The sequence below is a fragment of the Cyprinus carpio genome, chromosome B5 (genome assembly GCF_018340385.1).
Source record: "Cyprinus carpio isolate SPL01 chromosome B5, ASM1834038v1, whole genome shotgun sequence".
NCBI classification, from domain to species: Eukaryota; Metazoa; Chordata; class Actinopteri; order Cypriniformes; family Cyprinidae; genus Cyprinus; species Cyprinus carpio.
In genome coordinates this window covers 13,643,184-13,931,541 of record NC_056601.1, presented here as the reverse complement: position 1 = coordinate 13,931,541, position 288,358 = coordinate 13,643,184, and the positions used below count along the sequence as shown (strand labels likewise).

The following is a 288,358-nucleotide window of genomic DNA, read 5'->3' as shown; positions in this document are numbered from 1 at the left end:
ACAGTACATACACACACAAACACATGCACGCATATATACACATAGTTGTTTTAAATTGCAATAACATTTCATTTATGGTTTTTACTATATTTTTTGATATAATAAATGGAGCCTTACTTTAAAATTACACATATTAGGTCCTAAATGTTTTAACGGTATAGTGTATACATTTTAACTCATAGTGACAAATATTTGGAATATTCTTCAAATTAAGCCACCAAAATCAAAAAGTCTTTTTGTGATTTCAGAGTCTGTCTCATCTCATATGATGCCACGAGTGACAAAATGACTGTTACTCTTATGATGGAGGAAAAAAGTTAAATAATCCTATAAGAGTCAAAAGGCAAGGCAAGTTTATTTATACAGCACATTTCATACACAATTGTAATTCAAAGTGCTTTACATAAAATGAAGTAAAATAATCCTTAAAAATAATCACAACAATAAACAAGGAATTTAAAAACTTTTAAAATGATTTAAAAATAGATTTTTAAATAAGATTTCTCGATTCACCTGACATTGGCAGGATGTGCTTTCTTACATGCTGGTGTAGTGAAAAAAATGTCTCGCCCTTTGAAAGGTATGTATCATGATCTGCCCTCATGACAGAAAGATTCTGTTTCAACATGAATCTGTAACATCTGGTGGTACCCTGGAAAACTGATCCCTCTAATCCGGCTGCTACTTATTACTTCCCATTAAAACTTAGAGGACGCTCACATGCATAGATTCACAACTGCAAAAACATTGTCAGCAACATTATTGTAAAAATGTGGAATTTGTAAACCGCGTATGCACTGACTGTCCAAGTCTACCTGGAAGTGTAATTTTAAGAAAGACCGCATGCGGTGCATGTTGCTGGTGATCCCTGCTGAGTGTGAAATTCTGATTTCACGCCTCCCCCATAAACCCATCCTGTTCACTGGAAGCCCACATGAACAATGGCAGACAAAGCTCCCCTAATTAGCATGTCACATCCAGAGCACAAACCACCCCCCATCCCTAGTGCTATGGCACTGTGCCGCATAGAACGGGCTGACAGAATATCATATAATAACAGCATTCATTGGTATGACTGAAAACACAAAGCTGCCTTTTTACATACCGTATATGAATCACCGTACTGCTCTGCCACATTTAGTTTTGACAGGTTTTTTTTTTTTTAACTTGCTTGAGTGTCTTTAGATTTGAATGTGGAACTTTTTCTTGCCCATTCTGCCCTTTCTGTCTCACAGAGGGGACGGCAGGGTCAGACGAGACCTTCCTTCCCCACCAGCCTTTTCTCCTCGCTGCCATCTGCAATCAGATTGTTAGCATGTCAACTCAATCTGCCGGCCTCCCTTGAGTGCTGCTCTCTCAAGCGTGAGCAGCCTTCTCCACTAGCAGCGGATGTCCCTTAACAACACCTAGTCACTCAGCCGGGATCGCCTAAATAGGGGGTGGACGGCATCCTCACACCCCAGCATGTCAGCTGAACTCCTCGGTGACACGCACTGACCCGAGAACTGCCGCTATCAGAGGGACAGGTTGAAGGGCAAAAAGGGGATCTTGTTGTTGCTGACCTGACCCTCAAATCAGCTGAGAGGAAGGAAAAGGAAGGAAAGCAAATGGACTAAAAATAAACAAGTCCAAAAAGGGCAAAGGAGGGCCACCACGAAGAGCCTTGATCAATGCAGTTATAGATGCTCACCACTAGATGACACCATGATTGCATGGAATTTATTGATTTATTAAAGCAATCAACCATTAAACAGAAGTTGCTAATTATTACAATAAAAATACACAGGACTGCATTGAGATCAGCGTTATTTAGGGAAATTCTTTAGACTTTTATTAAGGGGAATGCATGCATATGAATCTGCGAGCTGGGCAAAAATCCTAAATGAACAATTTCGATCCATATGGCTGCTACAAATGATTTACACTATGCAAAGGCTTCCAAGTCAGATCTCTAAGAATAATGGTAGGATTTATTTAAAAAAAAAAAAAAAAAAAGAATTTTCAGTTCACATCTTCATTCACTCAGCAGGTAAGAGATTACAGAGAATATGCACTCACTTTATTGTTAGGTGCACTTAAGTGGAGTGTTCCAAAGCATATAATTACCTTGTAGGCTTCTGGCCCTGAAGTATATGTGGAGAGAGGGGCTGCGTATTCATGAGACACGGGGACCACTACGGCAACAGATTTAGTCAGCCCGCTCCTGCCATCTTTTCACCCTCTTTTGTGTTTTACCCCTGTTGCCATGGGAATTAATTGAATAGAATTTCAGACATCATTGTCTAGGTGGGAATTTCATAGCACTGGCCGACATTTTTCACCGCTTCAAATGAAAGCAAGACCTTTCCAAGCATGGTAGGACATACCACGCTGGGTGATTTCATGTCAAAAAATATCTTGATTGTTGTCATTCATGGGTAAAACTGCTGGTATGGGTAGGTTACTGAATTTTTGAAAATTTTAGAATGGTTTAATCTCATACACAAAACCAAATTAAATATTGAATCTTCAATAGAAAAACAGCTAAATGCTGCTCTGTATTTTAAAGCCAATGCATGTGATAACAGTTATTATGAAAGTTCCCAAATTAACGAATGAACAAACATTAGCAAAAAATAAATATATATAATTAGCATACCAGAATTAATAATGAATTTACACTTATACTACACCATTATAGACACTTATTGTTTTATAAAATGCAATGTGTAAAAAAATACAGTTCAGAGTTTTTATTCTTTTTAAAGTTTTGTGTTTGCAAAAAAAAAAAAAAAAAGAATACAAATTCTGAACTGTATTTTCACATATACATACATACACATATACATATAGAACAATTAAACAATAGAACAAACACCGCTGTTGTAGTGCAGTTCTGCTACACTGAACTCATCTAAGTGTCTTTAATATCTCAGGTAGGAAAGCACCATTTACATTTTGAGGCACACAGAACTATCACTGTTCTGACTGACATGAATAATAGATCTCCCCCAGCCCCCGCTGACAAAACTGAAAAAACGTCAGTTTGAATGAAAAGTAAGTTCTTCTCATGGAATTGCACAATAAACATTCACACGTTCACCTGCGGGGGTGAACTGTAGTTAAAAAGATAGATTTTAAAGAACAACACTGAGTGATCTTTAGTCATGTAATGTGTCTGGCTTCACCTATATGACAAGGGGGTTAATTTCCATCGCCCTGAGACAGAGAGTCAGTAAAAGGTTAAATCTGGCAAATCCACGAGTTGTAGAAATTAAACTCCTTTTATGCAGAAAGCCAGCACATGCAGGGTGCTTCAACACTTAAGCTCTTCCAATCCTGTTTCATTCTCTGGATGCTGCATACAAAGCAATCCATTAGTGTCAGCTTTGCCTGTGATTTTAAGTGGACACCTGTCCATTAAGATTGCCATTTTAGCACAGCTCATCCCTTGCGTTATTTGCTCACACTGAATTTCAAATATAACGGAATTTATGTATCTAGGTTTAAAGCAGAGTTTTTTTCCACTTTATATTAGGAGCCCTTAACTACTATGTACTTAAATTTAAATTAATCATTACAATGCACTTACAGTATATAATGTGTTACATGTTATATATATACATTTTTAAAAAAAAAAAACCTTCATGTAATTACATCTGTAATTAATTTCTGTAATTACACTTATAGTTACACTGTTGACACATCCCTTACACCTTAACCCACCTTATGGACCTACCCATACCACCATTTCTGTCCCTAACCTTACCTGTATCTCACTTAATAGCAGCAAAAGTGTTTTGCAACACAATATGAAATAAGTACATTTTACGTACATAGTAATTAAGGCCACCTAATATAAAGCGAGACCATATTTTCTTACAATGCATTAATAGACATACACAAACAACTCTTTTCTGTTTGTGAGCTTTTAGACACAGTCCTGTTCCGATTATTATTATAATATTGGGTAACGCTTTATTTTAAGGTGTCCTTGTTACACATGTTACATGTACTTACTATTATAATAACAATAAATAATGCCTAATTACATGCAAGTAACCCTAAGCCAAACCTAATCCTAACCCTAACCAAGTATATGTAGTTAATTAATATTCCTCAGTACTTAAATGAATAATTAGACTGTAACAAGGACACTATTGTGCTCTATTTTAGATGCATCCAGTGCTGTTTTAAATAGTTTGTTATAGACTTTTAAAAACATTTAGCACACTACTGGATAAACACTAGTTACATTTAACTGATATAAGTGTGACTAGACAAGGTTTGTGTTAAATCAACACAATTAAGATCAAGCTGATATTAGCTGGCAGACTGGGGTGTTCAGTTGACAATTCATTTGGTGAATGTTACCTGTGTTTAGACATATGCATGTAAAACAGGGTCCCTCCCTCTCTAAATACTAGGTAATGATACTGAATGGGATCCAGGGGTTCAGTAACTTCTCCATATTAATCAGAGGCAACAAATGAGGTTTTGTGAAGCACCTTGTATCCACCTCCTCATTTCCATGCCATAGGTTTTTGGTTACAAGGGTTAAAAAAGAAAGAAAAGGGAAAAAAGAGCCAAGACAGAAGTGTAAGCGATAAGATCAAACGAGGGGGAGTCTACTGATCCCTCATTACCAGGCTAGGCGCTGCTTTCTCTTCAGGCACATTATAGCAATGAGATTTAGGCCTGAGTGTCCTCCCTGACAAAAACCCACAAAGGGAATAAACCCCACAAGCAGACCCAGTCAGCTCATCTCCACTCAAATTAATTAGACCCTTCTGTAGTGAAGCCCTACATTCAGGAGAGCAGGAGCCTGATGTCGGTCTGATGGCTGTACCTGACACAAGCACTGGGATGGCTGCACAGAGCCTGTACACAGACACTGAGATTACATTAGGAATAGTGTGTGTGAAAACACTTGTGTGACATTGGATCGACCCTTTTTAATTCTCTTTTAGACAAATTTGGATATATAAATCCAGCTTCATCCGGACACATACATTATACTCACATTGGGTGATATATATCATCGCAAAATGTAAAAAAAAAAAAAAAAAAAAAAAAAAAAAAAAAAAAAAAACTGATATCACTGTATCATTGCAAAATGCTAATATTATCAGCCAGCTGTAATCTGTTAAATACAACTACAGTAGCCTGACTTCACTAACTAAACTAAAAACCAAGCTGCATCAGTTTTTCATTTTAGCAATATCATTTTTCATTTAATTTTAACTGATAGATTGATTGATTGAATGCTGTGATCTGAATGTGAGACCAACCTGAAGAAATTAGTTTTATCAGCTATATAAGCTAATTTGTTCAGGAAAACACACACAGCATGCACAACAATAAACAGCATTTCAGTTAGACTAATTATGGATTAATTCATTAGACTAATTAAGTCCTCTTCACTGGATCAGCTGATAGTGTTGGATTAGATGTAGCTCCTCAATGTGTATTCATAGATGAGGGTTAGAATTAGGAATTGGGTTAAGATAAGAATAGGAAGGCAGTGGTTCCAGATCTGCTGCCACATACTGTTGTGTCATGAGCTCTGAGACAGTGAGGACCACCAGTCTGCTTAAACCTGGACATGTAGGATTTAAGATCATGTATACCGATGGAATAACTTTATACCAGCAAATGATGTCTACTTTTAATCATAATTAGGCTTTGGTTCTTCAGTGACTAGAATTACCTTAAAGGCATGTTCAACCTTCCAAACCTTCTTCTGACAGAACTTTTGATCATTTCAAGGTAACCAATCAGCACAATGAAAAGAAATGTTTCAATATGGAAATATCTTTTATATATTCTTAATTTTACAGTTTTAAGGATTCAATTTAAAACGTGATTTATAAACAAAGATTACAAATGAATCCAGTTTTTTTATGTCTTATTCTCCCACATACAGTAGATGCATAATGGAGCAGGATTACTAAGCAAGTGGAATTTTCACTTGGGAATGGCCAATACAATCAGGTGCTGTGAAAACAAGAAAAGGAGAATTCAATCGAGTTTGTTGTCACAGCATTCCTCTTGAGTTCATTTCGATAAGTGAATGTTTTCGGAGCGGTGCCTCAACTTTCAATGCAAGGATTTTCAAGAAGAAAACACTGCCTCATTTGTTGAAGGGGGGCGAGGGGGCGCTGGCTTGAATTTCACGGTTAGAAAACAGTTACTCTCAGAGCTATTTAGATCTGCGATTACTGCCTACAAAGTAGTTGTAATGAAAATGCAACAAATCACCATGGACTATCCCCCTCCTTTTGTCTGCATTTTTATCGTGAAAGACCTCCTCTGACATTCACCATCCAAGCACAGAATAAAGGCAGTTTGTAATGTGTGCAGAATTGCCTTTTCTCTTTTCCTTGTAGTAGTACTTAAGTGTCTTGTTAAGCCCAAGGCGAGGGAGACTTTCAATGACCTGCGCTGGCTGGATTGTTGTGTTTACTGTATTCTCCTCAATAAGCATTGCCGAATCCCATCTCTTATCAGTGCATAAAGTCTAACAGATTGCTGACTCAAATTTCCCCTGCCAGCCATGCTGGTTTTTGTCTATTGTTTAGCCTGACAATAGATTCCACATACCCTACAGCTTGAGTTTCTGTCTTCTTTATTTGCGGGGTATCACCCTCTATGCAAGTAACAGCTATTTGCACAATGCAGGCTCAGCCCAGAAGAGGCTCTTTATAGGGGAGAGGGTGCAGAGATGCCAAATTTCACTGATGCTTTTAGCCGTTTGCCACGAGAGTTGCCATAATAGTGCTGTTCGGGGTAATCTTTTTGGGTTAAGAGATGGAGGAGACACAAGTAGATGTGTCTACAGGGAAGCACAGCCCCAGCCTTGACAAAAAAGGGAGGAAAATGTGTGCCCTGTCTTTTGTGCAAAGCAAAAGCGCTGACGGCTCATAAAAGCAGTAAGTATAATTTGGCACATAGTGTGTTTCTGTTTTGCACTTTAAAGGATACATGCATAACAAACCTTAAAATTATTTGAAATGACACAACAAACTATTCCAATGGCAGATATTTGTAATTTACTGTAGATAATGAATAACGTAATTGGCTTTTTATGAAGTCTTCCATTTTTAGCAAATAGTTTCTGCTACAGGATTCTATCAAACCGCTTTTTTGTTTGCCCATACTCAGTTTAAACATAAGCAAAGGCTTCTCAGTGGAAGCCAGACAAGTCATCAGAGTCATCCGTAATGCTGCCAGCGAGCAGTGTGAGGCGCTGCGATGTTGCAATGCTGTTAAAATGCACCCAAGTGATATTTGAGAGAGCACCCGAGACCTAAAGGACAGTCGTCACTCGTCAGATAGCCAAACTCTAAATGGATTTTACAGTCTGGATGAGCATACAAATGTGCTGACATCACAGAATGACAGGACACAGGTCTTTATTCGCCAAAATTAAATTAAATTATGTATCTTCCTGTTTTAAGGGAAGAAGCAAAAGAATTCCCATTTTAAAGCTGTCTTGAAATGATAGCAGTTTGTTTAGTATGTTAAGGTAATTCTGAGTCACTGAGGAACCAGAACCTGAGCTTCATTATTGTTAAGAGTAGACACAATTTGCTGGGTAAAGTTATTCCATTTTGTATTCATGAAGAGCAAAGCTTGAATCCTTAACCTAAACAAAAGCAGTTGTAAAATGTTGCAATTTTCACCTGAAAGCATCAGCATGTTCAGCCGGAGAACACATCACAAATCAGACTGGGGGGTTAAAGCTTTGTGTTAAATGAAGTGTAATGCATCCTTTTATTTGTATAGCTGAATATATTTCTAGTGCTGTATGAATAGTTTCTCTTAGAAGTTTTATTTTCTAGAGATTCTGACAAAATTATTAAATTTCATCTAACTCTCAGGGTGAGATACTCATCCGTACTATGATAAGGAAATGTGGTCTCGGGAAAAGAAGCATATCCTTTCTCAAAAGTGCCAAAAAGAAGTTCAAGATGACCTCTGGCTAGTTCTGATCTCTTATCTGAGGTCAAAGAGCCAAAGTGAGCTATTCTAAGAGTTAAAAGACCCCAGAAAAAGACACAGCTTTTGAGAGAGCAGAAGATGATGGCTGGCACATGTCTTTTACCACAACAAGACAGAAAAGAAAATGAACCACTACTCTATCTGAAAGATACAGTAGGAATGCACCAGTATTAATATTCTGTCCGATACAGTAAAGCAAATTATTATCAGGCCAATAAGTGATAAATGTCCAATATTAAAATGGCCAAATAAATTCAAAGTAAAACCATAAAAACTAAAATTGATTTAACCATCTCAGGATTATAATGTGCATTATGAAAAATGGATATTCATTCTGACATTTGCTATGGCATTAAATTAGTTTTTAAAGATCAATTTTAAGTGAGTGTTAGATGGCGATGGTCATCTATATGTAAAAACAGATGAAATGAGAATGCACTATTAAAAAAACTAAATCTAATAACCGATATGGTACTTATATATTGTGCATTCCAGGGCATCAAATCATGAAAGAACTGTAGTTATTGAACAGAGGTTAAAGGCCTACAGGGATAAAAAAGAAAAAAGAAAGACAAAACAAACTAAAATCAATAATGCACTCATATCTGTCAAGTTCAAAGTGCACACGCATTCTCACGCTTAAAGAAATAATCTTTTAAAAATTAAAAATAATATTTGTGCATAGCGGCATAGCGGCACAGCTTCATCTTCAATGAAACTGCTATTTTCTCCTGCACTGGTCAACTGTGGTTTAGATAATACAGAGCAAAACAGATGAATTCTCAGACTATGATGAATTCTTGAGTGTGGTATCAGGAAGGAACAAAGAAGTTGAGAATTGGCACCACAGGGGTGTTCGTCATATGTGAGCAGCTTGGCGTGGGAATTTTGAGATTTGCTTAGACAATATAGTACAGGTCTTATGACCATATTTAAGAAAAGCTGTTCTGCAACCTACAGTATGCAGAATTCAACATGTCAAATATTGGACACAATTTAAACAGCTACCTTCTTATCACAGTCAGAACATTACCTGATAAAGGTAATTACCTGGAAGTATCAGTCATCTAGATCATTACAAACTGAGGAAGTCAAGTCCCGCCATTGAAAATAGGGAGCCGAGTCTTTCCACGGTGGAAGGGGAAAACATGGTGGTCATGCATTCAAAGCAGTTCAAGCAATCCACATAAAAAGCTAAATATCTCTGTAAAATAACAGGCAATTCCACTTGATTAAATCAGTCAAGTTTGCTGATGGTAAACATAATGCATCATGTTTTTATTGGTTTAATTTACTATTTCCTGATTGAAAGGATGCACAGTTTAGGTGAATTTAACTCTGTACATGTCAAAGTTAGTGCAAGCTAATGTTTAACACAAAACAGATTGAGCTCCATGTGGATGAGCAAACTCCATCCCTAAAGTTAATTGTATTGGCCCAGGTAGCTCTTGTTCACAAGCCTTTAAGCTCAGCTGCACACTAACAATTGAGCATAGAGGAGCTGCAATCAAAACAAAGACATCCATCATGTTGTTCAAACCTTCTGTGCTATTCATCCCAACATCTCACTGAGATGATGAGGACCCTGTATCTTCCTTTTGAGCTTAATAAATCACACACTAGTTAATAATATGGTCCTTCTGAACACCTTAAGATACAAAGATATTCAACAAGTGTGTTTTTATTAATTAAGTAATAATATTATTACTATTGGATAATTAAGATAATATATAATCTTAATTATGATAATTACATTTATACATATTGCTATGATGGCCTGTGTTTTTGATCATTGTTCTTCATTTGTAATAAAATCGAATTTCTATCTGGGATATTTGGCTCTTCATTTCTGTCTCTGGGGCATTTTAAATGTCTGTTTGCATCCCTGGCCTCCAAACGTGAGATATTATTTGCTTGGAATGAGAGCAAATCAATGAAAAGTCAAATACAAAGAGGAAGGAAAAGGCTCTTTTGAGATTGAAGATGCTTGTCTAACTCCATGGGCACCAGTTTGAAAAAATGGTCAGGTGTCAAAAATCTTGAAGTTGTATTGAAAATTCAAGGCTAATAGTGGTTGCAATTCTACAGCATTTACAAGATTTGCACATTTCATTCAAAACATTCTTGGTTATAGATGCAATAAGAAAAAAAGAAAATGGTAGTGTAAACCGTTCCATTTCTTCCTTATTGTAATCATTCTACATACAACATATGAAACATATCATTTAAATTTTAGAAAACAAAATTCAGTAAGCAGCGATTCCTTTAAACAACAGCACAAAATCTGAAATCCATATTTTTTCTTTGTCCACATACATGCCACTAATGCACATTTTGTACAAATATTTTGATAAAACTCTTTTATACTATATTATCAACTTGTGCCAGACTTTGATACCTGTCAGTGAGCTTTCATTGGGTAATTTTTTTCCTGTGTTTTGTCTTAATCTGAAAAATAATAAAGAGGGAAATGAGCAGTGATGTTATGAGCTAAGGCTGGACGTCTATGCCTCTATGTCATTGTGAAAGACAATGTGAATTTTGCCTTTAATCACCTTAGTGTTAAAACAACTAATTAGCTTCTGTGGCTCACTAATGATGTGTTGACAAACACACAGGATAAGGCATTCGAGTAAATAGAAGGCGGGAGTTAACCGTTTCTCCTCCCTTATCTCGTATCAAAGGACAAAGGGTAATTAGAAACTGTTGTGTGGGTTAAACAATATCGTGTAGAAAGGAAAACATGCCTTGACAGAGGGATTTGTCTCAGCAAATATTCCTGTTCAACAGTGTGGGGTTCTTGACATTCTTCAGATAATTGATGAACCATGTTTTCATTAATGTATTCATTTCATTATTTCATTAAAGGGACGTAGCCATTATTATAATGGCAGTAAAATACAAATTAAAATTTAAAAGCAATGGATGCATATAATGGAATATTTGTTCATACTGTTCCTTAAATATGTCCTGCAAACAAATATTTGAAATCAATAGTTATGCAATACATTTCACTGGTTTACATCATTCCAAAAATATCAGATTCTTTTAAACAAATTGCAGCATTAGCTCTACATAAGTAATATGTATTATAAATGTGATAAAATTATTTTACTATTATTGTTACTATTTTATCTAATACTATTATTTTACTATTATTATTACTATTTTATCTATGTAGAATACACACCTGGAGTCAAATCATGCTATCAAGACAAGGTTATTCTTTAAGGAAACAGCTAATTTACATAGGAAGTTCTTAAAAATGAACAGTCATGTCACTGATATCCCCTTGATAAAACGGGAAGCTGAACCATTTTCAGGAAAATCAGCATGAAAATGCAGGCTTCCTGTAGCATCAATATAGGTCATAGGTCACCTTTGTGCATTGTCTGCATTATCTTCATCCACCAAGCTGCATTGCAAAAATGCCTTGTGGTGAATGGCAAAGATATGGCAAAATGGGAAATGAGTGTAATTTGCTCAGAAGCCCCACAAGCAGAGAAATGAAGTGAAAGAGGCATGGAAAACTGCTTGCACCAGAAGAATTATACGTCCTGGTGATTATAGTTCAATTATGATGATTTTTTTGAGAGTGTTTGCACAGTGGAGGGATCAGCAGAGAGAAATCCATAAGAACTCGAAGGTTGGCCTATATAGCTCGAGTCTACCTTAGACTCACTGTGACATGCACTAATTCTTGGTGCTTATCTATCAGGGGCTAAATAACTGTTTCCCTTCCCTGCCTTGGTCACACCAACCAGAACTCGCCCTCAAAGCTATGGGAAGTGCTTTATCCCACTGAAGGCACCATTAAGACTTAAGTGGAGCTCCCCACATTTTATTGGCTTTTTAGCCTTTTACACAGAAGCCTCCATTAACACTGATGGCACTCCAGAGTATGTCTCCAAACTCCCTGGTAAGAGTATGGCACAGCGTCATCAACCTATTGGGTCTAAAATGAGTACTGAGCAAAATTAAGCACAGTACACATGCTATAGGAAATGTGCAGAGAAAGGAAAGACATAGTCACACAAAGTGGAAGCTCTAGGTTGGAGTCTTCCATTGTACATTTGCCAATACATTGAAGTCAATGGGAAGCAAAACCTGTTTAGCTACCAACATTCTTGAGTAAATGGTGACAGAATTGAATTTTTCTTTCCCTTTAAGGTTACTGATATCCAACTAAACAAGGAAAGGGGATTCAGATATTTAAAATGTGTTTCCTGAATTAGACAGCAGTGCATAAAATGACAAACTGAAACACCTGGTTTGAGAAAGGCTCCCAAAATGAAACAGTACTGCAACTGGCAATGCCAGGCTATGACAGAAGGAAACAAGAAAACTCACTTCTGTCTTTCTAAATTGTCAGTTGGCTACTGGTGTTGATTTATACAATCAATAATTCAAAAAGTTGCTTATTCATTCTTGCATTGGCCAGCAGCCTCATCGGCTCCTGCCAGAGAATGTCAGCTGCAGACTGGGTCTGACATGTTGCACATGCAGAAATGTGACATAAATATTTCAGAAATATCTAGCACTAGCCAATGGCACCTTGGCAAAATGGGCCACTGCTGAACAAGCCGTGGCTTTTATTGGCCATCTTCTTGCCTACTATGGAGAGGAAGGCATATATCCCGAGCTCACTGATTGTTATCTGCTAATAAGCATGGCCGACTGAAATCTTTTCAGAGCAAATTGTTGAGGACATCTGGCAACGCTTTCTCTGTGATGCACAGACCGCTGAATGTCCCTCTCGAAAAGGTTGGCATGGCAACATCTGACTGCTATTCAACAGCAGTACAGTTTGAAAGGTTTAGGGCCTAGTTGAAAATCCATTTGGGCCACTACCTGAGTATTTTCCCCCAGCATTCTTATGTTGAAAGTGCAGTAAATTTTACCTTTCCAAAAACCCTTCATATGAATCAATGACAGCTTTGTTCATTCAAACTCAATAATTATTTTTTCCTCTGTTGATACTTGTTTGTGAACCTAAATTGAATGACCTTTTGGCTTTTCATGAACTATTTTAAGGCCCATTTTACTGACCCGTCTGTACAAAATGTTTTGAAACACGATTTCAAATCAGCACCATGAAAAGATGAGCAGTAAATCAATAAACGTCCAAAAATGTGGCAGCTGGTGGATAGACATGACACAATAGTGCCTAAAGCAAAGCCAAGGACAGAGCTGCTGTGTCTGAATCTACATAATAGGGTACAATAAAAAATAATAACACACATAAGAAAATAAAGGGAAAAGGGAAACATTTTTTATATAATATTTCGATTTCAAATCACCAGCTTGGGTCAATGAGTCAAAATCAATCATAAAGGTAGAAGCAGTATTAATGTAAATGTATCTGACATATATTTGCTAAATATACAGTATGGTTATTAAACAAAACATTTTATTTCAATACTTATATGAGCACACAGCCCATGAGTTGCAAAAATGTGTTTTTAACTTTAATGAGGCATTAATTGATACTACAGTGTTTCAATATTTAAACACTGAATTTGATTTTGTTAATCTGAGACCATTGCATCATTCCAATAAGGTGAAAAGGGTTGATTTTTTGAGAGACAGCACTACCTCAGTGCTCAGGTCAGCACTACACATGTAAATGACCCCTGACACTTCAAATGGGAAATGAGACACTCCACTTACAGAATTATCTGAAGTGCAATGCATTTCAAGATATCATCTCATCTACACTAGCCGGAAGGCACCTAGAGCTAACACCCTACACAAAGCTTTGATCACACATATCAAAGCTTCACATAAAAGATTATGATCACTGGCATGAAAAAAAAAGTTCAAAACCAAAACTCACATTTACAAATGCTTTTTGTTTGATTTTTACACCATGCATCTCATATAAATACATATGTCTAATATCCTCTTCTATAGATTTTAAAAGACTGTAATATATGACATACTTACTTTCAATGGATTTAACTGATCATGCACTTGAATCAGAACCAGAATGACTTTTCTTCACTTTCTTGTTCTTCCTTATTTTACTATGGAGAATCTGCTGTTAATTTATGTTAAATTAAATTACCTCTAATTCATTTATTTAAAAAATCAGAGGCAAATTACCATTAAAATCAGTTTCAAAATAAAAACTAAAACAAATATTGGTAACTTACTTCTCTGTGGTATCTCTTATAATGTTCTAAACTTTGTGTCTTCACGTATTCTTCAACTCTGAGTCCCATCAGGATCCATTAGTCCATTCAAAATTACCGCAATTAATACTTCTGCATTAAACCCTGACAGGAATTATTCTCCTCTAATGAGTTACCAATGTGCAAAAGTGTCTCACCATATTATGTGACTAGCAATTATATTTTCAAGACCCCAATTGCCTCCAATGAAAAGAAATTCTGACTTTTTCTGACAATTGATTTTCAGCCTAAAACATGCAACTTTGACTTGAAATGCCACAACATGAATCTTACTGCACATTTTAAAATATTAAAAACAAGGAGCAACATGCATGTACATGTACTATGAGATTTTAAACACTGATACATGCTAATGTCACATTTGGTCTGATTTATGTAAATAAATGTTACTATCAGTGTTACCAAAATGTGTTGCAATCCCCCAAGCTCTTTTTTTCCAGTCCAGTTGCCATGGTAACCTCCATTCAGCCTGTTTATTAAGGAGGAGTCATGTTTAATTGATCCACTAATGCACTGCCGTGCAGTCACTGGCTTGCAGTCTTTTGTTTCCAGGTCATATTCTAGGTCCAGACATTTACATAAAAGCATTACATTTGCTGAAACCAGTCATTATTAGTAATTTTCCTCCTTATCCGCTGGTGATGACTGCAGTATAAACACAGATTTATGAACGGTAAATATTACGTTGTTGAGGAACTATTATATTGTTTTGAGCTTTTTTTTTTTCTCAATATGTTTAGTCACAGTGGAAACTAAAAACACAACGCTGACTGGGAAGTTTGTATGACAGCCAGATCTCTGCTTGTCAGTTCTGTTGGAAGGTGCCTTTGTGTATCAAAAAAAAAAATTCTCACTATGTAGGATACAAATTACCAAATACATTTCAGTTTCACCAAATCCCCAGGCACGAGTCGACTAAATAATATAAGAGCATTATTATGCTAATTATGCAGTTCTCAACATGTGAAATGTTCTGTGTGGGTTGTTTGGACTATGAAATGCTGTTACACACAGCACTGAAATCCTTCTAAAAATAATACACCAATTATAATAGAGATTCTGAGAGATTATTGGCAACAAATTTCATTTCTACCTGATTCTGTTCTTGCAATGATAGTTCCGAGATTGTCATTAGGGACAAGTTCATTCTTTCATTCATTCTTTTTTAGCCTGATTTTAGTATTTTTTTACTTTAAACAGGAAAAAAATACTTGTTATAAACATATTATAAAAATCTTGATTTCAATAGTCTCATGCTCTGCCTTACCAAATACTGGAAGTGTTTGTAATATTAAAATTCTTGAAATTAATTCTTTTTCTAGCCAAAGAATCTGGCTTCATGAGATAAATACAGAAAAAGTTAAATAAGTAAAAATGCTTTTGGTAAATGTGAAGTAGTGTTCCAGGCAAAATCCATTCAGCAGAACTCATTTAGGTATCAAACTAAATCATCCTTGCTGCTGACAGGTGTTGGTGCATTTAATTCAAGAAGCACCAATCACTGAGTTTGAATGTGATTAGACAATGTGTATGAATTATACATCAAACTCAAGCTTCAAATATCTGATCTGCATAAATTTGGTAATGTCATTTCACATATCAGAGACTCAGAAATGATGGCAGGTGAAAAGTCAGTGTTTATCAATTTCACTTCAGCCCTCCAACGCAGCACAGTTGTTTATGGCCACGCTGGACCAAAGCAACAGATGTGCTTTACACACTGCCAGTCCACATAAGACTCCACTGCTTGAGCCCAGGTGTGCAAATAAACAGCAGCTGAGGACAAGACAATCTGTCTCCAAAGTTAGTGGGCACTGGTCTAATAAACTTGTTTCTTGATAAAGACTAATTTAAATTGCTTTCACTGCTATATCTTTTTTGCAAGTTTAATAGCACTTCCAAAGTCAGTTCTGACACATCTGGACATTTATTTTCCTCAAGAATATAATAGGAACTTTAAATAAGTTCAACCATATGCTTTAGTTTCAACACAATACAAAATGCAAACATGTCGACATCCTAAATTTCAAACTTTCTAACTGGTTTCCTCTCTGTAGACTGACATAATCAAGAGGTTTTGCAGCCTAATTCGCTTGAAAAGAAGTGAAACTGACATCAACTTTCATGCTTGCTTAAATCAGCCTATTTTCATGCAAAGCATTACAGACAATCATGAAATTGTGTCTTGAAGAGCATGATCCCAGGCTGAATTATTAATTACACAAGTCAGGGGTATGCGAGTGACTAATTATAGTTGACAGATTGCAATAAATGTCTTGTAAGTAAATGTTAGGTTTAATGTCGTCATTTCCAGAAACCACAATTACACATGGTTAATTTACATCTGCGCATAATAACCATGCAAAAGATGAAACAATATTAACATTATTAGTATTTCATTATATATTTATACAATGTAAAATCATGAATAATTCCCAGTATTAATGGAGGTAAAAGGTTTCCTCAATTTATCTACCAGGCGATATACATGCAGAATTATTTAAAATTAATTAATTTAGAGATTCATCAAAAAATGAAAACTGTGTCATTTATTATTGTGAAGACCCATTTTAATAGTTATAATATAATAAGTTATACAGGTGTAGAATTTATTTATTTTTTTTTTTTTTTTTTGGGTAGACTATGCCCCACAAAACTAAAAATCACAATGAAAATCTCATTGAAAAACGATAATGTTTACATATTTCAAAACATTTTGTACAATGAAGGAAACACTATGTTTGAAGTCTGAAATATGTTTTTCATTCATTATTATAACTAAATTGATAATATTTGTAACGACAAATATACTTTGTCTGTGACTAAAATAATCTGTACTTAAAGAACATCTGATCACAAAGTCTACACACACCTACATTTTTGGTGTTCTCTCTTTCCCAAATAATCAGTAAGTGTCTAGTGTCTCAATAGTTCTTTTTCTCTTTCTGTAAATTATGTTCTTGAGCACTTAAACAATAATTTTAATAATGGCCAAAAAAAAAAAAAAAACTCAATTTGGATTTTTGTAACTGTTTGTTGCTGTCAGATGGCGCTAGAGCTGAAGGCTTTTCTTTGTTGATTTTGTCTTCCTTACACCCCTTCTTTCAAGCCCAGCGCTGTTAGTGAAGCTCTAGATATACAGGTACATGATTAGTTTTTCTACTAAGGACTTATTAACAAAAAAAAAAAAAAAAAGCCATATAGATGTTGCTTTTGTAAATCTTTAAAAACAAACTATAGGACTCAGAGGCCGGACATCTCACAGCCCTTTAATAGGTGCAATTATTGCTTAACAGCCCATGGTTATACCCATCATGTTTCCTCCTATGTTGAAATGTCAGCACTTTATGACAATCTATTGCCAAGCTAAGCAATCAATAAAAAAAATGGTACATTTAGCGAACAGGGGTATCAGCTGTAAAATCGATACTTTTCAAAGTGTATAGATTGAATCTGAGTCATTTATATTCTAGAAGCTTAACTTTTAGCAAAGTCCCACAAGTATTTCAAAGACAACTGGCAGAACAAATTCTGATTAAAACGAAAAGATTGAAGCATTTAACGAGGTTCAAATGGACCATTGATTGTACATTGGTGAGAAAGTGATAGACAAGAGTGAAAGATGTGAACGACGCGTTTCTGATAACTGGACATGGCTGTTTCTTAAGGCCGTTTGAACAATAGGTTAGTCTCAGAGACGCTGATTTACAGAGGATGGTGAATTGAAGAGGGACCCATGGGGACACTGGATGTCCCAAAAAAGAATCTTGGGCTGATTGCAAGAATGACTGGCCTGATTGTGCGAGATTTTTGGGGCCTATGCAGCACTTGTCCATGATGCTTCTACAATAGGCAGTAAATACAAGGGGTAAGGTGGAGATCCTTGACCTAATGTGATGACATTTTCTGCACTGTCCTTCAGGACACTCGCTAAAAGCAACAAGGCATCTCTTCAAACTGAGGGGAATCATTTTGCTCCACTAAGTTCTTTGTAATCATATTTCCGTAAAACTTTACTGTATATCCTGCAAATTAATCTGAAAGTCAATTTCTCAATTTGCAATTCAGTATACGTACGGTATGTTATGCTCATGATGTATATCATGATGTACTAGATTATGATGTATGTAATCTATATACAGTAAAACACCTCCTTAAACCAAGGCGGAAGTAACTTATTAGACAAATGCTTCAGTCTTCTGAATTCACATCAAACTATTGAGAAAAAAGAGTGATTAACAAGAGATTTAGTTATAAAGAATATCTTAAAGGTAAATAAATAAATAAATTGTAGCAGGCCTTTTCACAGATGCCACAATGTTAAGATCAGCTGAATAACATTATTTAATCTCAGTGAACACAATTGGACACAACCTTAATGGAATAAATTAATCATGGCTGACAACAGCATTTCTTTTAAATTAATCATGGCTGACAACAGCATATATTTACAATAACATAAGTATCCGCCATTGCAACATAATGGGAAAACATTACTAAATGCACCTTTAAGGAGATCACCCCAAAATTCTCAAATTCTGACATATTTTTTCCCCCCATTTACACAACCTCATTTCAGTTCAAACCTGTATGGCCTTTTTTCTTTTTCTTTCTTTTTTGTGTCCATTCAAAGCTCTCTGGTTTCCAAAATTAGTCCAAATATTTTCTTTTTCCGCAGTAGAGGTAGTCATACAGGTTTGGAATGATCACACAAATTTCACGACAAACCTGAAACAAAGTAACCTAAACTAAATCTGAGACATGTTGCTACCTAAGTCAGTACGTAGGAGAACAACATAATTACATGATTCCTGTTACTTTTTTCAGCTCTGAAAGAAGCAGACTTTAAACAGTTGATTGCATATTTTACAACGACAGCTTGAACAGATTTTAGTTTGTGCACCAGTGTCCAGCAATTATACTTTAATAATTTAAACAATGATACCATTTAAAACACAAATATAAAAGGTGATACAAGTACATACAAGAAACAGTTACAAGCTAAATTAGCTTCTGTTTTCAGTTCACCGATTCCCTTCAAAACAAATGCAAGCTGCATGCGACGTTATTCTGAGCAAGCCACAATTTAGAGCGCTAGGCCAAATAACTGTTATTGAAATGACCCGAGATGAATGATACCTGCCTCCCCACTTTCCAAAACACAAGTTAATTAATTTGTCCAGAAGACTGTGTGGCATCTGTACAATTGCTCGTGCCTGATTTCATCTAGTGCAGCGTCCTGGCTTTGAGAGCACTATTAAATATTCTCATATGGAGAGAAGGGAGGAGAATATAATTACAACCAATGTGTTAGTATCAAGTGAGACCTGAGGAATGTCATTTAGGTCAGACAGCCATTCCTTAATCAGATTTGCTCTTTTCTTTTTTAATCAAGCCATACAATCATTGGCCAACGTGTCGGGTTATAATGCAGAACTGTGGCCTAATCTTTCACACTCACATTTTACTGCCTTTTGTGTGTTTAATCTTCAGTGCTGTCAATCACAGCCAGGGTTGATTACTGCAGTATTCGACAGTATGTTCCTGAGGAATTAAATAGGGACATGACGTGAGAGTGACATTGGAGGTCTGGCAACCGATATGCAGATTTGCGTTGATACAGTGTTTCCGGACCCACCCACAGGTTCAAATCATAATTTCGTGCTAAGCCTTGAACTTGTTACCGTGCAACCTACAAGCACCCTTGGTTATCTGACGACACTTGATGTAACTGTTAAGTGACACAGACAAGGGCATTGTAAGAACGCATCAAACATCACAATCAAAATCTTAGATTTCTTATATTTTTAAGTAGCACTTTTGAGTGTTTTGGAAAGTATATAGAGAATGTCAGTTATGCATTTTCATTAGTTTCTTCAAATGTATAATTTCCTAAAAAATAACTAAAATGGTAAAAAATGTGAAAAATAATACAAACATCTTAGTTTTTATCAATTAAATTGCCTTGGACTCTATATAAAAGCATCCCTTCATCACAGCAGTGACTGTTGTTAAAAGCCAAAGAAAGAAGCTAGCACTTCAGAACAACCATCTTTTCTAGCGATTCTGGAATTTATCAACTAATAAAAGTTAAATGGCTCCTAAAGGTTTCATTTTAGAATTACTGTAGTTATGTTTACCATTTTTAAGAAAACGTATGGTTTATTTCCATTTAATGAGCAGTAATCAGATAATATCGTGAATCTCTGCAACATGCTGATTATCATCTCTTTCTATGAGCAAACTGATTATCATTCCATGCTCCATTTGCTGTACAGTGATTGATTTACCATTCGCTATGATCTATATATACACTGTGTCATGAATCAATCGTGGAAAACATACGATCCAAGTGCAATTTATTTAATTACAAAAACAAAGATCAAAAACAAGGCAAACAGGCACAAAAACAAAGGCAAAAGTTAATCCACAGACACAGTGTAACGAAAAACAATACTGAAGCAAACAAGGGCTAACAGAACATGGTGTATATATAGGGGAACTAATAAGACTAAATGACACACAACTGGAAACAATGAGAACTAATAAGTGCAAGGGGTGATGAGAACTGAAGTCTGCAAGGGGTGATGGGAACTAAACAACACAAACAACAGTCCAGAAGAGTGCCCTCCAATGCCTGGCAAGGGCACTTCAGCAGATGGCTGTGACATGACCCCCACTTTAAGGAGCGGATTCCGGACATTCCAACCAAATTCAAAGAAATCCAGGTGGGAGAAATCCAGGAGGGAGGTGGAACGGAGATGGATCAGGGGGAGGGATTGCGGGCCAGGACTGTGTAGTGGAATAAGGCCTGGACACAGAGGTAGAACAAGAGGCCAGGGCGGGGCTGGCAGGGCAAACCAGTGAGGCTCCAGCCAAACAGGAAACCCGACTAACGGCCAGGTTGGTGCCGGAGGGAGAGACCACCGAGGTTCTGGCCGAACAGGAAACCCCACGGACGAACAGGGCGGAGTCGGGAACTTGCAAGGCAGCAAGGGTGGAGCTGAAGACCACCTCAGCGGAGCTGACAAAGCAGATAACCCCCTAAGTGGCTCAGGCAGGACTGCAGTTAAGAGCACAGAGAGGTTAGTAACAGCCTTGATGGCCGCAATAAGACAGGCAAACAGCTCAGCAACAGTCTCCTTGACCATAACAGGGCACTCAGAGAATTCATAAACAACCACACCGACCGATACAATCATGACAAAGAATTCACTAAAGGCCTCCATGACCAAGTCAGGAATGACAGGGGATTCACTGATGGTCTCCATGACCTCGTCAGAATAGATGAAGAGTTCATAAATGGACACCCCTGTCTTAAGGAGCTGAAGTGAACACCCCCACCACCTCTGAAGGTTCTGCAGAGTAGACTCTGAGTGCTCCCGGACTGGAGCAGGCTCTGGAGTGGACTATGAGTCCACCAGAGTCGGGTCCTCCAGGACCACTGGACTTGGGACCATCGGAGTCGGACCCTCCATAACTACCGGACTCGGGACCACCGTATTCGGGTCCTCTAGAACCACTGGATTTGGGACCATAGGAGTGGACTTAGCTGCTCTCTTTGTCAGAGATAGGGTCGCTTCACTGTTCTCTGGAGATGTTACAGCGGACTCTGGAATCTATGGGGGCACTCCAATGGGCTCAAAATGACCTGGTGATATCTCTAAACTGCGGTAACAGAGACAGTTAACAAAACCCCAATAATCCAGAATCTGAAGTGTTTCCATCTCACACTGAGGTTCATCCAGGCAACCATTAAAAAATATCCTTGAGCACCGCATAATTGTAATCCAGGCACACCGCTAAAGTCCATAAAAATTTGGCGAAACCTCCAACCTCTATCCCCTGCTGGCGCAGGGCCAACAAGGACCGAAATTATGCCATCCGCTCCTTGCTAGTATATGGAGGAAGAATATGAATGCCCATGGTCCAAAAGAAAAACAGAGAACACTGCCCAATTGCTGGCTTTGATGTTGCTTCAGTATTCTGTCACGAATCACTCATGGAAAACATATACTATCCAAGTGCAGTTTATTTAATTCCAAAAACAAAGATTAAAAACAGGGCAAACAGGCACAAAAACAAAGGTAAAAAAAAACAACAACAAAAGGTAATACACAGACACAGTGTAAAAGAAAGCAATACTGAAGTGAACAAGGGCTAACAGAACATGTTATATATAGGGAAACTCATAAGACTAAATTACACACAGCTGGAAACATTGAGAACTAATATTAAGTGCAAGGGGTGATGGGAACTTAAGTCCAGAACAAGACAAACAATAGTCTAGAAGAGTGCCCTCTGATGTCTGGCAAGGGCACACCAGCAGATGGCTGTGACACTTTGCAGCCCTGTGTATGCGTATTCAGGAAATATATATTGGACGAGAGAAACAGTGATACATTTATCTAATCGTCCTCAGAACACCCCATCATGCTGTGTAATCAATAAACTTGTTTTAGGCAAAGCACCTTTTCTAGTGACTCAGACATTAACCCTCCATTAACTATTTCAGAGGCTGTTAAATGCACCTCAGTCAATAATGCTAATTTGAAAAGCTATTGTATAAGCTGTTAAGAAATGTGTATTCATATTATGGTAAAGTGGCAATCTTTATTATAGGCTATTACAAATTGCAAAAAAAAGTCAATATGGTGAGGGTAGATATTTCACACCGGGGTGAATTATGGTGGCGGAGTGGAGTTCTAAGCGCTAATTTTAGTGGAAGGACAGCTTTTCTCCTCCTGGTCAATGCATTTTAGGACACTGATATTGAAGTGATGGGGAGACCCTCTGCCAGGCTTTAACCTCAGCCTGTAATTAAGCCAGATGGAAGATAATAAATGTTCTGCATAATTGAACATTACTTTACTGATGGTTTGAAGCACTCATAAGGGGAACCTGCTGGGGTCAACATTAATGTCCATCATGTACAAAGTGTAATGCGTTTTATACATTGACGTTCTATAAGGAAAAGGGGGAAAATTAAATAAAAATTTTTTTATAGTACACTGTATAACATACATGTTCCAATTAGAATTAAAATAATATTTTTACGCATATTTACAGTTCTGCTCATGGTCAGTAGTGTTTCAATAATGCTAAACAAAAAAACAAAACAAAAAAAAACAATATAACAGTGATGACGCAAAACACCAGTTAGAGGAACCTTTTTTTATTACCTTATTAATTAAATTATTTTTCAATTATTTTGTAGTAGTGCTTTCCCTGGTGAAAAATAAATATACTTAAATGTATTTGAAATACATTTATTTCATGCTAAGTCTACTACAAATACATTTTCATATTTATGTACTTTAAAAATGCCATGCAATTATACTTTTAGTATACTAAACTGTTATACTGAAAGTCTGCTAAACAAATTTTGTACCTAATGCACTTTAATTGTGTAGAACGGAAGTAGTGCTGAAGTCCAACTAAAGATATACTGAAGTATATTTGATTTGTGCTAAAGTGGAAATATTGCAAGTATACTTTAGGTACACTTTAAACATTTTGCCTTTGAAGACCAATATTAGTCAAAGATCATACAATCCTCATCAAAAGTGACATTAAAACACTTTTATGTTTTGACTTATGACTTAATATTAAGAAATATGCATTATGCACATTATATTATGCATAAGTAGTACGCCACGTAGTACGCCAAATAAAGTTTGATTATAATTTTTATATCAGTAAGTCTGTAGTTATCTGTCAGTAAATATGTTAATAGATTTTAACTGTACTTAGTATGAAATGAATGTATTTTAAATATATTACTTTTTACTAGGGTTATACAACCCAGAAATACACTAAAGGTTTGGGCTGGACCAGAATATTTGATTATTCAAATATTCGTTCGTTCGGTGGGTTGGCATTCGATTTTCAATTTTGAGATTCAAATATTCTTTGTTTTTCTGAACACCTGGCATCCCCCACAAAACGGTTTTCATTCGCGCTTGAATATGAATTGCCCATGAATGAACGTCATGAATGTCATGATTCAGTTCATCTGGAAGAAAAGACAAAAATGCTGAAGACCTCAGCTCTGTGGGAGCACTTTAAATTTAGTAAGGGACAAGACAAATACAGTGTGCTTAATATGCTATTTGAAACTGGCCTACCACAACAGAACATCAAGTTTGAAAAATCACCTGTGTTCTGTAAGTTTTATACCTATAGTACAGGTGCATCTCAATAAATTAGAATGTCGTGGAAAAGTTCATTTATTTCAGTAATTCAACTCAAATTGTGAAACTCATGTATTAAATAAATTCAATGCACACAGACTAAAGTAGTTTAAGTCTTTGGTTCTTTTAATTGTGATGATTTTTGCTCACATTTAACAAAAACCCACCAACCCACCATCCCAACAAATTAGAATATGGTGACATGCCAATCAGCTAATCAACTCAAAACACCTGCAAAGGTTTCCTGAGCCTTCAAAATGGTCTCTCAGTTTGGTTCACTAGGCTACACAATCATGGGGAAGACTGCTGATCTGACAGTTGTCCAGAAGACAATCATTGACACCCTTCACAAGAAGGGTGAGCCACAAACATTCATTGCCAAAGAAGCTGGCTGTTCACAGAGTGCTGTATCCAAGCATGTTAACAGAAGGTTGAGTGGAAGGAAAAAGTGTAGAAGAAAAAGATGCACAACCAACCGAGAGTACCGCAGCCTTATGAGGATTGTCAAGCAAAATCGATTCAAGAATTTGAGTGAACTTCACAAGGAATGGACTGAGGCTGGTGTCAAGGCATCAAAAGCCACCAGACACAGATGTGTCAAGGAATTTGGATACAGTTGTCGTATTCCTCTTGTTAAGCCACTCCTGAACCACAGACAACGTCAGAGGCATCTTACCTAGGCTAAGGAGAAGAAGAACTGGACTGTTGCCCAGTGCTCCAAAGTCCTCTTTTCAGATGAGAGAAAGTTTTGTATTTCATTTGGAAACCAAGGTCCTAGAGTCTGGAGGAAGGGTGGAGAAGCTCATAGCCCAAGCTGCTTGAAGTCCAGTGTTAAGTTTCCAAAGTCTGTGATGATTTGGGGTGCAATGTCATCTGCTGGTGTTGGTCCATTCTGTTTTTTTTGAAAACCAAAGTCACTGCACCCGTTTACCAAGACATTTTGCAGCACTTCATGCTTCCTTCTGCTGACCAGCTTTTTGAAGTTGCTGGTTTCATTTTCCAGCAGGATTTGGCACCTGCCCACACTGCCAAAAGCACCAAAAGTTGGTTAAATGACCATGGTGTTGGTGTGCTTGACTGGCCAGCAAACTCACCAGACCTGAACCCCATAGAGAATCAGAGACCAAAAAATGCAGATTAGCTGAAGATCACTGTCAAAGAAACCTGGGCTTCCATACCACCTCAGCATTGCCACAAACTGATCACCTAACACACAGTACAATCTATATATTCCATTCTATCTAAATATAAATGCATTTTAATCTATGTATTGTTGCGCATCCTCTAAAATCGCCGTTTTTTAAAGAGTGTGCATGTGCATAAATACCTAAAGGGAACCCCAGAATATGACGTAAGAGGTAACCCGCAATGAATTAAACATCAAATAAAGCAAAATGGTAAATAGTAAATTAGTCATCAGGTGCCATGTTCAATACAGCTGCATCTTAGAGATGTCTAATCAAGTTATTCCTTCACCACATGTGTGTGACGTCATTAACATTGACCTAACACACACAGTTTCACCCAATCTCATGTTAATCTTGAGTATCTATAAAGTAGTACTGCATCCTTCATATCTCCAAAAACTCTTTAGTTTTATCATATTTATAAAAGAAAGATACAGCTTTACGATTTTCTCCAAAAACAGCCAAGCTCCCAGAGGCACACCGTGGGAGGAGCTAAAGAGTGACGAGCACTTGCCTGTTTGCCAACAAAACACAGACATTTAATGCAGTTTCACTTACTGTCTGCAGTTCCGAATCATGACCGGGATCTTTTATAGCTGGGACCACTCAATCTTTCAGTATCAAACGATGTATCAAACAACGCTCTTGCTCTCGCTCTGGTCGATGCGTGCGCAGGGGCGCGCTCTTCTGGGAGAAGTGAATGCATGAAACAGCATTAGGCCTCCCCTTTAACAATGGCCCTATGTTGTTGAACTAATGTGGTTCAAACGACGGAGAAGCGATTGAGGTGTTCAATTTAATAATGAAAAAATCAACATACAATTACTCACTAAATCCCAACAACTGAACAAATTAAAACACAGCCTATTACATTTGTTTCTGAAGGGAATGCCCCCGTTCTACCCAAAATGTGTTTATCTTTGAACAAATCATTCGTGATCCAGCTTCACCTACAGAAAAAGTGAGTATAAGGTTTTTTAATGAATCTTTGCAAATTGCCTTTCCTAATATTGTGCTAATTGGCAAGTTTCACGATGAATGCAGCTAAAGTAAACAGTCTCTCAGAGAGCAGCTCGGAAGAGAGGGGTGGGGTCAGCAGAGCTCATTAACATTTAAAGGAAAATGCTACAAAATGGCTTGCACTGAAAAGAGTTTTTGACAGCAAGAGCTTTTGACAGGGTAAAAAAAGTGTTTTTTTACACTACCATTAAGAAATTTAAAGTCACATGTCCATATTACACCAAAATGCAGTTCTCAACATAATAAAAATGCAAACAGACAGACACACAGAGATTCCTGCCTTTATTAGAGAAAAGAATATGTTCAGCCCCCTCCCTCCAAAGCTTTGAAGCTCAAAAAATGGTATTCGGACCAGCCCTACTAAAGAGTCTTTAAGACCTTTTTCAGTCTCCTAAAACCATACAGAAAGCTCAAAAACCTTACTCAGGGAAAAATGATTCTGTGAAGGTGCTTTAAAGAAACATGAAAAAACTATTATTTTTTAAGATTACACTATAGGTCACCTAGTTTGGATGTTGTTGTAACAATTACACATGTCTGAGATTATCACAAATACAGAATATTTATATGGAGTATTCCATATTCAGAAATGATAAAGCAATATGCCCTGCATTGTTGTATTCATAATTTTGCAGGTTGAAGAATCTAGAACTTCTAGAACCACAAACATTATCCACAAAATAGCATTTTATAATGTGAGAATGACTTGAAGGAAGGGAAAGCCTTTCATGTGAACAGACATGACAACATTTTGAGGTAACAACAAGCCAATGTTACGATATTACAGAACAATTTTAAAGTGTGTTTTAGAAAAGCTATTTGAAAAGTCTAACAAATAAGTTTTTCAGTGGGCCATTTTGTGTCACAAAAACTGCTACATTCCCAAAATAAATGATAAGTTCATCAAATCTACTACTGACCGCTTCTCGGAGTACCAGAACAGCTCTAAAATGTTCTCAGTTTTACAAGCAGTGAAGTTTTAATTAAGACAAAATAGCTCATTTTAGCCTGTCTGCTGCTCATTGTGAGTCTGAGATTTTCATTACGGTTCAAAGAAGTGCTTGTAAAATGGTCACTGAAAAATTCAAGCCCAATTACAGTGTCAGTCTGTCGGACAAATTGCCCTCACTGAAGGCTCTGTGACAGGTGCATTGTGGAAGAATTGATTCTCACCGAGGGATAAGTGAATTGTCATTACGTGTCTGTTTCTTATGACATCTAGCTGGATGTCCTCTGATTTGTACCAGTAGATTTGAATCACTGAACTGTGCGAATGAAAACTTACGCTAGCGCCGGCATTACCGAAGGGAGAGATAAAGGCATCCACTTCACAGGTCAAGAGCTAAAGCCTTCGAAAATGTACAGATCAGAAGAGAGGGTTAACAGATTTGTAAAATAGACCACAAAGGAAAAAAACAGAAGAAGTAGAGGAAAGAAATAAACACACCGAAAAGACAAATCTAAGTGATCGCAGTAGTGGGGGGGCGACCCTAAACCCTGGCGCCTGACCCGTTCAAAATGTGGCCATCATTGCGGAAGCCACACATCGAGGGAGATCAATAGAATACCTGCAGGCTCCATTAGCTTGATTAGAGAGAGGGCTGAGCTCCAGCGCAGGCTCCTCTGAATACAGACAACTTTATTCTCTGGATTATAGGGGATAAAAGCTGCTTGGCTTTCTAGACAGAGGAGAGAAAAGGAGCAGGTGGCAGTAAAGAAAGACTTAGGCCACTGCTGCAGTGGAGACAGGTAATGCGGCAGACTCTTGGCCACCAACTCTTTCAGCATAAGGTGTCTCTAATTGAGGTATCAGCAACATGGGTCTTGGCAGAGACCACTAATCAAAGACCACAGATTGAAGCATTTGCTGGCAACTACAGAGGACAGGAGAGACAATGTGACAAATTAAAGATGGACAAAGAGAAATTAAAGCTCAAACTTTCTGTAAAGGCTTTAATAGTTAGTCTCTGAAAAAAAGGTTTGAAAATACTGTTGGATTACTGAGTCACTGAAATTTTCACCATAAGGATGAGTTATGGCAGTCTGATTAAAAATTAGATTAAAACAAAATGTAAAAAAGAAACAAATGCATGGATGAATTGTTCACAATAACACCGTGTCTACACCAGAAGCGACAGTTGTCGCGCCACGCTGCAACAGCTAAAGTCTGAAAAAACTTGAAACAACAAACAAAACATTAAAAATCAATCGAAACATCAGCAAGCGCGGCATAAATAGAACGCAGTTTTCTGTCGGGGATTTGTGCAGCATCCAGTGTAGACAGCATCACTGATTATAATGAGTTCTATAGTATTTTGTCACTCTGTGCCACTCTCGTCTAGTGTAGACATGGTGTTAGTCAAATAATATGCATTTAGAAAACAGACAGGATGACTTTTCATTTAATGCCAACTTTAACGCTTAGCTAGAAGACTACTGAGCTGTAAATGCTATGTGACTTGTCATTTAAACTAGGGGTGTCGAGATATACCGGTATTGAAGATAACCGTGATATTCAAAGCAACAATTAACGAGATCGTGTTAATTTAGTGTGTGACGGTAAATGATATAGAGATAACCGCGATATTTAAAATGAACAGTTCTCTTATGATAACTCCACATGTTAATACTCCAGTGCCAGTACCTGGTTGAGCTCCTGGTTAACGCTGACACCTGCCACACAAGAAGAAGACGCAGCACTCACAGCTACTCTGAGGAGAGCCATGTTCGTCAGAGTAAGTTGCCATTATTTTACTAGTCATAGAATGGGAAACGTTATATTAACCTGTTAACAGGGGTTTTCTGTATTCATATATTTAAGTAAAGGGTGATTATTTTAAAAAGTACCGCGTTTTCTTTATTCATCTAATTTTTGTATTTGCAATCATTACGGCCTGCGCATAGTAACACTTTATTTCTTTGTTCAAATCTATTAACAGTTACATGATTAAAACTGATCTTGAAAAACTGAGCGACCACATTGCTACATTAAACTCTGTAAAATGCTGAGTTGGTCGCAGTGCCATGCATTTAATGCCTCATCTGCGGCCATTAGTTAATATTAGTTTACATATATAAATAACATAAATAATAATAAACAATATTTCCACAGCATTTATTAATCTTAGTTCATGTTCATTTCAGCATTTACTAATGCATTATTAAAGTCACAAGTTGTGTTTGTAAACATGAATGCACTGTGAACTAACATGAACAATGAACGACTATTTTTATTAACATTAACAAAGATTAATAAATTGTGTAATAAATGTATTGTTCATTGTTCAATTATGTTCATTAATACATTAATGTTAACAAATGACATCTTATTGTAAAGTGTTACCGTTAATATTTATTCATCATACTGTTGAACTTGACAGTATTTTTTCTCTTGTTATTTCATAGGAGCTTCAAAGAAGATGGAGAAAGCCAGAGTCTTGTGCCCTGTGTTTATCAGTATCCTTATGTTCGTTGGGTGAAAAAGAAAAACTCAGTAAACAAAGTAAAAAATAATTTGACTGATATCTCCCCCCGTCCCCCCAAGGTTTCTATAGATATCACGATATATCGATATTGTGAATTCTTATGGCCACAATTCTTATGACAGCCCTAATTTAAACACAGGCAGAATCAAAGGAATCAAATTTCAAGGAATCAAAGATGTGAAAGATTACACTTATTGGTAATGGAAAAACATATACTTGTCTTCATCTTATAATGAAATTCTTTTCAATTACATGCTTGCAAGAAATTTTAACTGGCTGTTAATGGAGAATGATTCTTGTGTAGTTATGGCATCTATCAGCAGGACCTAATGGGGCCATGCTGGCAAGAGCTGGTCTACTGAGAAACAAAATTATGTTCAAGGCTGCTTCATTGATTGTATCTGAGTATGAGACAATCAATGAATTCACAGGTTTGTAACCCTGCAGGAGTTTATTTAAAAATAGTGAAAAAAGAAATGAAAAAAAAAAATACATGTACTTAGGATAATGATTCACAAATCATTTAATGTTTTAAGAGCAAATAAACCTAATTCATGGATTGATTTCAAACGTAAAAGAATCTTGTTCAGGTTATGATAACCTTCCTTCAAAAACACTGAGATGTTGTGAATTGCCTGCACACTGTTAGAACTTACATCAGGCAGAAGCTCAAGACATTCAAGTCAAATTACACATTATTTGTAGAAGGTTGAAGGACATTAAACCATTACCGAAGGGAATGAACAATCAAACAGCTACACTACGTCTCTGTCCAAACAGAAAGATAAAAAGATGTTACCTTTACCTAGCTTATCTCTTTTATGCATTTAACACCACAGTGGTTCTGATTTTGAATGGTGTTCTCAGAATTTCTACATTTATCTTTGAAGAAATGATCAGAAAACACTTTTTATCCAGGTTAATCATGTATACCTAACTTAAGTCTTTCGTAAAGAGACAGTTCACCTCAACATGTAAATTCTGTCATTTACTCACTCTCATTCCTAACCTGTATGACTTTCTTTAGTGAAACATAAAAAGATATTTTGAGAAGTGTTTTTGTTCATACAATGAATGTCAGTTTGGTTACCAACATTCTTCAAAAATAACTTATTTTGGGTTCCACAGAAAAGAGAGAATCATACAGGTTTGGAACAACCAAAGATTTTTATTTTTATTTTAGGTGAACTATCCAAATTGTCAGCATTTTCAAAGTTAAAGAAAAATACAGTCATGATTTATACTATTACTGTTCTTTCCACTGCACCAAGAATAATAATGTGTCACTGGAGCTGTTGAAAGATGTCATCAGTATACTTACCTTGTATTGAAAAATGGATTTTCAAAATTGTAATGAATATAAAAAGCCATAACTGAGCTGGTTTTCGAGTAGCCTTATTTAGCAACCTGTACCACCATAGTTGATTAAGCGAGCAAACCATTGATTTAGATTATGAGTACTATTTTTACTATAATGTTCCTGAAGAACACATGTCAGTTTAACTAAATTTATGTTTCCCAAAGTGGCATCGTATTTTATGTGTCAGAGTTACATGATGACATTATAGTTTTACCTCAGACAAACAATTACCAGCCTAAGTGAGTAATCTGAGGCTATGAAATCATAGCTTTTCTTCCTGGGGGGATATGGTAAGGGGAACCTTCAATGTTTTACATTGGCCCTCTGCCAAAACACTGCATCGGATCACTTTTCTGACGTAGCAGTAGGATAAGAACTGGTGTGCGCTATCACTCAGCAAATGTTACAATATTAAGAATCATCCAGCCTGCTATACTGTATACAGAAGATAAAGCTGATTTGATGTTATTTGTTTAAAGTTAGCAGAGTTAGCAGATTTAAAGTATAAGAAATAGAGTGCTACTGTATATTATAAGGGCAAACAACAAATATTTAAAAATATAAGTCCAAAAACATAAGTTCTAAACGTAAAGTGCACTTGAACTGTTTTAACGTAATTTGCATCACTGTGATAATTTAAAAAGCCTGTATCCCAACTGAGGGCCCTGACGCTCAGGAGCACTCAGGCTCTTTGCAGGCCAAACATTTAGACATCAATTGTTACATCATTTAAATAGGTCAGAAGTAGCACCGGCCTCTGCCACATAATAAGCCGAAGAGAGATGTGGTTCTTTCAGTCCCTCCACAAAAGTGTTCTGGCTCTTTATTCTGCCCTGAAACCCGATCGGACAGAGGACAGAAGACTCGTACAATCAAGGATGGTACTGAAGGAACTGCACCTCGGAAGACAGACAGTAACTCACAATTAATGAAGGCGAAAACAGCATGTGATAACTAGTAAGAACCACTATATTCATTAATCATATGCATAAGCTCGTCATAGAACATTTCACACCAATAATAGTATAAATCTACTGATATGTACTGAGATTTCATTTCAGCATCCCTTACAATATCTAATACGGTATATAATACTTAACAACTTTATATTTATCCCTCAAAATAAAAAACTAATAATTTGAGTAGAAAGATTATTCTGTCTGTGGAACAAAGGCCTCATTTTCATTATTTGCAGCATGTGTCCTCAATCATTTTAATTAAGCTGTGACAGATTTGTTATAGACTCCAGAGGAGATGAATAAATAAATTAATTAATAGATCAAATGTGAATGAATTCAAAAATGAAAGGCTAAGAGAATCACTTGAAATTAAAATAATCAATTGCTTTTGTTCCAGGTAATATGTGACAGCTAATAAAAGTTAGCTGTTACACCAAAGCCGCATGGCTACATGGCTAACCTAAGCAAAGGAAATAAGCTTCACTTCATTAGAAATACAATAACCCGACGGTGACAAAAGTCCAAGGTCTCCTGCCAAGGGGGTTTAGAGCAGGTGATGATGGGGAAAGAGTTGATCCACGTTGGTTGGAGACGCTAGTAGCGATGACCATGAGGCCAAGTCAATCTCATGGGTAATGCCAGTGCTCAAAGGAAGCCAACTGTTCAGTGAGCTTGAGAGCGTGTTACTTGTTTCTTAATTAACCTCCTGCCCCCATCTTGCGTCATGTATTGCCAAAGTCTTGTCAAGTGACAGACACAATGCAGCTCTTTTCAACCAAGCCCCAGGGATTCCCTCTCAGTGTTTGTTTATGAACCTCAGGCGTCAGGGTTATTTTATCCAAACGGCATGACAAATCCAAGCCGGGATGTCTTTCATGGTTGGGAACCGGCAGTGAGAGACTGCTTAACTTAAAAAAAATCTCCTCTGACAGGGAAGACAACAATGACAGCACACAGATCACTGCAAGACGTGTTTTTGTGACATTCTCCAATGCAGGACACTAGCCATCTTTCATATCTGAGATGAACGGGGTAAGTGGTCCCGTTCAGCTGCTGTGACGGAAACAAATAGATGAAAAAAATGAAAGCATAAATTCATCTAATTTTCAGTGTGATTCCAGGTGGTTAAAAAGACACAATGAGCTCCAGAGCCCTCACAGGAGACACCACTAAATAGTCTGCTGACACAAAAGACCAGCACTTCACGAATAAACCCACAAAAGCTGTTGCAAAGCAAAAACAGTCTACAAAGTGCTGATGAACAGGTGGAAATATACTTGGGGGTTAAATAAAACGTCTATGGAGCCCATTGTATAAAAGCAACAGAAAAGAAGGGGTACATTTGCAAACACATAATCGTAACGTGCTATCCTGACCTAATTTCACCTGGGACGAGACTGATGAAAAGTACTAATCAGTAAGCACAATGTGGCACCCTTTGACCGAATACATCTGCACTTTTGAAAAAGGCTCTAAACAGGAGCAGAAACAAAGAGCTATTGCTGACCTGTGCTTATAGTCCACTCTTTATGGTGTTCTTTGTCTATGTGTTCTGTTAAGATTTTAATAATAAGTATTGTGCTACTGTAGTTTAAACATGGTACTGGTAACACCACAGGTTTGATTTGCTGACCGAACGCTTGTTACTCAGGGTTGTATATGTTTAATTTTTAATATTTTGTGCATTTCTAAAATCTGCTTTTTATCTTCCCTCTAAAAATAGTGCAGCTGATATCCCCTGCATACCGACTTCCAGTCAAAACCATAATCACATGGCACATGGTTTTTAAAACTTTGTTCTCCATTCCTTGGGATAAAGCTCGAAAGACCCCCAAAACAAGATGGTTTCTTGTTTATTGACACTGAGGGTGGAGATTTGGTCAGAAAATATGCAAATGACTTTACCCCCTACTTTTAATCTGCTACTAATTTATGATCTACATATTGGTGGGGAGAACAGGGAAAGTTACTCATTTTCTTTAGGGCAGTATGTCTTAATCAGGGCCCCGGGCCCCACTAGGGGGTCTCAGCAAACTTCTAGGGCCTCAAGAAGAATTCAAATGATTTAAAGCAAAATATTACAAAAATCTAAACATTACTTATTTTAACCATCCCCTTAACAGCTTTTTTTTTCCATTTGAAAAACCAGCATTCCACAAGTCCTGGAAAACCTGGATATATGAGGAAATATATAAATACATATTTGTCTAGTCATGCCAAGGTAGTTGTGAGTGACAAATATTTTAAAAAATCCTTATCCTTAATTCTTTTTCATTAATTAATGAATGACTGGAAAAATCAAGGGGCCTTCAAATATTGTTGTGTACAATATTGGAGCCTTGGAGTCAAAAAAGTTGCGTTATGGGTGTATTACACGCAAAGGTGCACCCCTCAGTTACAAATTAGTGGTACAATTTTCTTTTTTTTCTTTTATAAACTGATAATATACTTTGGTATACTTTGAATACAACGTAAGTCGATCTGGATAAAAGTGTCTTAACAACAAACAGCAACGAAAGAGTGTGGCATTGATGTATTTAGAGGCCATGACACGTTATACCTTGTCAAAAATAAAAACTCCAGTAAGAAAGATGAGCTTCTATATCAGCGTGCTTAAAGACAGAACAAACAGAAATCATCACTCAATGCGAGGCATGACTCTGCGTTTGTCCTGCACAACAAAAGCCAATCTCCTCATGAGGACTGTCCATTGACGCTAAATAGCCAACCTACTTAATTCTCTCCTCTCCCAGCCGAACAGTGTGGCAACGGCAACAGACAGCGCTCATTTAAACAACAAAGCACATAGACTTCCATTCAGACTAAAGCTGTCCTCTTTCAAGCGTGTATTCTAAAGCCACTTTCTGTTGCCCCCATCTCAGTTACCCCCTCAGTGGACAGAAACCGAGTCCACACAAAGTTGAGCAGTTCGTGTGAGGGAGTGAATGGGGTGGCCTCTCTCCCAGTGAAAAAAAAGTAAGAAGCAATCATTGAGCCCAGCACACCTGAGGGGTGCACCTTTCGTATTGTCTATGGTGGGCTGGGTGGAAAAATAGTCAGGCGGAGGAGGAGAAACATCAAACAGGTGCGGAATGGGCATTGTGGTGTTTATGAAAGATTCTTTGATAAGGATGAAGGTGCCGCTTGAACTAAAGTGATTTCAGATGAGCTCATTGTTACAGCTCTTCTAAGGTTCACTTTTAGCACCTCGCGGGCAAAGACTTGTGTTTCTTGAGCTGCTCCATTGACAAAACCGTACATGTGTTTGTTGTTAAAGGTAAGCCAAGCTGATTTACTTCTCCGGCTCGAGTGGTGCGCTTGACTTTGCTGTAGGATGATGTGACAGGTGCGTTGGGCTAGTCGCAGAAGATATCGCATTAGGCAGAATTCTTGACGTGATTTCTACAGTAGAGGATGCCTGTTTGATTATGACCTCTTGGAAATTTGACAGAAAGATCAAAAATAAGCTAATTTTTCCATTAGAAAGTGTTATGTTCTAGATAGTGTCTAAATCTAAAATAGGGTTATAGCAAGTTGGGCTAGAAGTCACTTACCAGTGTCTCAGGGAATCATTACATGCTCCTTCCATAATCTTGCTAAAGATGCAGCATTTTTAATAAATAAATAAATATATATATCATATATATTACTAATTGAAAAGTAAATGTGGATTGTGCATGGTGGTTATAAAGGAACTATGTGCACAAAGCTTTGAGGTAAGACAGTGATTCTGTCAGGCACAGGTATTGATATCTGAAATCTAAAATTTGAAAATACAGATCACCTATGAATGTATTGTACATGCCTTCTGATGTTACTGGTTTTGGTGGAAGAGGGACTGGTTTTATAACACCAAATCAAAGCAATCTTCTGTTTTAAGCTTGTAAGGGACATATAAATAGGGGATATGTACATTTGCTATGTAAATCTTCTCCAAATTTTTAATAGATTCATGCTGAAACAGGCCTAATGAATGATTACAATACACAAACTAGCAGACAGAAACATTGATCATCACCTTCAGCCTGAAACATTTACACCCTTACAGAAAAAAACCTTCTTAAATGCTATCATACTTGTATGCCAATATACAAGGAGAAATGATATCTGTCTTCTTCCCACTTTCAAAACTTCCTTTTTCCAGCTGATGTTTACATTTGTATTTAATTAATTTGATACAGCAAATAGGTGGCAAGAAACTGATTCTGGAGTAAGGGTTGACCTGACTGAATAGGACTTGTACAAGCAAGTCAGTTCTGTTATGGAACGTTTAACAAATGAATATGCTGCTATTGTAATTTAAGGATGCCTTAATGGGTATATCACATTTAGGCACTTTACCTTAATTATACGTTGGAAAGAAAATTATCAATATAGAAATGAATAGCTAAATGTCCCATTGCTCATTGAAGGATTGGTAGTTAGCTTACAACATATGACAGTATTTTTTAGAAAATGTATCTAAAAGAATGGAACATTTTAGAGACAAGTCAAACAATATCACAAAACTTTACAGAATTCATAAAAGACCTTGCTCATGTTTATGCCATTGTTGTCCCGTCAAAAATGACCTCACTTCCTAGAGGATGCTGCCATTATTGAACCAGCTTTTATTTGTTAGATTAATAAACTGAAATTGAGGATACAATAAAATTCTTTAAACTCATTAATTAAAACAATATTCCACAGAAAGCATATTCAGCTTATATTGCAGTTATAGAAATAATAAAAAAAAAAAAAATTCATTTTGGCAATATCTGGTTAGGGTTATGGATAATTGTGATTGTGATAAAAGCAAATTTTGTTTTCAATAAAATATTAAGAAAACATAATAAAATGCATAACACGAATGACAAAATCAAGACTGTAAAAATGATTCAGATTTAAATTAAACACCTTAAATTATTTAGATGCAAACAACACTGTATATATTTGTATTTACACAATATTTGTATTCCATTTTACATATTCCAGCTTAGTAAAGACCAAGTCCTTGTTGTTATTCACGAGTAAATTATCTGTTACAATCCTAATGAGAAATTTACAGACATATAAATTGCTCGGCTGCTGGATGCCAACTGTAATATACTGTACATATTCAGTTTATGCAAACCTCCTTGAACTGTACTCTTTATTTAAGACCTCTCTGTTATATCATGGATAGCTATATCACTGTACTGGAATATTCTCTCTTGATTCTACCGTCTACAGTATCCAGCATCTACATGATGCTCTATTTTCTACTACTGTCCTTCATTCCCAGACTGGACAGTAGTCAGTTTTATCACCTGTTTGGAGATAGAGGTAGAGTGATAACCAGTGAGTGGCAGATGATCAGCAGAAGCAGACATTAACCAGATGGCCATAGGTCAACTGGCCACTATGGGAAAACAGCAAAGGTGATACCGCTCAGACAATACATGTGGGTCCCTGATTAAGAAAGGTGAAGGTCGCTGGAGGCAAAACATTTTTCATTCTCACATTGGGGCTATTCTCCTCCTTTCCGCAGTGTATCAGAATACAGGATGTTCCATGGATTGCGTTTTCTCACAACTGTCTCGTCCCCAATTCAAACCTCCTGTGGGTTATGAGGCCGATATACGGTTTCTCCCTCAGCCACCTGACCATGAAAAGAGTGTCTGACTATGGGGGAGGGGGGGTCACTGACACCAGCCAGGGGCACTAGCTGACAAACTACTGTTACCAATTGAACCAAAGGCAGGGGGGAGAAATTAGCAAAGAGTGGAAGACAAGAAAAATGACAGCAGGTGATAGATTTTAACCTGCTCTTCCTCATAAAATCTTCTCCTGTTGACTTTAGCAGATCACATCAGACCACATATCGTTTCTTGTAATGGCTTTTTGTGTGGTCTCTCTGTGCAAAAGTACTTGAATTGGTGTACAGTACAATGGAATGATGAATGGTAACTCGTAGTGTATTTCGCAACATTTATCAAGTATAGTCCATGTCAAGGCTGTATTATTGGTTCAGAGGAATTCTCTGTATCCAGTTACATTCACCATTGTTATGACTTCATGAGCCAGGTTTTACAGATGGGCACAAAGGGAAGCTCATTGGAAATTATTGCCTATTTACCACAAACAGTAATTTGCGCAACAATGTAATGCCATTCACTCTATGACTAGCCCAGTATTGTGTATCCATGCTCATAATTAGCACTACAATTGTCAAATTGTCGTAGTGGGAACCTTTTGAGCAGTTTTAAGTCATTCTATACCTCGATACATTCTATACCTTGATATTTCAATATTGCTAAATTAATTTAATTTAACTACCAAATGTCTTCCAAATAATAATTCTTTTTAAATTTTACTATTGTAAAATTGTCTTTAAAGGAACAAATTTTAGCCATTCTGAAGTATATTCCTTGAAATTTAATATAAAAAAATATAATTTTCACATTATATTTGATACATATTACCACAAGTCCAAAATTACCTACCTTGAATTAATGTGTACTCAAATTAATTTTATTGAAATTTATTTATTTCTGAAAAAAAACAAAAATAACAACCATTAAGAATAATACTTCATAATAAATAAAAAAAAAAAAAAATTCTTATTCATGTTATATTTTATACATATTACCACAAGTCCAAAATTACCTACCTTGAATTAATGTGTACTCAAATTTATTTTATTGAATGAATAAATGAAATAAATGAATAAATGAATAAATAAATAAATTTCAATAATATATATATATATATATATATATATATATATATATATATATATATATATATATATATATATATATATATATATACACACACACACACACACACACACATAGATACAGTATATATTTAGAAAATATTTACATCTATATATTTATATTCATATAATTTATATTACATATAAATATATTTAATATATAAACAGAACATATTTTTCTGAAATATATACATGCATGTGTGTCTATTTATATATACGAAATAAATATACACAGTACACACCCATATATAATGTAAACAAAAACTTTTTTTAATCGCGATTAATCTTTTGACACCACTAAAATATATGTATTTTAAATGATCAAAGCGCATTAAAGTCAAGAGAAATCAGTCTGTTCTTTTTCCCCACATCAAGGCTTTCCTGTGTTATTTAAGGGGTATCTAAAGATGCGCATCTGCCTGAACCATGAGATAAATGGAAATGTTTTAATACACTACAAGTCTAAGCCTTGTAAGCTAATATGGTTGTAGTATTAAAGCGCTATGATGATCATTACACTATGAATTCATCACTCAAGCTCTTCTTTCCCACAGAAGAAAAAAAACCTTTGTGCTCCACCCAACCCTATACTGTACATTGCTTTAAACTTGATATGTTGGAGTTGAACAGAGAGAAATGCGCTCATAAGAACAGATATCTAACAAAAGGCCAGCTCCTCTGAGGCTGATACTCCTATGCAAAACAAAGAGTCCTGCATCAAATACTTTTTTGAAAAAAGAGCATCTAAAAAAAATTGTACAGCTTGGCCCATATACAGTATACTGTAAAGTTGGCTTCTGAAGTACATCAGTATAGGTTTTGGGTTGCAGAGGAGACAGGTATTGAAATTTTATTTTACCTCTCTGTGCTGCCATTAATTGCGTGAGGAGACACACAGAGGTTTGCCTTACAAATTGGTTACAGATCTTATACCTCTATCCTCTCCATTTTTTATGATGAAGTTTAAGCGGGGTAAACTGCTGGACACTTCTCTTTTTTCCTATTGAATTATTTGCCCCATTCTGTGTACTCCATTATGTTGATTTACTGTATATGTCTAAAGGCACTTACGCACCTCTCTTGTACAGTTGCATTTAGATATCAGTATGAAGACAGTCTGTATTTCCTAAACCGAATAAACCACAGAATATACAGTGTTGAAATAATTAGTAATACTCAAGAATTATATTTATTGCGGTTAAGGTCATCATCATACATTTTAAATGACAAATTTTTATATACAAATAATACTATTTTGTTCTTTTGATGTTTGTGATAGAGATTAGAGAAATTACAATAAACCATCAGAAACTCAAACTGTGGCGCAAGCTAGTGATTAATCTAGATTTTGCCCTTTTTTAATTTCTGTAAGCGGTTTACGTGAACATTAATCATGTTTCACACATTCATCTGTTTGATCTGTTGGCTGCGGGTACTGTTCCTCACTGTGATTAACCGGAGAAAAAAAAAAAAAAAAACTGGCCTAGATTTCCTTATGACCTGAAATCTACTACTGGGTGACTCATAAATTAAGAGATATATTTCTGTAACTGATAAGGTCAGTCTACATTACATACAGCTGAGTACTCATTATTCTTTAAAATATCTTATTTTGTGTTATGCAGAAAAAATAATGTTAATTTGGATTTGAACTGCATACAGAAAGATTTCTTTTACAAGAAAAGGCAAAATCACAAAGTTAGCATAGCCTCCCCAAATTATAACTGTTATCAAATGTATAGTGAATATATAAGATCAGTGTAAATGTATTAAACGAGTTAAAATGAATTAAAAGATTTTGCATACTTTCCCCCCATATTTCTTTCCATTTTTATTGACTTTATCATCTAACATGGTGGTATAAAATAATCTCAATACATTTTAATCAACATCAACAACTGTAAAATAATGCAAAATGTTAATGTCATAATTGATGATATGTTTAACTATTTGACACATGCTAGTATCCTTTACTATCTTCATGTGTATGAAACGAAACAACATAAGCTTACCTTTACAAACACTGCACAAAATATAAAACTAAAAAGTTATAGTGTTTTACAGTATATACTTTTCACTACGATCAGGCAATAACAGATCAGAAAACTCAAAACTCTATGAAAATGCATACAGGAGAAAATCATCACCTTTTATAAAGGCTATTTTATATATTACTTCCATATCGTGTTACATCACTCAAATTAAAGAAGTAATATGCCAATGCTGTGCGTTTCCATAAGGTTTGACTAAAGGCAGATCACATCACACTGGATGTGGTTTAAAGTGCTCAGACTCTCTCCGGCCTCAGTGATGCCCAGACCCCATCTAATCGAAGGGCCGAATAACTGCTGTCATGCTGGGTCACTATAAACCTAAGAAAGATCACCTTTCTTCATATAGACTGATTACCTATGCACATCAAGAATATTGCAAGAAAACGTTCCTAATTAAATATACATATACAGTACACCTAACCCTGTCATAAAATAATTGACCTGCAACTTCTGCAAAGTACAGTACATGTGCTTTATGGTAGCGGCTACGCTTGGTGCCTGAGGGGTATAAATCCCATTCAATTTTAATTGTTTGTTGATTAAACACGATGCTGTCGATGAGATGAGATAGCATTCTCTCCCCTGCCATTGTATGCAGATGTGTGACAGGGTTTCATCTGCCTAGAAGTCGATCCCATGCCCCCGGCTTATGTGTCTCATCACGGCCGCGAGTATCTCTTTCTTTTATCTGTCACTTTGAGTTGAAGAACGACTGGATATCATTGTGCACTGTGGCTATACTTGCTTCCTTGTGGTCTTGACACACTTTCTCCGGCTTTACAGCATCAGTGAAATCAGTGTGTGGCATCTTCTGGAGGTATACTGCATAAAACACATTTAAAAGCCTTTTTTCACTTTGCCACAGGTAGAAAAATTATATAAAACTTAAGTAAAAGAACCAAACACAAAACTACTTCAAATTAAACTGACTGAAGTTTGCTGAAGATCCCAGTTCTCATTACATTTTTATTGTACATTTTATTGACATATACTGACTATCAGTAAATTTAGTCAAAAAGTCAACAAGACAGTTTCTTTGCTTTTAGCATTATGCTCTGTAAATAGAAATAAAAAAAATAAAAAAATAAAAAAGTCAGAGTGGTCTGTACTTTTTTTGTTTGTTTTCTTTCTTTCTTTTTTTTATGTTCGCCATTGCTGAGATCAAGTTTGCTGACATGTCTTAGGAGGATGAAGTTTGAAAAGAAATGTGTGGCTTGTGTGTATATAACGTCAGTCTAATTCAAGTGCAGTGTGTGTGGAAAAGTTTATCAAAATAGCTCAAGGGCATATTGCAATTTCTGTTTGAATCTGATTAAATGTGTCCTATATGTATTCACATATGAGACCCTGTCTGTGAAAACCCAGCTATAGTCTTTTTTTTTGTGTGTGATTTACTGTTTTCTACATAAAATCATCCTTCCTGTGAAAATAAAACCATTATATCTTTAATACTGACTGAGTAAAGCCATGTCAAAGATTAAAATCATAGTGAAATTAATGGTTGAAATCAAACTTTGATGCTTGTTATTTCATAATTAGGTTTTGAGACTTTAGCCTGGATTTCACAGACAGGGTCACATATGTGCAATGAAATATGGACATTAATCTGCAATAGTGTGATTTTTAAAGTTTCTAAAAAAAATAAAAAGCATAAAGGGATATGTAAACTTGTAAGATGTAAAAAAAAAAATTCATCCTACAAATTACAAACAAACAAATTAATAAACAAGCTTCTCGTGATCCACCCTTAATAAACAATCCAGCATGTCAACCCATTACTACGACTAAAAGTTCCTAATATTCCAAACCAATCTACAAGTTGCACAGAAAACTATTTGTAAACCAGTGCTTGAGTCTGGTAATATTTCATATACCATTTTCGACAGACATGTTTCAAGTATCGTCAGAATATATTAGATTAACGTTTTGTGCTTAGCTGAACTCACTCTCTATTCATACAATAAATTGTTGCTTCAATAAAAGCTCCTATCTATTTCCATTAAAAAGTAGGCAGTCAAATTTCAGGCAATACATAGTGTAATTGACAGCTATAATAACAAGAATTATTTCAGACCCAAGGGCACGGTGTTGAGGCTGCCTAAGTGAATGCCTACAGTATATGTTAAAAATACAAGTAGCTTAATTTTGTGGCGAGCAGAGGTAAGCAGAGTGGCCACCTGTAAATGCGCCTGGAACAAAGCATTTTGTTCAAGGAGAGATGCAATAAACATGGGGAACACATTGAGTATGTGCATGATTTTTATCACTGCAGGTGCACTTTATAAAAACGATGTCATAACAATTTTCTCTGGAAAACAGCTGGTACACCTACAGGATTTTTTAAATTCGCCTTCTAAACCCTATGTCGAGTTTTTACGAACTGTCATTTAGTGCAGTGCTTCACCCTTAAATAGTATGGAGCTATTTTCATTTTTTTCCACTTGTTAAATTAATAAAGTACAGTGTGTGCTTTATATATACATAATACATATATAAACTTTCAAGAAATGTTGCTTTGTACATACAAACAGACGTTTAGTTTGACACATAGTTTTTAGCATAATTATTTTACAAATTACATATTTACGCTATACATACATAAATGATGTTTTACACACATGTATATGCTACTCATCTGATTCAATGATAATGTCATTCACATTCAAAAGAGGGGTTTCATCTTATATGACCAGGGACAATGGGAATGGGAAAGTATCGTTCTTTCTTATAGACTTACAGGTCATGTGCACCCTTGGGTCCACACTTAGGCATCAAACCTAAAGACTCTTTTCTTCTGATTTTTATCAACACCCTGACAGCGCTGAAAGACATGTCTTTTGTGCTCTGTCGTCTATTCAAATGTTTCCCTCCCTTCCTGCATAAAACTGTTGAGAGTTTCATGAAAGCAAATGAAGAAAAAAGAAAGAAAGAAAGAAAGAAAGAAAGAAAGAAAGAAAGAAAGAAAGAAAGAAAGAAAGAAAAAGAAAATGCCGCTTGTATTAAAATCTGCGTTAAACTTAAACTGAGTCCTCAACCGGTCATATAGGCAGTCAAGATGCATTGGATTCAACAGAAAGGGCCTGTGTTGTTTTCCTGAAAGTTGAGCTCGCTGAATCAATACAGGAATACAGAAAGAAAGGGAAAGAAAGAGAAAGAAAAAATTACCTCAAGAAGAGACAGAAGAGAACAAACACAGGATTTTCTGTGGTCTTCTAACAAGAATGCAACAGTGAAATGGCAGAGGCTGAAAATAGCATGTTAACAGCTCATGTCAGTCAGTTGTTGACAAGAGGCCTGCAATCTCTCAGTGTAGTGCCTATCAATATTCTGAACACAGCTCCTTCAGTAGAGCAGCTCAAGACAAGACCCTAACATATGTACAAGAGTCCCCTCTCCACAGTAAGTAGACCACCGGCTGTCTACTTCTGAGTGCATGACCTTTAAAACTTTGACAAAGTTAAAGGGATAGTTCACCAAAAAATGAAAATTGCCCCATGATTTACTCGCCCACAAGCCATCATAAAAGTACTCTGCATGGCCCCCGGGGGTTAATAAAGCCCTGCTGAAGCAAAGCGATGTCTTTGTGTAAGAAAAACATCCATATTTAAAACTTCACAAACCATAATCTATAGCATCCACTAATTGTGTGGATGACGTAGGATAGGCGTAGCATAAACTCTGGTGAGAATATGCTAGTCTCGTGAGAACCAAGTTTTGTTTACAGCAAAGGAAAACAAATCTCCTCTTTGCTTATATCAAAATCCTTTTTCTTTACATATCCTCATTTTGGACTTCAAATTCATGACCGGAGTTTTGTTTTGCACTCTCTTCCATGCTCCACGTTTGTCCTTCTCATCAGAGAAGTGAAAGGCCTCTTCAGGAGCCCTTTATTAACCCCTGGGAGCCATGTGGAGTACCATGGATACACTTTTATGGGCATCTCAACTCCCATTCACTGCCATTATAAAACTTTGGAAGAGCCAGGACATTTAAAAATATAGCTATGATCGTATTCATCTGAAAGAAGAATCATTAAAAAAAAAAAAAAAAGTCATATACAACTAGGATGTCTGCTGGTGAGTAAATCATGGGGTAATTAAAATTTTTGGGTGAACTTTCCCTTTAAGGCACTTTTGGTCTACTAGTTTGAGATGCAAAAAGTCAATGCTCTTACAAAAATACAACAAAAATACAACGAAACTTACTCACAAAACCAATCCAAATAAAGTTTTTTTTTTAAGTTGCAATCATTATAATCATACAGTCTCTTAATCTTCTTATCCACAAGTATGCTGTCAAATCCATTGCTTTGTTTCTGTAGCTGTAGACATTTTTAATGAGAATGGTAGTTGTGTATTGGAAATTACTGATTGCATCTTTAAATACAATCTACACATTTTATGACCGGAGAGAGAGAGAGCCATGGTATCCAATTTTACCTCAATTTGAGTCACTGTGCTCCTTAATGTCAGACCAATGAAGGACGGCATTTATGTCTCAGCAGGCCAGTCTTTATCTCTATTAACACAGCTGCAATTTTTGTTCATTTTGACAGAGCGCTGAGAATGTCTGTTGTAGCCCTGTGTCTTGGTAGCCAGTTTACTTTTTGACATTTAGCCTAAATGAAAATCTGCCTCAAATGTTACAGCCGTTTCCCTGGTTACACATGAGGCATTGAGATGTTTTTGCTTCATGCCAAATAATAATGCTAAAATAAGATTTGTTGAATGTCATGTTGGCAGTGACTGATGTAAGCGCAAGGTGTAATTTAGATGTTGACATTTATGACATATAACATATGTAAATGAGGAGTCTGATCAGGATTTTACCAGTTGTCGTCAATCAGAATGGAGTATGTGTCTTTAAAATGACAGTGCTCATTACCTTGTTCAAACAAAACCTAAGTTGTTGGGTTTTCTATTACGAACTTGTTATTTAGTGCCGGTTCTCTGTATTTTTATCTTTGAGTGATGAGAAACTCTTCAACATTTCATTATCTCTGACAGGGTACATCCAATATCTACCTATTTAGGTGATATCATCTCTACTACTGTCTTCTGAACACCATAATTATCTAAAAGAAGGTGGAGGGCTGTCTTCAATAAAAACTGAGTCTAACTGTTAAGGCACATGTACTTTCATGTCAAAAACCTTGGCTTGTAAAGTTCCATTTCAAATAATTTCTACTAACAACGACAAGAGGCACACCATTTTATTGCCATCACTTCATATTTATCGCAAACAAAGTTCAGGAACAAGCTCATCTGAATTGATCTGACAATGGATGTGATACCCAGGAAAAAAAAACTGAACTCTTATCTGCTGAGTACAGTTTATACAGTTTAAGTAAACTACTTGAAAATGCAAATGAATAGGTCACAGAATATTTTAAGCTATTCACAAACAATAATGAGCAAAGGTGACTGGGTGAGTGACTGAATAACACTTAACTTACACTGCGTGACACTGAGCCTAATGCAAAAAGTGGGACACCATCAAATGTAGTACTGTCATGTCATATTTCATCTAAAATCTAATTGCTAATGTTATAAATGTTACTTGTAGACCATTATTTAAGCCAGTAAGATAACTGTAGACCATACTGTGACTTTTTATAGAAAGTGAGTCAAGCACAAATGTTTAAGTAAAACAGTGAATTTGTATCATTTCTATTCAAAATGTATATAACCATATGCCATCTTAGATTATGGCTGTGAATGACTGCAAATGATAAGTGTATCCTCACACATGTACTTTATAAAAACATTAGTAGGCTAAAAAAAAAAAAAAAACATTGGTCTGTTTGTTTAGCATCCTAACCTGCCCAAACACAGCAGCATTTGCTTCACCAAAATAAGTGAAACCAGTTTGAAAATGTCATTATACAGTACACTGATCAGACTGATCAGAATCTCACAACCTATAATAATATAACATAATAAAATGTAATATATAATATAATATAATTAGTGCTGTCAAGCGAAAGATTTTGTTTACATAATATATGTGCGTATACTGTGTATATTTATTATGTATATATAAATACAAATGCATGTATGTATTTAAGAAAAATGTTATGTTTATATATTAAATATATTTATATATAATATAAAATATAAGAATATAAATATAAAAATATATATACATGTAAATATTTTCAAAATATATACAGTATGTTTGTATATTTATATATACATAATACACAGTACACATATATTATTATTATATTATGTAAACAAAAACTTTTTTATTTTGGATGCGATTAATTGCAATTAATAGTTTGACAGCACTAAATATAATATAATATAATATAATATAATAATAATATAATATAATATAATATAATATAATATAATATAATATATGACTCATCCTGCACCACAAAGATTTGTATACAATCAAATGCTCCTCAGAGTAAGAATGCCCCGCCCCTAATGCAACTGACTAAAAATAAGTTCTGACTTTGCTGACTATAGCAAGTCATGGCTGATCAAGCAAAAAACTTTATATTATATCTAGGCTAATTATTTATATATTTAATGTCTTAATAAAATATATCATGAATAATTAATTCTAACGGAAACAAAACACGATACATCACAACTACTAAAACAAAACATATCCTAGCAAAGTTTCTATTTTGCTTAATGCATTAAGGCAGGTTATAAACGCATTGTTAAATACATTCATCATAGCTAACACTAAGGAAGAATCCAGTTCAGAAAGGTAGGCTTACAAAATCCAAAAAGATTCTATATGTAAATGTTATCGAATACATACAGGAAAGCTGGTGTTGTTTGTTGTTGTTTTTTTTTTTTTTTTTGTAGCAACTCGACTAGTAAAAACCAAAAGTAATTATAAAGTGTCACTTTTTCGTACTCACCTTTTTATCAACAGATATCACCTTGAAGCTCTTCACTCGACGCGGAAAAATTGGCGGCTGCGCGGTTACGTAGTGACGCTGCTTCTGCATAGTTTGGTGCGACTGTTGTTAAATTTCTGTATTAGGAAAATGTTCGTTGCTGTTGTGTTGCTCGTAGTGCGATATGTTTCTGCAGTTCCTGATACAAGTTTATTAAAATGATGAATCCTTAATGCAGCGCAAACAGAACATGTTTGCAGGCTCTTTTCCGTAACGGTAAACGTACAATTTACTAGTGAACATGCGTCATGACGCAAAGGCACCTGTTCCAGGAATACAAGGTATATTATAGGCCTATATTTATATTTTCATGTTTGCGCATTATTATGAATCTGTACTGTGTGGATAGTTAAAAATAAATAAATAAATAAATAAATAAAACAATAATGTAAAGAATATTAATATTGACTGGAATTTACTCAAGAATTTGGGGCATAGTGATTTTTTTTTTTTTTAATCACGAATTGCAGCTTATTCTGGTCAAGATCCACTAGAGTTCTGCTTGTGGATACCTTATTAATTAATGCCTCAAGCATTTGACCACTACTCTACAGTCTTTAATTTTTCCTCTAAAGCACTTGCTTTATCAGCACAGTTTCTTGTAAACACATCTTTGTTTCCAGGTGCACTGGAGAACACTGTCTGCCGGAAATTGCTTTATAGCCAGCCAATCAGAATGGGATGGCCAATTTTTGGATGCTGAGACTAGTTACAACATACTAAAGAGCTAAAGGTATGAAGAATATCCACCATCATACTGTTAATTTGTTAAGGAAAATTAGAAAATGTTTTGCTACTGTACGTTTTCGTAAGTAAATAATTATATGTAAGAGAGACTATTTGCGTTTATGTGGATAATATAAAAAAAAAGTGATACCACATAAACATATAGCTCTTTGTGCAAAACAAAACAAAACATGTTTGTTGTAGCACAGGAGCTTGGCTTGATTATATGCGTCATACTCTGATTAGTGCTCCAGTACTACGGCTCGGACCGACAGCTCTTCAGTATCCCAGGAGAGCCTCACCTAGTTAAGGAGGCTTATTAGATTTGTCCTATAAGAGGAACGGAGAGTAGCTGAAGAGAAACACGGCATATGGACATAGACTTGTGTCCCACCTAATTACAGGCATTATCTCATTTGCTATTGTAAGGTACTGTTGTGCCATCTTCCATTTATTTAATTATGCTTTTCACATATTGGCATAGGGGCCATTTGGACAAAATTTCCAAACAGAGGGGGTTTTACACAGTTTAAAAAAAAATCTGCCTTTTCAGGAGTGTGCTGCAATTTGTCAAGCAATTAGCCACACTAATTAAATTTCTGTACCTCTAATCAAACGAATATGCTAAAACATTCTTGCTGCTGCCAGTCTGATGTCTGTTCACATTTAACTTGATGGTTTAAAAGAGGCTCCTACTCTGCCTCCCCTCTCCACTTAATCACCTCATTTGCATTTTATATTGGTAAATCAAATTAAGCACCCGTAGCTTTTAACTTGATTGACTGTGGCCAGGTCCACTCAGATGGGACTTTTTGCAGAAAATTAGACCAATTTTAATGTGTGCAGAGCCTAGTTCCCCGCATTCAGCAAATCACATTCACTCAGCTAATTAAAATGATTTTGCCCCCTTTATGTGCGTACCCTCGCATGTGTGTTTGCCGGGGGTTTTGATAGATTTGCCCACCTGGTGTGGTCCATATCCTTTTCATGATTTTATAACAGAGAGTTTTCGTTTCATCTCCCAGAGGAGTGGGCCCAGGCATCAAACGCAAAAAGAGAAATAATAAGTCATGGCACTTCAGCTGCTTGCTTTGACTGCATTTCTGTTTTTACTCTTTTAGGAATCAACAGGGAACGATCTGATGACCGTTGGGAATTTTTTATTCAGATAGAACATGATGTTGCTTTAGAACATCAGTCTATTCAAAGGCACAAAACAGATGAAAATGTAGTCCATTTTACATTAAACTAATTCAAATTGAATTAAAAGCTTTTTTACGCATATAAATAATGCATATTGTTTCTTTAAAAAACATAACATTAAGTAGAAAAAAAACACCACATATATGTGCATGGCAACTACAAAAATCTAGATGAAAGCTGTAATAAAAGAACAAGGAAAACGAGGAGAAAAGGAGAGGGGGGTTGGAAAAATGATGTGTTGAGGGAATAATCCTGGGCAGGCGCAATGGATGCAGCGCTCGAGGACAAGGCCTTGTGCTGCTGCCCGCGTGCTCCCCGGGATGTGACAGTCAGCTTAATTGCAGCTTTTAGGATCATTACTGCTAGAATGTGAATGTCAAAATGGACAAGGCTCTCGGCCCCTTTGACAAACAAGTGCCTTCCATTTTGCAGCATGAGCAACCAAAGATATGGAATAAGAAAAAAAGAAAAAAAATTCAGAATTCAATAATATTTCTAGCCTGAGTAAGCTAAAAGTGAATATTTTGTTCAAGCACAAAAACACATTGACCAGACTGATGGAAGTAATGATTTTCATTGGATGGATGAAGACAAAAAATAGACTGGATGTTTAGGCTCATCCACAAGCCTTTTGTTTGTACATTTTTGTTTTATTTTGTTGATGAGATTTCGGATATTACTGACTTTAGATAATTTTTAGATTTTGTTCATATGGGTCAAATAGGAATATTTTACCCATAATGCAGTTGTCTACCAAAATCATCAATTTAGATTTAATTGTTTTTTTTATTGGCAGTATACTATTACAATAACAGAGGAAGCATTTGCTCTGATTATTATTGCTTTAGAAGAAGCACAAAAGTAGTCCTGTCAAACTAAAGCCTAACTAAAATAATTTATAGCCCATGTATGTGCAGTGTGTGTGTGTGTGTGTGTGTGTGTGTGTATATATATATATATATATATATATAGATATATAGATAAAGATATAATTTGTTATTTTTTTTGCTTGACTTATGTAAATTCAGATGTTGCAAACAAATACCTCTGAACAAATATGAGTGAGTGATTCTGTGTTTAGCCCATGCTTATCAGAGAACCCACTGCCCTCTACCCATCACATAAACTGAAGAGGACCGGAATCAGTGTCTCTGGGTAATATGCATAATCGCTGAGGTGCCTATTCAGTGGTTTTCAGTCAAGCTTGTTTTTGTTTTTTGCATGTTTGCAGAGTGTTTTGACAGCAACTCTGACCGAAAACTCACTGATCGCACATGACAAAGATCAATGTTCTCTAGATTTCTACAAGCAGGAGAGCATCGAGGCCAAGTGTGTTTTTGTATTGTTGTATGAGAGCAACCATGATAGTCATAAACAAATCAAAAACGAATGTGTGGCACATTGTTTTGTGTGTGCGTGTGTTTGTATGAAGTTAGACTATTCAAAAGTATATATTGCCCTCTAAACAGATACATTATCTCCAATAGGTTTTTTGTTTGTTTTTTTTTTTTTTTTTACTTAAGGCTAGAATAGACTATGTGACTTTTAAAAAAAGAAAAGATTTTAAAACACTTGGCATCATACATTTCCCAAAAGTTATTCCAAACACAACAATCTCACACAGAAATACATCTTATTGCTTGGAGACACATGACAGACAATATTTGTTATATAATATCAAGCTTATTACATATCCTCCAGCTTGATGGATTCATGGTCAGAAGCTAAAATATCAAAGTCTTTGCCCATCATACAGCATGCCATTTTCTGTGAAATCTGTCAACTCCACCTACCCAAATTCTGCAGACTGGCTCTGACTTTAAGCAAATAGCACTGACCCATCCAGATTGCAAATCGGGGCAAAAATCTGTACAAATCCATAGTAGTGTATTGCAGCCTTTAGAATTGTCAGACTATGTATTGCTATAGAGGCCCTTCAGCCCTTCATATCAAGAGCATTTTCCAAACCTTTCACAACACTTTCTTAGTCGGATCACGGAAATATACTACTCACCAGGAAGTAGCCTTATAAAATGTGGGCTTAATCTTTTTTAGTGCACTATCAAGGAACTGAACTGCTCAATTCCCCAAGCAGGGCTTCTGGAGTGCAACGGTGCAATGATTCAGAGGCAATGTGCAGCTGAAGGGGTGTAGGTTAAAAGGAGGTGCCTTACGGTTCGGTCTAAATGGTCCATATGTAAAGCTGTTTGCGATGTTAAGTTGCCCTTTGTGTGGGCGTCTGCAAAGCAAGTAAATAACGTCCCATAATTTGCAGCATGGCAACACGTCGCGCGGGGAATGCGCAGGTGAATCATTTGCATTCTAGATGCCTGTCCGACGTAGTCGTTAATCTCTTTCATGTGCACTCGTAAAAGTGCCAGTGTGATGGAGTCAAGGCAAAGCGGCTTATTGGTGGACCGGTTAAATACTAGGACACCCATGACATGCCTGCTTTCCCACACGGGACCTTGAACCAGGCCGTCTTGCAGATTCCCCACATCATTATTAGGTAGCACATAATCATGTCACAGGAAAAGCGGTTTGTCCCATTAGTGGCTTAATTAGTTGTGGCATCTCTGTTTAGATGTATGAAATGAGTAGCTCTAAATTAGTTAGTTTCACCCGCAATGGTTGGAGTTTACTGATTGAATTAACCCCACTGTGTTAAACAAGCAGGACTCCTATTTATTATGATGGTCATGTTATTGTTGATTATTGTTATTGGGAAACAATGATGTTTATTCAAATAATGCCTCTTTTGTGTCTTGACACAGCAACACTTTTTTGACACATCCTCTCGCATTGTTTAGCTCTAAATGCTTCTCTTGTAACATTGTCCTTGTTGTCTAACAGAAATATTGATGGGATGATTATTTGAGATAATTTATATGGATCCTCCAGGAAGATGATGGGTTGTATTTTGTTATCGAGTCTCATTTTCTGTATCATTGGACAATTATCCTTCATTGAAAAATCTGTATCTGCACTTTTGCCTTGTAGCCTAATATTTTTGGTCCTTTTCCTCCTGGGAGAATCAGTATTAGATTCAATATAAACACTCATAATGGGGGTAGTAGAGGATAGAGACAGCCATGCTAGGTGTGATTGTTCTGCCTGCAATCTCCAACATAATGCTGGTGTGCGAGACCCCTCACAATCTGACAGCCTGAGCAGCCTCATGGAAATATTTCTTTTAAAGATAAATTACGGCATAGGTCAAACGCCTCCAGAATATTTTGCATCTGAGCCACATGCTCTTCACAACCTCATACTTCTCTTATTCTCTTAAAGATATTGGAAAATGTGGTATATCAGGTCAATTTGCACACAAAAATTGATTTATAAAATGTTGCACTATTGTCTTAGGTTTCAATTTCAGTTTTATGGAATAGAGATGTGAAGCTCATGGGAATCAGATTAGAAGAAACATTCCATATTTAACACAGACACAGCAGGAACCAACTATTCATACCTGCGGGTTTGTGAGTTGATAAAGGCTAACAATTAAATGATCAAAATGTAAAAAAAAAAAAAAAAAATCTCAAGTAAATATTTTGACTGACAAAAAAAGTTTTGGTTATATCAAGTTCTATGAGGTGAGACAGAAATTCAGCCCATGCATCTCTAAAACAATGCTTAAAATGTTGATAGATATAGACAGGATGATTGATGGATTGAAGGATTTTCTCCCAAATGAGAAATTATGCATCAGTGCTTATGAAAGCAAAAGGCAGCAAATAATATATGCAGTATTTTAATTAGTTGTCTTAAAAGAAAGACAACAATGCTGCTTTTGTAAGGAAGTGAGTCATTAAATATACATTGCGCCTGTATATAAATTATGCTCTCGCTGGAAAGACTGTAAGGTTAGAAGACACGATTATTTCAGTTTTAAAACGGTACCCTCCAGGCGGCCGCATGGACTGCTCCTCCACGAGATACTGTCATCCTGAATCATATTCTGATTATTCTCAAGCGGGTGATACAGGATAGCAATTGACGGAACTGATAGTAAAAGAAGGCATCAGACAGCATGTGAAGAGATAAGACTGATTGTGTGTTCAGACATCCTCACCTGTGAGGCCCAGGGGCCCATCTCTTCTATTGAGGGTCACTCATAGACCTCTATCTTCTCTTGGGGCCTCCTGATCTGTATAAGGATAATAATCGGACTCAAATTGGCTGTGAGGGGAAAAAAGGTAGACTATTGAGTCACAAAGCATTAGTGCATGGCTGTCCCAGTCGACTGCTTCCATGAACAAATGATTAAGGTGTACTCTTTATACATTTTTTATAAGTGCTATCTCTGTTGGATATCAGCCAAGCAGGTCCAAGTAGAATTGGGTCTTTCCGCTGCTTTTAAAACAGACGTTATATAGTTGACTTATAGGCCTCCAATTATTCATGTGATTTTTTTTTCCCAAAAAGCCATCCCATTGGATTTCTAAGAAAACATAGTGTTTTGTCTCTTGTTAAAGAGACTGACACCGGAGCAACGTGACTCTTGTCATTGTGGGCTTTATCAGTGATCTTTCTCTGGATGTGAAGGGCTTTGCCCTGCCACCTGTTCAGGCCTTCGACTTCTACCGAGTTGCATATCATAATTTCTCATCAAAACTGCTTCCAAACGTGAGATTTATAATGACGTGGAATAATTTTACCTAATGATAAATATGACTTGTATGTAGAATTCAAGTAAAATATTAAGATTAAGTTCCTGTTCCTGTTGTTCTTCCTGTAAGTTCCTGTTGATTTTTTTGTGCATTTTATTGAAAGTTAATGTACTACTGTGTATTTTTTTTTTCTACAAATAACTCCTCTTCATTTCCTTAGCTTCAGATAAAGTATAAATATTATCTATAAATTCTGAAAACTACATAGAAACCCGTGTTTCTGTCATTCAAGAGTAGCGCCAGGATTGATTTAAAGAGATGGTTCACCCAGAAATAAAAATTGTCATCATTTACTCACCTCATGTTGTTCCAAACCCATATGATTTTTTTCTTCTGTGGAACACAAAAGAAGATATTTTGAATATTGTTTGTAACCACACAACATTGGAGACCGTTGATGTCTATATTGCACAGAATAAAAACATATTATGTTCTGTAGATAAAAGTCACTCACACAGTTTTGGAATGACATGAGAGTGTGTAAATGGTGACAATTTTCATTTCTGGGTGAACTATCCCTTTAATATTCCAGCACGTTAAATGAAATATTATTAATTACATTCCAAATGTAAACATACAATCAGTAATCATGGTAGTATTCATTGTCACGATTTTGCAAATCTGTGCTATTGATTGGTAGCACACAAAACATACACAGGTCATTTAGTCTGATAACTGATCTAAACAAGAGTCAGGTGTTTTTTACAGCTATTTGATGATTTAGTTGATGCCTAGAGAGGATTTGCGTTGCCTTGGTTTCCAAGATGGTATCAAAGGGTGGCTTGTGGGCTGTTTAATACATGTCGTAAGCTAACCAGTCACCCTCCTCAATCAGCATATGAGTTGCCATAACAAGAGTTACATCTATGTAAATTTATATAAGTTTATAAATCTGTGTAATCTCCTTTCTGATAAGAAGTGTATAATGGTTACTCTGCACTGCAGAAACTAACATGTGGTTTGAATAAAGTAAAATTATGTGTAAAATGATAACTATACACATAGATTCATATGAAATTGATTTTGTATATTAATGATTTGTCATTTGAGTATTTGACACTCGCTAGTTCATCACATACTAATGTATCCTACATTAATATATTAATGTAATATATAGACAGTAGTGCATTGCTTTTTAAATATTTATTCATTCTTTGACTATTCAATATATAATTAGTGATTAAAATATAGTCAACTAACATCAGAACAGCAATGATATATTGTTTTGTCTCTTAACCACTTGACATTTTAAGTTTTTGCTATGCATAAAAGATACCTTTCAATCACTGATATAAACGCACACATGCACAAAAGCAATATAGCCATGCTATGAAAATTTACAACAGTAGATTTATTTTATTTTATTTATTTTTTTTTTCAGTTTGTGATAACAGCAAAAATAAACACTGTGTTTTTATTATTATGTGACCTGGGAAGGTGTTTTTTTTTTTTTTTTTCATGAGTCACACTGTAAACCCAGCATCGTTGAATTCCCATCCAGGCAAGACAATTACAATGGTCCTGTAAAGTTGTTTAAGCAGGAACATATAAAAAGCTCAAGGTGTCCTTATAAACTGTAGCTGTGGGGCTTGTAGTTCTTTGTCTTTGTAGATTAATCATGTGCTCCTTGACCTATGATAGACAATTCTACTTCCTCTAAGTCTGTTATTATTTTAAATAGGTTTAGTAAAAATCAGGGAACCTGCATCGCTGATACATTTGCTACATTGTTTTCCTGTCATCACTCTTGCCTCTGCCTCCAGTACTACTGTAAAGCCTACTTTCTAGTGTGCCATATCCCTATATAAAGTTTGATATACCATGAGCAGGTGTAGAACTGAAAATAGGAGTGGGGGAATTGTAATTTATATTTGAGTACTAACTAAAATTTCAGACCTGAAATTAATGTTATCTGTTTACATTACAAACAAAAACCTGTGATGGTTACAAATTGATTGAGCTGGATTAATTGTGAAAGTCTTATACTGATGTGTCTTTGCTTTATTCACTATCAGAAGTCATTTTACCCTGAACACCCAGCATCAGGGGTTGTGGCTCATATATTATGTTACAGGGGAAAATGGAGAAGGAAAACCACACTGACAAATAGACAATTTAGATGCCTTAAAATTTCACTTATCAAATATGATACGGTTGACTTAGGGTTAAGGGTTGATAGGGTTAAGGTTTTCCTAAATTATTCATTTGTGAGGTTTAGTTTAGTTCATATTGCCAGCTGACTTGCTGTATGGAATGCTCTAAAATGTAAACTTTATTAATCAGAAGAATTTTGTTTTGGTTACCAAATACCCTGCATGAATGCTGCACCACACTTGGCCTGAAAGGTTTTGCTGTTCTCACAAAACGCAAACCAAGCTTGTCACCCACAAGTCCCCCTCTCTGTATGTGTGTGTCAGTTTTGCCATCATACTCCCAATGAGTCTGTTTTGACGGCATTGGCCCCTGGAAAAGAATGAAGAGTCGGCCCAGGGGGCTGTTGTGAAGAGACCCAGGCTTTTCTGGGGCTTAGAAGTTGGAGTGTGCTCTTTCCAGCCCCAAGCGTGATTCCCCCGTGGATCTGTAAGGCTAGACTCACAGGACACCATAGCTCTTAGCATTCTTTTTTCACACGTGTTGTGCTGACAACTAACACTTGGAGTGTCCTCTTCATCGACACATTCCAAAGAGGATCAGGCTTGACCAGCACCTCTCTCTCTCTAGATCTGCTGACAGACTCTGAAAGTCTCCAGAAGAGCCGATGTTGAAAATGCCAGCTTTCCTCAGACATTCTGTCCATCCAAACTCTTAAAGGGATAGTTCACCGGAAAATGCAAACTATTTCATTATTCATTCACCCTTATGTTATTCCAAAACTGTATTGACTGACTTTATTCTATGAAACATAAAGGTATTTTAAGTCTCATTGTTATTTGTCTTTGTTTTGTTTTTGTTTTTTTATGTTTTTTTCAATGTTTTCTTCAATGCAATGGAAGTCAATGGTAACCAAAACTGTTTGGTTATCAACATTCTTCTAAATATCTTCTTATGTGTTTGTACAGGTTGAGGGTGAGTAAACAATGGCATAATTTGCATTCTGGGGTAGACTATCAATTTAAACACAAACTCAAGTCGATGGTTGCAGCACTTCAAAAAACTGATCAATGGTTCATTCATAGATCATTTTCCAATCTGTTGTGTCAGTTTAGGAATTAATAAATGTTATTGTCTCTAAAACTATTCTGCTGTGGAATTATAAATGTTCACAGTACTGTTGGCAAGTATCACAGCCTACTTAATTAAGACTTGAGCAAGAGGTAAAAAAAAAAGACTAACCTCATGCAGGATTTGACACATGAAATTATTAAAGCAGTTAAAAGAATAGTTTACTCAAAAATGAAAATTCTGAATTCTGTCATAATTTACATGACTCTGTGAAAAACAAAAGAAGATTTTTTTTTTTTTTTAAAGGTCAAGTGTCGTTTGTACCTCAGTGTTCTTCAAAATATCTTCCTTTGTGTATCGGAAAAAAAAAAATCATATAGACTGGGAACAACATAAGGGTGAGTGAATGATTTTTAATTTTTGGTTCTCTTTAATGTTACATGTATCATTCTTCTAAATATACAGTGTTATTCTCACAAAATTGCAGATACACAGTAAAGTTCCGTCAACCATCTGCCATTGCTTGCCACCGCTGAACAATTGTGGGTTGAGCTCACCAGCCTCCCTGGTGTTGTGACTCTGTGGTCAGGCTTTGGACCTTTGGGAGGGATTGCTTGCCCGGTTCACAATGCAATCGGGTCTCATCCAGGAGACTGTGATTGTTCCATGGAGCCTCCTCCAGGTACAGTGCTGCTTTTGTTCCAGTAAGTCAGCAAAGCTGAATGCAGTCCGGGAGGCTCAACCAGCTTTGGGAACAATTCTATCAGTAGGCTTTGTGCTACCCAACGGCCTTCTTCTTGCTGCAGAGGACTAGAGAAAAGAGCTGGAATTTTAAACAGGGGATCCCTACTTCATAGAAGTTTGATGCCACTAAATGCATTGTTCAACAAATGACCTAACAGTGACACTTTACAAGTTTTGGTTCTTTTTTGTTTTGTCTTAATATTACTATTTCATATTTACTTGCAAGTGTTGTTCTTCAGTCATGGTCAAATTCACAGCACTTCTGACTCACCAACATGTGACTCAGTGATTCCAAATGTGCAGTGAGCCACAGTTCCAGTTGATAGACCTGGCTGTCAAATTATGGGTGTTGTGCTGTAAAAGAAAGACTACATTTATTCCCAACAACTAACATTAACATAAAATAATTTTGAGCACATTATCAAAATAATACATTTGAAATTTGCTTGAGGTGGGTAATAGAGAATGAATGGGGGAAAGTCTCGTGAGAGGAGGCAATGCCTCCATTGCGATATGATTGGATATCACTAGTTATGCTCGGCTGTGATTGGTTCATGCGATAAATCCCACCTCTTGTGTCCGTACGCGTTCTGCATTTGCGAATCAGTCTGAATGAACAATATAATGGTGTTAATGGGAAGACTAATTTAAAAAGTAAGTACAACTCACACACCTAGAAATAACCACATTGTTACCTGAAAATAAGTGGGAGTTTTTAGTGAGCAGCTAATCAGCTTGGTTAAATTTGAAGTAAATCTCTGTGTCTGTGACTAATATTTACCGAGCTTTAATGACTCATGATCCAAAAAATTTAAACATAGTTAAAAGTTAATTGTTAACAAGATTAGCTGAACATAAGTTAATATATTGTTTAAATTGTTACTGCCTTGAGTTATTATTTTGGAATAAATGTAAAATGTTTAAAAACACTAAATTGATGAGATTCATACATGGCTTTAATAAATAGAATATTCATTACATTGTTAATGTAAAAATATAAAATAGAATATATATTTTTTTTTTCTTTTTCTGATAGTGTAAGTAAAGTTTATTCAATTAAGAAAATGTGACAGGGACATGAATTTACATTTGATTTAAAAAAAACTGCCTCCTCATTTTAGAACACCACCGAACACCACTGATATATATGTGTGTGTGTGTGTGTGTGTGTGTGTGTGTGTGTGTGTGTGTGTGCATGTACATGTACATGTTTATATATCCTGGTGAGGACTAAAACCTGAATACACACAGACTCATGGGGACTCGTGGCATGGTGGGGACCTAAACTGAGGTCCCTATGGGTACAGAAGCTTATAAATTTTTATTTACAGAAGCTATTTTTATTTATTTATTTATTTTTTGTGAGAAAGTAAAAATGCACAAAGTTTTCTGTGAGGGGTAGATTTAGGTGTAGGTTTGGTGTAGGGCAATGGAAAATTCGGTTTGTACAGAATAAAAACCATTACGCCTATGGAGAGTCCCTACAAGGATAGCTACTCAGACTGTGTGTGTGTGTGTGTGTGTGTGTGTGTGTGTGTGTGTGTTGTGCGTGCGCGTGCGCGTGCGTGCGTGCGTGCCTGCTTGTGAAAGAGAAGTGTCAATTTTTTTTTTTTTTTACTTTTTTGAAAACCAGTTAAGAAGTCACCTTTTGTAAAGTTATGTAATATTAAGAGCTTTAGACATTTACAAAAGAGTAAAATTTTGCGGTTCATTTGTGTCTTATATGTACTACCATCTCGTGGCTAGTATATTGCTACGTCTTCAATTATTCCTAATGTAATGTTGACATGTTGTCTTAGTCTTATACGTTTTGTTCTTAATTCAGTTTGCCTTAATTTACTTTTAATTGGAATGCAAATAAAAAATGAAAATAGAAAAAGCAAAAATAGCTATACTTTACCTCCCCTCTTTACTGTGTTTTTATCTTTAAGCATTTTTTTTTTCCTGTGGTAGGTAGAGTATAAAAGAATCAAAGATTTCTAATTCTAAATAAGGTAATTTATAGTATTGAATAGGTCTACCATATTCATGATGAGTATCTAAATTAACTCAATTTGCAACAACTGTTTGCACAAAGGAAGCCTGAAAGCTGAGAAGAATAATGCCCATAGTGATCGGTCATGTAAAGAGGAATAGTCAAGGTCATTGTACCAGCACCTGACATGATTTCCTGAAAGTCTGGAGTGTTTGAGATTGAGGTTTAATTCTGTTTCTTAACTGCTTGTATTTTAACAAGTTCACTGCAGGTCAGTGTGGCAAATGAGTCACTGATGTCAGCAATTCTTGATTTTCTCTTTCTCAATCACACAGTGATTCAATGCATAGTATAAATACTTTCTTAGTATATAAAAAGTAAATATGTTAATGTTGTCATTTTTGGGTGAACTGTCCCTTTAAGAGTGCTTTGGCCTGCAGTGCCGTTAACCACATTATTTGATCAAACAACAACTGATTTGTTGTATCTTGCTTAATCTCCTTATTTACGCTGATATATTACAACGGCCAACCCTCAAATTGTCTTGCGAGAAACATAAAAGCTACAAAAATGGCAACATTAAAGAAAGCTCCGCGTGTCCGACCGTTTACTTACAGTACACGTCAAATTTTTATTGATCAAATATCCTGAAGATAAGTCTACATATGGCGTTGTTCTTACATCAGTCTTTGATCAAACGACAGGACACGTCAGTTATGATAGATCATTCGGAGTCGACAATATTCTTTTCCTCCTTTTTACTTCTTCAGCACGTAGCCTAAAAGTACACAAAAGTGGCATGTCTTTCGACAATAAATAATAAAATATTTTGTAATACATGAACAAAACGAAACCTCCAGAGCTAATCAGTCATATTTACTTAACTTAAACCTATACACATCTTTGGGAAAGAAAAAAGTTCTTGGACGGACACGAACACATGAAATTCCCACACAGCTTGTGGCAAAATAGAGGTAGCCTATACCTTGTTGCAATGCTTTAGTAGCCTACTTGGGCTTGATGTTTGAAAAGAGACCATATGATATAACAAAACTGTAATCGGCTGCCATACTCTTTCAGTTAATTGGTCCATTTCGATCTCTTATAGAAACAGAATAAACAGTCATGTTTTCATTAAAGGCTACTCACGTTGCGCACAAAAGTAGGCTATATGAATGTATATTAGATTTAGTTCTCTTGCGACTTATATCCGTAGAGGTCCAATGATTTGTCATAAAAGTTGAAAAAAAAAACGTGGAGGGGTATTTGGCAAAAGTGTCGCCGACCAGGTCCACTCGGCCGCGGAGCACTGCAATCATCATGTCAGGGTCGGTGTGTGAATATGTGCGCCGGATGGGTCCACTTTTGCAGGAGTTTGCAACTTTAAATGGTCTTTTCGCAACACTCGTTGGTCTTGCTCGGTTGGAGTGTGTTTAAATCCCATGATTGTCATCACAGTGTATAAATATACGACCAAGGGTTGTTTCGATATAGAGGCCTCGTGCAGTTGGTGGATGGGTTTTTATTCAGGAGCGGCCCTAAATGAAATAGGGATGGAAGAAACTTCACGAGCCTCTCTCTGAGATTGGTTCCCGGACACGTTCTTTGCCAAACTTCAGGTGCAGGAGATAATCCACTCGCCTAGGCCTCTATAGGACTCGCTACCATGCTGTTTGGTGTATCAGGCAGTTGCGAGGACATTGAGGCGACCTCGCTCCCCGTAGAGTTCGAGCCTGGTCCTCCTTCAGAAAAATTCACCTAAAACATGCAAATTGTAGGCTATTACTATTTATAATTGTTATTATTAATTATATAATGATTAATAATAGTATTAGCGGTGGTTTTAATGCGGCGGTTGCAGCTATCATGTCGTTTACGCACGGTTGTGCGCACTCACCAGTTGCTGGAAAGCAGGCTGGTCGATGTCACTCTGCAGTGCGAAGTCACTCAGGACCTTCCAAGGCGGTTGGTAACTCTGCACCTCCACTTGGTTTGCCTGCAAACCACCGTCGTGTCTCTCTGGACTGGTCGCCACCATTGGAGTCCCCGTCATCCCCTGGATGTTCTGCAGATGACCACAGCAATAATTTATTTGCAGTCAAAAATAGAGTTCAAAGGCCGCATTACAGAAACGTTCCATCTCAAGTCTTACGATCCAAGAAGTTGGATGTTCTAAATGAGACCATAACTTAAATAGCCATGGTTATTTTAAGATCAGATAATATCTGTAAGTTCTGAATATACATACAAACTTTATTTTTAGAAAGCCTACATGCTTTAAGATATTTACAGTAGCCCGTCAAACTGCAAACGCGTAAAACTTACGAGTGGCTCTTCTTTATAAATAAAATAACTATGGAGTTGAATGGGTTTTTTTGTTGTTGTTTATCGACTGAAGCGCCACTAGTCTTACCGTTTTGTCGTGGGGTTGCTGCTGCTGGAGTTGTTTCATCAGTATGCTCCTCTTTTTGTCCTTGCAGCGCTTGTTTTGAAACCAAACCCTGATGACTCTCGGGCTGAGACCCGTCATCTCAACGAGCTGCTCTTTCATGAGGGCGTCGGGTCGAGGGTTGGCATTGTAACAAGTCCTCAAGGTATGGAGCTGTTTTTCGTTGAGGACTGTCCGGACGCGGGTTGTTTTCTCAGGTTGCTTGTGCACATGAGGTCGAAGCGCAGGCTGACGTGCCGAAATGGGCTCTGCTGCAAGAAAAACGAAACAGAAAAAAATTATTGTTAAATGCAAAGAGATCTCATATAATGCTTGGGATGCGTGAAGACTACAAATATATCCTGTCACGTAATTTATTAGGATAAGTCTGAGGTCCCCGAGGCGAGGCCCGTCTAAGGTGGAGGTAACCTACTTATGGAAAATAATAATAGGCCTATTAAATAATAATAACAGCATTTTTTTTAATAATACATTAAAAATGATCACTTATGAGAACGGAGTGTTAGTTTTCCCATACTCTATGAATATATTTGATGGTCTACTTACGAAACCGGGGTCGTGACGAGAGGAAATCTCTCCATATGCGTAAAAATATTATCTTTAGATATTTCTTTCGAAATCTGCTGCGTCACATATGAAATTCTTAATTCTTTATTATGGCGAAGAGAGTACCCTATCCTTTTAACAAAATTGAAATGCAGCCATGGTTGCAATCCCTGTTCTGGCAATTATATGTTCCTGCTGGATGCAGTAAATTTGGAGGGCGAGTATGACCCAGATAGGTTTACGACACTTAATTAAAGCAATCTGTGCATACCTCTAAATTTTAAATAATAAGGTACGCGCGGTGTGCTGCCCATGACATTACTTAAAAGCAGCTGGTTTTTAATAAACCTGCATTAACAAATGATTTTGAAATGGTTTATATTATTGAATTTATTATTTTATGGGAAAATAAAATGCCTTAATTTAAATGCAGAATGATTGGGTGATTTCTAAGTTAAACACTCGAAGCCTATTTTACTTGAAGGGCCTTTAAATGTGGAGTATTAACACGTGCTTCAATATTACATTTTGATTTAATTAAAATACATTTAAAAAATAAATCTGTCAAATGATGGTATCGTAATCGCACACACACAGCTAATACATTATCGCGTATTTCGAATTCTATAATATATAAACATTCAAAATGACATTTTCTTTGTAGCTATTTATTTGTGAAAGGATCTCATTTCTTTCTTAAGTGCATGTACAAGCTGACATTGTCGCGTGGTTGGCCTCTAATCAGCAGAGAATATCTATTTCATGCATGAATAGCTGAATTCAATAACAGACAAATAGGGGAAAAAACGAGTTATGCTGTCAAAGCACCACAAACTGGTTAGCTTATTAATAACATAATTCACGCCTTGTTATCACACCACATTTATTCATCATAAGTCTCAATCTAGTAATGTATGATTTCATCATAGATCTCTTTTTTATATTGGAAAAAAAAAGAAGAAAACTAAATATTTAGAGGAGCTTTATGTCTATTGAAATCCCCCAAGACAAATAATCCCCGAGTTCTTGAGCAAACAGCGCTTTGTAAATTGTAGTAGAATGCTATGCCTACCTGCCATTTGTAAAGGTCTCGCCGGATGTAATGGGCTTAATGGGTCACCAGCACCCATTGTTGCCCGCTCCACCACGTCATGGTCAGCCCTGCAGAAGAGCCCGTCTTCCCGCAGAGCGAACTCATCTCCTGGGATGAGCTGCCGACTACACGCCACACATCTGAAGCACTCGATGTGATAAACCTTCGAGCGTGCTCTCATCACGAAGTCATTCTTGCTGAAACCGATGTTGCATTTAGCACATTTGATCCCGTATAACCTGAAACACCAAAAGTAGCCTACATTATAATGTGTAATGTTTGAGTAAAAAATAAATAGCGTAGCTAATAAGTTTTAACAGTTACTGGATATGACAGCAATATAATATATATATTATATATATATATATATAGCCTATAAAATATTGAATAATATATGGCGATATGAAATTCACATAATTAAATTAAAACAACAAATGCCATGTCAAAATAAATACAACCATAATATAATTTATTCAGTAAATAATTAACCGACTTTATAATTATAAAAATTCGTTTGCTTTATTATTATTATTATTATTATTATTATTATTGGGCTATTATTATATAACAAATATAATAATAATAATAACAACGACATTTTAACGTATTGTGGATATTATTTTTCCACAGTTGTGTTTGTCTTTCACAAAAACGTGTCCTATTAAAATAATGCTACATTACTGTCAATAAATAAATAAATATTGCGATAAAATTTCGTACAGCTACATGGGACATTGCAATAGGTTACATATGAACAAAGCTCCACAATAATTGTCGAGTAATTGCGCTGCAGACTCATTTAAGACAGGAGATTAGCATATAGGTGCTGTCCAAAAAAAAAAAAAAAAAAAAAAAAAAAAACATGAATGACAGCATGCTGCTATAATGCACCAGTGAATAATGAGAGGTTACTGTCATTCAGTCATCCACACTCGAAAAGTAAAACATGACCTAACTGATCTGCGTTACCTGATGTAGTCCCGTTTACAGTAAGTTTTTCCGTCTCGCACAAAACACGTACAGGACTCGTCCAGATACTGGTTACATTCTGCACATTTCAAACACGCCGCGTGCCACTCCAGGTCCGGGGACACGCGCAGAATATACTGGTCATGGATTTGATTCCCACAGCCGACACACAACGAGATTAGACGCTTTTCTGATTGAAAAGAAAACAGGATGTTTCAAATTATGTGAATATATATATATATATATATATATATATATATATATATATATATATATATATATATATATATATATATATATATATATATAATGTTTCTTTTAACTATAACACTATACAACCTAAACGTCTTGCAATGTCCTAATTTCCAAATTTTATAAAATTTTATAACTCGTGTGTAGGATTAAACATATATTTAAACACGTTTGGCATGTATAAAAACAATCCTGGATGCTGATAATAACGGTGTATAACCGAAAAATGGAATATAATTTGAATCGACATAGCCTAATTATTATTAGGCTTTTATTATAAATAGCATAGACTATAATAATAGCAATACCATAATAATAATAATTAATAATAAACTAACAAAAATGAAATGGTCAGGAATTTTGTAGTGATTTAAAGTGAGGAAGAGCGGTGTCAGCCCCTGTAACACCGGCTTGTCACGATCCCTCCGGTCTCTTCAGAACTTTTTAACTTTTGCACAACGCGAAACCATCTACTAAAGTCAAATGAAATGATCGGCATACAGGCACATGGTTGAAAATAAATCGCCAATATAAGTGTCATTAGACACACATATAGACATTAAAGCATAACTTACTTTTTGGCGGATCCCCCATGTCTCCCATGTCAATAAAGTAAGGCGGTGTTAGGTCCACTTTAAAACCGGACAGAAGGCCCTTAGTGCCCTTGTTTTGATCTGAGAAGGTGGGAAAGTGGCAGAGGGTTCGAGGTGTAGCAGGACTTCCCGGAATCGAGATGCTTGCGATTAGAGTTAGGGGTGTGTGTTGAGCTCCTGTGCTTGGTCACAGTATTGATGGCCCACTCTTGTCTCTATCTCTCTCTCTCTCTCCTTCTGTCAAACTCCGTCGGCTTCAGCTCTTCTCTCTCTCTTTTGGTCTGACGTAGGACACTCATACGTCACCTTTATGAGAAGCTGATTGGTTATGGAAAGAAGACCAGCTGTTCGGAGCCCAGTACGACGAGTTGTTGCATTTACTTTTCTTATTTCATTCATACATTTTTTTCCTCTAATTTCTGCAGCTTCGAATTAAATAGACTTGATCCAAAATATGTTAAAATTAAAAGTAATAATGATGATGATTAAACAGAAAAAAAAAACTATATCATTGCTTATTTAATATCTAGGCTTTAATGTTTATTTAAAAGGAATCGGTCTCAATTTTGATGCCCTTTTTAGTCAAGATATTCTAGCATGTTTGAAAAACCTGTTTTAAAATAATAGTTATAAGAGGCTACATATTATTTCAATAATAGACTATTTACGCAAATGAAATATTAGCTATAAACAATCTGAAAATTGTTGTAGAATATTTTATAGGCTACCAAGTCGTTATGATAAATCTTGCTTTAGGCTATGTGAAGTAAAAGTTGCAAAATAATCTCTGTTTGGACCGATGGGCATCTGAAGTGGATCTCCCTCGGCCAGTGTGCAGATTTTTACAGCGAAAGGCGCAAATCCCTATTTAGGCAGTTGCACACAGAGGTGCATAACACGATTGAAATCGATGGCACATTTCAGGGTTGTCGCTATTCAAACTAAAATGCAATTACAGCACATAATTGCAGATAATGGCCGTTTTAAACTGCGCAAGGCACGTGGTAATATAATCTCAATGTAAGGGATGGATTGGTTGAACAAACAGGCAGAACATAGCACAGAGTTACTGAATTTCCTGACCCTTTTACAAACTGTACTGATAATGTAACTGAAGTTAAACTCTGCGCCATTACTTCAGCCCAATTCATTGAGATTAGCACTGTATTCCAACACTCTCTGGTGATTTATTTTTTAAAATAAAAAAAGAATCTAAATAGATGCATTTTAAATTGGCGAAGAAATAAATGCAAAAATACAGTTGAACGAATTTGTAAGTCTCCTATTGACAGTAATGGACAGGACAAAACAAGTGGCCGGAATATGACAGCAGGTTTGCAGGCAGCAGAGCATCGCTATAACAGACACAAACACGCCCTCTTGTGTTAGCAGCACGACCCAAAGCACAACCACCAAACAAAGACATGGAAACATGGGCGAGAGCTGGCATTGTTAACTCTTCATTCTGCTCAAATTTTCAATTACACGTTAATGGCCGGTAACTATTAAGTATTTGAGAATTTAAAAGCCATCTGATAAATAATAAACATGTCAAATAAGGCGTTGTTTCTGCAACAAATGGTCCATCATGCTTCTGTCTGGTGTTTCTCAGATAGCCAAGATCACAGTTCAGATCAAGCACCTTATCGATAAATTGCAGTTATTTGAGGAACACCATTTGCACTATGGTCCTTGGTAATGACAACGCTGACATATTTTTAAAACCCAAACAGGTTGTACTCCACTTTTTGAGGCAAATTTCATGCAATACTGAATTCGCATTTGTAGTCTATGTCCAAGAACATAAATACATCATGAATATGTTACATAAAACATGGTGATACTGAAGAGTGTGTGTGTGTGTGTGTGTGTGTTTAATAGTGATAGATTGATAGCAGCTTTTGTAAGTGCATTTGTATGGGTGCACAATACAATGTGACCATAATTCATGAAATCCATAAAACATTGTTTTGAAATCCAGCAGAAAACTAAAGAGATATTTGGAGAGAATGATGCCTGATATGCAATGTGTATTCAGTGCAACACATGCATCAAAAGGAATTACATAACAAGAGAATACAATATATTGTGAAGGTATACTTCAACAACATTCATTCTTGATGTTGTCAATTAAACATTTTCTGTAAGCAAGAATTTTAGTATTTTGCTGCAAACTGTGTATAGATTTTTTTTAAGGCATATGCTTCATCAACAGTAATGACCACATTTTATAATGCCTTTTCATCCCTGCTTGTTTGACAGTAGAATTTATTCATTATTCATGGTAAGTTTATTCATAAGTAAGATTTCCAAAATGCTGGACATTTTACAAATGCTTGTATGTAGGCCTATGTGTGAATATAAGTATTGTTTTTTTCCCCCACCCTTATAATCAGTTATTATAAGAGAGGAACAATACATTCATTATGTCAGTAAAAACATGATAATAAATATATCCTCATAAGAGAGATTTAATGTTTCACTTTATTAATACAATTCGTTCAATTTTTACAATGCTGCTTCTCTGAAAGCGTGATTCTTGATTTGCTAACATTTGTGCAATTATATTATAATGTAAACTTTTTTGATGCGTTTTTTTCCTGAATGCAATGCTCCACCCAAATCATCATATTTCAAATGCATAAATACAAAAATAGTCTCATCCCAAACTAAACTAAACTTCTCAAAACAAATGCTCAGATGAAGTGCTTAGGTCTTAAAATCCAACAATGTAATGTCTCAGATCATAATATGACAACTTTACCCAAACATGTAAATCCTACAAAGATCCATCACTCATCTCAGAACAATGATTGTTTGCTTTTAGGCTTAAAGAAGTCATCTTAGTCTGTGTTATGCTCTTAACAAGAATACCTGCAATCCTTACTGTATGATAATCACTGGATAACAGCTCAGAGATGAGCCAAACAAGAAAACAAGACACACACGCACGCATTAACAGTACAGCCTTAATCCTTTATATAATTTCTCTTTACGTTTATAAGAATGCTAATAATATCAAGATAAGATAAATTATGATAATGTTAGAACTCACTTAAATATAATCATTCAGGATCTTAGTATCTTGTTGTTTGCTGCCTGAATATAAGTATGACCCTCATCCTGACCTCTCATTAACCTCTGGTTTCATTGATCACCTTCACCAGCCTGACTGAATTTGGAAATGCCTCTGAGAGGTAATGGAGGATAAAGCACAACCTGAAGGATGTGTGCTATTGACAAAGTACGGTTTATGTAATGTCATTCAGTTCAATAGCATGCATTAGTCCCCTTGGTAAGGAGAGAGAGCGAAAGAAAGAAAGAGAAGGAGCAAATCTATTTTGTGATATGCTGCTTTGAGCAACCTCTCAACCTCACAGACTGAAGACCTTGGATGCATGTTTACACTTGTGTCTGTATATGTCTATACATGTGGCGTGACTATAGGACACCGGTTATTCATTGATTTCTTTAATGAATTGTTTATATGGTTGCAGCATGTTTTTCTCAAAGACCACAGCAGCGTGTGCTCTTAGCCATTTTCAGGAGCAGAAGTCTCAATGGGCTTGTAAATTTAGGTTGTTCGATTCGATGCAAAAGTCTCCCTCAGCAACAGTAGCCGGTTCTTACAGCTCAGCAGGAGTCCTTCAAGATGAATGGCAGGAGCAGCGTTTTAGCTGCTTTGCATGCGTATGTGCAAGCGTGTGTGTGTATGTGCTTGTGTCATCATTTCTTTAGACCTAATGCTTTCTTTCCTAGCTAAGACCTCTTCACAGTAAGCAACTAATGTTTGTGTTTCGGCATGTGCATGTGTCCACGTTAGATTTTCTCCGCCTTTAAAAATGACTCGTTATGATTACAGTTTAGCATGTTCTGAGTTACAGTGCTAAAAACACACATTTCAGCTGGAAAATCAGAGCTTTAAAAAGAGCCTTCTAACAATGACAGAGAAATCAGTGATTTTTTTTCATTGTCAGGTGCCATATCCAGTGTCTTTCAGATCACATTTTCTTCCCATTTATGTAATTTTTCAGAGGACCACTGTGAAGTCAGCTGCTGGATTATACATAATTTCAAAAGCATGTTGAATCGGCTTGCAGTGGACCATTGTGTTTTGTATTTTGATTATTAAAATAATTATACTACTACATGTGGAGACAATAAGATCTAACAAGGAAAAATTGAAGGATCGAATAAGATTTACATCCTTTTCAGACCTATCTAGCCAATAAATATCACAAAAGTTTTGTCATTTTTAGGGTTCTATTTGTTTTTTTGTCGATCATGCGTCACTACAGAAAAAAAATATAGACTTTTGTTCTCTAATTAACCTCCTCAGCCAGATGAGGCATACGGGTATCAGATTGTTCAGGATCTTTGGCTGATACTAATCATTTTGCTTTAATTAACTCAAACAGCTACATGCTGGAGTCTGTTACTGGTTTGTTTATGGTCACACATATAAGGTGGCCTTTACCATGTACTTACATCAAATAAATAAATAAATAAGTACAGTGTACTTATTGTGTTCATATTGTGTTGCAAAACACTTTTGCTGCTATTAAGGTGCGGGTAAGTTTAAGGACAGGTTTGGTGGTATGTGTACGTTTAAGGGTGGGTTAAGGTGTAAGGGGTCAACAGTGTAATCATAAATGTAATTACAGAAATTAATTACAGATCTAATTACATATAGGTATTTTTTAAAAGTACAATGTAAAAACATGTATGTACACAAAAAGTGCATTGTACCAAATGCATAATTTAAATGTAGTATATATAGTAGTTAAGGCAACCTAATATAAAGTGTGACCTTGTTTATAATATTCAATCAAATGCATGAGACAGTATTTTTTTCCACAAAAATTAAAGTTTCTTTTGTTGCCTTGTATGGTATGAAGCACATTTAATATAATTTCCATGGTGCTTTATAGTGAAAAAAAAAGTTAATTAAAATGTTCTTTTAACTAAGAAAAAAATAACGTTTCAGTAAAAGGTTCTTTGGAAAACCCAAAATGATTCTTCTGTGGCGTCACTGCAAAAAACTAAATTTTGGAAATTTTATTTTTCCATCTGTTCCTGTTAAAGCAGCAGTTTTTATTTTACATATGCATCAGAAGCTTCTGCTCTTTGTGGATAGCACTTATTATCACACAATCTCAGGGTAGCTTATATTGTTGCTTTCAGCTGAAATGTACTGGCTGGCAGCCATATTTATGTCTGAGCCAGAATGAATCAAAAGCTGTATCACCCACTGCCCACCATGGAGACCTTGGCTTTAGGTCATTTTTATTTGTTACTTATTTGTTTATTTATTTGTCAAGGCAATAATATTTTCATGAATGTAATTAAGATCAGACAAACTCTTTAGGCAGAAATGTGTCTGTGTCCTGCGATTTGGCCATTTGACTGCAAATAACTAATTAGTATCATTAACAGAAGTGCTATTGATGCACTTTTTGTACCACTAAAAACCTCTCAGCTTTGAATACAGTGTCAGTGATACTTTTCTTGAAGTCAAGGACTCGATCGACTCTTCTTTTGCTAAAGATGTCTCCAGAAGGCCTTATCAAGGTCTTTTGTTTCCATTTAATCTTGCCTGGATTTTCATTAGCCGTCAGAATTAAAGTCTCACACACATGAGTCTGTCCACTCCGTGTCTTCACTGAGACGCCATAGGGGTGAAGATCTCATCTGGGTCACTGTGGTCACACAGAGCCACAGACCATATGGTTGCCTTAGTCATGGCCTACCTGAAGCAGCAATGCTAATCACTGAAGACAAGTGCCACTTGACACCAGAGTGACAGATGGTGTTCCTGGGTCTGTGTACAGGACTACTGCCTAAACTCGGCACCAGCACAGCAAACCTTTTCGCCCAGGCTTCGGTCGGACTGAGAGGCACAATGAAGGTGATGATGTGTCAGGGACCATTATATGAGATGCTTCCCACCTCCTCTTGTTTTGTCCCTTGGGTGGATCCTTGCCCACGGCTATGGCTGGCGGCAAATTTCATACACGACAGCATGGAAGAGCAAGATGCACCGACAACAGATAGGATGTTTGAATGGCTGTAATACGTTCATGGTAAAGAATAAGAATAAAGAATTTATTCACTAAGCCCTTAAATCTTACAGCACTGATGTTGTCACATCATGCATGCAGAAAAATAAAAAATGACTTGCATGCCATTAGTGAATACTCGCAAAATATTATCAATGCAAATTTCAGCTTTATTAATAAAACCATATGAAATTAAGTTCTTAATACATATTCATATCTCCATTTAATGATTTCTGAATATTCAGTTATCATCCAGACCACTGGTTTGTCTGTCACTTTCCTGTTTTTTCAGTGACATAAACATGACGCATTCATCCAACTTTCTCAGGGCTGTCTCTAATTGTGTACCGAATGCTGAATCAAACTGATATGTTACATCAAATGGAAAGCAAATCAGCTTTCTTCATCAGATTAGTGGGGATTTGTGGGTGTAGTAAATGGGGGTTTTGCTGTCCTCTGACAGACAGGGAGGAGCAGTAAGAGTGCAGCCGGCTGATGCATCAGGCTGAGGGAGTGGTTTGTTTGTCTTCTGGCGCCGAGAGCTTCTCAAAAGCTCTCTCAGTTTGAGTGGCTGTCTAGGCATTACAGGATGATCCCTCCAGCATCATGATCGTTCTCCTCTAAATGCTGAGGAAACCACCCCTAATTGTCCAGTGTGTACTGGACATATACAATTTAAATGTGAAAGTTATTTATTTGTTTAGTTTTACTTTGGGATGTACTGATGTTTTAAAATGTAAAGGTATCAGCCAATAATGGATATATATATTCTCCAGTATATACATACTGGAGAATATCGGCATTCAGTGTATCCCTCTTGTCAACCTTTGTCCACCATTGTCCACAACAATATTTGAAGGCTTTTACAGTTGTATGTGATTTACTGTATAATAATATATAAAACTGTATAAAATCCAGTTTCTATCTGACACAATATATATTTTAGAGCTTGGCAAATGTAGAAAAATGTATAGCATAAAATGTCAGAAAAATGCCCATGGATTGATAGGAGAGCAAATTATGACTTGTCCATGTCTAGAAATCACAATTTAAAATTAGAAATATATTGACTTAGTTGTTGTTTCAGCTTATATTAGTGCTTGTTTTGTCTTCATTTTAATAATTTTATGCCCCCTTGCTGAAGCCCCATAGTGGGCCCTGGCCCCTTGGTTGATAACCACTTACTAGAAAAACAAAGCTGAGGCATGATATTTATCAAATTAGCTGAAATTAGACTGAAATCATGAAAAAGAACTAAAAGATATCAGAATTAGATGAAATAGTAGTTTAACTTCTTATGTGGGGTTATTTCAAGTCTTATTTTTTGTTCAACTTTCATGTGACTTACTGCAGTCCCTGTTGTGCAAAAATAAAAGGTTTTTTTTTTTTTAAAAATGCCACCTCTAAGAGGCCCTTAAAGTGACAACAGTGCAAAAGATTTTTCCAGGGCATTTCCCCCCTCTCATTTCCTTGCCTACCACAGAGTGCATACCTGCAGGTGATCTGAAGGCCTGTGGAGTGGCGGGCATCGAGGAGGAAGTACAAGCTGAGAAATGGAAACGTTTAGCTACGTGACAGCCCAGAGCAGTACATTAACATGACAGGCCTTCTCTTGTCACGTGTCAGGAAAAGTCAGGCTGGCATCCCAGTCTCCTATGGAGGTGAGCAGGTGAGTGTATGAGGGAGCTGGAGAAGAATTAGTAAAAGCTAATCCCTCCCAGCGTTTCTCCCAGTCAACAACAAGCCTCTTTCATGCTTCATGTAACCTTGGTGAAACTGACACCTCTTTTCGTCCTGCCTGCCCCAGGCAGTGGCTATCTTGTCTTCTTTTCTTTTATGTAGCCAAAGCAAAAGATACTGGCAGAGGGTATGTGCTAAAGTGATAGTTCAACCAAAAATTACAATTTTCTCATGATTGGCTCACCCTCATGTCATTCAACACCTGTAGGACTGACATTCTTCTGATAAACTCAAAAGAAGATATTCTAAAGAATGTTGGTAGCCAAACTGTTGCTGGTAGCTATTGACTTTTATGGTGTTATTTATTTATTTATTTATTTATTTATTTTTTTTGCATTCTATAGAAGTCAATGGTTACCAGCAACTGTTTGGTTGCCAACAAAATATCTTCTTTTGTGTTCAACAGAAGAAAGAATCCCATGGAACAACATGAGGGAGAGTAAATTATGACAGAATTTTCAGTTTCGGGTGAACTATCACTTTAAATCCATACAGCTAAAGAAGTTCAATTTCACAGTGTGAATAAAACTAAAACCTCATTGACTGGTTTTCATAACACACACAGAGAACAATTCTGTAATGAGTGTCATGTTTCGTGCTAATACACATCAGACAAAACTGTAACTCAATAGTTAGATTTGGGCTTTCTCCTTGGCGACAGCAGGCCCATAGCAAACAACAAAAAAGACATACCTGGCATTCCAGCTTTGTTTCCACTCTTCCTAAGTGGATTGGAGTATATCCTATCCCAGCATTCTGCCATTGTAACCAGTAAGGGAAACCTCATCGACTAGCAATCCAAGTGTGAAGTTGAAACTGCAATGCCCAATTACATCCATGTGAGTCCTCCATGAAGTTTTGCCGTAACCTTCGTCATGGTACAGTGGTGGTGCAAAGGAAAGCTTAAAGAAGGATCTGACCATACTGGAGATGTCAGCAGCATGAGAGATGAGATCTATGAGAGTGGTTACCTACCCTTATTTGAACAACACAAGAGGCCAAAGATCAAGCAAAGGTATTGAAAAGCACAAAGTGATGCAAAACATCCATACCCTCTTAGAAGAGCTGTGAACCTTGAAAGTATGTTCTGTACTAGTACAACTACTGTTCAAAAGATTGGGGTTGGTACAATTTTGAACTATTTTGAAAGAAGTCTCTTATGCTCACCAAGGCTGCATTTATTTGATCAAAAATACGGTAAAAAAAAGTAGCATTGTGAAATATTAGTGCAATCTAAAATAGATGTTTTCTCCTTAAATACATTTTTGTATGTAATTCATTCATGTCAGAATCAGAAAGAGCTTTATTGCCAAGTATGCTTACGCATACAAGGAATTTGTTTTAGTGACATAAGCTTCCAGTACACAGAGACAACAACAACAAAAAACAAAAAAAACAAAAAACAAATTGCAAAAAAATAAATTGTATGAACAGTTGTGCTATAGATGACAATGGATTAGAATAGAGTAAGATGCAGAAATGTACTTGGATGGAGGGGTAACAAATAAATATAAGAATATTGCACATTTTTGCATAAGTGGGGAACATTAATGTAATGGCAAAGCTGAATTTTCAATATATATACTGTCACATTTGATCGGTGTTTTGTTGTTGTTGTTGTTGTTGTTGTTGTTTTAGTGCATCCTCGCCGAACAAAAGTGTTAATTTATTATTAAAAAAAAAAAAAAACTTGTTGAAACATTTTACTGACCCACAACTTTTACTCTAGAACTGTAGAAGATAAAGGAAAAGCTCACTCAAAAATAAATATTCTGTCATCATAACCTTTTTGTTCTTTCAAAATTCAAACATTTTTCTTCCATGGAAAACCCAAAAATATTTTTTTGAAGAATAGTATGGCAAGTGAATGAGGGCTAGCTGCCAAAAAAAGACTACATGTGACTCATGCAGTCTATTTCAAGTAGTCAGCAGTCTGTGGTGGCTTTTTATGAGAAGTGGACCATCATTTGTGCCATTATTCACTGATAATTGATGTGAGTAAACGGTAACAGAATTGGGGATGAACTATTTACTTTAATAAAATGTAGTAGTTTTGGTTATTCAAAAACATATTTTTTTTTATTCTTTCTGTGCCATAGCACATAAATTGCATAAAATTCTTTCCATGCCATGTTGTGTCATAAGTGTGCCATATACACATCAGACATATAGTTGTAAAACCACCGTAAATTGCCCTTTAAATAAAGTGTTCATGACAATTATGAAGAATCAAGCAGTGGAAATTACTCTTATGAGTGGAAAAGTAGATGTGAGCACTGCAGTACTCCATAGGGAGGCAGGGAGAATGATCCTGTTTTCATATGCAGGAGTCATTTCCCTGCAATTATCTTAGTGAATGGGGCCCACGGAAGGTAATTGCTTTGTTTTTCAATTATTTGCTGAGGCTCTGGTAATTTACTTCATTCTATGAAATATGCCAATTAGACATTTTAATTACAGTTTTCACTGTATCACTTCTCCCTGTCTCTGAAAGGATGTAATACTGCTATTAGCTAGACACAGAGGAGAAAAAATGACTCACATTTCTCAAGCAGATTCAAATTGGAGAGACTGGCTTTTTGCAGAGCTTTTTACCCACATCTTTCCAGCTCAGACAGACAACAGAATTCTAGACAAAAAAGTCTAATTGACCTTTATTTTTAGATCCCTTTATTTTTTTAGAACCCCGACAGTATTAATGGTTTAGTGCATCTGCAGAGCTGCAGACTATAATGATAACAAGCGAAATGAAGGTTTGTGTTTGATGTATGTGCATTTTATCGATGTATTTTATAAAACTTTGAAGTATGGATGCTCAAGATTGTTATATACAGGTTAGCTGCATATTTATTGATCTTTATTACAGATAATATTATATACAGAATATAGGAAGCATTTTCTCTTATTTTGCCTGACTAGCTTAAGATGTGTCCGTAAACCCTTCACATTTGTCCCTCTTCCTCCTTTGAGTACATGAAATCTTCCACTCATTACTGTGTCTTCATTTGTCCTTGGGACTGCAATTTGATTTAATTTCAAAGATAAGTCCACAATTCTGTTCCCCATCACCCCCTCCCACTTACTCTCCCACCAGTTGGATTGTGTGTGTATTTTTATTATTTTTTATTTTTTTTTTGTCGTCCTTAGGAGCACTTAGGCGTCTAAGAAACAGGCATCTGTCTTGAATATGGCCATCTCTGCCAACCCGCAAGGGCAGTAGAGAGCATCATATGTCTTATGGAAGGTCTACAGAACCCTTTGTCTATACCTTCGGTAACGCGGACTGATGAATGATTCTGATCGCTGGCTCTGAGTAATATATAAAGTCATCCTACAATGTACCTTTGCACTAAATTACGCTCACTCAATAAGGTTTGACAGGTGCGGGTACTTCACCAGGCTCTTTTATATCTCTCAAGCATCAGATGGCCTCCATTTATCAGTAGCCAACCAGCCGGAGATTTCTTTCTCTCTTGTTTCCTCCTTTTGTATATCCTTTGTCTACACAAAATGCTGGTGTCACAGAATTGTGAGTTCGTAGATGTCTTTGCCAATGTAAATATAAAGACTGTTCCAGCCTTGTAATAAAAAAAGGAAATTTGAATGAACACTGATTTTCTGCTAGCATGGCAAGCTAACTGGGAAGGATGTTATTGTGTGTCCATTTGTGGCTGTTTGGCACTAAGCTGAAGGGCTTTGCTGGTGGGGGTGTAGTGTTATTGTCAGTGATCCATTAGCGGAAATTCAGGATTAATGAACATGTAAACATTTTAGTAATCTTTGGACTGAGGTGATAGGCTGGATAAATGTAGACCTTGCAAGGAGCCTTTTAGAGCCCCACTTTCTGATAACATCTCCGAAAGGAGTATGAAAGCCAGTAGAGTTAAGACAATTTGACTTACTTACAGCTACAAGTGTTACAGTATGGAAACACTTCTAAGCATGCAATGCATTTTCTTTTGTTTGATAGATGTAGCTAATCTTCTAAAGAGACATTTTGGGGGAAGTAAATATAATTTGTCTTCCAGACAAATTCCAAACTTTTTTCCTGTTAAACTAAGGGATTTCATGTTGATGCAACTACATAAACAACAGGTTTCCATTTCAATTAGTCAAGATAAAAGCAAGGAACTGCTTTCTTTTCTTTTTTCTATATGTACTTGTATGTGATTGCATGCACACTTGTATGTGATTACTTCCACACCCTAACCCATATTAATTCTTTATTAATATTATTCCTCTCAACATCTGTAAGAGATGTAAAAAATGTCTGTAAGGTATTTTTTTATGTTTTTTTTTTTTTTTAAGAAGTCTCTTATGCTCTACAAGGCTGCATTTATTAGATCAAAAATACTGCAGCCATTACTCCAGTCTTCAGTAATATATATATATATAATATATATATATATATATATATATATTCAGTAATATCACATATAATGTGTTGATATTTTTGTGTTATATTTCTCAATTCTATAATTCTACAAAAGCTTTCTGCAGTGCCTCTGAGAGAAAAAAAAAAAATTACAGTTCATCAACTTGCTTCTGGTTGTGTGACGGGTGAGAATCTGCAGGTTAGACTCATGGGCCCCTTCTTGAAAAAACTGTCCTTAGGGCTTCAATTAATCATCACAGTCATTAGACTTGCCTGTCAAGCTGTGAGGCCCTGTGTGCTCAGTCAAAGGGATTTGCTTTTAAGCTAAACAAATGTTAGCAGTATGTATGTTGAGCTAACAACCTGTCTAAGAAAATAAATTTAGCTACAGCTTTTCAATTTTAGTACAGATATCACACTTACTTAAGGCGAAGGGACAAATTGTGTGAGCTATCTGTCAGTGCAGCTGTGAACAAAGCTAAATAGTTTTTCTGCTTTTAATTCTCTGCATTTTAGTTACAGAATGCCAAACCTACACCGCAAATACTATGATGTCATCTTAAAAAGATGACATAATTGCTTGTGTTTGTTTTTGAAAGATTTAAGAATACAGTACTTAATTTATAATAGTATCCATTCATTCATTTACTTATTCATCCATTCATTCAAATGTACATTCATGTGAAAGACAAACATCATATGTGTCCTGGGACAATGTTCCTGCTCTAGGTGAAGGTACAGTAGATGTTGTGTAAAAGCCACTCAAGGCCCTTTGGGGAGATTCACTACAGGAGGTTGTAAAGGTCTTAACACACATTCTGCCCTTTACTTTTCCCTTGGCCTTGCACTAATGTCTTGTAGTAACCAGGCCAAATGGCCAAGAAAGAACGTTTTTATTTTTTTTTACCTCTGCTGACACCTAAGCTTGTTGCTGTGATGAGAATTATTTATCTGATGAAGAGGTTTTGAGACAACACAACAGAGCTGTACTTGTGTTGCTGCATACTGTACCTCTCAGCCACTACAGGGTTAGTCTTAAAAGTCTTTATTTCTATTCCTAAATGTTATATAATTCATATATTATGTTTATTTCATTTCTAATATGTATTATTATTATATTTTCAAGTATCATATGATCTATTTCTTATTGATGTTGGTAAATTTTAAACTCATCAACCCATTACAGAAGTAAAAGTTATGTCTGCTTGATTTAGACATTTTTAATTTTATGATTAATTTGTTCAAATTCCTGGAATGTATCTTTGAATATGAAAATAAATACCTGTGAATGAGGGTAAATGGTTTTGCCTGGAGTTCAATTTTCATGTGGGTTTGGATATAAATAATTCAGCAGATGCCAATCAGCTTACATCACTTGGTATTAAAAATAATGAACTAAGAAAACATCCCTTAATGAATATCTACCTTCAACACGTCGTCTGGCCATCTCTTTTCTAGTAATGTACATGCAGGTAGCATAAACCTGTCTATAGTCTTATATTATTTTTTGTCTGTTTCTCATTTCCCCTCACTGCTGCTGTCTGCATTTGTTTATATTCCAAATCTGATACAGCAGGCAAAAGTCTGCATGGTTGTGGGTTCTTGCCCTTCTACAAATGTTTATTTACATACACACATATAACACCATTTAAATTTGGTGTCAGAAAGATTTTTTGTGTGTTTTTAAAAAATGTCTCTAATGCTTACAAAGGCTGCATTTATTTACATAGAATGTGTGGTGTAAACATTTTTCACAGCCTTTCAATAGCCTATATGATAGGGAGAGAAAAAAAGTTACAATAATATAAACAAACAGTTGTGATGTAGTTTTTTGGTGTTAGTATCAATATGTTAGTCTTAAGGTTATCTATAAGGCATTGTGCTCCAAAACAGAGAAAAAATTCACATTTAGAAGATATAAGCATTCAAAGCTTGCAGTTCATCACTTCCGCCAAAACGGCTCAACGATTTTGTTGACGCTACATCCATAGACTGTATAAAAACATGGACGTAGTGTCCATGATGTCACCCGTAGGCTTCCGAAGAGCGTTTTTGAAGCTCAAAGTGGACGGAGGTGGCCGTCGCCATCTTGGCAGCGCGTCACCGTGCGTCACTCCCAGATAATCAAAAATGGGCAAAAATGTGGCAGCTGGATGCTTAAGCCATGCCCACCTAGCTCGACAGTGGTGACAGCAGCGGCAATCCACCTGTCACTCAAGTGGCCACTCCCTTAATTATGCAGAACTTAGTTATAAAAAAAGTAGGCCAGTTGAAGAATTACAGTTTAATCACTTCCGTGTTGGCCTCACGAGAGAGAGCGGGAGGTTGCCGCTTGGTTACATTGTACTTCATCTTCTCATCAAATCTTCTGACCAATCAAATGCTCTCTAGAATCCAAAGTACTTTCAGTTGGTGCAAATGAGGTCTGGTTTCACGTTGTTTCACGCAAACCGCGGCAGCGCACACAGTCTGATCCGGACTTTAGCTCCGGTCCAGAGACGCAATCGCACGGAGAGGATCATATACGCGAGTCGGCATATATTAAAATGTTTTACAACTACACAGCCTTAGCATGATTATGACCACTATTTTGTTTTACTTAGAGTTTCATATTGAATCTAGGAGGTAATCTAAGATTGTGGCTGTCAAATGTGGCTTTACCAAGCTCAACGGCTCTTGCCCGAGCATATATAAACAAAACGCTATTGGTTATTTAAAAAAAAAAGGGGGGACGGACTGCTAAATATATCCCGCCCTCTCTACCTGTTTTAGTTGAAATTATGTCACCACATAGAATAATGCTGCATGTTTCAAGGCACTTTAGGCGACCTTTAAAAAATAGTTCTTATTTCACAATGTTAAAAACAGTTGTGCTGCTTAATAATCTTGTTGAAACACTTTTTCGTGATTATTTGATGAATAAAAGAACAGCATTTAAAAAAGAAACAACATTATGTTAGCAACTTGAAGTGTAGTTTTTAACAGTAGCTTTAAATGTAGTTGTAGTTAACAAAAATGCACATTTTTGTCTGCGTAAATTATGCCACTAAACACCTCATCCATTCCGCTATGTGTACAATATAATGTGTATGAGGATAAAACAGACAACAAGCCACTAAGTACCTTAAATTAAGTCAGGGGTTATGCCCCATATCTAATTGAGTGTTGTAAAACAAAGTCCAGGCTGGCAGAGTGGTAGAGTGCTGTAGGCGGACATTTGCAGCAGTGTATGTAGCCGAGGTGCAGCCCTATAACTTACTGACTGGGAGGTACTTACTATATAATGCAATATTCCTGCGCTGCAGTGTGCCATTTGTCATTTGAAGCGGGACACAGATTATGGCTTAGGGCAGTGCATCTGTCCTGCAAGTAGCTAAAAGCCTCCCCAGCTGAGCCTGCTGATTTAGCCGCTGGTGCAGAGGTCAACGCCCCCCCATTACTCCTCTCCACCTACTTACTCTCTCTCTCTTTATCTCCCACCTACTTCCACACCCTAACCCACTGCTAGTCTGTATCTACATTCAAAGCGCTGCTCTGTTTGCTAATGCACACTCCCTAGCTTAGCACCCACTTAGCAGTGTCCCCTGATTTCCTGTGACAGTCCCTGCTAGCTAAGCCCTGCGTCTTAGCAGGCGACTAAATGAAACATATTGACTTCCCACTGGGCCCAGCCCTTGTTGTTTTGACAAATCCTCCTTTGGTGCTGATCAATCAGGGCTTCTCAATGGGGAGTGGAACGCTCCCAATATTTCATTCCCTAGTGTGTTCGCACGCGGAGCTGTGGGGCAAGCGGGTGTATTTAATTTTGGGCTTGTAAGAGCTGCCCGTTCAGTCTGTCCCCGTAATTTACCCGCCGTGCACGCACAACTTTGATGAAAAGGAAAGGGAAGATCATCAGCCCCCCCTTCCACAATGCTGACATAAGTTACAAGCAAAAATTTTAATTAGTGGGGCGGCGCACTGCGATAATTCACTGCCTCTTCTGTCTGTTTGCTTGTTTGTCATTGTGAGCTTCTGTTCATTGCATCTGGCATCTGCATGCCCTGGGAGGAGAGAGAGATGGCAACAAAACCAGCATTTAAACTCTGGGGAAAAGAGGAACTTATCTTGACGTTGTTCAGTGATTCAGGATTACAGACCTGCAGCAATAAACAGCAGACTAATAATACAGACACTTCCTTTTGTAGTTAATAATTTACAGTGTTTTTGTGTTTCTGCTTTCAGACATTTTAGACTGGTTTAATTAAACCTATTTTTTTTTTAGTTTTTAAGAGTGTGTTAATTGTACAGACAAAAATAAACATTTACTGTAAGGTCAATGATAAAAAAAAAAAAAAAAAAGACTTGGTATGGTACTGTAAATATGGGAAACAATTTTTAAAAGTCGATGGCACACCCATTGTTGCAGCTTCAAAAACCATGCAATTTTAGAAAAGCATTTTAGAAGGATTTTGTTGTTTGTGTAACAAAAATATTAATATTTTAAACTTTTTTTAACTATAAATCATCTGTTCCCGGCTTGAAACTTGAAAGTCTATGCTTGAAACTCCACATTTCTTATCACACACGCTTCATAATGTACTTACATCACGCTTCACAACGTTCTCATTTTTACACCAGGCATGAACTCATGAACCCACTTATGACCATTGGCCCAAAGTGATGGTTTATAGTTAACATTTGTTTTAAAATATTAATATTTTGTAGCAATTTCAAAATGATTTTCTTTTTTTCAGTGAGGATTCTAGTCATTCAATTGAGAGTTTTTTGAAGCATCAAGTTTGGTGGTCCAGTACACTTGCATTATATGGATTTCTGAACATCTTTGTTTGTGTTCATCCAATGAAAGAAAGTAATAAACATCTGGGACAGCGTGAAGCATGAATTTTCATTTTTGAGTGAACTATCCCTTTAAGCCTTCGAGGTGCTTGCTTTCTATCCTAGCTAACCTGAATAAATTTGATGCCAACTCATAGTGGAATTGAATTAAGTATAATCAGACATACATCTGTCGGCGAACAGCAGCAAATAAACAGACGTGGTTCACATTTACAAGTCTTGAGTCAAATCCTTTGTTATGAAACATAAAGACTCTGTCTATTTCCAGAGAACTGTTTCTCACCGTTCAGCAAAATTTTGTGTCTTATATCTTATTACCAAGTTGGCCCTGAGACGATTGTGAATAATTTGCAGGAGCTGGTGTCACGTCAACAGGAAGTGGTCAAGAACATAAATATTTCACCTGGAAGAGTGTGTAATCACTGTGTTGCCTGAACTAGACTACTGTTCTGTGCATCCCCTGCTACTGTTCATCATTTATTTACCTCACAGTCTGTTTGCAAGAGCCTTGTAGTTCTGCAGCACTTGAAAGTATGGGACTAAGAAACAGTTGCAGGGGGCTGTAATCAAAGACATACATCCCCCCGTCACGACCACCCCTATCGTTCCCTCACAGAATGTTAATAATGTCAGTCTCCACCTCCCAATCTGGTCTATATACCACCAGAGTCGGAGCGATGGCTTGTGCCTTGTCCCAGACCACCTAAGGCCCCTTGCTGGCCTTTGCTCTCTCTCATTGTCCTCCGCCATGTCAGGCGGGTATGCAGTGACATGCCGTCTAGCTTGTTAGCGACCCATGAGTTCAAACTGTTGCCATCTGGCCTGCTGACTCTTACCCTGAGTGCTTTATCTTGTGTTAGTCTCTGCTGGATGTTCAGATTTTTCAAAAGACTGCGGGTGGAGCTCACACAGAGAGATGCTTGGAAAGGATTTGGTTTGGTGGGACTCTCAAAACTTTTTGATACTATTTTTATTTCCATAAAACCTTTTTACACAGTGTTCTGAATAGTCAGTGAATGACAACATTGTGTTTTTGCAGTTTTTAAATATGCATTAAGCATTGGGCAAGCAATTTTACCTGTTACCGTTGCTTTACTAAACTGTTTTCTCGGCAGTTTATCACATGTGCTCTGACACATTGATGTCACATGGGCGTCTTTCGTTGGTCGTAATTTTTGCAGCTAATATTTGCAGCATATGCAAGCTCAGTCCAAACCATTGCATCGACAGTATTTCCATAAATTTGCGTAATGCAACAATTTTCCGTTAACAAAAGATAATTTAGAAGTCATATTGTTGTGTTTCTAGCTTTCATCATGCTCTGCTGATTTTCATATAAATGTCTTTTCTAAGGCACTCAGGTTTGTGCCGAGCATTATGTTAGCACAGAGAGAGAGAGAGAGAGAGAGAGAGAGAGAGAGAGAGAGAGAGAGAGAGAGAGAGAGAAGAGCTTTAGTAGATATTCATTTATGGCTTGCATTTTAGGGGGAGCTTGGAAAACAATGAAATATTTATCATGGAAAGATGAATGGCACAGACAGGGAGAGGGCACTAAATTATAAAGGAAAGGTTAGGATCTAATTGAATTAGGATGTGTGGAGAGCACAAGCTAGCCAACTGCTGGGGTTCACAGTGGCTGCCACAGGTCTCCCCATCACTCTTGGTTTCACTCATCTGCCTCACTGTCTCTTCTCTCTAATAAGGGTTAATGCATAGTAATAAATCACATTTCAAATTATTAAACATTTATTTGTTATAAATGGAAAGATTTTTAGCAGGGATCATTTGTACAGCTCAATTAATTTAAAAGGTGCTGCAATTAAAAACTGATTTTATGCTGAGATTATGTATGTATATCTATATAGAGAAAGAGATTAAAAAATCTTAACAGTTAACATAAAAAAAGTACAAAAAATATCAACATTTTCTTGGGAATCTGTGGTGTAAGCCAAAGTCAATACGATTTAGTCAAATGCAATAACATTTGAGCATTTTCAGGAAAAACCTCTCTGGATCGAAATGACTGATACAACATGATGGTTAAGTAAAAAACAGTAGCTATCACTAGTTTTGTTTAATTGTCATATGAAGTGTATGAATGATGCAGAATAAAGGGAGAGCGAAAAACGAATAGAAATAAAATCTGTTGTAAGTTGTCTCTTTTTTTTTTAAATCAAGGCTGTGAGAGTAGTAATGAAAATAAGGCTCTGAGGAATAAACATATATTTCATATGCTTTATAAAGGTCCCAGATCACATGGAATTTAAATAAAACTAGATTTTTTTTGTCTAGTTAATGTTTTGTAGAAAGATGTTTCATCAGCTGAACAATTGGCAATCAGTTGAACACACTGTACTTCTATTCCTCACAGCCTTGTTTTCACTCCTGCCAAAAGTGAAATGTGTCTGCCCTGATTAAGGTCTGCTGGCATTAGTTTTGGCGGATAACTGATAAATTCAAAAAGCAACTATTAGAGCAAAAGTAAAACTCTCACATCAGCAAGTATCCAAGATTTTTTTTTTTTTTTTTTTTCAAATATTTTTCAAAAATAAACCACCAGAGGATAGTCTTCTTGAAAATTTGAATGCATTATGTTGTTTTCATTCAAAAAGGATTATAGAATTGGGGAAAAAGTGACATTATTCATAATTAGTTATTTTAATGCATCCACAAATTTTCATTTATAGATTTATCAGTACAAAGTACCTGCTTAGGGGCCCCCTGGGGTCCATGTTCCACTGATTGGGAATCAGTGATTTAGAATATTAAATTTTCCAATAGAATTTTCAGGCTCTGTAAACAGAGGCAGACGAAACAAGATGGCACCACTTTGTATTTTTTAAAAGAACATATTTTAATTTCTGTCCATCCCACCCTCCCTTCCTCAGGAATAACCTCATTAGAATTGAGGGAATCTGATTGTGTATTCCCGTGAGATTAACATTTTACTGCTTAATTTAATTTGAGGGGCTGGCAGAGCAGGGTAGCGTTCAGAGGGGAAAGAAAGAAAGAGAAGTGTGTATCCATCTAACAGGTGGCTGAATCGACCTCAGCTGGTGCCACCTCGGCCTCTGACACTGACCTTGCTCAGAACAAGCTTAGCTTAGTCTCTCTCTCTCTCTCTCTCCTCCTCCTCTCCTTTCCTGTCTTTCTCTCACTCCACTCGTCTCTCTCTAAACAAATAACACTTCTGCTTTCAAGGGGGAGAAGATAGAAAGACACTAAAGGGGAAATATGTTACAGTACTTGCGGTGGCGGAAAGCATTTGAGGATGAATAATTTCTCCCTGTCTCTGGAGAGACGTCGCTGTATTTCTTCCTCTTTTTTTCTTTTAAGGAGAGGGCGGATTTACATAAAAGGAGCAGCGACCACAGCGGTCTGAAAGAGCCTCTAACTGGTGGGAGGATTAAGTGTATCACTGAATGGAATTATGTTGTAAATGACAGGGAGGGGTAAGGACCCCCCTGGCCCCCTTGCTCCCCTCCTCAGTGTCGCGGTCCCATCTGGTCCTTTAAAGAATACCTAGCGGTAATTACCCCCAGATGGCTTAGGGGCTTTGCACAGGCCGCCCGACCAGGTGCCAGCAAGTCCTGCTGGGTCACTGTATTCGCTGCCAGCCCCCAGCAGCACCACAAAGTGGACCGAAGCTCACAGAGTTCATTTTTATATATATATATATAAAAAAAAAATTATTTATTTATTTTTTACATTATTTTTACAGGCATTTAAGTAAAAAGAAGACAAAAAAAAACAGATAGGACAGGACATCAGCGAGGGAAGGGAAAGTTGGTAGACTGGACAATGACGTTATTTTCATGTTTCTTTTTCCTTGGAACTGTTTCTTTCACAAGGGCAAAAGGCTACACAGTAGGGTTTTTTTTTTCTTTGAGCAGCAGACGTGTATGAATTTTATCAGTTTTCATCTACCATGCATTTTCACTGCAGATACAGTCATTTGTAAAGCAAAGTGGGTTTTAATACTGAAAAGCAGCCATATTGCATTGATCTGTTTTGACTGACCAAAAACTAAGATAAAGAGAGGCAAGCAAACTGAAACCTGTATTGATCACTCTGCTATTTTCTCTCAGGCCTCAATAATGTACCTGAAGGCATCTGTGTTTGGCAACAAGTCTGTTTGGATGGTCTCAAGTCACCATAACACAACAAAAAAGTACAACATACAGTAAGCAGGTATAATGCCTATGCTGAAACAGGAGCTTCACTTATTTTATTATTTTACACACTTTTGGTAAAGCAATAGGTCTCAAGACGCCTTGCGACATAGAGATTTTCCATAAATAATGAGTGCTATTAGGCTCTGCTTGCATTAAACCCTTTAAATCAGTGTAACGTGGACTCAGGTGGTGTATTGTTTTATTTATAAAATAAAGACACTATGATAATAAAAAAAACAAAAGCTATACAGGATTTTTTACAGTTGCCAGGCAACAAAGTAACTTGGTGCATTAGTATGGAATGTGCCATCACAGGTATGTGTTTATAATCAAAGACTTTAAATGCAGCTCATCCGATCAGAGTTTTCGAGGCAGAATCAGTGGCTCACTTATGTTCAGATGAGAGTAATAGTGACTCTGAGTAGAATTGATTTATTCTTTTTTTGCCATTACATTGACTCTGACCTTTAAGCCAATTTAGTCATCTATCCAAAGCAAAATGATTTTCCTCCTTTCTTGTCAACATTGAACCTTCAGAGGAAATCTAAGTCTGTAATCACTGTCTCGCAGTAAACACCCTACAAAAGACAAAACTGCACTGTTGTTAAAGACCTACCTGTAGAGAATGTTCCAACAATGCAAAAATCACAATAGTGATCACAACCAGCATCAAAAATTAAAATTAAAAGTGTGATATAGTGGTAAATTGTTTGTTATTTAGCTTTGGATTCAGTATCCAGTATTCAAGGTTATTTCACAATGTAATATTCCTCCTATTTATATTCCCATTAACAGTGGGAGTGTTTAGTGCAGATCACACTTATTGTGTTTAACATCACCGTCTCTCAATAGACATAACGAGCCTGTAAAATCATCATGATTCTTCATCTAAAAATGCACGCACAGACTTTATTAATATAATCTGACCTACTTTATTATCGGATCTCTCAATGACTCTAAATTGGCTGCTCTGCTTTTGTGTGCAGCCGTGTGTGCTGGAGTATATTTTATGCAGGGTCCCTCCTCTAACAGCAAATGCTATTCAGCCTGCTGGTCGCAAGTGAATGCTGCTCCTCTTTCTATAAACAATAGACGCTTGACCCCTGCCACAGGCTCACATAAAACTCCAGTGCCTCTCTTCAGCAGACTGCTGTCTTTAACGTTATTCATAGAGAGAGGGCTGTTACAAAGGTATGATTTGAAGGCCTTGTTCTGCATTAGATTTACTCTCGCAGGACAGTCATGTTGCTAACGGATACAATTTCACATCTGTTCCAGAGTAATTTTGTGGTTTAATTCATCAAATATGGCAACTACACTTTTTACAGGTTACACTTTGTTTCAAGGTGTCCTTGTTACAGTGTAATTATACATATAAGTACTAAGTAATATTAATTAACTACTTGTGCTTACTATAGGGTTAGGGATAGGATGAGGGTTTGATTTAGGGTTACTTGCATGTAATTATTCATAATTTATTGTTATTATAATAGTGAGTACATGTAATGTGTAACAAGGACACTTTCAAATAAAAGGGTTACCTTTTTACATAGCGGTAAACAAGCCAGAGGAAGTACCATTAACAGATCACAGTTTTTGACACTTTTTATGTCCCAGGGGTTATTATTATTATTATTGCAATAGTTACAGTATACTTCATATATATGGGGTGTATGAAGGTTACATTAAAAATGTATTGGTGTTATTATAGTATTATTGAGATACTATATTACTATTAGTTTTGATTAATATTTTGAATTTTTAAAGTTTTGATGATTTTTGTGTTTTTATCATTTATCTTTTTTATTTTTATTTTTAGTTATTTTAATACATCAGATTAAACTAAATTAAAATGATAAAAAGTTAGCTTATATTTTATGTTGTTTCAACAAATTACATTTTTAAATCCCTTGTTTATCCCTTGTTATAAACATATTAATTATTACATGCTTTCCATGTCACCTGTGATGCTTGTAGATCCTCTGATGGACATTGTTATTAGATAAATTAAATGAACTTTCAGTGTAAAAAAAATAAATAAAATTAAGGGGTGTAACAAGTCCACAAGTTCATAGGACCAAAAGTACCCAGAGTTGAATTCTAACAATTTACAATAAACAGAATGCTGTGTTTTAGTTCTGCTCTCTACAGATATTTCTCAAAAGGCATTTTGTCACTGTACCTTACATGGAGCAACTACCATGTGGAACATTCAGTCATTAAGCCATTTGCTCAAGATGCATGCAACACTTTTTTTTACTGCAGGTCAACAGAAATGATACCAAGGCACCTTTTATGCTAGCACTCTGCTGTATGGCTGCAGCAAGGCCGGAGGGGGATTTGAAGGAGGCAGACTCCATCATTGCTCTAGAGTGCTATTGATTCTTTATTAAGCCAGTGAGCAGTTCATAGGGGGATCTTTGGGTCCCCTTCACGCAGTCATCCTTGAGAGGAGAGTGCCGTTTATCTGTTGTGACAAAGTGCTGGTTGGACTAGGAGGATTTCTCTTCAAAAGTACCCCTTAGAAAACCTCAAGCACCATAGTAATTGCAGGGTATTCCAAAAATAATCAACTCTATATTTTTAAGATCATAATTGAAAACATGTTACTTTTAATATTATAATATGGAAATGCAAATGCATATTTTTATTTAAATGTCAGTGTATCTCAAAAATGTGAATATCTTGAAAAAATAATAATAAATTGTAATTTATTTTAAAAAGTGAAACTTTCATAAATTTTAGATTTGTTACATGTAAAGTAAAACATTTCAATAGTTTTTTTGTTTTAATTTTGATGATTAGATCTTACAGCTCAAGAAAGTCAAAAATCCAGTATCTCAAAATATTAGAATATTCCCTAAGATCAATCAAAAAAGGATTTGCAAAACAGAAAAGTTCAAGTTCTTTAAAGTATGTTCATTTATGAACTCAATACTTGGTCGGGGCTCCTTAAGCACAAAACTTCACACTGGACTTCAAGCAGCTTGGATTCTGTGCCTCTCCAGTCTTCCTCCAAACTCCAGACCTTGATTTCAAAGGAAACACAAAATTTACTTTTATCTGAAAAGAGGACTTTGGACCACTGAGCAGCATTCCAGTTCTTTTTCTCCTTACCCCAGGTAAGATGCTTCTGACGTTGTTTCTGTTTCAGAAGTAGCTTGGTAGCCCTTTTCATGAAGACGTCTGAGCGTGGGGACTCCTGATGCACTGATTCCAGCTTCAGTCCACTCTTTGTGAACCTCTCCCAAGTGTTTGAATCAGCTTTGACAGTATTCTCAAGCTTGCAGTCATCCCTGTTGTTTGTGCACCTTTTCCTACCCATTTTCTTTCTTCCAGTCAACTTTGCATTCAATATGCTTTGATACATAAATATATAAACATACAGCATAATCATAAAACACCTCAAACCAAGTAAGAAAACTATACCACATTTCAAATGATGTATTATATATATATATATATATATATATATATATATATATATATATATATATATATATATATATATATATATATATATATATATATATTTATATATATGTATGTATGTATGTATATATATATATATATATATATATATGTGTGTGTGTGTGTGTGTGTGTGTGTGTGTGTGTGTGTGTGTATGTATTTGAAATGTTTTACTTTACATTTAATGAATCTAACTTGAAATGTTACAAAACATAAACAAATCTTTCATTGGAAACTAAATATATAAAAAGCACCTGTATATATTTAAAGAGAAAAATTGCAAGAAAAATTGAAAATAGTACTGTCCCTTTAAAGGAAAAGAGTGCAATGTTTTTTCCCTCTCTAATCTATGATAGATGGCCTAATACCATAATACCTTGGCATGCTGTTGTTATTTTTCTAAATATTTTGCAGCACCAGAGGTAGATGGAGGTAATCTCATGTTAGGGACATGTTAGGGACAAACAAGGGATTGCAGGAATTAAAAGCCAATCAAAACAAAAAATAAACATGTATTTTTACTATTACTCTATCGCTCAAGCAAATACTCTTAAAAGTGTATGCCTAGTACTTTACATGGATTAAACTTATCGTATAATACATGAAGGAGCTAAGCAATTCATGGCCTTGCTGCTGTATTAGATATTCGAGAAAAGGTCAGCAGAAAACTCTTTTTGTTTTGTGCCTCATAGCTTCTGGAACTCTAAGGGTTTCTAAGTGTATTCAACCAGACTGATTAACTTAGATTGCAGAGTGTGGTGTCATCTGGAACAGCGCAGTCAAGACTCACCCACCCTCACACTCAGAGGCTGCTGAACCTCTGACTGGTGTCTGACATATGCTAGACCAGACACCAGCAGACGTCTCCAATGGCCTTGCCCTGATTATTGAATATTGGAGGATTTTTCTCCCTGCTTTGAAATAGTAGATGACAGTATGGGAGGAGCGACATGTCATAAAACATGTGTGTCCTCTGTGTACATGTTATTGTGCTTCTGAAACAAGCTCTCTGTGTTAATTTCTTGATTTTTGTTTTCTCTTTTTTTCCATATATACACAGGGAAAAAAATTGGTTTTGAAACATTCACTCAGAAATTGCTAGTAAATTCCACAAATAATTACAATTACAGGCTGAAATAATTTTCTTGTATGTGTATGACACTAAATCATTTAATACAGTATATTACATGTGTATGCACACATATATTGTAGTTAGTATAAAGTATATTTACCCCATATTTTTAATTACACATTGCATAGTGTTTTAAGGTTAAAGAAAATGTCTTTTAATTTAACAGAAAATGTAATGGTAATTTTATTATCTGTTTTTCTTCTGATTTTTGTGTATGTGTATATATATATATATATATATATATATATATATATATATATATATATATATATAAAATATACCATTCTTAAGATCTGCAGTGGAAACTTTGCTGTTGTCAGTGTGATGGGGGCATTTTAAAAATGTGGGTTAATTAGTCTTGAAACGTTTTCCCTGCTGCAACAGCTGTGGCATAATTGATAGAGTGCTATTTACTTCACAGAGTAAAATTATGCATGCAACACACTTAAAAATATACAATTATAGCTGTGTAGTAATGTTGAAAAGGTTGTGTCAGTTACATTTGCGTGATGTAATTAATGCTACCTAGACTTGGGAGGGGTTCAGCTTGGCATGACCATGGCACAATAGATGGGAGTGGAGAAAAGGGGATAAGCAGACACACAATTAACGCTGGAAATGGACAGCTATGATTTTGGAGGGTTATTCTGGCCATAAAAAATGTAAATGCTTTGGATGTGTGCTTGTTTCGGGGGAAGCTGTTCAGCATTTTCAGCAAGCTTTTGTTTTGGGTGTGCTAGTCATCTTTACTGCCATGAGTGCCACTGATATCTAGGTTTTTTTTTTTTTTTTTTTTTTTTTTTTTTTTTTTTCTGTGGGTTTGTTATCTTACCTTCATCTTCGCTGCTAACGAATTGTGTCACTGGCACTCAGTGTTCTAATAAAAATAAATAAATAAAAGAGCTATGCTTTATTTTCAAGAGTTACCATTACACAGTTCTAAAATAGAAATGCCAGGTCTCAAAAACATTTTCTTGCATTTAAGAGTAGACAGTTACAGCAGATATCAGATATATATTAGGCTGAAAAAAACCACACACACAAATAATGTGCTAAGATTGTGTTTTCTTTTTTTATTCTTTTTTTTTTTTTGAGTGATCAAAACATAATCCTACATTTAGTCTTGCATTCCCTGAACACTCTGTGTCTATCCATTAACCAACCTCTCACTCCCTTAACATCTAAGGCACAGAAGACCCTTTTTTACTTGCAACTGTTTTTCCCCCACAGTTTCAATTTTGCTTTAATTTGAACTTCATGCCAGAGCTTCAGGAAGGTGAAAGCAAGGTGGGAGTCTTACAAATGCAAGGTGCAAGCGAGAAAAAAGGGAAGAAGAAAAAGAAAACCACACACGCCATCCATTGGTCTTTGTATTGATTCACAGGGGTGTTGAAAAGGTCTTTGGTCATGCCCTTACCAAAGCATACTAATTTGCTCGATCAAGTCTGTCAGAATATCGACAGGGAGGAGGTACAGCGCCCGCCATTGTGTTTTCTTCAGCGGGGAGCCGGTCTGTGAAACAGGATTACCAGAGGTCACGCAGGCAGTGAAAGGATGTCCATCACTTTCTGTCTGCTAATACAAAGGGGCGGGAACTAGGACGTGATTGAGATGTTGAAGACAAGAGGAATGGCAGTTTCAAAAAAAACATCTCTTGCATGCAAATGTCTCACTGTTAATGTATTCATTGCCACCTCACAGAGTTTTAATCACTGTAGATGACTAGCTTACAGTTTCCTGTTGTATTTAAGGCTCAGGTTGAAATTGAACTGTAATACAGTTACAGCCTTTGCTGTACCAGTAGATACACAAAGACAGAAAAAAGAAAAAAGATGTTCATTATTTCAGTTTTATTGTAACATTTCATAAATTTGACCTTGACTGTGACAATGTCAGTTTTACAAATCGATTAATTTCTTAAATTCATCAAATGCATAATGCAATTTAATGCAGTCTTAATGTTTTAAATAACATGACAACAGAAAACCTTGTGTCAACATTGCCAAATGTTTATGAACATTTGTTTATCAGGAGCAACAAGATTAATACTTTCTAATTATAAATGAAAGCAAACATACATACAAACATACTAGATGTAAAAATTCTCTTAATTTGAGTGTAGTAAAAAATTGATGCATCAAAGTTCTTAATTTTGACAACAACAAAAAAAGAATATTAATTTCGTTTCATTTATCCATTATGAGTTACTCAATTGCATAAATTCTGAATTGGTTTGTGCAGTTGTATAAAAAAAGTTGTACATAGTTGATGGTTGGGAAAAACTTTCAGAACTGTGAAGAAGCTCCTTCAAAAACGCCTTCAGGTGGTTAGGGTTACGGGTTTTAATTTAGTCAATTTTATGTAAATGTTTGTCTTGCTGTAAAAAAATTATTTTTCTTCTTAATTTAAAATAAGAATTAATTCTCCCTATGTGTGAGGCCCAAATTTGATGTTTCATGTTCAGAGTCCCTCTGTCTAACTGTACGTTCCCCGTGACCGTCGGGCTCTATAAATAACCCATTGTGTCTGGACTCCTAATGTTTCCTAATCTCTGCACACTGCTGAAATTCTACGCCACATCATCCAACAAACCTCTTTGCTCAACAATGGTTTTTATTATACCCATTATTACAACAAATATCCAATTATCTATTATCTTGTAGATCTGATTGTATACCTCTTTGTGGCGGTAAGGTCAAATACTCTTACCTCTCTAGACGTGGAACATCTGCCTGTGCTTCCTGTCTCATCTGCAGCCCTCGTGGCCAGCAGCCCCTTTAACCTGATCACATAGGTATTTCGCTTTCATTCCCCCCTGCGTTTTGTTTGTTTGATTGGCTGAGCAGGTGTTTTATAACCATTAGAGACTCCATTGCGACCCTGTCTCTGAGTAGTAAGCAAATAGAACAAGCAGACAGCCAAGTCATGCAAGTGATTTTTTTCTCTCAATGGAACCATCTGGTGACTGAGCGAAAGAAAAAAAGGAAACAGGGTCGTTGTGGTTGTTTACCTTTGGCTACATAATTGTGTTTCGAGGAAAGCGTGAGGTCATGGGGGAGGCTGCCTGTCGGTTCGGCAGGTTTTAAGGGCTTCATTGTTGTCCTTGTTTGCGGTCAGGGGTATATAATATAATATAATATATATTTCTAAATTATTTTAGCCATTTTTCCAAGTATCTGAAAATTATGTCTTTCTGTTCTTAGTTTGTTTATTAATGTGCTCTTTTTTTTTTCTTTGTTTGTCGGGCGTCCATCAGTCAATTAATGTTGTCCCCCAAGAGTCATCACAGCTCATTTTTGTAACCAAAGCAAGTGTGACTCCAGCTTCCTGCTCTCAGTGCTGATGGTGGAAAGATTGAAATGTTTGTTTTGTGTTTTTGCAGTGGTGTCAATAAACATTCAGAGTAGACATTCATCCCTCCTCGTACTGAACAGACCATTACGCCACACTACTACATGTAATTATGAAATTGATGATAATTACTGAGTGACTCATTAATCTCTCATTAGACCATTGTGTATAAACTCAATGACATGCAAATCAGTAAAATGAGAACAGAAGAAGAGGATAAATACTCGAAAAAGAACCGTGAAGAGCAAGTTATTAGCTGTGCTAAGACATACAATATTAGCCAGAGTAAGAGCAAGAGAAACGCATATAGTATGCACTGAAGTCAAATTAAAGTTTTGAGAATTACAGTTATTAGTTTAGATTTGAATGTTAATTTCAAATAGGCTGGAATGTTCATTTAAAATTCAGACCTTTTTTCCCTATACTGTATACAGTGACCTGAAAAATTATTTGGACACTTAAACCAGATTTAAATTAAATGGCAAAATACCAAAGCAAACGGCATTTGCAAATAAATTATGCTAGAGATGTTCTCAGAACTTACTTGAATTTTCTTTTCTTTTTTTCTTTTTATTTGTAACTGGTGTCAAAGGTGTTTTTTAAGGAGATTCCCTCAAGTGGAATGTAGTTCTTTATGTGGGCATGACCCACTAACCTATGACAGTCACAAACTATTTAAATATGTCATTTGAAAGAGTATGTATTATTTTCTTAATTAAAACCCAACAAACTGTGAAAGGTTTTGCTTGAAAAGTCAGCTCGAGGATCAAAATCTCATACCTGTTACTGTACAGTACTAGTACACACTAACATATGTAGAATACCATCTACATATACAATAGTGAAGCACATTTTATTCATGCATGTCATTTGATGATTGAAAGATTGAGCAATGAACCCAGCATTATGCTTTTTCAGAAGTATTATATATTGCATGTTTACCTGAACGCTGCTAGCCTGAATCTATAAGCCCTCAGATGTGTGTGACAACCATTCTAATAAAAGCTTGACTCTTATGGCCTAATTGATTTATTTACAGTGATCCAGTCTTAGTGGGAAGCCCCTTTCATGTTGATTGATCACCGCAACATGCTGCAGATTTAACAGCACAACAAACCTTTTTGTACTAATGACCCAAGAGCATTAAAGCTCTGGGGCAATGTCTCCATTCACGCAAAAGTGTGGATTTGCAGCTCAAGTGAGAGAGGGGACTTGGTTTATGTGTTCCTAAGAAGCTGCCCATAATGAACAATTTCTCCTAATGGCAAATTATCCCTGTTTCTCTTTCCTGAAGCAGAGGCCCCTGTAAATTGATGTATCTGTCCTCTGAGGGTTTCACAGTCACATTACTGCATTTTAAAATATTAATATGAGAGTGCATTTAGCCAGGCGTAGCGAGGCACAGCTATGCTCCCGTTGCTTTCATGTAGGTCACAAGAGACTGACTCCCTCTCCCTCTGTCTGTTTCATATTTGGTCTCTCTCTCCATTCCTCACACACTCTCTTTTTTCATCCAGCTAATTCAAAAGTCTAAATGTCTAAACTAAATGTCTAAATGCAACATATACATAAAGGCCTATATATTTTTTGAATTAGTATTTAGATTTTCTTTAAGTGCAGATTTCTTCCATTGGCATTCAGTAAGCAGTGGTGGAGGTGCCCTTTTCCCAGCCGTGGCCATCTTGCCAGCTCAAACGCTGATTAAAGGAGACTACGTGTCACATCCTGTTACAATATGAGCCAGAATGTGGAATCCTGGGAGATTTGAATAAAGAATACAGAGCGTATTTTTCTCTCCACTGGAGTCTGAGTGGATAAATGTTTTACATGCTAGTGTTGACCGTCGCCATTGTAATGAGAGCTGTGAAAGACACAGGGATTCACATATAATGTAACAATTAATGACGTTATGCTTAAGAAGTGTTGTCATTTTAATGGTTATCTAATGCTCTATTGGCTTTGTTCATTATTTTATGAACTGGGGTTTTCAATGTAAAACTGCAACATATACAGCAAAAAGTGACAATGCGAGTAGCTGCTTAAACTTACAGAATGTTTGTTCATGTAACCTCAAGTAGTCAGATCAGTTTAGTCATATGAAATATTTTTGTCTTGAATAAAACCAATTATCTTACGTTTCATTTTTTTTTCAAGTATGTTTTAAGAATTTGTATTAAAATGCTAAAAAAAGAAATATTTAATGCATAGAGATATTTTGACATGTTTAATATTTATGTCAAGGTCAAAAAACTACATATACTAGGAAAAGGACCAGAGATGTCATAAAGAGAGAATGTGCCAGGGGTTTTCGTTTGTTGTGAATCACTGTTGACAGAATTGCTGGGGCAGCATCATTAAAAATTGATAAGGAAACATCCATGTGCTGTGATCTGCCCTCACCATTTTAAGGGGGTTAGAAATACAGCACATATGGTGCTTTATCTCTCAATATCTCAAGCACAAGTGAAATGAAACTATGTTTTTGATAAACACATGTAACGTTTGCAAGCTTTAATACTAAATTAAACCTGCTTAAAAGTGCAGAACTAAGGTAGATCTTAGAGGGGGATTTTTACCCCTGTGAACTCAACTGGGGCACAAACACACCAGTAGTGTCATAATCATAAGTACATCCTGTGAAAGCTACCATTCTACAGTAAATCTGAAAGAAAGAACTTACAAATTACTGTGAACTATATGTTTATTTTTAAAAAAGTAAAGCTTGAATTTCTAAATTGGCATCTTTACATTTGCTAAATTGTTTCAGTTTAATTAAAAACAAGAAACGTCTAAATATAAAGTAAAAAAAAAATGTATGTGGGTGTATAAATACCAAAAAATGTATAATGTATAAATATACAATAAACACGAACAAGGTTAACACACTCGCTGAACAAAACCCAACAGCTGTTGTGAGTTTGTGTGTTGGGCCAGTTTGAACTAGCCTTACAACAAAAACCACATATATAAACAATGATATAAATCATTCTCTTTGTTACTTTTGCTTTCTATTCTGATTCAATACTACTAGTAGTCCATTGTGTACAATGCTGTGTTGTTTGTCTGTCATGTAAAGGCAGTTTAGTGTTTGCTTTTATGAGGTACACATGGCAAAGTGCATGCAAACAGAAGAGTGTAATATGGTAATCAAATTAGCACAACACATCAAAGGTCCTGGCTTTTTACAGCACCAATCTCAGATCACAATTCACAACGGCAAGAGCCAATACAATAAAGGGCTTGGCAGCGTGAGCGATGATCCTGGCAGAGGACTTTAGAGTGGAGCAGTGTTCAGTGAAAAACATCATATCACTCAAAATCCACTTTCACATTAAGAACATCTTCTGAATATTTATTTGGGAATGCTGATGAGATGTCAAAAGCAACCATAACACCTTTGCTGATGATGAGGGTTTTATATTAAGATCCAAATTCAACTTGATCGTATGACATTCACAAAAGTTTAAAGGTTTGGAAGGATTTAAAGTGAACAATGAGATTATTTGAAACTGCTACAGATGTCCGTAACACATCAGTAACTTTTAATAATAATTTTTACAAAAAATATAAATATAAAACTGGTTAACAGATTTGTAAGTACACATTTGAACAGACTGATATTTCATAATAAAAAATAGTGCTGTCAAACGATTAATCGCGATTAATCGCATCCAAAAATAAAAGATTTTGTTTACATAATATATGTGAGTATACTGTGTATATTTATTATGTATATATAAATACAAACACATGCATGTATATATTTAAGAAAAATATACGTCTATATATTAAATAAATGTATATATAATTTAAAATATAAGAATTTGACCCAGACAGCAACCAGTGTCGGCCCGAATCTGGGCCAATACTATACTGTCTGGGGAATATAGAAATGTAGAAACAAGTAAATATTTTAAAAATATATACTGTATGTGTGTATTTATATATACATATATAATGTAAACAAAAACTTTTATTTTGGATGCGATTAATGGCAGTCTAAAATAAACAGCACTAGAATATGTACAGAAACAGCATGTACAGAGCATTGCTTTCTTACATTTAAATGAAAGTTATTTATTAATCATTATATTTATAATAAAGCTTGTTAGAATATTTTAAAAAGTGTTTCACAGCCACATTATTTTTGCTCAGATTTATCAAAACTGAGAGTACAGATGTTTTTAATGTTGCAAAAGATTTCTGTTTCAAATAAAGACTGTTCTTTTGAATCAAAGAATTATGAAAAAAAGTATAACAGTTTCCACAAAACTGCTAAAAATTCAGCTTTGCCATCACATGAAAAACAGTTTAAGCTACATTAAAATGTAAAAAACATTATAGTATAAAAACATTATATATTACACAATATTATTTACATATTTTTATATTCATATTTGCATGCATCTGAATTACTCAGCATCTGTTTAATGTTGTTAAAGTTGTTAATGAATTGTAAAATGTAACTGTCTTTGCAGCTCTTCTAAGATATATGACAGGAAAAAGATGGATGAAGACAATCAGTAAGTTGTATTGAACAGTCAAATGACTTGAGGATGGGAGATTTTATTGGTGTTTTATTATTTGCTTATGATTTCTAAGTATATGTTGTAGCTATGACATCTCCTGAATATTAAATAATAATATATGATACAATAGTTACCCAAAGTATTACAAATAGAATGAGAGACTGTAAGAGAAATTTTTTATTTTTGTTGTTTACATGTACATTTAATCTATATCGATCACTGAATTGCTAGGCAATACTTTACCATGTACCATATTTCCTCAGAATTTACAACAATTCATAGACACTGAAAGAAATAACCAGCACATGCTGTAATTTGTAAACCAATAATATTTTGGCTCCATTTGGTTTAAATCACTTTGGTGGATTCCAATATGTTCAATTTTGTAATGTAACAGTGTGAAAATCATCCTTGAAAGTTCTTTGCGAGCACTTCAGTGCTGCATCTCGATGAGATGGAGATGGACATGGAAGCACGGATGTGGATCTGACAGCGGCCCCGCCGCACTAAATAATTGATTGGGCACTCAGCTGGCTGGGAAAACTTATTAACAGGGGAAAGGAAGCAGATGGTATGAAACTTGTCATCTGGCAAAACAATACCAAAAAAAGTAAGAGAAATTAATGTTCTGCCACACATCCCTGCTAACGCATGCACATATACTCGTACAACACTCACAGGAGGTGGGATTGCTGTCCGTATCACGGAGGTATTCCCTGTTCACATCTGGACGACTCGTTCCTCGTGTCACCATTAAAGTTTCAGGCGGCGCGTGGCTGAAGATTCCGGGCGGTTGTTCCAGCTCCTGTACTACATGCTCGGATCCCTGAAGAAGCACTGCTGGAAGGCAGCCATGGGCAACAGCGTGTCACAAACACTGGATACGGAGTCTCCAGGTGCTGCCCTGGAAAAGACTCGTGTTCAGTTAGCACCTTGAGGGACTCTGAGCGTGTTCACTTTCTTCCTGCATGAAACAAATTGATTGTGTTACAAGAAGATTCATGTTCATGTGAAGCACTTCTAATAGTTGAAGGAACTTCATAATGATATTCTAAAACATTTTACGCATAATAGCACAACAATTGCATAGCTTTTGTGCCAGCAGAGGAATTAAAATTGTGATTTAAGGCCTTCCTTTTAATTGCAATTCAGATCATGGCAACAGTTCATCTAAAGTGCTGGTCTGAAAAGAAAGCCAGTCATGATTCTGACCCCCCTGTGCTACACCTAAGCTTCACAGTAATTGCAATGCACTCACTCAAGCACAGTTTGGTTTACACCCATCCACAATGGTGCTTATGGAGATATCTCAATGTGTGGCACACGTAATATCTCTTAATTAAAGAATAATTTCCAATGTCCACAATGCTGCTTTTCATGCAGACATGAAATGGCTCTTCTTGTCCCGAGAGACTTGAAGTGGTGTTTTTATCTGACTCTGGTAAAAGTGAGCGTGTGTTTTCATTATGTAGTGGGCCACGAGGTTGCTAATGGATTTAGAATTTTTGATTGGCATGAGTGTTTGCTGCATGTATTCAGTTTTTGTTCAATGTTGTTCTCCTGCTTCAGGCATGCTGCTGTTAATTATGAATTCAAATATTATAAATTCATAACCATGATCTTTCGTGAGGTTATTCTATTATATGCTCTGGTGAGTTTTTTTCTTTTTCTGTTTTTTCATCTTCATGTAAAATATAACTTAAAAATGTATGCTTTTTTCTCTTATTAGGAATTTAAAGGGATCATGAACTGAGAAACTAAAATTTCCTTGATCTTTTGACATATAAGAGGTCATTGTGCTATAAAAACATCCTGTAAGTTTCAGAACTCAAACTTTGCTCTTTGATGTAATAGTGTGGCTAGTCTCAGATTGTTTTTCCACATGTTTCTATGGTATACTGAAAAACAATAATAAGCTTATCAAGTTTTTAAAAAAGTTTTTATTGGCAAAAAAAAATGTTCTTCATAACCTCTGCTGGATATTATCTTCTGTGCCAAATCCTGATTGATGGCGATCCATTCTTGCCTTATTAGTTCTCAGAGTTGATCACAATTTGTGAGTTTCTGCTTGTCCACTCGCCTTTTGAGGACTGATCACAGGTTCTCTGTGGGATTGAGATCTGGGGAGTTGCCTGGCCAATGATCCAAAATTTCAATGTAATGATTTTCAAGCAACTTCTTTATCACTCTTACTTTGTGACATGGTGCTCCATCATGCTGGAGAATGCACGGATCATCACCAAATTGCTCATGGATTGTTGAAAGAAGTCACTCTTGCAGGACGTTTTGATACCATTTTTTATTCATGGCACGATTATGAGAGAGCACACTCCCTTGGTTGAAAAGCAACCCCACACATAGATGGTCTCAGGATTCTTCACTCTTGGCACAACACAGGACTCATGGTAGCATTCACCTTTTCTTCTCAGAACAATTGATTTTCCAGATGTCTCAAACAGTCGGAAGGGAGCTTCTTCAGAGAAATTTACTTTGCACCAGTCTTCTGCTGTCCAATCCTTGTACTTCCTGCAGAATTTCAGTCTGTCCTTGACGTTTTTCTTGGACAGATGTGGCTTCTTTGCTGCCCTTCTTGACACCAGGCCGTTGTCCAAAAGTCTTGGCCTCACTCTGCGTGCAGATGCTCTCACACCAACCTGCTGCCATTTCTGAGCAAGCTCTTCACTGCTGGAGACATGATTCTATAGCTGACTCCTCAGGAGGAGACGGTCCTGGCACTTGCTGGACACTCTGGGACGTCCTGAAGACTTCGTCACTGCATTCGAACCTCTCTCCTTGAAGTTCTTAAGGATCCGGTAAATGGTTCTTTCAGGTGCAATATACTTTGTAGCGATTTCCTTGCATGTGAGGCCATTTTGATGCAAAGCGATGATGGCTGCACTTGTTTCTTTGGAGGTAGCATTGGTAACAAGAACACATTGATTGAAAGTGCTTCTTCCCGCCTTTTATAACAATCAGTGTGCTCTTACAATCTAATTAGTATGATAGTGATTTTACCTGACTAGTACTCATACACACTTTCACATGTGCTGCTGCTATGATTAGTCAATTAATGTTAACTGGTCATTTTGTGTCAGGATCAAAAAACTGTTTTTTTGTTTTGTTTTGTTTTGTGAAAAGTTATTTTTTTTGCCAATGAAGCTTTTAGCAGTTATTTAAAATGAACTCTATACAATAACCTAGAAACAATGTGAATGAACACCACAACAGCTTAAGCAGCAAAATTTGCAAAACACAAAATTTATGTCACTGTCAAAACTTTTGACCATGACTGTATGAGCAATGCACACTCTCAAACATACACAACTATTAGCCAATCATAGCAGTAGGTGTTTACTTCTGAGTCTACAATCTGCCAAGCCTATTCAAACGGAGTGTTCTGATGAGGGGGGTTAAAACAGCTATATTACTATACATATATTACTAAACAGCTATAAAAAATAGCTTATTACTTCTAAATTATGTTTTTTGATGTAAAAAAAAAAATAATAATTAAAAGTGGACCTCAGAGAACAGTACAAAATAAAAAAGGCAATTCATGACCCCTTTAAAAAGGCTGATTTCCAATCACCGAAATAACATGACTTTATCAATCCATATATACATCCTCCTGAAAATGAACACAAAAACACTATCATTTTTAGGTATTTATGGAGCTGAATGAGTGGTCAGAGACATGTCAGTCTCTTTCTGAGTTGTGTTGATGAGACGTGACAGACAACCAAGGGTCTCTGCATGGCAGGAAACCTTTTAGCGCACTTATGAAAAAGAAAGAAAAAAAGAAAAAAACATCAGTTCCAGTATTAGTAACTTTCTTCGGCTGCACCTTGAAGCTTCTGTCATTTTGACAGAACTAAGTTTTTTTTTTTTCAAGGTTAAATATTCATCCATGCATTTGTACAGTAAAATGTGTCAGTTTTTTAATACCAGCAATTATTAGAAAGTATTTCATTTAACATGCACACAGTATCCCTGATTTAAAGTCTCATGGATCACACACAGAAGACATTCTTCTTACAGTAATAATAGACTATAAGCTAACTGTAAAAGGAATCATATAACTGTTTGGTGAAAAGCTGGTTTTCTTCCATCTTTCTACTGTATTTCTATTTAATATATGCTGTTTCTTATATATAAAAAAAAAACTTTAAAATACTCTTTCTCATCAAATGCAAATGTAAGCAGCAAGCATGTGCGTTACTTTCAAGAAATGTTTAATCAGCAAAAAAGGGGAAAATGACAACTGTACACTGTCAGATATTTGGTATTTACAGTATATATGCACACTATAATTAGATTTAATATTATTGATTAGTATCATTCAGGTCACCCACAAAAGATGAAACCATGAAATATAAACAAAAACAAAAAAATTGTTTGTTTATGTCACTCGCCATAGTTCCATATTTTTGAGTCCATGCTGTTCATTCCTGCAGGCAGGCAGTCTTAAACACACTGGCATCCTACATGTTCTGCTAAACCATTTTATAAACCACTGGAGAGAGAATGGGACAAGTTTCCCAAGACTTCCTGTGCAGGCTGTCGTTCCTTTCATTCCCTTCAGAAGCAGAAAGAGAAGAAGAGGCCCCAGTAATCTTTCACTATTTTCAGGTGTTTAATTTGTGGAAGTTACTATGGAGACTATCTGCAGTCTTACTGATGTAGCCTTTACTTAAAAGCTGTCATCGGGGGAAAGTCCATTTGTAAATTTGTCTCCAGCATACTCAGAGGGACATGCACAGCTCCTCTTTCAGACTGTCTTAACTATTAGTCTAAACATAACATTTGTCAGCATGTCATTTCAGCACCTTAAAGCAATTGCTTCAAGTTTTTCTAACATGGAGTTAGAAGCCAAGGGTGAGGAGCAAGTCCTTTTTTCCAAACAGGAGGATGTCTGTTCTTTATCAGGCTGCGCTCGCACAAAAACATTTACCAGGCACCAAGTTACTGGACATAGATTAAACGTTGGCTAATATATCAGGGTTTCATTGTCTCTTAAGGAGATTTCTGACAAAAATGAACATTCTGTTATTATTGATTTACTCATCCTTACCTTCACCCCAACCCCATATCCTCGTGATTTTTATGCTTTAAAAAAAAGAAAGAAAGAGAATTACAAGTATTACAAAGATATCATATTGCTTTAAAAGACTTGGAATACAAAGGTGCTTCAAAGCATTTCTTTTTGTGTTCCTTAGAAATAAAAAAAAATGTCTGGAGCAGCATGAGGGTAAGTAAATAATGACACAATTTTTTTTTTTACTATTCTGAACGAGTCTGAAGTAAGCTGAAATAATTTTTTTATGGTGTTGTTTAAAAAAATACACCTGTAATAAAACCTTATTTGCTATTTGTGCAAATAAATGCAGTAAATTTATTTAAAGGTTTCTAAATTGAGAAGGACTGTCCAGCTGTAGACCACCTTCAAACCCTCACAGGCCATATAGGATCAAGACAGTGTTCATTCCCATCACTCCTCTTATGGCCAGTTGTTATGTCTCACATCCAGCTGTTGCTTTCATCTGCTGGTTGACATGGCTTTGAGAATAGACAGCAGCATACTCGCCTGACTTAATGTATTGCCATCCATTAGTCTAATATAACCTTAATACTATTGTTTGTTATGGATATGTAAGACATATAAAGCATACTGTACATATGTTATTTAGTAAATAAATTACCTTTGCCGCAGGGTGGCATTTCTGTAATGCAGTTCACCTCAAATGAACATTTGTCTTTATTACTAAAAGAGCAATGCAAAATGTTAGAACATTTCATTAAATGAATGTTAAAATGTAGATAATATAAAATAACATAATAATGTAAAGTATTCCATAGAAAGTGTGCATTTATTTTAAGAAACAGTCACTTTTATTGATGTGATGATATAGATATAAAAGACAGATGTCCACAGTTGTGAGTAGATGTGTAAGATATTAAGAACCTATCAGTAAAAGCCCAGAACATTCAGTGTTCCATTTGACATTTCAGATGCAACAGTCCTGTGCACATATACATAATTACCCCAGCAGTAATAGCGCTTGTGCATTAACCAAACACCATTTCCAACTGCATCAGTCATTTTCACTTTGAATTTTCTACTTAGTCTGATGGTCTGATTTTGAATCAAATGGGAGAAACACTCTCGACAAATGCAAATGCATAAGATTAAGGCACACCGGACACTCAAGGACCATAACCTTTTAGTGTTATTCTCATATTCTGAGTTTTGAATGAGCTCATTTTAACTAAATTTAAAAGAAACTGCACAACTTTGTTGAACTTTGAGAGTTACATTTGAAATCATTTCCATTTAACGCATATTTGAATTGCAGATTTGTTCCGTGTACGTATCTGTTTATATATATATATATATATATATATATATATAATATATATATGCATCTATTTAATAAAGATTAATAACAACATTTAACTCTCATTTGCACAATCAGAGAGCCATAATCACTTATTAACACAGAGCTTTTAATAAAAGTATAAACATTCTGCCCTAAATCATTTAGTCAACTAAACAATAAGTTATAAAGTCTAATGTTATTTTTTTATCCTCAGCCTCAAGTGCAATCAATTAATCTGCATGAATAATAATCAAGTCAACTAATTATCCAGAGGAGAATGATTAGCCTTTCTCTGACACTTAGGAGACATGTTCGCTCAAGTCTGCTTTGTCAGACATAATCGATATTTCCTGAGATTACTTGGTCATCAAGCAACGTCTCCCTTTTGTATATAACATAGTGTATTATTTTATTTATACTGAGGTAAAAAAAATGTTTGGTTTTCAAAAACTCTATAAATGTGTACAAAGGCCCTCCCTTTCACAATATAATTCAATGTGCTATGTCTCATTCAGTTTCTTTTTTATCATCAACAATAATATTTTTGTCCTGTTTTGGAGGGAGGAGATATTTTGGATGTTTGTGTGCGTGTGACTGCATCATTCGGTGGTGACCATATTTTGTTAAGGCCCATTGTGTGAGATGCTTTTCTGTATAGATGGAAGCAAGTAACCGCATGTAAGGTTCTCTGAAGACCAAGTGCTCTGAGAGGTGTGGGGATATTGTACACAAAAAAAGACTCAGGGGTCATTCTCAGGTTAGCAGCGTTCAAACCAACTGCAATTTTTTCTCTCTTTCCCAGGCACACGCATCTTTTATTCATCTTATCGGCTTTAAGAAACTGTCACTATTTGCATTGTAATTTGACACATAAAGGGGGCTGAAAATTTAAGATTCTTATACAAGGTTGATTCAAGTTATGGAACTCATGGGAATCTGCCGTATTTCATCTTTGGGGATCAAATTATATAGACACTAAGATAGAGAGATAGCAATGGTAAGCCTGACAGTCACATTACAGGTTGACAGTGAAAATGGCTTCTACGTGGTACGTCTCCTGTCACTGAACAATGTTTCAGACCATTCCCAAGGTAACAATCATATAGATGGATTCACCTAAACTCAAAGCTACTTCTCTTAGATTTAATAGGCTTTGGATCTCTACGTAGTTTACTAAAGTATCCATCTCAGTTTAATATATGGGATTCAGATGAGTCTTAGATGTTTTTCTTGTTTGTATTTACAGTACATAAAGCAGCTCTTAAAGTGCTCACATTTGGAGTCATCGTCGGCTTAAAAATGTATAGCATATAAATTCCTCACGGCTGTGATCTGAATTATAACATGTAGAACGTTTGGACAAATGGCACATTTAGATTTAAAGAGCAAAACGCGTATCTCAGATGCTAATGATAATATATGGTAATTATTCTGTAGTTATTCTGTAATGCAAAATAATGGCAGGTTTATTATGATTTCTTAAGAAAAAAGGAAAACAAATATTATGTAAGCAAGCATGTGTTTCATACATTTCTATTAGCTATTGGTCGCAATGCCAGCAGGAGTCTGGTGCCTCAAAAACAGTTTTCTTTACATTACTGAACTGTTAAGTGTTTGTGATCATTAAGAACATGTTCAAAAGATGCCCAATGACAAATAACTCCCACTAAGCAAGCCCTTGTAGCTTATAACATTGTCCAAAACATGAGAATTAATGTATTTTTGGTCAAAGTAGAAGCAACAATAGCATCTTTAATAATAGAGTGTGCACATGGTTGGGGGGGGGGGGTGTATTTGGCTGACTTCAGAAAGAAAACCCAAAACACATAAATATGTATAATTATCTCTATTATTCTCATGGACCTCTTTTTCATATAAAGGTTTTTTTTTTTTTTTTTTTAAACAGCAAGGCAAAACAACAACATAATTAAGCCCCCCTACACCCCCATCCCATCACCCCACTCCCCCTGTCATATATAGATCAGATTAGCTGTCCCTTTCTGCTGTCTGTTGTCTATCCTGCTTATAGTGTCCATTGTCTGACACCAATATTTAGTCTGCTTTGAGGTCTATGGCATCAGGAGGTCATTGTAGACGTTCTGCAGGAAGACATTTTTACTCATTTGCTAAAATTAAAAAATAACGGCAACTTTAGTTTCAGTGTCGCTATTTATTTAATATTCTGGTGCGATAAATACACGTTTTTCGTTTGTAAAAAAATATTAGTGTTGAGAATAATACAAAACTTACAATTTTCAATAAAGTGTTCTTTTGAAAAGAGCATTCCACTATGCATGCATTAAAGTATAGCTAACGTTAATTTCCGAACAGAAAATGGTTGAAGGAATCAGGCGACAGTCTGATAGGCTAGGTTGGATTGTGAATCTAACGCAGAAGGGCATCTTGATCTGTGTCCCTTTTGTCATATGCATTGTAGCCGCCTAGATGCTTTCAAGCAGCCGAGTTTTCGTGATCAGATTATGAATTGTAGCCTACTTAATCCTCCCCGATCTGCCGACGTCTTTCTTGGTTCAATATTACTAATGTACATTCTATTGGCTGCTTTTGACAGATGTCTAGATCTCCCTCAATCCGATTCCACATAATACTTTCACTGCCATTAAATCCACACTGGTGGCCTTTTTGTGATCCGTGCTATCTGAGGACTGGCAGTGATGCTTGGACCGGGGCATTGCTTGATATTTTCCGCTGTGAGACATGCGTTTGCAGACTCAGCGTCTTGCTTTTAGAAACGCAGTGATTTCCAGCATTTTGTGTAAATCGATAGGAGGGAAACATAAATCTGCCAGCACGTCAAGACGAAATGTAAATAATGGTTCAAATGGAACAGAACATGTAGGCTACACCTTCTTTTTCTTATGCGAACAGTCGTAGAACTATATACAAAAACAATTCTGAATATTCTAAAGAATATTCTAAACCCGCTAAACATAAATGTAGCCTTTAAATCATACTATCCTATTGGTGTTGTTGTTGTTGTTAATATATTAACAACACCTAATATTATTTTTTTATATTATTATTAAGCTAATATTATTCTGTTAAGTTGATTAGCCTATTTAACTAACAAAAGTTATTGTTATATTAGGCTATTAGTAGGCTAGACTAGCCTATACTTCAATGTTCTAACTCAGATGAGCGGTACAAAATACTATAATAGGCGATATAATGCACATTTAGGCTACATGTTATTCATTTAATAGCCATTCTGACAGTATCAACCTCAATATTAATTGTCTTTTAAGTGTCCTGCTAACTTATAAAAATATTATAATTTATCTAACACTATTCCAATCTGTTATAGCCTACGTCTATTTACGCGCGCTCAAAAAAAAAGCCGTGCCTGCTTTATTAGCCTATGTTAAAAAAATGAATGAATCGAAAATGTTCAAAAAATGATTAAAAACGTTTTTTTTTCTTCTAGAAATTCTAAAGGAAAAAAGACTCCTATTATTAAATCTGTTATGTTAAAATAATGAGACGCGTGCCCTGTCAAAATATAGGCTTCCTATCTTACAATTGCTATCACTATTTCAGAGTACGGGGAAATACGCTATGATCTATCTTTTTTTCCCCTTACATACCCTGTTCAAACTTTTTTTTTTTTTTTGCAATAATATCAAAACAAATGAATCACTCTGGTAAAGTTATTTTAATTTAAAAAGTTTCGTGCGTAGCCTAACATTGAAGTAAATAAGACGAAAAAAAAACTAAAAGCGTCTTAACTAAAAAAAAATAAAAAATTATATAAGCGAACAAAATCTCAAAGAATAATGCAAGATGAAGAAACGAAGAGGTCCCCAACTAATAAATAGATTAAAATCTCTACTTTCTCTAGAGGCAGGTATACATACTGTGATAAACGGGAGTCGGTTTGGCTGGCTGTCCTCCTGTTTTCACAAATGTCCCAAAGAGTCGTTGACAAGTCGTCTTGTACGGACACATAATTTGTGTCATGTGCAGGTGGCCGATTGTGTGATATCCGACAGGAGCATCTCAATGGTGAAGTCTCACTCCAATTAGGGTCCCCTTTAAGAATTTCATGTTAGCCAGACGTGCAAAGCCACCAACAGCCAACATAAAAACAAAACATGTAACGCATAGAAATATATATAAATATACACATTTTCCCGCCCATTTACAGCCTTAAGTTTAATTTAAATGAACGCAAACAGCAATGACTCAGTGCAGAAGAAATGTGGGTTTTGGGTGACAGTTATGTCTGCGTGTGAGCTGCTGTGTCATGTAGTAAGTGCTATATTTCCCCCTGGTCATAAAGGCAAAACATTAAGAGAAGGTGTTGTAACAATCGATTTTGGCATGAATTTGCTTGATGTGTGTTGTCGAAATGAAAGTCTAACTGCAGCCTTATTACTAAAAAGCAGATTGGGTGTTATTAGTTTGTCACAAGCGTGTACTCTTCTGCCATCTAGCGATCAAGCAAACAGAGGATGCCTTGTTAAGTTATTGTAAACTACTCTACTGCCATCTAGTGTACTTATGTTGAACATCGTCTCAAAATGTGCATTAGTCTGCTAGTATGAACAAGTCAGCTCTCTGGACGGTATATCATCTATAGCCCTCGAGAAAATGTACATTTAGCTTATTTGAAAAAGAAGTGACTAAAAACTATATGATATTAAAACTGGAGTTTTGGAGCTTTTACCATATTCTTGGAAACATTACATTCGTGGAGGTAATTTTGTCATTTTGATTTTTTTTCAATGTCTGTTTAATGCTGGGTTTTAGTCTTTATATTTAAAACTAAAAGGTCTGATTATTTAGGTATGGGGGTCTTTGGTGGTATTCTTGTGCAGGCAGTGATGCCTTGATGCTAGCTGTTGGGCCTCTCTAAAGATGTTTTGCTGCAGACAAGGGTCCATAATGATATAGCTTAAAGGAGGGGTTTCCAGCAATGTGTTAGTGGGCTTCTGGTGGGTGTGTGGTGGTAATGCTGTTGAAAGTTTAATGATGTCTTATTTCCAGTATTATGTACAGTATCTGCATCAAGGTCAAATACATCTTGTATTTAACAACAACTCTGAGTAAGTGTTTGTTTGTGGATGGTGAGCTAAGTGCACATTTAGCTGGTTTGCACAACCTGAAGGGACATGATGACAATTATTTTAAGGAAAATTCCACATCCTGTTATTCATTTACAGAGCTGATCATCAAATTCAGCAGTTCTCTTTTTTAAAAATAATTGTTTTGCCTCAGAAAGGGTGTTTATTTACAGCACCAAATAATAAATGATCTGTGAGGTATTGCACTTAAACTTTATAAACACATTCTGGCGACACCTGAGACTTACTTTACATCTTGTCAAAAGGGCAATAATAGGACCCTTTTAAAATAAAATGTGAATGGGTTTAGGGTGGGAGTGAGGATGGATGGTGGTGATCCATCCATCTATCTATTCTCCAGACTGCTTGTCCTCCAGGGTCGCAGGCCACCCCAGACAGATGGCCAGTCCATCACATGTGAGCTAAATTTGACAGGGAAAAGTATTCTCAGGTGAGCATACAGTAATCTCTTTTGTCAGGTAAAAATTTATATGCAAAATTTTACTCAGGCGCAGAATTATTCTTGTGGTGCCCTAGTTCACAAGAGAGGATCGAAGATCGCTTTATCTGGTAAGGAGAGTAGGACAAACCGTATATTATTTCTGTTGGAATAAGGTCTTTGTACTTGAATGGACCTCTAACTCCCTCTTGTGGTGTAAATGTTTTTCTACTTTATTATAAGTGAGTGCGTCGTCTACTCAATGAGGAATGCATACATTTTCACTGTAACTATTTACTTTATTCAAAGCAGGCTGTTGTACTTTTGATATTATTACAATCAGGATTGACTATTTTCTAAATGACTCTCATTTCCAGCATTTTGTTCAACTAGTACTAGACTCGAGAAAATGTGAACATATAGCCTGCTTCTTGATTCAGTGATTACAGATTTTAATTCTTAATTCCTGGCAGCACGTGGTGTTTACTCCACTGATCTTGCCTATTTTGTCGTTTCAATACAGATACGATAGCGATACTCGTATACATTAACTGATCTTTAAGATTATTATGTTAAGTGGGTAGAATTACCTACTTAATTTTTAAAAAGTTGAAAACCGTGTCTTTGTAATATTAAACACTAAATGCAAATTATTGTTTTTGACACCCGCATCTGTTAACTCTGGACGGAGTCAAATAGGCTAGTGTTTATTCCTTTTGGGTGGATTTTGAGGCGGCCTAGGGCTGGTTTTTCTAGGACCTGGCAACCCGACACTGATGACTTCCTGCTTGAAAAAGTGAAACAAACTGGAGCGTGTGTACGTTCAAAAAGTGTTAACAGTGTTCTGAGTGACACTGTGATGATATATTGGACCAAACAAAAAGCGCTTCCACTTGTACTAACGTTACTCTTTAGAAAACAATGCTTAACGTTACCTTTTTACTGAAACAAACTTCTTCACGGTTACGGTAGGTCTCGGCCCGTTTTGTTCCCGCTTGATATTGTTTTGATTTCCCTGACAACTGAACGACGCCATCAGTGGAGACAGAGATGAGCCTGCCAGAGGTGAGTTTGCTAACAGTCATGCTAAAACTCGACATTATTTATCATTTAAGGATTTAATGTCAGGACTCCGGTTAGTTAAATTAACTTACTTGCTACTACTACTGTTTATTAGTGTCTTTAGACGTAAGCGTGACGTAAGTCAGTTCTTTAAAAAGTCCTGATTTTAAAACAAATGCAGATACCATGTTAATAAATCAGCTATGATTATTATTATTTTCAAATTCATTGCAGATATTCACTGCAGTGAGACTACACCCGCCAAATTCAGATTCAAGCAAGACTGTGAAACACAAATATGGAGACGCGAATGGTGTTGCCAGCGGGTCGTTTCGAGAGGCTGAAGATATTTACAGGAGTATAATTGTGCAAAGAACACGTGATGGAAGTAGGGCTCTAAGACAAGAAGAGAGACAAGCTCAAAGTAACTCTATAGTAGATGAACCAGTAAAGGTTGATGGCGTTGTTATGGATTATATTCAAGAAATTAAATCTAAGGAACTTGAGATAATTAAAAAAAGGAATGGAGTTATCATGAGGCGAGATGATAGACGTGTGACCTTTATGTCTCCGTCTGGCAAGAGCGTTCACGCTCAGTTTGCACGAGAACAGTTTATAACATTGTATCAAAAGATTGCAACGGGGCTGCAAACCAGGACATACGATTACAGTCGAGGAATTGTTGAGCGTTGCCAAGCAGAATTTCCAGAACTCCTAATCACTTGTAAAGATAAAAGGCGATTGCAACTGACTGGCAACTTCATTAGCCTTGAAAGATTTGAGACATTTTTGAATGGGAGTACACAGACATGTTCACACTACCAAACCCCAAATAAAACAAAAGTCAATGACACACCTTACAAGCAACCTGTGAAACAACAGACATCAGTAGACCAAGCCAAAGATGAGGCGTGTCCGATTTGTTTGGAAACACTCAAGATATCTGAATCCACAGTCTTGTCTAAATGTAAACACAGATTTTGTAAAGATTGTTTGGAGAGAGCTTTCCATGTCAAGCCAACTTGTCCGATATGCGGAGAGATATACGGCAATCTTACAGGGACACAACCAAAAGGAGGAACCATGACTGTCTCATCGGACAGGTCCTCTCTACCTGGATATGAAAAATATGGTACAATCATAATTAACTACAATATACCAAGTGGATATCAGGGGGTGAGTACAAATGCAATGAAGTGTTAGATATTTTTCTGCTTTAAGCTGTTCGTTATGACATCCATCTGTTACACAGTTGAAATGTTGTGTTTTGATTACCTCATACTCTGCAGGATGAACACCCAAACCCAGGCATGCCGTACCAGGGTGCGTCCCGCATAGCTTACCTCCCTAACTCAGCAGAGGGCAATAAGGTACTGAAGCTTCTGCAGAGAGCATTCGACCAGCGACTCACTTTCACCATTGGACGCTCATCTACCACTGGACAGAACAATGTGGTGACCTGGAATGACATTCACCATAAGACGTCTCGTTATGGAGGACCAACCTCGTGAGTACACCGTTTGGGTGTTGTCATCATTTTTGGGTGGTTGCCTTCTTTGAGACAAGCCCTTTTAATTTTAGCACTGTTTAATTCACAGTAGTTATCATAAGTGTTGTAATTATGTTTTCTTCTTTGTAGTTATGGTTACCCAGATCCAGACTACCTGAAACGAGTACAAGATGAACTGAAAGCAAAAGGAATCGACTAACTACCTTTTAATCAGTTCAAACACTATTATTACAACCAGTAGTCATATTAAAACGGACAAGAATGAAGTAATATTCCAGTCTTGTGATCACTAATCAAGGTCAAGCACTTTTCTTTCTTTTTTTTTACAGGCATTCTTAATGTTTCACACAGTTGAAACTGTGAAGCAGTATAAGAGAAACAGAGTTAAGGGACATTCAGTACATTTTCATATTCCACTGCGCTACCTTTCATAGTTTTTACACAGAGATGTTTAACCATTGCTTTAATGTCTTTTGCAGCATCACGTGTGTGACAGCATTTTCAAAATGCCCCTAAGAAAATCTATTATGATGTTGTGTATGCAGTATAACTTGTTTGTGCTTTTAAATGAAACCTTAGTTTCATGTCAATATGATCAAATCATATCAGTTTTACTTTAAAAATAATCATTGCTGTATTATATTGTGATTAGATTTTTTTAAATGGATGAACATGTAGTAAAATTAAGTGTCATGTAGTGTATCGAAAGTTATAGTTCCTCAGCAGCAAAAAACTCTAATCACACAAATTTTAGTAACACTAAACCATTGGTACCAGGCTTTTTAACACTGACTTTTTTTTCCTGGATCATTTATTGTTTACCTTTGTTTTGATTTTGGTGGATTGTAGTATTAAAACTTGGATGAAAGATGCAAAAAGTGTACATGAACTTTATATGAACATTAATTAAATTCAAATGCAAAAAAATGTACTGGTATTTAGGCATCATATACAAATAATAATAATAATCTATGACTTACCTGGCCCAAGTGTCCTGGCTTTTGGCCAAGTTGAGTCAATGATTAGCCTGTTCTAGCGCTGATTTACAGGTACAGCTAAATTAGTAACATATAACCTTTTATGAGAAAAACAGCAATAGGAAAACTAGAATAATTTGTGCTTTAGAGGACAGACACTTGAAATGAAATGGCAGATCTATTCTACAACTTCATACAAAATCTCCATGCACTGCTTTTCCCTTCATAAACATATTTTGACTACACCTTAATGCTGTCAGCAGTCATTTTGAAGTTGTTTGTTAGATGTTGAGCACTGGCCAGGTGTTTCATGGTTGTAACAAAAAGGAACGGCTCTTGCGTTTGGAAAATGGCTCCGGATCAAAGGTGAGTGATGCTGGTAAGGCTGCAGGCTTGTGTGCTTGAACTGGTGTTCTGCAGTACTTAGGGTTTTACAGTACATGCGATTTCAGTTAGAAAGAAAAAAGAAAAACTTAATAATTATTCAAAAATCAAAATAAAAAAAACAAAAACATACACAAAATACAATATCCACAAAACTTAAAAAAATCTATACCCTCTCAAAAAAATAAAGAAAAAGTAAAAACGTACTACAGAAAATATTTGGCCTCCATGTTGCTGTGGCATTATTTACACTATATACAGTATTTTCATATATGACAGTACTGTCATGTTTGCCATTAAATCGTTATCGATAAGGCACCAAATGCTAAGTAGCATGATCCTTTTTTTTTTTTTTTTTTTTACCAAATTGTGTGGAAAATGTACAAAACTATACAAATAGACCTATCACATATGAACATGGTCTATCACAATGAAAAAAATATAAACACAAATAAAAATAATTTTCTGTTAGATGTTTTGCAAGAGAGTACATGCATGTAAGAACGACCCCCATCTTAATCCTTGAAAGATATTAAAACAATATTTATTAACTGATTAGATTGTGGAATTGAAAGAATAATTAATCTGATTTACATCGTTTTTTTTAGTAATGACAAACTTGACAATGCGTAATGATTATGTAAACTTTCACTTTAGATTTAATGTAATATTAAGCTGTTGCCATTCAATTGAAACTATAATGGAGTCAATGGAATATATTGCAAGTGAACATCATGTGAATTTACCAGTATTTCAGAGTCCCATGGAAAAATGCAAAATACTTTTCTGCACAAAATAATCAATACCACATATTTAATGTGTCCATATTTTAATAAAACCCATAATTCTAACCATAAGGGAGGGGGGAAAAAATGTGGTGCTACATCTAGACTTTGTAGAAGTTGCATTTCCTCGTATAGTATTTTTGATACAATTTAATTAATTTATCCAAACGCGTTACCCTTTATGCACATATTCCTAATACCTATATTGGGTGATCATTCTCAAAAAAAGATTTAGTGATTTCAATGATCAAACAATTTAATGTTTCGAAAGTAAAGTTAACAACCACACAGGTGTCTAAACATCACTATAAAGAATTGCAAAAATCGAACAGAATACTCACACATTTGAACCTTCTGTTAATACATTACAATGTATAAACAACAAGCAGCAAACACTTATTCTGCCTTAAAATCACCTTACAAAAAAGTTTTATATTGAAATATTCAAAGACATTTTACAATTGGGTGCCGATTTTTATCCATTATTAAAAAAATCTGAAAACGTAAGGAAAGCAGCATGCATCTTATGTTTAGTTGTCGCTGCTGAATATATAAAGTCTTTTCATTTTTTTGTATTTTTAATCTTACTTTTTTCATACTTGGTATAGTCACTCGTAAATGAAAACCTTACAGCAATACTGTACGTTTAAAATGACGACGTTAATGAAGTGGCAGGTTCAGTACATCTGGGCAAATTCTAAACTGAGGCCTTTAGAAATTGTAAACCGACAGCTACTTTTAAGTAGCAGAAAATATTAGCTGTAGCACAGGGATTTTGTTTTTAAACTACACTTGTCAAAGCTCTCCATTGGCTGTAAATGCAGTCAACATCAGGAGTTGCTCGCTTGTGTTCAGCACTGTCAAACAATAAATACGTCTGTCTTTCAAAGGCATTTAAGATTATATGGAAGTTTGAAACAACTATCATACAATTAAGAAAAATAAAGTGCATATACAGTAGACACCTTTTGTATACACAAATTAATGTACTTTAACAAGTACAACTCTTAGTAAACAAGGTCAGATGGCGCATATTCTCACAGGAAAATTGTATTTTCTCCAGGAAAGTCTCAAAATACTGTATTCTTCAAAGTGTTTCATTTTTTGTATTCTTTACAAAAAATAAGTAGTCTATCAGTTGAACTGAGAGACATACCATGCTCTTTCAAAATGTACCTTGTATTTATAAACTTAGCAAAATGGTAATAGTTTGAATAGCCAGTGTAAATATGCATGTATCCCAGGGTAACAGTAGAAATACTGTATTCTGAAGATTGCGAATATGCTTCTTGTTTTTTTTTTTTTTTTTTTGTGTATTTGTGGTTACCAAAAATACATGTGGTATTGGCCTCATACGCTCAAATGTCCGGCTTTGGGAAAGAGGTCAAGGCAGCAGTATTGTGTTCAAACTCTGTCATCCAGTAGCCGTTTGATTGCCGATGACTCGCAAGATCTCCCTATTAATGCCAGGGTCCTGTGTGTTTATACTTGTGTCACCTACCTGTCCGTCCTCATAACTAGTTCACAAAAAAAAAAAAAAAAAAAAAAAAAATACACTTTCAGTTCATTTTAGGTTCAGTACTTCAGCTTATAACACATTTCCTTTTTATTTTATGATAGAATGAATGCATTCAATATGTGAGATACACACTCAATATTTAATTTTACAAATATATGCTAAGATAGACATGAATGTACTTACACAAAGAAAAAACGTGTGCAGACATGATCTGTATTTGGAACTACCCAGATGTCCCCATGCTTGTGCAGGTCTGGAGATGTAATAACTGTTACATATAAAAAAAAAAGAAGTGATTATTAACATAACAAAAATTGCAGATGATGGTATAAATCTTTGTTAAATGTGTACCTTCACATAAGGCTATGCATTTCAGGTTGCGGCTCTGCAGAAACTGCGGGTTCTGGCCTTTCTTCTGTGACTGAAAGTAAAAACAGAAAAATGTGGATCATGTCCTGCAGGTTTTAGGATGCCAAGCATTTATTTATTTATTTTTTAAGAAAGGCATTCTAATAATGACCGCGTCAGGTAATTGGGGAAAAAAAGTAGCAATGCTTAAAAAACTAAATACCTGCAAATTAATATTGGACTTGTTGGCAGCAGTTTCATCTTTTGAAGCAACTTTCTGCTGTTTTTTATTCATCCCTGTTCCACAAAAAGCCACAGTTACGTCAAGCAATTATACATGTTTTTACATTTTTTGCATATATTTATGTAGAAAGTACAGAGTTTTGCTTATAAAGGTTTTAAGACCTGAGTAGCCAAAGGATATGCTTGATAATGGACTGAGATAGATTCCAATCCCATAGATAGCGCCATGGAGCTGCGAACAAAACAATGATTCAGTGTGGCACTGAGTTAAAACCATAGCAAACTGTTTTACTTCTCAAAATATGTTTGGTGAAATATGTTTGCAGAAATACCCAGTAAGCTTATACAGTACACACAACTGGATTTAAAAACATTTAAGTTTTATATTTTGTTGTAAGAAACATCCAGTGAATAAACCTCTTAAGTTCCTTTTTACATAAATTTAGAGATGTGGTATAAAAAGGTCAGTGTACATCAGTCTGCTCCGATGTTTAAGAGGCTTACATAATGCATTATGCATGCATGTATACACTATTACATCTTACTACATCTATTTCCACTATAAAAAAAACAGCTTCATCCACACTTTCATCTCAGCTTGTTTTCTATAAAAAACATTTTTCCCCTCAACCCTTTTTATGATCGGTCTCTTTAAAGAACCAGACACTGTGGGTAATGCATCTGCATCATAATTAGATGCAAGTACCTGAAGCCTCGTGTTTGATGCCACGACCAAACCATTCCTCAAAATGGAGTGCCAGTTTTCTATGTGTGATCCACTGAAAGAGAGAGGGGAAAGAGCCAGTCAGTTTGTCTTTTTAAAACTCAGCAAGAGACTTCACGCCTGTACAGCTGTGGCTTTAATTAGATTTGTGCAAAAGACAGATTTGAATTCTATGACTCCTTAAAAATACAGCTTGCTGCACAGTCGAAAAACAGCTGAACCAGTTAAGACAGCTGGAACTGGATTCCTTTTATTGTGACAATGAAATGTACTTCCAAATTTAGAATATTTATTATAAGTGGACATAATCACAATGCCATAAAGCATGTGAAGTAAGAAATTATTGCTTTTCTGTTATGTCTTGCAGTGCAAACCAGGCTTGTGACATCTACAACATTTGTTCAGCACACCCACAGACCATTCACAGACTGCCTGAATCACACTGCACACAAAACCGCCAAGACCTTGCCAAAAATGGCAAGAATGGACAGATACTGTAATATACTTAGGGACCAGATAAAACACATTTTGCTTGTCATGAATCGTGAATTTGTAATGATGTGGGTCAGATTAGAAGATTCTTAGGTAAATGCTGTATTGAGTGTTTAAAATGGAACTCACTGGAAAGCAAAGGTACTCCCAAAGAGGCCTTTAGCAGCTCTAAAGTTGGATTCTTTGGCTGGCGGACTACTGAGCAGCAGGAACTGATGGGGTGTGTGCATGAACTTCAGTTGCTGTTGTGAGAAAAATAAGATGTAAGAGCATACACTTGAGACGTTAAGCCTTAATCATTTTCTCTGCTTGAGACGGAGATACTGAAAAGTTCCTCTGAATTTAAAACTTTTCAGGAATACAGAAGAACTGAAAGAGTCATGTTTCTATCTTAGGGAGGTGATGCCAGTTAGTCTAACCTAGGGATGGGGAAACTTCCCAAAAAGATCATATTGAGATCTTATCGCACAAAACCACGATCTGCCAATTTTGAGATGTACTAATGAGAATATCCAGACTGGAACAAGTCAATGGCTTATCTGTTTGAACAACACAGTATTGCATTAAACAAACAAAATGGACATTAAAGCATGAATTAAACTTTAAAACACTGCATCACTAGCTGTTTCCAAAATAAACTTAATGCTGGATGGAAACGCCAAGATGCACAAAAAATTCAAAAAAAAAAATAAAACTAATACAAAAAACTGAATAAAATAAAATAAACAAAAAAGACTTATGTGCACATTTAAGTAGGATAAACTCTTTATCTGATAAAAAAAAAAAAAAAGTGCATAAACTATGATGGAAACACATTTACCGGATAAATTGCTCCATGCGCATTGAAAAAGTCATGTGACTTTGAGCTATGAGACGGGATAACTTAACTAGCACAGCGGACCAATCTCGTTCACAGCATCTATATGTTGTTATGGTCATTCTGAAATGCCTGAGCAAAGTCTGTCGTCAAAGTATTTCTGTATAATTGTCTTACACAACTGCGTTCCCAAATGGCATCCACCTTTCAAAAGCAATGACTGCATTTATTGTGTTTCGTCTACTCGCTCTGAGGCGCAAGCTCTTTTTAAAATAAAGCATGTCCCACAGTAGACTGCATTTTATGACAGTCACATAACATAATTGAATTGATTTGGAAGTTGAAAAACCTGACACTAAAATTGAATTTAACTACTACTGCTCCTGTAGCTCACTTCGAGTTGTTTTTTTTAAATATGTCACCACGCATAAAAGACACATGACAGAGATGTGTGATATAATTTGACCAGCCACAGTCATCTACTAGTAGGCAGTCATTTCTGTAGTTTTAATATTATTATGAGGACATGAAAGATCGTGATCTCTACGATTTCCTTGAAAAGTCGATCATAGACGTCTTCAAGTTGATCACCCGAAGTCTAACCCTGATCATCTTTTAATCTAGATCCCAGAAATGTGCACATTCTTATGGCATTTGATAGCAGAAATATTCAAGGACATCATTACAAACTCAAAAAAAAACATACAAAACACACACTATAAAAACAAAAATCCACAATATGTGATATCTTACACTAAAAAACACCCTAAAAAAAAAAATGGATTTATGAATCACATCATATTCCCCGTTAGGTTTGAAACCCTCTACTGCAGGACTATAGATGTATTTCAATAAATGAGTAATAGCTCATCACATGATCATAAAGATGGATATACACATTCTCCAAGACCATGTAATCGGAGCTCTTAGGAGAGTTCACCATCACATTTACACATCATTAAAATGCCGGAGTGGAGTAGATAATGACTGAAATGTCATTCTGTCATACCACTGCAGCAGTGGGTGAGCCAGGGGATCATGCTTGTCCATTTGTTTCTTTATCTCCAGGTATGGAGCCTGTGCAGAAGACATGTCAACGGTCAACATGTTATTGCATTCTGTCAAGGCTTATAAATTAGGTATAAAACATTGGATGATTTCTCTGAAGTCATATGCTACGCATGATATAGGGATTGTAAACAAGTAGGGCTGTCCATTTAATGCAATTTGTATGATTCATTTATGAAATATTACATTAGAAAAATAGTATATTTAATTATCAAAATATGTTGTAATAAATATTTCTAAATCATTTATATCATTTTTATTTGATTAAAACCACTCTATTTTAATTGACTGATGGCTTTCGAAACAATATAACAATCACAGAAAAAACATGCTCTTGTAAAATTTGACTTTATACCTGGGTCATTTCTCTGATAGATGCGATACTGTCAAGTGCTCTCATCACTCGGTCGTAGTCCTTTTTCTGAAGAAGAACTCAAACAATCAATGTAATATTCCTTTCTGAATAGCAGGATTACACTAAAGTTTTAAGTACCCTGGGGTTGAAGGCAAGTGCTTGTGAGTCAATGGGATCCACCACAGAGGGATATGGCTCAAAAATGACAACTTTCCTCGGAGACTCCAGTGCAGATCGACACATGGAGACCAGTAGGTCTACCACCTGTAATCACAAACAGAAATCGTAAGCCATTTGGTTAGAAACATCTGTGCAGAGTGACTATATGAGTGCTTACAGTCAAGTATGTCTATTTTGGTTGTTTGTTTGTGTACCTGAGCACCAGTGGCAATCTCATCAGCAGCCTCATTCATGACCCCTAACGTTTGGAAGGCGAATACACATAACTCTCTCTCACACACTGTGGGCTATAGGACACATAAACGAGATCATTAGAAATGAAATGTTATTAGCAATCCAGAATTAATCGAAAGAATTCACATTATCTATCAATTTAAGATAGCTAGTAGAGCAAACGCTCACTCTTAGCATTGGTCCATTTTGGAACACGTGAGGTTCATCGCAGACCACACAGAACTCATTCAGTACAGGGATACGCTGCTCTGCATACTCCATAGTCTGCAATTACACATCAAGTCAACACATACAGCATCCATTCAGTAACATATCTCCCCTCTATAATAGTAATACAACTACAACATCAGCAGCTGCCAGAAGAGCTCCACCAAATCCCTTATACAAATTAAAAGGACAGTCCACTGAAAAATAATATATTTTCATCATGTTTGAAACAACTGAAAGGAATGTTTCTTGAAATGTTTCTTGCACATTCAGTTTTGGTCATAAGAATACTAATGACTGGAGAATGTCAACTACTGCGACCAATCACATGCCCTCAAGCTCAGTTTGCTTCAGGAAAGGATTTTGCATGTATTTGCAAGCAAAAGAGTTGTATTAATCAGACCCCAAATACTGTTTGAATAATGAATTAAGGCAAAGGGGGAAGTGTAGAATTTTTTTGTTTGTTTGTTTGTTTTACCTGAACAAGGAAACCTCTGTCTCTGACTGGAATGGATTTGGCTCCGAAGTTTGGCTACTCGGGAAAACAGGGAAAAAAAAAGTTTTAACTCTTACCTCTAAATTCCGAACCACATTCACAAGCAAAGTACACAAAGTTGTTTTCAATGCCTCAAGCCAAAAATTAAACTTGTGGGGAAAAAAAATGTTTAAACTACTGAATTTCTCTCTTTTTTAAATAAATCGCCCTGTCCTCAACCTGTTAAATGCTCTCATCTCTGCCTGGTTGGAGAAATTAACCGTGAAATTGTTCACTTTTATTTTTGCAGTAAATAAATTCTTTTAAAGGGCACTTATTATGCAAAATTCACTTTTACATGTTGTTTGAACATAAATGTGTGTTGGCATAGTGTGTGTACACAACCACACTATAATGATAAAAATCCACCCGCTCCTTTTTTTTTTAATCCCCATTAATCATAAGCAGTGTCTCAGATCAAGCCGTTCACAGAATGTGTGCACTCAGAAAACCATAGATCAGAAGATGAAACTATATCAGACTTTAAAATGCATGACTTCAGCATGACAGACATAAAAACCAAACATGTTTTTTGGCAGAGTATCTGAGACAGAAGCTGTGTAAAGGCACTCTATTCTGGAAAAGGGGGCTGGAAGTAGAAGCTCATTTGCATGTAAAGATACATGCACGAAAACAGCGTGTTTCTGCTTCCACTCAAAATGGGCATTTTCAAAATGATATAATAAATGATCTGTTGGGTATTTTTTGCTGAATCTTCACAGACACATTCTGGGGACACCTGAGACTTATATTACAGCTTGTAATAAGGGGCATAATAGGTGCCTTTTAAATAATACTTTCATATCAAAAACACATAATCAAGTGTCTTATTTATTATGTAATCTCAAGAAACTATTTTCATACGACAAAATCCCAAGCAGCCTATGGGAAACATCCTTACCTGAGGTGTGGAAGAGAGTGATGGGGCTAGGATGCCGATTAGCCCTGAGGTAAGGGAGAGGCGTCTGCTCTCCGTGACAGGTTCTTTAAAGATGTCGCTTTTCCCCATCTTGGTGCTGCTGGAGTAGGACCTGCTGAGCAGACGGTGGTGGTGCTTCAGGCCATCCAGCTCTTCAGTTCGCACGCTGCCCGAGCAGGCGCGGCCCAGGAGCCGGTGGGGCTTCAAAGCACCGCCATCGCTACTGCCAGCAGCGTGTTCACAGCGAGGCTCTGCCACGCTCGACCGATGAGGCCGCAGCGGCGGGCAGTCCTCCGGTTTAACAGCGGTCGAGCAGGGCCTCGACAGCAGCCGGTGGGGTTGCTTGAGGGGCTGATGTTGCTCCATCCGCGGGTCACTGGAGAGGGAATTGCCCAGGAGCTTGTGCGACTTGCCGACGCAGCCGTCCATTTCTGGCTTCACCGTGCTGGAGCATGTTCGCCGTAACAGACGGTGGGATTTCGACATGCCATCCTGCTCAGGTTTGAGCTTCTTTTTGCTTTTCACACAGCCAGGAGGAGGGTAGCTGGGGGATCTGAGTTTGCACAAGCACAGCACATTAATCAAACAACATGAATTAAGGAACACAGAAAGAAGTTGTGCAATTACGCTTGTGCAAATGCTGCACATTTCAGAATGCTTCATTGGCTGATTCACACCATTTCATTTTTCATGTTGAGGTCTGCATAGTTCGCAGTGGAAATGCGTGTTTTTTGCACTAATGAATTACAGTTGGTTAATGAGATACAAAGCAATAAGCATTGTTGACAAATTGCTTCACCGTTTTTTCTGCATCTTAAATTTCATTTCTGGATCATTTTATTATTCATTTAATAAGAACACACACACAAGGCACTTAGGTAAGATTTCCTCTTTATGGTTTTAAAATGCCAAACCCAATGTCAATTTCATCAGGGATTCTTTACAATGCAGTGAAACAAGATTTGTGTCAGCAGTTCCAACAGTTTGATAACCAACCATCGACTCATTATGAGGTCATTCATTATAATACATTAGCTCTTACATCTAAGACTCTCCAGCTGGTCTAATAAACTCAAGAGGATCATGAAGCTGGTCTTGAAGACATAAGTTTAGCCTAATCACACCAAATGCGAGATGTATGGGAAAAAAATGATCACCAAATTTACTCATATACTGTATATGCTGACTGACAGACAAATTTATTCCAGTCAAACAGAGGACAGAAAACATCTTTTTGTTGAAACAGATGAACCACAAAAGAGCACACAAACAAGTTTAAGAGTAAGGTTAAGACTGGTTAATACACAATCAGAGAATAATGTCTCAATGTTTGAAAAACTGTTCTGTAATGGCCTGCACAAAGCAATAATAGCACTAAGAACGGGAAAAAATTCTAGAAAGAGTTTAAGCGTTTTAATGCGTGTTGTTAGTTAAATATGTTACCATTTACCAGTAGCAACCAATTTTGTTGGTGAACATTTCTTTGGTCCTGGGTATAAAGAGCTACAAAGGGGGATATAAAACTCAGGACTAGGGTTGGCCTTTATCTGATCAACTGTCCAGTACTGGTGTAGCTGAGTGATTTTTTTTTTTCTTACCTGCGTAGAGTTGAAAAAATGTGCAGGGGAGACTTCACCTTCCTCTCGTTTAGCTTTTTGCTGTGTGGGCTGATGAGTTTATCTTTGCTCTGACACTTCCACTGCTGTGTGACAAAGGTTTGCATTACCCTGCCAAGAAACGACACACTCATGAAGTTTAATGACACGTGAAAACCCTATATAAGACTAGAAAACATTTTCCAGTAGTTTCCTACTTTTTCAACTGATGCCCAAGTCCAAATCTGTCTTTTGAAGACACTTGGAACACGTCAACAGTGGGAACTGGAAACGGGACATCACATTTTCCATGAGAAAGGTATTGCAAAACAAATACCACATAATGAAACCATTTGCTACAGACATTTGATTTGGCCATCAAAGCCTATCAGAGGTTTTTAAAACACTAGAACAAAAGGTCACTCTAAAAGGAGCCACTTATGATGAGCAATATCTTGGAAAGGGAACAAGAGCAGGCATTACGGCCATGTCCAAGTAACTTCTCTCTTTCTCCTGCAATCTGAACTGAAGTGGTCATGTTCTTGAGACAAGTAATTCTGAACAAATCTACAATCAACAGAGAGAGCTCAGTGCAAGGACACTCAGACGACTCTCACTGAGAAGAACAAGTCATACTGTATTTATGCAAAAGGAACACAGAATAAAAACATCTAACAAGGCAAGTTGGCCAAACGAGTCTAATATTGTTGACAAGAAAATCATTTGCAGGATTTGTTAACTGTTTTATACATTTAACACATTTCTCTGTACCCCTGGCTGGGAACCATGGCAATAGATGAAGTTTTGACAGGAATGAAAATGAAGCTGTGAGGGATAGAATTACAATGCGCTAGATGGGCATTCCTATTGTTTAACAACAAAATCTTTACAAAAGACTTTTTTTTTAGAAGACAAATCTCTAAGAAACTGTTTTGAAAAATGTGAGTTGTGAAAATTACACAATTTAGGATCATTATACAGTGTGTGCCATTGTTAAGACTACAAGTCTATACCTTACAGCCTTGTTTTCATCCATGTTCAATTCAATATGGCTTCCAACCTGACTAAGGGCAACAGATGTTTATAAGATTGATATTCTAGTACAGAGAGCTTGTTTTTGTGTGTGTTTGTGTGTGTGAGAGAACTAACCTGGTCCATTCAGATACTGTGTGAGGGAGCAGTGAAGCCGCACAATAACAGGTTCACTCCGGATTACATCCCAGGCAAGTGCAATCTCCTCCTATGAACAAAAACATCATTTCACTTTCACACACTACTTACAAATTTTTTAAAATCATTGGGCATCATCAATTATCTTTAATAGGACACTGAACAATAACACTTACATCTAGGAAAGTGACATCAATGTGTAGGTCGATGTCCACATCATCAATTGCACCATATTCCCTGTATTTTGGGGGGTTGAAATAGATACAGTTTCAGGTTTGGTGATTATGACTTTCCATCTTTGACACGATAAATCCTGCTAGTGTGATTATTATTTATTCACAGCAGCTTTTAAAATACATACTCATTAAGACTAGAAAATTGCTAGAATATATTACTCGGAATGTTTTTGACAGTCAAGCACAAAGCTTTCAGGATTCGAAGGGGAATTCACAACAAATTTAGACATGATGAAGCAGTTCACTTTGTTTATACAGCCGGCTTACAAAACATTCTCTTTTAAAGTTCACATAAATAGTCATTTGTACCATATTTTAAACGAGTTGGAAGGAAAAAAAAGGGACTGTTTTTTATCTAGTGATAAAATTAGACTGAATGCAAATTTGCTAACAAAATATTAATACTTGGCTACTGGTTAGTGTGAGGCCCTAAATGACATGGGAAGGATGAAGTTTGATGTTCCAGCTCTGTTGCTGAGCTTCACTCAAAGCATTTATTTCTCATAAAACCATTGTGATGAGTTTGTTGCGTTGCTCTGGGCTAACTGTTACCATGGTTACACCTCACTCCCAAATGCAGTCGCTGTGTCTCAAAAGCAAAAGGTTTGAGGAAATAATAATCCCCTTTGATCTATCAAGAGGAAAAAGCTTACATACAGCTGATAAACACACACTCATGTTAAGACACATGTAAAATTACATATTTACTACAGTAAAAGAAAATCAGAGCACCTTCAAGGAATCATTTAAGATGTGTTATGCTGTTTACCGAAAATGTTGTGCAATGACCTAAAAGCAGTTTTGCTTTTTCATTAAAATCCAGTTCAATGAATAAGCAAAACCACTTAGTGGGACATGTCCTGGAATTATTAAAGGGAGCCTCAGTGACCCGACTCAAAGAGACTTCAGCAAAACCAGCCCAGGTCATTTTTCAAGCAGAATGCTGAATAAATTCTCAAAATAGTTTTCCATCCATGACTCAGAGCAAAGGCATCACACAGATCATACACTAGACCGAATATAAAACACACTTCCGCTGCTATGAATAGTCTTTTATGCTGTTCTTTCATTTAACTGTCTGCTGTTATCAAAAGCAGCTTGACAAGATAAACTTTCAAGGACAAAGCTTTAAATAGCTGTCATCGCATGAAACACCATTCAGATTGCCAGGTTTTGCGGGGTGAATCATGTTCTTGTTGACATGTTCTTTTCATCTGAGTTAAGTACATACAAGAGCATGTGCATTTTTTGCTGTTGTCCACAGCATTCTTAAAAGCAGCAGTTTCAAATTTGTTATTTCTTGCTATAAATTTACTCCAATGTTGATTGCAGCGCAGATTAGCTAAAAGAAAGCCTATCTGTAAAAACACAGCAATCATTACACCATTACAGGCCTGTAATCAAACTGAAACCGCTCAGACTCTCACAGACCGTCCTTCAGTTAATCACAGAGCATTTCCCCAAACGACAGATTGGAGAACTGGCCACCTGAGCGTTATGGGACTTGGCTCACGCAGAGAATGTCCTTGAGTGGGTAAACAGTTTCAGAACACTAAAGAATGGGTGTCATTTCCCATAAAACACTTCTTTGGTGGTGGGGGATTTCAGAAGGAAGTCACAAGTTCAATACTTTTTCTCCTGAGCTGATAAAATGTTTGCACTTTTATTATTGAATGCTTTTCATTTTGTGCGGAAAAAAAAAAAAAAAAAAAAAAAAGCAGCAGTTTAATTTGCAAAAGTTTCAAACTGTTCTCACATCAAAACATCAAGAAAAATGAATGGTCAGATACCTGAGAGATACTGCATGATGGCCATATAAGTCCCTCACGGCTGCCAAATCAGCCTCCAGCTGGGGGTGTTTGTGAAGCTCTCCATCATAATTTACCTGCCCGCATAAACACACAGCTCAAAGGGTTGATATACAGGAGCACCAGTTCAAAAATCAAGAAACACAGGGACAGCTGTTCAACCACTTCTCCACTCATGATTGTTTCTACCTTGAGGCCTCAGAGGTGCATTTTTACTGGGTACACAATGAGCTTTTAATCAGTATAAGATCCAGAGCACTTTAAACAAGCTTCCTGACATTAATCATGTTCATTTTAACCTGATGTCTCTCCACTCTTTTAACAATTAATATATGTCATACACTTTCAGGGCTCAACAATAAGGACTGCCCAATGACCCGTGGTCAGTGTTAAAGACGCTCAGGACAGATGACATTTGTCACTGGCCCAGTCAGGCCAATGCTGCGGCGTCACAAAAGTTTATCATTTGCACTTGTTTTTAATCATTGCCAATTTAAACATTCACGCAATTTCAAAGGACAACTGGAATGTTGCACTGATTTCTTTCGCATAAAAAGACAAAAACTAACAAATCTTTGTCAAGTTTACTAATCACTGTCTTGGCCAGTACAGCAATAGACAGAGAAATTCAATCACTACTCTTAACTGAATAACTTTTGTAGCTTTAACTAGGATAAATCTATATTTAATTTATTAATGAAGACTATGCAATGTTATTTCACATCTGATTATTAATTTTCTTTACCTGAATACTACTGTTAGACCTACCCGAAAACATTTTAAGCACTGTTTAATTTGTATTTTTGTTCTATTGCATTTATTTGTGTTGTTGCTTCTAATTTGTTAATTTGTTCTTAAAGGTGTCATATGATGCGATTTCAAGTTTTCCTTTCTCTTTGGAGTGTTACAAGCTGTCTGTGCATAGATAAGATGCCTAAAGTTGCAAAGACTAAAGTCTCAAATCCAAAGAGATATTCTTTATAAAAGTTAAAACTCGTCCACGCCCTCCTAAAATGACTCATTTAAACACGCCCCCACAGGTCTACATCACTGTGTGGGAAGATTTGCATAACACCGCCCAAATGTTCACGCAAAGAAAGAGTAATTTTTATTCTTGCTGTAGTATTGTTGCTGCTGCCGCCGGCATGTCGTGGAGACGCTGTGTGTTTCATTGTGAAAGTGAAAATACTTTGTTTGGCCTTCTAAAAGAGGACAAAAATAGAAATCAGTTGTTAAGTTGTATTTACAACACTGTTCCAGAACATTTCAACTCAAATATGTGTGTGTGTGCAACACATTTAACTGAGGACTGTTTGAACCTACAATGCCGGCTGTTCTGACTCACAACCTGTAAGTAGTGCTTGTTGTTTGTCGTTTATCCGATCACAAATGCAGACAAATGGTTTTATGTTTACACGTGATATGCAACGCAACGCGTAAAAAGACAATGTAAGTCATTATAATCTGTAATTATGTCCCTACTGGATGCAACAAATGCCTTGTTTCTAATGTGTTTTTTTTTTTGCCTCATCATGTCATCACAGTATGGTAAGTGGCGTAACATTTCCGTCACATGCTTGAGGTATTCAGCCAATTACAACGCACTGGATAGCTGGCCAATCAGAGCACACCTCTCTACAAATCTAAAAATCGACGCGTTTCAGAAAGGCAGGGCATAGAGGAGCAACAATAATGTACAGTATGTGGAAAATAATGTGTTTTTTGAACCTTTAACCACATAAACACATTGCATTACACCAAATACACAAAATAATGTTCTTTTTAGCAGCATCATATGACCCCTTTAATCACTGTTCAATTGTCTCTAATGTTTAAGAACCTTGAATTTGTTAGGCTAGTAGTTTTTGAAATTGGAATTACAAACGTTGAAATTTTGTATTTATTAGAATAAAAGGTCAGATGAGTCTAACCATTTTATTTTTTGTGGCAGGGCCAATGAAATTTTGGGAGGGCAAGTAAAAACTTGAACCACCACTCCAAAAAGGGCCAGTAGAAAAAAATCCTTAGTGGTAAGCACTGACTTTAGATTACTCTATTATTAGATCAGTAGACTGTGTCCAAAACAAACTACCGGGCTTTCTTGTTAAAGTTAATTTGCCATACCAGCATCTACAGACTATTTGATTTGATTGAATGATTTTATTTTCTTTGATCCTTTGATTCTAATGCTGAGCTGAGCCGATTAAAAGACACAGAGATGTTGTGTTTTAGAAGGATGCAGTGACTATATTTCTCAAGAGTAATCATAATACTCATACAAACCTAGTCTGTAATAATTGGTGCAAGAAGTTAAAAGGAAAGTTGAATTTGAACAGGCAAAATATGAATCAAAGATTTTGAGTGAAGTATTTTTTATTTGTTTTATTTAAATATTTGACTGTTTGTATGAGCTTCTAGCCTTGCCCATAACAGCAACACTGGCTCACCTAGTTTGAGTATTAGTTCGGGACAGGACTATCTGTTTGAAAGACAGAGGTAATATGCGATTTTTTAATCTTAATCAGTCATGTTTGCAGTTCCATTTGGTGACACTAGTGGCATGGAAGTTACAAACTGTTTCTTAATATGGCCTATTACGTACATTGGTCACGCTTTCGTCGATGTAAACAATGGATGTAGTTTGGTCTTTTTAGATATTCAGTACAACAGAGATCAAGAAAATTCACCAGCTGTTCTGAAGTTCAGAGAGAATCTGCCAGCATGTGGCATGGAAGAGTGTCCCGAAGGCTTTGAGACCGTCAAAACAGCAAAGGATTGCAAAACTGCCACATTACAGTCAGCAAGAGCCAGTGAGCATTCACAGCATGGCACAGGCATTAGGGTATGAATCTCCATTGCCTTTGGACTGGTCCTCACAGAGCACACAAAGCTTGCTCGCTTGCTCACTCACTCACTCACTCCAGCTTTATGGATTTGCTCCAGTGGATGGTCACCTGATTAATTTAAGCACAATCCATGTGTGCAAACATTCATTTTCAGGATGGAAACTTTCTCAGAAGAGTGAGGGACTAATCATTAAAAGTTAAGAGAGTTATAAAGTTCTTTTATATGAGCTGCAAACTACTTTAAGTAAATTTACCATGAAATGAAAAGTCTGAAGCCACCGGTGCTGTGGGTTTGAAGCTGGTTTTATACCTGTAAGACCTTAGGAGTTTTAGTTGCAGTGACCATGTGAGGCAGGACCTTGTTTAGCAAACTCCAACTCAGAAACTTTCACTATTATCCCTATAACTGAAGGTCACATTTGCACATGCTTCTAAATGTCACTCTGCACCAATAAGTGTCATAACATAGCCATTTAATATTATTGTTCATTCTCATTGTTGTGAGAGAATTCAATGAGTATGATTTGTGTCTGTTGATAGCACACTACAAAAATTGTAGTATCAATTTTATGCATCTTTGCTGAATAAAAGTATTAATTTCTTTCCTCCACAACTTTGTACTGTAGTATAAAAAGAAGGCATGTTTGCACTGACAGTTCGCTATTTCAACACATTTAGGTTATTACTCGGTTAATATGGATTGTAGGTGATTAGTCAATAAGACTGCACAGATTCCACAGACTGAAATGTAATGTAAATAAATAGTGTAGTGTAGTTATAATAATATAGTAGTGTAGTGACTCTTACCTGTCCTACATAGTAGAACTCCTCTGAATCATTGTCACCCTCTGAATCCTCCTCTATAGCATAATGGCACTGTAGAGGTTTCAAAATCAAGGCAGAACTTTAGTCACAGTAAAAGTGATTCATTGCCATACCTGACGTTTGCAAATAAAATACATTTTATGATAAAAGCAAAAAATATGGTCGAATTTCTTACCACGTTTTTGTCGGTTTGAAGTTTTGATCTAATAGACAGACAGCTGGTGGCATCGTTATTTATGCGTATTTCTAAAGACAGAGTAGAGAGAAAGCACAGATGTGTGTGGATGACATGATACTGTGAACTGAGAATTTCAAATTTAGAACATAACTGGCATAACTCATGACCTGAATATTCCAAACTTTCTAACCATTGTTTTCTGTTGGCCTTACGTGTGTATGGTGACAGCAATACAACTGTTTCAACTGAAACACTGTAGGTCTTACTATAAGATTAACTCCAAACCACAAAACCTACAATCACTGATCAGAATTTGAAATCTGTAAAACCTGGGATAACTGATCTAACACTGCCACATTAAAGTGCTAAGACAACAGTGTGGTCTTTACCAAAGAAGTGGTACTTGCATTTCTCAGAACCTCAGATTAAAAATAAATTGTTTATGCAGAGGTCTGAGTCAGAAAACATTTACAACTGAAAAAGTGTGCACATCCGAGATCCATCAGCAGTATGCACACAGAATCATTAGTTGTAATGTATTGTGCCGGAAGATGTCAAGGCTTTTGTATTAATGTGTGGATTGGAAAAATATTAGGTGTGCATGACAAGCATCTATTAAGCATTTAACTAACTGCTGGGGGAAATTAGTGAAGTTCTCTTCTGTTTTGCCACTTTGTTTTGGCACATATGTCTTGGTCGATTCTAAAAAAGAAGCAGAAGAAATGCAGTACGATTCCAGGATCATTTATTTCCAGGATTACTGCCAGTGTATTTAAAGAGCTCCAAAACAGAGAAAGACTGGCTAACACTATGTGAATACTGCAATAATAGGATCTGGGATGATTATCCTACACAAAAAATTACTAAAATTTACCACTGCATTACCATGGTTTTTTGGGGGTGGGGGGTGAATTCACCTGATTCATTGGTTCTCTTCAGCTGCAGCTATTTATGATTAGATATTAATGATTATTACCTGTTGCAATTCTGTGGAAAATCACTGGTATTGGATCCCTTGTGACTAACACTTCATCATTGTTTTCAGAGTTAGACACATATGTGTTATCTGAAAAGACAAAGACAAGCAGGTGCTATTAAAACACCTAGAAATGTAAACCTGAAGAAGATCTAACAGTGTAATCAAGCCTGGCAAGCCAAGTGGTAACCAAAACCAGTAACTTGCAACTTATACATAATAAATAGAAACACTCCAAATGAGAGTGAAGAGAGATATGCGCTAATTCTACAGTTTCTGGACAATCCACTATTTTCAGGTTAACACATCCCATGGCATCTTTGGCAATGTTGTCTAAATCTGTGCCAAGCAAATTCCTCATTCTTTTGCAAAGCTGACTGTCTGCCACTATGCTGTGATTCAGGCTACACTACGTCCTGCAAAGAAGAGGTCTGCATCTTCTATATTTAGATTTAAGGGTTTCTCTTGCATGTTGAATCAAAGCATTAAAGTAAATTTTAGCCTTAGAGCAACACCACAGCTTCACAACAAAATGCAATTTTAATGTGTGTATGTTTTGAGGGGGATAAATGTTGAACTTCTGTGTACTATTTAAAAAAAAAATCTTACTAAGCAAAGACAAACTGAATCCACTGGGCAACTACTGAAAACCAGCTACCTAAGAGCAAAAATCCAGTGTTATCACTATACCCATAAAACCCACTGAGTTTCAATATTGCGTTGTCATTTCATGGACCAAAAGAGAATGAAAACAAACACTGTCATTCACGTTAATGTATTGCGCCGTTATAATTACGTGACAGAAAAGATACAATTGGAAAGATTTAAGAGTATGAATTAACACTGGTACAGCTGAGAATGATGCAGCTTAGCCGTATTAGTACTGGTTTATAAGCATCAGCTGTCACTTGACACTGTAGAACCTGCATCTTCTTTTCCATCAGGTCAGGTACATAAATATGGAATAAATTACATTATGAACTATATTTTTATATTTTAACAGAAAAACTGGATACTCAGAGAGCTAACACTGTGGGTGCTTGGCAGGGTATTGTTATGCATTTGCTTATGTGCTCTGAATGGTTTTTAAAACATCTCTATGTGGATGCTACTACAGTGTTCTGAATGGTTCCTCCCTGGTCCATATAAAGTCCACCCTCGACTCTAATGATATTCTAGTCCCAAGATATGGCCTGTGTCCTGTCGTCAATAAAAGTCATATGGCATTTTTTGCTGGTTTTATCACTGATTAGCTGAATCCAATTGTTTTGAACCATAACATTACCCCCAATTTGAATAATCATTCATGTCCTTAGCACAAACTTAAGACTTAAGGGTTTGCCGAAACTCATAATTAAGTAGTAGGACTAGTGTTAAAAAGACTATTGCTCCTTATTGTAACATGCAGAGGAGTAGTGATAGTTTGGGTGTATGATCCATCCATTTATCAATTAATCCATCAATCTGTGTGTGCAATACCTGGATAATCATCAGAGACATGAACAGAGTAGGACACCCTAAAAAAAAAAAAACACAAATATTAACAGTAGTAGGGATACATGTAACACTGCTTCTCAGACACATTCATGCACATATGGTACCTGACATAAATGTCTCATTTCATCACAGTGAATCAAAGCAGAAACAGTTTGAATATTATCATATCAAATATTGTGAAGGCGCACTGCTGGAGCTACTGATGTTGGAGATGTTTTTTTCTTCTTCTTTTTGCACCTGTTTCAATCTTACTGTAATAAACTTTTCATTTATATTACCCAACTCATTAACAGATTAACAAAAAGAGAGAAAAAAAATTGTGCTGAGTTTCGGATAATTGTAACGTTCAAGTTCACTGTAAAAAAAAAAAAAGATGGCAGAAAGCAGTTTTCTTTATTTTACAAAAGCTTTACAGTTTAGAATGATGTTTTGCTTCTATCTGTATGACAAACCAGCATTGGTGTGACCATAAATTACAGAGTAACAGTTGGGAAAACAATGCAATGATGGTCGGTGCCTCACACGCACATACAACAATTTTTTGCTAATTTGACATCGCAGCCTGTTCATTATCAAAATAAAATACAGTTAAAGAAACATAAAAAGATACACTGCTCAATTTAAATAGTCCGTAGTACAGTCTGTGCCGTTCAGTGTGACCAGCGCCTCACTGCTGATATAGCCAATATGTGAAGGATGATGTTTTACATCGATAATGCGAGTTAAGAACAAAGACTATAGTTCACATCATAAATAATAAGTTAGCATCCAGATACTTCGCGAATATGGAAACATTTGGATTTGTGCAGAATGAGAGAGGTAGGCTTCAATTTCATTTTTAAATGAGAAGGGAACTAAAATACACCCACATTAACCCCAAAAACAACTTTACACCACCATCATTGAAACAATCCAACTAAAATAGCCTAATTGTGTTTGTAATTTTGCTTTTATTTACCATTATTTTAGCCTACATTATTTCTGAATGTAATAATAATATGCAACATACAGCCTACTAATTTAGGCAGTTTTTTTTTTTCATCTCAAAATTAACGCTTATAGGAGTAGCGTTTTTTTTTTAATCAATGCTGAAACATTTTTAAATATCTTGGAAAAAAATACTTTAAAGGTGGCATGTGTAAAAATTGAGGTAAAAATATCCAAAAAATGACCTACACGCATCAAAAGAATGAGAAGAAATAAGGGCGATGATGTCATTAAAAAAAATGTCAAGTTATAGTGCTGCAGAGATATCAACCTTAATTAGCATTAGCATTACTAGCCACGGCCCGACAGGTGTCGTAATACCAGTTTCGGCCATGGGAGGCGGTATGCGGGCAACATAACCCACCAGCCAACCTGCAATACACGAATAACTCGCACGACTTGTGGGCGTACTTGAAGCTGATGTCAAGCAACCGCGCTCGGAATCACAAATCAAATCCGATAAGAAAAGGAGCCGAACCAGAGTAAACATCGGCACTCCTTTCCATCGCTGGAGACAACTGATGGACTTGAAAGAAATGAGGTTCGACTCCGAACTTGCAACATTTCTTTTGGATTGGTAAGTAAGATGCTGTTAGTATTTCGCTAGAAGTTTGTTTTATATGTTTGCGTATTTTTTTCTGGAAGTTATAACATAGAAATGTATCGAAGGCTGTTTGATAAACGTGCTAATGTTAGCGATGGCTAACCGTAGCTGCGTTTGATAATTAGCTAGCTATAACTTACCCACAGATCCGATCCGGTTTTCACCTGTTATCTACCAAAGCCCGTCTCTACCAAGCTGATGCTAAAATGTAACATTACCTAAGAAGCTTGAAATGTCTTCGATGATAATGAACCCGAGAGAGAGAGAGCGCCCCGGCCGCGCGCGCGCACTCACTCACTATATTCAGAGCGGTCAAGTTTTTGAAAGCATGTGAAAAGAGTCTCACGGTGTGTCTCACGGTGAATGCTTGAGAGTTGGCAGCTCTGGTTACGTTGGTTGGCGCTAGCCAGAATGCTGTCTGTCAAATTAATTTAATTCAAATAATGTGTATATACAACTCAAAATGTAATATGAACAAAACAAATATGAACATATTCACTGGTGAAGGGGAGTAGCTTGAAGATGTCATGTTTCAAAATCACTTGACATCACCCAACGTTCCTCTGGAGGCAAAACGTCCTTTAGGCTCCGCCTATGGCTCTAGGGTTGTTGTGAAGGTAGGGGCGGAGCATAGAGACTATGCCGTTTCTCGTTTGTTACTCTAGAGTAGACCAATTCACTTTATTGAGGCATACTGCCCCCATCTGGTATGGAATGTGGAGTATGACTTGATTTTTTTGCCAGACATTACACATGGCTCCTTTAATGTTTTTATTACATTATTTTTCTCTCTCTCTTTCTCTCTCTCATTTTTATGCCCTGCTTTATGCAATTGAACAATATCGGTATCGGAATCAGCCAATAGTTGTTTGTTAAAACCGGTTTTGTATCAGCCAAAAAAAAATCCTATCAGTGTATCCCTACTTGGGATCACACCAGTCCATCGCTCACTGAATAGTTCTAAATTGTTCAAATAAAGACTTATGAATAAATCAGTTACAAAAAAATGAAAAAATTATCTATTCATTTTATGTTTCGTGCAGTGCAGAAGCACAGTGCTGTGAATAGAGAAAAACCATCTAACGCTGACACCGACAATTAAATATAGCAGCAAAACTTCAATAAAAAATAAATAAAGGTTCAATTAAATTTGACGGAAATAAGGAGATGTTGTATATAAATTCGAAGTGACGCTTCACAGAAGAGACCATCAGGTCCCAGAAGGGTGCTACCCACAAGTCCTGAAAACAGCTAATCTTAACACTTAAGTAAGAGGTAATTAAGGAAAGTGTGGTATCCATTTCACGCAATCAAGTAAATAAGGTTGCAACGAAAAGTGTTGACAACAGGACGCTGTCTCCTGTAAAGTGCCTTGAATTAATATGGAGATTAAGTGGCCTGCTAAAAAGCCCTATAGTGATCAGCATGAAACTGCCAAAATCATATTAATTACCTTGATATAGGCTGATCTGGCAAAAGTGAAAATATAATATCACGCTGGTGACCTTTATGTGCTTGTGTATTTTGCTCCATTGCACAAAATGAGAGAACATATTCAGGAATTAATGGAGCCAATGACCTTATACATACCATTAAAAATCATGGCAAATAACTCCTTGAAAAAAAAAACCCACAAGCATACTCTATGTAGAGTCTGACTACTACTGGCATAGAAAGCAATACTAGCCCATAAGTAATTATGTGATGACAACACAGAGAAGAGAGATGGATTCAGTGAAAGTGAAACCTCTCCTGAGGTCTCACACAGGGTGGTGCCACTCACAGAAAGCTTTCACAATGACACATGACTTTATTAAAAAATGACTTGGGTTGTGTTTCACATGATACAGGGTTTTTTTGGTCACATGAACACACTTTTCTCAAGTGTTATAAACATGTGCTAAATGCCAATAACTGCAAAAAAATGTATTAAGTTCAGATGAATGCGGTCTATGCTTATGTTCCATCACACAAACTCTTAATATTCACAGGCTCAAAAATGAATCTGTCACAATAGCTAATTTTACAGTATCTTATTAACATTTTTCTGCCCAACATCAATTTCTGCTACTCAAAAAATACAAAAATGTTTGTCAATCTGGCAACGTTCTATTATGTTCACTTTTGTATGCATCATGGCAGTTCAGAAATAAAATTTTCAGTAAGGATCGCTAAAGGTTAATGCTCTATTGAGTTCGACAATAAACATACCACCTACACTAAACCTTACCCTAAATCTACCTGATGGTATTAATAAGCCAACACATTGAGTATTACTTATTTACATTTATTGCTATGCCAAAGACTATCTTCATGGCAAAAACTGAGTTGGAATAATACAAAGAGTTACACAAACACAAAATAAAAACCAAATAAACCAAAAAATACAGCATTTTTAATTTACATATGATAAATCTAAAATCTTTTCAGGTAAAATCTTACTAAATTTCCTGAAACAAACCGAGTACACCGAGTTAGTGCCATAAAGTAATAATAAGTATCCATTTCTAATGTCAAATGTACATATTTTCAGGGAATAGACCACCAATTAATTACCCAAATCCAAAATGACAAGGTAATTACAGCTATTGCCTCTGGTATCTCCTGCCCTGTTTGGCTTCATTCTGGGATAAAAAAAAAAATGAAAGTACAGCATTATAAATTGCTGACAAACGGGGTCACATGCCAAGACAGGAGCTTCTACACCTGAAACTTGCTCACCAAGACAGAAACAAAGCATTACTGTGTATATGGAATGAAGAATGCATGGACTTTAGCGAAAACAAATAACCTCTACATGCGGATGAACCAACACAGGAGAACAGAACCCTCCGGGCAGGTCTCACAAGTGCATCTACAGTAATTTTTCAACTGCTTGTCACACTGAGAGAATCCTTCCCATGTGGTTTGCACAGTACTGCCACAGGATAATAACTGTTATTTGATGAGTGTGATGAAATCAGGGCTCAACATGATGCTACAGTATAAATGTACTGCTGATATACAGTTCAATACGTCACTAGTAGCCCCACAAACAACTACAGAAAAAAGCCCAAAGTTCGGCAGAAAATGCTAAAGCAGAACGTAAGCTTCTCTGCATCACTTGCATTAAGTATTTTTCTATTTAACACATTAACTATTCAAATATTCCTCACAATAGCACCTGCCTCTTATATAATCTATTATTTATATATGGTTTACTTGGTACACATGATAAACACACACTTAAATGAAGATTTGTTTAAAATGTGTATATGTATCTCAGTTTGTAACTGTGACATCTGCACACTGACAGATGCTGTGCTTTATATAACCTTAAACTGGCATAAATTAGTTACAAAAACTAGTGGTCAACCGATATATCGACATGATATATCGGCCGATATATTGGCCGATATTTGGGATTTTGCAAATATCGGCATTGGCCGATGTGTTCGCGGTGGGACTTTTATTTTGAAGGCGCTGAGAGCGGCACACAGTGCTCACACTCTCCCTCTTGTTCACTGTCATCCTTAACGGTTCTGTCTAATATGCTGCGTTCAAGTCCTCCTGGGAAATTCGTACTTACGAGTTGACAAGTCGTAATTACGACGTCTGGTATGTTCAAGTCAGTTTAGTCGGCACAAGATGGTGGTGTACCTTCTTTTAATAAATTACAAGAAAATTTTACAATTTTTAAATAATTTATGAAGCCACTTTAATCTGTATTGCATAAAAACTTATTAATTGTTATCTTGCAATCCTGTCTATCAATTTCAACTAAAAAATTACCGCCAACAACAGATGTTGCATCCATCGATCCATCGATGATCCATCGAGTTTCCCACTCGTAATAACGACTTTGTGGTGGCGTTCATGTGTGTTTAACTCATAAATACAATGTATCCGACATGACTTGAAAGCACCAATAAAGTGGTGTAACTATGATGTCACTTTGTAGGCAAAAACCTGGAAGCAAGTTAGCATTTTAGCACTTCCGGTTTCATCTCCTAGAGTCAATGGGTTTTTTTGAATGGGATTTTGGTTAAATACCTAAAATAAGGTCCGTGGTTCACACAGGCTCAAGATACTTTCACGTTTTATTCTAAGACAAAAAAAAAACCACCAACAAAAAAAAAAAAACACACCAGTTACACACCACTCGTGATTTTTTTTAAACTGTTAAATTTCTTAAAAAAGACGGTTGCTAACAAGTTGCTAAATGGGACTACATGCGCTGTCGGAGAAATATAACGTCATCACACCGAACAGTTTATCAATTTACAGTATTTTCCAGTCATAGTAAAATTTGTAATACAATTCACTGTAGAATAACCAATTAATTGTTTCTCCAAAATTTATATTGTTGGTCGACAAAGTTTTTTTTCATTTGTTTTGCCCTGAAATGCAACACAAGTCTTCAGATGGAAGATGCTTGTTTTATCGCTTTCCTACTGATGCGGAGACTCTGGGTTCGTAAAGTAAACTCATAAGACGATTATTCCACATAAACACCACATTTACCGGCTTAGTCACGGTGAAAGTGAAATTTTAACGATGCATAGTGCTTAAAGCCACATTAAATTTACATGTTTACGGCCACATGAAGCTGTTATGAAGCATATGAGGATTTCCTAGAAGCAAGGATAAAATAACATTTTGTGTACCCACCCTAACAAAGCTGAAATGTGGTAGTCTATTCACTAAAATAAGTTTAATCTTACCATATCCAAAAACTCACTCACTCTGCTGTTATTTAATAGATTAAATGCACTAGAATTTTATTGAATAGTTTGTGGAGACACGTTTTTAATTCAAATATTCATATTAATCAATGATTTGTTGACTTTTAATGCAACTTATTTCAAAATGTACAGAAATACGTGCTTTCATATGTCCTTTAGTTAAGATTATTTCATTTATTCAATATACTATTTATTATTAATGTCTCATTTCAGTTATAGTTTGGCTCAAGTTTTGTATTTATTCCAGTTTATATGAAAAGGTTCATGTAGCGTGGATTAAAATTATTTTACAGAGTAAATCCTTTTCACTGAACACGTTAAAAATAAGTTTGAAACAGTTGTGGGAAGCGGTGGTGGTGGTGACGCTGAAGTCGAGCGACCGTGTTGCTGTAGTTCGTTTATAGCCTAAGTTTAGCTTTTAAGTTCTGGCGCTTTTATTTAGGCTTTAAAATTCATCAAAGTTATATTATTTTGTTAAGATTATCTTGATGAACAAAACGTGTAAGCTTCATGAACTATGAAATTAATGCTTTAAACTCGTGATTTCAAATTTTACTGCGCTTTATCCATTTGCCCACAGGTCACATTCATGTCATTTTCTCTTTGTGCTGTTTGTAAAATGACTGTTACCGTGGCTTTATTTGAAAAATATGATTCCCAATGCACACAAACTTCCCAGAATACTGAGTGCCCTTTTTGTTACAGTGTTTACTTCCTTTTTAATTATATTTTTACTAAATATTTATTTGTGAAAAATGCTTTGTCATCTAAAGTAGAAGTATGTGTATTTTACACATCTATTTTTTAATCCATTGTCAAATTATTTACATTTTCTTAAATATTAATTAAAATTAAAAAAAGAAAGAAAAATTTTATCGGCTATCGGCCCCCTTGCTTTCCAACATATCAGCATCGGCTGTCAAAAAACCAATATCAGTCGACCACTAAAAAAAACCCAGTTTGGTGTGAGGGTGGCAAACTACTTCTGCTTTTGATACTTTCACTTACTGCACTGTACAAAACCTACAATGTTAATAAGATCTTATATTATTACAGCACTTCCTCATCAACTCCCTGAATTAATAGTTTACATCCTTTTGATATAGTATACCAAATGACCCAAAGTTTATTTCCAACGGTCTGGCAGTATCCACATCTAATACAAAAACATTTGTTTGAATTAGAGCTTGTCACAATTTAGCACTCGTGGTAATTATGCAAATTCAGTTATACCAAGATGATGAAACTCAAACATAATTTGTGTTGATCTCGGCTATGATGGATTATTCATGAGAACTACTGCATCTCTGGGATTATGGACTTGTCTGTTCTTTTCACTGCTTGAATTATCTCATACCTACTTCGGTAACATCTAACAAAAGTGATCTTGCGAATTTCCATCTTTGAATGGTTTGTTGCATCAAATATCAGGGTTATCAGGCATATCAGATATTAGAGCAACCCTATTTTCTTTTAAGAAAATACAAATACACAAAAAAATGAGGCCACGCCCATGTCTATATTTCATAGAAACGTCAACCCTTCAGTGAAAGACACTGAGTGCAGGTTGCAGCTCTACAAACAGGAAATGTGCTACTTCCTCCACAAGGCAAGGTGCAATGATTTTTCATAGAGAGCCTGCCAGCTCATTTCCTGCTTATAATGCAAGGCACCTCCTCTAAGAACAAGAGTGACATTTGCAAACCAGTTCAAACAGAAGATGACAAGGAACTCCCCATTTTTAATTCAGAACACCTAAATGGATTACATTTTTGCTGTGGCAAACATGGAAATAAACATTCAATGTAGTGCAGTGTTATAAAAATGAAAGTGCAAATTTTAGAATTGACAGATACATGTACAAGAGTTTGAGTTTGGTGTTGTAATTACTATTAAGACATGAAACAAATCAATAAATAATTTGATACAACCAACCACTTTTAATCAACAGTAATTGAAACTCCAAGACCTTATTTAAAAGCAGCTATTGGGAAGACTATATTCACCATTCTGCTTACATAAATCTTTCCAGGACCTTCTTATCAGTACTGGTACTGCTTCAGTGAGCCTAAAGTGCTTTCCTGGACAACTCATTTTTAATTAGCATATTTATCATAAAATTTGCATGACTATAGGGAGCGAGTTTTATAGGGAGGGCTCGTTTTAACCAAGGTCTAGTAGCTTTGCAGGTTTTACTCATCTAAATGGCCTTGAGCTAAAACTTCAGTTTAGTATCACATCTGACTTCATTGTGAAATGAGGATGCAAGTCTTTCTCTCATCTAAATCTAGTGGAAAAGTCTTAAAAATGTTGGCAGAGTTAAAGTTCTGTATAGTAAACGGGTCAATAGATTGAAAAAAACTGCACTTTCAAGAATTAGAGCAATGGAGTTCTTCTCATGTTTCCTTTCACCAGACAATATTGTGCATTAGACAAAAAAGACTTGATTAAGACGAGGCATGCCCACTTGACGTCAAGCTTTCACAGACTAACCCAAATCCACTCCTAACTGAAAGTAACATGAACTTCCGCTAGCAGAACGTACTGTAGAGACAAACATTCATTCAGTAAACAATCCGTCAGCTTTTCTTGTACTGTATTGTAATGTCAAAACCAGTAAGTAAATGACATTCTACAACAAATAAATCAAAAATATTAAAACTAGACACCAAATCTCATCTATCAAATATTCACAGCTTTCAAACAAATCATTACACAAATATGGCCCAAAAGTGTGACCCCTGGAGAGTGACATGTAAATAAAACAACCACACTTGAACACACCGGCATTCACGATCAACAGAGCGATGAGCATAGACTTTAATTTCCATCAGCTGGATTCAGATTCCCAGGGTTTAAAACGGCATTGTGAGCGAGAGAAAAGAAAGAAAGAAAAGTACATAACTTGATCTTCTCCAAAAGACAGTTTCAGATAGCTCCGGGTTGTTTACTAGCATACAATAATGAGTTTATTATTTTTTATGTGAGGAACACAGCAGCTAAAAATGGCTGCCTATTCATCACTGTAAAAGTGATTAATCATTGTCTAATATGTCAATGACAGTGTTCAAGCCGAGGTAATTAATTATATGTAAATACAATCTATTGTAAATAACCGTGCAGCAAGAGACTTCTTATGCTTAAGGTGGTACATATTTTTCAATGCACAGGAATTCATAATCACTGCTGACCACAACAGAAGAGAGCAATGACAATGAAGATGAGGTTATTGTCTTCATTGATGGGGTATAATGTGAAGAGACAACACACATGAACCTAAATCCAAATAAAGCCTTGCACATCATGACCAAAACACCTATTAAAACGTCATTGTTTTATGGTTTCATAATTTTGTCATTGCTTACTCATCCTCATGTTGTTCTAAACCTCTACAACTTTCTTCAGTGGAACGCAAATGAGATGTTAGTCAGGATGGCAGCTTCACTCTCCTTTCACTTTCATTCCATCTTTTTCCAAAAATAAAAGTGAACGGATAGAGTCATTCTGCCTGGCAGCATCTTTTGTTTTCCACAGAAGCAAGAAAGGTTTTGAACAACATGAGGCTAATAAAATGATGATGAAATACCGAATACTGAGAAATATACTTATAGTTAATAACTCAAAACATAAACACAGCAGGGGTGTAGGTGTACAGCAGTTGTTTACATTCAGAGAATAGCTGGCTGGCTCTATGATATTTACCTTTTAGGTCCTTTTGAGTAGGTGAAGGTGAACGTGGAGTCGGAGAATCGAAAGTCTGAAACAAACAGACAATCAAACTTGGGGTTTTTGAACAATATAACACACTGGACCACAAAAAAAGTCCCTTTCAACAAGTGTAGTCTCCATGGCAACATCAACAGGGAATGTCCATAGGAGAATTAAATTGATAGCTGATAAATGTGTGACGCTCAACAAGAGTAAGGCGTGGGCTAACTTAATTGAAAAATCATTCACATCACAAAACAACACCTGAGAGGAATGTTAATGGCTTTATTAGGATGATAAGAGCAGAATATATGGTAGTAATAATGAAGGCAGTTTACGTTTTGGTAGGCCCTCGGTTGCAGTTGATTAATGCATAATTTATAATGTCCAGGAAAGATTAAAGTGCCTAACCTGGAGCACATTAGCCACAAACGGGTTTTGAACATATCAGGCTTTTGTGTGGAGGAGGAAATAAAGGCATCAGCAGTGAGACTGACAGCCTGTCAGTTGTGTTGATTAAATCCATGGCAATTGTTAAAAGAAGACAGCTCTCTTAATAAGAAGAGACAATGGAAACTCACCAGAAAACAGGCAGTCTTTTTCTGCCTTACACCTTTGAATTACGATGTCGACGTCTTTTTGAATCCTCTCTTGCCTTGAACACATCCCCATGAAATAACACACACTAGAATGGCTTCTCTAACTAATTTTCGGCGAAACAAACGAATCCTTTCCGCTTGCAGGCACGATGGATGTGGGGAACAGTAGAAATACGTGCTCGGAGGTCTGCTGTAACAATCCCAGGTGTGTCACGCCAACCGACACCGTTTCATCTCCTCTAACAATAGCCTCGATCGCATGAGCACAGCGGAGAGCTCTTCTTCGCGACAGCTTTCATGAAGATATCACTTTTACACCGGAAGCATCTCTCAGTCGTCCTCATAACGCTTCTGCTGAACCCAACAATGGCGATATCGAAAGCTAAACCACGGAGCGAAAAAAGAAGATACCGCAAGTAAAACCAACGCTGGAGTGGGCTTCAGACCGTAAGGGAGGAGCTGAAGTTGCACACGGGGGAAATCAGTGTGGGAATCCTGTGATAGCATCCACGAGACGAACCCGGTGGGAACGGGAATCACAACAAGGCGGATGATGTCATGGACGTGTTTTCTCCCCACGCGCCCTCTCTGCTGCTGGACCTGCTCGGTGTCACTGGGCTCTGATTGCCATGGAATAAAAATAGATTATATTCAGCTTATCGTTGCTGATTTTTAATTAAAAGCGGTTTCACAACACGAACATTGTCATTTAGATTACATAGTAAGGACAAAGCACAGCGGCTACGCTGATATGCAGAACAACAGCAACATTGCGAGTGTGATGTTACTTTTATACCAGCTAAATACTAAACTAATAAAATCAATTAATTTGCTTCAGACTTTGTGTCACCCATCAAACCACAGACTGAAAGCCGGTTTGGATTATGGATCGGTGTAAATGAAGCAGTCTGTTGTAATAAATCAGCTGGAGCTCCAGTCCAGGTTTTGCATTTCACACACTCCTCACACTAATGAGAGAAACCCTACTCAGAGAGACTCAAGGAAAACCCATAGTGATCGTTGTTTATTCGTGTATTCTATGTAGCTAGTGTTGTAATGCTGTATTTAAAACAGCGACCTATGGGGATTTATGATAAAGTGAGGATATCCTAACTCTGGTGATACAAATTATTCACAATTTAAAATTTTGAGAAAAATGGCAGTTAAGAAAATTAGTTTAGTGTTGTTTCATGCATCTGCTCCCTGATTTTCCAAAAGGATTGCACTGCTTCCACTCTGCACTGCATAAACACTGACAGGTGGTGTCATACTAGAGATTGTTAAAGGACATGACAACCTTGGCATTTGTATCACTGGAGAAAGCCTTGAGATGTCAACTTGAATCACAATCATATGATGGCATGGATTCCATTGAATGCTTCCAGAGCTTAATGGTTAGCCTTGTTTGCAGATTCCATATCTGATCAGAAATTAATCCTACCAGTTGCAAAAACAGTGTGACCTCTTATATAAAACAGCTTTATTTAAAGGGGTCATATGATGTGATTTCAATTTTTCCTTTCTCTTTGGAATGTTAAAAGCTCTTGGTGAATAAAGAAGATCTGTGAAGTTGCAAATCCAAAGAGATATTCTTTATAAAAGTTGAGACTCGTCCACGCCCCCCTGAAACGGCTCATTCTAACACACCCCCACATATCTACGTCAGTATGTGGGAAGATTTGGATAACGCTGCCCAGATGTTCACGCAAAGAAAGAAGGCGTATCTTTTATTATCGTTGTAGTATTGTTTTTGCTGACGCCGCCATGTCGTATAGATGCTGTGTGTTTCACTGTGAAAGCGAAACTAGTTTGTTTGTCCTTCCAAAAGAGGATGATATCTGCTTCGTCATGCCTGGGGCTGATCCGTGCTGGTTGCTGAGAAAATACATCAACTTTGCACTGTGGATCGCCGAATCGGCTTTCACTGTGGACGAAGCAGTCCAGCCCGGGGTCGTCACATGTGGTTGCTGCAAGACCAAGGTACGCTCCTTCATAGAATCCGCCTGCCGCACAGTTCTCAAGCCACCTGCCTCTGCTCATTCATGCCGGCCACGGCTCACTCTAGGCCGCGGTGTGTGTCGCTGTTTCGTTGAAAAAGCGAAACTACTTTGTTTTTGCCTTCCAAGAGAAACACGACTAGAAATCGTGTTTATATCACGTTTATAATGGGTTTTATGTTTTTGTCTCGTTGCTCCGCCCACACAAGGCATCACAATATGTTAAGAGGAGTAACAATTCCTTAAGAGGTGCTTTTCAGAGAGCTGGGCCTTGTAAAAATCGATGCGTTTCAGAAGGCGGGGCATAGAGGAGAAACAATAATGTACAGTATGTGGAAAATAATGTGTTGTTTTTAACCCTAAACCACATAAACACATTTCATTACACCAAATACATAAAATAATGTTCTTTTTAGCAGCATCATATGACCCCTTTAATAACAAATCACTCCAAAATAGATGTCATGTTGAATATTAGCAATTTGTTATGTGACAAGCTGTTTCCACAGTGTCAATGAGGAATCCACCTCAAACGCATTGTTTTAACATTGCATTTTGTCTGCCGAGCGACAAAGCTTTTACCCACTAAACTGTATGTGGAATGGGTCATGCAATCAATAGGAACACATCACAACACACTTCATCACCCTTCTCTCACTGTGCTTGCACCCATCATTCTTCTCACATTGACATTATGAATGCTGAACAGTTTCATTCCAGTCTACAATTTTCACATGTCTTTTCTCACAAGGATAAATGTGTATCGTAACACTAGCAAAATGGTATTGTAGAAATAGCCTAATGTGGTACATGAATATGATAATGCGATTATAATCACTGTACCATAGTACTTCTTGAGTAAAACAAACGGCAGACTAACATTGATTTATTGTTTTTATTCATCATTGATCACATCTGACTGTTGATAAATAATAACTATAATGATATTTTTATTTAGCTGTTCTAAATTAACATCAAGCATTTGCATGAATGAAACTGAGACTGTTCACACCAGAGAGGAAAAGCTGTAAAGGGGCATGGTTTAGGCCACAGTAGCCCGTCCAGCCTGAAGATGGATGGCTGTGTTAGTGGCACATTGATTAACAGCTCCATCCGGACTTTGGCTGGTGGCTCACTAGTCTGGAGCTGCTCCAAGGAGACCCCAATAGCCCAGCTGTGCTGAAGCAGGCAAGGCCTCGGCTGATGACTGCAGTGGCAGGAAAATCCATCTTCCTGCACTGAGCCTCCAATGTATTTCCCCCTTCTACGTACACTGTGTGATTGAGGATTTAGTGCATGTTTTGATGAATACACACACAAACACACTCATCATTTTCTCTTTCACCTTAATGGCACCTCATCTCGATGCAATGTTGATGGAATCAACGCTGCTGATGTGCAATACAGAACTTTGCTAATGATTCTTCTCCGCGCCACCATCAACACATCATTCAGTGCTCCTTTCGATGATTTCACCATTATGAGGGTGATAAAAGAGCCCTGGTGAATTTCAATGCAGCATATTTTGGAGGGGAATTCTACTGATAGACCCCTTCAGGAAATAAACATATACAAGATAAGTGTATGTATTTACTACCAGCTGGCTAAAGATAAGAGGAGAAATTGACAAAATAGAGCAAAAATGAACAATATAAGCAGGTAGACAGAGGAGAGCAGCATTTCCTGTTTTTGTGGGGCGTCCCACATCATTTGAGTTGACTCCATGCTGAACTCAGTTCATTAATCCTAATTTCACAGTAAGTCAAACAGTTGATCACTGTGAGCGTAGGCCTACAGTACATATGCACTCTGGCACTCTTTATTATCAGGTCTGCATGTGTTTAAGAGGCTGGATACATCCAATTTACCAGTAATCCTCTTTCTTCATCACCTTTAAAGGTTTTGCATTGGATATGTTTAATAACGTTTAATCATTCAGCAGAACTGAAATCAGCAGAATTTGCAGCAGGTCCATTTTGGGAGTCACTCCTGCTTCAAAAGACTGCTTGCCTTAGAAATTTATATTTGACACATCTTTAATGTATTTGGCCTTATCAACAGCACCCAGGAAATTGGCTTTTTATATGAAATACTGTAATCTTTTCATTTAATAACCTTTTTGTTTTTTTCAGGAAACTTTATTGCCCTGGTACGTAATGGGAATTATGATTAGTTATGAGTATCCTCACATTTCTGAAGGAAAGGTGTGTGTGTGTGTGTGTGTGTGTGTGTGTGTGTGTGTGTGTGTGTGTGTGTGTGTGTGTGTGTGTGTTTGTGAGTAAGGGACCTCTTTTATTCGGGCAATATTTCTGTCATGAACGACATTAGCAATCTGGGACTTGATGTCTCACAAAATTAAAAGTCTAAGGATGAAGCGATCTGTGGAAAATTGTCACTTTCTACCTCCCTTTCCTCAAAAGCAATATGTTGAATGAGTGTTTAGATCCCAGATGTGCAATGAGGTCACAGTTAGATGGGCAAAGAGCCGGTCCTCAGTAGGCATGTGTGTGTAATGTGTTAGCCAAGTTGGGATTCGTTCATTCGCGAGATGGTCTCATTTCCCTTCCCTCCCTCTCTGTAGACTGACTCTGGAATGAGACCAGCATTCCAAATATCCATGACTGTGAGTGATGTAAAATATTAGCTTAGCTTGCAGGAATCACTGTTCTGTGACACACAGTGAGGAGACAGATCTGGATGATTCCTAATGGAGCAATACTATATAAAATGCAAGCCCAAATTGTAAAAGACTCCTGAATGACTCGTCTTATTATTTTGATAGGTTTAAGACTTTGCCTGCGATACAAATCTGTATGTCAACCTCAAGAAGTCTTGAATCACATTTAAAGTTCATGATCATCTATAAATCAGCATGACCTTTTAAAGAGAGTCTTCATTGCTTTGTTTTAGTGAAAGGTATATTGATGTTTCTGTTCGTTTCCAAGTTGAAATAAGAATAATCAGACAGCTTCAGACATGTTGTTTTGTGCTACTAATTCATCTGTCTCTTGGTTATATGGTGAATACTAACAGTGGTTTGGTCCAGTGTATGTTTTAGGCTTCTAAATCACCCTAGAAGTTTTTGTAAAGTTGTAATTTTTCCTATTTAGCCTATGTTGTTACAATACGTTAATATTCTGCATACTGTTGGACCTACCCTGTTGAAAAAACCAGCATATGCTGGTTAGGTATGTTTTAAAGCACAGCAGCTGGTTTAAGATGGTCCTTAGCTGGTCATGTGCTGGTCCATAGCTGGTTAGCTCCTGCTCAGGACCAGATCATAACCAGCTCAGTTCCTGCTTAAACCAGTTCATGACCAACTAAGGACCAGTTAAACCAGCTGCCATGCTTCAAAACATACCTACCCAGCATGTGCTGTTTTTTTTTTTTTTTTTTTTTTTTAAATAAGAGATTTTATAGAAAGTTAATTTGCAGAATGACAGAAAAGTCTTTCTTTGAAAAAGGAACAAAGAAGATTGAGTGGGGGCACAGGACTCCCAAGGGGGAGGCATAAAGTCAGCTTCACATGTTAGATTACTTCAAAGCGTGAGTGAAATGGAAAATTTCAAGTGCTGTTTCCCTCTAGAGTATTTTGAGCTTAGTGGAAAAAAACAAGCTATTTTTTGATGTTTGTTAGTTTAAATGATTATTAATATGAATCAGTTGACTGGTGGTGATGCTAAAAAAGCCTTTAACAAAACACAAAGATGTTAACAAACTACTTTTTTTTTTCTTTCTTTTTTAGGTCATATCATTCAGTGTTCAAACACATTTATATGTTGAATAATGTTTATGCATTAAGACTTAGACACTATATAAAGAAATAAACATTTACTGTAACATTAGATCTTAATAAATTAATTTGTGACATGATAATACAAAAACTATTGTATTCAATTTAGGGAAAACCTAAATGGAAGCATTTTGTCTAGTGGTCTTTTGGACCCCCTCAATGTTAAGTCTCACTTTTTCCATTCTAGCGGTCAAAGAGATTGAACCCACCCACACAGTTACCATTTCTTCTCTTTGTCTGACATGTGTAAACGTCACATCCAAAAACAAGGTCATCTGTCAGAAGTTTCACTGCAGTCCTTTACAAAAAATGCATACATCTAAAACCACACACACACACACACACACACACAAAATAATGTATATTTTTGGAGTTTGAAGCCCAGGTGTGATATGTCACGCTTTCTTCTGCTGACTGGTATTTCACACTGTTTTTGTGGCTTTTGATCACAAGACTGTTAAATGGAGAACAGGAAGTGGGTGAGAACTGAAACTGTGACATTTTAACAAGTGTCAGCTCATTTTTAATTGACAGTTGAACTCATGTAGGCTATGCAAATCTGCAATAGTTTTTCTCCTTACATTGTTAAATGACAAAAGTGCCATCATTATCATTGTTCTAGAGATCAAACTGAACATACAGGTTAGGCATTTCTCTCAGCTGATAGAATTTGATTATCTGTAGGCTACTAGCTATTGTGTGCCTATAGTGTTTCGAAAATGTAGAGCTCTCATATCAGATACAGTCAGTTTTGCTCATATTGTCATTGACGCCTGGCAGTATAGAGGATCCATGTACAGTATTTGTAGTATTTATGTTTTTTCTTTACAAACTGTTGTTACGATGGTTACATCAACCTGTGTATTGTAGTAGCCCTGCAGATTCTGTCTGCTGGCAAAGAGAAAACAGCTACAACTCTGACATTCACAACAGCTGCAGTTACCATGTTTAGATCATTTTTCAATGGCTGAACCACAGAAAGACATTTACAGAGAACAGAGGTATATTATGAGGAGATTGATGTCTGCCAGCAATTATTAAACTCTTGGCAGGTAGCGTGAGGTGGCAGCGGTTCCCAGGAGACTGTGGCCACCATCTGGACTGGAAAGAGATGCAAACAATTCCCCCTTCACGAAGCCCCCGTGTGCTGTTCTGCTGCTCTTGCATTAATATGCAGGAAAAAGTGAAACTGAAAAATTATCATGTGGTGATCATCAGTTAAGCTTCACAGACCATATTGCTACAACGACCCGGTCCTGCAGATTTGCCTTATACAACATTAGTAAGATTAGACCCTTCCTGTCAGAGCAAGCCACCCAACTTCTTGTCCAAGCTCTTGTTCTCTCCAGACTGGACTATTGCAATGCTCTCCTGGCGGGCCTTCCTGCATGTACTATCAAACCTCTACAACTGATCCAGAATGCAGCAGCGAGGGTTGTCTTCAATGAGCCAAAAACAGCTCACGTTACTCCTCTCCTCATCAGGTTACACTGGCTACCAGTAGCCGCTCGCATCAAATTCAAGGTACTGATGCTTGCCTACAAGACGACCACTGGCACCGCACCAACATACCTAAGCTCATTAGTTCAATCTTATGCGCACTCCAGAAGTTTGCACTCTGCAAGTGAACGACACCTTGTGGTGCCATCCCAAAGAGGTCCAAAATCACTCTCACTGACTTTTTCCTGGACTGCGCCCAGCTGGTGGAATGACCTCCCGATCTCAATTCGAACAGCGGAGTCTTTACTCATTTTCAAAAAACATCTAAAGACTCATCTTTTTTGCCTGCACTTAACTAACTAATACTAGTACTTAGCTTTTCTTTTTCTTGTCTATCATATTTATAAAAATAAAAAAAATAAAAAAAAAACCCTGGCTACGTGTTCTGTACTAGACTAACTGAGACTTGTCATAGCACTTGTATATACCATTGTTGTTCTCTTGTTGATCTGATTGTTTCTACTGTTCTCATTTTTAAGTCGCTTTGGATAAAAGCGTCTGCTAAATGATTAAGTGTAAAAATGGTAAATGTTCCAACAAGTCTGATTTGGTGGTATAAATATAACCAGCATTTTATTTGAACCTGTGTAAATGCTTCCTTAGGCTGATGAAACTTCTTTTAAGACAATGGAAAAAGCTTAAATTCCACAAACATTTGAACAGTTGTGTAAATGTTATCATTTTTCAATGATTAAATAAATGTTGAATATTATAAGGAATTGCATGACACAAATGCTAGATTTAAGTTAGAGCCAGGTATGAAAAAAAATAGCCAATGAGACAAAACAAATATTTGTGATATTTGCAGTGTATCAAAACGTCCTCAAACTTTTATGTATTTACTCTAAATGAGCATTTACATGCTTGAGCCGTTGATGTCTATGACAGTGTGTTTAGCATCAAACACCACTTCAGTCCATTGTGCCTCTCATTAAGAGCATGTAGTAGCTATTCATTAATATGGATATAAGAAATGAACAACAAACATTAACAACACAGTTACCAAGGTAGCTGCATAAGAACAACTAAAAGCAAACAAAGATTTGCAAGGACTTGCATATTAAATGGATTTTTCACTCCAAAAAATTAGCTCTCACAGGCAATATTTGTGCATGAGTAAAATAAATAGCAAATTTAAAAAATATCTGATGTCTTTATTCACAAGGGCAGAACAAAAAGTCAGATAGGCAAAAGAAATATTCATGATTGCTTTTTTCATATACGCTATAGTTAATACATTTGTGCTTAATACTCAGCAAAATTAAATTACAATAAAATCAGTGGGAGCCTCAATATTTACACAAAGACAATTCAAGTAAAATATAACAACATCACTGATATATTTTATCAGGGAGACAACTCTACTGAAAGTCTCAGACGGTAAACATGACAATATTCACAGCTGAAAGAATATGATCAAACATAACCAAAAGACCTGAAATGTCATGATTCTAATTAAAGTATGCTAAGGTGACTTTTTCAATCTATGATTGTATTTTAAATGTTAATAACCAGATTGAATTCAAGTATTTAAAGGTGAAGCAAGTGTAAACACTGTGGCTCTGTCACAGCGTTTTTTTTTTTTTTTTTTTCGTCATCTTGTGCTTCAACCAATAGCGTGAGTCTGGGGTGCAGCTTCCTGTTTTTCTGTTCAAGGGCCGAACAGATGGGGGAGATAGAAGTGCACTAAAATTACACAATTTACCTTTAAGATAAAATAAGTCAATACCAAAACCCCCCAAAAATTGCAATCATCAAAAGGAACAGTAAAAAATTACTGTGATAACAGGAAAAAAGAAACAATTCCACAAATCCATTTTAAAGTCATAAACCAATTCAAAACAAAAGCTTGTTTTATGATTCACATAGAGTTTGATATCTGTTGATCTACTGTAATCCATTAGATTGAGCAGAGTGAACACACTCTTTAGTGGTCTCCATCATCACCATATAATCATAGCTATACGTACAGTATAAACCAATTTTCACAATATTGTCATTAAATTATATTATACAAGGGAAGCAGTTATTACTATATCATTTAGAATTCTTACAATTAGGCTTAAATGTCTCCAAAAAGTAATAAATCACAAAGTCCATAAGATACAAAGTTCAAAGACATACTAAAAATAGCTTGAGCCCGCATATGTGAGTCTACCACAAATCTGCAGAAGCATCTGTTTGTATAAAAATCAATGTGCAAAAAATTCATCAGATCATAGAGATCCTGTAACAGACATATAAAAAGAATGCAATGTCTATGTACAAAGAGAGTCCACCACAGTTTGGACACGTGCAGATAGATCAGACGTCATACTGAAGTCCTGGGTTTTCTGATGACTAACTGGACAGGACCCTCAGAGACTGTTTTAATGATGTTCCAGGCATCGTAATGCATAAGGCCCTGCAAAGACCTGCCATTGATGGCTAGAAGTTCATCTCCGACATCAATGACCCGGGACTGTTCAGCAGCGCCTCCTGTCACAATCACACAATCACAAAACAATACAGTCTTATCATGCTCGGAGAGGAGGTAAGCTTTCTCTTGATACACAAGTTACACACTAGTCTCCCCCTAGTGGACATCTTTAAATGTTCGCGTAGAGAACTCACCACGGAAAATGCGTTTGATGAAAAGAGGTCGATCTCCATGGGCAGATGCTTTGCCTCCGTCTAGACTGAACCCTAAACCGGCTGTAGTCTTCTGTAACTCCACACTCAGAGCCCCGTCTGGCCCCACTTCCACACCTACGACAAAACAAGAAGCCAATTAGGAACAGAAAAAGGTATGTACTCCATTATAAAAATCCAAGGTAATAAGTTAAAGACTGATAGCGAGTTAATCTTTTGCCACGAGAGTGACAATGACTCTAGATACTCACTTGTTTTATGTTCTCTGATGCTGTCTCTATGAGCCGGAGTAGGACAGATTCCAGTCTGAAGGGGAAGTTCTTGTCTAGGTGATGTTGGCTCAGTGTTCTTGTCCTTCTGGATGATCACTAATGCCTGCTTCGGCATTCTGGTCTGATGAAGGCAGGACAGCGCCTCTGCATGTGTGATACCACTCAAGCTGGTCCCGTTTATTGACAAAATTCGGTCTCCTCTGTGAATGGTACCTTCCACGCCTGCCACCCCTCGAGTGAACACCCGATGGACCTGCGACAAAGAAATATAGCTTAAACTTAGTTTAGAAGGTCACTTAATTGAATCTTATTTGACGCTATATCTTACTACTGGTTCCTTTGAAAACCACAAGGGGGAGATAATGTGTAATTATAAATGCTACTGAAAATGGCTACTGAATTATAATTTATTTATCATTCATTTTGCTTGAACAAAAGCACTTACAGTAATAGATTTCTGCTCCAGATCTACTCCTCCGGCGATGCTGAAACCCAGTCCAGATCCTTGCTCTTTGGTTAAGATCACAAAGTAAATGTCATCTTTAACCTAAATAAAAAGATTTGTGCAAGACTGGTTAACGTCTTTTGAAATCTAAAGAAAAATATATAAAGCTATAAATAGGGTCCATAAAAGCAATGACTGTTCTGTTAGGAAAACAGACTGATAAAAATAACAAAAAAGTGACAGTTCAAAAATTGTGAGCTTTATAAATATTAATAAGCCAAAACAAAAGCATTTCTTTAACTGCTATCTAAAGGCATATCTTCCCTATCTTTAAAAAGAAACATTAAATGCCAAGATCATCTTTATTCTTAAAAATATGAGCTTTCTAAATAGACTTTAAAACAATATAATATGTAAACAAATCATTTTGAATACCATTTTTGGAACATGAAAAATACTGTGAAGCCTGAGACATGATAAATTACCTCTGAAAGAGTGCTTGTTTCCTGTATGAGACCTGTCACATCCAATTTGGTTTTGAGGGAACACAGAACTTCTTGCACTTTATTTTGGTCCAAAGAAGAAGATTCAAGATCTTTCAAACTGTTGGAGAAAAACAATACCGATGTCAGTTGTAATACTGTTTTTTTTTTTCTCCAACTCAGCAATTTTAAAATGTAATCAGCTAATGGTTGCTGAATATACTGGATGGAGGTTTCATCAGGAACATTTGTGCAGTGTCACACAACACAACACTGAAATAAAAATAGAATATGTGCTGATATTTAACCCTAAAGCACCATTAAAATATAAAAAGCATAATAAAACTTAAAAATTTTAAATATAAAAATACTAAAGTAGAAAAGGCAAACTCAATAATCAACTAGCCTGCTGTTGTAGGAGTAGTAAACTCTTGTAATCTATTTTTTCATTGCATATTATAAACAGGTCTTCCCTCACCTTATAGACCAGCATGAGAGCCCTGTGATTTGGCCTTCATGTTGATCCCCATTGCTGGTTGAACCAAGAACCCCAGCATCAACCCTGCTCACCCTGGTCACCACAGTGCACTGCAGGTTGTGCGATGCTGGGTCTATGGACCTGCAAGGGTAGATTTCCAGCTCCGTCTTAAAGATCACATTTCCAGGGTCACTGGTGAAATCCTCAGTACACAACTTGTCCAGTTCAGGCATGCTCAGTGCCTTTATCTCTCTCAGTTTGGAGCGCGACAGGCCTCCATGTGTGCGGGCATTGCGGGAGCGCAGTACGGGTGGTGTGTGTACAGCAGGCTGGTTCACAGAGGCCTCATTTCTCACCTTCTCCTTCATAACAGCTTCTGTGGTTTGGTTTTGAGGAGTTGATTCAGAGATGGTGACAACTGAGGTGGAAGATGAATTCTGTGGAAACGGTGGAGATGGGGTTGAGCTCAAATTGTCTACACAAGAGCTGAAACTCCTCCTCAAAGAACGGCTGTCACTGGACTGACTGCTAACAGATCCAGCATAACCAGATAACCTCCGGTTCAGAGGTGGCTTTGAGTTATTAGTATAAAACGGTATGTCTATACACTTTATGACAGATCCATCAAAGCTGGCTAGATTCTCAAAGGACTGTATTCTTTGACGAACTGAGAAGGGGTTTGGGTCAAGAGACCCACTAATGTCTGTAGAGCAGCTCCTGCGGTCTAGTCCCTTTAGGTACAGTTTGGATAAGCTTGTTTTGAGACTAGAAGCATCATCTTTATTATTTGAGTTCCTGAGGAGATTTTCTTCTTGGCCATTGCAAGAAGTTTCATTTGATTTATTAGTACCATTATGGTGAGAAGAAATAGACAAAGAATTGGTTGATTCTAATGGGACAGCGTGTCTTCCAAGAGAGGAGTCTGAATTTGATTCCTCCCAATGGACTTGATCAACCAACATCGAGGCCAAGCTTAAATGACTTGCATTCCCAACTTCCTTGCGTGTCAGCACAGGTGTAGATGATGAAGAGGATGAAAGTCGTACCTCAATGAAAGTTCTTTGAGTGTTGATGACAGTGACCTCTGATTTTGAGACTTCCTTTAGGTCTGAGACTTGTTCCTTCTTGGAAGGCTTGAGTTCTTCTTTGGTGGTGTTGATGGAATTTGTCTTTAAGACACTGGACACAGTGGGTTGGTCAGTTTTACAAGAAGTAACCCTGATCTTCTCAGATGTCCTGGTGGATTTAGGGCTACCAGTTGGTGTAGTTCTTTTGGAGATAAGTTTAGGAGACTGACTTGGTGAGCTAAGAGCTTTTTTCTGTCCTGGACTTTCCACCCTTGGCGTTCTAAAGACAGACTGTTCTTGGTCTTTGGATTTACTCTTAATACTTAGACCTTTAAGTTTAGAACAGGTATTTGACTTTTTATCATCAACTTTGAGTCTACTTCTCAGCAGAGGAGAGATAGGAGTGTCATTAAGGGATTTAGTTCCCAAAGATTTGACACAAGAAGAGGTGGATTTACTCTGGGTTTGGGAAACTGATGATTTCAAGTCAAGTATAGGATGAACTTTCTCTCTCTCCTTGTCTTTTGGAGCAATTGTAGAAGAGGCCTGCCCACTAGTTTTGCCATTTAATGCCTTGGGCTGTGACAAAGTTGACCCCGGTGGGACTTGCCCAGTATTGAGTTTCTCTACTGACTGAGATGTATCTGAGAGCAACTCAGTTGTCCTCTCTTGACTTCTTGGGGTGACGTGACTAATAGCCTGAGTAACAGTGGGACGAGGGACACCTGTTGGTGTCTGGCAGATTTGAACAGATTTTGAAATGGTTTCACATTTTTCATCAGTGTTGCAGTTTGATGGTGTTCTCTGAGATGCACACATTGCCTCATATTGTGTGGGAGTGTGTCCACTCTCCCCATTTAGGAGGTCATCACCTGAAACTTGAGGGCAAAGTGGATCTGGTAACTTAGAGACAGAATGATTATCTTGGGAATCCTTGTCTTGCATTGTGAGTGACAGAGGGTTGTGGAGATCCATACTAGCAAGTATGCCTCCACTAGCAAGACTGTCAAAAGTCTGGCAATTGGCCATGCTTTTTCTATCTGGCAGACAGCTGCCCTCTGATTGGCTGAATGCAGGCTGACTGACAGTGCTATAACAGAGCTCAACCTCTTCCTCATCTGAATCAGTGTCCTCAGGACCCTCACAGTGACCTTGAGACGGCTCTACTTTGACAGCACTGTCTGCAGAGTCACTTTCAGAGTCACCATCTTCCACCAGACTGTACATACTTGGTTTCTCTCCATGTCCTTTCTCTAGAGGGACAATGTCCTCTCCCAGACTATTAAAGTTCCTTGAGTAACTATTTAAAAAAGTTTTTCCTACAGGAAAATGGCAAGCGCTGTTCCCCACATCTAGGGCAGAGAGATCCAGAAGGTTAGGTTGCGATTGTGCTGCAGTCCCTCTTTCGTCTACTTGACTGCACTCTTCTGTTTTTGCACTTGCATCTGTGGAATCCAAGACACTTTTGTCTTTTTCTTTGCTTTCTGCTAAATTCAGTTCAGTTATGACATCATCAATATTAGTGATGGGAATGCTGTTGCTGTGGATATCTAATGCCTGTTTCACATTTGTTTCTGTTGAAAGGCTTTCTTGGGCTGCAACAATAGTTTTGTCCATATGATTCCTTTCTTCTGGAGGTCTAGGTGTCTCCATTTTAGACGAGCCCTCACAGCCAGAAGACATAATCAGGCTAGAAAGTCGATCTACAGCTGCAAATATGGACAAAATACACTATGGTTACACATTATATCATATTCAGTTAATCAACACGATTCATCACATCAGTTTGTACTTCAAATCAATAATAGGCAGTTAAAACATGTCAAACGGTTAAACAGAAAGGCTGGATATGACGACGTTACATCAAGATAAATCCTACCATACAAGTGCACCACTGAAGCCTGCGAGAAAGCTACAAATTGCCTGTATTATAAATCAACATTCCATTGGAAAACTATTTCAACTAATCATTTCCATTGACCTACAAATATGCATAGCAAATTATACTAAAAGAAACCCAAATCAGTACCATTGCAGTTCATTTCATAGTCTGATATTTCACTGATTCTGTTATTCAGTAATGTTGTTCAAAGTCAGCACCACAGAGCCAAAACTCCGTAGGAAACTTTGGACTACTATGAAATGACTTTTCTGAGAAAAAAAGGTGAGTCCCACTCCGAGCATACCTAGGGATTGGTGGGACACAAAGACAAAGGCAATCCGCAGAGAAAGGATTTTTGTATTGTTTCCAATGATGTACTACTGGCATCCTGGAGGCATATTTTCTAAGACTTAGCTCAGTTTTATCTGAAGCAGACACCTCTGAATATTTAATTCATGATTAAACAGACAAATGTAAAATATGCAAAATTTCCTGAAATATTGAATGCATTCAAAGGGTATTTTACAGGGCATAACTAAAAAGGGTAGACCTGGTGGTATATTCAACATGATGGAATGCGTGTTATTCTAAACCTCATATACACAGCTGATAAATGCTCATATTTACATAAATGCATATGAGCATATGCTCTAATCTATATGATGAACAAGATTGATCGCATACAGTATAAACATCAGATGACGGCAGGTATAGACAGACAAAGACAGACACTTATTAATACACTATATAACAGTTGTTTCTTGCTATTGCTCTGCATAATGAGATTCAAAAGATCTCCTAGTAAGAACTGTTTTGATCAAAATTTTACGAATGTGCTATATCTTTCATTTAAAATTTTAATGTTGCAGTCAGAGCAATAACACCAAACTCCTCTAATTCTAATTGACTAACGGCCTCTAGGAAGCATCAGCGCTGTTACTCTACTCATCTACGGTGGCTACGGTAGTAAAGTAATCAATAGTCACCATTGACAAATAGCCAGGAGCCTGCAGTTCCCTTTGAGCTGGTGAAGGGTACTGCCAGAAAGGGGAAGCCTGTAGTACTCCTATCTCTTTAAGGCAGCATGGGAAAAGACAGACTGATCTCTTTATTGCAGTGGAAATTCTAACTGTGCTTGCAATCTCTTGTGAAGGATATATTATACAAGACCTGTTTACCCTGCTATATTTTGATATATTGTTTATACAATTAGGAAACAGCTTTAAATCTGCTGGAGCACCACAGTCTGCGGGAAGGGAGGAGGGAATGTGGATAACACAAGCATTCTAGAATTGACAACTATTATTGATCATAGCCAGCTCATATGTTGATTATTAGATTGTCCATGTAAATTGGGACCAGTATCAGTGTAGTTACTAGTGTAGTGTAGAGAAGATGTTTAATTAGAACAGGAAAAATATCTTGTGAGGTTATAAAATTATGTTAATCCAAAAATGAAATCCTTTATGTTGTTCCAAACCCATTATAATTTTATTTCTTCCACAGCACAAAGAACAGAGACAACAAGGATGCAAAAGCACCACAAAAGCAGTCCATGCAAAATAAGTACTATAAGAAATTATTTCTTTTGTGAGAGAAATCAAACTCAACCAGTTTTATTATACTGTTTGGTGAATTTATCTTCTTTTTTAAGCTTGAATGTTCCACCGAAGAAAGAAAATCATATGGGTTTGGGACAATATAAGTGTGGGTAAATGATAAGAGTTTTCATTTTGGGGTGAACATCCTTCTTTTGGAACATTTAAATGAGCTGACATACATGGGAAAAACCACAGACTCTATAAAAACATGGATATAGTTTCCGTGACGTCACCCGTAGGTTTCTGAAGCTCAAAGTTGGCTTAGCCGGCTATCGCCATCTTGGCAGCGTCACTACCGGATAATCGAAAATGGTCAAAGAGACAGGAGCTGGTTGCTGAAACCACGCCCACTTAGCTCAATGGTGGTGACAGCAGCGGCAATCCACCTGTCACTCAAGTGGCCACGCCCCCTTAATTATGCATAACTTTAAGGCTTAATATAATTTAAAGGGATGAGTTATAAAAAAAAATTCACCCCCTCACAGTTGTCATGAGCTATATAGACCAAAATCACTTTTTGTACCAGGCTGTAAGCATTTTTTTCTGCTGTAAAGTTGGGCATTTTAACATGGGGAGTCTATGGCACTGACACCCTTTTGGAGCCAGCCTCTAGCGGCCAGTCGATGAATTGCGGTTTTAGTCACTTCCGTTTTGGTTTCAAGAGAAAGACCGCAAGGTTGCCACTTGGGATAAATCCATCAGCAAAGCTAATATCGACTCCTCATTGGTTAACTCCAGAAAGCAATAGATATTGTATGCCGGATGCAACTCACCTGAGACTGGCTTCTTTATCTCTAAGGTCAATGTGACTGGCAGGTTGTGCATCAGGTCACAGATCTCCTGATAGGTGGACGTACACACAGGGGTGTCACCAATTGTTACAATCTCATCACCAACGCTCATCTTCCCTGAGGCTTCCTGAAGGAATAGAAAGACATGAAAGAAATGAGTGAAATGCATTCCTCAGATTTATACTGGAGATATCTCATCCATGCCTCCGAGCACAACCAGCTGTCCGACACAAAGTGTTATATCAACAGTGAGGATGGGAATCGTGAAGAAGTTAACAATTCTGGTACCTTAACAGTTCCATAAACAATTCATTCAGTCATTTTTGGGAAAGAAAGATATATATAAAAAAATTTAAAATAAATTACATAGGGGTGCTATAAATCCAATTCAGTAATTCATCTTAACAATATATCAAACATCAATACTAAACAAACAAAATGTGGGATCACACTTTATTTTAAGGTCCAATTTTTGCTATTAACAAACCATTAACTATGACTTTTGCCTCAATAAACTCCTAATTTGCTGCTTATTAATAGTTAGTAAGGTAGCTGTTAACTTTAGGTATTGGGTACTAATAATAAGTACTAATAAACAACCAATATGTTAATAATAGGCATGCTAATAAGCAGCTAGTTAATAGTGAGAATTTGTCCCTATACTAAAGTGTTACCAAATGTGGTAACATTTTTCATTTATTTTTATGAAATGCTACTGACAAATACATGTACATATTTAGTTACTTATTTTCATGTGTACAAACAGCCTGTAATAAAACTAAGATCTCACAGTTGTACATTTGTACATTACATTAGACTTGTCAGTTTGGGAACTGGAATACACTGGTTACATTATATAATTTTAATTCACAAAAAATGCTCATGAAAGTCAATCTTTTGCTATTTTCACAGCCACAAAAACACTGTATGACAGATGGATCGCTTTTCTTACGTTTTTCCTTTTTTTATTTAAAATATTCAAAAACTTACATACCATGTCATGAACAATCTTATATTCTGATTCACAAATATTTGTAAATTAGTGTTTTCCCATTTAAAAATCTTTCTAAATGATCTTGAGCACGATCTGTAATGTGAGTACTTATGTGTATTTAAATGTCTGAAACCTAAAATATGTATTATGTGGTTAAGAACACTGCATAGTTGTGATAATATGACAAGAGCAGTGCACGTCTCTCTCTGGCTCAGCGCCAGCTAAAGCGCAAAAGCACAATTTGAATTTGACAGTTATGTGACTTCACCAAACTTTCTAAATCCCATATGTGGGACCGTACTCCCAGTGGCACGGAAATAAAAATGCCATATGTGGGACCGTACCACTCAAATGTTAAAAGTCTCTTTCTCTTTCAGCCATAGCTGAATGTTAAAAACACTACAATCAATCAAAACATTCACAATTTCCAACCTACCCTTTCCGCAACGCCTCCCGGTCTCAGCCCTGTGATCAGCACCTTGAGGGGAGCAGATTTAATCTCCAGATCCAGACCGAAAGACTCAGTCTCGTTACGCTGGAGCACTATTGTCTCAATAGTGCAAACCCCTGCTAACTCACTGGATTCCCCCTTCTTGCAGTGCAGCATCCTGCAGGGCGGCCGTGTGTTGTTCTGTGCAACCTGGGCAGCGGTTGCTGGGAGTAAAGGTTGTTCTTCACCCTTGGCTCTTTGTGGAGGGTTGGGGCACTCAATGCTCATCATGCTCTTGACACGAGTCACAGCTTTGTGCTCCAGCTTGGGTGAGCGTTTGACCTCCTGCCCTTCTCGATGGGCATCTTTTTTGATGCCGAGGTTTGTTCCTCCGGCTGCCTCCATACAGCGAATGGACATGAAGGGAGATTCGGGGCTAGGCTGGCCACTAGGTCCTTCCTCAGATTCGAGCGAGCTGCCGTAGAGCGGAGTGGCCGGTTCACTGCCGATCTGTCTGTGGCTCTCACTGCTATCCTGGCTTTCATCATCGACCTCGACAGATGACGTTGCTATTACAATACCAGAGTCTTCCTCTTGGTGGTGGTGGTGGCCGACATCCGAGACCCCGCGAAGGCGGCGACGGAAAGGGCCACTGTCCTCTTCAAGGCCGGTTTCATCATCGCTAGGTTCATCATCATAGCATATGACCCGACGCTGACGAAGAAGTGGGCTGCGAACAGAACTCGGACTGCTTCCCACGCTGGCCTGTTGGGGTGGGTCTGCAGTGCGACCAGCCCCTCCAGAGGCTTTACAACATTCTGGGGTTGTGGGACTACTGTCTGAACCCCTATAGGAGCAATCCTGATAGACTGTTATGATAAGAGGACAAAAAAAAAAAACACACACACACACTCTGGTGATAAACTGTCACTGATCTTTTTATCAACATGACACTTCAGATTCTGTAATGTTACCATGCGGCCGAGGTGCTGCTGATTCCTCCATAGATGTATTACAGCTCCTGCTACTGTGCAGCATGTCGTCATCACTGGATCCCATCGCCATGGTCTCAGAAAGGGAAGAATGGCTGGGTGCATCGTGAACCGAGAAATACTGAGAGAGCTCTGCCTCTGAACTCAATGAACCTTGCTGCAAGGTCAGATGAAGATATAAAATTAAAATCTTTCTGAAGATCAACAACATTAAAGGGATAATTCAGCCAAAAATTAAAAATCTGTCATAAATTACTCAAATGTGTAAGACCTTCATTCATCTTTGAAACACAAATTAAGATATATCTGATTAAATCCAAGAGCTTTCTGCATTTTATTACGGTTGAACCACTGATGTCACATGGACTATTTTAAAGATGTCCTTGCTACATTTCTTGGCTATAAAACATGACAGTTATTTTGCTGTCCATGTACGGTCAGAAAGCTCTCGGATTTCATCAAAATTATCTTATATAATATCTTAATTTGTGTTCCAAAGATGAACAAAGGTCTTACGCATTTGGAACAACATGTGGGTGAGTAATTCGTGACATAATTTTCATTTTTGGGTGAAATAACCTAAGTATTGTGCCAAAAAAGTATTTGGATGCTTAAGTCAAACTTAAAAATGTTGCTGTCACAAAATACTAAAGCAAGTGGCTTGTGCAAATAAACCATGCTAGATTGTCTAGATTTTATGGAACTAACTCCCTTTCAGACCTTAATTTTTCCTTTTAATTTTTCAGGGTTCAAAATGAAAGGGGGTTTGTAGTGTATGCAAGAAGTCATAGGTACTAATTTTGAACAAAATATCTTGCTTTATCATTTGAAATGTAGCAAAAATGTGCTTTTGTGGACTGTTTGCTTGAAAAGTGTGTTCTTGCTACCTGTCTTTAAGTAAACACCACTTAGTGTGGTATTTTGTTATTTCATGCAAAGACATTCATTTTCATCTCATTTTCAGTGTGACTTCAGTGTCCGAGCACTTGTTTCATTGTACCTCAAATGCAATTTAAATGCAGCAAAGTTTTATGGATTTGATCAATTCCAAGTTGAGACCTCTGCAGACAAAAGTTTCTAGTTTACCCTGCTGGCTGGCTCAAGGAATCTCTTCATGGTCCAGCTGAGAGCAGGATTACCCTCACCCTGCTTGACTTTAACAGTGGGAGATGGACTCTTCGACGGCAGCCCTGTGAAAGACAGCACAAAAGAAAATGACAGTCAAAAAATAGCTGTATTTCTTGCTGAGGTACAAACCACTGATCTCCAGTTATCTAATCAGAGAATACAGCTGCATCAGAATTTCAAAACAAATATTTGAAAACTTAATATGAACTTAATAAATCAAAGCCAAAACAGAGCTTTTCAGAATTAAACTAAAACCCATAAACTAAACCTTGTGGCTTTTAGAGCCCTGAGAAAAGTGGCCACAGTCAGACCAAAACAGAGCAGGCAGTTTACCGAGCGTGTGGGAAGAATGACTGTCTCTGTGAGTGGAGCGAGTGATCACTTCATCCATCTCCTGTTCAGACACCTGAGGGTGAGAAATGACGATACAAAACACTCAGACATTGAATTTTGAGGACCGTGGAAAAACTTTGCTATATGCTTAGCTTCAGTCTTAATAAATATCAAATATAAAGTATCATATCTTGATTATTGTTTACCTTAAAATGAGGTAAATGACTAAATATATTTTCTGACCACCAGATGGCACTGTGATGTAAGCAGAGTAAGCTGCCTAGAATCTTCTTTATAATTCTGTTTTATTTTACTTTAAATGTAACCTTAAATAACCATTTTTATGTCCTACCTTACAATCACTAAGATGTATTTTTATTAAAAATATATTAAACGAATAACAAAAAAAATACAATGATAATTTCAGAAATCAAATTAAAGCATTCACTGAGAAATACATTAAGAAATGTATGATTCTGTTTCTGGTATTTCATAATACTAATTACATTTAAACAATGTGAACCATTTAACCTAGTTGTTTTGACACCACACTTTGAAGCACTCTACTACAGGCAGATCCCAATTTGCATTTATACAACTCTGCTACAAGAGGCATGACTGTCTCGAGATGAGATCAGGTTTTGCCAGATCTATTTCAGTTGACTTTTATTGTTGACTTCAATACAGGTCTTTCTGAACTCAAAAGAATCGATCAAATGTAACATAATAAAAGAAACACTCAACATCCAAGTGCAAAAACAGACGCTTCACGCCACATGCACCTGTATGGCGAAAACACGCTTAAAAACACTGCTATCTTTAACAACAAATCCACCCAAGGAAAACTTCAGCTCCTCTGTATCTGAGCCACTAGCCTTGGGCCAAATATGTGTTTATGCCAAGACAAAAACTTGGACTTTGCAGTCTATAGGAGCATATCTAAAAAAAAAAAAAAGAATAAATATCTATAAAATAACATGTTACATGTGCTGATTTAAGTAATTAATGAACCTTTGAGAAAGGCTTCTGACCTTGTGTCACATGGTAAGTGTTAAGCTAGTCCTAACACTGCTCTGCTCATGGCACATTAGCACTGGCTCTCATTTATCAGGCCGAGTGAACAGTCAGCATATTCTAACCACCAAAATCTCCCGCTGTACCCCAACCCAGCCGCATTTCTCAACATCTTGATTCATTAGGTGGATGAAAACCAAGTTGTGCCAGCACAAGGGAGAGAGGAATGTTGTTTACTTTTTGTCAGGCTTCAATGATTCATGCTAGCAAATTACAACTTAACAGGTGGATGGTGCTTTTGATTTCCACTTGCAGCAGTCTGGCAGAGGAAGAGGCCCTTGTGACTGAAGGAGTGTGACCACATCACCACACCGGTGCGTGGGGTTTATTTATTCATACATTAAATTCGGTTCTAAAACTAGGGGGCGTTTACATTATTAATATTTATACGGACATTACAATAATTTATTTTCATGGAACATTAACCCTAAAAAAGTTGCACCCTCTGAACTGAACTATTAAAGAGATAGTTCACCAAAAATAAAAATTCGGTCATTAATTACTCACTCTAATGGCGTTCCAAACCCGTAAGACCCTTGTTAATCTTTAGGACACAAATTTAGATATCTTTTATTAAATCCAAGAGCTTACTGACCCTGGACAATGCAATAGACACATTCAAGACCCAGAAAGGTAGTAAGGACAAAGTTAAAATAGTTTATATGACATCAGTGGTTCAACCTTAATTTTATGAAGCTACAAGAATACTTTTTTTCGCAAAGAAAACAAAAAAAATGACTTCATTCAACATTTTTTTCTCTTTCAGGTTCTAGGTCAGAACGCCGGCTCCTGCATCAGCAGCATCACACGCATGCTTTGTGGTACTCTCGTGAACAAGCGTCGAAGACTGACACGTTGAAATTGTTGAATAAAGTCGTTATTTTTATTTTCTTTGTGCACAGAAATGATTCTTGTGGCCTCATAAAATTAAGGTTGGACAACTGGTGTCACATGGACTATTTTAACAATGTCCTTACTACCTTTCTAGGTCTTGAACGTAGTAGTTGCATTGCTGTCTATAAAGAGTTAGAAAGCTCTCGGATTTCATAAAAAATATCTTAATTTCTTAAGGTCTCATGAGTTTGGAATGACGAGAGTAATTAATGACAGAATTTACATTTTTGGGTGAACTTTCCCTTATACTACCATTGATTCTCAGTTGTTAATGAGATGATAGTTTGTAAATACAGTAATTTCTATACTGACGCTAAATAAGATACCGTGGTGGGGCTTCACATGTTTGGCTCTTACTTTGGGGTTTGGATGTCGGCTGATGATGAGGCTGACTGGGCCGGGTCCGCATTCACTCAGGATAGCATAGGCTTCACTCAACGCTGCGTGTCTCAGGCTCACAGAGTCCACCTCCAGGAGCTGGTCTCCTCGACTGATACATACATACACACATTAGTCATCAATATCACGTACATATTGGCAATGCAAATTTATTCATGTAGCACAATGTAATTTAAACTGATAGTAAAAAAGAAATAAAAACTTTATTTCGCATTAAAAATATATTTTTAAAGGGATGAAGTATTTCTATTCCAGAAGTATTTTCAACATTCATAATAAAGGTAAGAAATGTTACTTGAGCAGCATAACAGCATATTAGAATGATTTCTGAAGGATTATGTTAAACAGAAGACTGGAGTAATGGGCTTTGCAATCATAGGATTAAATTACATTTTAAAATAATAGAATCTAAAACGGTTATTTTAAATTGTAATGATATTTCACAATATTAATCTGTTTTTACTGTATTTTTGATCAAATTAATTCAGGTTTAGTGAGAATAAGAAGTGAGAATCTTTCAAAAGCATTAAAAAAAAATCTTACCAACCACAAATTTTGAATGATAGCGTAAACTGATAAATTTTACATTCATGCTTTCAGCCTGGACTTAAATGTGGATAACGCTGCAGGACATCTGATATTTTCTGGAAGCTGGTTCCAGCTGTGGGTGGCATAATAACTTAAAGCTGTCTCAGCATGTTTGGAGTGAACCCTACATATTTTTATCCGACTCAATCCTAATGATTTAAGAGATTTATTAGGCTTATATTCAATAAGAACATTCTAAATATATTTAGGTCTAGACTGTTGAACGATAGAGTATAACATATATCACATGATAATGGGGATTACCACTGATGTATGCAATCCAAGGGTATTTTAAGTGTCAACCCAATTGCATTTGTTGTAAAAATAGACATGCCTGAAAGTGTATTACAGTCTTATCTTTCCCTTCAGACAGCTGCAAACACTTTCACAACTAGATCTAACATTCAGGACCTCAATCTCCTGCCATAAAGACCCCATTCATGGCTTTCTGGCTCTTATTGCACATTCTTTTTCAGTCTGTGAGGTGTTTCATCTAAAAAGCAGCAAGCACACACAAACTCTAGCAAATCACATACAAAAATGCAGACAACGAATAACAAACGAGGTTTATTGATGTTTTACAAATTAAAAATAAATAAATAATCAGCTTCAAACACGTGTACAGACACATTGTAGGCTCTGTAGGGAAAATGAAGATCTATGTGATTGTTCTCCCTAGTGGGGTCTTATTCCTGCCGCTCCCTTCCTTAATTAACTGTAAGTGAAGAATGATTGCTCAAAGGGGTACAGTGTCTGCTAAATCAGACAAACTAGCACCATTTACTCTTAAGTACATGAAAAGTTCAATACTTTAGCCATGATGAAACCATTTTATAATTTTTTTTATAGAAACATATTGTTATTTTGTTTTTTACTTAGAAATATGCCATAAGGTTTTTTTTTTCTTAGAAGTGCACCTAAACTAAAAAGTCCGATTTGCTTCAAGCCACACTTTCTACTGATTAACCACTGTTCAACATAAAAAAAAAAAATTGAGACCTGAATAAGAAATAATGAATATTAATTTACCACTCAGCTACTGTATATGAGACATGTGAATCTGGGTGGGATCCTCATGACCACTATATAACCAAAAGTTATTAAGTTACTACCTGAGTCTGCTATCCATTTTGGCAACAGATCCTGGAGCCAAGCTGTGGATGTAGATCCCAGGAGCGCTGTTTTCCAGTGTTAGACAACAGGCACCGATACCCAGCCCCACACCTGGCTCTGAAACACACAAAAAACAGCATTGCCAAATGGTTTACTACACATCAGGCATGATTTCTGAGTCTTATTTCTGGGGTTCAAGGGATTCTAGATATTCTATTGCAATGGTTGGGAAATCTTTAATGCTTCCTCAAATACATACAACAACTTCAAGGTAAAATTACCCACTGAACCTAAAGGAAATTAGAGTCTTTGATTTAAAAGACTTACATATTTGTAAGTTAAATATGCACACATACTGCAATAACAACCTTCATGTCAAAGAAGTATGTTGGGTCCCTGAAGTGAAGAAGTTAACAGAACTCAAATAATGAGAAAGGCATTTGGAAGGTCTATTTATTAGCATGACGATCCAAGAATAACAGTTTTCATTTTGGCAGGACGGTTTATTTGGACACATAATGAGCCTTAAGACTTAAACACACATTCATCCTGATGCACAGGTGTGTGTCCATGTTAATGAAAATAACCATAAAAGCCCATTTCCTTGGAATAAAAAAAATCATGTGTTAATTTCAAGTGGAAAGGAGTGTTGCAATAACTTTGCAATTAGCTGATTATTAAATTAATACAGGGATAATGTTTATTCTCAAGACTGTTTTCTTCCCAGAACAATAAAATCTGGAAGAGCAATTTACAAAAAGCAAACAAAGTACACGTGAACAAGCAAAACTATTACTGTGGTGGTACAGCTGGCTTCTGTTCATTTTATTTACACTAATGTTCAAATGTTTAGGTTCTGTAAGAATTTTCATGTTTTTGAAGACGTCTCTAATGCTCACCGAGGTTGCATTTATTTGATAAAAATTACAAATATTTAACAAATGTTATTATAATATTATATATAACAAATATTCTTTATTTTAATATATTTTAAAATGTAATTTAGCGAACAGTGTTTTTTTCCCCACAATTCTTTGATGAATACAAAGATCAAAAGAACAACCTTTACTGGAAATAATCTTTTGTAACATAATGTCTCTTTACTGTCACTTTTGATCAATTGAATGCATCCTTGCAATGTCCTTGTAAAAATTATAAAAAATAAAAATAAAAAAAAAATCTTAATGAGACCAAACTGTTTGTTTTATCAGAAATTCATGATTGTACCTTTGTTTAGTGTAACCTCCATGATAATGCGATCTTTGGGACCAGGCCCCTTACGAGAGTCCCCATCTTCAAAGCTAGGAGGGACTGGAGTCCCACCACTGGCATTTGAGTTTGGAGAGCTGGATCTGCTGAGTAGGGTGGGCGTGGGACAGGGTGTAAGACTTGGGCTTCTCAGACGGGTCCTCACAGTTAGGGTAACTACTCCCTTCTTCAGTTGCTGAAAAGGAGAAAAACGTTATCCATTAGATGCTTAATGGGACGAACACCTAAGAATTCCTAGTAATTTCCGTTTTTTCCAATGACACATAATTCAAAGAAAAGGGCCTGAGATTAACAGTCCGGAGTTAATTCTTTTCTGAGGTTTTATGGACCACTGCAGGTGTTTCTGGGGTGACTGAGCAGTTTACCTTGAAGGTCTGAATGGCTTGCTGGTGCGTGAGGCCTTGAAGAGACTCTCCATTCACTTCCAATATCTCATCACCTGAATGGAGGAAAAAGAAACGTTCACCAGCGAAAAAGCTCAAGATAAAAGCCAAATCCTCATGCCATGTGGTTGAGGTCCAACTGCTTTGATGACAAGTGCATTAGATCTACTGTATCATGATCAGGAGTGTCCATCTACCTTCCTTCAGTCTCCCGTCTGCTGCAGCCGCTCCATTGGGGAAAATTGTCTTGACGAATATACCCATCCTCCCCCGGGCTGAATCCTGCCCACCAACAATGCTGAAGCCGAGACCCTACACATTCAAAGACACATCTCTATGAGCCTGGATTCACAAAAGCACAGGTGGTGATGCATCTGATATATGAAATGGTTTCTGCATAGAGGTTTCATTGTGCACCTCTGTATCCCTTTCGTTACAATATGAATCAGAGAGTGAATCACCCTCAAATAAATAAAAAAAATGACAAGATCAAAGCATTTTATATCCAAAACGCTATATATGTGAATCCGCATGGTGACAGTGTGTATTGTCCTGGATGCAGGGCCTCCTTCACCTTGCCCTGTCCTTTCATTAGGACAATGTTGGAGATTATGGATGGCTGTGCCAGTCGCCATGGAGATTCCACTTGAACAGTGCTCAGGGAACGAGCCGATTTCTTCACAATTTGATATTCCTGAAGAGGATGATAAAAGAGGTCATGAATAAACAAACAGATGATAAAATAAGCATTATTTTTATCGTGTTTAATTGTGAGGAAAGTAAGCAGCTACCTTGAGTAATTCATAACTATGAAATGCTTTGTAAATGCTTTTCCTCATTTGTAAGTCACTTTAAAAGCAACAGCTGAGATAATGTAAATGTAAATGCTATTGTGCTAATGTTATTGTGAAGAAAAAGCTAACAAATTGAGGCTATTATATTATAAAAAGGATACTACATTTAAGCTTATCACAGGGCTATCTAGAACACTTGATTGTTAATGGTGAATTAAAGCATTCTGTGGTAAAATTAAATTTTCGAAAACTGATGCTAAACCATTTATATGACAACTGTCCCTGGAAATTGATGCCCTATATTGTTTTTGTTTTTTTCTCATATAATTAAATATATTAAATCGTATTTTACAGAATATGTCAGAGTTTATGCAAAATTATATTTTTTACAAAAAAAAAAAAAAAAATTGAATTTAAAAACAAAACTTTACACTCCACTTATTGAAAAAATTCATCTCACCAACCAATCCATAACTTACTTAAATAAACTTATAAGACTACAAATATATATATATATATATATATATATATATATATATATATATTGATCTGAGGTAATGATTAAATTATTCACACATCTTTCGATTAAATATCTTTTCATATAGAAGAGATCATTGTGCCATAAAAACATTCTGTAAGTTTCAGAAGTCAAAATTTTCTCGTTAGTCTATAAGCAGCTTTGTTGAAGCCAGTCTTTCAAAATGATAGCTTGTGGAATGTACCACTCTGTGATGTAAAAGTGTGGCTAAAAACCGCCTCCACAGAAGATGATCAACACCTGCTTCTACATCACTGCCTGTTTAGCCCCGCCCACTGATTCACACATGTACTGTAGTGTAAATAACAAGAGTCTACACAGAAACCAAACGATGAACTTTAGTTTCATGAACTTTCAGACCACGTCAGTAAGAACTTGGTCCTTTGTTCACTTCATTTTACAGTGGATTCGTTTAAAAACAAGGCACAATTCCACATAGGATTTTCAGAAAGATTAAAACTAAAAGACAATGCTGTGAGCCAATCATAGCAATGGGTGTTTACTTCAGAGTCTACAATCTGCCACAGCTATTTAATCGAAGTGTTCCAATGAGGGAGGTCAAAACAGGACAGAAAACAGCCTGTTACTTCTAAATTATGACTTTTTTGATGTAAAAATCTTGATAACATTATAAGTGGACCTCAGAGAACAGTACAAAATAAAAAAATAAAGGCAGTTCATGACCCCTTTAACTTTTAATGAGAACAGTAATCCGCACATATATGCAATAGTAATAGTGAGCTGAATGATGCAGAAACCTGTCGAATGCCAACTGTATCCAGCTGCTGCGGGAGGGAATGTTTGCGTCCTCCTCGCGCAGGCTTTTCTGCCACATCACTTCCTGCATCACCGTTTTCCACGATAAGCTCATCGTCTTCTCCAACAGACTCCAGGCGGCTTCCTCCACCTGATCATAATGACATCAAGTCATTAACTTGAAATGTAAACACACTTAAATCAGTCATTTATATTCATGGCGGGAGAAACTGATCTCCGTATGTCTAAATGTCTCTGCTGATTAACAAGCAGAATCATAAAAAAAATTTAAACAATTTCAGTACACACTAATCTGGTGCAGGAAATCTATCATAAAGAAATTAGAATTGGTGGATCCACCCTTGGCCATATTCCAATACAGTTTAATATCATTAAAAAGTTTTCATGCTCAGCAGTGTTGTGACTTGATACAACTGGACATGTTTAACCTTGAGATCTGCTACGGAACTTCATTGGTGTGGGGCTTCGGCAACATCCCTTGGAACTCTCAAACCTGCCACGTTCCTCCAGTCTGTCAAAATCTGTAAACTGGAAGAAAGGAGACAAAAGGATTTAGGGAACATGCCTTGAACAGAGAGAGGCAGAAGACATCAGACTGGTTAAACATGAGAAAGAAAGCAAATGGAGTAAACATTCCTCTGCTTCCTGTGACACTTCCTCTTAAAAATGTTAGCCATAAACATTTGTTTGCCCTTCACTGTGCAGGACTGAAGAGAATGTTGCACACTCATGCTGGTGAACGCTTTCATATTTTCACAAAGGGTGATCAAATCTCACGTGTAAACAAAAGCCAGTGTTTTCTTTGAGACTTCTTGGAGGTGTGGAATGGAAATGTGTCATGTGTCAAGTTATTGAAATCATTTAAAATTTTGAAGTCAGTACAATGTAAAAAAAGAAATGAATACTTTTATTCAGCAAGGATGCTTTTTTAAGTACTGTCAACTTTACTGTAAAAATTTACAAAGTATTTATATAAAAAAATAAAAAATCAGCACAACTGTTTTCAACATGGATAATAATAAGAAATTCTTAGAAAGGTTTCTGAAGAATCATGTGACAATGAATACTAATGTAATTGCTGTTGAAATTTCAGCTTTGCAATCACATGAATAAATTTCATTTTAAAATCTATTTAACGTGTTATTTTATGTTGTAATAGTATTTTACAATTACTGTTTTACTATATTTTTAATTAAATAAATTTGGCCTTGCTGAGCATAAGACTTGCAAAAACATAAAAAAAATCTTATCAACCATAAACTTTCAAATGGTAGTGTACAATGATGTTTTTGGTGACCCAAAATGTGCAGTGTAATCTTTTTTTTTTTTTTTTTACTTTTTTAAGATGACTCTCTTGTGATCACTGCTTTTATATGGTAACCACAAAATGTGCTAAATAAGGTGTTAAGTTAGCTTGACTTGTCACAGCACTTTCAAGCAGAAAATTCTGGGTCAAATTTAAAAGGTTACACATGCTTAAATGATCACTAATAACTATAAACATAAATGCAATTAAGTCATTATGTTAATTCACTGCAATTATGTAGTGAACAGTCTTTGTACATAAGCTATCATAGAAGACTTTTAACCAAGAAAAATCCTGCATAACACTGATTGATATTAAGTTGATTTAAATGTTCTTTAAATATTTATTGTGTGTGGCAATGGTAGTGGATTTATTTTTGTAATAATTGCCAATGGCATTTTGATGTCAGAAAACCTCTTGCTTCATGGCACCACATTAATACAGCTCTTCCTTGTCTGCTGTGAAAAACATACCACAGTGTTTTCCCCTTCTAACCGTCTCAGTTTAAAGAATGAGCTTCGGTTTATCACACAGCTCATGCATCCTGAAACAAGTTCAAACAGCAACATGTAAGGGAAGATCCACTGCTCTCTTTTCAGGCATGCAGACAGGAAGCCCTTCCCTCCGTTGTCAGAAATGAAATCTGTCTCCTGCATGAACAAGCTACGCTACGCTGTTGCAGGTGAGCCCGTGGGCTTCCTCAAACCCCATAGCTATGTGCCTCACAGGAGTCAACGTGACAGTCACAGCTGCGTCCTTCTTCCAGATCCTTCCCTTTCCCTTTTTTTTTTGAAAATGTGCTCTCGTGTTTTTCCACTGAGCCTAACACTTCAGAACAGATCTGGAGACACACCCAACACTGTCAGCACTGGACACCCACATAATAGCAACCTCTCATCGCCCTCTTCTGCTGTGGCAGGGCGCTGAAAGGGAGTGTAAGAACAGTCTGGACAGGTGTTTGGAAGAGTGAAAGGGGAAAAAAAACATATGGCACACTGAAAAATTAATTGGCCCAATTACACTCTCCATTTCATTTTCTACTTAACTTAATGATAGGGTTCTTACATTTTCAGACCAAAGCACTTTCATGACTTATACAGTCATTCAGAATTTTTGGAGAAAATGGAAAAGTGGGCAGAGCAGGCCATCGCCATCTTGGCAGCGCGTCACCGTGCATCACTCACGGATCGTCGAAAATGGGCAAAAAGGTGGGAGCTGGTTGCTGAAGTCACGCCCACCTAGCTCGATGGCAGTGTCAGCAACGGCAATCCACCTGTCACTCAAGTGGCCACACCCTTAATTATGCAGAACTTTAAGGCTTAATATAATTTAACCCTCTGGAGTCGATTAACGCGTATACGCGTTTTGGGGTATTTTCTCCTGATAACCCCGAAAAGAACTTAAATTACACTTTCAGTTTTGATCGTACAGATAAGAGCGATACATCAATCGAATCTGTAAAGGGTCTACTTTTTTTGTATACAGACATAATAACAACAAAACTTTTTGCACTTATAAAATAAAGATAACAAACAAGGAGTGCTGTCTGCAGCCTTTGTCTGCGCTGATCTTCAGTGACAAATGCGTCATTAAAATGAACTGTAACTCAGTGAATACTCAACGAAGAGACATGAGAGAGATATCTATAGAAAGCCTGACATGTCTACTTTTAAACTAAACAATTGCTGCCGAAAACAAATATTCTGTGATAAAATAATCCATATGAAAACAACGCGATGTCCGTTTTTCACGTCTCCCTTCATTATCTTCTAATGTGACCACGCCCCCGCGCCGAGCGCGCTTTTGAGATTCAAATGTTTCACTGAAGCGCCCGGCTTTTGAATACGCCCACACAACAGAAGACAACGCAGCGAGATTGTTCTTCAAGTTTTTTTTATTTTACTGTTTGCTTTGCGATGAGAGGAATAAGACATAATTCACCCCAAAAAGATGTGATGTGGTTGAGGATTTGAGATTTGGATTTCCTCAGAAAAAAAGAATGAAGCACTTTATTCAGAAGAGATCATAAACATGAGTAAGTCTCTTTTTATTTATTTATATACAGTTTTCAGTTTTTTTTCACATAACGTGTAAACATTTTACTAGTTAGACTTTTTCCAAAGACTTTTTCCAAACTATAATTCCTGACTAAATGTATAATCAAGTGAAATATTATGAAGTTTCAATAACAATATACACTACTATACCATTCAAAAAGCTTGATGTAAATAATATAAATGTAACAATAAATGTAACTGTAACAAATGTAACAATCATTGCTGTTCTTTCAATTTATCCCCCCTAAAAAACCTTAAAAAAAATATTCTCAGCTCTTTTCAACATTAATAATAATAATAATAATAATAATAATAATAATAATAATAATATTAATAACAATAAATGTTTTTTTTTTGTAGAAAATAAGATTGTTAAAAGGATTACTTAAGGATTGTGTGACTGTAGTAATGATGCAAAAAATTCAGTTTGAAAGTCAGCTTTGATTGTTTCCTAATAAACTGTTTAACTGCACTCACAAGTGAATATAAAATTATGTTGTGGGATAATTAAATATATTCTAAATAAACTACAAACATAAAATTATATACATTTATTTTGTCCTCACATTCTTTCTTGTAACTCATCCCTCTCAGTGACACAGCTGCACTGAATGGCTCATTATGCAGCTCATTATGCAGGCCTTTGTCTTCTCAGGTGTGAATTCATGATAGTTGACGCCTACTCGCATATGACTTTTACCCAACAAAAAGTGTCTTAGAAAATTTAAATCAATATATTGTTTTCTGTAAGTGAGTAAACAAGATGATTTTCACATCATTTAGAAAAAAAAAAATTCTAATCTACAAGCTCCAGTTCTCAAAATTCCTGGGAACCAATTTTCTGTATGTGTTTTATTGCCTTATTCAAGTGATTTAACATTTTTAGTTTTTCTACTAACCACGCATAACATTTTTTTTTTCTCTCAAAAACACAATCATGTACATACATGCTGCTCACATATTATTATAGCCTAGTTTGTGCTGATTACAGTGAGATTAGACTTTAGCCATTTAGATATTTATAAGAAACTGAAAAAAGCACAAATGTCAGGGCATGACAAAACTTCTCCAGGCCCCAAAAATACCCTTAGACTCCAGAGGGTTAAACGGATGAGTTATAAAAAATTCACCCCCTCACAGTTGTCATGAAGGGCAAAATTACCAGGCTGTAAACGTTTTTTTCTGCTCTAAAGATGGGCATTTTAACATGGGGAGTCTATAAGATTGACTCCAGCCTCTAGCGGCCAGTCGATGAATTGCAGTTTTAGTCACTTCCTTGTTGGCTTCACTAGAGAGAGCGGGAGGTTGCCGCTTGGAGAAAACTCAATAGAAAGCCACAGTTTGTTATTTCAATATCCCAGGATCTATGAAAAAAAAAAGAAAAACATCTGCTAAGAAAGTTATACTAAAACCAAAAACAGCATGTGACCAGGACAGTAAATCACGGGAAATCAGAATGAGAGCAAACTATATTGTTTAATCCTCTTTCAGTCCCCATCACTCTGTAAGAGCTCCCACTCTCATTCATAAGAGACTAAAGCCTGGAGGGAGAGAACAGCTGACTGGAGACTAGAGAACACAGGATGAGAGAAAGCTCCACAGGCTCCTCAAACCTCATCATGTCTCATAAGCCTTTACTTACACGTGTTCATCTATGCAGTGACACAGTGAATCCAACTGATGTTTAACTAGGTTAAGATGGTCTTTGTCTAACAATGCAAAGATTCTCAGAAACAACTTTTTAAATTATATATAAAGAATTAAGGAATCTATATATTGTAGGGCTGTCAAATGATTAATCACGATTAATCACATCCAAAATAAAAGTTTTGTTTACATAATATATGTGTGTATACTGTGTATATTTATTATGTATATATAAATACACACACATGCATGTATATATTTAAGAAGAATATGTTATGTTTATATATTAAATATATTTATATATAATATAAAAATAAGAATATAAATATATAAATGTATATACATGTAAATATTTTCTAAATATATAATTTATGTGTGTGTATTTATTTATACATAATAAATATACCCTGTACACATACATATATAATAAAAAAAAAACACTAAAATTGCAATTTAAAAAACGAAAATAAATATATAACAGCCCTAATATATTTATCTATATATCTAGCTATCTGTCCATGCATCTACACACCTATTCATCTATCTACACTCTCAGAAAAAAAGGTACAAATGCTGTCATTGGGGCTTTGCTCTTTTAAAAGGTACCAATATGTACCAACTAATATGTACCCTTTAGATATTTATATCTACCTTTAAGGTACTGATATGTACCCTTCATGGGTAAATGAGGTACAAACGTTCTGCCCAGTTGACAGCTTTTGTACCTTTTTTGTCTTTCCTACCCATCCAATCATTCAGTGCTATATACACATGGAACCATATACCATACAGTATCTTTTACTGTCTTGGTTGCTATTTTTAAGCTGGAACAGTGTCACTATGAGTAAATTATTGATAAGGACTAGAGGATGACAAAATAACAGCTGTCAAAGTTTTTCTGCTGTACAGTGAGACAAACCCAAGCTTAACTGCCCCAAATTAACAACTACGACCAGCAGGAGCCATGGAATGCAAATGTAATTAGACAGCAGGCGGGACGGTTGCTCTTTTCCATTTTTTAGTCCTGAAAGCAATAATGTGTGCGAAGTATAGACACAGTGGGGGGTGGAATGACCCACTTTACTCCGCACCGCAGAACATCTCAAGCAAAGCATCATGGGCGCTGTTCTCTGAAACAGCTAAGCAAGAGTTTAATCCTAATATGTTGAGTTGTGTGGTCCTGTCAGTGTGCCATTGACTTGCATTAGCTATGTTGTCATTACTGATCACCAAACCAGTGCAATGTCTCATTTTGTGTGATTAAACATTAACGCTGTGTGGCATTAGTGATTTGATGTACGCCTGCTTGCGCAGAGCGAATGAATAATTTGTTATCTGTGATGAAACAAACAAATGCTAAGCCAATGGCTGCTTAGTAAACAGTGGCACAAATATTTTTCTGGCAAAACAACAGATAAAAAAACCTCAAGAACATAAATGGGGCTCTGGCACACAGATCAAACGAAGCAAACAGATAAAGCAACTGTGCTGTCCTTAAAAGGAAATGCTGTATTTTAATCACAACACGCTGCAGGTATTTAGATTTTGCAGAAAAATATCAGGAAAGTCTTGTTTGTTCTTATCAGACAAACCATGGAAGTGCATTTGCTTTTTATCAAAAACCTCAATGTGAATGTGAATCAAAATGAATGTTTAAGGGAAGACAACTTCACATACTCGCACTAAAAAACAGATTATGATTATAAAAGCATTGAACATTTCTCCCCGAAGCAAACTTTTAATCATAAACGCTACCAAAAACAGAAAACAGTCTGTTCTAGCTCGATTTGAGGGCAGCTGAGGCAGCACCAGATGAAAGCGGCAGATAATCAGGCAGATAGGCGATAGCAAACGTACGTACCAAGTCTTGGGTGGGCAGTGAAAGGCTGCTGGCCCTCACGTCCTCCACATCCGGCTCCATGTTCTCCTTCTCTTCCCCAGGGGAGGGAGAGGCGTCCGGACCAGAGCACGTGCTCACTAGGTCGGGCAAGCTGGTGGACGGGTACTTGTGGAAGTCCACTTCAGATTCATCCTGGGAAAGGAAGGAAGAGCAGCTGGAGAAAGCATGTCATCATCCATCCAGCAACCATCAATAACTTTAAACCTAACCTCAGAAAGCCGAGCGGCGAACCCATTAGCGCTTCACTGTTCAATTTTTTAGCTGCTACAAGCATCTGCTTATGACATCTTTATGTGCTTGAATGGCTGACATACTTTATACAAGGACCACAGCAAGAACTGTTCATCATTTGAGCATGAAGACACTTCCCAATACAATGACACACAATTATTGATTTAGTATGAAGCTGATTTACTCGCAAACTCAAACTCACCCTGCTGGCCACTACCAGCTGCACGAGTCCAGCAGTGGACCGCAGGACGGCTACAGCCTCCTGGTGTGAGAGTCCTACCAGGGAGTGACCGTTTATCATCAGTAACTCGTCCCCTGCTTTCAGACGGCCATCTCTGAAATAAAAAAACAACAACCAGAGAAAGCATGATCAGTTCATCTCCTTGTGTAGAAACAAGCAGCAGACACTCCTGAAGTCACAATGCAGCTATTAAAGTGAAATGATAATGGGATGTTAATGAATGTTAATCAAGAATTGATTGGATTATGACAAGTGGTTTCTTATGACAGTTTGATGCAAGTAATATCAACCAGGGACAACAACAACCTGTGATGAATCCTCTATGGCAGGGGTTTTAAAACTTAAAACATAATTTAATCAATATTTATATATATATATATATATATATATTGTGGCAGGTGGAGCAAACGTGGGGGTGGCGTCAGGCTTTTATTAACCAAAAGAGGGAATAAAAGTGTCCAAAGGGGAAGAGTGTCCAAAATAAACAGGGAATCTGGTGTCCTCTTCGTGCTGCGGGGTATGTGAAGGGCAGGTAGTGTTCAGGAAAGAAGGGTCCAGGTAAGGGGCGGAGTCCGGCAGCCGCACGTGCTCCCCTCTTCAGTCCGGGGCGCATCCATATTGCTTGCCGCGGCGCTTGAAGGGACAAGACGGCCCGGCATCCTCTACGCACCCTGCTTGGACTCACGAGGACACCAGCCTGCATGCACGGGGAAGAGACCGGTCTCCCGAGAAGATGATGAGGCTCCAAATTCATCAGGTGTGCCTCATCACACACCGCCAGCCCTGGCTCTTCCAGTGCCCCTCCTCTCTCACACACCCACTCCTGTCGGGAGCCTGGTGAAGGGCGGCGATTAAAGGACGGGGTGACGATGATAATTAGGGGGGAGGCAGCCGACTCGTCACAATATATATATAAAATATGTCAATATATATATAAAATATGACAAAAGCACATAATAAAATGGCAAAATTAATAAAACAGAGTAAATATTACAACTAAATATTACTACTGTCAAAATGTTTTTCGAGAGGCAGTGATTTTTAGCGATGTCCCTGATAATGTGGACCAATGAATCATTCGCAATTATACCAGGAATGTTTATTAAGAAAGTAAATAAAAATTAATAAAACTTATTTGAACTGAGAGAATAAAGAACACATTTCAAACTATTTTTGTACTTGATGTCCTTGATGACCGTATGTAATGGGACAAGAGAAGGAATAATCTACATTTGGAGCTTCAAAAATTATTTCTGGGTCATCCACATTCATTTTAAAATATTTATTTATTCATCACATTATTTATCCATCTAGAAGGTGCAAATGATGCAATAACCATTGAGCTCAGAGCAAAAGGAGAACAGTTTCATTATGCTTTTATCAAGAAAAAGATTTTAATTACAGTAATAATATCACACAAAGACAAAGTCTGTCTCTGTTACATTCTTCTATTTCCAAATGTCCTAAGACAGTCTGGATCGTTCCAGCCTGACCACTCAACTGAAGCTTCATTACGGTGAACAGTGTGCAGTGAAGTGAGAAAGATTCAAAATCTTAAAGCCTCTCACTGGTCAAAATCCTCAGGGCTTCAGTCACAGATGAAGGAATCTGAGGTTATCTCAGTGTTAGTCATTATATAAGAGCAGGAAACTTCATAACTACCCACATCATGCTGTATTGATGGCCCTGATCTGACCACCATGCCGCCACTTGCATCACACTAGAAAGAAAGATTTGGAAAGCATCCAGTTTGACCAATACACATGATTCATGTCTACAGGTTTCTCAGAAATTGCCCCCTATTAAAACTGTGTGGGAGAAAATGTTGTACTGCTAAATTATAACAATAAACCCTAGTGCCGGTCAAAAATAGCCTGCTCTGACTGTAGGTGATGTGGGGGAGCTGCGTATGTGTTTTCCAACAGATGAGCAGCATCTCATGAATTTGTATACCTGAAATCAGTTAATTTTTTTGGGTCCCAAGGCAAAGCCACAAGGGCCTATTTTCCCTGAACACATCTATTTAACCTAGCACATAACCTGGAGGGAGTAATTCAAATTTGTTGAGGCAACGAGGGTTCATTTCAGCTTTTGGCTCATTACCATCAGGTTGTTGTGCTTCCTCCGAACTTTGTCAAAGTGTGCATTAATGAATCACAAAGGGAAGCAAGTCAGCAAATTCTTCAACATATTGCAGCTTATAATGGAGTTTGAGGTGCAATACGCATGTATGGTGGCTGAGAGATCTCAACACGCTGCAAATGAAAAAACACATGCAAATAGAAAAAATATCAGCATAACAACACGTGTAGAGCTGAAACAACTAATCGATTTAATCGATTAAAATCGATTATTAAAATAGTTGTCAACTAATTTAGTAATCGATTCGCTGCTAAATAATTTTTATTTGCCGTAAGCGGCTCATTTCGTGCATATTTTAAATCTGCGGTGACCGAAGTGTGGCAGTAATGAGCCACCGGAGGTTTTACTCAGCCAGTACAGCAGGAGAAGTAGCGAATAGCCAATAGCTGGCCTCGTTTTATGTCACGTGCTTCCCGCACAGCGTCTCTGCAGCATTCAGCGTGATGGGTGAGGCAGGCGGCAGTGGAGTAAGCTCGAGAAAGAAAAAGAAAAAGCGGAAGATAAAACTATCGAACGAAGTCATCCAAAGTGTGGGAGCACTTTTACTTTGAGCCTTCAAAAAAAGAAGAGTAACCTGTAAACTGCGGCTGTTTTCTGCGGCAGGAAACATATCCTCTAAAAAGAGAGCAAGCCTAAGCCCTGAACATTTGGACATGTTGACCTTTTTGCACTGCAATGCAAAGTTTTTCTCAAATAATGAGTGAATAGTGTTCTGCCTCATTTCCCACAGGTAGTCGAATTCCTGTCAGTTCAGGCATAAGCTGTTTTGTTTAACAATTTATCGCTTTATTACATTTTTGAATTTTTGCACTGTTATAAGGACCACTACATATTTAAATCCGATGAAAATCACAGTGTGCAAAGACTTTTATTTGTGCAGATTCTGCAGTACAATGTTGTTTGCAAATGTTTAGTCGTAAAAAGCTGATAACATTGCTTTTTAACAATTAACATTTAAAGCTTTGTCGTTTACCAGTTCATAATTCAGTCTTGCAGCCTAATTATGACTGAATGAGAGAGGTTAATGTTTAAATGTATTTGAAATGCACTTTTTTTCTAAGTATTCACAGCTCTTTTTCACATAGCAGGTTTTTTTGTGTGTGTCCAATTTTTTTTCTGGACAACCTTCTGATGGATTTTACTTTAAATTTTACTTTTAAAATGTGAGTTCCATTCAGGTTTCATGCCATTGGCACTTTATTCGAAGGATTGTTTACAATTTCACAGCATAAGCTATAAAGCTGTTTCCCAGGTATAAAGCTGTGTGTTTACAGGAAAAAAAAAAATAATAAAAATGCAATTTACTGCAATTTTATTCTGTTTTATTCTTATTCTTCGTGAAAATATGTTCTGAAAGATTCCTTAAGCTTTGTTCGGGATGTTAAACTACTTTAGGAGCCCTAAGGACTGCCATGGTGAAAACATTACTTGAAACCTCCTTGTGAAATTTGCTAGAGTATGTATGGGTCAGTGTTTTGATTGCAGAAGAGTTTGACAAAGGATAACCAACACATAATAAAACACAACTCCAGGTATGTTTTTGATGAGGATATGACAATGCAAAATGGTTAAAATCTCTAAAAAGTCTATGTTGAATGATAAAGACCCTTTGTTAATAATTTACTTGGGGAAAAAAAAAAGGGCAAAACTAAAATATAAGTACATATAAACCGATTCATCGAGTAATCGTAAAAAGAATCGACCGATTAATCGATTAGCAAAATAATCGTTAGTTGCAGCCCTAAACACGTGCTGCAAAAACTCACTATATGATCAAACACAGAAACGCGCTGCAAATACTTGCAATACAACCCAATACAGAAACACTCTGCAAATATTAGGTGTGGGAGAAAAAAAATCGATTCACCTTACTATCACGGCTCTTTTTAAAACTATTTACAAATCGATTGGTTTATCTCAGAATCTATTTATATGTAATTATTTTACTTTTCCTAAGAGGTGGTGGAGAGAAGTTACCGCTTTTATTCCAACAGAGGGCAAAATAACATGTGTGTTCGACTTGAAGCAACACCATGCAGACCGACTGGTGTATGACATCCTCGTACCGGTGCTTTAATGACATCATACAACGATCGGTCTGTGCAGCGCTGCTGTATAAGATGATGTTATATACCTTTCTGTATTTGAGTATTTGCAGTGCGTTTCTGTGTATGATTGTGTTGTTAGTATTCGCAGTGCGTTTCTGTGTTTGGTTGTGTTTATACTAATCGCAGCGCTTTTCTGTGTTTGGTTGTGTTGTGAGTATTCGCAGTGTTTCTGTGTTTGGTTGTGTTGTGAGTATTCACAGTGCGTTTCTGTGTATGATTGTGTTGTGAGTATTCGCAGTGCGTTTCTGTGTTTGGTTGTGCTGTGAGTATTAGCAGTGTTTCTGTGTTTGATTGTGTTGTGAGTATTTGTGTATGATTGTGTTGTGAGTATTCGCAGTGCGTTTCTGTGTTTGGTTGTGTTGTGAGTATTTGCAGTGTTTCTGTGTTTGATTGTGTTGTGAGTATTCACAGTGCGTTTCTGTGTTTGATTGTGTTGTGAGTATTTGCAGTGTTTCTGTGTTTGGTTGTGTTGTGAGTATTCGCAGTGCGTTTCTGTGTTTGGTTGTGTTGTGAGTATTCGCGCAGTGCGTTTCTATGTTTTGGTTGTGTTTGTGAGTATTTGCAGTGTTTCTATGTTTGGTTGTGTTGTGAGTATTTGCAGTGTTTCTGTGTTTGGTTGTTTTGTGAGTATTTGCAGTGCGTTTCTGTGTATGATTGTGTTGTGAGTATTCGCAGTGCGTTTCTGTGTTTGGTTGTGTTGTGAGTATTTGTGTTTGGTTGTGTTGTGTGAGTATTTGTGTTTGGTTGTGTTGTGAGTATTCACAGTGCGTTTTCTGTGTTTGATTGTGTTGTGAGTATTTGCAGTGTTTCTGTGTATGATTGTGTTGTGAGTATTCGCAGTGTGTTTCTGTTTTTGGTTGTGTTGTGAGTATTCGCAGTGCGTTTCTGTGTTTGGTTGTGTTGTGAGTATTTGCAGTGCATTTCTGTGTTTAGTTGTGTTGTGAGTATTTGGTTGTGTTGTGTGAGTATTTGCAGAGCGTTTCTGTGTTTGGTAGTGTTGTGAGTATTCGCAGTGCGTTTCTATGTTTGGTTGTGTTGTGAGTATTTGCAGTGTTTCTATGTTTGGTTGTGTTGTGAGTATTTGCAGTGTTTCTGTGTTTGGTTGTGTTGTGAGTATTTGCAGTGTTTCTGTGTTTGTGTTGTGAGTATTCGCAGTGCGTTTCTGTGTATGATTGTGTTGTGAGTATTTGCAGTGTTTCTGTGTTTGGTTGTGTTGTGAGTATTTGCAGTGCGTTTCTGTGTTTGGTTGTGTTGTGAGTATTCGCAGTGCGTTTCTATGTTTGGTTGTGTTGTGAGTATTTGCAGTGTTTCTTCTATGTTTGGTTGTGTTGTGAATATTTGCAGTGTTTCTGTGTTTGTGGTTGTTTTGTGAGTATTTTGCAGTGCGTTTCTGTGTATGATTGTGTTGTGAGTATTCGCAGTGCGTTTCTATGTTTGGTTGTGTTGTGAGTATTTGCAGTGTTTCTGTGTTTGGGTTGTGTTGTGAGTATTCGCAGTGCGTTTCTGTGTTTGGTTGTGTTGTGAGTATTTGTGTTTGGTTGTGTTGTGAGTATTCACAGTGCGTTTCTGTGTTTGATTTTGTTGTGAGTATTTGCAGTGTTTCTGTGTATGATTGTGTTGTGAGTATTCGCAGTGTGTTTCTGTTTTTGGTTGTGTTGTGAGTATTCGCAGTGCGTTTCTGTGTTTGGTTGTGTTGTGAGTATTTGCAGTGCATTTCTGTGTTTAGTTGTGTTGTGAGTATTTGGTTGTGTTGTGAGTATTTGCAGAGCGTTTCTGTGTTTGGTTGTGCTGTGAGTATTTGCAGAGTGTTTCTTTGTTTGGTTGTGTTGTGAGTATTTCCAGTACATTTCTGTTTTGCAGTGCATTTCTGTATTTGGTTGTGTTGTGAGTATTTGCAGCGCTTTTCTGTATTTTGAGTATTTGCAGCACATATGTTGTCAAAGTGATTAAGACGTTTTCTTAATTTGCATTTGTTTTCTTAAGTTGCAGCACATTGAGCTCTCTCAGCTACCATACGCATGTGAATGAAGAAGAAAATATATTTAAAAAATTGTCGTTCTTTTTTTATAAAATTGTTAAAATTGTTATTATTATTCAGTGTTTGTACAAGTTAAGGAATATTTAATTGTTAGAGTCATATGCTAGGTCTGTCCAGCTGTGTAAAATGTTATTTGCTAACATACCACGGTACTGCAGACTGGTAGATGCGGAAATCGCCAGGAAGCCAGATATATGGTATTTCATTGATATCTGGATATGGTATTTCATCATATGACAATACTGTGATTTTCTTTTTTTTGTGTGTATATTTATTCAAAATTATATCATGCATCTGTACTGGATATCAGTGCTTTGCATGTTTATTTTATGATATATTGTGTTCATAATGTATGATAAAAAATAAATAAAAATAAAATAAATGTAAATCAGTTCAATTAAATATTCAGCATTCACAAATAATTCAGTATTTAATAATTCAATTATTCATACACAAATTCAGTAATTCACAAAGTAAATATTTTATTATGCATGCTCATTTTTGTTTTTACATTACCTAGGATTACCAATATGATATTAATATAACAATTAATAAGCTTCTGATACCTCATGGTCATTACTGTATATATGGCAGCGTGACTGGATATATTCTGTGCACCCATGTAAGAGTGTCACAATGGCTTTGAAGATTAATGAGTATCGTGGAGGGCACTCAAGACTCCCTGATGCTCGCATATGCATGAGATGCTGATTGAGCAGTGTCACCACAGCACCTACTGTTGCCACGGCAGCAAATCAAAACTTTTGCAAATGAAAGCCATTTACCTCTGTGCAGCTCCTCCCTCTTCCACGTGGGCCACGATGATACCGTGAGGAGAGCGCTTGGACCCTCGCCCGCCCGTGATCTGGATACCCAGTCCATCCTGACCCTTCACCATGTGCATCTTCCAGATCCGGCTGCCCTCACGGGGCTGTAAAGAAGAGGGGGATATTTATCCGTATGGTGGAACAATCAGGAACGTTCTTCACTATATAACACTAAATAAACTGCAACTCCTGCAGCAGATGTTTTGTGGTTTTAACTTGTATTATAGTTTTCAAAATGGTTCCCATTTTATGCAGCATTTCTTTCAAGAATAAATCAATCATCTATGTAGTATCAGCAAATTAGGAAACATTATTGTTTATACAATTTCTGCAAATAAGAAAAAAAGTTGTGTAACGTTATGTGGAAGAACTGAACTGATGTTTTTTTTTTTTTTGTCTGTTATGATGGATAAACAGCTTTTAACAGTAAATAAAAGATGTTATCATTCTCTGTTTTGAATGAATAACTGACAGCTTCATAATGAGGTTAAATGGAAGTAATCTTGTTTCTCAACTCCAGTTGCAGGAAAAACAGACATCTTCTAGACTGAACTTAATATATAAAACAAGCCCATAACATATCATAACGTCATGACATTCAGTGTGCGTTTTTTTTTTTTTTCAGTCAGGCTTTACATAACAATCAACTTAGGCAGTGTAAAAAGTGATTTAATAAGAATATTTTAAACAAGAAGACTAGACACAAAATTGCAGTTGAATATGTTACTAGATTTAAGAAACACAAACAGCAATTAATTATGCAAACATGATGAATCCATAAGCATACTGTTTTCATCATCTGTAAAATTGCAGGACTATTGTAGCAGTCTCACTCGAAAGGCAGCGTTCTTCAAATGCATTAATTCATTTCAGCCACCGAGCCATTTATAGCTATTGTGTCTGACATCAAAGCTTTTCTAACAGTAACACTAACACAGAAGACCATGAATTTCAAAAACCATTTCAAAGACGTGTCATGACATTAGCCTAAAAATAAATTTTTAACCAATATTCTGACAATTATTCCCTTTGCATACTAATTTGATTTTACACTACCGTTCATATTGTTAATTCTGTCACCAGTTACCATTTTGTCAATCAAAGCTCTGTTTTATGTCTGTATGTACACAGTTAAAGGAAATATTGGGATTTTAATGTTGAAATGGCTAAACACTGGCAAGATGCTTACATGTGGAAGAAAAAAAAAAAGAGATTTTTAACAGACTTGCCAAAATTATTTTTTTACATATTAGTTAAATATTCTACTATATAAAATTTTTTTTTTTTCTTCAAAAAATTATTACTTTTATTCAGTAAGGATGGATTAATTTGAGTAAAGTTATGTTTTTGTAACAATTTAAGTCTTTACTATTTACTATGGATCTTTTCAATTTTCGATCCATCATAGGATCATGGAAAAAAGGTATCAAGATTTCCACAGACATTAAGCAGCACATTGTTTTCAACATTTATAATATGCAATGTAAGCACCACATCAGCATATTAGAATGACTCCTGAAGGATCATGTGACACTGAAGACACTGAAGTTATGGCTGCTCAGCCCTGCCATCACAGGCATAAATTACATTTTAAAATATATTAAAATAGAAAACAGTTATTTTGAATTGTAATAATAATTACAATAATTTCAAAATATTACTGTTTTACTGAATTTTCACATCTTGTGAGCATAAGATAATTATTTTTTGACAACAAACTATTGAGTGGTAGCATATATCTGACTATCCAGCCTAGACAGAGGGTGCTTGAGGTTTCTGAGTAACTTGCTTAGAAGAGCTAATTATTTTTGCAATTCCGCTTGGTGCCTCTTGTGGCGCAGAAACGCACTTTACCTTTATCATTCCTTCCCAACATGACAGTTGAGTTAGCACACACCTCACAACTACAAACATGCTGCCACTTGTTCATTTTTTTCTTTGAAATCTGTCTAGAAGAGGGGCATGTTCTCAAGGAAAGCCTGTCGGCAGAATGAATCACCGACACAAGATATCTGACTGAGATGGTCTGTTGCCTCTCTTCTCAGGTTCTCACGCTTTTCCTGCTCACTGTCAGATTGAGTTTGACATGTTCCTACCCAACGCTTGCACAGACACATTAATGCTACTAAATACTTGCATGGTAATCTCTGTAGCAGTGTTAATTTTGTTAGCTATTTTCATTTTAGTCTTAGTCCCGTGTTAAAATGACCTTGTTAGTGTTTATCATATTTAGTCAAAATTATCCTATTTAGTTTGTCAAGTTTTAGTTGACAAAGTCTCAACATTTTAGTTTAGTTTTAGTCCAAGAAAACCTGAAATATTTTAGTCTAGTTTTAGTCATTGAAAACTTGACATTTTAACAATAAGATTATCATTAATTAACCGTACAGCAGTATTAATTTTGGCAGCCATTTTTAATTTAGTTTTATTCTTACTCAAGTGTATATTTTAGTCTCGTCTTATTTCGTCAACGAAATTGCATGTTGATATAGTCTTAGTTATCGTTTATTGACCTTATTTGTCGTCTCGTCTTCGTCATGGGAAAAAAGCTCGTCAACTAACATTTTTTGACAGTCTTCATTAATGAAATGAACACTACTCTGTTGGACAGTATAGAAAATGTATTTTATCACATTGGATAAGTGTATTTAAAAGAGAGAGCAGATCATTAATGTTAGACATAGATTATTCTTAAGATAAATACACAATGAATTCTGGTTAAGATATTACATTGCTTCAAGGTAATATGACTAATTTCAGTGACTCAATGAGATAATGTTGATTTTAAAATGATTTTTCATTTGCTTGTAAAAGTGCCAATATCTGACATGCTTTCAATCATTTAGATAATCCACTGAAACGAGTGAAAACATATTAATTTCTTTAAAGATTTCCTTGACTTATAAAAACAACTTTCATTTGTGTAACCTAATGTAGTCAAATTGATTCAGTCATACTGTATAAAATAAGATTTTTGACTTTAATAAGAGACATGCACAGATATTTAAATTTAGCAAATACCAATAAATGGACAAGGAATACAATTATTGTTTAAAACAAATTAAAAAACAAAAAGAACTAAAACCAATTAGCATGAATTTAGATACAATAAAGTACAGTAAGAAAAAAGAATATTAATTTTGAAATTTGATAAAGATTACATTTAATTTTAAGATTAGGCTACATTTAATTTTAATTAATTTTATTAAATTATGTTTTTATTTTAAAAAAATTACCTAAAGCAATCTAATATATAATCTAATATATAATAATAATAATAATAATAATAATAATAATAATAATAATAATAAATAAATAAAGTAAATAAACTCCAGTATAGTACCAATATATTGTACATCCCTATTAAAATATAACCCATCTCAAGCCCTTCAAAGAGTGTGTATTTGCTAAATCTGTGTGGAAAAACTTTTTTACATTTTATTTGAAATGTTAGTTAAGGACACAGTTGTACAATTAAGCATATGGATTCAGTCTGTCGTCCTCTCATGTGGCTTTACAAAAACGACTTGTTGCAGAACTCATGGAAGCCACACCTTGTCTGCCTTCAAAATCCCGTGTGATTGTTCAAAATCAGACCCATGCAGCTTTTTGAGATGACCCTTCTAAGCAGTTCTTCCAACCACTGACACATGGATACATCTAGAAGAACCCTTATGGTTATTTTGAGTAAGCCACTCAGTTTAATGTCACAAGGCTTACATGCTCCAAGGAACACTAGCGGTCCCAATGGAGAATCAAATGGGAAACATATGCAGTTAGCCGCACTGTGGGGTCCAAACTTCTAATTAGATGATGAGCATCAACCAAACACACATTCAACCTCAAAGCAAAGTTAACGGCATAGTGCGCAAATGTTCAAATATGTGCACTTAAAGGGCGTTTCCAAAGACTTTAAAGTGCCCTCTTTTCTGTTTGTTTGCTTAGTTTTTTTACAGAGACATTTTAGGCCATAATCTGTGCAACCATTCCCCAGACACATCAGACTTCAAACAGTTTGGCTTTATAATGTATATCATAATGTGGACTGTATTAGAATTTTACAATATATAATATACCTTAATCTAATATTTTTGTACTGTTATATTTCTTACCTGACTGTAAGGTTCACTGCTTATTGACTCAGTTTTGTAGCTTTCAGACAGGCGTGAGCGGGAGCGGCTGGGTAGAGTGGCTGTGCTTCCCACCTTCATGTGATTGGACATCAGCACCGAGGAGCCAATGACCGGACTATCATCAGTAGGTGTGTCCTGAGGGGTGCTGCTCTCTGGGGACGTGACCTCTGCCTCCATGGAGCTGTAGCCATTCTCATGCTCAATGTCCCTGCTATCTTTACTGTCTTTGCTGTTGCGAGTAAAGGAGGAGCGGGAAATGACGCCAAATTTGCGGGTTCGTTTGCCATTTTGTCCATTCTGTGTGGGGCTGCCTGCAGGCTCAGAAGAAACATTACGCTGGTGCTCATCAGAGACGTCCACGGAGTTGCCCCCACTGCCATTGCATGGAGGGAGAGGAGCCTTGCGTTTAATTCTTCGCAACATGATCAGGTAGATGCAGCCTCCATTCCAGCACTGGTCCGCCAAGTAACTGAAGAAAAATAAGAAAAAACAATTATCCAACTGTTAATACATGATCACAATGCATGTAAATCAACCAGATTGATACCAAAATAAACACATTTCTCCCTCAATACTGAGGATTACAGAGCTGTCCATCAAATCAAAGATTAACAATCACACTGAATACACTGCCCTACAGTCAGATGCATATTTACAGATCACACCCAGGTGACCAATTTTCTCTGTGGAACACCAAAGATGATTTTTTAAAATAATATAATGTCCACTTTTTTACATGTAAAAGCTAATATATATATATATATATATATATATATATATATATATATATATATATATATATATATATATACCTACGCACTATATTCCAAGTCTTACAAAGCCTTTATTTACAAATTCTGACATCCACTGTAGCTCTGCTTTGTGCATTCAAGAGAGTACATGAGAGAGGTACTGGGGTTCTGTTAAACCAAATCTTTTCATGCGGTCCACAAAACCAATCCAAATTCTTGTTTATAAATCTGATCTGGTTCTTGAGTTCAAACAATGACTCAATGATCTGGCTACAATGACCCGCTGGAAGATTAACAACATAAATTTTGTTCTGTTTCTCAGATAAGGTTATTGTATGACTTCGGTAGACAGAGAATATAACACACACGTCACTTGGTCCACTTGAATGACATATTTTTGGTGCTTTATTGTCATTTTTAGTGTTTGACAACCCCAGCTCTTATACTAAGAAGCATACACTGGATATTTTATTTTTATTTATTTATTTAAAAAACAAATATCAGCAAAATTTTCATTTTGTGTGAACTATGCCTGTATAATTCTGAAAGCAAACAAAGGCGTTTTTAAATCTGTCATAATAGTTTTGGAATTATCTGAGAGTTTTTGAAATGAGGAAGGGCACTGATACAAAAAAAAGTGCAGAGCATGTTTACACCATGCCTAGACAAGTGCAAAGACAGAGTCATGACAGAAGAAACTGATATACTGATATAGTGATATATGGCACCTCAGGGACATGTCCCAGGACACTCAGCCAGTGCAACTTAGAAGTTAAACTGCTAGCAGCAGAAAGCACTTTCACAGACTTATCTTATATGAGCACGATTTTAGCTCTTCTCTCATGTGATTCTCATAAAGAGAGCTTAGACTGACATGTTTAGCTGCACACTAAACATGTCTGACTATCACAGCTGGTTGAGACCTGAAACATTATTATACATTAACAAGTTAAAATGATCAAAGTTAATCATTTGCGCTGCTTGTTTTGCAAAGTTTGGTTTTAATGGTGCCATATAAAAGGTGATCTCAAAGCACAAAGCATAAAGGATTTATGTATCTTAAATGAAGTTTTTAAATGCTTGATCACATCTGTGTATCCTTAAAGGGACAGTTTACCCATAGATTCAAATTCTCTCATAAAATCTCATAAAATTCTCACCTTCACATTAGGGATGTCAAATTTCGATTATTTCCATGATCGATCGTCGTTTAAATTAACGATCAATTAATCGATTAATCGTTAACCATAATGCTGCAAAATGCTCTATTGCATGCACGCAGTCACCGGCATGACAGAATGTGCCAAAGCCCCCCCCCCCCCCGATTACCCACACACACACACACACACACACACACACACAACGCTTTCTCACTTGAATTAAAGGGGTTTTAGTCTGAATAAAATGCTAGTAGCATGATTATAAAATGAATAGATGTGATTAAGATCATTTGATAAAATGAAGAGAGCGCGCCATACTTTTGAGGTAATTTTAGTTTGTTGACTGTTTTCTATCCCGCACGAAGACCGCTGAACTCGCCTCTTTAAATGATTTTGTGGTGCTCGTTGTTGTATTTTAAAACACAATTGCAATGTTTTCAAATGACATTATGGTATTTAAAATAAAATTATCCCAAACGGAACTGTGGCGCGCGTGTGACTGCGCTGCACATTAAGTGAACTACATCGGCGCTGCTGCACCAAAACACTGTTGCTCACATCACATTAATTTGATCCAGCTGGATTCTGTCCTATAAAATGTCAGATTTTAATTTTTTGCATTCCGGTAGGCATATTTGTTTTTTAAAATCCAGCATATAGTGCATTAGATAGTGACAGTGCATGTGTGCAGGCGAGGACGAGCGAGCGCGGCTTTGGCAAGATTTATTTAGAGGTTATTGCTCATGTCTCATTCGGCACGAATCCAAATGTTTCCATATTTGCAATGTATTCGAATATTAAACTATTATTTATAATGTTAACTAGGATTGTACGCATTCGCATATAGACGGAAAAGATCATCCTCTTCATATGAGCAAAAACGTCCTTGGCATAACAGCAGAGTGAACCGGTATAAGGTCTGTTTAAACTGACCAGTGTAACCTTTTAAATGTTTAGCTGACTATTTTATTTTGATAATGAACAGACTGTGACGTAAGTTTGAATCGCTAGAATATACGTGTGCAGCAGGCTCCGGCGCGATCGAAACAGCTGAGACATAAAAAAAAAAAACTTTTCCACAAAAGTGTTTACTTTCATTTGTGCGCACACACAATAAAAACAGAAGATTTGTGCTCTTGTAAAATAAAGCAAACAAACAGAATGCGTTGCCATCCCTTTTTTTCCGTGAACTTATGGAGCGCCGCCACACTTCCGCTTTAAATCCGTTATCTTAATTATTTAAGTCGGATTTATTTCGCATATTTAAAAAAAAAATATATATATATTTTTATGTTGGGCCTATTACTTATATAGGCTATACATTTTCCTTAAAGCATCATATTTTGTCCCAGGGCATGAGAACCTGTGCACTAGTGAGGTCCATGCAGAAACCTGTGAACGATGGCGTCACCGTTTAGTGACATCACTGAATGCTCCGGGAAAACGTATTTTCAGTGTCGGTCACAGCGCCTATTAATCGCTGTTTTGAATCCAGCAATTATTTATTTACAAATTATAAGCTCTGATTATGACAAGTGTGGTATAAAAGCTTTGTTTATTAGAGGAATAATAGGAAAATGTTAGATCGTGACCATGCTCTGGATGTGCTCGAGCCCATAGCCTTTATTTTCGCGGCTTTGTTCTGGTTTGCCGGTTAGTCACGAATTTAAACAAATTCAATAACATATAGGCATTGTTTCTTTTCCTAAATCTTCACAGTCCTCTAATTTCGCAGGTTTATTTTATTATCTTTCACTTTTAATCACTGTTTTCGCATCTCTTACTGTGGTAAACATGGGAAGGGAAATTAAAGATTACATGAATTAGGAATTCGTTCGATTTATTAGTTTGTTCCCTTATTTAGTTAAATCATGGGTTATTTAGGGAACAAAAATTAATGAAACATGGACAATTGCCACAAATTAATAAGTCGTAGGAACGAATTAACAAGTAATAGTATAGCCTTTCTGTCCTGTGTCCCGCAGCCCTGCAAAGCGCATGATATGCTTTTTATGTTGAAGAACTTTTATGTTGTTTCTATTTTAATGTAGGCTACTTTAAAGTTTAAATCACGTTAAAAGCTTAATTTGTACATTGTGAATGAATGATGATGCTTTTATATACCGTCACCATCACACACACAGCGCTCGCACGTGTTCTGCGCATGAGCCGCAGGCAGCCCAACATTAAAGCGGTTAACCGACAATCGACAGCCTTAATCGATTGCATCTCTTATCGACAATTAATCAATCATCGATTAATCGTTGACATCCCTACTTCACATCATTTCAAACCTGTATGACTATGGAACATACAAGAAGATATTTGTGATTTGTCATAGTGTTTTTTGTCCATACAATGGAAATATTTTGTGTTCCGTAGAAGAAAGTACAGGTTTGAAATGACATGGCAACGAATAAATAACAACAATCCTTTTAAAGCAGACCAAATAAATACAAAGACAAACTGCTGAACAACCATCTAGCTTTAAGAAATGTTATATTAAGTCAAAAGAGCACACACACCTTGAGTTTAACTGATGTCAGGGTCCCAGGGTCAAATGAATGTCCTTCAATATACTGAAAACACTACATGCACACAGATCTAATTAACTGTGGCTGAGTGATTTGTTTCCCTAGTTTTCCAAGCTTTCAGCTGTACAATAGCATGGGGGAGTGGACTTTCTATGACAATGACTAGCCATACTGTCAGTGCAAAACAAAGCATTTGCTTACATCCCCTAAACAGCGAGCCAGACAATGGAGGAGATGAAAGAAACGAAAGAGAGACTAGGTGTTTTAGAGAGAAAGACCGTGATTAAATGTGTCATGAATGGAATATCATAAGTACATGCTGATGTTTTCAGTTTGGTCATCAAAAGAATTTCTCAACACACTCATACTTAGACACAGAGCAATTACAAAATAAGTCTAATGACAGTCTTTGTTGTTTTTTGCTTGTTGACATCTTTACAGTGCATCCAATGTTATCAGTATATGTTGCTATTATTCACCTCTTAATATATGTTTCATGACATGCCTCACTTAAAGTAGCAGTCATGTTTCATCTGTCAAAAATGATGCATTCTGCACTCAGGCCAGCTGCTAATGACACAGCGAGGTCAACCTGTTCTTTAGATGATTACAGAGCCTCGGCATGCAAGTATACCATATGAATTAATCCACAAAATTAGCAAGAGCTGTTTTTAAATAACGGACATCCATGATAGCTTCAGGTCTGATCCTCTCTGGAGATCAGGATCAATGCGGTATGCAAATGCAGTCATATTAGATCTCCTGGAACCAAAAAATGCAAGGACTGAAAGTACTGGCACGTTAAAAATACAACAAAGTAAGGAATGTTCAGGAAATGTCGATGAAGATCACAATTCCCTGAAGAAGAAGGAGGCAGCAGTTTTATGCAGTTTCTGACAGCTTGGATGTTTCAGACATTTTCAGGTAAAAAAAGCACATCTCTGGAATTTGTTGGTTTGACACACTGTCTGAAGCTTTAAAGCAGCTGTGGTCTCATTTTCGTTCAATTGGAGACAATGGACTCCAGGCCTCTAGTGTTCCTTTATTGTGGTGTTTCTTTCCCTCTGTCATCTAGCTGATAATGAAAAGTGTCTGACCCATTTCTGTCGTGATCTGTTTTCCATGAGCTTCCCTTTTTGATAAGAACAAAGTTTGTAATGTTGTGGGACTTGAGACAAAAATCATCACACAAGAAAATCTATGGAAAACGGAGAAAATATCTCAACATAACTCAACCGAATCTATCTTGGCACAAATCTGCCACATGCAAAATCCAAATCTGCTTTCCTGGATTCTGATGACAGTCCCAATCTCAAGGCAGACTGGAAAAGTTACACTGCATTCCAAAAGGTATAGATAGATGACACTTTGTCTGGCTCGGCTGCGTAAAAGCTTTATTGCATGCTGCAACGCTATTATCTTACTTGTAGCCCTTAAAACCTATACAATGCTACTGATGACATTACATACAGTATGTCACATGTGGACAATTGGTGTGCATGTCCCAACAACTGCACCTTGTGTAACTGCGATTACATTGTGCCAAAACAGAAAAAAGGTTTTACAAGGTAAAAATATTTTAGGGTAAGCTGATTGTTTTCTTTAGAAAATCAGAAGTTGCAATGAAACGGAAATAACGGCAGTAACAGATTTGAAAAAGAAAAAATGTTGGGCAGGGACTTTGTTATTTCCAGCGGTTTTTGAATGTGGGCGATGCACTCAAAAATGGAGGCTGATTTCAATGCGTGTTTGTTTTTGACTGAGCACGGGGTTTAAGAGGACTAAAAGTTCGACATACATCACCAGAGAGAAGTTTGTCATTTTACTAGACATTTTGATCCAAAACTATAAATCAAAAAAAGAAACATTTGCATGGATAAAGTGTTCACAAGATTAAGAGAACATGATATAGAAAATAAATGAGGTACATTTTTGATTTCATGCCTGTTTGAAAAATAAGCGTGGAGGAACAAACTTAAATAAAATCTAACATATAATATTTGATTTGTAAGATGCAGCCGAGATATTTTCAATGGATAACAAATTAAATTTTGGCTACTGTATGACTTCAGAATCTATATAGTCTACATTTGAGCCTCTAATGGTGCTTTTTCATCATTTTTAAATTTGACTTTTATTATATAGAAAACAAAATTCTAAATTTCACAGTTTGTGTTCCACAGAAGAATGTCAAGAGAGTTTGGAACCACATGAGGATAAATAATGACATATTTAATTCTAGAGTGAACTGCCTCTTTAATAAAAGAGAAGGAGTGTCTTAAGTCTGCAGTGAGTGAGTATTCAGCTCCAAACGTGATTTATGTACATGATGTCATGATGTAAGTTCAGTCCTAGCCATTACTTACTTTTGCTAGACCATTTATCTCAAGCTTTGCCAACCCACACATGCTGGATCATAAGCAGAGGGCAACATAAACATTACATTACCACACAATAAAGTGATGTAACAAGACAATGGCGCTCATCAACCTCATATCAATCAAAAGCCATAAACTCCTTTCATTTAAGCCACTGATCAAACATCCAGCCAACTAACATCTGTGTCTCAGAACTAGAATGATGGATGAAAACCACAGCACAAAATGCAGGGGATGAAAAAAGTATATCAGTGGAGGTATTGAAGGAAAGAAGGAACGTGGATGCATATAAATGGTTAAAAAAAAAAGCTCTGTAGCCGTGGTTTTTCACAGCAGGTGTGTGCCATGCACTGATGGAGCACTTTCAAGCGATCGCCCACATCAGTGTCCCATCGAAGCAGACACGTGTTCATTATTACGCTCAAGAGAAACAACTGAACTGAAAAATGAGATAAAAACCTGCCGTTCTGAAGACCTGTCATGCAAATCAGCATCTGATAAAGACCAAACAAGAAGAAAAACAAGCCATGATCTCATCTATGGCACACCGACAAGGAATTTAAGCTGCTGTAAAAGCTAATGGGTCTCAGAGAAACCCAGCAACAGGCCTGCATTGCCTCTCTAAGACTAAACCACAGCTGCAGTAGGGAAATCCATCTATTCCAGCCAAGCACAATTTAAGCAGAACGGCTGAAATGATCTTGAAGTCCTCAAAGTCTCTCTTTGATTTGTTGTCATGTATTGGAGGATGCCAAAGACCTTTCCCATACAGTGTTGGCTAAATAATACAGAACTACGTCTTCCTTCAAAGCACTATGTTTGCTTTTCTGCAATCTTGGATTTAGCAGACGTCTCAAGTGGCGCCTACGTGGGAATCGTATCGAAGGTGCAGACGTCAGGTTGGGAAGACGCCCATTTATATCCACTGCTGAAACCTCCTAAAAAGTCTTTTCCCATGGCTGTGAGCCAAGAAACTGCAGATGTGCATAAAGATGTTGCAATGGATCCTGCATACGCACAAGAATAAACTGATACTGTGACAGGCCAAGTAAGGAAATCCCATTTCTTTGGTTAGATTTAGATACTTTTCCACCTCATTTGCTATAACCATAACGACTCGCACGGAAATACCATTGAGGGTTAGGCGCAAGATATTTCGTCACATTACCACATAGGATTACAGGGGGCAAGAGAGGAATGCAAAGATCCCTGATCATGGTCATCATCAGGACAGGAGTAAAGCATTTGCTCCATGACAGGATAATGCTTTTAGTCTTTAAACAGATGCACTTAGGAATTCCTTCCAAACGGCGTGAATTCCATCAGTCTGGTGGAGAGAAGAAAGGAGAAGACTGTTCTACCACTTCACGCCCACAGTCTAGTGTTTGTCATGATTTGTGTAATGAAACTTAAAGATGAGATATGGCAATACAATAAACAGATTGGTGACCACATAAAAGAGAAGAAGAGTAGAGCTAGGAGCCAGTTTATATAAACCGATTTCTGGTTTATGGACATCTGATATTAATGATTATTATGCAATGACTGAAAGTATTATTATATAAGCGGCAAGCGCTTCTATCCAGATGCTGATTCAACTCCACTATTTCATGTGTTTGTAGGGTCTGATGAAGATTGCTAAGGCTCCTAACAAAAACTCTGATTTATGAAGTTCTACGTCCAAGCTGAGATCTATATATTGCTCTAAAACTCTTTTGAAAAAGAAACTTTTCACAGACCACTGTTCACTGCAAAAGACACATCAAAATCAAAGATAGAAAGGTCTGACTCAGCATATAGTCAGAACCAAAACACTGACATTTCTTCAAATGCTATTTTAAAAGTATCTGTCCAACTGCATCTCCGTTAGTGGTTCTTGGCTGGTTTAGCTTTAGGATCCAGATTTTACATTGGACATAAAGAGGTGACCAACAAAAGAAACTGTCAGAGCATCATGTGACTAACTTGAAGGGAACAACATGTGAATGAGCAGTCACATTAATAACAAGCACTAGAAAAACAGGATTAAGATTAGGCTCAGTGCCTTAAAATTACCGCAAGCAGCAGACATCACAATAAGTTTATGATACTGAAAAAAACAATTATATTAACAAACAATCTCATTCCAAAAGCTTATTTGTGAAGACACAAGGAAGACATTGTGCAGTATCATTTGATTCTTGTAATAAATCACATTAGGTCATACAGTGGCCCTAAAATGTTGACATCGTTTTAAGCAGAAAACCTTACCAGCGCGTTTTTGTGACATTTGTCTAAAAAGCAGTCTTAGATATTTTGTTTGCATAGTCATTTAGTATTCACTGTATAAAAAAAACTTAACGGTTAAATGCAACTACAGAGTGTTTGATGGACCACAGTAGACGCTTTACATAATCTGAATTTCAAGTGTGTTGATATAACAGTTGTGTCAACAAAAAAATCCCTCAAATATATTCACGTCATTCACAAACAAAGCCTGAATGAACTCTGGCTTAGACATCGTAAACCACTCTCATTCCGCATGACCCCAAATTTCCCATATTCACAATAATCTTTTAAACACTGTGTGAAATTCCTTCCCTCTTGCTTCATCCGGGGCAACTGAAAAAAGGTCTTTACTGAGAATCTAAGAGCTGATGCTGGCCAGAAAATTAAGAAAATCATGCTCTCGCTGGGCTGATTAGCTAATGATGTGGATTAGAAGAGTTCAATATGTGACCAACTTCTGATGGAAAAACACGGAAATAGAAACATTAGAGAGTTTAAACCGACTGAAGAGTTAAGAAAAACAAACAATATGATCTAAGCTAACTCTCTAAAATATGCACCATATATTCTCATGATATCCCGAAAGGGCAAATAAACAAGTCATCCAGCTTTTCACAAGCGGTTCAAATGAGTGTCCAGACACAGACATTTACACTTCTATTTTCACCAGCCCCAATACACTAGAAACAGCTATGCTTTTTAGGGTCTGTAATATTTCTAAAGGTCAAAAAAAACAACAACTATTGTGCATATTCACATAAAACCTATACTAAAGCGACAAATTCTATTTAATATTTACTAGGGATGTGCTAATCTGAAACTCAGTATCGGTATCGGATCCGATACTGCCATTCTTTGCATCATCTATCATCAATAAAACAATACTCCAACCAACACCAATATTGTGTGTAATATTCGGTGTTATTCTTAAGCCCCACAAAAGGCAAACTCTGCATTCGGTTAGTTGGGCTGGTTCGGATTGGATCAATTCTGGAAAAAAAAAAAAAGTTATCGGTGCATCTCTAATGATTAACAAGGAATCCTGATTTGAGGATCCACCTGTTGCTGTCATATTTTATGCTTATACATTAAAATAACTAAACAATTCCTGATTTAATTTTAAACAAGTTTAGCCTCCCATGTTACAAAAGGAGACAAGATGGCAGCCATACACACATACTGTAGTAAAGACATTCCTCAGTGTGGTGGAGAGCTGTAGTAATAACCTCAGTCAGCAATCTCCCCATGAACAAGCCTGCAGAGGGGAAATAGAGCCCACCACAAGCGGCTCTGTATTTGAATGCTCTCAGATGGAGAGACAGATGTCAGCTTCTCATTTCTTCTATGTGTGCAGTTTTTCTTGCATATTGTGTAATTGGGAGTGTGTGATTTAGTTTGTTGGGACACAGCTTAATATACTGGTAGCTCTGAATATTGATTTAAAAAAGGAACTCCCGTTTTCAATGATGATCTGTTATCAAACCCTCAAATCACCATTATGTAAGGTCTGTCTCTAGTCAAATGCCTTTAACAGCCCATAAAATCACAGATGTTTATCATTTAATAGTTTGAGGTCGTAAGATTTTTTTATAGATGTTTTTGAAAGAAATCTCTTATTTCTGAACAGTAGTGTATACAAAATAATGAAATGGGGAACCATATCCCCTTACTCAGATTAGGCTATCATAGAGACAGATGGTCATCCATCTCTAAACCATGATCGTTGAAGGCAAAACAAAACAAAATTGTTTGTTTGGGACAGTCAAACAACCCAAACATGACCCGATGCTTTAAATAGATCTTACTGTAGTTACCACAAAACCTGTTCTGATTGGCTGCTCAAATCTAGTATTCCCTTTGGGGGCTCAAAGGAATTCAGGGATACACTCATCACTAAATCCTAACAGTGTGCTTTAAAACAGCATGGGGATTCTGACTTTCAAAGCAGTGCAAAAATAATTCATACAGAACATCAACAAAAAAGAAAAGTGTCGGATTATTTCACAGAATATGGCATGTACAACCCCATTCCCTTCTGTAAACATTACTCAAGTCTCAAGATGCAGAACTGCAGCAGCACATTTTGTGGAGGGAATATTCAGTGCAATAAGTTGACCAAAGCACTTTTTGTTCATTCATAAATTTGAGCCTGTCAAATGAGTTTCAGAAAGCAGTTTAAGACATGCGAGGACATAAGAGTATTCCTCTTTGTGTAGTGCTGCTGGGGAGCTTATGTGACTCAGAGATAAGTAGATTTATAGTCTCTATTTACACAGTGCTTCCTCAGAAATAGAACACTTCCAGCATTTGCAGTAGCTGATGGTCTCCTTTTAATTTCATCCACTATGAATTCAGATAAGACCACAAAGCTACATGATGATAATACCGGTCACTTTGTATGTTGAAAAAAAAAAATAAGTTAGGAAACACATTAAACACATAACAACTGTGGTAGAGGGCCATTTTAGGAGCAAACCAGATTCAAAACAGAACTGTTTATTTATTTATTTTTATTATTTTTGCCAATAAAGAGCAATACATGATTTAGTACATGAATTAATGCTACTGGCAGAGATTAAACCAGATTTAATTGGTTAAGGTAGAGGTAAGCATACTTATTTTTATCATACACCTGCATTTCTGCATCAAACCAGGGATTCCCAGATTTTTGTCAAAATAAGAAGCATAAAAAGCTGTTGAATTTTGTAGAAACTGACATTAACCCCTTAGATATAATTAGCCATTATTATCTGGTACCTATTAGCCAATGAAACAAAAAGCGTATAAGATTTTTATTTCTTACTCCTCCAAAACTCTGTAAATATCAAGTTAAACTCTTAAAACACAAATCTTCACTTAAACATATACATAGCCTACATCTAACATTTAATTAGCTTAATAGGCATAGACTAACACAGGCATAATACAGTCATTTTAACGTGAAAATTCGTGTTTTGTACCTGAAACGTTCACTTGCACCCCTTCATCGTCATCATCATCATCATCATTCTTGCAGTAGGGTCATTTCTAGACAGCTGGCACGCGCTGTTTGGGCTCCCGTGAGTTCAATAATCATTGCAATCATCCGTATAAAGTCCCTGAGCGACTTCACTAGCTATACGTTCATGAAAATGTTTCTAACAGCTCCAGCGACTCGCCCCTTTCATGTGATCTACTCAGCGCTAGATTAAAGTCCATGGCTGCTCTTTTCAACAGGACAGCCTGTCGTAGATACGGACAGTGTCCGTGGCTTTGAGGTTGTCAAATGAAAATACGTCTCGGTTCGGCGCTCGCAAACTTTGCACGCGCGTATGGGATCCATTATACACCATCCAGCGCCTTGAACCTCAGCGGTTATGAGATTATTCAGATCGTCCCGCCCCTTCTTCAAACTCCCAACTGAAGAGAGACGCTCACAGTCAATCTCGGATACATTGCCACAAGAAGGAATAGTTACCACAGCGGCGGTGTTTCAAATTCTAGTCAACTGCCTAGGCTACTTAGGCAGCACTTGGATAGCGCTATGATTAGGGACGGTTCCGATTCATGTTAACCATTTCTGTTTGGGTTCCATTATATACTTTTTTAGTAGAAAACATCAGAGGTAGAAATATCTGAAGTGCAATTCAAACAATCAGCTGTTGCCAAATAATGAGATTTATAAATTAATTTCAATAAATTACCACTGATTGCAAAACAACTTGTATGAGCTATCATCAAGTATGATTGTATTCTCATGAGCATTAAGTTCAACATAACACGTTTAATCATCATGTCAGAGACAAAAATAAAGTTCAATTCAGTAATCTTTAGTTTTCACAAAAGTTAATCGCTCCTTTGAATGATTCACAAGTGTTTGTGAATCACAAAGAGTACCAGCTCACAAGAGTCTTTCATTTCAGAATAAGACTCGTCTAACTGTAGATTCAGTAATGGTGATGACTGCAGGAAACTTTGGCCTTGTCCAAATACCCACACTTGCGGTCTTTGCACTTGGCCACTTGTCTACTTACATGACATATTTCCTGTATTTGGCCCAAGTGTTCAAGTGAAACAGACATACAATGACTACAGTTTACTAATACAGGAAGTTATTAAACAAAGAATTTAGGTTTTGTTTAGTTGTCAAATGATAATCCATATTGAAAATGTGGAAGGAAATCTTTTTCTGGTTTGGTGACAGATTTGACAGACCTTGCATTTGCCTTGAACCTTATGATTAAGTCACTAGTTTTAAATGTTTTGATCATCCATTCAGACAGATTTGGAAAAGCAACCTCATTTTACTTTCCTCCCTCCTGGCAGGATCATAATATTCCAACAAAACAGATGGAAAAATCACTTCATTCACTGCTGAGGGGAAAGGTGCCTCCACCAGGTTATGAATAAATCAAATGAACAAATAAATACTATAATTCATAACGGACTGCACCTGAGTCTGCACTGGCTGGGCGTTTCCTCCCGAAGCCTGTTTTCATTATGAAAGACATCCGGTCGCGGGCAGCAGTCTGGCACACATTCTTTACATAACTCGGAGGGGTTTGTGGGGAAACGTCCAAAAGACAGTAGCATCATTCACAGAACTCTATAGCCTTTCTTATTCAGAGACTTGAACATTTAATACACTGCATCTTTTGCTGTTGCTGATCTGACTATATTTATCTAGAAAATGCAGAAATATGACAATTTTTATCTCTAACAGTCATACACATATATGTCAAAAACATAGTTCCTGCATAGTGCTCAAATTTATTTTACACATTAAAAACTGATTTTTATTTCAGATTAGATGAGAAAAAGTAACAGTAAAATACAAAGCTATGGCTGGAATATGGTTAAAATCAATGATGTTCTACTTTTGCACTACAGAGACCTGCATTAAAGGACAGTACAGCTACATGCGTTTATAAATAACAGCAGACCATAAGCACAGTTTAGTGCAAGGAAAAAGATTCTCATCTGAAATAACTAGAAAGTTTTGTTCTACTGCCCTCTAGTGGACAAAGAAACAACTGCACAGCCTTTTTTTTCACCATATAAAATTACTGCTATGTGTCCTGAGAAATCACACCTCAGGAATACTACATGTAAAACCTGAAATCACAAAGGGTTTCAAATAAAATTCAAAGCATGAATGTATTTGAAAACCTGTAACCTTATGTTGTAGTATCTTAAATAGGACATGTGTGACCTGCTTATATATTCACTATACTTTCAATTCAATTGTGTAATTCCACAGACTAAGCCAAGATATTAAAATCGTAAAAAGGCACTGTCATGTGTATGTGCATGGGCCTGTGTGTTCACAAATCAACCTGTATGTGCATGGGCCTGTGTGTTCATAAATCTTTCCACAAAAAAAGCCACAATGTGCATGACTGAAAATCACAGAGCCAGACATGGTGGAATGTAATTTGTGGGGCTTCAAACTGGTATGTTCCACAAACCAGACAGTATTACCTGAATATCCGGATTGCACAGAGCTAATCCTCAGGCCCATCTGTGACCACAGAAATCTGGGGGTTCCATGAGTGTTATTCTCATGGCACAAGGTTTATGCATGGACATTAATTTTTCCAGTGAAACAAGTTTACTTAGGAATTTGAGACAGATAAACATGATATGAGTAATATCATCTTTCATCTCAAGATCTGTTTAACACTGTTTGTACACTGTACTTTTTTAACAGAAAAATAATATAAAAATGCTACAGTTAAAACTTTGATTCGTCATTTGGCTTTCTGTCATGCCACCACCAATGTTATGATGGTGGCTATCAGTATATTAAAAGTGATAAAAAAGCCAATTATGGTAAACGAAGGTGTGTTATGCGGCAAATAGCCTCTCTCTCTCTCTCTCTTTATATGTACACACACAGTTGTGCTCATAAGATTAGGCCTACAAATATGATTATTCTGCAAGGGGTGTGTAAATTTATGAGCACAACTGTACATACTATTTTGAAATATTATTGCAATTTCTAATATGTGTTTCCTATTTTAATATACTTTAAAATATCACTTATTCCTATTTCGCAGTGCTGAATTTTCATTAGCCATTACTTCCGTCTTCAGTGCCACGTGATCCTTCACAAATCATTCTAATATGCTGATTTATTAACAGTGTTGAAACTGTTGTGCTGCTTAATATTTTTTGGAACCTGTAATACGTTTTTCTTTGATTCTTTGATGAATAAAAATAAATTATGAACATTAGAAGCATGATGAGCACAAGAAACTTCTTTGTAAAACATTAAAAATCGTACTGGTCCCAAACTATATGAATATACATTTATACAGCAACCACAGCTGTCAGTTTTTATGCTATTTGACTCATCCAACTGTCTGACTAAATTCCTATCCTTGGCATTTTAAACGGTTCTAATGCATATTTTATTCACACGCTCACAATCTTGGAAGTCCTCCGGTCATAATTAAGAAGCAACTGAGAACAAAACATTTGATCTGATGATTACAAGCTATTTTCAATCAAGGAACATTCTTGTACTGTGTGTTTTAACCAGACCACAGTGCCTGATTTAAGAGGCTCATATCCATTACGGTGGGAACATGGCACCAATCTCTTTGCTAAAAACGAAAGAGCCAAAGCTTTCTTTTGCCTATGAGAAAAGTGCAAACTCAGACATAGTTAATGCCAGGGAAAAGATGGCAGTCTTTTTTCTCATTCATCCAAGCAGCGAGTTAACCAACCACAAAGAGCTGGCCTGCCAATGCAGGACTCAGAGAATCAATTCAAAGCAAACACAGACTAAAAAGCTTTGATCTTTATACTGACAGCGACTAGGCAGACTCATAAACTCAAATGTGTAATGTTTCATTGTGGTTTTGATAGGACAGATGGAGAGTCTAATACAGTTAATCACTTTGACACAGTATATGTCTGTAAAAACAGTTATAAAGGGAAAATGTTCATTCTGTGCAATCCTTTATTTCTTCACACCTCAGTTCTATAGACTCCCAGATTCTTGTGGCTTCTGTATTGCTAAATCTCTGGAAAAATCTGTTAAATTAATTTATACAGCTAATATTAAAACAGATCATCTGATTTTAGCTTTCGAGATTTACAGCTATCTCTGTAGCACTGAATCCAAGTGAAGTGTATCGTTCTTAACCTTGTTTTCTCCGATACGCTCTCATTGACCACATGGAGAACACTTTGCATGGGCCGGTTGAAGCAGTGCCACTGAGCTTTTTTCCATGCTCCCCACAGACAGATGCTGGGCCAGGCTGTTAAAGGAAAAAAAATACAGCGGGACCAAAATTACAAGAAGACACATTAAACCGACGAGGCTTTTTGTGGTGAGCTGCATTCGGGCCCAGAAATTCTGCACTGAAATCATTAACATGAAAAGCACTTGATGAAAAATAAAGTTTCCATTATGTGTCTCTTTTTTGTGTTTGAAAGCTTTGGTCCATTGCTTTTTGAACCGTGTCCAACCCTTTTCTCTCCACTCCACTCCACTCCACAGCAGACCTTCCACTGAAACCGTTCTCAGTGTTTGCACTCTTACAGATTCAGGAAACAAGAGTAATGCAAACATAGCCCCGAGGTACACTCATAAAACTCTGTTTAACTGATATTTAACCAAAGGTTTGTGTGACGAGAGAGGAAGGAAACAACTAATGCAAGGCTAGACCTCTAGAAAAATTGTCTGTGGTGTCTTCAGTAAAGATTTGATAGCACTCTGAAGCAAAAAATGTCTAAAAATGAATTCTTCTGGAATATTACCTGAATTGATGATCTTACCTCACCACCCAGTATGGTCACAAATCTTAAAAAGACATTTATCTCAAAGATTTGCTCTGTGACACTGTGTCTGCAAGGATAGAGTTCTGTTTAAAAAAAAACATGACTTGAAATTAGCCCAGATGTAAGCTATTCTGTCACACAGAGGCACACCAGCTTACATTATTCTTTCCTGCCAGTTTTTCCTCAGTAATTAGCAGTGAAGTTATCCTAATCTCAAATCATCCCAGACAGATATATTAGCATAACAAAAAACTACAAATTAAGAACCACAGGCATTCATTTGTCTTGCAGGTCTTACAGGAAACAGACTGAGCTCCCATATCAGAATAACAAGAAGAAATATAGCCGTTGTTTCCCGGGACGTCTTGACATCAACAACTTTTCTTTAGCTTGAGAAAATGATATGTCTGTGAAGACAACTTCAGTTCTTAGTCAAAACCACTTGCCACTCCCAGGAACCTCCTCCCTGTCTGTATCCTGCCGTCCATCCGTACGGGAATCAGTTGTCCCAAAGCAGATTCTGTGTGAACACTGCAAAACTTCCTATCATTTATCTGTCACACAATACAACTCCTAATTATAGAGCTCAAGTTACAGCATTGGATTCAACTCTTACAGACCACAACACTCAAAGGAAGCAGACTTCATCTTGGGTATATATAGGACTGTATAGGATATGTGACTTCTACTCTAGAAATCTGAAAAATATACTAATCGCACTTGATGCTTTATAAGACATGTAGTAGCCAAATGGATAAATATGTGTGCAATATTAATTTAACCAGTTAAAATATTTACACCAGTTGTTTTGGTTTCAATTTTCTTCAAATCCCTAAAATTTGGTCACAGAGCTTTAAAGGGACAGTTCACCCAAAATTGACATTTCTTTCATCATTTACTCACCATACATTGCTCCAAAGCTAAATGACTTTTTCTTCTGTGGATACAAACGAAGATATTTAGAAAAATAGTCTTAGTGTTTTTTTCAATGGAAGTTAAGGGTCACCAAAATCATCAAAATATCTCCTTTTATGTTCCACAGAAGAAAGAAAGTCATACAGGTTTGGAACGACATCAGGATGAGTAAAATGTTGCCTAAATCTTATTTTTGGGTGAATTAACCCTTTAAAAAATCTGGATTCCACCATACAGTTGTTTGGATGCACATTTATTTCTGTCTGGTCAATGGTGCCAGTGGCTGATTTTCAGGATAACCAAAGTATACAAGATTCAATCAGGGTTGTACAGAAAATATAATTTATCTGTAATGTTATTATAATGTCATTCTGAATCAAAAAGGCTTGCAAAATGAATTAGAAGTCTGGAAATAACAACAAGCAGCTAAAATAGTTCTTTTTAGAGAGCCAGAGAGTATTTTAAAATGAAGAAAAATGGTCCAAAAACATTCCAACATGTTTTTTAAACTTACTGGCGACACGGGACACAGAAGTACTGGTAATGTCACACATTTTTCCAAGGTTCTGTTTGCCAAGAAAGGAAAAGGCAAAAAAGGCATGGCACTGCAGCATGGTGAACTTCAGAGGGCAGGTCCATCCTTAGTTTTGGTTAGACACAGACATTTGGAGGTCTCAGTGAAAGCTGAGCATGTCAGCCGGTCCAGATGGAGGCCAAACACAGACAGACACGAGACTGTCCACACCAAAGAACATACAGTATGGAGCCGTCTGTCAGAGCTGTCAACATGAGGAAACAAATGAGGAAAGACCCGCTGGCCTAAATCCAAGTACCATGCTCTGGGGCAGAAAACAGTCAACTGCGGGACACATGCTGACATGCTGTACGTGGACACAGGAACACTAACACACAGGAGACTCTGTTCTTGCTGACCAGCTGTGAATCTCCCGGATACTTAAACAAGAAACTGCCACCTAGTCAGATGAGGAGCTGTTCAAAAAAAGGTTTTATATACTTTACATTCATCCCACTGATTGAACTTGTACAATGTAAATGTTTACTCATTTCACTCACTTTTCTAAACTTCAGAGAAAAAAAACGTTTCTTCCTTTGTTTGCAGAACAGTGGCATCATTACTAAGTGTGCCTAAACTTTTTTTTGGGGGGGGTGCTGAACCCCTTTGACCTACAATTTTTTTTTCTTGAAGTATGACTTGAAGTCAGATTTTCTGAAACTTGATGTCAACTTTTTGAAAACTTCTGTAAAACCTTGACAACCTCAACAGATGTGATCTCCATATGGCAATGTACATTGCTGTCACCATGTCTTTCACACAGGTTCAGTCATATACAGGCAAAACATCTCATCTGTGGTTAATTTAACTTACCACCAACATTTATGCACTTTGTAGAAACATTTTCAGTAATACTTTTACAATGGAAGCTTAGCAGGCTCATTTACCATCAGTTTTTACAAACTGAGAGAAAATCTACATATACAGAACTGTAGATATGCCACATATAATGTCAATAGATGTTAAGTTGTAAATAACACAGAGGTCTCATTTAATATGTCCCAGCACACTCACATCACATGATGAATAAGGGATGCTTTCAGTGCACAGTGACTGCACACTTTTTCACATATAAAACCGAGAGATTCAATGAAAGGAAAAACTGAAAAAATTTGGAACAACATGAGCATAAGTAACTAATGACATAATTTTCATTTTTGACTGTATTATCCCTTTAAAAGGCAGAATATGACATATAGCTCATGTCATTATATGATGACTGTAAATAAATCCAGACATCTTACCTGGCTCCGGTGACATCGACCCCAACCATCAACTGTCCGTTCAGTGACAGAAGCTCATCCCGCAGTTTGATATCTCCACAACGGGCCGCTGGGCTGTTCTTTTTCACTTCAGTCACCCAAATGCACCCGACGTCCAAGACAGGGCCTTTATCGCCCTTCCTGCGCCTCCTCCTGACCCCTTTCTTTTTCCCCTCTGGGTCTCCAAAAATGGGAATATTTCCAAAGCTGAGCCCAAACTCCGGTCCATCTTCCTCAGACTTGTTCAGGTAGACCGCTTTCACCTCAGCATCGATTTCCTCTCTGAATTGGCTGCTACCGTACAAAGGACTCTCAACTTCAGCAAAGTTTAGCTGGATGTATTCCACAAGCTTGCGGATGGCAGCCTTGCAAACACTGCCTGTGCTCATCTGAGGCTCATTGCCCTCATCTCTGTCCTTTTCTCGTGCCCAGAGCCAGTTCTCCAACAGAGGTAGATGGCTCAGGGCATTTTCTTGGGTGATAGGCATCCTAGCTGTTGCTGCTGGGCCTGCCTGGGCCACCCCTGCATGTTGAGTCAAGGCTCTCCAGTGGTGGCTGCAATCAGACGCATTAAAATGGCTTCACATTCCTCTTGAAATGACATGGTGACCTCGCAGACTTCAGATCCAGAGCGCTGCCGTCCATCGATAATACACTTAGACCACAGAGCTCCATGATGTCATCCACAGAAACAAAAGAAAAGTGCAGAGATTGAGGAAGTAGGGCACATTTATGCTTTGACGGGTAACAAGTGAACTTGTGCCATTAGTGGGTCGTCTTGGTGTGTGCCAAATCTGATTTCCAATACCACTAAAGTGGAAAACAGTGGATCGCTGGGAGTCGAGATCTATCCTGACTCATAGGCGCCACAGACGTCCACCTAATCTGAAAGAAAATAAATAGAAATGCCATTACAAAGCAAGTCAGCAGGCATGAACTCATGTAGAAGCGCTGCAGTCATGGCTCATTTGCTACTCAACCACACTACGGACAGGAACAGAAATTGGCGTTAAGTATGGCAACAAAGAAAGCTTCCTATATATACCAACTGTTTTATTTGACTGACAGAATTCATGAACTGGAAAAGGTTCCAATAATAGTCTTATGGGCCTTTTACAGATGTGTCATTTGGCTGTTTATACAGACATTCAGTTGGGCCAGAATCACCGTGGTTGAGATTATTCAATGCATGGTGAGCAGATAAAAAGGAAAAGCAAACTTCCTTTCAGTTCTTATTCACCTTAACCTCATGGAATGTAACCTGACAATAAACGTTGAAGCTGCCAGCCAGATGTTGTGATGGTGTAGCTCGAACTCTTGGACTTGCAGACCATATTTCTGGCATATTTAAGTACATGCTGTAGACAAAGACCACAAGCAAATTGCTACTCTGGGGTTTTGCTCAAAATAACACGATTTTGGCTTCTGTGAGCGTCACACAATCTACTAGGGCTTCCATGTGTGATCAAAATCTTTCAGCGAGAAAATCGTGCATTTATGTGTAACAATATATCAACTTTACATTAATGTCCATTATGAGGGAATTTTTTTTTATTAAACTGTAAGATCACTTAGCGCAACTATATAAACAATACAACCTACTGTCAATCAAGTCATATGGATCAGACTAGAAGAGTAAAATGACAGCCAATACCAGAAGACAGAAGCCACCCACCCCTTTCAAGAGTTTAACCTCAATAAGTCACATGTAATTTATAAACGGCAATTCTAAAACATTTCTATCAACAACCAGATATGCAATATGCAATCATGTCAGTGAAGATATGAGCAACGAAAGCAAAATTACAATATTACATATGAAAACATGATTACAGTGAAGCTTTGTCTTTCCACAGGAATGTGACACACTTATTTGTCTGTTAAGAGATGTCCTTACATACTGTACGCTACAACAGTTTCCTACAATTTACTAGATTAATTTAAAATGAAAAAATATCACACATTTATCAACATATTCCTCCTACCTTTTCACATTTTATGAGATTTATTCCTTACTCCATTTAAGCAGATAGAGGCTATGCCCCTCGCCGTGGTGTGCTGTCACAGTGACACAGAAGGTCTGCAGACCCCAGACTTACCCTCTGAAAAGACCCACATGTAATAGGATTAGTCTCACCCCTCCCTTGTGCCACTTACAAACACAATGACCTCCCATTTTCTCTTTGGTTGAGTCGCTGAATGACCAGTTCAAGTGTTTATATTTCTGCCATCATGTCATTCATGATTATTGATGTTTTTCTTCCTCACATAAGAACAACTTCTTTAACAAAGCAAATGCAGATATATAAAACACTTGCACACATTGAATAAGATAAGATGGTTGTTAATATGCTGATTTTGGTGCTAATTTGCATTCTTGATGACCCCAAATTTTGAGGAAATTTCATTTTTCGGGGGAAATGCTTCTTTAAAATGAATGTTAATCATCAGGAGCTACTTCCCCCAGTCCTGTGACAGAAAATTGTCTGCAAACATTCTTAAGCCATTGACATTGAGAAGAGCTTCTGCCAACGACAACATCCCCATGAACAGCCTCATGATAAAGAAAGAAAGCTGTTGTGTTCTCCATTGAATTGACCCATATTAAAGACCCATAAAGAGGGATTAAAGCTAAAGAGGACAATTTATCTTTGATATTCATTACACAGGCACCCTTATAGGCGTACTTGGTTTTATCCACTGCAGAGACACAATAATAAAAGCACTGCATTTGATAGTGTGACGAGGAAAACGTGTCATTAGTAAAAACAAAAAATGCGATCAATACTGGATTATTATCGCTGTAAAACTGTAAGTTCCACATGGTTCGAATAAAACATCCTTTCATATTAAAACAAACAAGATTTAGCATAATCAAAATCAGGCCTGTGAGGCATAGGTTTTAAAAAGAACAATAGAAAAAGATAAAATATGTCTTATATGGCTAATAAATAATTAATTGACCATTAAAGTCTGTGCTTGGGTCTCTTAGATTAATTAAAACAATAATTTTGTTTCAATTATACTAGAACAAAACACTTCTCCAGCTTAGCCAAACAATGAGTTCAGAGCTCTGTAAATACATTCATAATAAAAAAAGAAATGAGAGAATATTTCAAAGAGAAGCATTCCAACTCCAGAGTCCAACAGAATTTGTCACTCTGTGAGGGTGGTCTTTCAACTCCTCTTTGTTTTATCCATTAGGATCACATTACTGAGCTCTCTCGTCATTTAATAGAAGTGTTTATCATGGACGTGGATGTGTTCATCCTGAAACTTTCCTTTACTTAATTCACATACGCACACTTGACATACAAATCAAACAAGCTCACGCCATTAAGTGATTCCTGAAAAAAAGAGGAATATCTCAAGAAATGAACGCTGCGGTCGGAGAACACTGACTGACAAATAATAAAGTTGGATGCCAATTGTGGAAACATGAATTAACTTGAGTTTTCTAAAGAAGCACCGTACTGCCACTAATCACAGAGGTCTTGCTGAGAGCAGCCGTAAACGGGTTCACTTCAGCATGAGGCTCTGCCCTCAGGCCCACGACAGAGCTTTATAATCTACAGCCATCGATTATGTGGTGGACTTCATCTCTTCTTTGATCTGACAAATGTGATTCTTTATAACTTAAGTAATGGGTATCACTATTGACAAAAAATATTTGAGTTGCCAAAATAAATAGATCTTGCTCAACAACATCTATTCATGGGACTGAACTATTTGAAATGCTAAAAGTATGTTTTTTTTAGTTAATGAGGCACTAGAAGTACAGTGTGGTTGTGTGATTGTACCCTAGTTCACACACGCTACTGTCAGATCGCCAAAAAGACTGGTTAATAGAGCGACAAATTGTAGCTTTAAAGTGTCTACAACACGACTGGGTCAGTAATTAGTGACCGAGACTACATTTAAACCACTCGTTTTAAAAATCCTTATTTGAGAAGACGTAGCACATTGAAAGGGAAGCGGGTTGAGTCTAGAAGAAATCTGCCCAGTGCGGTTTGTAAATAATGTGAATGCAGAAGGATAACATTAAGGGCAATCTACTCAGGGGCCGTTTACACGACAACGTTTTCAGCCAAAAGCGGGAAACGTTTTATGCGTTTTGCCTGTTTGTTTATACTACAAATATTTTTGAAAACGGGTGAAATGCCACCGTTGTCGTTTCTGTGTAAACACCCAAACGGGAATCTTTGAAAACTGTGACGTCATGCGCGTGCGTAGTATGTGTTATTTATGTTTTATTTTTTTTGTAGTACGTGTTAGGTATGTAGACATGCGCAGTATGTGTTGATTTTAAAGCCAAGCTCGAACAAACATACACAACAATGGTGGATTACATGGTACTGTTGCTGCTGCTCAAAAGTTTGCTAACGCTTCTTCAGCAAAGTGTGGATTTACTTCACCAATATTACAATCAGCAGTGGAAACGCATCATATACAACATATAATCGTCACATCCCTACAGGTACTGTTTACTTACAAGGTGACAGCGCCAACTACTGGCCTGGCATACATAATACAGCGTTTTTAGCCGTTTTCGCAGATATGTGTAAACGCGGATCATTTTGAAAACGTTGTCGTGTATACGTGAAACTTTTTAAAAACGAAAGGGAAAAATGTTTCTGTTTTTTACTACATTGTGTAAACGTAGCCTCAGGTTATGGAGCTCTGATCCTGGACAGGGGGTGGAGGGGTTACCCACAACTGACCAAAATGTAGGGGGAGGGATGCAGGTGAAGAGGAGGAGTATCCAGTGGTAAAAAAGAAAATTGGTGTAGGATATACTTTTACAATTGTCACTCAGAAATTGCTGGTAAATTACATAAATAATTCCAAAGAAATGGCAAGCAACACTAAATTAAGCATATCATTTTGATGTTTCTTCTAAAACATATCCAATAATTTTTGTTTTATTTACAACTCTGAAAAATATTTTAAATTAAATATATTAAATAAAAATAGAATTAGAATATTTATTTATATTTAAAATTTTATACATACATGTTTTTAAAATATGTATATTAAAAAAATATATTAAAATATTTTTATATAATGGGATTATTGATTAAGTCTTGCATATTACTTTTCCATGATCTTACTGACACTTTAGGCCACAACTGACAGAATGCATCTTTATACAAAAGCTGAATGTGGCTTTAATGGCTTCATGCTACTCAGTCACTCAATCACAATTACAAACATTTCATTATTTGTTTTCTTCAGCAGTCAGCTGCTTCAGAACAAAGTTTAATGCAGTTTTCTAATTCCTCCAGGCATCTGATTATTAAAAGTCATGGTCTAAATAGAGGTCTACAACATACATTGAATGACAGACAAAGAAAAACTTCAGAATTAAAGATAATATTACAATCATTATTACTAAATGGCTGGGGCTTTAAGTCTATTCTGTTGCATTGTCAAATTAAATGTGACAGTTGCAGCAAATATCATTTGATTTATTTATTCATTAAATCCGTAATAGAAAGCATTTGTGGTACTCCAGACAGATTACTGACTATCAAATTTGACCAGAAAACCAAACACAACTGATTAAGCCATTTAATAAACACCATGGCCCAAAAGAGCAGCCATGGGGCCCCAAAATAATAAAAATCTGCACAAAACACACTCCAGGAGTTTAGATTCTCCAGGAGAATGATTTAACCAACAGACAGCTGTCAGCTGACAAGAGTATGACACTCCTCAGCAACAACAGATGAGAGAATAACATTAAAGCCCACCCGTTTGCAGACACAACATGTGTTTTATCAGTCTCATTAAATTAGGTACCATTAAAATTCTGTACTCGGGTTTGTCACGCCATAAACACTTCAGTAAACTCGGCACATTTGTGTGACCTTTCTCTAAGGTCTTTAGTAAAGATTTATTTTTAGCAGAAAAAAAATCCAAAACAACAACAGGGCAAACAGAATATTTGAACAGGGCTAATGTTACTGTCTGATGAGTGTTGGAAGTATTTGTTTACCAACCCATTTCCCTTTCCCAACTATCCAACACCTCCCTCCTTCCTCCAGGCCATATGGCCACAGATTACTGAACCCCCATTTTAACTCATCCTAAAGTCTTGTGGCTACAATCATACTGCTTGTATACTGTTTGACTGAGAAAAGAAATGGATGCTGATATCCATTTTAAAAACTATCGGTTGATTAATCGGTATATCAGGGATGCTATTTGTGACCCTGGACAACAAAACCTGAATACATAAGCTTTCCATTGGTGTATGGTTTGTTAGGATAGGACTATATTTGGCTGAGATACAACTATTTGAAAATCTGGAATCTGAGGGTGCAAAAAAAAAAAAATCAAAAATTTTGAAAATCGCCTTTAAAGTTGTCCAAATGGAGTCCTTAGCTATAATCAACAATTAAGTTTTGATATATTTACGGTACAGAATTTACAAAATATCTTCATAGAACATGATCGTTACTTAATATCCTAATGATTTTGGCATAAAAGAAAAATCGATAATTTTGACCCATATAATGTATTGTTGGCTATTGCTACAAATATACCTGTGCGACTTTTGTGGTCCAGGGTTACATTTAATTTCACATACTAATATAAAAAAAAAAATAATAATAATAATATGATTTTTAACATAAGTATTATGGTTTCCATTAAAATATTCAGCTGCACAACTGATTTCAACATTGATAATAATAAAAATATTTCTTATTATAGCACCAAATCAGCAAATATATATATATATATTTCACAGTATTAAAAAAAAAACCTAAGGTTTAGATAAAAATTCAGTAAAAGACCTATTCATTCTCTGTTAAGTAAGGTATAATGATTGCTATAAATATCAAAATTGACTTTGAATTGTTTTTGGATTCATAATCAAACTAAACAGGACTTTAAATTAAAACAGTAAGGGGTTATAAGAATAAACACTAACCCATTCTAACTAGTAGCCCTCTATTTGCCTTTTAATGACTAATAAAACACTAATAGAATACAGCTGCATCCGAATAATGTTATGCATCAGGCACCATGTGCTGTGCTACTGTCTGTGTTCATTGGTTTTACTCATATTTTAACATAAGGTAGCAGAATCTGGAGCCATACAGTCTGGAACCTTCCAAACACCAGCCAGCTCATTCAGTCCTGTCAGTGAACACATGGAGAATGCCTGTCTGACTCTCAGCTACAAAACAGTGTAAGAAATGTTCTTCACATTTCACGAGTCAACAAGCACTTTGTGGTTTACATCCCAAAATAGCTATTCAGTCTCACTAACACAAACATCTTTGGATTTTTCCAGAAAGACTTGACAGGTGTTTTCAAAACATGCCTTTGTCAGTTGTTCAGAAGGGTACGCTTACAATAACCTACAGAAAATCTGAGCCGTTCAAGGAAAGAGTTTGACTTCAAGATCATAATATCCTACTGAAATGCTTTGATAACTGCTTTTTTACCTAAACATACAGAACCTTTTATCTGCTTGCCAACATACTATTTTTAGTTGCTTAAAAAAAGCCAAAACTGCATAGCAGAGCCATATTTGTCATCTAGCAGAGCATATGGTTGTCAGGTTTTAGTGAGGTCACCTCTAGGGAAGGATTCTCCAAACAAACACCCAACAAAGTTAAACAGATTTTGGCATTTAAAGGCTTGACTTCAAGCATTAATACAAACAAACTTGCCACTTAAAGTATTCAAATGCTGGGAAACACTTACGGTGCAAAATATGTAAAAGAACTAAAACAGGATTGGGCACTTCCCAGCCGAATGTGAGAGAAGGCCATGGGGGGTGGGCACAGTGGCAGTGCAATTTACGCAGATGTCAGAGGTGAGCCACTGTAGGAGTGAGACCCCCTCATTCAGATTCATTCATGCACTCTCCGTTCTCATTGAGGACAATGAAATGCACTTACAGGGGGCTCTAATATGTAAATGAAACCCTAGACAGGGTGCAATTCATCAAGTACCCATACTTGCCATAAAGACCAATATAGTGATGGCTATCCACAAATGAATGGCTGTTTTCAATGTGATTTACAATGATGCCAATACGGACTGAAATAGAGCAGTAATGAATGGAAGGATTTTCAATGGAAGCTCTAAATCTGATTATTTTGGTCCCTCTATTGGTAATGCATCTGGTTTTAAGAGTTTTTTTTATGTTGTTTTTAGTCTTTGATCAGTTCTAAAAACAAACAAACAAAAACGTATATGACTGGATATTGGTAGTGTTAGGTTAGGATAAAACATTCAAACATCCAAAAAAAGAAAAGGCAATTCACTTACTTGCCATTTTAACATAAGGTAACACTGGAAATCAGGGGTGTTTCTAGCCTTTCAAACTGGGGTACAAACAGCCCAATTAAACAATGTGTCCCCATATTTTGAAACTCTAATGTAATACTAAATGATACAAGTAGATGCGAATTATGTTGTTAACAATGGATTGAAGGTAAACCACTACAAATGATTCAGTGCATGAGTGAACTGTCCAAATGAATCACAATCACTTTAAGACCTTTCTGCAAACTTGTTTGGATCGGTAGTGATCTGGCATTGCTAAAGTTCTGATCCTAAAAAACTCATGGAAAACACACAGCATGATTGCTGAAATGCCAAGAATTTAAAGTGTAAATAGGTTAACCACAACACATCACAGCATTTGAATGCTATACATTTATACTCCCAAACAAGCTCTGTAATGGTCTTTTCACAAGTCAAGAGCTGAATGAAGTCTAGACTAGACAAAGTAGGAGTCATCTCATTCTTTGCAGAGGGGTTAGGGAAGCCACATAAAAAAGACAAAGGTATTAGTGGGTGCACAAAATAAACCAGATCAGATCAGTCCAGGTTTACATTAACCCATCTGACACTTTCACTATTTTATGTGTTATGGGATTTTGCCTGGTTATTATAATGTTAAACCTGACAATAAACCCTGAATAACAAATGAGACTAAGGTTATTAGTGCATAGGAACTAAGAAAGACGTGTATAAGACAAATACATATACAAACAAAACTAAATTGTGGATTTTACTCATAAGTACTCTGTCTGATATCTGTACATACAGCCGGTCATTTGTTCAGTCTGCAACTACATTCAAATTTACATTAGACTCAAGCAAGATCATGCACTTGTGACGACCCAAAAAAAACAACTAGCTTCCTAAGTTCCAATTGTAGTTGTGCTGACTTAGTGAGGTTTACTAAATGTGGCACTACCAGGCTTGGTTGATGGGAACTAATCAATTAAACAGGAATAAGAAACAGTTCTCCTGTAAGACTGACAGGGAGAGAGAAAAAAGAACAACAAGCACTTGCACAAGGGTGAAATACAGTAAAAGTATGGTTTTGTTTAGTAGATGTTCAAACTACAAGTTCATAAAAATACAGAAAAAAAAATGACTTTAGCGATGCCAACACTGCTTTAAGTGTTCAAACTCGGTGCACATCCTTCCATTCAAATGTGTCTCCATTCATCTCTGAACTTTGGCCATCGTTTGTTAAAAAGATAACCACACAGGCAAAATCTATGTAAACCACCTACTGTCAACGATACAAAGACAAATATTTGGATGCTCTACATCACATTCAGAAGCTGCAATCTTTTCTGTGAGATGGACTGTCCTTCCTTACTCTTTGTTTAATGGTGCAGCATGAGATGTACAGATGTAATCCTCCAGAAGAGAATTTGATCTAGAGGGGGCGGGTTGGTTCAGTCCTGTGGTCTCCCCACTGGATGTGCTATGCATTGCTGTTGGGCGGTGTGCCAGATGCTGTGCAGCTTAACCCAAAAACAACAACTGTACCACAACCCACTGACACTCCCCTGCTTCCAGTCTACCCATTCTCTCTGAGACGCACCATTGCAGTCTTTTTTTAGACCATACACACTGCTGTTCACTTTTTCCATGATGACCACTCTGCTTCAGTGCACTAGGCTGCTACTGAGGGTTTATGCGTGATGATATTTAATGTATGAAGCATTAAGAAGAAAAAAAATTTGGTATTTTCATGATCTATAGCTACCATGAAGTGACTATGGAGAAACCAAGCCGGTCAGCAGCATTCTAATGCATTGTGGACTTTACAGAGCACAAAATAATTATGGTCATATGAATTTGAAACTATGCAAATAAAAAAGGATCACATGACAGCCGATAACCTTTCAGAAGGATGATAAATAAATGCCTCTAAATTTACAATGTCATAATGCAGACTGCCACTAATAGTTAAGGTTTCTGGCTTGGGATATTTTTCACTTTTTATATGAACATAACTGGGAATTCGAGAATATTACATGAAAATATGAGTCAATATGGATCTTGTTCAGAAGTTTGACCATCATGATCAACACGTCTTGTTTCTTACCTTATATGGTACCTCTGAAAGTGCATGTAGCATTTAAAGTATACAATAACAAACAAGTCATTAGATTACATTAGATCACTGGATATTTTTGCTTTTCCCAGAGGTATAGGAACAATGGTACAATGGTAATGTGAGGTCTGAACGCTGACTGCCATAACTGACAACAGAGTGTAATTCTCCCACCTCAGCAGAAACAGACACAAACAAAGGGAGGAGACTTACACAAGTGAACGCTTCAGACGGAGCACATAACTGTCAGCCAAACAGTAGCCTATGCACATACATGGATGCACAGGGATGCATTAAAACACAGGTAATGAATACTCACACTTCAGGTGAATGGATGAGAACTATGTGTACACAACACAGACAGGCATATCAATATGTCCATCAGTTGCTGCCAAAAATGTGCATCAATTTATTAGATTTTTTTTCATAATTATTAAATCACTATTTTAAATCACAGTATGCCAAGGCTGCAGGTTTTGGATTCAAGGACAATAAGACTAATCTCTTCAATGGCACTCTTCCATATGCTTTATAGTTAAATACCAGGTATTATTATTAGTAGTACTACTACTAGTAATAGTAGTCAGTTACATGATATAACTAATCGTGTGATGTCAACAAGGCAGCACCCATGGTGGTGACCCACTCCCTTAAGAATTTTTTTTCTTTCTAATATTATGAATATTACAGGAGTCATCTCATGTAAATGTGCATCCTTTTAACCATATTTCTCAAGTGTTTCGTTTTATTTATTTGATACCTAAATAAACAAATAAACACTGAGTGCACAACTGAGCTTAAAATTACTGCCCAAATTAACAATAACCAGTGCTGAAAACTATTAATATTCACTGACTCTTTTTAAAAGCAGGCAGTTTGACTAATGTAAGGTAAATAACTTTTAATTTTTTTCCGTTGAAATTCTAGATACAGTAACACTGTTGTATAGTAGTAATAACCCATCATGTATAAATCAGCGTACTGTAGATGTCCGTCAGACAACATTTGTCCATGAATGTCTTGGCACAGCCAGCCACAAGGCAAAAATGCGAAAGAAATTTAGTCAAAGGAGACTCAGTGAAGCTATAAACTATATAAACTAAAACTTACCATCCGTACAACTGCATTAAACCGTGTTAGTAGACTGCATTTCCATCACCAGGAGAAATTTTAATCCAAATCAATGAAATCCGATTCACAAGTCGAGTCTTTCAGAAACGCATGAAATGATCTGGGAAAGAGTAGCCTACCACATGCACACCGAACAGCTGAACTTTATGTTATTGTGAAAAAAAACGCCTCCCTTTTGGTCAACTTTGACAACTCTTTCACAAAGGATGCAGCAGTAACAGTAAAGGCTCGGTTTTAACACATGCACGCGATTCGCCGTGGGGAATGACGCAGGGAGTGGGCGGAGCAACACCGCTGCTGCTGCTGCTGCTGTTTAATTAGCTGCTGCTGGATCTGTCTATAAACACAGAGCAGTTGTTAAATGCCTCGTGGTAAATTCATCTTTAAGCGCCATATTTGGCAGTTTTAAGCTTTAAAACGATTTAAAGTGGAATTACAATTCTATATTCAAACTGAGAGCCCACTGTGTAATGTTAAAAGGTAGTAATGACTCTTGAACAGTTAATAGGCCTATATTTTACTATATTCTGTTGTATTTTGGTTTTGCAGCAATTAGCTACAGAGATTGATTTTTCCAATTAATTGCTCCGGTTCATTCCATTCAAGTACTTATATAAGTAAATAAAATTGAATATAAGTACATTTCTGTCAATATAATCTAAAATTAGGTATGAAAGTATGAATCATAACCTCTGGGAATCCCCAGCTGAGTTTTGTCTGGGCATGGCAAATTAGATCTAAGATTTAAGACTCTCATCTCGTTTTCGGACCAGACTTGTCCTGCCTTTAGTCTCATTCAGTGTCCTCACAAACAGAATCACATGCCTTCAAGCTTAAATGAATAAAATACCTTGTTAAAAGCAGCAGCTCTTTTGTGAGGAACTGTATGTTCCTCACAGAAAATGTATGAAGTGAATTCTTTTTCAGGGCTGGCAGGAAATTTCATGACTGTTTGTATTAAACAGGAACATGAAAAATGTCTCAGAACAAAAAACTGTTGTGATATTTTCATTTGCTTTCAAACACAACTGCATGTGAACATCTCTGTTTATGATTTAAATGCTGATTAGAAATGTTATGATTACCACAGGGGCTGTAGATTTGTTAGCTTTAATTTTACTTCATTACAGTTATGTCTTATATCAGCATATAATATTTGTCACTATTTATTCACCCTCATTATCCACTTTTATGTAATACAACTGATTGGAGATGGAGAATCATAAAATCATTGTTTTGCAAACCTTGGATTTTTTTTTTATGTAATATTCAGAAGGCTGTTCTGCAGATGAAATATTGTACTCTTCAACTGCAGGAATCCATAGAAACAACGAGGTACACAGGCATTCTTGGGCCCAGGTGGTTTTGATTTGGGAGGCGCTTATGTGCCTTTAGGTCATTTATTATTTTTAGGGAAATTAACTGTGAAGACAATGTTGCACTTTCAGACTGCTGGACACCCACAGATTGACCACTGGTCAAGCAGAGACATTATGGCATTTTTGGAAGACGTAGTAATCAGAAAGGAAAATTATAGAAATGGAATAGACATTAATGCAAGAGAAAACTGACATTGCACCTTGAGAGAGTACTCTCCCCTTGATTTTATGTCTACATTTTGTTTTACTTCCAGATTGTATTGAAATAACAATTAATTTAACACAAAGCAATCACCCCTAAGAGTTCGTTCTGTAGGCCTACTCCTCAAGTTGCAACTACAGTATTCTCAGTTATGTCTGCATGAACTTTCCACATTTCAGTTCTTAAAAAATTCCCTCCATCTCTGCCAAATTAGAACGAGTTGGCTTGCAGCAGTGTTCAAGTCATAACAAAAATATTCAATTGGATTAATGTCTCAGCACAGACTGAACCATTCCTGAATTATAAGCTTATTTAAACCATTCCATCATACTTTTGTGTGTGTGTGTGTGTGTTTGTGTGTGTGTGTGCTATTTATCATCCTGCTGGAACATAAATATTCAGTCAAATCCAGAGTATTCTTCTGCCACCATCAATCTGATTATAGAGATGTATGGTTTTACCAGGGTGTTTGTGGTAAGCATCTTTAGTCTATTGATGAGATCACAGTTTTCTTCCTAAACTTTTTTCTTTGAAGATTTTGTCACTTGCTTTCAAGGAAACTGCACACAAGCTTTGCCATTCTACTATTTCCTTACTATTTTCCCTACTATTGTACTTTTAGAACTTTTTTCACAAAGTAATCATCATCACCATCACATTTCAGAGGTTTATATATGAATTCAGTGGTAAAATTAATGAATTATTTAATTTTATGAATGACTAAATACTCGATAATAAAACAATTAAGTGTTTTAGTAGCAGCATGCCATTTTATATCTAATGTCACTTGATATTTAAAAAAAATCAAAATCATAAACATAAATCTTTTTATTTATGTTCATGCTCTGATATCAAATTTCTATAAAGGGGACTACAAAAGTATATTCTGATCTGTTGTTAGTTATGAAACTAACATTAATGTTTATTTTGCAGTCAAGGAGTTGAACACATAACTGTTAAGTCTGCATAAGAGCTTTGCCAAAACATATAAACAAATCATAAATATTTCAAGTGTTGGTAGGCTACAGCAAATAAGAGGTTACTGTGTATCGAATCTTCACAACACATATTTCACAACATTGCCTAGATTCTTATCTGTGATGCAAACAGGAGCCAGCATCACATTTGCAGCTCACTTGATAATAAGCAGTTCTTGTTAATCTATAAATCATATCGACCACATTTTCATGAAGTTACGAGTTAAAATTCTGAGAAAGACACCAAGTATAACAGAATCCTGTCAGCTAAAAGGGTGGACTGTGTTTTAAATCAGCAAAGACGCTGGATAAGTCAACATAATCACAAGCTTCCAAGCCTCAACATTTCCCGGCGGGAATATGCACGTCAAACACTTTCCCTTTAAGGAAAAGACAGAATTTTACATAACTATGAGTCATCATTGACAATGCCAGAGCAACATGTTTCAACCATATTGAAGGATGAAGGTGTTATGCTCGCTTCTGACCCTTTGGCTGAGCATTTTCTTTCAGTGTTAAGAGATGAGCTAAGCTGAAATATTAGTGCAGTGAGGCTATTGCGCAGGCAGACATAATACAACCTTCCACCACAGCTGGCCAGATGGCCAAACGTCTGCAGAAACCAGACAGCACACCAGGCCAGGCACAAGAATAGACCGGACACTCAACACTATATATTGGTGGTAAACAAGCATCCACTGCTTTGGGAGAAGACTGAATGAAAAATGACCAAAAAAGAAGAGCGTGTAAATACAATAACCCTGACATAAGAGAAACTCTGTTCACTAACTAATGTGGAATAAAACTGTTTACTCTCAAAAGGGTAAACACAAACTTATTCTCAATGAGTGTTTCGGCTCTGGGGTTTCTCATCTAGAATTACAGCAATGATGTATACATACAAACGGATAGTCAGTGATCTAGAAGCCAACATACATTCATTTACATAGCTGAAATGTTCATTAGTGGTTATATAAGTTTGCATAACTCCAAATGCTTGACTTTAGAAGCATATACCTCTGTGTTTCGGAAAATGCAACATTCCAACATTCTGGATGAAGACGGACTGCAATTGCTTTGTTATTTTATTTTTATTTTTAAAGAAATGAATGCTTTTTATTCTGCAAGGACGCATCAGTACTTTAGTTGCACCAAATCAGCATATTAGAGTGATTTCTGAAGGGTCATGTGACACTCTAATAGGAAGGTAATGTAAATTGTACTAATATTTCACAATGCTACCGTTTTGGTTTACTGTGTTTTCAACAAATAAATGCAGCCTTGCTGAGAATATGAGACTTCTTCCAAAAACACTTTCAAAAAAGTTACCAATTCCAAACTTTTGAACAGTAGTATATATCTGTTATTCATACAAAATTAATTTACATGACATTCTAAAAAGACCAATTGTTTTAGTACAAAATTCGAAACTTATAGTATTATGTAGGTGAACATTTTTGACATTTGTCTGAATTCGTCTCCCATATGTGAAAAATTAAATGTCCTTTAACAAATCATTAGATGCATCAAAAGCAGCACTTGCTTCTTCACAAAATAAATAACAGATGATGTTTGAGGCACTTTCAAGACCGTAGTTTATTTCATGGTAATAATAAAGTATATACATTGGGGTCCCTTTATAGTGAGTCCTAAAGCTACACACACGATTTTAATTTTCTTTCACTCTGAGACACTTTTCAGACACTTAAGTCAACTCTTCCAAACAATTGGTGGATTTCCCAGACCACCGCTACATACAGTTAACCATTGTGAAGCAAGCATTCACCATCATTCTGAAAGAAACAAACAGCAAAACAAAAGCATGTTGATTTTTTAATTATTGCTATAAAAAGGAATACAAATCAACAGAATGACAGTAACTAAACATTGAAATATGATGATTGAACAAAGGCTTTTTAAACACATCTTCATAGTGTAAGAAACAAACGAAATTAAGACATGCTTGTGCTAGCTTTTACATGCCAGGCAAAACGAAGACTGATGCAGAGTTTGCTCATATGGTATGCAGTATGAAACTTTACAGATTAAACTAGATTGTGACCGAATGCCAATCCATCCTACCATACTACCTCCAATTAATCAGCTAATTATAATAACATACTATCAAAAATATACTGGCTTGAGAAAATGGAGGAATCTGCTCTTACATATAAAATTTCTGATTTCTTTTTGAATCCCATGTTTGTTTAGAAGTGAGAGTACATGAAATGAAAAACATTCTAAACCCCACCATAAAACTTCCCTTATCACCTTGAGGACTTTTATATATCAGTGGGAAAATATCTAAAGAAAATGAAGCTGTATGCCATACATATCTTTATTTTTAGGGAGCACAGACTTCTTAGAATTAAACTCTTGTGGTCCTCAAATTTAGTTTCTTGTAGCATATACAAAGGGCACAAGGACTCCGAGGAACTGAGTTACAACCAATTTCTGAACCTAGCTCCATTAATGCCACGTGTCACAAAGAGCTACAGAACATACTGCACCTTGAGAGCTATGCATTCTGTAACCAATCTCAGGCACATAAAAGTACATTTAAATCAATCAGAATTCTCATGAGGAATCACCACAATAAATGTGTGAAGAGGTAGAGTTTGAAGTTGTGGGGTGTTATGGACAGAACAGAAAGAATCGAGGGAATCGGAGGGAATGGTAGTAATTAAAAAACATAATAGTAAAAGCTGAACTTTTTTTTGATTCCCTAAATTTGCATTTACTAGCAATCAAAATGCTGTTTGATTCTTTTGTTTCAGTAGTGTGAATGTGACACACTGTTAGCACTAACACTTGCCACAAACTACTAATCTGTTTTTTGTCCTTTTTGGTTTCTTTTCAGGCTTCACTATTAGTATGAAGACAAATTTAATTTAAAAAAAAATGACGATACACTGCAGTGTACTTTATTTCTTGAGCATCTGTTGAGTCGTACCATAAGCAGATTAATCAGTTTTAATTAAATGCACAAAATTGATAACAAAACAAGGGAAAAAATATATTCTTGCTTAATTCTCCAATTGTAAAATCTGTTTTTACCAACACAGATGTCCAGACAAGAAAATAATTTGAAAAAAGCCATTTTGAGTGGCGATGCAAATGGTAAACGCTCTAACAGTCCACAGTGGGAAGGTAACCAAATGCATGATTCAACTGAACAAATGATTCAACAAGGATAAAATAAAGTGGTCCCCTTATCAAAAAACAGAGAAATCCAATCATAGATCTTGCAGAGAGATTAGCGAGGAAGGAATATCTACAAGGACTCTACAAGGATTTTGACACACCAGGTCTACCGATTCTCAAAGCTGATTTTATATTTGAACTGCTTCATTTGGTGAAGGCGGCCACCACGGCCCACAGCAGCTCATTGGTGTTGTTCTTCATGCTCTCGCCCTCAGGCTCCAGGTCCAGCAGCTGCCGTACTCTCTTCATGGCCAGATCATACTGGTCATCCAGCAGCGGGGCGAACGCATTCTCTAGTACGTCAGAGGAATGGGCGAGGAATATAAGGGCCAGAACACGCTTGTCCATTCGGTGAGGGTCGTTCACCCACTTGTCCAGTACGGCCTCCTGCACCTTCTTAATAAGGCGCTGCTTAATATTATTGTTGGTAAGGGGGTGTGTAGTCATGTCGAACAGAAGAAAGTTTTGTTTCTCGGTGGTGAGGACGCCCTTCTCTACAAGGTTCTTAGCCAGGCGCTCTCGGACGTTACGCAGCTGATAGTGAAGCTTCAATGGGTTCCATGTCTCACCTGCAAAAGACAAGCACTTTAAGCACTAAACATACTTACATTCACTTAATTTGACAAAGACAGAGATTAAACTAATCTCTCATAATCAAAATGACCAATAAAATACTCAATTTGTGATCGTAGTCTGCATAATAGAGGTTTTCTTTCCCAGAGATGTGATACATGATCCTTTTTTCTTGATAGATTGCTATGGGTATAACTCACAATTCTAGAATGCATCAAGAAAATAATAAAAATAGACAGAAAAAAAAAAACACCACACACACACAAAAAAGATGTACAGCTCCCATAAGGGCTGTATTTTTGTGACATTTCATTGTAAAATAAAAAGTTTAAACTGAACAAATGAGGCCTGATTGCATCTTGTACAGGTGTTGTCAACATTTGAATGAGGAATTTATTAAATCGGAAATGTAAATAAAATAATTTTTCATAACTATTCAGACAATACCAGCACAAGGTAAGGTCAGATATTAGTGCATTCCTTGATCTGGCCACACTGTTCTTGAAAAGACCTTTTTCTGTTCTGTGTGATGGCTACACAGCTAGACACATAATAAACAATGTTTATTATAAAAAATTAAAATAAATAAAATAATTAGAATTATTAAGGATTGCACCATTATTAAATTTCCAGTTGATATCAATAAGCTTGCATATTTAAATGTTGGCAGATAACTAATAATTGGCCAATATATTAATTCTACACTACTATGCCTAAATAAATAAAAAAATAAATGGCAAAAATGCAAGTGAATTTAGGCATAACAAAATTATAATGTACAGTATGGGCATTCATTTTAAGATTTGCTTAAGATCGCATTTAACACATTGGCATTACATTATTAATGTTTTTAATGATTTTAATGTCAAATTTAAGTGAGCATTAGATGATTACAAATGTATTCTAAATGTAAAAACATATAAATGATCATGCACAAATAAATATCCAATATCAAGCAATATCCATAAATCTAAAAATAAATCAGTGCTATATGCATCACTGTGCTAGTTTTCAAGTAATCACTTTTTTAGTGTAGTCCCATTTATTGATAGCTGCTCCTACAGAATTATTACATTATTAATAGTTTTCATAGTTTTTCTTTAAGATTTTAGCAGCTTGCAGTCTTTCACAAGTTGCTGACATTAATTTTGATTGCAGAAGTCATGCAACAGTCCCTCGAGCGAGTACCACCAACTCAGTTGGTCGACCCCTGTGCTGAAGCAGAGAAGCACAGACATCTCAGGATCAAAGCAGACTGTGGTAGAGCATTCGCTAGTAATCATCATGTAGTAATTTATGGCTCTGATCTAATTCTGAGCACATTTTTATACACTTTCTAAACGAGGACGGCAGCTCCTTCTCTCAGACGCTTTGATCTCACCCTTTGACCCTTTGGCTCACCATGCTGAGACATTTCCAAATGAGCTCACTGCCACAGTAGGTACCAGAAATCTCTCTCAAAATCCGCACTCTGGACCCATGAGAGTCTGGATCCAGTATTTTTATGTGCAACAGGCACAGTACATTTGGAGGGTAGCAATGGTTAAAATGATTAAATTCAATACAATTTCATGTAATCTAATCACACTACCATTCAAAAGTTTGGGGCCAGTAAGATTTTGATTCTTGAATAGAAATGAATGCTTTTACTCAGCAAGGATGCATGGAATTGATCAAAAGTGACACCAAAGAATTTTATAAAGTTACAAAAGATTATAAATACAAATAAATACTGTTCATATCAACATTCTGTTTATCAAAGAATCCTGAAAAAAAGTATCATGGTTCCCACAAAAACATTAAAGGAACAGTTCACCCAAAAAAGAAAATTACCCCATGATTTACTAGGTGTATACTAGGTGTATATGACTTTCTTCTTCCAGACACATACAATCAGACTTAAATTAAAAAAGTACTTTTATGATGGATGGATGCACTTTTTTGACCTTCAAAGTCTCAACCCTCATTCACTGCCATTATAAAGCTTGGAAGAGCCAGGACATTTTTCAATATAACTCCAATTGTATTCGTTTAAAAGAAAAAAGTCATAGACCTAGGATGGCTTGATATTGAGTAAATTGTGGGGTTAATTTTATTTTTGTGTGAACTATCCCTTTAAGCAGCACAACTGTTTTTAACATTGATAATAAAAAAAAAATTATAATAAAATCATGTGACACTGAAGACTGGAGGAATCAATTATTTGTATTTATTTTCAATGACTGTTTTTACTGTATTTTAGATCAAATAAATGCAGCCTTGGTGAGAACAAGTGATTCTTTTATGAACATAAAAAAAAAAAACTTAACAACCACAAACTTTTGAACAGTAGTATAATATAATCAATAAATATCAGTCTTGTCTACAACCACTTTAATAAATAAATAGGCCTAATCATTAATGAGTTTAGATAGAAATGTTTATTTTGCTATCTAAAGCTAAAGTAAGGTATTGATGTAATCAGAATAAATAATTGAAAAGAATTAGAAACTCAAATGATCTGTACAAAACTCACCACTTAGTAACTCTATCCAGCTCTGCACGGTTTCGGGCGGTTGAGTGTCTTTTATGTGTTTCAGAGCCTCGTCCAACAGCACATCCCCCGTCGGAGCATCAGACTTACATATAACCTAAAAAAAAAAAAAAAAAAAAGACAAGAAACGCGTCACTGAACACATTAAAACACCCCAATGCACAAAACACCACTTACATCAAGGCAGTGAACTCAAGAGGATAAAATCATGTGAAGGAGATGAACTACTTCAACTGAAGACCAAAGAGTTTTACCTCATATATTAAATGTAATGCATTTTCCAGGGACACATCTGAGCTCGGTTTAATAATAAAAGTTCTCACTTACAACAGCCAACACCAACCGCAGAAAACGGCCTCCTGACACACAATTAATATCAAAGAGCTCCCTCTAGTGGTAGAAAGTGACCCACGCAATTGTAAATGTACTGACCCCAGACTGCTGAATCTTACCTTCCGGGCAAGCAGGCTTTTCCTCCTCATGCCACAGGCCTCCAGCTGCAGTCTCCCTCGTAAGGCAAGCTCAATGAGCATGCAGCCCCGCAGGCCTGATGAAATGCAGTCATTCCAGAAGGAGGTGTAGCCCTTGCACAAAAACAAAATGAAGAAAGTCAGTATACATGTCCCATCGGAGTTCAGAGCTCCAGAGTAACTAAAACTTCCAGCTAAATGTTTTGTGAACAAAGAAAAATGTACAAATACAGTTTACAGATAACTCAAAATGATAAACTGCTAATATGGACTCCAGTGGTTTTATGTAAAGACCAAAGGATCACACAAGGATCTAATTTAAGTCAGCACAAATGAGAAACAAACCCCACTCCAAAAAAGTGATCTATATATATATATATATATATATATATATAGTGGTTAAAAAAAATATTGCACAAGCAAAAAATTACATAGGCATAAACAGGCAAAACAATAATAATAATTAGTTTTGTCACAATTTGTGTTGGACTACATTGCATTTTGTAATTCAGTAGTTTTCACCTTTTGTTATTCTTCAGCTTCTTGTGAGGTGTGGCCTGAACTGAACTCATCTATTAAAATTGTGAATTTCTCCCAACTTTGTGCAGTGTCATGGTTAGCAGTGGATGAAGTGAGCACTGGATCTCTCCAGTATTAACAAGGCCTGCTTTGTGAGGTCCAGTCTCCTGTCCCAGAGGCCAATAATGGGAAACAACAGGCCTCTTTCAAGGCGCTGGCAACACAGGCAATGCTCTGCACGTGAAGTGGAGCGCATGCAAAAAACTCAGAGCGATAGAAGCTCAAAGTTATCTCATTCTGTTTTCTCAATGACCTGTATCATGGCAGTTCATCTTGCACTGTCAAGGTCATTCAAATACAGGAAGCATGTGGATTTTGAATGGAAGTATAAAAAAAAAAAAAAAAAAAAAAAGTAAAACAAAAATCATATGTAACTTTGCCAAATCAAAGCATAAAGTCCTGGGACAAATGAGGAAAAACTGAAAATGATGTCATCATTTACCCAACCACTTCTCAATTTCTTCAGTATCATGACTACATGTGATCCCTTGATTACTGACATTGCAAGAATGACAGACTGGCAAGATACAAGTATGGCAAAGCCTGAATGACTTCAGTCAGCATCTTGTCTTTAAAAAATAAGTTATTAAAATGAATGCATCCAACAATTAAAATATTGCTTCTTTGAAGAACACAACAGTCAGGCTCACAAAAGTCTTTCATAGTTTTCTTGTTGACACTGTACGCAAGTCCTCTGTCACGGGAGTAAACTAGATACTTTGGAGTCTGATAACAGCAGAGGAGCTCACTAAGAGCCGACACGCAGGCAGGCAATCATGATAAAGGCTCAGTAGGCAAATGCTGCTGTATTTAAACATGGCACAGTCAGAACTGTTGGAGGAGATGAACCACATGCTAAATAGATGCTCTTATTTACTTCACAGTAGATTAATGCTTAATGTCATCTTATGATATGTCATCTTTTCTTGTTGGTTTAATGTGGTTAGACAAATGCAATCAGGGTTAAAAATGTCAAGGTGCGCAGGTAACATGACCCGGACGGGTTCCTTGTTGACGTATTGCGAAATATTATTAACAATTTTTACACAGGTTTAAGATTATGGTTTGGTGTTTGCTGATCAGAATTATTCACATTACCAAAATGCATAATTGTGATGTAACAGGGTAACACGGCTTTACTTGCATGACAATCAAACACAATTTCTCTCCTTTTTTCTTTTGGAGTAAAATATGACCTACACATGTTTCTGACAGGTTCTGTGAGATCCTCCCAATCAAGCAACAGAACCGATAGCCAGACTCTAAAGTGTTTGTTTGTTGACAATGTTTCTGTAAATTTTGTGCCACCCATAAGCATGAGCAAACTGTAGTCCTGGGACATGTTAAGTTAAGCCATTTATCCTTTCTGCTGCTTTCTATGCAGATAAGCAAATCTTAAGTGAGGCCTCTGTATAGGGCTCTACATGATATTCAATAACTGAACATGGCAGGGATTAAAGACCTTCTGTAATAATGTTCTTGTGTACTGCTGTTAAAAATAAAAGGAAAGTTATCTACCACCCTTGGAAAACTAACCTAGTGAACAAACTCTAAAGCGTATAACACTTCCATGATCAATGTAAGATACTGAATAGATCATAAACATCTATCCATGACAACAGGGAAAGAAACTATATAAATCTAAAAGTTAACCCTTTGCAAATCTCTGTTGTAGGAAAAAAATGACAGAACGACTCCAGATTTGATATGCTAAGAAAAATTACAATTGTTTCAGTTAAAATGCAGAGCATTCTACAATTTATTGACAAATAGTGTCTCTAGAAACTGTCAAGGCTGACATTTGACATGTACAACAACCAAAGACCCACCGTTTGAGGTCTGTGAGCAAAGAAATCCACAGACATACAGCCCAAATAAAACTTTGAATGATACTGAAAAGCCATTGTTGAGAGTATAACTGAAAGCAGACAGTAATTTGACAATGAGGTAGGTGCAATTAACTACCTACTATAAACCTTAATTAAGGGTCAGTCAACACAATTACAGCAGGCATCTCACAGCCAAACTGGCTTTTCACGCACACTCCTTCCCTTTAGACAGTTATATTAGTCAATTCAACATTGTGACATCTATGAGTGTTCTATATTGATTTTGGTAGATAATAATTACCTATCAATGACCCATGTCTTTTATTTTTCAAAGAGATCCTCCATATTGGTGACATCCCTCGTAATAAATGGCTATAATCACAATGGAATACTAGCTTAGTACTCACTGAATACTGTGCATTACTCACTGTATACTTGAAAGGCATTATTCCACGAAAACACAGTAGTATGGCTACACCGTTATCACATGACCTCATCACGTTGTAGCGAGTGATGTCATTATCAGGAAAATACAACAATAAAAACTTTGGTTACACTTTATTTTAAGGTGTCCTTGTTACAGTGTAATTATACATTTATGTACTGAGTAATATTAATTAACTACATGTGCTTACTATAGGGTTGGGGCTGGGATTAGGGTGTGGTTTAGGGTTACTTGCATGCAATTATGCATCATTTATTGTTGTTATTATAATAGTAAGTATATGTAACATGTGTAACAAGGACACTTTAAAATAAGTGTTACCAAAACTTCTTGGTAGAGGTCTCGAGACCTGTGTTTCAGATAAGACAGACATGGAGAACCACTACAACAAACTACAAAAAAAAAAAAGAAAAACATCTTTGGATTTGTTCCAAAATGCTTCTTGTTATGACTATGTTAAGCATATCTGGATGCTTCATAAGAACGTGTACTTGTGGGTGAGGTGTGACAAGGACAGGGGTCCCAGTGGGGGATGAGTGCATTTTAGCAACAAACATGCATCTTTTGCCCGTCGATTTGTATCAATATATACACAGCTGCTTCAAATTCATACTCTTATCAGTTACATATTGTATATAAAACTATCATAATATATTTAATGTGGATATGGCATAATAAAGTCATAGCATCAACACAGCTTAGGCTACCTTATGCTACACGAAACAGACTATATTTGTATATTAGAGAGTTAAGTGGGTTAGTGTGTTTATTAACCGATGTAGTTGACTTAACTATAATTTGTTATGACAGTCTGGTGGGCCAGAGAGACGACTCTAATGCAGTTCAGGGCGAGCTAAAAGCTACATTGCATCACAGCAATCATGTGGCTGACTTTAACTCAAAACGTCACCAATTTAAAAACAAACGGGCTGAAATAAAAAACAACCATATTGTTTTCATCTCCTTCTTTCTTTAAAGAGCTCAGTTATCAACTGGAAGCGATCATAGTGAGTGAAGACGAGATAAAGGGCTAAACATCGACTATAGTCAACTAATGTTATTAATCAAAATAAAGAAAAACAGCAACAACCTCGCGGTCTTTCAAGCCCAGCAGCAGTACTTCCTCCATCAGGGTCAGTCTGGTTTCCTTGGAGTCACAGCTGTCATCGTCGTCCTGCTCGTCTCCACGCCGGGGCTCGTAGTCCTCGTCGCCGGATCCGCGGTCTCTGTCTGCGGCCGCAGCGCTACGCGAAGCCTCGGTGCGTCTTTGCACCAGGCCGGAGCTCCGCTGGGTCAAAGTACTCATCTCTCAAACACCTTCCCAGACAGCTCCTGTCTGAGAAAAGACGGACTTATTCAGTCCGATTCATAAATGATTGCCGGGGTGAATTAGGGGAATGAAGGTGCAAATCGGGGTTTGTTTTGGAGAGGGGCCCCTCGCGATCCCTACCGCGGAGCGTCGCCGATTCCGTCAGGTTTAATATGGCGACCAGCCGTGACGAGAACAGCAGTGGATGTGGCTTCTCGAGCTCGAAACCGGGTGGGGGGGTTAGGTAACTTTGTGCGTTAGGTAGCACCAGGGTAATATAGTTAACTACAACCAAACCATTAAAACATTTTGTTTACTTGAAATAAAATAAACTATATATATATAAAAAATACATTAAATAAAAACTATATACACAATAATAATAATAAAAAAGAATAGAAATAACAAAAACACAGAGCAATGACAGAAATTACTAGCTACTAAACTTTAACAAAAAAATAAAATAAAAATACTAATAAATTCTAAGAATGTCTCAGTGATACTAAGATAGCTGGGTATCACACTAGATTTTGTGACAGACTTCAGGTGGTGCCATAAATATATTATATTATTAATTTACATTTTTGCACTTTAGGGAAAGTTGTACTATTACAGCACTTTCAAGAGAATCAGTGGACAAAGAATAACTATCATATAAAATATCTAAAATATTCTAAAGAGAGATATATATATAATAATATATATGTGTGTATGTGTGTGTGTGTGTGTGTGTCAGAACTATAACCTTTAAAAGTTATGGTGTTTGATCTAAAATTATTGCTTGTTAGATTACTTGTAATAAGAATCGAACATGACTGCAAAGCATGTAGACAAAAAGTGCGAGTGACATATTTCTCAAGTGAATATATAAAAGTGTTTAATGCTTCTTTTACATGAAAATTATAATTTTTAAGTCAATGGTCCAACATAAAGCAATCTGACATACTTCATATATTTCAAGGCCAAACTCTGATAATGTGAACATTAAAAGTTGGTTATAGAAAAATACAAAACAATTGTACAGTATTAAGTTCAGTAATAAGTTTCAAATCCAGCTTGCAATCACTTTCCATACACAAGAGAAGTGCTGAACTGAACTGAAGTGAACAGAATCAGATTTACAGCTGACTGTTCAAGTAACAGTGATTGACTGGCAAGGAGCCGTAGTGCAAAACAAGGGTGAAAAAGATGTAAACAAAAACAAAATGCTCAGGAAACTGCTTTCTCCACACATTTACCAGCAAATAACAGTTCAGAGCTTACATCAGTTTCATTAAATTTCAAATGCTGAAAACATAATTTGAACAACACATTTTTTAAAAATGAAGAGCCTGTTGATTTGTGGCAGTAGTCCTGCAGGCACTTCAGAAAGGAAAATACAAAAAATGTGCACAAATGCAGATACAGTATTACATTAGCTTATTTTTAAATAATTATATTTTCAGAGGCTTGCAGTTTACTATGATTTCCCATTATATATATATATATATATAAATAAAATTGGGCAGTTGAATCTTGTTGTGGTAAGTATTAATAAATTGTGATACTATTAATAATCAGCTTTGTGTACTTTTTTAAATCGTTGTGTCTTAATGTACTACTAAAATAAGAGCCAGCTTATCACTGGATGGCTAAGAGCCACACAATGTAGATTATGCAACAAAGCACTGAAACTTTGAGTCAGCTGATCATGTATTGTTCCATAATTCCGGTTTTCTTATATTTTCTTAAGAAAAAAAAAACATTTATTAATCCAAAGGTTGACCCAGTAAAATCTAATCTTCAATACATTTTAAATGCAGCAGTAACAATAATATACCAGTAGACGGCTCCACACTATTTTCCTTGGCTAACTTTCTTTAGCTACAGAAAACATGTGGCCTGTACAAACCACTGAGTAGAGTAATATGTGAGGAGTCAGAAAAGTGTGGAAGTCTTAGAAAGTGTTTGTAACTCTTATAATGATTTCTATTGTCATCCATTCATAGACCACTGGAATGGAACACTGTTTGGAATGTTACTTGGTAATAATTTTATGTAACACTGCACTGTGGAAAGGCTGGAAGCTCAGGGCTATATCCTGTTCCTGTTTTGTGATGAGCAAGAGAACAATTCTAGGTATTGTTCCGTGAAGAACATCAAAAATAAAAGAGCTTACATCCTGTCCGAAGGCTCATATTATTATTTTTTTGATACAGTAGGGCACATGTGGTTTGACAAAAGCCTGTTTTACTTTCCAAAAGGACCCGCTTTAGCACCAAAGGCACTTTAAGCACCTAATCTGAATCTGACAAGGCCACTATAATCCCGTATTTACCTCCTAATATTATATTATAATTATAAATGGACAAATATTTAAAATATGGCTGAAAAAAGACTCTCTGTTAAACAAAACTCACAACCGAACTGGCCTCATCCTCCTGACTGGCTAGGCTATCAGTTACCATAAGGCTTTGCATCAGACCTGTAGGAATGATGGGCTTGAAAGATCGGTAGCAGGTGTAAGCGAAGGGAAAGGAGGAAGACAATCGTCCTGAGGAGTCGAACGAGAGCAGCCGGTGCTGAAAGTATGGACGGTGATCAAGTTTAGCAGCTTGTGATGAGTCTCTTTGCTCCAGCACACGCTTCAGATCCTGCACCTGACTTAGAAGTTCCATAAGCTTGGTCATGACGGCCACGGAGCCTCCGCCCAGGATGTACACCTCAGGTATCCAGCGCAGGTAGCGCTGCATCCAGATATGGACAGCCGGTCCATCCAGACAGGGGAGCAGGAGGCCGTGATAGTCCAGAGGACGGTGCTGCCAGGACTCGAAGAACTCCCGGGTGGTGGCAGCGGGGGCGTCAGGAGAGCCCCTCCAGCGACTGAGACGCTTCACTCGTAGCATCTTTTTAAGGCTGTCCGTCTCGTCCTTAAAGAAACCTTTCTTTGGTGGGGTTTTGAAAGCTGAACTGGGTAAGGATAAATTTCTTTGGTGCTAGAGATTTGAAATAAAAACAATGTAAATATTACATATTAATGCACAGAATGAACTCAACTTAGAAATGATTCAATATAAACAGCACAGTCAGACAAGCAAAAGTAGGGCAAGATTGGGTATGGTGTCTCCCTCACCTTCATTTTCCTCCTGAATACAGACGTCACTACATCTCAACAAGTTTACCAAACAGCTACGCTCTTATAAAGGTTTTATCGGAAGACCAAAATTTGTGAGATTTATTATTTCTGAACAGTAAATCTATAGATTTGCATGGTAACAAATACAGGTTTTTTCATATTTTGTAGCAAGAGGTTAATATGGAAGCCGGTTTCTGCCACTGAATAAAAAAAAGAAGACATTTTTTCTCAGAACTGCATAACACAAACTCGCAATTCTGACCTTTTTTCTCAGAATTACATGATATGAACTTGCAATTGCGAGTTATAAAGTCAGAAGAGTGAGATATAAACTCTCAATTACAAGAAAAAAAGTCAGAATTGTGAGATAAAATGTTGCAATTTTTTTTTCAGTGGTGGAAACGGGCTTCTATAAGTTACAGAAGAATTTGGCGGGTTTTTTACATTTAATTTAAATTCAGCATGAAATAGAAATTGCAAAAACATTTATCCCTATTGTGACATATTCAAGTTATCAAACAATAAGATAGAAAAAATAAATTATAGTGTCACTTGATTTTTGTCCATCAGTAATGAATGGATCATAGAAATATCCAAGACATGGATTCATGGATTCATATGATAAAAAATCTTGCTAATAATGACTTTTTTCAATATTTAAAAATATAAAAGTGTATTATTATTATTATTATTATTTTGTTTTATTTTACAATGCAGGTTGCAAATAATTCAGATTACATATTGTAATTCAGCTATGTGTCTCTGACTGGGATTCTGTCATTGATTTCTTAGTCATTATTCAGGTAATTGTAAACATGCATTTATGCATTCATTGATTTGATGACACCTTATTGAAACATCAATCATCATGCTTCACATGATATCAGATATATCTGCATTTTAAATATTATGCTACAAAACCTAAATGTACAAATTTATTTCCATTAATAATATACTGCATGATGCATACATGCTGAACTTATTTCTAAATATGACACAATTTAGCAGTAAACAAACACAGATCATGACCCTTTAAGGAAGACATTCTTCAACATCTTTCCCTAAATTATTAAATATAGGGGCATTTCACTCTCTCACCTTAGGCTTGTGAGGTTTGCGTACAGCTCGGTCATGTTTCACCTTTTCTAAATACAAGGGGTTAAAGAAGAAATTCTGGGCCTTGCTGTCAAACTGCACAGACCAGTCCCACACTGTAGGGCAGCTCAATGGGCCGCTTTGTGCAAGCGGTGACTCTGCCTGCCAAGACAATCAAGAACGGGCAGTTAGCAGGAGGCGTGCCGACTGTGTCAGGGAGGCAACGGGCACCATCTTTAGAGAACATGTAGACTAATAACAGCATTACAGAGGGCTGACTGTTTTCTTGTTAACCACTGTACTTCTATAAAGGCCTCTAACACTGTTCAAAATGCAGAATGGTGAATGCAGTACTCAAAAAGCAATCTTCAAAACAATGTAGCAAACTAACTCTAAGGTGCAATCACAAGAGAGCTTTAAATGAAATATATAATTTCTACCTTCATAACACTTTCTCTGTGATGGGAAGAGTTAAACAGGAAGGTGCTAAAGACTGGCACGTGAACACTGTCGGACAGCACTGTTAGGTAAGTCTCGGAGAACTGGAAGGCCGGGCTGTGCTGGTGAACAAGCTGCCACACGCACTCCAGGAACAGGAGGAAGACTGGAGAATGACACTATATTGAGAAACAAGAATCAAATTTAAAAGACAATGAGGATGAGAATGTCTCATGATATGTCGGACATCGTTAAATCACACAATAAGATGGTCAGTATCATGTTGAAGGGGTTTATTTTGCAATAATTCTCCATTTTACAAAACACAAGGGGTAAATAAACAGACATTGCTTTTAGGTGAAATTGTATTATTATATGAAAAGAAAGAGACAGCGTGCAATGAAAAACATGAGAGTACTGCAGAAGATTATCTGAAATGAATAGTCAGAGTTCAATAACCTTCAATCAAAATATCTGAATGCCACAACTGACCAATCAGAATCAGTTATTCTAGACAAACGTGTTCCAGGACATGATTTTACAACCTGATAAAAGACAGGTTTGCAGGTTGCTTTTTCTGGCTGCAGAATAGCCTGTAATTCTCAGATGTTAAGAATAATGAAAATGGAAAAATAGAAAACAGTAACTTTCCACTAAGCATCTGAAGAAACAGGCAAGAATGAGCATGCAATAATTACCTCCTTGTCTTTCTGATGGAGGTGATTACATCGATCCAGGAAGGCATGGCAACCAGCCACCCACTCCTTCTGCACTAGACTCTGGAAACCCATCAGTGTTCTGTAATAAGGGTCCAGCATTATCTGAGCCAGACTGGAGATCACACAGCACAGATCTGTTCCCTCTTCCTCTGCAATCAATCAATATCAAAACAAAACATCAGGGATACGATCTCAAAGTCAAAGGGATAGATCTGTCAAGTTTTAAAAGTACTTCATTTTTAAAGGTAAGGTGTGCAATTTATGCACCAAGAAGAAATGCAGTTCTCTCAGACACTCCTACCATCCCTGGACAAACAGGTGTGGTCCTATCCCAAACTCACACTATTGGTTAACCCAGAAACTAACATGTTGAACCACTCGAACAAACAAAACAATGTTTTGAATGGACCAGATTCTTTGGAAAGTCGAATTTATTTGAAACATGCTTGACCTACCTGTTATAAGAACATTTGTGTTGTCCTTTTCGAGACATTCAACCACTTCTACTGCTTTTTGGAGACATTGTCTGTTGAGGACATTAAATGCAGCTAGATTATAGTTTCATAGAATCTAATTAATGATTATGAACAGGAATGCAAATGGTAGTGTTTTATTAATGCAAGCTGACCTAATAATGTCTAGCCATCCCGAGCTTTCAAGGGAAGAGAACCATTTCACATCTGACAACCAAAAATCGGTTGAATTTTCTAAGACAAAAAAAACAAACAAAAAAAAAAACATTAAACAGTGATTGCAAACAAAATATCCATGCTTTCATTTAATATTTGAGGATTTTTTTTCCCACCTTTTCCTGTGAAAGAGATGTGTTTATACTCACCGATAAGAAAGAATTGTTTGAACTTGTTATATGATTGCTGGATGTCTTGGATATTAGGAAGTGATTCTGAGAGGTCCTCTGTTTTTACAGAGTAAAGGTGATTATGTGCAACTGCATTTATCATTCTGAAAAAAAAAGAAAAAAAAAATGCTTGTCAATGTGAAGGTACTATTGACAGTCAATACTATTGACAGTTTTGGCTTGTTTTTGCTGTGGACACCATATTACACAATCATTTTGGCCCTTCAGCTGATCAGAGAGCAGAAAAACACAAAGAAAGTATATTGGTTCATGCTAATGGTGTCTAGCACACTACTAGATAACATACTGCCATGTTGTTCTTTGATAAAAAACAGTGCCCTTGAGTGTCAGAACGTAAAAACACAGAAACCCAGGGCACAAATATCCATGAGGGCATCGCAGTGGAGTGTCCGATCTCATGGGATAAATAAACAGTATAATAAACAGAGTCAGTATGTTCTTTTACGTGTCCAAGTGCTTTTGGAAATCCCCATCTTCCTGTGTCACAGGCGGGAAAGACGCTTTGAAGAGAGCACAACCGCTGTAATGAGACCAACACCAAATCTAAAAAGAAAAATAACAGACATCCAACTTCAGTTACAATCAGCTATACAAATTTGCAATTTGTATACAAATTCCAACATTATAATAACAAACATTATGACAACATTCATAAAAATGATTTAAATGCTTAGATCTTATATAAGGTTCTTAACTCACTGGTAATCCCTTTCCTTGGTAGCTGAATAAATCCCCTATTGTTAATGGGATGACAAAGTACTTCGGTAACCTAAAATGTCAGAGTAGTGTTTTTGTTAGATACATTTATTTCACAATGTATGACATGCTATAGAAAAAAAGTTTTGCAACTATTTCTTATATTATTACTATTAATACTATTATTTTATATAATTGTTATGCATGCATTTTACCTTATAATAATTGAGACTACATTAAATATTTGCTCTTTTAAAAATGTGCGCGCACACACACTAACACACACACACACATATATATAATGACTATTTAACTGCTAAAAGGTGGTTAAAGTGTAATAGTGAGTAGTTCCATCACCTAAAATATATATATATATATATATATATATATATATATTTTTTTTTTTTTTTGGTGAACTACCCAAATGTAAACGTGTAGGATAGATTTTTATATCCATCTGGGTCAGTAGCACATATAAACACAGATTAGATTACATCCTGTTCCTGAACATGTACCTTATAAATCAAACATTAGTAACATTTATCAGACATTCCACAGACAACAACTGCTGCAAAAAGTACCTTTGAGAGAGTTCAAAGTTCTCGTTTTCAGTGACTAATCTACAGTTCGCTTTTGTCCGTTTCATTTCCTGGGTCCAGTCCTCTGGTGAGTCAAACATAACTGTCTCCTGTTTCCACTGCATTTCTGCAGATACAAAATACATCTTTTGTAATTCTTTCAAAGTTGACTAATGAGGCTCAACAAACCCTAGCTGATAATAATAAAAATTTATTCTCAAAAAGCATATCGGCATATTAGAATGATTTCTGAAGCATCGTGTGACACTGAAGCCTGGAGTAATAGCTATTGAACATTCAGATTTGCAGGAATAAATTACATTACAATGTCTATAAAGAAAGTTTCTCAAAGAAATTCCTGTTGCACAGACTTTAGCAGAGGATTTAGCAGCTGGTGCTACAAGACCAGAGCTGTATTTCAGATGTTCTGCATAAGTGCAACTTCATGAACTTCTCAAGGTGATGTTTTTCCTCATGTTGTATAAGCAGTTACATGTGTTTGAAGAATTACTGGTTTCGTGTGCTGCTGTATTTGGAGGCATTTTGTTTCAAAAGCACTTAAATGTACACATCAAAAACATAAGATTGAAGTAATCAGTCAGACATCAACAAGTGAAACTGAAGAGTAACATCATCAATGAAAGCCTCTACAAAAAGATAAATCTGTACCTGGGCTTGGTGTCCCCATATAAGAAAAGGCAAAGACACACTTCAGAGATTTCTCCTCCAAACAATGGTGAGCAATACCCTGAAAGATCTGAAAAAGCAAACAAACAAATGCCCAAGGGGATGTGAAACCCTCTTTAAAATGCACATAAACATTTAATTCCTGATGTCAAACAAATTACCTTTTTGGCATCTTCCTCCTTGCTGAATGTTAGACTGAATTGAAAGACTCGTAGGTCTTTACAGTGAATGATCATTTTGGATGGATATTTGTTCTTCACAAGGCCTCCTGTTATCAGTTTTCTCTTTTCATCATAAACTTTGAAAGAAATGAAATGTTCCTCAGAATTACATTCAAACCAAAAAGCTTTACCAAGAAAAATCTCATTGGTATTTTTTTAAATAAATGTACAGATCTACATTCATTAATAATTCTAAAAAGTAAAAACAATTATTACCACCATAGATGTGATCCACGCACATTAATGGAATGTCATTTTCTCCATAGAGTTTGTTCTTAAAGGTCTTGTCCTGGAACAAAAGTAAGTGACACAACCACCTCTTAGTGTGCTCTCTCAATGCAGACAATACCAAAGTAAGCAATGCTTATGAATGACAGCGATTAACGTCATCTATGAAAGGTGCGTTTTTACACGGCACACCATAACTAACAGGAACGCCAGACGCTGTTACCTTGTTCAGTGTGCTGTATCAAACTTTCACACAAAACTTTGTTTGTGAAATCAAGCGTGAAACACACGTCAGTCCCTGTCAACCACCATCAAATAAAAGTCTGAAAGTAGCCTATGAAACATCTTCATACCAACTAACACTAACATCTGACCAAATGTAGCTTTCAGCAACAACACGTTCTGCAGCTTTTTAAGACCACTGATTAGATTAGTAACATTTGTATACTGATCTTAGTCGGTTTACTGGTCTTAACAAGCCAAAAAAAAAAATATCTGAAACCAAGAGTACCTGGCACTTCATGAATACATGACCATTTGAGGCTGCTGTAAGTTTCCCACCAGAATTTCACTGCCAGTGAGTCAGGCACTCAAGTTCCTGAAATGGCAGCTAAAGTGAGAGAACTCGAAGCACAGTTCCTCATGCAAGGTCACAGAGCATGCAGTCCGGCAAAGCTTTTTTAGTCCAACTCCCAATGATTCAAGGCCAACAAAAATGGACTGTATTCACACTTCTTCTATTTACTATATTTAAATTTGTACTTTTTTTTTTATTAGCTGAAATGTTTATCCAAACCTGACTAACAAACAAGAAAACTTAGTTCAGCAGTGTTTATTTGATTGGACAAACTCTTCCTGTACACTGCCATTTACCCAAATATGCTGATTTCTAATGCAGTGACTCAACTTAGTAGTAAATAATTCAACTCAGTAATTCACGATCTACAAAACTGTTTTGGATTTATAGCAGGGCTGTCAATTTAATGTGTTCATTTAACATAAATAAAACCAACAAGTTAAAAAAAAAATTGCACATTCGGTCATGCCTGCAGAATGAGTAATGAGCTTTACAAACAGGACACATTTAATAAAAAATAATTAAAAAAATTATTGATAAACAACCCTAATTAATAGCATTCTTATCATTAATATAGACAACTGTATGAACATCTAGCTCACACGTTATCTTCTCTTCAAACCACACTACATGTACAAGAATGCTGCAGTCTACATACAGGAAGTACATGATGTTTTTAAAGAAACACTGTGGTTCTATGGTCGGTTAAATTGCAAACGATAGATGGCTTCTTAGGTGACAGTATTGTTGATGTAACATAAGGCCATTGTTATGGAATACAGTGTTCATAATATTTTTATTATTTTGGTCCATGCTTCCGTGAATTCGTGGCAAATTGGTAATGTCAGTATGTGTTTGTACGACTTGCTTACACTCCACTGAGGGAGAGGTTTAGAGGTGGACCTTCATGCTTTATTTTTTTTTTATCTTACATTTTCATATGAATCAAATTTGCATACAGAATACAGATTCTCTTGAGACTGTGTCAGAAGAGAAGGGTTTGTTGAGTCCTGTAACCAATCCTTACCGTCTTCTCCTGTGGTTTCTCATCACTAATGAATGTAACACGAAAATTGGTGCAGAACAATGTGCCAAAGACACCACGCTGGGAGAGATCATCCTGAGTGTATTTGAGAATGGGGTTGGCGCTACAGAACTCCACTTCACCTAAGGAGCAACAGAATAACAGTCAAGTTAGTCTGAATAAACACAATGGCAACAACACAGACTGTTGTTCCAGGTTACACCGTTTCTATACCTGATGTGACAAAAAATCCACTGCAAATCATTTTAGCTTTGTGTCAGTACATCATAAACAGTACCGGAATCGATTTACTTTCAGGGATTTGTTTTGTTGTGTCATTTGGCACATCTAGCGTAGACTGAATCACTGATTACATTGGGTTTCATTGTATTTTGTTGAGTCGTGCCGTGCCACTCGCGTCTGGTGTAGACATGGTATTAGTTTTGTTTTGTGCAGAGCTTTAAAGAAATGCAGTCTGTGTTTTACATTTACATTTAGTCAGTCATTCATTTATCCAAAGCGACTTACAAATGAGGACAGTATATTACCCACTTTTCTGTATCTGCAAAACCACTCTGATTACATTAGAAGAGATCTCTGGAAGCTACCCTCTGGATTAGAGAAAAATTATTATAGTCTGAATTGAAAATTACACCGAGGGGACCGGTGACACACAATACATTTTAGATTTACTTACAATATTACTAAGAAAATCCTAAGAGAGCAAAACATTGTGTAAGGGATTTCCTATTTACCTGGTAGCAAATCAGGATGTTTTTCTTGCTTCGGTGGGTCTTTCTCCGATTTTATTTCCTTAAGAAGGCAGAAGCAATGAAATTATAATATAAACTGTAAATGTGATTGATTATCTAATAAAGTATCTTACTAAATTACATTTCCATAAGTACTCTATAGCTAGGGTGGCCATATGCGCCATTCATATGGGACACGTGCCAGCCAGGATTTTAATATTTCCGAAAATATCCAGGTTTTGGCTGTTTGCACTGTGCAGGTTGATCATTGTGTGACATTCATGAGAGCTATAGAGAGCAGAGCAGAGGGCTCCTTATGCTTTCGAACCGCTTTCGCACCTACTTTGGTGTCTTTTTTGATCAGTGTGCAGCGACGCTTCAAGTCAAATCAACGAACAAACAAGTGCACATATTTGCATTGCTTTGATCGTTTCCTGTAGATATCACTTTCTCACTTGCAGTCCCACGATTGGTCGATTATGTACAATACCTGCATGTTATTGGTCAAACTGCTTTGGATGTTTTAGGCAATATTAAAATCCTGGCCAGAACTTGTCAAGTATGAACGGCGCATATGGTCACCCAATCTATAGCATATATAATGCCAAAAACATCATGCCACATCTCAGCTGGCTAAGACACTCTACCCAGAATAATTTTGTCTCTGGCCCCATGAATTTTAGCAGTGGCCCTGTGATATCCATAAGACATGCTTTCCAAATTTAAATCTGGTTACTCCTCTTGTTAATGGTTCAAACAGATAAAAGAGGTTTTATAAAACAGCAAAATCAATAAACTAATGGCAATGTGTAAAAACTGTAGGAGTTCAGTTGAAACAAACAGGATAAATAAAGGACAGGAAGTCATCAAGCATCCTGGCTACCATAAGGCCAGCTGCAAAACACAACAGCCAAAACTTCACAAACAGACCCAAGTATTTGGGGCACTCCTTTCCCTAATGACTTCCTTGGGGTGAAAACATTCTCTTAAAATGTGCTTTTGAAACCAGAGACATTAAAAACACATGGTCTTTCCGTTTATGTAAATTTTGCCAGACATAAATATGGATCACAGTGGGTCTTCGCTAATATCAAGCCAACAAAAATGAGGGGAGAGTGCTGTGAGATCCGACCAAGCCCCCTGGTTTGGATCTTCAGAGAGGGAATCAGCTGAACTCTTCACATAAGACCAGTGGCCAGTTGCATAACATACACACTATGTTAAGACTGAGTCTTAAAACTGGCTTGACCAACTTATGCAAACTGACTTGAAAAAGTTCCTCAAGAAAAAATTAGACTAACTTTTTGGACTAGTCTAAGTAGTTTATGCAACGGTGGCCACAGATCTTCCTGCATTTATGTAACAGGATAGCTCATCAGAATTTATTCACCCTCATGTTGTTCCAACCCGGTATAACTTCCTTTCTTGGAGGAGATGTTACGCAGCCTCAATCATCACTCATTTGTACTGCTTTTTTTTTTTTTAATACAATAAAATTGAACAGCGACTGAAACTGTCATTCTGCCTAAAACACTTACATTATGTATTTGGCAGATGCTTTTTTCCCCCCAAAGTGACTTCAATTGCATTCAAGCTTTACATTTCATCAGCTCATGCATTCCCTAGAAATCGAACCCATGACCTTGGCGTTAACACAAAATGAACGAATAATTTTGTGCTCCACAGAATAGGGAAAATCATGCAGGTTTAAAACAAGATTTTTTTTTTTTTTTTAGTCTTGTAATGTTTTTATGCACTAATCTCTTGAATAAAATGGAAAGCAGTAGTTTACATATTCATGTTTCTACTATAATGAGTACTACCATTATTTCCATCATGCTTTCTTTAATGAACAATAAGAACATGAACTCTGTTGTCCATCAGTGGGTCATGACACAACCCATGACATCTATCCGCGCGCGCGCGAGCGCGCACTTGTTTCAACACTAGTTGTAAGTTTAGTTTTAAGGCATAACGTTGAATGGACTTCAAACATATCACATGTCAGAGGCAAGCGAAGGCACTCATGACTCGTGTCAATAAACAGAAAAATCATTCAATAACCTGGATTACAACCTCGCTCCAAGAAGACTAACTTACATTGTAAAGTTGAAAACTTCTGGCAAGTCTAGAAAACAAACTTGTATTTCAGTCGTCAAACCGAAGACTTTCAACTTCGAGGTGTAACGTTAACTTAAGTGAATTAAAAATAACTGTTGCTCTTTGAATTCATTTCCCCATGTGAACGAAACGCACACAAAACTGAGATTTCCCTAACTTATTTGTCTAAACTTGAACTAGTAGATAATGACAATGTCAACATCAGCATGGGACTTACTAACCCCGCCCAGTGCATGACTATCCGCGGTTTAAACTCTTCTGGGTTGTTTTGAAAACAGCGCAAGTAACTTATAATGCTTACACGAAAGCTTTCGCTTACCTCGGGTGTAACATAAGACACAAACGACGGTTTAGTAGACTTGGCTCCTCCGCTCCCCAAACTCAACATTTTGCCTGTCCCAGTGTCCCGCTTCCCGAACAGTCAGGTGGAAATCCGGGAGAGCTCGAGCTGGCGAACTTTCCTCTCCCTCTGATTCTCTCTCCACCTCTCTTTCTCCAGCGAGATTTCCTTTGGTTGAAAGACAAACCTGTTCTGACAGCAGACCGCGCCCGTTCTACGTCATTGGTTCTTTATGGACAAACTGTCCATTTTCTGAGCTGGTCAGCGCAAGTCGCTTATCGCTCATTGGTTGACGCGGCTGTCAATCACAAGCGCTTCCTCATTGCCGAACCCATAAACAGTCGTATTAAAATAGCCTACGCCCTGAAGCGAAAAGGGGCTTGTGTTTATATACTGACTACAACTGCACTGCAAGTTAAATTTATTTAACATATATTTTCTTATTTGTGTACAGACTAAAGTAGTTCATTATTAGCATAAACAATAGGAAAGACAATCAAGCACTTGTGAGACAATCTAGAAGTAACATGCACAAATAACTGGACTTGAATTCTTAATCAGTGAATTATCAAAGCACATTAATTAAAACTAAATCTCCAAGTTAAATATGACTCTACATTTATTTCAGTTATACCTAATATAAAGTTTTTGTTTGTCTGTTTGTTTTTTTTTATAAAAAGAAAAAAGAAAACTAATAACATCATTCTGGAAAGGTCTTTATTATACACATTGTAATGCAGTAGTACCTTGACATTGAATGACAAGCATCAAAGGGTAAGTCTACACCAATCTGCAGTTACAACACTGATATTTCACTTGTGTCCCTCCCATCTTCCTCAATAGATATTCAACAAACTCGAATCAGAAAACCAAAACTAGGGCAAGCAACTATGCATCTATAAACTAGTAAAACAAAATCCATTAAAAACAAAGAACATAAACATCCCTGTGCTTTAAAACCATACAGGCATTTGTTTCCGAAGATCTATTGCAAGATTAGATACAGGCTTAGTACATGATCATATATTAGAGATCATACAGTTATATGATCACATTTAAAGATACATTTAGGGTTTACAATATTATGAACACAAAACACAGGCAGACCTGGGTCAATTACAATTTCTAAAGGAAAAAAGAAAAAGTCTTTGACCTTAAAATACAAATGTTCACAGCTCGGAATACATCTTTGTGTGAACAACTGATCTGAAATGGACTGGTAACTCAAGATTCCTTATTAAACTTACGGAGACAACTGATAGATACTTATGGTGTACAGCCCAGGTCTGATTTCGATGGTCAGTGTCTTCAGAAACGTGATGCAGCTAAACCACAGAGGCCTGTGAATATCAGAGCACACTTACAGCCTAACTTTAGGACAAGTGCAGCCTTACATCACTTGCATTAAGCATATAAAAGGAACATGGTTTTAAAGATGTTTCACTTACGTAAATTTACAAGTGGTTAAAAGCCATCCCAGCCTTCAGAATGCACTAGCAATGGAAAATACATGCTTGTATAAATCCACGTCCAGTCAATGTCACATTCATCACAACAGGACTAATGAATCCATCATTTTATCTTCGATCTTGTGGTTTTTAAGAGGAATGTCTCTAAACAGAAGTTACAAAAACACCTAAACAATTTATTGCAAAGCCAAGGAAGCCATTGTCAAAGTTACCTTACATGTGTGACTGGAAATATAAGATATACTTGAAGAAAGATTCTGTTCCGCACTGACAAGTACGCAGCTCAGACTTCTACAAATGCCTAACCTGAAACTCGTAAGAGATCTGAAGATGGTGAAAGATTACATCCAATGTGCTGAATGGAGCATGAACTTTAGGCTTAACTTCTCAGGTTTGTGCGCATCTCAAATCTTTAAACCAAGACACCAGACTAAACAACAGAGATGGACTACAGTCTATGCGTCAAGGAAATGAAACCTGGCATTTCCCCAAGTGGCCATCATTAGGTGATCTTAAAAACAGAACTTAATGAGTAGTAATCAGCATGCACAGAGGTGAACAGAAACAACATTTGGTATTCCTGGAATGAACAGGATTTATAATGGGTGCAGGGAGAGCGGGACTAGTTGTACTGTAGTGCACTTTAGAACCCCTCGTAGTCCTTCTTATCTTTCTTCCCTTCAGCTTCAAATCCATCGGTCCCGTCGCTGTTGTCACGTCGCCTCTTGCGGTTATTCCGCACGTTGAAGCGCAAGTTCATCTGGGGCAAGGGGTCCATACCCAGAACCTTGTGAATCTGACGGAACGCCAGCAGCCTCAGGGCAAACTGTGGAGAAAGTGGCCAATCAATACACACATTAAAAATACTCTCGATTAACATGAGGCCATAAAAACAACATGCATAATTACACAATTATCGAAAACAGTTTGAAATCATTTTAAATGCACTCACTGCAAGACATTAAGTCACATTAACACATTATTAAAGCAGTTACTATGTCCATTACCTGAGCGCTTGACGTAATGTCCTCTCTCTGCTGCTCTTCCATGGTAGCCAGAGTATCTGTTGGATTCTTCTCACAGGGGTCTATCAATCCTGGAGCACCTGCATCACACAGAAAAGCACAAAAGCAAGGGAGTGTTAAACTGAGCATCTAGATTCCCAAGATGATTTTTTTAATGCAAGTTGTTAGTAAATTAAAAGAAAACCCTTAGTAATTCATACCAGTATAAAAGCTAGATTGCTAATGTACATAACTACATGCCTACACAGACCTAAGAATCAATGCAATTCCCATAAAATGTGTCTTAAGACATTATCAGAGTGCTGCATCTTACCAGACAGCAGAATGCCTGAGGAAATACATTCAAAGACTCTTCGAAGAGCATCTCCAGGGCTCATTGGTCCAGAGGCACTGCTGATGGCCTTCTCCACCAGCAGCTCCATAGCTGAATTAAACACAGTAACTTAATTTACCATATGGCATTTTGAGCATTTCCCTCATAAGATCAAAACTGAAGGATGATGAAATTGTTTAAATGGGACTGAAAGTGATTTTGCTTTAAAACCTTTATAGCAACAGCGTTAAGGAAGCTATGTTAAATTAAATGTAATTGAGACACACCAGGGACAGTATAAAAGGAAAGATTAAATAGGGGAGGGGGAAAAAAAACTTAAAATAATTGAAACTCAACTGTGGGAAAGGCCTCATTTTTTGTCAGATTTTATTGGCTATTTGACATGTTATTTTAAAAAGCAAGCTTGACAGGCTAAGCTGAGTAAAGTAAAAATAAGCTCTTGTATAACTACAAAACAAGTAGCCAGGGATGTTATCAAGATGGCTGCTAAGTGAAAAAGAACATGAAAAGTGCATGGTGTGCCTTTTAAGGGAACACCAAATCAATCCATGAAAACTCACTTGGTAATAATTTACTCATGTCAACAAGCAGGTCTATGTATTGTGGTAATGCCAACTAATGGGACTTAACAGCAACTATGCATTTTTAATATACTTCGTTATAAAAGCTACGCCATTAAAAAAAAAACGAGCTACATTTGATAGTTTGGTTGCTCATGCGAATTTGCCATGCTGACCAACAGTAAGCTGCTTGGTTTTTAAATTAACCGTGTTCGCTATATTGAAGATCAACCTTTTTTGCCCACCGTTTTACAGAACATTTCATAAATGTGACTGCACTTTTGAGTGTCTGCTCCCTAACACTATACATGTGTATCAGAGAAAACTCAAAAACATCTGCTAACGTTTAATAACCAGATATTGTTACTCACCCAGCTAGGAAAGGCAGACCAGGTGGGTACTCGCTGACAAAGGTCACGCAGTATTCGAATGACAATCACACATGACTGGAGTCCATTAGCCCTAGCTCAGTGCAGTCAAGTCAAGATTAGTTAATGCACAAGAACAAAAACATACAGTCATACAACATGGCGGAGCTCACAGAGAGGTGCAACACTACTGTTCACAATGGAAGCTTAAAATTGGATTAAAAATAGCTAGGCCAATTGGCTTTCTTAAGCTGCCATTTCCAGCAGTATTTTACCTCACCATTAGTACAAGTACGAGTTCAAAGTTTGCAAGATTCACTTGGAATGGCTCCTTGGTAATCTTGTAAACCCTGACCTCAGTTGTCAGATACTTCACAAACATATACTTTCATTTTACAAAAGATCAGTTTGCAAGAGTAGTTGCATAGGAACTGAAGCAGTCAAGGAAATCTGCTTTACTTTGCCTGTGTATTTGCAGAGATGGCAACAACACAGTAAACTAATCAGATATTCCTTTTCTCTCAATCCCGATTCCCAAGAAAACAAAATCATTAACAAAATAAAGAAAAATCACAAAAAAAAGAAGAAAAGAAACGCTCAACGTGAAAGCTCTTATCGATGACACTTTTATGCAAAGGTATTCTGCAGCCTTATGGAATCATTTTACATGCCACGTATTTAATCTAAGACTTGTGAATAAATAACACATGCAAGGATGCTTAATTTTTTTAGAATCAGATCAGCTCATATATACAAAAACAGAATGCAAAAAAATAGTACCATAATCTCCAAATTATATACTGCATCCTTGTATCACTTTTACCCCCCAATAATCAACTTTGAAGTTTAAAATTGAAAAACAAAAGACTAAACAAATTAAATGAACCAATAAAAAGGAATACATCTCATAAGGCTACAAGAAGAAAGTAAAATGATGTTCCGAACCTGGAACCACTTAGCGTGGCGTAGGGCAGCCAGAGCGTCAAGGCATTTTTGCCTGTCCAAGACGTCCGCTGGGTCTTTCACCATACTGGAGGTTACATCTAAAAATGGATCGAATTGTCAAATGGTGGTGAGGAACGGGTGTTTGACCAGGTCAGAGAGACTGCCAAGAACACATTGCCACACATACCAGTCAGTTACTGATCACTGCTCTTTCAAAATGCATCTCACATTTCACCCCATATGCAGAATCTTTCAGATCTTTTCAACAACATTAAGGATCAGCTACACTTGCTATTTGGTGCACTTCTATTTAGTCTGTGGTGTGGTGCTGAGAGAAATTGGATAGGGACGGAGTTAAAAAAATAAAAGGCCTTTGTCAAAGAGAATTAAAAAAAAAAACTGAGAATGTGGCATAGTGATGTAGGATTTCTTCGTTGGAGTTGGAAATGCACTCATGATATTTTTGTACTCTGCATATAGTGAGCATGACACTAATTTCTCTTGATAAAGACCATTTCAGTTAAAGCATTGCTGCTCTGCAATCCACCATTTGAAATTGCTGGGTATAGGATTTTCCAGACTACCTTAGAAGTCATATGGTCACAATCCATAATTGCTACTACTGGCAGATTCACACAAAATTACAACAGCCATCTTTCGTAAAAATCCACATCGTATCACACAGGTATTCAAACATCACTTCGGAAAACTTTTTTAAATTGTGCCAATTTGCCAATTACGGATGATCTTGTTATCTTACAGTGAAAAAAAAAAAGAAAAAAAAAAACTTGAGGACATTAATAATTTGTATTTTTAAAGCTAATAGAAAATGTTTCTCTAGTTTTTTAGTATCAGTTATTTTGAAAGTGTACAATTCCTGCATTTCTTGCTTAACCAGTTGACTTAGCATTTGAGGCTAAAGTTCTTTCCTATTGCTTAGGGCAAAAACAAATTGTGGATTACAGTGTCGACCTAAGGGAAGATTGAGATAATCAAAGTTAAGAAAAACACTGAGGATTTCTTTGAAACACAAAGTAGTCACTGTACTGATCCAGAAACATTAGAACGATAATGATGGGCTGCAAATGGCACCAGATATGTAAATCATGATGATATCAAGGGAGATGTGCAATGTTTATAGCTGAATGAGTATTTGTAGTGACCCACTACAGTTGTATGGCAATGGTAGGTGTGGCAAAGTGTTTGAAGGTATTCAGGAGAGGGACCTTGGTCAAAAATCCTTCCGGAGCTGGTAGACGTAGCCTCAGATGGGAGACAATTTGCTGAAAATGCAAGGAGGCTTTGGGCTGGACTTGAAAAGCTTTAGATACATGAAGGCAGCAATGCGTGCTGGCAAGAAAATATGAAGCTCCCAGCAAGAGGATTAGGACATCACTGCATGCATACCTGTCATGATCGGGTTTGGAGAACCCCCATATCTCTATGTATACTGAAGGCTGTAAACCCCAGGTCCAACCAAAGATTCCTCTATCAAAGCCTTCCTCCCAAAAGCTGACTGATACTCCCCTAAGGAGCCAAACAGGAATGGTGGCATGGCCGCAGAGCCTGCATTTAAGATTCCACCATTTCAGGGGCTTCTTACCAAATAAAACTCTCCATTATACAGATATAAAAAGACAAACGGGTTATTGATATGGTTACTCTATTATTTGGGGAAATGTTGTAGCTCAATGCATTTTAACATCTGAAGAAATTAAAAGTAACACTGTTTGAATGCCAAATTTCACAATTTGTCAATCCCTACTCGACTGCTTCTCTCAGGGGAGCACTTTCATTTTGGAACAGGGGACCTCAGAATGGTGAACCTTCTCACCACCAGACCAAAAATATTTGTTTCCTGTGGGGACATATTAGGCATTCCAACTACTCTTAAGGTTTCAGACCCAACTCAACCATTGCTCTTCAGGAACTAAATCGGGATAATACCCCTGATCAAACTCTATGACCCCTTGGGAAAGAATAAAATCATTTGGTTCTACATGGGACACAATCCCCTTGAACACAGGAAACAAAAATGAATCTTACCCGGGACTAACTAGACTTACACAATGCAAACACTTATCATGCTTGTTTTGGGGAGAGCTTCAAGAGCACTGGAGAAGTGTTACAAAGAGAAAACCCAGAGCACCACTGCTGGCATCGGAGATGGTTAGATAAAACCTGGTAGTGTTGAAATCGGCTCTAAAGCAACTTGAAGCCACTTGAACCGGCTTCAAACCTTTTACAGTGTGAACACATTACAGACTTCAAATGAAATAATTAGTGTAAATGAAGACAGAAAGAGGCACTTAACCTCAGTGGTGTAACTTTTAAAGGAAAACAGTGTAGGTCATTTCTTATGTATGGCCAAGCTCAAGCACAAACCAGGTTTAATTTGTACCATTTTCAATCGCATTTTCTCCAATTCAGAAAGGTGCAAACATTGTTCTGCCAGCATTAACATCTAGCACCATCTCCACAGTGCCAACAGATGGGCTCTTTAGGTTGTCAAAATCAGCATGAAATATTAATCTGATAGGTAGTCGGTTAATGTGAGCAACGTCTTTTCCAACCTCCATCCCGGGTGTTTTCCTCTCGGATGACGGGCGAGGTGAGGGTGACAGTCACCTGCATCTTGGGCTCAGCGGAGGAGGTAAGGATAATGGCAGCCTCTTGGACGGAGCCTTTTACCTCATATTTCTCTGGAGTTACAATCTGACAAACACATGGGTTAGCAGAAAACGAAGTTATGAACACCTAATTGAGATCTGGCAAACCCTGACCTAATCCTGTTCCTGGAGGGTCAATGTCTTGGAGAGTTTAGCTCCGACCTGTCCCAACACACGTCTGGAAGTTTCCAGTTAGCATGAAAATATTGACCAGCTGGCTCAGGTGTATTTTATTAGAGTTGGATCTAAACTCTGCAGGACAGTGGTCCTACAGGAGCAGGATGTGACACCACTGCTGTAGAGAATTTGAAAAACCAAGTATAAATTTAAAGGAAAACTTGTGGGAATTGCAGTTTGCACTGCATTGAACCGGTACCGTGAGCTGTTTGGGAAGATGTTCCACAATGCGCGTTAGCAGATTCTTGGTCGGCTTCTCAGAACAAAGGAGGACCAGGTTGACATTTTTGTCTCCACGTAGAAGCAGCCCTTTGGCGAGAACGCCCACCCGCATCACTCCCTTCAGCACTCTGCAATGCACAAGAGGTCATGTATTGCTTTGCCCTGTTCTTTCTCTCTGCTTTGAGAAACATTAGAGCACTCTTCTCCCACCTGTCTTTGGGAGGCTCTTTCTTTTCTTTGTCATCTTCTTTGCCCTTTGCACTTGCATCTTGGTCTGTGATGATGTCAGAGACAAGCTTAAGAGCTCGTTCAGTGATTGACACAATCTTCTGGATGGCCTGGAGCTCATCCTCAGATGGGTAAATAGCTGCATGTTTGGTCATCACATAACGATCATCTGAGGAATCAGGGCGACGGGGAGGCTGCAACAAATACTATGCATTATGAACCATACATTTCAAGTGGTAGATATAGTAGTGATATCTGAATTGATATTCCAATAAACACTCCTAGTGTATAATGCAGGTATTATTCAGCAATTTTTCAATGTATAATGGAGCTATGATTATTATTGTAGTCAACAGTATCTACTTCTTGAGACAGTAAGGGTCTGTCTGACCAGCATGTAAAGCAACCAGCCCTACTGTTCAAGTCTGTGTGACTTTTGATCAACGTAATGCACCTTTGCTGAATAAACACACCTTTTAATAAATCAAAGAACTTCTAGATTCCAAACGTTTTAAACAAACCCTCAAACACAAACCACATGTTTTGGCCAATTCATCAGTGTTTTCCTCTGTAGTAGTAGTTCTCAGCACTTACCACTGGTCCTTGTGGTTGAGGAATGGGCATCCCAGGCCTCACTCCAAGAAGACCAGGAGGTCCAGGTGGACCCTGTGGATAACCTCCATCAGGCATTCTGCGCCTTTCCTCCCAGTGGTGCTCTTCTTCCATACGCCGCCAATACATGTCCTCTTCATAGCGCCTGAGAACAATTACAATATTTAAGACCTCAAAATGCACATGTGTAGATACTGACATATTGTAGGAGAAAAAAAATAATAATAATCACACCTCATCTCCATCCTCCAGCGCTCCTCCTCTTCACGTCTTCTCCAGTACTCTTCCTTTTGCATCTGCTTCCTCATCTTTTCCTCTTGGATTTTCCTGGCTCGGATGCTAGGTTTCACCTCCACCTGGAGATCTGGGTTCACCTTTTTCTACAATGGTGGAATATACAATCAGCTACACTGACAAAACATCACATCAACTTTAACTGTTCTGCATTTATAATAAAAGAACCACTGCCAACAACAAATCACTTACTAACCTTATACTGCAGTCGATGTCTCCTTCCTTTCAAATGCATTTCTTTGGCATTCGGGTCATTGAAACTGCATTCACACAGTTTGCAGTGGAACCGGATAACCTTTCCTTCATCATTCCTTACCTGAAAAACAAACAAAAAAAACTTTTTGTTTGCACTTGGCTTAACAGCTTTAAAGTGACTTTCATTTCCCTACTGGAACTTTTTTCCTGATACCTCTTCAACATAATCATGTCCGACGGGCTGAACATCACTCTGCAGGGCTGCAAGTGCTGATTGAGGTGACAGAGGGTCAGGGATTTCATTCTTTAGGTCCGGTGGTTGTGCAGACACAGCGGACTGTGCTGCTTTAGCTGCCTCCATCTTGGATTCTTCATTTCTAACAGCAGTGGTCTGTAACTTGTTTCCACCTGTTTTGTTAATGCATCAAAGCAAATACTGTATTGCGTTATCTTATATAACAAATTAAAACATAAAAAAAAAAAAGTACAAATCTAAAATAAATATGATCTGTTCTGTAAACATTCTGTAAGAACAAACACTGATTCAGCAAGACATACCAACAAAGTTGATCTTGGGCGTGTTGACCTTCTTGACAGAGGTGCTGTTGACTGAGACACTGTTGGGCACTGGGCTCTTGCCCTGTGCAGCTGAAGTTGCCATGTTGTTGACCATGCTGCCAGATTTTAAGTAAGAGGCAGAAACAGAGAGATTGGATGATGTGCTTGTGGAGCTGCTGATGTTGGAGCTGGCAGTTTTATTAGGAGCAGCTGTACTGGAGGTGGTGGATTGGGAAACAACACTGGGCTCTGTGGATGGTATCGGCTTTCCTAGTTTGGTATGCAATTTCACAACCTATAGAAACAGAATTCAATTAGATACTAGGCACATATATCAATATCCCCCCCACATGCACCCATGAACATCACATTTTGACTTATCACAACTTGCCATTACATAATCGAGTATGCTTGTTCTAATGCGGCATCCATTCCCCTTCAAACAACTTTCCACTGCATACTGTAACAGATAGAGTCCCTAAGAGGCTAGGCCTCTCTACAACGGAGAGCCAGGATCATACTCATTCAAAAATAGTGCTGCCAAAAAACATGCTGAAACTGACTATTATGTGTCGAGATCAGAGAGGGAGTCATGTACCTTCTGGTGTTTGGCTCCTCTGATGTGCGCGGCGTAGGCATCAGCTCCAGTACAGGAGACGTCACAGAGTTCACAGCGTAGCTGATTCTGTGTGCCGCGGGCGGAGCTCCCGCCTCCGCTGCTGCTACTGCTGCTCTGTGACAGCTTCAATGCGGCTTCCTTCTTTTTGTGCTTCTGACCCTCCAGATGCTCCTTATAGGTCTGAAAGCAGGTGATAAGATATACAAGTGCCATAATTCATTCAAACCTTTTATTACGAGTATTAGGAAAACACTAGTGTCTGGGCACTCAGTTACACATAATACACAAACAACAGCAATAAATATATTATAATAAAATACCTGGGGTCCAGCACAGCTGATCTTGCAGACATCACAGTAGTGTATCTGTGGTGGTTTAGGGGGCTGTTTAGGTTTGAGTGTTTTGTTCTGCAAGGGAGTTTTCTTTGTAAAAGTGCTGCCTGTCCACGCGGCAGTGGCTGCTGCGGCCACGGCCGCCTGTTTCTGCTGCTGTTGCTGCTGCTGATAGTAGGAGGAGGCAGCTGAATACACTGCAGCTTCATAGCCAGAGTATGACGTTCCTGAATATACAGAGAGGAGCAATTATCGCCCACAGTACAGACTGACATTGACAGGATTGCACTGTAAATCTATAAGCCTACTTCATGTAGATCAATCGGTAGAGCATGACCCTAGCCATGCCAAGCTCATTGGTTTGGTTCAGTATTACTACTAACAAAAACATTTCACTTGCATTCAGTTCAATTCTGATCAAATAAACTACTCAATGACCACGGCTCAGTGTGCATTTCATGGCAACATATCAGCGTTTTGAGAATACAAATGAGAATATCTGCAAACATTTTGGAATAGAACGAAGATGTTCTTACCAGAGTATGTGACTGCATTGGTGCTGTAGGTGGGACTCTGCGAGTATGACGGGACCACAGAGGCAGCTGCAGCTGCGACCGGCTGTACAGCAGAGGACACTGGGTAAATGGAGAAGGTTGAGGTGGCAGGTCTAGGGGTGGCTGGCTTTATAGCTGTGACCTGACGTGTTTGCTGGGTCTGGGTGTACGGAGTGGCGCCTTGGCTGTATCCAGTTTTAGGGGCTAATGGGATGAGTAAGACAAAGTTGTACAGAACATTTTACAATACAGATCATTTAAAGGGTGACCTGGAGAGGATTACTGATTTAATTCTGTGCTCCTCAGATGCCATTCTGTGCCCCCCGTCAAAATAATGGAATGGGGATAAATGAAAAATGCAATTTGATTCCATTTTCATTTAAATAAATTAACTAAAATTAAAAATACTAATTAAATCAAAAGTTTTTAATAGAACACTAAGGCATTTAATATTTGGTAATAAAAAGCAATACAAGATAATTTTACGGAAAAACAGAAGCATGAAAATTTAGTGTTTATTGCAAAACATTTCTTCCCATTTAAATGCCAAGACATATAAAGCATACCTGTCTGATAGTAGGATTCGGCCACAGTGGGTTGTGGCTGGGCTGCTGCAGCGGCCACAGCTGGTGTAGCTGCAGGTTGCTGGTAGTATTGTTTACTGTCATAGGCTACAGCTGGAGCTGTGGACCGCACATATGAATAGGAGTCCTGCAACAGTAAACAAAAGGCTCGTCTTTTCTTAGCCATCAGACATTGATCGCACTCTCTCATGCATTTCAGAAACAAAGATACACCTAGATACAAAAGTTTGAGGTCAGTAAGATTTTGACAGAAGCCATTCATGCTTACCAAAGAAGCAATGTTTTTAAAAATACACTAAAAACAGCAACATTGTGAAACGTTACAATTTGAGAAAAATGATAATGATAGTTTATTAATCATTTATTCCTGTGATGGCAAAATTGATTTTTCAGCAGCCAGTATTTCAGTCTTCATTGTCCCATGATACTTCTCAATAAATCTCAATAAAAATGTATTATTAAATGTTAAAAACAGCCATGCTGTTAATTTTTTCTATGATTCTTTGATAAATAAGTTCAAAAGAACAGTTTTTTTTTTTTCAGGAAATAACTTGTAACATTATAAATGTCATTAAGTTTCATTTTTATCAATTAAATGCATTTCAATAATTAATTCATAATAATAAAATGTATTATTATTATTATTATTTCTTACTGAATAAAAATAATAATTTATTCGAAAAAATATCTTGCTGACCCAAAGCTTTTGAAGAGTAGTATGGGAAAGACTCAAGGTGACATAAATGGCAAGTTTCTCCTCTCTTTTACCTGGTAGTTTTGCGAGGTAACAGGAGGCGGTGGTGGGGGTACCTCCGGCTGTCTCTGTGCGTACCCATAATCCGTGGCAGCGTGGGCTGGCTGGTATCCTCCATAAGCGCCAGCATTAGCTGCTGCAACTGGTGCAGGCCTAGCAACAGCAACCGTGGCGGCTGTAGGGGCGTAGGCTGCTGCCACCGTGTGTGCCGCCACAGGTGCTTGATGCACAGTATAGCTGGCCACTGTAGTGGGGTGAGTGTATGCTACCCCACCGGCCGGCTGCTGACTGCAGAGGAGAGGACGAGAGGCTTAGATGACAACACTGACAGCTATGCTTACTCACAGTGCTGACCTGGAGCAATTGCATTTATTAAAAAATAAATAAAAAATACACACACACACACACACAGACAGGACTACCATTCAAAATAAACTCACAAAGGCGAAAATGTAACGATTATGATACAACATACAAAATCTAACCTACTAATAATGACCTTCAATGTAATTTTAAGACATTCACGTTAACATCTAGCTCATGCCATAACAGACTTTCTTTCAGGAATTCATTCATAATACTCTTTCCTGATTGCTGGACCTAATGCACCAAATCCATTAACTTGACAGGGAACATACATGTAGAGGAAGAAAATCAAATCAGATACGGATTAAATGATTAAGTGCAGCATTTCCTTGATAAAAGGCAGACAAACGTTATACAAATACTAATTCTAATCATTCCTCCATCAGTCTGAAAGGATCACAACTATCTTGAACTTCAACCAGCCAAACCCACACCAAAGGCATCCATCTCAAACCTAAAAGGTGCACTTTAAGAAACTGAGGCCATCTTCTGTCCGGCTGAGATAAATTGATAAATGAGTCCTGCCTTGTCCAAATACCCACATTTGCGGTCTTTGCACTTGATTACTTATGAGACATATTTCCTGGATTTGGCTCAAGTGTTCAAGTGAGGATGAAGACCAAAAGTGTGTGTCGAACTTTTCATTACCTGATGTGACACACTTATAGTGTTTACAGCTTTATTTTTTATTAAATATTTGCATTTTAAAATCAACTTCTTAATGTCTGTCCAGTAGTCCCTATAGCATGCAAATTTAATTTGTGGTGCTTCGAATTAAGTGATAAAAAGCAGTTGCAAATGATGTACAAAATGAATATCACTACTACTCATCTTTGCACCAATAAAACGTGCAACACTTTGTTTTTTGACCAAATTATATGTAATAACTAATTATTATATTAATATTTAACTTCCATGGGTAAGGTTTTCGTGACCTCTCGCAAGATCTCGGCAAATCGTCTCACGATTTATTTCCGTTATTAACATGATGCATGATGGGATACACTAAGCCTAAAATAGCACTCTGGAGTGGTATTCGAGGTAGTGTGGATTTAGTGTGCATTAAGGGCACTGCACTTTGGCGTTTTTAAGACCTGGGACAGTCTTGTGCACTTCGGCCTACTTCCTGTGGCACACATGTGCTCTCAAGTGGCCAAGACTGCAAGTCTAAGTATTTGGACAAGACATCAGTGGTCAAGTGCACGACATACAATACGGGCATCCCGAGTTCAAATACCGGTATTGTACCCATTTTTGATCCCCTGCCAAATTATCCCTCTCGTTGCAATCACTAAACCTACAAGATTGGGGTCTCTGCGGAGCAAAAGTGGGCGTTTCTGATTTTGTAGGTGTTTTCAAACTGCTGGGTGTTTCTAAATCACGCAATGAAAATGATCCCCGTTACCTGACCCCACCCCTAAACCGATCATCACTATGACGCAAGCCAATCCAGTAAAATGATTTAAAAATGAAGGTAAAATGATTTTATATTAGTATTTTTACCCCTCACTTCCCTTTCTGTCTGCTCTCCAATGTCATATTATAATGAAGTCAAAACACCTAAATAAATAAATAAATAAATAAATAATATAGTCTATTCTTTAAATCTACTACTACTATACTAACCATTCATGTATAAAATGCAGACATTTCCAAAACTGTCAAGCTATCAATGGAATGCGGACACCTGTCAGGAATATCAAACACCAAGCTGAGGGAAAACTGCTCAGAAATATGATGCAGCTCAGAAATAACTTCACATCACGGCTATTTTGACAAATAGAGGCACGTTCTTTAACTGTATGGCACATAAAGAAAAAACGCGTAAACAATAACATTAGGATTACTTTAAAGACAACTTAAACTTAAAAGCGTCAACCTAGGGCGAATAAACCCTCGAAAAAGCGGATCAGTAGTGACATTCAAGAAGTCCTTGAAGGCGTCCGTAAAGACATCGCACTTCCCCACCCACACGCACGCATCTGCTTAATTATTCAGTGATTTTAAACGAATAATAAAGTGTAAAAAGGAGTTTTTAAATAGCGTTGGGCAACCATGTACATTCGCCTTTTTGCGTTTCCGTCTTAAAAACACTTGAGTGTAAAGACGAGGGTAGAGATGTACGGTCATGCGCAGACGCGCTCTAGTGCAGCGCTGGAGGAGATGACAGCTGCAGTCTGCTCGCTTTAGATTCACAGTTCACCCAAACACCTCAAAACAAGAAGTAGCGACAACAGTATTAATATCTTTTTTTTTTAATAATATTAATTGCGGATAAAAGCAGATAACCCCTCAGAGATAAGCGTCGTGTCTGTTTACGAGCCAACTCGATCTGATATTAACATAAACAGTAGGCCTTTTTATTAGTAGTTTCAAAACAAAATGTTAAATACACAACTAAAATGTACAGATATCAAAACAACTATTTATTTTAAATTATGATTACACTGGTTTAAACTATGCATCTGGCTTGGTTACCACATCGGATGTTTATATAAATAGAAATTGAATCAAACTGTATAGCGGTACAATAACCTCGGTTTGGGAATTTATTTTTTTTTATTTATTTTTTTTGTGTAGTTTATCCAAAAATTTCTAATTCTTCGTAAGATGCCCGCTCAAAACACTAATAATAACTCAAGTGTCAGTCTCTCTCCCTAACAAAATAAAATACACAAATAACCACAACGCATTACTGGCTATAACGTTATATTATAAACATAAGGATTTAAAATAGCATGTAATAATCATAGTCTGCTCTCCAGCTGTTCATTTGAACGTTTAAAGCATAGCCAAACGCCTCCTCTCTACCCCCACCCGGACCCAGCAACAAAGACAGAGGGGCCAAATCCCTCCATTACTGTATGACCACTATCAGCGCAGTCCCCATTAAACAAGTCGGCCCTTACCTGTACTGGGCCGCAGCAGCACCATGGGTAAATCCAAAGTAGTTGCCGGTGGCCATTTTGACATCTTCACCTAGCCGGCTGGGCACTAGAAAAAAAGGAAAGATTCGTGGAGGGTAAGCGACTGTGCGCAATGGCACCCATGATGAAGAGCCGTATCATGCAGGAGACTACGACGAAATAAACCCCACACACCCATAACATGATTTTAATCACGTCCTTTTTTGTTGAAATCGCGTCTAATGTCTCAATGTGTTTTTAAAAACCCAATTGTAACGTTACTCACCATAGGTGAAGGACACTACTGGACATATGGGAATCATTGGTTTCCTATTCTCTTACGAACTCTCTGACTCGTAATCCTGCCTTTTTATATGAGAAGGTCGTTCCAGGAGCCAGCGCTTACCGCACATGCGCATTTGAACGTTGCGAGAGATGGGAAGTGTAGTTTTTCTTACAAACCATTTTAAGGTCGATGAGTGCAGCTTTTCATCTAAAAACACACAACTGATAACTTTGTGTATGATTGTGATTAGAAAGTGATATAGGACTGACAATGTAAACGTATTTTTTTACTTTTTTTTGGTTTATTTAGATTTATGTATGTGTATTTTATTCACATCTTCCTTTTATTATCTCTGTGTTGTTGTTGTCTATGTGTACTGAAAGCTTGTGATAATAAAACTAATTCCTTACTTGGCAATAAAGCTCCTTCTGAATTTTGATGTAACATAACCATGAACATAACATGAAACAGACTGTGAAATAATTAAAATGCAGAGTAAATTTAAATTAATTAATTCAGTTGTGGCTGTAATTTTTAAATGTACACCAAATATTAACTCTGATGTTTTGAATTTTAGTTTTACAGTAGTGACTATTTTTGTACACTATATGTGAGTGAATTTAATCATTCACTCAACCAATTCTTTAAGAATACAAGGTTGATAAAATGTCTATTTATGACTAAAAAATTCTGCCTCATAAAAAAAATTAAGCCTCATATTAAAAAAACATATATTTATATTATATATATATATATATATATTAAAACATCCATAATTCTCCACCACTTTCGCTTTTTTATGTGAACGAGTTCTTCAGTCGGTCTGGTCTGAACACAGAACGAGAAGCATTCTTTCACTTTAAAGATTTGTTGTTACTGTGGTTTGCGCTGAAGAAAAAAAACTACATTTCCCACAATGGCCTCTGAGACGTTATTAGCCATATGGTTGGTTATTGATTCATCGACTTCCTGCCGCTGAACGTGACTGACACTGCGCAACAGTAAACGTAAGTCCTATTCAATTCATACAAAAGCTAATAGTAAACTGTCTATTTTAGACAAGCGCTTGTTAAATAAATGAACAGCCAAGAATCATATAAAGAGCAGTGATACAAAACCGCTTCTAATATGAATGTGTTATGCAGGGCCTATCTTTCCACCTTAGTTTTGGGATGCAGAGGCCCATAATCAGCCCCGCCATACTCGCCGGTGTTGATGTACACGAGTTAGTTTTGGTTGTACAAACAAATTAAGCAGTTTGATGTCGTTCATTCCCGTAAACGGAGGCAAATCGGTGAAGCGAAGTCATTATTGATCGGCCTCAAGCCTTTCTCTTGCCTGATGGCTCTTCTCAATCAAGATGACAATCCTCTCCCTCGTGCTCAGCGATAGGCAGAGGGGATGCTGCTGGAATTTTTTAAAAATCAGTGCAAAATTCAAATAGTCTGGGTTTTAAAAAAAAGCAAAAACGTTGCTAAATATATGTAGCAAGGCTATACAATGTAGCTAGCCCTACAGTTTAAGGCTAGGAAATATGTGTAGCATGTTTTTACAAGGTTTAATTTAGTACTTTTTGAGATCCAGTTGGTCTTCTAAATAAACTAGTATTTCCGCAGTTATGATGAAAAATTCTGGGAATATCAGGGAATCTCACAATTGGATTCTAGGTCAGAGAAAGTCTGGGAAATTAATAAAATATTAAAATAACCCTCACTGTGTCTGTTCTCTTATGTTAAATTTAATGTTTAATTTAATTAAATTCTTTGTAGCAGTTAGTATAAAGCACAGGTTTTCACATCAAGGGTCCCTTGCTAAATAGAGACTGAGCTGCTGTTATATACAAAATAAAACCGAACATAGCTGGAAAAATGTGTATTCACTACTGACATGACGTTCCAGAAGTGGCATTGAGGGGGCAGTGTTGAATCATATTTTACATGAAATTGTACTTGTGTTCAACTTCAGCAGCATGCCTAAGTCTAAAGATGTGCTGTCTTCCACTTCGAATAGTGGTTCGGACAGTGATACAGAAACAAAGGTATGAACACTGATTTACATGAATGCAACAAAATTAATATAGCCTTCCCAACTGGAAAACTAAGTTTATGCTCCCTGACTTGAATTTAACTTGAAACCAGCAGTGGATGTTTAATCTGAATATGTGCTGCAGGCCTGAAAGGTCATGTGTTTGTTTTTGTCTCCTTATTTCTACCAAAGGCCAAAAGAAAGAAGGCAAGTGCTCCTGAGAAGCCTGCTAAAAAACAGAAAAGTGGAGAGACCTCCAAACCCAGCGGCTCTGCTAAGAGTGACAGAAACAATGATGATAACATGTTCCAGGTTGAGTTTTTCAGCATTTTTTTTATTAATGACCAAATGATTATACATTATCCCATATTTAGTAGAACTGCTTACCAAATAAATAAATGCATGGACATGTAATATTGATCTGACATTAAATTATCTTGCAGAGTAGTTTAAAGCGCTCTACTAAGAGCAATAGTGCTTTGAAACATAAACGCAATCTTGCTGGCAACAAGATTAACATCAATTTATAAAATATATTATTATTATTATTATTATTATTGATCTGTAATGCAACTTTACCTTTCCCTTGGATTAGTAACACATCTCTTATCGGGTTCTTTTTATTTATATCTAAGAACTCCTACAGAATATCAGTAACCTGTAATTTCTTCTGTTTTAGATTTATTTTTAAGTGTAATAATGAAAGTTTAGTATGATTTGATTTTAGAGCTAATATTTACTGTCCCTGGTGGCTCATTAGGGCCCGAGCACCGGTGGTGCGAGGACCCTCTTGGAATTGCTCCGTTTATTACTGTTTTGATGTGTGACAGATTGGAAAACTGAGATACGTCAGTGTCAGAGATTTCAAAGGCAAGGTTTTGATTGACATTCGAGAGTACTGGATGGACCAAGCTGGTGAGATGAAGCCTGGAAAAAAAGGTAATTATGGGGCCATTTATTTTTCTCCAATTTATTTGATGTATTTTTGTGTCATTCTACTTTGACCTCTTAGTCAAACAACTATCTTTCAGTGCAGGTAAAATGTTCCTGTGTGTATTACATTTTATTATTGTGCCATAGTAGTTTCGTTCCATCAATTGTATTGAATTACCCTCAGGCATTTCATTGAATCCTGAGCAGTGGAATCAGCTGAAGGAACAAATGTCGGACATCGATGATGCAATTAGAAAATTGTAAGAGCTCTTTGTTCAGTGAATGGTTGTCTGGTTCTTTTTAGAGTTCTATGCTTTGGTACACAGGGACTTTAACAAAATGTTTCCTGTTTCAACTTGTGCTATATGTATGCCATTCAATTTGAAGAGACATTTTTTTTGTTATGTTATTGTTAATATCCAGTTATCTACTGTTAAATGTTGATGTGTGTGAAGAGTAATTCTTGACTGGGTGATTATTTTAATAGTACAATAGCTGCATTGTTCTCATACTCTGCCTACATAATAAACTTTTTTTTGGTTTGGAGTCTTTAGTCTGGTGTTTTTTTTTATTTTTAATTTGTTTATTGAGTGTAAAAATATTAACCATGTTATGTTTTGTTCCCTATATCATGGTAAAGTGCATAATTTTTAAACTGGAAGTTGTTGTGATCCTGTCAATAAACAAAGCTGTAATTGATGACCTAAAATGAAGGCGTTTGGCACTTTATGATGCTTGTTGTGTCCAGTCCTGAGTGCTTGTGTGTAATTTGCTCGCGTTCGCGTGGGAGCAGGAATTATAATGGTCCGTACACCCACTCAAACATAGACCAGACTCCAGAATAAAAACAGCCCTTTCACTTGACTGTCCAGAAGAGCCATCTTGCATCAATTGCATTTGCTGTCTAAATTAAATCACTCTTAAATCATGGTAGTCACTGTATTGCCAGCACGTCTTTGAGACAATATGGTTTATGGTGTTGCGTGCAAAGCAAGCATTATTGGGGTAGTTTCTGTACGAGGTAAACACCGTGCAATCACATTTTTTTTTTTGAGATGCAGAGGTTCATACTGTGAATAAACATTTATAAAATTAATCTACTGTTATATTGTTTATATTTATATATATATATATATATAATATATATATATATGTTATATTAGTATCAACTATATTTCAGAATTGGTTGACTAAACAGCATTTCTACATTAAGACATTTTGTGCAATAATGGTACATAAACTATAAATATATACAGGTGCATCTCAATAAATTAGAATGTCGTGGGAAAGTTCATTTATTTCAGTAATTCAACTCAAATTGTGAAACTCATGTATTAAATAAATTCACTGCACACAGACTGAAGTAGTCAGAATATGGTGACATGCCAATCAGCTAATCAACTCAAAACACCTGCAAAGGTTTCCTGAGCCTTCAAAACGGTCTCTCAGTTTGGTTCACTAGGCTACACAATCATGGGGAAGACTGCTGATCTGACAGTTGTCCAGAAGACAATCATTGACACCCTTCACAAGGAGGGTGAGCCACAAACATTCATTGCCAAAGAAAGAACAAAAAGATGCAAAACCAACCAAGAGAACCGCAGCCTTATGAGGATTGTCAAGGAAAATCAATTCAAGAATTTGAGTGAACTTCACAAGGAATGGACTGAGGCTGTGGTAAAGGCATTAAGAGCCACCACACACAGACATGTCAAGGAATTTGGCTACAGTTGTATTCCTCTTGTTAAGCCACTCCTGAACCACAGACAACGTCAGAGGTGTCTTACCTAGGCTAAGGAGAAGAAGAACTGGACTGTTGCCCAGTGGTCCAGATTCCTCTTTTCAGATGAGAGCAAGTTTTGTATTTCATTTGGAAACAAAGGTCCTAGAGTTTGGAGGAAGGGTGGAGAAGCCCATAGCCCAAGTTGCTTGAAGTCCAGTGTTAAGTTTCCAGAGTCTGTGATGATTTGGGGTGCAGTTGTTGGTCCATTGTGTTTTATGAAAACCAAAGTCACTGCACCCGTTTACCAAGACATTTTGCAGCACTTCATGCTTCCTTCTGCTGACCAGCTTTTTGAAGATGCTGATTTCATTTTTCCAGCAGGATTTGGCACCTGCCCACACTGCCAAAAGCACCAAAAGTTGGTTAAATGACCATGGTGTTGGTGTGCTTGACTGGCCAGTAAACTCAACAGACCTGAACCCCATAGAGAATCTATGGGGTATTGTCAAGAGGAAAATGAGAAATGAAACCAAAAAATGCAGATGAGCTGAAGGCCACTGTCAGAGAAACCTGGGCTTCCATACCACCTCAGCAGTGCCACAAACTGATCACCTTCATGCCACGCCGAATTGAGGCAGTAATTAAATTAATTGAAGTATGAAATTATTTAATTTGTTGTTAAATATGAGCCAAAATCATCACAATTAAAATAACCAAAGACTTAAACTACTTCAGTTTGTGTGCATTGAATTTAATACAGGAGTTTCACAATTTGAGTTGAATTATTGAAATAAATAAACTTTTCCACGACATTCTAATTTGAGATGCACCTGTGTGTGTGTGTGTATATATGCATTTCAAAATGTGCATCGATCCATATTATGACTGTTTCTTGAGAATCAAATGCATCCTAAGGTTTGAACATAAAGCTCTGCCTTAGAAAATAATATTTATTTTTCTGTTTCGCTGCTTGCACTTCAGGTGGTGGTTACTATGGAGATTACTTGCAACCACCGAGGTTCATTTTAGTTCCTGAGAGGTAATAATTTCATGTTCTGATTGAACCAGCTTTTCACTCCAACTTAAATTCTGTGATCAAACACCAAGACATGAACTATGAAACATCAAAAATGTCAGTCTCTAAAACCAAGAGTAATGTTATGTACACCTGTTAGTGTAAAGCTAATGTTAGAGTGCAAAACTGATAAAAAGAAAATTAAACATTTTATTGGTTGCCAGTGGCCACAGTATGTAGGCCTGAGTTTGATGTGGTGTGTATGATTTCATACTAGATATCAGTTAATTTTCATCTTCCATTGTTCTGTGTTTAATACAATAAAGTTCCTTAGATTAAAATGGACCATGCACATTCATATTTGTCAAAATTGCCCAATAGAAAGTTATCACTAGGTGGCACCAATGCTCTATTGAAATTTCTTTTCTCCTGATAGTTTTTGGATAAGAAAACCATCCTCAACTTGTCAACGTTTTTAACAATGACACAAGTACTCCTTAAAACAGACTGACCATTGTAGAGTACAGATTTCCATTTTATACAGTTAAGGTCGTAAATTCTGCTTTGTACCCTTTCCATCAATATGGCAATTCTGATACCAGACAGCGTGTTTGTGGCTTACTAATGTGAAGTTCTTTCCATCACATGTTAGTTGTTGATAGGAAAGGAATTTGTTTCACAAGTCTTGGCAGTGCATCAAACACCGTTAATGCATGAGAATTTCCTTTCCTATCAGAGTGTGATAGATATTCCATCTGAACACGCTGAACTGAGCGATGTGGAGGAATCAAATGCATTTGCTGCAAGTTGTGCTTTGGTCTGCAATCATTTTAATGAAAGCACAAACACGGTGTGACCATCTGTCCACAAAATAGGAATTGGTGGAATGTCCCTGATAACTGGAGGTGGTTTGAATCGTCCATGCAGCCTCCATCTTTTTGAGATTTCCTGTATATCACTTTGATGCTTTTATGATGGATGGAGTAATATGCAGAACATCCTGGAAGAGAGAGGCCGAGCGGGTGTGTTGCACTAGTTTATAGTTTTGGAGCACTTTAGGTCACTGATGCATCAAAAGTCCAACATCTGCTTCCATTTGAAGGGTCTGCTGTGAGCCTGGCGATTGAACATTGGTGTCTGTGGTTCTTGGACTGGTTCTCGTGTCATTGAGTATTGCATTGCATATTTCAGCGCTTTGAGTTTCAGGTTATGTTTACATCGGGACACGGGAATATGCTGGGGCGTGTAGCTCATCTTTGGGCTAATATCAAACCGGCGTGGGTTTTACAGGAGAGATTAACGCATGAGGAAACCCTTTCAGCCCAGTTTTGATGGATGTGTCTGCCTCTGTTGTTTTACTCCATGGTGGCTAATATAACGGATTCTGTTTCATGGAAGGAATTTGTTCTTCCATTGAGATGTGAAATGCATATTGATTACGGGGCGCCTTGAGTTTCCTGTCCATGACAGGGATGGTATTGGCTGGAACCCGCTTTGGCTGTGAACTAAGGCAGGATCTTGCCAATTTGTCTACAGTTGAATTATCTTTACAATGGACAAATGATATTGAGAAGTTTATAGGCCAGAATCCCTCCTCTTGACCCTCTGGCAAGGATAAAATCATTCATCTCGAACACGTCAGAAGAAAAACAAGTCCACTTTGACTTCACCCTGGCGAAAGTGTTCTCACTGAGGTGCATTTCTACCAAAATGTACTGTCATTCTGTCATTCCTTCAAAACAGAAAATGTGTTGGTATCCTGGCTAGCTCCGTGGAATGTCCAGTGAGTGTCAGTTTAATAAGGGTTGCAGTTGTCTTTGGCATGGATATGTTCTGCTTACATGTGAGGTCAGTTTGGTGAAGCTGCCACAGAAGTGAAGATAGATCAAAACAGGACCTCATTCATGATTAATGAGTTTAATTCAAAAGGTGGTCAAGGAATCGAGCATGGGGATGAGATGAAATGTTGCCTTGCTGACTGTAATGATAAAACAGACGTCCAGACGTTCCATCTTATGGAAGATTCTGTTTGATCACACTTTCCTCTTCGGCGTTCGGATTCAAAGAAAAATTATACACACAGAACTCTTCTCACAAATGCTATCTTAGTTCATCACATGAATATCGGACTCATGTATCACCAAATTTATTTCTTAGTAAATATTTTTGTAGATTACTCATATGAAAATACTTACAGATTTGTTATTACTCATGACTCATGGCTTTGAATGGCAAATTCATCAGAGAAATATAAAACGTCTTTAGTTCAAGAAAAATAAGGTTTTAGTATAGTACTGTTAACTGTAAAACTCAAAAAACTGACTCTAGTGTCTTTTATTGTGCCCTGATCAAAGTGCTGTTGGCAGTATTTTGAGTGGATCACATTTCATATTTCACATCGGCTGTTTCATTGTTAGCACAAAGCTTAACTGCAGACATGTTAGCTGGAGAACACTGAGGAATGTTGTGGGCTTGCTGATAACTTCTCCCCTCTCTGCTGGGGCTTATACTGCCCCTCTTGCTGGCTGCGGGACCCCGCTGAGCCAGAACGTCCCTGAGGTTAGCTGGAGGTCCCTTTGACCTGACTGTCCACGCCACCTCGTAAATCTGCCCAGCCTGGACCAACACTTATTGTTCACAAGGAGTGTTGTTTGCCAGGATTTAGTTTCACCCTCAGATGAGTTGTTTTTGTAGTCAGTAGCGTTTAAATGGGCCTAAGGGTATTGGAATGTCACAACCACAACCACACTTCTAACACTAAAACCTGATTCTTAAATCTCAACATCCACATGAAACATAACAGATATTCCCAGTATTTGCTGTCCCCTATGGCAAGGCCACAGTGCGTGTTCACAGCAGTGAGATAACTCTGCTAGAATGCCTTTGGTTGTTTTCAGTTTGAAACAAATATAATCATAATATATATTTTTTTATACGTAGTTGTTATATGCATGTTAAAGGAATAGTTCACCCAAAAAAAAAAAAAAAAAATCTGTCATTAATTTCTCACCCTCATGTCATTTCAAACACGTAAGACCTTCATTCATCTTGGGAACACAAATTAAGATATTTTTGACACTGACACAGAATAAATTGTTGAATAAAGTCTTTATTTTTGTTTTCTTTGTGCACATAAAGTTTTCTTATAGCTTCATAAAATTAAGGTTGAACCGCTGATGTCGCATGAACAATTTTATCGATGTCCTTGCTACCTTTCTGGGCCTTGACTATGGTAGTTGCATTGCTGTCTATGCAGGTTCAGAAAACTCTCAGATTTCATGAAAAATATCTTAATATATGTTCCGAAGATGAATGAAGGTCTTATGTGTCTGGAACAACATGTAATGTTTATTTTTGGGTGAACTAAAATAAAACTCCTTTAAATATTGTATTTTGAACAATTTTATTTTCTTGAGAATAGAATTTTATTTGAGTTGATTAAACTGACAGTTTATTGTTACCCTGGACAGCTTGCATGTTTCAAACTGTATCTATATATGATCATTGTATTGGCCAAGTGCTGAAAAAAAAAAAAAAAAAAAAAAAACTCAATAAAGATGTATCCCAAAGCAGAGGTGTTGTAGCGTTTTGTGGCATTGAGGGAACCTTTGCAGTGTACACACAATGTCAATCCCACAATCCCCCATGGCGAGATATAGCTTGGCTCCCATAAGAATAAATTGAAAAAAAAAAGCCACCTCTATGCCAGTGTACAGATATGCATTGTAAAAAAAAAAAAAAAAAAAAAAAACTTTACTTTTACATCTCTTGTATTGTACAGTGGACATGATTTCTGTGTAACTGGCACCAACTTGTGTCTCAGTTATCCACTGCCATGAAATTTACTTCAGAGGAATAAAAAAATTTAAATCAGTGAAATTTTGTTGCAGTGTGTGCTTGTTACTACATTGTAATGGACTATTTGTTTCCATTGTGAAAGATTTAAGATAAAACACAGGAAAAATCAAATAAGCAGTTCATGCCCAAGTATTTATTTATTCGGTGTGTAGTTATATAAATAAGTGGTACAATGTCACTTACATAAGCCAGATTTCCCTCACCTGCATGCTACACAGCAGGACAGAAAGTTACATTTCCGGCCGCCTGTGAGGATTGAATCTGCCTGGGCGCCGACATGATCCCTCGGTGTGCTGCTGCAAATGGCTGTGTGGTAAAGCATTATGCAATGCCATAACTTGAGCCATACTTTAATTCCTTTGATTCCCCATGGAGACAATTAAGATAGTCATGGTTGTAATTTTGACGCAGTGGTCCAAATGTGCTATCTCGCTCACAGGCGGAGAAATGTCTTGCCAAAAAGGGAAAATATAAGGAGTCATGTCTCATTTATCTAGTGTAAACAACACGGCCTCTGTGGCAAATCATCTTGTTATTTGCCTGGGTGTATCCACAGTGGATTTTCTTATCACGGATCAGTTCAGATAGTATTATTAATAAACAAACTGTGCAGAATTTAGATAATGATATCACACTCACATCTCTCACTTAGTTTGCATTAATAGTGGAAAATACAATCAACTGAAAGACTCCAGGTAGCACTGGAGAAAAATTTACTGTGATTAATGGGGGAAAGAAAGTTTTTGGAATAGTACAGTCATTAAATATTCATGGTTGTGCTTCCCGTGTTTGCACTGGGTTATGTTAAATCACTTCGGGGATGAGGGTTTTCCACTTGACCTGTTCATATCCTGTTTTTCCTCCTTTTTTCCAGTTTAAAGGCTCTAAGGACACTAAAAATTCCTTATTACATTGAGGTACTCCCAGCTGTATTGTTTCACTACATAGCAGACGATGTGAAAAAAAAAATATCTGTGCCATGCCTAGTCTGATTTTCTTATATCAGATAAACAATCATGCTGGAGTACTGAATAAGTGCTGCTGAGATTCAACTGCAAATAGTCTGATATTCAGCATTATGGCAGATGTGATATTTCTTTTATTTACAAGAAGTTAATTAAAGGCATAGTTCCACCAAAAATTAAAATTCTGTCATTAATTAATCACCCTTGTGTTGTTCCAAACCTGTAAGACCTTCGTTCAACTTCAGAAAACAAATGAAGATATTTTTGATAAAATCCAAGAGCTTTCTGACCCTGCATAGACAGAAACACAACTACTACGTTCAAAACCCAGAAACGTAGTAAGGACATTGTTTAAATAGTCGATGTGACATCAGTGGTTCAACCTTCATTTTATGAAGCTTCGAGTATACTTTTTGTGTGGAAATAAAACAAAAATAACAAATTAAATTCAACAAATTTTTCTCTTCCGTGTCGGTTTTTGATGCGCATTCACAAGAGTACCACAACACCCTTTCTGGACCCTAACTGACCCTTTAAGCCAGACAAAATTGACTAGCTAGATTTTTTCTCAACAGAAATCATTTCATGGTCTTTTCCATAATAACTGCATTCAAATAACGTCACAAACACATCAAATCCAAACTAAATGCTCATACTAAAGACGTTACTAAAAGAGAGAGAGAGAGAAAAAAAACATTTCTAATTTATTTCCATATGACAAAGTGGCAAAAATCAGTTTTTTTATTAGTAAATGCACTTTGTGGCTGTTCACACTATGATCCAATAAACAGATCTATATCAAATGGGCCTACCATTCCCTTTACAGATAATTAGAAATTTGGAACCTGATTATTTGAGACATGAGAAATACTTTGTATTGTATGCTCAGTTTTTAAATCAGACCTCACACCACTCTGTCTACCCACCGTTTGTCTACTAAGGACAGAATGTAGACAGGACCAGACAATGGGAAGCAGTAATAGACCATTCAAACAAACAAAGATTTGCAGAAGAGGTGAAAAAAAAGAAGCAGAGAATCTCTGACGTAAAAGCATCTACCGCACACGCAGTGTCAACATGTAGTGTTTCTCTTCGGCCGTGGGACGTCAGAGCATGCCATTTGGAGGATGTTTAAACAGAGATCTACTCATCTCTTTGCTTTAGCCTATCTGCCATAAAGACCACAGGAATTCCAGGACAAACCCTGCTTGGACCAGTCTCCTCATTATATTGGAGAACCGTAACTCTCAATCCTTTTTTTGGATGGTTTTATTCTCAAAAGTGTCATTAGAAACATAGAAAAAGGCTAACACATATACGTATCATTTCGTTACTGCTCCAAAATATAGCTGTACAATGAATGTGTTCTGAGAATATTTTCCTAACTCAAATAAATAAAGCAACAGTATGCAATGAAAGTGCAAAAACCTTTCTAATTAGGTTATGAAAAACTGGCGTTTTTTTATAGTTTGCTAATGGAGACATTTGGAAAACATTCTTAGCACATGTACATGTGAAGTGGGCTCCGTGATTTATGATTCATTTAGCTGATTCATTAACTCATAGAGGTAGTTATTTAAAACTAGAATGGCTAAACTATTCCATAGTAATTTTATATAAGGGATTAATGAACAATGGTTTCATGCTTATGTTCTGATAATGTTTCCCGAGCATGATACCTTACCATTAACGTTACTGCAAGAACATACCTTTAAAAGAAAGTTCTGGGAATGTTCCTTGTTAGCCTGGACTGTGAGATGGCCTAATCCACTAATACTAATTGCTGACTAATTCAGTTAGCAGAGAAAAGAAATGCAGGCAGTCAGTCACACTCTCATACTGAGCCATTAAGCCATTCACTGCCCAGAGGCAAGCCTCACTACACTTAATTAAGTCACAAGCCCCATTTATAACATTATTCTACACTTCACATTTCCATCTCTTTTAAAAGCTTTAATAAATGGAATATTTTGGATTTCAACAAACCCCTAACGACTTGGAGGGATTTTTAATGTGTCCTCCAGGGGAAAGGAGGCTCTTCGGAGGTGAAAGGAAGTTTAGTGGAATGTCTGCAGCACAATTTGAAGTAATGGACTTGGGTCGTGTTATTATTTTGTTCCGAAAATCATTACTTTTACAATGTCACATTCTTCATTTTATTTGGACTCAAGTGGACTTACATTTCTCTTTACTCCTGGTTGGGGCCTATTGGGTTACTGATTTGCACGTAGCTGACAGATACAAATGCTGAAGGGGAAACAATTTTCTCTGCTTTGTATAAAAATCACCATGTGTTTTACACGTCTATTATGATTGAATTTTATAGAGTCTCGTTCAACTGCTTTAAAAACATCTCTTGCACTTACTAGGTGTCCGTATCTCAGGTTTGGTTACTAAAATCAAATGGGCTATTATTGAATGTTGGACTGTGGACTACTTGACTTCCAGACTTGAGGGCACGGTGCCTCTTCTAATCCCTATGAGGACTGTGGGTCCTATTAACCTGTCCCTGAGAGTTTGTTTTTACATGCGTATGTGTTCGCTGCCATGGCCTCTTTTAAAAGGAAACAGGAATGTTGCCAAATGTGTTACCCCATACTGTAGATTGCTCTGAGAGGAAGAGGAACAAAACAACAGGGGGTGTCTGCTGTACAACAAGGCCAAACATCCAGCACTGTCAGGGGTGGATTGAAGAATGCACTCTGTATGCGTTAAATATTTTCAAAACATGAAACTCAACTCTTTAAGACATAGCTCAAGCGGTCTCCCAGTACCTGTCTTTGGATATTTTCATTCCAGTCACATCAGGGAAAGAATTGCACCTCTGGTGTATTCTCATTATTCATTATTTTGTTTATCAAAACATATCACATACTCATATATATATATATATATATATATATATATATATATATATATATATATATATCTATCTATCTATCTGTCTGTCTGTCTGTCTGTCTGTCTGTCTGTCTATTGTTTTATACTAAGTTTTGTGTAAAGATTTAAAGCTTAAAATGAACTTTTACAAAATTTATATAATTGTTTACATAAAATAGTTTTTTAAATTTGCTAATGTTTGAATAAAAAACATTGATATATTACAAACTAGGGTCAGTCATTTAGCTGTTTCACCCACATATTACAATTTTGTATCAAAAACAGCTTTATTATAAAGTGTACTTAAAGGGATAGTTCACCCAAAAATGAAAATTGTCATTACTCACCCTCGTGTTGTTCCAAACCCATAAGACCTTCGTTCAGCTTTCATCATGCAAATTAAGATATTTTTGATGAAATCAGAGAGCTTTCTGACCATCCATATAGACAGCAATGCAACTACCATGTTTAAGGCCCAGAAAGGTAGTAAGGTTATTAATAAAATAGTCCATGTGACATCAGTGGTTCAACCGTAATGTTATGAAGCTATGAAAATACTTTTTGTGCACAAAGAAAACAAAAATAACAACTTTATTAAAAAAAAAATTCTCTTTTGTGTCTTCACCGCGGGTTCAGGAGAGTAAATTGACACATACGTGTAGTGCTGCTAACGCAGGATTCAACGTTCTCTCTTCAACATCTGTATATTCTGGTTCAAAGTTTTGCAAGTCATCTTCTCTGTCAAAATCTTCTGTACAGCGTGCTTCTTCCTCTGCTTGTAAACAAGGCGCAGCACATAAGGGTTCGATGTCAGAACACCGGCTCTTGAACCCAACTCTCCTGAACCAGCGATGTGCTATCCCTTTAAATACTTATATACATTGTCTAACAAAATGTTTGAGAATCAGAGAAATCACCCACACCAGAAGGAATCAGCATCATATTCAAAGTGTATATAAAGTAGTCTACCTAGTTCCGATGATAGCATATCTTTACTGGTGTAATTGGCTTGATAAAGGTCGAGATGAATTTCCCACCTAATGTGGCATAAGACATTTGGATGAACTCACATGACGCAAGCTAAAAAGAGAAGCAGATCCAATTCAAACAGGTGCTTCTCCCTCTCTTCATCTGCATGTCAGGTTGAGCTGGAAACTCCTAAGAGACTTCTGTCATAATCAGTTTTCTCTACAGAATAGGGGTGTGTTCATGAGCACCTGGAGTGTTGTTTTTAACACAAAGTCAAATTTAATATGTCCTACAACATGACACAGATCATAGAGTAACATTAAAGAGGGCATTTTTGTTTTCTGAGCAAAAAATCTTGTCAGGGGTGATGTCCTAAACAGTCTCCAGCAGTCTCTCATGTAATCTGAATTATTCAAGCTATTCCATATGCATCCACAACATCTAAATTAGTCATGCAGTGGGACCGAAGCGATCTCAATTCTAATTTACAAAATCACATAGTTACATAAAGTTTTTGTTATCTGTCATGCCCTTTATATTGACTAAATATATGCTACAAGTAAATTTAGGAATAACAACATTATAGCAGGGCTAAACAATATAATTGTATACATTCCTTTTCAGATTTGCTAAAGATTGAAAGTTTTATTTATTAGCACTAATAATGATAATCCATTTGGAAATGATAAATTATGCATCCCCAATAGTATTTTTAATAGATATATACAGTATTAAAAATATTCTAAAGAAGTAAAGCTTTTTCCATAGATTTGTCAGAACTAGATGACAAGGCGACACATGTGTCTTCTTGGATTTGTGATGCTTCATGAGGAGCGTTAATGAACCAGAGAAAGCAGCTCCAGTCAACTCAGTCCAGCTCATATAAAGTCTAATGATGAGGGCAATCTGGCTGTGAGGAAAGGGGCTTGTCCAGACACATAAAACACACTTATTAAGAGATTTTGCAGTGACACTGTCACATATTTTAACCAAAAGAACAATCACTGTTACTTTATGTACTGAACAGCAGCTAGATAAAGTAATGTGGTTCAGTCTTATACAACACAAATGCATTACTTTAGTGAAAGAAATCACAAGCATCAATTTCCATGGTGTTTTTAAGTTCATTTAGGCAGGTACAAGGAGAAAATGAAACATCTTTAAAGTATGTGAAAATGTGGCTCGAAAATGAATGATATTACTCACCTCTTTTGTTTTCCAGTTTCCTCAGCAAATGTTTCATTGTGCTTATTCGTGACACAATGACTGGGTGTGAAAATAGATGATGCAGCCAAATGATGTTAAATGTCATCATGAGCACTTGGCTTCAAGTGAAGATGTCAAGATATCATGGCAACCCATTGTTTGTTTGACCCATATGTGAAAATGATCCTACCAGCTTTGGCTGAAACATTTTTAAGTTGATCCTCATTGCAGTTAACCAAGCAAATACAAATCAAATTCTTGTTTCACATGCAATGTCATTTGATCTTATGTTGCCAAATTATTCAAGCTATTAAATGTGAGAGAGTGGTGCTGTTTGCTGTCATGACCTTCTGAGTTCCCATAGTTCTGTTCAAACACACATCTGCACATTCACATCTCCCTTATTTCATCTCATAACACTCTTCAATATGAATAAAACTAATACCATAACGTGCAACAAAATCTTAACAGATATCAGATCTAGCTTTTGCCAGGTCAGGCTGTCAGCTTTTAAAATGGTATTTATGGCTTTTAGAAAAGCATTTGTCTGCTATTGTGCAAAGGTCTTGCATTTCAAATGAACGGCACTGCAAGTGTGACACTGGCGCTTTCAGTGAAATTCTTGAAAACATCTCTGTAGTGGTGGCCTTTCCAGTAACTATTGAGAAGTCTAGTGTTTGTTGACATTTCCCAGACTTTGCTTTGTGCTGAATGTCCGTATATGTGCTCACCAAAGTGTGTCCAACAAAGTTCCTGAAAACGAGACAAAACTAGGCCTTCAGGCTTGACAGCTCTTAACTTCCACTACCTCTAATCCCTTTACAGTGTTACATCCCTTGACTGATTTACTCTTAAAAGGCAGAAAAACGAAGATGTACCTTTTATATGTGTAAATGTAACATAGGCCAGCAAGTAGGTGCTGTACAGGTAAACCTCACTCCCCTGACGCTAGTGGCTGCAGTCATTTAGCCTCCTTGTTAATGCGTCCGCTTCCCATGCCAGTGACCCGGGTTCGAGGCCCACTCGGAGCAAGGAGGAGTTGTGGCGGTGATGACCCGGGAGAGAGGGGTTATATTGGTGCCGTGACCCAGATGGGAGTGAGGTTTAGGGGGTAATGGAGGCCAGCAAGTAGGTGCTGTGCAGGTAAACCTCACTCCCCTGACGCTAGTGGCTGCAGTCATTTAGCCTCCTTGTTAGTGCGTCCGCCTCCCATGCCAGACACCCGGGTTCGAGGCCCACTCGGATCAAGGACAAGGTGTGGAGGGGGAGGACCCGGGAGAGAGGGGTTACATAAATACAATAGGTTTGAACTTGAATGTGTGGCTTTCTATGAATGAAACTGCATTAACAATTTTCACTATGAGAAACACATCCCAGTTCAGTAAAAAAAAAAAAAAAGGAAAAGAAAAGAAAAGTTTAAGCAACAACAGAATAAAATCAAAACTAAAGTGAGGAACCATATTGGCATTTTAACTTTTGTCCTAAACACAAAGGGGAAATTTGGGGTGTTTTTGGATCATTATCAACATAACTGTAGCTCAAATGAAGTAAAATGCTCAATGACACACTGATGAAATGTGACTTCCAGCCATAATCATGAATAATGTGTAAGGTAAGTGAGTCCAAATCTCCAAAACTTTAATGAAATATTGTTACTTTTTTGCTTTTCTTTTTTTCCCACATAGTTTTTACTTTGGATGCTATCAGATTTGGGTAAAGTGGAGTAGGAATTACTTAATAAATCAATGCTTATGAAATAGTTTGAGTGAGTGATTCTATGACTTGCACATTAAAGACAGCTTTCATTCCTGAATAAAACAGTGGTTTTGAACAAATTGATTGAATCAGTGACTCACTTTGTAACTTGTTGCCACCTACTGTACTGGCATATCTAAAAGAGTAAGTGAAAAATCACAGACAAGCGGAGTGTCTTTAAAAGTGAAAAGTCCCAGTGCTGATGTAATATGAAGGCTCTCAGAGCACAGCTTGAGCAATCAGACTCATGTACATTCACTCACTTTAGAAAATACAATATACTGCAGTTATGTTAAATATTCTCTTTTATTATTATTATTATTATTATTATTATTATTATTATTGTACAGACTTTTCTAATGACATTCTTGTCCAAGAAGACACTATCAATCCATCTAGGACAGTTAAACAAATGAGATGAGTCTGTTCTGGAGAGGTCAAATTTCAAACTAATCTGACAAACAAACAGACACTGCTATTACAGGCTTCCGTGATTTGCTATATTCCCAAACTTTCTCAAGAAAAACAAACAAACTGAACCCATGGACAGTGTCTGCTGCAGTGGGACGCTGGGAATGTGTCTGATAAGCTCTCTCTCTTTCCCTCTCATCGACAAACTCAAGGCCCTCAGCCCCTGTGGAGTACCAGCATCCCCCACGCAGAAGAGTCTGAACATGTTGAGTGATTGAAAGCATGTACCTCTATTCAAACAGGCCACAGAGCACAGCGGCTTTGGCTTTTAACCCTCAATATCAGAGAAAAAAAAAAACACAAGTTAGAAAAAAGTTGTTTTTCAGCATATTTTTTTTAAATGCGGTTAAATTATTTACATGCAGCACTCACATACACATCGGCCTAAATTTGCTAACTCAAAAACTTGCTTCAATATAACACACAGCCTGCATATTAATTTCCAGTAGATTGGAAAAACCAAGCCAAATCTAATCAATATGAATGTGCTTTTAGTCCTATAGTCCTTGAATTTCAATTTAATAGAGCTCCTTCTGAAAAGGATGTTGCATCTAATAAAGCTTCCCTTGTGATCATTTGCGCATAGTAGCTCATGCCAAGACTTGGATGTAGTTTCACTGTCTGTATTAAACAGTTACTTGTTAACAAAGCCACAGAACAATGTTGATGAGGACCCTTAACATTTATGTTTTTAATGAATTTAATTTTGGAAGTTAAAACACACTTGCTATTAATACCCCTATACATAAGACTGTGGGAGAGACTCCTGGAAAAAAGACAGAGAGGTTGTTATCGACACGCTTGATGTAGACTTGCACAGCACCCATATCAGTGTATCAGAGATATTAACAATTGTAACATTTCTTTGTGTCAAGTGTTAAATATTAATTTGATTGCAAAGAAACGCTGTGAATAGCCTTAGTCTCAAGAATTTTGCAAAGACCAGATTGTCCCACTTAGCTTTTAGTGTGAGTGACGCAACATAGGGCAGCGAACATCTTGCCCTGATTATGATTATTGTTATTATTTCCTCTCAAAGTGCTTTTAATAAAAGTCAGATGTGCCCCTCAAAACAGGTACTGCCATCATTGAGGCCTTTTCATTGTACTTATTTTATTTCCCCTGATGATCTCACAAGCTGCTGGCACTCAGTAGATGCACTCAGACCGGCCAAACCGTTCAGCACCTGTATTGTTACTTGATCTCATTCGAATACCATGCAGTGCCAAAAGATTATGGGGTGTAACTGACTTCTCAGCTTTCTATATGTTGTTAAACACATTGAGTGCTTTCCGATCGTTTTAAGAAAAGACACAGTAACAGCTGTACCCTTTTAATATTTGTGGCTTCTGTATCCATGGGTGACCATACTGCTTTGAAGAGGAACGGTTTTCCTGGGGTTAAACAAAGTTTAAAAAAGTATGAATGTCACTTGTTTAACAAAGTGGTCTCAAGGTTATTTTTATTGGACGTATGAAGTCTGTTCCCTTTAAAGTTCACACAAGTGTCCTAGAGTAACCACAGGTGTAGTTTACCGTAACTAGGAAGATGTTCAACAAAGTTTAGCAACCAAGCGCCTAAGCACTTTCTTTCTTATTTTTGTATAACTGCAACCAAACAAACTTCTTTTTGTGAAGCCTGTTTGAGCTATATTTCCTTAAAATAAATGTCACTTGAATTAATATTTTGTTCTTTACATAATACAGTGACAATCTTGCATTTTACCTGACAAAAGCCTTTTAAAGATTAACCAAACTCAAACTTTACATTTTGTTATGTTAAACGTACATTTTTAAGTAAATATTGCAAAGGTTAGATATAAATATTCAGTTGAAAAGAAAAGAAAATCCCGTTCCTTGGAACACACTTCTGCATCATCATCACACATTTAAACAAGTGCAAAGAATCATGTGAGTAAAGTGTCCATCAGTTACCCCCTTCAAAATCCTTCATTCCGAAGGGGCCTTTGAAGTGGCCACTTTTGAGCAATTTAGTTTGGAACAACCCTTCAATACAATGACAATGATTGTTCTCCCAAAGCGGATTAATCCCATTTGGAATGTAGTGACAGACTGTGGATAAATCCCCAATTACGTTTGAATTTAAATTTGGGGCATCTCAAATGTGCGCATTTCATAAATATTTAGCTAGAAATTTACATTTTAAATGTATATTATGTATAACATTTAGCTGTGCCAGTTTGATTTGATATGGAAAATGTAGATTTAATATGTATCTTTTTGTGACTTTTGAAAACTAGTCTCTTTTGACATTTGTTTGAAATAAATCTGGAAAATATTTGCAATACTTTCGCCATTCCATACAACACCCTGAGGAATATTCGGAATAAAGCAAGCAAGAATGATGTGATTTTGCGTCAAGCAGTGTCAGCTGGTTTATAGAGTAGGAATACGTGGTGCTCTGGATCGTATTCAAACACATGTGGGCCTATGCAGTAACTACAGAGCTCAGAGCTGGAATTTGCCAAAACCAGCACAATCGTCCCTCGAATGGAGTGTATTGTCAACAACAACAAAAAATGTTAGCCTGCACTACCACTACCCATGTTGCTGTAAACACAACGCGTTTCTAGCTAATCAGTGTGGAAACAAATTTATCCCACGTGGAGGTAATCGGCTTAATAAAGAGCATTTGTCTGGAGGCCATTTATAAATGCAAACCGTGCACATCTGGAACTGATCCTGAGCTGAGATAATCCTAGTCTGACGCTTCTCTGGTCCACCTGTAGTCCGGCACGGTACAGGTTGTGCACAAACCGTCTACATGTTGAGTGTTTTGTGAGCGAGCTCTTATACCCACTAGCATTATGTCATTGACTTCAGTAAGACCTCTCCAAACTATTTGTCTTTTTCATGACAATGGAGCTCTTTATGACTCTCAATAGATGTTTCGTAGCCCAGTCCCCCTGTGGTTTTATGGAAAGAAAGTTTACGAAACAGAGG

General features: G+C 36.8%; 8 protein-coding genes and 1 long non-coding RNA gene across 17 annotated transcripts; 2 read left to right on the top strand and 7 right to left on the bottom strand.

Moving 5' to 3' along the window:
* Window positions 1-61,185: 61,185 nt before the first annotated feature.
* On the bottom strand, window positions 61,186-66,756 carry LOC109051964 (insulin gene enhancer protein isl-1). 2 transcript variants are annotated; one of them, XM_042724517.1, is made up of 6 exons: window positions 66,464-66,756; window positions 65,637-65,826; window positions 64,647-64,906; window positions 62,993-63,276; window positions 62,477-62,644; window positions 61,186-62,337 (listed from the first exon to the last, which is right to left on the bottom strand). In XM_042724517.1, exons 1-6 carry the CDS (start codon window positions 66,489-66,491, stop codon window positions 62,221-62,223), a joined length of 1,047 nt encoding a protein of 348 aa, XP_042580451.1. In that variant the 5' UTR covers window positions 66,492-66,756; the 3' UTR covers window positions 61,186-62,220. The 2 variants fall into 2 exon arrangements, with proteins under 2 accessions (XP_042580451.1, XP_018924982.2); XM_019069437.2 differs by having other exon boundaries at window positions 62,993-63,279; window positions 66,464-66,749.
* A 33,252-nt stretch (window positions 66,757-100,008) lies between these two features.
* Window positions 100,009-111,213, bottom strand: LOC109091843. 2 transcript variants are annotated; one of them, XR_002018155.2, is made up of 5 exons: window positions 110,405-111,152; window positions 105,852-105,913; window positions 105,224-105,258; window positions 100,831-101,116; window positions 100,009-100,739 (listed from the first exon to the last, which is right to left on the bottom strand). It is a non-coding gene; the product is annotated as an uncharacterized LOC109091843 (long non-coding RNA). The 2 variants fall into 2 exon arrangements; XR_006154868.1 differs by having other exon boundaries at window positions 100,010-101,116; window positions 110,405-111,213.
* Window positions 111,214-112,794: 1,581 nt separating this feature from the next.
* Window positions 112,795-115,554, top strand: si:dkey-3h3.3 (uncharacterized protein LOC100144568 homolog). Its single transcript, XM_019105075.2, has 4 exons — window positions 112,795-113,117; window positions 113,349-114,290; window positions 114,404-114,621; window positions 114,754-115,554. Exons 1-4 carry the CDS (start codon window positions 113,103-113,105, stop codon window positions 114,821-114,823), a joined length of 1,245 nt encoding a protein of 414 aa, XP_018960620.1. The 5' UTR covers window positions 112,795-113,102; the 3' UTR covers window positions 114,824-115,554.
* Window positions 115,555-117,008: 1,454 nt separating this feature from the next.
* On the bottom strand, window positions 117,009-146,976 carry LOC109091312 (poly (ADP-ribose) polymerase family, member 8). The gene is made up of 25 exons (XM_042724515.1): window positions 146,147-146,976; window positions 145,560-145,614; window positions 135,525-135,562; window positions 134,046-134,135; window positions 133,067-133,137; window positions 132,874-132,942; window positions 129,203-129,297; window positions 127,353-127,413; window positions 127,156-127,246; window positions 126,225-126,291; window positions 126,010-126,138; window positions 124,394-124,964; window positions 123,436-123,489; window positions 122,919-123,014; window positions 122,711-122,803; window positions 122,475-122,600; window positions 122,337-122,402; window positions 121,923-121,990; window positions 120,226-120,387; window positions 119,587-119,659; window positions 119,043-119,112; window positions 118,861-118,934; window positions 118,641-118,710; window positions 118,473-118,557; window positions 117,009-118,287 (listed from the first exon to the last, which is right to left on the bottom strand). The coding sequence occupies exons 1-25, from the start codon at window positions 146,235-146,237 to the stop codon at window positions 118,185-118,187; spliced, it is 2,568 nt and encodes an 855-aa protein (XP_042580449.1). The 5' UTR covers window positions 146,238-146,976; the 3' UTR covers window positions 117,009-118,184.
* A 7,611-nt stretch (window positions 146,977-154,587) lies between these two features.
* LOC109091011 (PDZ domain-containing protein 2-like) lies at window positions 154,588-224,800 on the bottom strand. Of its 5 annotated transcripts, XM_042724511.1 has the most exons (27): window positions 224,547-224,800; window positions 215,038-215,154; window positions 213,035-213,937; window positions 193,419-193,908; window positions 189,265-189,410; window positions 183,858-183,911; window positions 182,153-182,285; window positions 181,681-181,851; window positions 175,238-175,337; window positions 174,791-174,939; window positions 173,275-173,394; window positions 172,898-173,012; window positions 172,683-172,756; window positions 172,276-172,492; window positions 171,048-171,165; window positions 169,306-169,438; window positions 166,981-167,053; window positions 166,606-166,709; window positions 165,502-165,676; window positions 164,534-165,396; window positions 163,086-163,230; window positions 157,763-160,538; window positions 157,288-157,405; window positions 156,803-156,904; window positions 156,337-156,610; window positions 156,068-156,202; window positions 154,588-155,932 (listed from the first exon to the last, which is right to left on the bottom strand). In XM_042724511.1, exons 3-27 carry the CDS (start codon window positions 213,538-213,540, stop codon window positions 155,766-155,768), a joined length of 7,458 nt encoding a protein of 2,485 aa, XP_042580445.1. In that variant the 5' UTR covers window positions 213,541-213,937; window positions 215,038-215,154; window positions 224,547-224,800; the 3' UTR covers window positions 154,588-155,765. The 5 variants fall into 5 exon arrangements, with proteins under 5 accessions (XP_042580445.1, XP_042580443.1, XP_042580446.1 ...); XM_042724509.1 differs by lacking the exon at window positions 215,038-215,154; XM_042724512.1 differs by lacking the exons at window positions 183,858-183,911; window positions 215,038-215,154.
* Window positions 224,801-228,703: 3,903 nt separating this feature from the next.
* On the bottom strand, window positions 228,704-238,307 carry LOC109086121 (Golgi phosphoprotein 3-like). Its single transcript, XM_019100613.2, has 5 exons — window positions 238,209-238,307; window positions 237,849-238,094; window positions 233,888-234,019; window positions 233,418-233,532; window positions 228,704-230,898 (listed from the first exon to the last, which is right to left on the bottom strand). The coding sequence occupies exons 2-5, from the start codon at window positions 238,062-238,064 to the stop codon at window positions 230,474-230,476; spliced, it is 888 nt and encodes a 295-aa protein (XP_018956158.1). The 5' UTR covers window positions 238,065-238,094; window positions 238,209-238,307; the 3' UTR covers window positions 228,704-230,473.
* Window positions 238,308-238,918: 611 nt separating this feature from the next.
* Window positions 238,919-251,811, bottom strand: LOC109080687 (myotubularin-related protein 12-like). Its single transcript, XM_042724508.1, has 16 exons — window positions 251,518-251,811; window positions 249,081-249,138; window positions 248,329-248,468; window positions 246,713-246,785; window positions 246,437-246,573; window positions 246,258-246,345; window positions 245,592-245,715; window positions 245,014-245,083; window positions 244,760-244,857; window positions 244,273-244,397; window positions 244,063-244,141; window positions 243,890-243,960; window positions 243,414-243,583; window positions 242,718-242,894; window positions 242,281-242,439; window positions 238,919-241,042 (listed from the first exon to the last, which is right to left on the bottom strand). The coding sequence occupies exons 1-16, from the start codon at window positions 251,584-251,586 to the stop codon at window positions 240,452-240,454; spliced, it is 2,229 nt and encodes a 742-aa protein (XP_042580442.1). The 5' UTR covers window positions 251,587-251,811; the 3' UTR covers window positions 238,919-240,451.
* A 427-nt stretch (window positions 251,812-252,238) lies between these two features.
* LOC109080677 (zinc finger RNA-binding protein-like) lies at window positions 252,239-267,752 on the bottom strand. 2 transcript variants are annotated; one of them, XM_042724505.1, is made up of 20 exons: window positions 267,596-267,752; window positions 267,313-267,397; window positions 264,052-264,325; window positions 263,266-263,410; window positions 262,682-262,903; window positions 262,134-262,372; window positions 261,793-261,993; window positions 261,195-261,489; window positions 260,851-261,044; window positions 260,638-260,757; window positions 260,382-260,527; window positions 260,130-260,292; window positions 259,518-259,729; window positions 259,285-259,435; window positions 258,813-258,954; window positions 256,239-256,337; window positions 255,298-255,392; window positions 254,346-254,457; window positions 254,015-254,112; window positions 252,239-253,833 (listed from the first exon to the last, which is right to left on the bottom strand). In XM_042724505.1, the coding sequence occupies exons 1-20, from the start codon at window positions 267,630-267,632 to the stop codon at window positions 253,651-253,653; spliced, it is 3,213 nt and encodes a 1,070-aa protein (XP_042580439.1). In that variant the 5' UTR covers window positions 267,633-267,752; the 3' UTR covers window positions 252,239-253,650. The 2 variants fall into 2 exon arrangements, with proteins under 2 accessions (XP_042580439.1, XP_042580440.1); XM_042724506.1 differs by lacking the exons at window positions 252,239-253,833; window positions 254,015-254,112; window positions 254,346-254,457; window positions 256,239-256,337 and having other exon boundaries at window positions 255,297-255,392; window positions 258,812-258,954.
* Window positions 267,753-268,500: 748 nt separating this feature from the next.
* On the top strand, window positions 268,501-271,099 carry LOC109086141 (activated RNA polymerase II transcriptional coactivator p15-like). Of its 2 annotated transcripts, none has more exons than XM_019100638.2 (5): window positions 268,501-268,602; window positions 269,564-269,633; window positions 269,813-269,932; window positions 270,451-270,559; window positions 270,738-271,099. In XM_019100638.2, exons 2-5 carry the CDS (start codon window positions 269,565-269,567, stop codon window positions 270,815-270,817), a joined length of 378 nt encoding a protein of 125 aa, XP_018956183.1. In that variant the 5' UTR covers window positions 268,501-268,602; window position 269,564; the 3' UTR covers window positions 270,818-271,099. The 2 variants fall into 2 exon arrangements, with proteins under 2 accessions (XP_018956183.1, XP_018956178.1); XM_019100633.2 differs by having other exon boundaries at window positions 268,516-268,602; window positions 269,561-269,633.
* The last annotated feature ends 17,259 nt before the right edge of the window (window positions 271,100-288,358 follow it).

Excerpts from the sequence above, each read along its gene's own strand:
- LOC109051964 (XM_019069437.2), bottom strand. The coding sequence starts at position 66,491 with ATGGGAGACATGGGGGATCCGCCAAAAA. Across the intron at positions 65,827-66,463 it reads CATGGGGGATCCGCCAAAAA|AAAAGCGTCTAATCTCGTTG; the intron begins GTAAGTTATGCT and ends CTTTTCAATCAG. Across the intron at positions 63,280-64,646 it reads GAGACCTTTACAAATGGCAG|CAGAGCCCATTTCGGCACGT; the intron begins GTAGGCATAGCA and ends TTTTTCTTGCAG.
- si:dkey-3h3.3 (XM_019105075.2), top strand. Across the intron at positions 114,291-114,403 it reads TACCAAGTGGATATCAGGGG|GATGAACACCCAAACCCAGG; the intron begins GTGAGTACAAAT and ends CATACTCTGCAG. Across the intron at positions 114,622-114,753 it reads CGTTATGGAGGACCAACCTC|TTATGGTTACCCAGATCCAG; the intron begins GTGAGTACACCG and ends TCTTCTTTGTAG.
- LOC109091312 (XM_042724515.1), bottom strand. The coding sequence starts at position 146,237 with ATGGGGATGTGTTCAAGGCAAGAGAGGATTCAAAAAGACGTCGACATC. Across the intron at positions 134,136-135,524 it reads TGTCTCTGATGATTATCCAG|ATAACACATATGTGTCTAAC; the intron begins GTATTGCACACA and ends TTGTCTTTTCAG. Across the intron at positions 122,804-122,918 it reads AAAATGGACCAATGCTAAGA|CCCACAGTGTGTGAGAGAGA; the intron begins GTGAGCGTTTGC and ends TGTGTCCTATAG.
- LOC109091011 (XM_042724511.1), bottom strand. The coding sequence starts at position 213,540 with ATGCCTATCACCCAAGAAAATGCCCTGAGCCATCTACCTCTGTTGGAG. Across the intron at positions 172,493-172,682 it reads AAGCCATTCAGACCTTCAAG|CAACTGAAGAAGGGAGTAGT; the intron begins GTAAACTGCTCA and ends TCTCCTTTTCAG. Across the intron at positions 160,539-163,085 it reads GATAAAGAAGCCAGTCTCAG|CTGTAGATCGACTTTCTAGC; the intron begins GTGAGTTGCATC and ends CCATATTTGCAG.
- LOC109086121 (XM_019100613.2), bottom strand. The coding sequence starts at position 238,064 with ATGAGTACTTTGACCCAGCGGAGCTCCGGCCTGGTGCAAAGACGCACC. Across the intron at positions 234,020-237,848 it reads TGGGCTTGAAAGACCGCGAG|GGCTACACCTCCTTCTGGAA; the intron begins GTTGTTGCTGTT and ends TTTTTGTGCAAG. Across the intron at positions 230,899-233,417 it reads CTGGATAGAGTTACTAAGTG|GTGAGACATGGAACCCATTG; the intron begins GTGAGTTTTGTA and ends TGTCTTTTGCAG.
- LOC109080687 (XM_042724508.1), bottom strand. The coding sequence starts at position 251,586 with ATGTTGAGTTTGGGGAGCGGAGGAGCCAAGTCTACTAAACCGTCGTTT. Across the intron at positions 245,716-246,257 it reads TATGGGGACACCAAGCCCAG|AAATGCAGTGGAAACAGGAG; the intron begins GTACAGATTTAT and ends TTGTATCTGCAG. Across the intron at positions 242,440-242,717 it reads ACAGAGAAAGTGTTATGAAG|GCAGAGTCACCGCTTGCACA; the intron begins GTAGAAATTATA and ends TTGTCTTGGCAG.
- LOC109080677 (XM_042724505.1), bottom strand. The coding sequence starts at position 267,632 with ATGATTCCCATATGTCCAGTAGTGTCCTTCACCTATG. Across the intron at positions 262,904-263,265 it reads CGAATCCTACTATCAGACAG|CCCCTAAAACTGGATACAGC; the intron begins GTATGCTTTATA and ends TCATCCCATTAG. Across the intron at positions 259,730-260,129 it reads CTCAACCACAAGGACCAGTG|CCTCCCCGTCGCCCTGATTC; the intron begins GTAAGTGCTGAG and ends TATTTGTTGCAG.
- LOC109086141 (XM_019100638.2), top strand. The coding sequence starts at position 269,565 with ATGCCTAAGTCTAAAGATGTGCTGTCTTCCACTTCGAATAGTGGTTCG. Across the intron at positions 269,634-269,812 it reads ACAGTGATACAGAAACAAAG|GCCAAAAGAAAGAAGGCAAG; the intron begins GTATGAACACTG and ends TTTCTACCAAAG. Across the intron at positions 269,933-270,450 it reads ATGATGATAACATGTTCCAG|ATTGGAAAACTGAGATACGT; the intron begins GTTGAGTTTTTC and ends GATGTGTGACAG.